Genomic DNA, 226,931 nt, shown 5'->3' with positions numbered 1-226,931 from the left:
ATGATTGGTCGTGGCCACATACCCTCTAAATGTCATATAAAACATGCATGAGGGCAAACTATCAGGCCGGTGCACTTATAAAACTTAGAATTAACCTCCATTAATTGATGGAAAGGAAATCTTATTGTAATTCATTTTAAATTATAACATCTCCCCTTATTACTCAACATTGTATCAGATTTAGTTGGGTTCTATCTTTAAGGATTAGAACAACTATTTCTCGTCATCATTCCCACAGTATATCTCTTATTATAGAAGACCATGTGTTAAACGAGGACTTTAGACATGTGAATGTTGTCTGATCATTAATGATTCCTATGGTGCGTCACCTCTAGTCATTTGGCTCAAGGAACAAAACTTGAAAACATAGTTTCATCAGCTGACTAACTAAATAAATGTGTCCTCCTACTTATCTGTGTGGTGATTTTTCTACTTGTGTCGGACAAAAGCGGAAGGGGGCGTTTGTTCATAAAAACATAGTGGCAGATTAATAGTAACAGCTGTGCTCTCCTCCAAGAGAATTTAGGAACTTTCCTCTTCCAATCCAGCCACAGAACAGCTGTATGGCTTTAAAATATGAGACTGAGGCCTATTCGTCCAAAGAGCAGCTGAAGAACCCACAACGGCTATCCACTGCTTCAAAAAGAGTCTTCATGACACATTTCAAGAAATGGAAACAGACAACCTTTCAACATTTCTCCAGTGCTCGTGTGTCCAAGTGTTATTATTGTTGGCGCCGCTGTGGCAGAGACAACCGGATGGCCTAGCAACAACCAATAACACAGGAAACAATGCAGTTTTTTTCCTGGGTGATATTGGTTGTTCCACTGTCTACTATTTAATTATATGATACTGGGAGTATCTGCAATTAACGACCATTGATACTCTTTGGTAACAGGGACTAGATACAGAGAGCTATTAGCTTGAAACATTCTTATCCTGTCACATGATTCAAATCCATGGCGCTCACTAGATGGCTACATGCCCATTTTGCACTCTGGGCTAACAGGGAGGTTTCCATCCTTGCATTTCAGACATATTCCACCAGCCTGGTTTCGACCAATGGAGTATGAATAACGATCGATTTCATAAGTCCTTTATTTTGTGTGTTTTCATCTATATGCATTTCTTTGCTCACGCCCTGACAATATTGAACACTCAGGAGAAGAGCCCATGAGTCCTGTGGTGGGTGAATGGTTCAAACAAATACACAACTTATACCCAGAAGACCTTTGTTCTAAATTTGCATTTATCATGTGTTTGACCATGTACGGACGGGCTACGTTGACTACGGAAGTTATGTCAGTTGCATAAACATAACAAGACGTTTTCTTAGAATTTAACGTTTACGAAATTAACGTTTATGTTTAAACTGCAACAGTACGTCTATACAACGAGTTGGAAATCACAACAGGCTGTTGAAATGACACACTACTTAAACACATCCTAATGAGATCACGATGGTTCAACCCATTGCTTTATTCATTTGTGCATTATCAGGCACAACAACTAATTCTTCTGTTGAGTGATTCATTCTAGTTTTCTGACACCTGTCTGGGTATTTTCCACACATTGCTTTCGGATGGCACTTTTATTCCAGCCCGTGTAAACATACGTCTTGGCTTCATTGGTTAACATGACAACTTGAACTCGACCTGAGGCTGTTACAAAGCAAACTGATTTTTGTTTGTGAGGTAAACAGGTTGTATTCGTACATGCGTGTGTTAGAAAGGAAAAAGGCATGATTAGGTCCCCTGTTTCTCAGGTAAATTAAAGCTATTGTAGAACAACAATAAGATAGTGTTATGCAACAACAATCTTAACAATAAAAAGCTGAAAACATGTCTAAGTAACAGCCTGTTGTTGAACAGGTATTTGATGCAAAGTCTAGAGCACATGAGCATCGCAAAGAAATGCCATGTACTTAGCATTCACTGAGAGCCTATCATAATTGAATGGTAAAAACATGTTGTGCGTCACCTCCTGTCTATCATTTCGTGGTTGTCATTGTTTAGTCACTGCGTCAGTCTGAGTCTTGCACATACATCTGGTTGGGTGTGTGGTGCGATGCTCATTCTTCTAATAAAGGTCAATATTTGTTTTTATGAAGGGTGGGGGTTGAACTGGTTCCACTGGATACAAAATAAAGAAAGCTTCCAGGTCACTGAATGAATGTTAGTCTTTGTCAGATCGGCCTTTCATTTCTCTTTGCCTTCTGGCTCATTGGATTGATGCCTTATGAGATTTATTTGCTGAATCTATAACATTCATAATTTATTCTCTGTGAAACAAAAAAGCCAAACACTTGGCTGACGTTGGTGCTCTCTCTGTCAATATCACAATCATTGTTGAACATTATGTACTTGACCAGAGGCATCCAGAATATTGAGATCAAAAACATTTCTCGTGTCAGATTGATGTGCACTTGGCGTTCAAACAGCCCCACCTAGCATGAAAATCTTCCACTGCGTGCAATGCCTTGATTGTGGTCCTTAGGGTCAATAACTCAACTTTCTTACCACCAAACCTTTTACAAGCATGACACTCCTCCCTGTACACAAAAAACAACCGTATTGTTTTTGTACTAGTTTGGCTTGGGGGCAAATGTAGGAGGTACAGCTTTTTTTGGTCACCTGATAGTTCAGCTATACCTTTGGGATAGCTGCTGAGGTAAGGAAGTCCATTTAACCATTGTTCAAAGAACCTGATATTGGTTTTTTGAAAGGTAGAGGGTAGGGTCACTAGCTCTTAAAGGTCACCTATGCAAAATCCACTTTTTCATGTCTTTTATACATAAAAATGTGTCCCCTCTGTGTAAAGAGATTCTGAAAGTTTCAGGAAAAAAGATTTGCTCACTTTTTGTCCTGATCCATTTATATAAAAACCTGTCTGAAAATGAGCTGATCAGATTTTGGCCACCTTATCACCTGAATCTCCTCCTAGAGCACCATTGTGTTCTTTTTAACCAAATATCTCTCAGAGGGGCGTGGCTCCTTATTTTCATCTAAAGTAACAGACAGAGAATCAGCACTTTTGAAACAGGGCTGAAACAGAGGGGATTATGGGATGCTGCAATGCATGATCTGTTTGGTATTTTGAGCCAAACACTTCAGAGACATGTTTTGTATATATCTGAGACCTATAATATATTGATGAAAAACAGTATAATGGGGACCTTTAAGAAGGTTTGTTGCAAAAAAGGATCTGTTCATTAATGTATGAGTAGCTTTTGGGCTGAGAGTCACCTGAATTGGTCACTTTGTAATGGTTTGAAAGGGGGTTTTTGGGGGCCAAAATCTCAAGCAGTTTACTTGCTGGCAAAAGGGTTCCTTTGTCAGAGAATACCAGATAGCTTGAGCCTTCATCCACCTCTTGAACACACAGACTTCCTTCTGTTTCAGTCAAAAACAAACACCCGCCACCAGCCAGTGTGTGGGTTGGCATAACATTTCCATGGCTCCTTTCTACTCTGCGAGAGAACAGGGCCTGTTATTTTAAGCTAGACTTGAATGCTCGGAAATATCCTAAATGGCACAGCGGTTGAACTAGATTCAGACTTGGTTTTTAGGAATATATATACTGTGGTTTGGGTTGTTGTGAGATCCTGCGGAGTGCAATATAAACCTGGAAATCGAATCCAAAGCTGAAGAGTTAGGGTTTGGGTTTTAGACAAGCCTTGCATTAAATAACAAGAAGTTGGGATTCTAAAATAAGACCATCTAATGAAATCATACAGTCCACACAGATTGTTATTTTGTGCTACCAAAACTGGCATGAGAGTAGTGAAACTGTGATTCAGCAGAGGAACAGGAAAAATAAACAGATACCACAGAGTTGAGAAAAGAATGAAGAAAGTAATGTGAACTACTATAATTTGCTGCACTTCAGGTCCTACAGGAGTAACAAACTAAAGAAACCATTAAACAGCTTTCCAAACTCTTGGACTTAGACTACTTTCCAAAACACTGCTTCCAAAAAGATATGCCTATAAGAAGCTACACATGGTTAAAAACAAATACTCTGTGGCGGAACTGATCCGTAAGATTTCAGGTGATTTAAAGAAGCTTGATAACCAGTTGTCAACCACATACATATAACACATACTGTATGTACATGAAAATAAACAATCAAATATGCCTTCACTTAAGAAAAAATGCATTTTCAACTATAACAAAATATCTTTCTAAAGTAACCAAATGCCTCAATGATAATTTTGATAATAATGATGTTTTGAGGGGCTTTCAGATTCTTTGTCAAATAAACCAATACACAAAATAACAAGGTCAAGCCTGCAGGCTTTGGGTTGTTGTCAGGAAAGCAAAACCTCCTGCATGAAAACATTAAGATCTGCCCTGATACAGGAAACCTAGTGGAAATTAATGTTTTAATATTCACTGCAGCTAGGTGTCAGAATGCTCAAAATCACTCAAATAGAAAAGTTAAGACAGCAAAGAAGGGCATAAAGATTAGACAGTCTGACAGAGGATGCAGGCACTGGCTTGAATGATAAACTCTCTGTGATGCCATTTCCTGTCTTATTTAAAAAAAAATGTAAAGGGCCTAAAGATTAGAGTTGTTAATACTTGCTAAACAACATTTGTATCTACAGCTACAGAGACCACTGCAAAATGACCAGTTTCTCTGGTTTTACTATTTATATATGTGTTTGAGTAAAATTAACATTTTTGTTGTATTCTATTAACTACTGACAACATTTATCTGTTTTGGAAATCAACAGACATTGGAATGGAATGGCTGCCATACAAGTTTGAGATTCAAAATTAATCTGGAGTGGTCTGGATTTTTTTCGGCAGTATGTTAAGGAACTATCAAAATGCCCTGTTGGCACTTTCCTCTACATCTCTTAAACCTAGGAAGGGCGTTGCCACACTCTGATTGGCCGAGAGGGGAAATGCACCAAACTGCTCTCAATTCCTTAATAATGAGGCAACAGGTGATCTGAATAATCTCTACTCAACTCAGGAGGATTCCTTACATTCAACCACATAATTATGAATTGAAAGTATCAAAGAATTAGGTACTGCCTCAACTGAAACTAGATATTATTGAGGCAAGATTAACAGAATTGGCTCTTTTTAAAATAAAATGTAATCACATAGTTTTCTGAGACCCAGATGCTGACTCACTGTGAGTCTGCCTTTCACAAACGGCTCAAATTCCTGGCATGTGTCAGGATTCTTGGTCAATAGAGTCTTGTTCTCAAGGGAAGATGGACTTTTTTTTGTTAGTCTACTTTAACAAATAAGCATAGATAGTGGTGCATTTTATTGTCCATTTACACATACATTTACCCTTGATTTTTTACAAGCTGTATTATGCTTTGCAAACTTTTAAGTTTTATTGTGTACCCTTTGTGTTGTTGCTGCCTAGGTCTGGCTTCGCAGCTTTAAGAGAGTTTCTGTCTAATACAAAAAGTAGGGAAAGAGGGATGTGTGTCTGACTTTTTTGTACAGCATGGGAATTCATGAGAGTGCTGAGTCAGTCGGATATTTTCAAGGATCCAGAGGGAATTAAAAAAAGGTTCTTGTCCTTGTAAATGTGCTAAAAAGGAGCAAAATGTCAAGAATAGTTTATGATCTATAAAACAAGTTTTTAAAGATTACCGTTTAGTTGCACTTCAGTGTCAGCAAAGAAATATGAGGAACTAAAGGAAAAGGACAGGAAGTTTATCACAAACTGAATTCCTAAAGTCCAGCTGCTGACCTGCATTAAAATGTCAGTAGCACTGACACAACAATAAAGATGTTTACTGACAACTAACTCAACACCCATTGAAATGGATACGACCCCTCAGTGGTGTGTTCACAGCCTAATCTCCAGCAATGGAGCAGACAAAAACAAAAGCAAACAGTGGACAGGGGCGGAGGAAGGCTTGTCTGTGTGGTCAGACTTACAGCTTAGAACGCAAATAGGCTGGTCTCTGTGCTGGATTTTCTTTTGTAATGGAACTACTAAGCTGTTAAAATAGCAGGAAAGTCTGAAATAAGACCCTGTATTGAGGATTTTGTAATTCTGCCATGTCATCAGAGCTTTCAGGCTTGCACCGCCCATACCTCAGACATTTTTGTAAGACAATAAGCCCCTGCTCAGCTTCTGAAACTACAGCACCATCAGGGTCACAAGAAAAAAGTGTTTTTTTAACATGATTCAGTTTCATATTTGTATTAAGACTGTCGGCATATAATGCCCTTGTGAATGTATTAACTCACAACAAACACAAAACTTCTAATCATTTGTGCACAAAATTATCAGTTGCCCCCCGTTCACTTCATCTCTATGCAAGCAACCGTTTGAAAAACTCTGCCTTTGATTTACTTAAGTTTTCACCTTTAAACATGAATATATTTACCAATTTAAAACAGCAGCTTTGACCCGGCACAGCTGTCTGCAATGTGGGCCAATGAAGAACTTAAACTCCTTTCTAGGAGGAACTGATTTTAGGACATTCACAATTAAAATGCCAGCTGAAGCAGCAATAATATGCCTGGTGAACATAGAAAAATGTATCAATGGAAAAGATGAGCCAAGGGAAACTACTGCCCTGAAAAATCGGTATATAAGAATCACTCGCATTAAATGTGTTTTTCTCTGGCCACTTGGGGGCAGCAGAAGCGAGCTGTGAACACAACATTGACATATCATCAACTTTTAAGTAGATTAGGTTAATACATTAGCAACTGCTAGCCATTTACATTTCCAATTAGCAAACATTTGGAATCATGTTTCTAACTACCTGAGAAATGTTAATTGAGTGTTAACACTCAAAATCTTTTAGTCACCACTCATCTGTCTTTCTATCAGATGTGTGTATCTCACACTGCACTGTAACTTTTATTCATGTACCTTTGTTATTAATGTTTTATTATCTTTGCTTTTAAGTGAGTGTTTTTAAATGCCATTTTATATTTGCTTTTAAATTAGTTTTTTTAAATGCCATTTTATAATATATTTTGTAATGCTCTTAATGTCTTTCATTTTTGTAAAGCACTTTGAATTGCCTTGTGTTGAAAGGTGCTATATAAATAAACTTGCCTTGCCTTACTGTGTGTGTCTGCTGTTTGGTTTTGGTTAGCATACAGTGGGTTTTTCAACATTTTGAGATTTTTTGATTATTTGTCCAAAGTTTTAAATGCTAACAAGCTGATTGGTTTTAACTAAATTAAAAATCTTAAAGGGTTTTGAAATTAAATTGGCAAGTGATACATTAGATATTAATTTATCTTTGAATCTTAGAAGAAACCCTAGAATAATGTTTGACTTTTACAGATATGTCATTAAATCAGTTATCATCATAGTGGCAAGTGGATACTCAAGAAGACTTTTTTTAAATGTTCTTGGGTGCTGCAGCTCTATAGCGTCTTGCGAAGGTAGTATATGAATAAAAAACAAGATTAAAAACAATTTATCTGGCTTATGGTTCCACCCACATTATACACATTCCAGTTGTTTCTGCTCTTTCCTCATCATTGTACTTGCACTGTTTTTAATATTAGCTCTGTCTTAGCCCCCTGGCTCTAAGTACACATGTAAAACATTTTACATCTTTGTAAACAGTCTATAATATCGTTACTTGTATTTGGCAAATCCAATTTCCTGACTAAAGGGTACGTTTTTGGTTATTTCGGCTTGGTTATTTTATTTGGCATGATTTCATATAATGCAGATATTGTTTAGTTGAGGCACATGAATGGCTGGGGGACAAGTGAATGAACTTTGACCTCTGCCCTATCCTTCTAGCTACCATGTGCTGATAGAGCAGCCTTTGGCCCGACAGATGGAGAAGGACAACAGTATAAATGGACATGGCAGGGTTATATTAGGAAACTTTTCTTATTAGTTAGCACTGACAGCAGGTAGAAGGGTGGTCTAGGGTCACCAGGATGAGGTAGCCTTGTGCTGGTGATGTCAGCCAAAAGATCCTGTGGTGGGAGGTTCCTTGATAACCCTAGGGACATTAGCTCTGTCATCCATTTTGAATACTTTTCTAATTACTATAGCTAACCGACCAAATGCATTTCATGTTGAGACATTTCCAGTGGAGTGAGAACGTGTTTAATATATGAGATTGAATTAAAACAACTTGTTTGAAAGAATTGTGATTGGACTACTACTTGTCAACTATTAAGATACTGGTACCCAACTTCCAAAACAGTAGAAGTAAACAGTACACATTTCTATTTTTAACTACAGCTTCTCCAGAGACATATAAGACATTAAATAACTGTATTTTACAGGCTGCAGTAGGCCTACTGCTTGTGAAGAGATAATTGAACCTCATGTGAAAAATCTGTAGAGCGCCCCTTGTAATGTTCTTTTAAAAGTCTCAAAAACGTTTCTTTGTTATTCTTATGTCCCAGAGAAGTGTTGTAGTGAACACATAGGGCAAGACTGCTGCTGCCCTCTACTGGACAACATTTCCAAAACAGCAGTAAATAAGGAAAAGGAAGAATGTAAGAAAGGGAAGAATATCCGAGAGTAGAAAAATATTAGCATGGGATACCTTGGCATTCATACTGATAGAGCCTTTCTTCGTACTCAAGATTCTTTCAAACGAACAGGCTTCTTAAAATAATCTTATTGCAGGGTTGATAGTTTTTCTGCTGTAAATTCCTTTCATTTGACATGTGTGTGCAATTGAAATGAAAATATTTTGGACGGTTCATGTATAGAGCTTTATATACTGCAGGGTAGCTTGTGAATTTACTCCAGGTGTAACTAAAGTCTGATTTAAGACTTGATTATATTTCACATCATTAATCCAAATCTGTAAAGTAACTAAAGGTATTACATAAATGTAGTGGAGTCAAAGTAAACGATTTACCGCTGAATTGTAGTGGAATAGAAGTACAAAGTAGCCTAAAATGGAAATACTCTATAAAATTGTACTCAAATACAGTACTTGAGTATATTTATTTACTTCCCATATCTGCTATTTGGTGCCATAACACTGCCCTACAGGTTTAAATATCCTAATTCTGGGAATTGAAAAGAAAAGTGGATTTAAAGGTTCAAGATGGGTTCAGGTAACAGTAAAACAGGAATTGTGTTGTCTGGGGATGCAAAATGATTGAAAGAGAAGGATGAAAGAATATAAAAAGGTTAGAAAACTGTCAAAAGAACTATATTTTCACGGGAAGACGGTAGAGGAAAGGGAGAATTTGGTTAGGGGTATTGTCAAATATCTGGAACAAACTCCCAGAAACCTGCAGGTCCGCTGCAACTCTTACTACTTTTAAATCCAGGCTGAAGACTTTCTTTTTGCCGCTACTTTTAATTGAACTATTCACATCTTTCACTGCACTGTAACTTTTATTCATGTATTCATGTTTTATTATCTTTGCTTTTTAATGTTTCTAATGTGTTTTATGCTCTTAATGTCTTTCATTTTTGTAAAGCACTTTGAATTGCCTTGTGACTATTTCAAGGTGCGTCACTTGTTTCCTGTGTTTTGCAGGTTCAACTCATGAACTTCCTGTTACATCAACACTGTAAGATCAAACGTATTGCTTAACAGAGATCATATCTGTGGTGTGTGTCAAATACCTTCCTCGGTACAGATGTTACACAAGGACTATAACCACATCTACAAGTAAAGACAACACCTCTGGCAAAATAGCTGTATTATTTTTAACCTTTGTGCAACACGAAAGGAAAAATGAAGCTACAACTTTTGATCATCAGTATTTTTAATTATTTGGTTTCAACCGATCAAGAAGAAGAGAAACAGGTAAACAATGGAACTATCTGAATATTTGTTTTTTTAAGTTATAGTAAGGTTATTCGTATTCAAATCTTCCATTTCAATTTGTGTTAAACGTGAAAAAAATGAAGTTATTGTGTAGATAATAATAATTATTGTGTAGAAAACAATAATTGAAGTTGGTTACGAGGTTTTAAAAAATTACCTTTCTGCTTTCTTTGCATACCTGCATATGTAAAGCCCTTTATTTGCCATATTGTTATTCAAGACTCAAGCTAGCAAAAAAACGGTTACAGTTAGCAGAAGGCTAAGCTACTAGCAACTTTTCTCTCCATCTCTGAAACGTGTATATGTCAGTCTTTGTCCTTTTGTGGTTGCTTTACAGTTTAGCCAGCTGATGCTAATGCAGAAATAGCTTTTTCCTGCTGTTAAATCAGGCTTTGGCCATCTGGGAAGTGCATGCACTTCAGAATTTGTAGAAAAACTCTGTTTTGGAAGAACCTTATGGCGCGTTTCCACTACACGGCCTCGCTCGCCCCGCTCGGTATGGCTGGGCCTCGTTAGGACTGGCTCACTTTATGGCGCATTTCCATTACAGTTTAGGAACTGGGGCAGTATCTATAGTAACGCAGTGTAGGCGGAGCCGTGACGTGATCTTCAGAGGACCCCAGAAAAACAACACAGCCGTTAGCTGTTAGCACTCAGAGCTCACAGCTCCTCATATATGTTCAGAAACTAGACAAACGTTAAACAAGTACAAACCACAGACTGCCTGTGTCATGGTGAATACAGTCGCTGCTTTATTTATGTCTGTATAGGCCGTTGTTGTGAGTGTGGACGGTCGGAGCATATACTGCGTTAGCTTAGCCAATCTCCATTTAGAAAACAAGCATTTTAAAAGGTTTTTCCCCTGCCGTCTGTCTGCAGACTTGTCAAAGCATTAATTCATGGTTTTTACTAACCGGTATCAGTATGTTGTTACTTCGGCATCATTTTGAAACGTGTATTACAATTAAATCACGGTCAAATATGTCCATCTTGTTGTAGTTGTTGCCCCCTTGCCAGCGACGCTCTCTCTAGTTTAGCATACTCAGCCCGACTCAGCCTCGTTGTCTCTGGCCCTGGACCCACGATTTTATGAGGCCAGAAAAACTGTGAATTAGGACCCGCCGGCCGGTACTAGGCCAAGTGGAAACGCAACCAAAGACGGGCCGCTGACGTCACAGCCCTCTTAAACCGGGCTGCGGGCTGTAGTGGAAACGCGCCATCTGTGATTAAGGCTTATAAGAGTCATAACAGAGTGCCTAGTGTAGCTTTAACAGTATTATCCTGTTGTCCTTTTACTTGCTAAAAACTCTTCAATTTACTTTAATTTCAGCTGCTGACCACAGAGGGATTTCCGTTCGATGACGAATACTTTAATTCCATCTACAATTTTACATCTCCACTGTATGAGAATGAAGCATCTGCTCCTTGCAGTGTAATTGTTCATGGATTTAACAACTTGGGCATAATGATCACTTTCCTCGTCGTGTTTTTCCTCAGTGTTGTAGGCAACAGTGTGGTGGTCTATGTGGTTTGTTACATGAACAAAGGGAGAACCAGCACAGATATCTACCTGATGCACCTGGCGATGGCTGACCTTCTCTTCAGTCTGACCCTACCATTCTGGGCCGTCAACGCTCATTTTGGCTGGATCTTCGGCAACTTCCTGTGCAAACTCCTGTCAGGCTTTCAAGAGGCTTCGGTCTACAGTGGTGTCTTCCTGCTGGCCTGCATCAGTATGGACCGTCACTTTGCCATTGTGAGAGCTACACGTGTCCAGCCCTCCAAACACTGGTTGGTGAAAGTGGTGTGCAGTTTGGTGTGGCTGGTGGCTGGTATGCTGTCCTTACCTGTTGTAATTCAAAAGGAGAGCATGCATGCTGATGAACTGAACCGTAGTATTTGCTACGAAAACCTAACTGGTGAAAGCAGCGACTACTGGCGTGTTAGCATGCGAGTAATGCGCCATACACTGGGCTTCTTCCTGCCACTGGTGGTGATGGCTGTCTGCTACGGCTGGATTGTGGTGAAACTGTTTCACACACGTAATCAGCAAAAGCACAAGGCCATTCACATCATCCTGGCAGTAGTGTTGGCATTTGTTGTCTGCTGGTTGCCTTATAACATCACTGTCCTGATTGACACGCTCATACAAGGCGGGACAATTCCACTAGAGTTGTGTGAAACTCGCTACATAGTGGAAGTGATGTTACATGTGACCCAAGTGATGGCATTTCTGCACTGTGCAGTGAATCCGGTGCTGTATGCGTTCGTTGGGGAGAAGTTCCGTAACCAGTTTCTCTCAGCTCTTCACAAACACGGCATTATCAGCAAGAGGCTCCAGAGGGCTTACAGGAGGGGCACTGAGAGCAGTGCAGGGAGCATCAGATCTAGAAACACCTCCATCTAAAAATAATAGGTTTAAACAGGTAACCTAGCTCTGTCTAAAAGTATAAAATCCAACGCCTGCTGGCTGTTAAACATGGTATGTAGCATCGACATTTTAAGGACACAATTAACTTTTGCAAACTAAAAACAGACGGAGAAAAGGCTCAAAAGTTATATTATAAAAACAGGGACATTATCCGAACCCTAGAACGTGTGGCAGCGTACCTGTCAATCACAAGCTAGCCATTCCCAAAAGCATAAGCTGCTTTTTTGTTTAATTCACTTTAAATGGGACCAACATTTAAGTTTTTTACGCCATGCATTATTAAGGATGACTTATATGTAAAGATCTAGCCAGTAAACTTGTCACAAAAATGTTTGGTGAGGTAATAAATAAGTGAGAAGTAGGGTCCTTTTCTCATAGACTTCTATACAATCAGACCTCTTCTTGCAACCAGTGGAGTCTCCCCTGCTGGCCATTAGAAAGATTGCAGGTTTAAGGTAATGCAGCTTTGTATTTAGCAAAATATTTGTTGGCCAGGAGCAGTAAAACCGCTTGACTTTAGGTGCTGATTTTGAGTATGGGGAGGATCTTTTTTTACAGACAGTGCAAGGGTAGCTACCTTTTTCTTATCTTTATGCTAAGTGGCTTCTGGCTGTAAGCTTATGTAAGTACATCTGCATTAGAATAGTATTTTCTTAAATAAAAAAGGAAATGATCTTATTCTCCAAACTATAGTATGTTTAATTGGCCTAACAAATGATACTAAGGATAATTATGGTTCACATAGCTTCAGCTGGATGTCTGCTTTAGGATCCTGCCGCAACCACAATTTGTATCCCATAGCTTAAGAGGGAATTCAAAAATATATTCTTGCTTTTAATGTCTTTTGAAGCCTCTTTGAAGTGAAATTAGACCAACAAGCACTCTATAAAGGGGAAAAAAGCATTCAACCGCATACAAAATCTGTTAGCAATTGAGAGAATGGGGTATGCATTCAAGGTAGTTAATGAAAAGCTGCACAGCCATTGACTAGTTTGATAGAATGCCATACTTTTTCGATTTTGAAAACCGGTGCCATTATATAGATGTTGTTGTTATTGTATTCTATTCTTTAAAAAGATCGTGTTGTTTTTCATAAAAAGAAAGTATTTTAATAATCTCCTTTCTTTGTTCATGATTCTGTGACGTTATGGTCTTGACTGAGAGCCATCTTCTTGTTTTGAACTTTCGAACAACGTTTTTTTTCCTTTGCAGTAGCAAAAACAAAAAGTATTTTTCTCATACATTAGATATTATTGATTTCACCAATGTTTATGGTAATATAGTGTGCGTGCAGGTATAAAGTACAAGAGGGGAAAAGAGTCTGAAACTTTGCAGATGTCATTAGGGACGTTGTTACCTTTCATACAGACCTGTTTGTGGTCTTGTGTCCAGCGTATCAGCACATTTCAATCCTTTTACGTTGTCATAACCTGCATCACAAGCCACTAAAAATAAAAGGAAACCATTATTACCAGAACCTCATAATCAAAATGTTCAAAAAGAGGCCAAATAAACATACTCATTCTGTTTAATTGCACATACTGTATAGTCAGTATGCTATGTGTCCTGGAGATGATGTATGCATAATATGATGAATTTCTGTTTCGTTATGTGAAATAACTGCGGTAATGAAAGTCCTTTCACTGTGCAAAGAAAAGTGAGAAAAGAAGATGACAGACAGGAATGCGTTATCTGATCAAAAAAGAAGAAATAAATAGAGGAAGAAGAGTATTTAGCAAAACCTTTCTTATTTGATGATTCATTTTCATTTCAGCTATTTAATGTTTTTTAATTGTTCATAATGTCGTTTAGTTTGGCTCTAAAGCTGTTAGCTTAATTTAATGTAATAGATAGAAGGTATATTATTTCATCCTTAAAATGTGTGGAGAAGAATAATAATAAACTGTTATAAACGAGTGATTCACCCGATGTTATTTTATTATTCTGAAAATATTGCAACCTAAACTACCTCCTTTAACCCTCATTGTTGACACCCTTGTTCACGTTTAATGACTTTATTTTTTACAGATAAGAGTAATTGCATACTTTTCACCAGTTCTCAAATTTCATTTCATTTCAAACCTTTATTTATCCAGGTGTATCCCATTGAGATCATTGATCTCTTTTTCAAGGGAGACCTGCTCAAGTAGGTTCCACATGAAACATAAAAACATAAACAGAACAACAAAAAGGACATCATACAGCATCATTACAGGGATTACAATTTACATAACTATCCACATGAACAGGTACCAACAGCCTCCGATTGAGTAGCATCCAACCGAGCTTTAAAAACATTTAGTGGCACCAGATTGCTCAGTTTCCATTTCAATTGCAGACTATTCCAAGACAGTGGAGCTGCGCATCTAAATGCTATCTTCCCTAAGACAGTCCTAGCAGTTGGCACATTTAATAAAACCACAGCATGCGATCTCAGACAATAGCCACTTACAATTCGCCGTGAGATCAGGGAGCAGATGTAGGATGGAAGTTTCCCTAACATGGCTTTGTATATAAAAATGTACCAGTGACTGAGCCTCCGTACAGTTAGTGAAGGCAGACCAGCCCTTGCATACAGGGTATAGTGATGGGTTAATGCTTTACAGTTTGTCACAAATCTCAGTGCACTGTGATACGCAGCATCTAACTTGACCAGGCAATTGGCAGGTGCATTCATATAAATCAAATCACCATAGTCCAGCACAGGTAAAAAGGTCACAGTGACTAGCCTTTTCCTGGCCTCGAGCGAGAAACAGGACTTGTTCCTGTAGAAGAAACCTAGCCTAACCCTCAGTTTTTTAAGCAGGTTATTGACATGACGTTTAAAAGTGAGACATTCATCAAGCCAGATACCAAGGTATTTGTAACAGGTAACCACTTCAAGTTTTATTCCTTGCGTAGTTACAATATCTAAAACAGGCTCTGGTGTCTTTTTAGCTTTTGAAAAGAGCATTACCTTGGTTTTATCAACATTTAAAAGAAGCTTTAGTTCAGAGAGCTGAGTCTGAATAATGTTAAAAACAGCTTGCAATTCAACAACAGCCTCCTTAATGGAGGGACCTGCACAGTACATAACGGTATCGTCCGCATAAAAATGTAAGGTTGCTCCATCGACATTTTCACCTAAACTATTGATGTAGATGGAGAATAAAAGTGGACCTAAAACAGAACCTTGAGGAACACTATTAGTAATGTTTAACCACTCAGAAGACAGCCCATCAAAATGAACACATTGGGACCTTTCAGAGAGGTAGTTCACAAACCACCCCACTGCATGGCTGGATAAGCCAATACTGAGTAGCCTCTGCTTTAAGATGCGATGATCGACGGTATCAAACGCTTTGGAAAGGTCAATAAATAGAGCTGCACAACTCTGCTTATTATCTAAAATACTCGCCACATCATTCACCACTTTCATTGTGGCAGTGATGGTGCTATGTTGCTTTCTGAAGCCTGACTGATGTTTAGACAGGATGTCATTTGTACATAAAAACACCTTTACCTGTTCACTCACTAGGCGTTCAAGAACCTTAGCCAGAACTGATCATTTAGAGATGGGCCTATAATTATTTAATAAAGTGGCTTCCCCACCTTTTAGTAGAGGCAGGACATACGCTGACTTCCACAATTTTGGAATTGTGTTTGTGCTGAGGGAGAGGTTAAAAAGACATGTTTTACCATTAGAACAATAAGAGGGGCTCCAACAATCAACACACTATAATACTTAGTTTAAACTCCTTGAATGTATGGATCTCTTATTATTTCCATGGATGTGGAAACTGCCATTTCCCGAGTGGGCGTGGTCAACACTGTTCATCATGTTACCATAGCAACAGCATAGTCACATCTCATCTGTTGACTGTGCTGTAGCTAACCAACTAGCGTTAGCTGTGAGTAAGCTGCGCTAAAGTGGCCTGCGGATCATTTTTTACCTACTGAGCCAGACCGCTTACTTTGGGAGCATTCAGGTAAGCCATATGTTCCAAGAAGGATGATAATATGTATTTAAAGTGTAAGGTTATACTCTCATAGCAAATAATGTAGCATTAGCGGTCGTTGAGAGCTACTGAAAAGATAAGCTAATGCGTGGCTGACGCAGTTATGCTTCCGTTTACTTTTCAAAATAAAATCATAATTTATTGTGTCCAGCTTTTGTTGCAAACAGCAAAAGTGTCAATTTCAGATTCATATATACATATACATATATATTAAATAACTGAAATGTAATTATTGATACATTCAGGTGTACATTAAATTAGTGGATTTAACACAATGTATTAGTTGATTTATGTTTGGATGTAATCTAACTCAACAGTAGTTAGCCTCCTCAATGTAACAGACAATTATACATGGGCAAAACATGGGAATGCTAAAAAAAAAAGGACCTACAAACATTTGGCTACTTGTGTGACATTTCCTCACTACTTCAAACAATGTCAAAAATGTAATATAAGAAAATATTTATGGAGATTCTATTGCGCCTCTAAATTGGATGCATGCTTTTTTTAAGGAAACAAGCGAGAGTAACTTAACACATTTTTACCATAAAACATAATTTAGTTATTTGAAACACTGCCTTTAATTTTGAAAGTTAACCCTCGCCACCGGAAGTAGCACTGTAACAAACAGCGCTAACTTTCCACGTTATCTTCAGCCATGTTTTACGACGAGTAAACTCGTGTTTATGTTTTAATAATATTCACTCCAACTACTAAACTTAAAACGCATAGTCTACAGGTGCTGATACACTAAAACGTGTACTAAAAATTCTTAGTATGCGTCTTTGTTGTTAGCTAAGTAACGTTAGCTAGTTAGGTAAACAGCGTAAAACAGTCATGCATTTGCCTCGACATTTAGAAGTCTAGTTTTGTTGTTTGTCCACAGAAGAAGAAGGAAAAATGTCGAATGATCTTGCCGGTGTGTGGGAGGTGGCACTGAGTGATGGAGTCCACAGGATAGAGTTTGAACACGGCACGACCACCGGGAAGAGGGTCATCTTGGTAGATGGAAAGGTATGGATCATTCTCGTTCCCATTACACATCCCTAATCATGCTACTTGCTAACCACGTGAAAGAGAGGACTATTTTATTATCATGACAACTTATAAATACAGCTGTTCATTCCTGATTTTTTCCATCACACTTCAGGAGTTACTGAGACGGGACTGGATGTTCAAACTTGTGGGGAAGGAGACATTCAATGTGGGCAAGTCGGACACCAAAGCCACCATAAACATTGATGCAGTCAGCGGGTTTGCCTATGAGTACACATTGGAGATCAACGGGAAGAGCCTGAAGAAGTACATGGAGAACAGGTCAAAGGTCACCAGCACCTGGGTTCTTAACTTGGACGGTACTGACAGCAGGGTGGTGCTGGGTGAGTTTCTATATTATTCACACACTGTCCTCATTTAATGATAAATTCATTAGTGTCTGCGATGTATACGTTGTTCACACAATCAATCAGGATAAGCTTTGAATGTATGTGTAGCATTGATTTCCACGCATTCAGAACTACCCACTAATATAATGTTGCTGCTGAGGATAAGCTCTTTAGCAGCTTTAAGCCCAGCGCCATCTTCAGACACCTCTGTCATCTGGACATGTTAATCCTTCTTCTGACTGTACTGTTTAGCTGATCAGGCAGTAGCCATCTGTAGCATGCACGACACATTTAAACTGTACATTAGTGTGCAGTAAATATGTATACATTTCAACCCTTACCAATGTAAATAACTAGAAATATGTGCATGTAACAGCAGCTGAGGTGGATAAAGTACTCTGATCCTTAACCTAAGTAAAAATATAAATACCATGTTCTTAAAATACTCAAGTTTCAGAATAATATGAAGTGAAATGAAATGTGAACAGTGAAATGTTCTTAAAGGATTAAAGTGAAAGTTCCCAGTATGAAGAATGGCTCCTTTCATATTATTTTATATTTACAGAATATTATATTATCCGGTTTTTATCCATTTATCTATTAATACATGTCATATCATCATGTAACGTAATCAATGTGAGATACTCTGTAAAACACTGGAAGCCTTAGAAACAAACTAAACTTCTTATGTTTATACTTTATATAAATGTTTTTGATCTATTTTATTTTAAATGTATCTTTTTATTACACTTTTTTACTGGAAGTTCTTATTTTTTTATACATAATTTGTAATCTATTTTATTTTAATATTTTCCTTTTGTGTCGAGTATTTTGACTTGAACTTCTTATGTTTATACAAATATCTTTATTTGATTATATTTTTTTATTTCACCGTGGGTTAAATAAATGATCCTGATTCTAATTGAGTCTGATACACTTTTACATACGATTGACATGAATAATTGATTCTCTCTCTGTTTTTTTTTTCAGAGAAAGACACCATGGATGTTTGGTGTAATGGACAAAACATTGAGACTGCAGTAAGTACATACTGACTTGATATGCATTAAAGCATTCACCGCAGAAGTAATTTAAAATGTGGTGGCAAGGAAAATTGAAATCAACAGTTGTATAAACAGCACCTTACACACAAAATCTTCTATGGGTTAAACACCTTTAACACCCTCAAGATATGAACATACAGAACTAAACGATTTCTCTCTTTGTCTGCTTTCTTTTCTGATTTCGCACATGCAGGGGGAGTTTGTGGAGGACGGCACAGAAACACATTTCACGCTGGGAGACCACAACTGCTGCGTGAAGGCTGTGAGCAGCGGGAAGAGGCGGGACGGCATCATCCACACGCTGCTGGTGGACGGCACGGAGATAGCCGAGTGCACCGAGTGACTGTGTGAATGTGTGTGTGAACACTTGTATGAAAGCAGAGACTCTTTGAATCTGTGAAACAGAGAGAGGGTGAAGAGGAGGAGTCCTTGAAGTGACAATAATACACACTCCTATGGCTTGATGGCCGTCCTTTGGAGCGTAATTTAGCCATATATTGGTACTGTAAGGGTTGTTCTGTAAGTAAAGGGATAGTTTGGATGTGTTAAAGTGGAGTTTTATAAGGAATCCATAGTCAGTCACTTTCAAAACTAGCCAAAGTCTCACAATAAGCGATCCTACTAGCGATTGACCAGCAACTCCTTTGTTCTGGGAGGTTACATTTACTGTTTTTGTCAATGAACAAACATTTTTAAATTGTTGTGATATTGTTTATTTCCCTCTGTGGGACGAATACATGTGTTCTGATTGTGGAGTCTGGTAGCTTTGAAGAGAGCATAGATACTCCTTCAGTTCTTCTTCGGAGGCAATGTAAAGTGGTGAAAACATTCTAAATACAGTGTTTACTTATATTGATCTTTACCTATTTAGGTTGTCCTTTATTTTAGGTGTCTAAAAGATCTATTGCTGCAGCAGTAGATACTCCTTTTCCATTATTCCTGTCTGTTTCCCAAACTAAGAGCATGCCAATCTCTCTGTAGGTAATACACTGACTATGGATAGTTACCTTATGAAACTCCAATTAAAACAATTTGAACTTTCTCTTTAAAAGAGTAATAGGCAAAGATAGAACCTGCTGTTTTAGAAATAAGGGTGCAACCAAACAACAAAAACAATACTGTCTTAAAGATGTTACTTCACACTGAAAATCTATTTTGAGCTGTACTTTATATTGATATTAATAGTTCAATTTCAGCAATATGATGAGCATTAGAGGCCAGATGTGCCATATGTATGTAACTCAGCCTAGCTCTGTTGTCTCTGTTGTCTTTCTGTGTGAAACGCTGGAGTCATTTTGTAAACAACCAACCTATTCTCCCTCATCATGCTCGCTATATTGTATTTTTTCAATCTTGCGCATTTGGAGGATTTAATAACAGGGTTTAAGATGATTCCTTTATCGTAGCATCATTCCAGTGTGCACTGCTCAGGAGTGATCTGTGTTCAGATCTATGTTAAATGGTCTTTGTAAAACTGGTGGATGTTACAGGAATATAGCTTTTAGCAGACTGGTGTAGGTGTGTTAAAAGACCCTAGGGTGCTTTGTCTACAATGTAACGGCTTCATAGACAATCATCAGTCAGAAGAAACAGTTCAAGTAAATCACTCGTAAGGAGACTCCGTGTCATCCTCGAGAGAAGTGTGAAATCCTGTTGTGCTGTCAAATGATGAGTCTCGTTATGTACGTTAAAGCCAGATGGTTACATATAAATAATGTTTTTTATACAATCCTAGTCACTAGGTTGAGGTTATATGTTTTACTTGCACTGGTAAAATATAGCTATTATTCTCAAACATGAACCCATTTGACCAATCGATTAAAAGACTTAGCTTATTAAGGTATGCCAAGGTCCCTGTGACAACTGATTATTGATGATGCAGAGCTGGGTCATTCCAGAATTAGAGGACAATTAAGACATCAACACTTTTCAAAAAACAAACCTTTTGTTTTATTATTATTTGAAAGTTCATAGGTGGGAAAGACAATGTCCCCCAACTCTGAAATGTCCCAGATACTAACTGAGTTACATTTATGAGTCGAATTATTTCCAAAGTAGGATGTTTTCGAACAGATGATCTATTGTGTTATTAAGAATATGAAGGACTTTCCATTATGGCTTTCACATGTCCTGTATTTCAACTGTATCTCAACACATGTACATGTTTGTATTTCATTTCAATAAATCAATTTAGCTGGATCAGGTATTTTTGTTAAGTTTAATTCATTTATAAATGACAAGTAGGAAAAGTCATTCTAAAGAGGTATAAAATGTCCAAAAAGCAAAGAAGACACAACTTTTTTAAAAACATTGTTTAATATTTGAATCACAACCAGGAACTCTTCACCAGCTACCCCATGTGCTCCAACACACCAGCAACAATTCCCATGTTATTGTTTAATTAACATTTACAATCATGAATTTGTAGCCAAAGCTTTTCACCTGTTATATTCAGTGTTACATTATTATTCTCTTTCCTTCCAAAATAAATGTGTATGTCAATCACTGGTACATGTGTTTGCATATATAGCTTCATGTGGCGCCACTAAACAAATGACTGATCAAAAAGAAATATACTTTCGCTATAAGTGCAATTTTAAAAAGACAATCTCTGATATACAAGTGATAGTGCTGCTAAATATATCTTAATCACCCAGTGACAGACAAACATAATGAAAAAATAAACTTGATACTAAGGATTTAGCTGATAAGTAATGCAAACAGCCATTGCCTTCTAACAGGAAATTCATTCATCAAGAATGCACTTAGGCTTGCTTTAGAAAAAGGAACATCCAAATGTCTAGTTTCCTCTAGGACTGGAAGCATTTTATTATTTGTTCCATTTGATACAATGGTAGTGTACTTGCCAGCATTGTGAACCCGGAAATGTTGAGTACCTCAAAGTTTAATTGGTAGAAATGTATAGTATGGGTGCTTTGCATTAATACGCATATGCAACCAATAGCAAAAAAATTGGCTCGGACGATTTGGAGTTGTTTAGGGGGTTATTGAGGATGTTGAATTGATTTTTGACATTTTCAGGATAAAAATAATGGCAGTTTTAACTAGGAAGCGGCCATATTCGATACATTTTGGGTATATTTTAAAGTTTTAGGGGATTCAAAACAGCCATTTTAAATCTTAGAAATGTTGAAAATAGTTTCAACATTCTCAATAACCTCTAAACCACACCAAAATTGTCTAAATCGGCCAAGCCATTTTCAGCTATTGTCTGCATATGCTATTTGTGCAAATTGCCCAACATATTGAAGTTAGCATCCGGCAGTTTCTATGTGCAGAGGACCCGTACTTTACATTTCTGACTTTGGGGAACTAAACATTTCCGGTTTCACAACAGGACTCTTTGAGCTGGCAGATAGACTACAGAAACCCCTTCAGTCCCTCCTACAGGTGATGATGTACGTGGGCAGAGCTTGATAACCACTAAAGATGACGGAGACATCAGGTCCTCCGCTCACGCTGTCGTGCAGAAGAAGAAGATCTTCCCACACAGGAGGAGGCAGGATGAGGCCAGGTGTCCCAGGGATCGAGTTTCCTGTCAGCACCTCGGCTTCCACGAAGTACAGATACTCCTCCTTTTGATGCTCCTTCTGCTCCTTCCACACCTCCATGGCCTTCTTCACCGTGCCCGCAAAGTAGATTCCCTCTCCGTATGCTGCCTCTGTATGCAGAGGAAGATAAAACATCATTAATTGTATCATTTATAAATGTATCTTATCTTTAGAGTCTTTTGGGAGATCATGTTTTTGGGCGAGTCTGATCTCATGTACTACTGGACCGATAAGACTTTCATTTTTTTGTGCATACTCATGACTGTTAGCTCAAGGACCTCTTGTGGTTGCGGTGTGTCATTGCGACTTAAAGTCAGCAATAAATCAAATGTATGTGGTAAAACAGCCCCTCAAATTCACACATTGATTTCAAAAAGTTTGATCTAATTTTAAGCCTAAATAAATAAATGTCTGTTTGTTTAAATACCTCTTTGCAACCCTGTGTTGCAGAATGACAAAAACATGTCCTTTAATCCTGATTACCCACCTTTTATTCTCACTTAAATTAGAGATTCAACTCTGCTTTGTTTGGGAGTGGACAGAGAGACAGGCCTGGCAGATTATTATTATTTTATTATTATTGTTTTTTTGTTTGTTTTGTGTTTTCAGTTGTATTATACTTAAAGTTCAGGGTAATCAACTGTTAAAAACATACTGTTCACATTTTTTTAGTTTTAGTTATTTTTATTTTCAATAAATGGATGTTTTCAAAGTAAATGGATAATCGTTTTTTAATAATCGTGATATCAATGATTGACCCAAATAATCGAGATTATGATTTTTGCCATAATCGAGCAGCCCTACTTCCTTTCTAGATTAAGTGTTCTGTATCATTTCTGTATGTACCATTCTAGACCCTGGTACGTCATTAACCAAACATAAAGAATTTTGTATAATAAAATATCCTACCGCCAGGTGGTGCGTACTCTGCATGGAATCCAATTTTGCAAACCATCTCACAGAATTGTGCAGGGATGAGTTGGAACATTTTTTTAGTTGAGCAGCGTAGCTGTGTTGCCTTCAGGTCCAAAATTCTCTTCAATGAAGGGTTTACCACTTTGTCCACCTGAACAAATAAAACATTTCACTGCTTGATGTGTGATTTAAAATAAGAGAATATGACAGCTTTAAAACTGACTGGTGCATGATTTATTTCTGTAAAGACATTCAAATCTAATAGTGACATCAACATAATGTAGTTGTGCAGGAATGAGTCCTAAAGCGGAAGAGAGCACTTCCAAATGAACAGTTTATAAAGTAGATTTGGTTTAGATGCCTGAAATAAAGACTGTGGTTAACACAAGCTGAAGAGATATTTATTATCGTTATATTTATTTATGACTTTACCTTCACAGTCCGCAGCCCTTCCTTTTTGAAGGCAGAGAATCTGTCTGAGAATTCGTTGCTCGAGTAATCAACTTTCTTTCTTTCAAAGTCCACTCTCTTTTCGCCCAAAGCCTCGCACATGACATCCTCTTCATCCTTGACAAACTCCTTCTGGACGTTGCAGAGCATGGCCTCCACCTGAAACCCGGCCACTACGGCATCCTCACTTGAATTCCCCGTTACGCTTATGCGAGCATGACCTCCCTTAAAGATCTCCTCAATAACAACACCTTTTTTCATTAGACGGGATAGCTGCAGATGTTCTCGCTCGCCGAAGTGCTGGATGAAGTTGTTGCTGATATTGACATGGCTATAGGACTTGTAGAAAAGGCCGCTGAGCCATCGTTCAGCCTCGCGTATTGTCTCTTCAGAGGGGCCACCCAGAGTGATCTGTGGGGTGGGTGCTCTGCTGCTGTGGGAGTCATTTCTGTGCTCATATTCCGGTGGAGAAGACATCATTGCACCGGTTTCTGCAAATTAGAATCACAATCGTTTTTATTATCGCACTACAGGATGGGCAAACATGCATTCCCACTATTGTTTACATTAGCTGCACTTTATAGGTTTCTCTCGACTTCAACATCTGCATTTAACACATACAGTATCATATGGACGTCACTACATGAAATGATGACTGAATTGTTGTATTACCCTGTGGACGAGGTGCTCTTTGCTGGAGAGTTACCATTTGTTCCTCAAAAGCCTAAAAAGATAAGTTCATTAATACAAATAATAGTATGCATTCTATAATATTATGATGGAGGTACCTTGTCATAGTCAGTGTTTAACTTAAGTAGATTGTGTTTTGTATGTATGTTTGTACTGGAGTTACAAAAGCTAATGAAGTTAATACATGTACTGCTGTGGACGAAGGCCCACCTCAAAAAAATCCTAATCAGATCAAGTGTTACTTTTGTTAAGAATATGTTCAATGCTTTACGTTGACTGAAAGTTGCTATCCATGCTTCAAAGCCACCAGACTCCATTGACAAAAACAGTCACTTTACAAGGAGAAAAATGGAAGTTGCTGGTCTACCACTGCCGTGATTAGTTTCTGTGTTTTTGTGTGACTTTGGTTGGTTTGGATACAATAACTAACATATTTCTTTTGATGGGCCTTTCTTCAAGGTCCAGAGCATGCTTAACTTTCTTTCCTTAACTTCTGTCTTTCTCTCCAGACTGGATAAGAGTCTTGGCAACCAAACTTGCGTGACCAGACAAACCCAGTCAACAATTCTTAGCAGGAGTGTCTCGCATCACAGTGAATGCAAAACCACATTCCACCTAACAGAGAGATATTACATTGTGCTTCAATAAGGAAACAGCAGCTTTATACAACATCGAAACTGCTTTACTGATTCTAACTTTTCTTATTGCTCTGTCCTTTTTTGTTCTTTAAAAGTTTGGTTTGTATTAATAACTGTTGTCTTTTCTTTATTTTCAAGAACCTACATTTTAGCCAGTGTGTACCCACAGGGCCGATACAGCATAATTATTCTACTATCGTGAAAGTATCTTTGCAATATACAACCTTATATGTCTGATCGTCAGTCGGATATATGATGAACATAACATCAATCTCCGTTTGGCAGTTGTGGGCGAAGTCGAACACTGCATTTGCCATGATCGCAGCAACTTCTTTTTTATCAAAGCCGAGGTTTCCGGTGCCGATGGCAGGAAAAGCGATTGACTTGTATCTGTTTTTCGCTGCGTTCTGTAAGCACTCAGTTACTGAATCGTAAAGAACCTGTAATGAATGAATCACAGACACATTAATGCTTATATTACAGTACAACCTTAACACTTTTATACATATAAATGACTTTCTTTACAATGTGCAGTCTAGGCCTTCAGTCTTTCATGACCATCTAACATTTATTATCTCTTAACTGAAATGCCCCATATCAGTTAAACTCACTGTACCTGCTGTGGTGTTGTGTTCTGTCGGTATGTCCCCTTCCCAAGACAAACGGTATGAAACACCTTTTTACATTTCAGGTAGTAGGAGTTCGTGATGAGTAAACGACCAGTAAAAGAGACATTATATATTTCTTTTTGCATTTGATCACCAGCTTTCAGCAATAAAGCTTTGGAGACTTCCCCAATCTTCAAGTCTCGGTCTTCTGATGTAGTGTTTACGATGACGTCCGTCTGAGAAAACAAAGTTGGTACAAGATTGCGGTTTGTAAAAGAAATGCCACTTTAATGTGATTTCTTAAATGTGAGAGAATAATATATAAAATTCAAACATGTTTCACCACTAGTTAGCATGTAGTTTCTGTAGCTTTAAACATTTTGAGTAAAGTCATATGGTTTAGTCTTGAATGTGGGGTGATTAGCAGCAGTAAAATAAATCTAATAATAAAGGTCATTAGAGATTCTTACCAGTTGTTCCTCAATTTTACCCTTTTTCAGTGTCAGATGGACCTTTCCAATCTGGACTTCAGGTGTTTGAGTTCTGGTCGCACCTTTGCTTGAGCTGGAGCTGGAGCTGGAGCTGAACAATTGAAGGCAGGCCCTCTCCATTTCACTGACAGTGATATCATCGTGGTTCGCAAGGCGGATCTCTCGAGGAACATGAGAGTGAGAGCTTTGAGAGCTTTGATAGTAGCGATTCACAGTTTCCACGATGATGTCTGCACATTCTGGCAGGGGGAAGTTGAACAGTCCGGAGCTTATAGCTGGAATGGCAACAGACTGCAGACGGTGTATCTCAACTTGGTGGAGGATGCTCTTTATGGCCCTCTCCAACTTCCTTCTAACCCCACTAACTTCAGTGCTAGAGGGATGTTTTGTTAGGCAAGGGCCCACAGCATGAATTATCTTCTTGCATGGTAGAAGACCAGCATCCAAGGCAATTGCGTCTCCCGTTCCCAATTGGCCATGTTTGTTGATGTAATCGTCACTCTCTTTTTGGATTTGAGAACCACCGGCAATGGACAGAGCATAAGCAAGGCCGCCGCCATGCATAAGAAACTCATTCGCAGCATTCACCACAGCATCCACCTTGAAATTGGTGAGATCAGCCTTCCACACAGACAACTCAACACCTCCACGCAGCATAAAAGAAGACTTTTTCACCGGGTCCACAGGTGGTCGCCTCAGCTGTCCAACGCTCGCATCGCTTTCAAAATCCACTCCTTCGATGGTGGCCTCACATCCAAATTTACTCTGGAGGATGTCTCTCAGAGCAGGTCCACACCGTCTCACAATGTTGAGGGAAGGCCCGTGAAGAGGAATATTGAATTTCTCCATGGTTTCTAAACTGGATACAGAAAAGACAACGTGTGATTAAATGTTATTAGAACACCAGTGTTGGTAAATATATTTGATACAAACAATACCTAGATAACCTCAGACCGCATGCATGAACCTGATAACCCAAATATTGCCAAACAATAACTAATTACGATTATTTAATACAGGCAGGCTGTGGATCAGTGGTTAGTGTGCAGGACTTCGAATCAGGGGATAGCAAGTTCGAGTCCCACTGCAGTCAGCATGTCGTTGTGTCCCTGGGCAAGACACTTCACCCCAAATTGCTCCTGTGGGGATTGTCCACAGTACTGAATGTAATGTAAGTCGCTTTGGATAAAAAGGTCTAACAAATGACATCATGTAATGTAATGAGATGAAATGGCTCTGTATCAAACAAGGGATTTGTATTAAGTCTGTAGTTGTAGGCTGGGAAATTATGCAGCACCATCATTTTAAATTCAGATGAATATTTCCACAAATGTTGCCTTTACGAAATAAAGTGTTTACTGCAATTTGGATATTGCACATTTGGTAACTTTTGGATAATTGTGCAGCTTTATTTTAAGTGAATCAAGACAATAAACATGAATGTAACTGAAAATGTCTTCATATGCTCAATAAATACATTGAGGTGGACATGCAAGTAATATGGCAGAAGGGATAGTTTCATAAATAAGAGTAAGGGCAGTGACTGGATTGTACGTTATATATAATCACAGCCACATACGTCCCCATAGCGTTAGTCTTTCGATGCGATTGTATCATTCAATTCATCAAAACAGTTCCCTTAACACACTAAATCTGTACAAATATCTTTACAGGCTTGTTACAGCTTTACATCTATTAAAACAGCACCAGGAACACACTGACGTGAAGTGTATCCAAGTTTTGTGAACTTATATATAATATCTGTGTGTATTGTCCACAGTATTGAATGCATGTAAGTCTTGTAATATAAAGCATCTTTAAGCACTTAAAAAAGTGCTATAAATACCATGTATTATTATTATTATATTATTTAAAAAGTTAATACGCAAATTAATTCAATAGGGCCTACTACAGGTAGTGTAATATAACAATGACCCATCATATACTTATTTTCTAAACAATCATTAATGCTGTTTTCCGTTCTCTCCAGTAGATGGAGCCAGAGACAGTGTCTTGAGTATCACTCAATGATCACTCATAAAGCCATGAGCTGAATGTATTCCTTACTTCATTAAGTAACCTATTAACTATGTAGCCTACTACGATGCCTATTATCATGCTTGGTAATTATTAGTACAGTTTAGTGAAGTTGACAAAGTTGAAAAAAGTAAAAAATGTAAAATGCAGTGGTGTAAAGTATCTAAGTAAATGTACTCAAGTACTGTACTAAAGTACAATTTTTAGAGAATAGTACTTTACGAGAGTATTTCAATTTTTTGCTAATTTATACATCTACCCCAGAATAATTCAATAGGTAAATGGTGTACTTTTACTCCACTACATGTATTTAACACCTTTAGTTACACCTGCAGTAAATTCACAAGCTACCCTGCAGTATACAAATACAAAGTCATTAACTAGCTGCACCTTTACCAGCTTTGATAACACTTTAATGCATCAATAACTATTATCAAAACATATAATATATTATTCTGGATTGGGCCTATCTTCATAATGAGGGCTTTTACTTGTGGTACTTAAAGTATAATCTGATGCTAATACTTTGTAACATTTTGATTGTTGGACTTTTACACAGTAGTACACCTTTTTTTTTTACTCAAGTACAAGATCTGAGTAGGCTACGTCTTCCACCTCTGGTTAACATGTGGAAACTAAAAGAGAAAGCACAATATATTCCCCTCTGTTGACTGATTATTCCTTAATAAATGTGCGTTGCCCTGCACACTTAAAAGTCAAGTATACTTAAATCATCACTGCGCTACTATAAGGTGTGAAATACACATATTCAAGTGTTAATAGGCTTATATTTGAAAATACTTCGCCATGTTTTTTTTTTATCTCAGTTGCTATAGCCTACAACGGGCATGAGCGCGAGCTACCTGGCACGAGAACACGAAGAAAATTGAGTTGTGCTACTTTTAGATCCATAATAGTTTAAGTCTAACATGTATTTCGACGCTGATATGTAATTCAGCAAATTTAAAAACATAAATAACGTGCATTTTGAGCTGATATGTTCGTTTACTCACCCAACACACTGGAAAGTAGCGACGAAAAGCAGAAAGTGAAAGAGTGAGACAGGGTGCGAATCTCTCCTTACTGCGTCTCGGGATGCTAGCTAAGTGTTTTGCTAGTTTAATGTAACGGTTTTTTTACATGAACACCGTCTACCCCTTCGTTAGCTGCAGCTATTATGCGTCAACACTCCAAGGCTACATTCGACAACAGCGTCGAAGGGAGGGAAAAGTCCCATTTCCTGAGAAACAAAACTGAAAGTAAAGCAGTGTACAGGCTGTTCAGCCACCAGCCATGGCGGACGAATATTCGTATGCTCTGCTCGTCGAGCTCGAAGAAAACAACCTACCGAGACTTAGATTAAAGTTAGCTAAATACTTCGGAAGTAAGAAAAACGGCGGCGACTGTGAAGTTGAGTATAATAATGGCAGCAAGACAGCGGTGATACGCTTCCGCCTAGAAGAGGGTAAGTGTGGCCCGATAAACTAGACCCGAGTTTGCCTTAGCCTACTTTTGTCATTAAAAAACTATAATCAGGTTTGGGGAGTATCAGATTAGATGTAACGAGATTACGTAGAGGATCCAAAACAAGATAACTGTATTCCCTTATAGTTACATATAAACGGATGTAATCAGATTACTTGTACATTATTTTTAAAACATGGGGAACAATGTTAGAAAACATTTTTAAATAATTATATTTAAAGGTAGATGTAGGCTACTGCCTGAATGTTCTTTTTGGTTTAATTTTAGGCACTTTTTCTTATATTTAGTTTTTGAATGCAGCGAGGGACACCCGATGTATTAAACAGAAAAACTGTGATTACTTTTAATTAGTTTTAAACTAAAACAGCATTTGTAAACTATAGTATTCTGTAGGCCTTGCCTTAATCTAAGATGACACATTATTCTGTTGTTTTACATAATAGGCTACACTTAAAGGTAGGGTAGGTACATTTGAGAAACCGGCTCGAGATCGCTAGAATTTGAAAATACACAACCGGAGAAAATCTGCCACTTCCTTATAGAGCCCCTCCTCCAACACACACGAACGCGCACATGACCAATGAGGGCACGAGATAAGTTTGTGCACAGATGGAAGGCTGACAGGCAGATAGGCCATCCAGTTATTTTAGCCGGGCCGGCTAAAATGATTGGTCGTGCTTTTTACAGTATTACGGCTTCCACAGATGACATTTTTTAATGGATTTTTTTGTCAAAGCACTTAAGATATTCATTGCTATCGGGATGTTAAGAGCATTCCATGGAATATAACAAAAAGTGTATCTCGAGCCGGTTTCTCAAACTTACCTACCCTACCTTTAAGTAAAAAAACATCTTATTGTTATTTATTTACTTTTGTATTGTAGTGCCCAGTAGGCCTATTGATTTACTTTGCATTTCATGTTGAGGTAATCTAAAAGTAACGGAAAGTAATCAGGTTACATTACTTTTATACTGTGTTACTTAGATTATGTAACTGATAAAACATTGTGTTACATGTAACTAGTTATTAGCAATTGATTTTTAAAGTAACCCTCCCAACCCTATAGTCTAACTACTCTCATTATTATTTGAATTATTTTCTCACAGACCGGCAAAAGGTTTTGAAGAAAGAGACCCATCAGATCAATTTAGAGAAAGGTGTGGTGAAGATAACTGTTCGATTGCCAGATGACCAAACAACAAAGGTACGTGTGCAAACATTTTTTTATAATGTTATTGTGGTGTCATTTGAAATGAGACCTTAATGTACTACATTCAAGCTGCATGTATGCCTCTAATCGTCACTGTAAGTGTCTTACTGTAAAATATCTATCTTACTTGAAGTCATGTGAATAATCTTAAACCTATTATAGTCAGGAGGACCTTGACACATACTGATAACCATAATTGTCTGACTGGATTATTTTCAAACCAGCTGACATTTAGGGCACTGTGCCAAGTGAAACTGGTTTTATGGGATGTCTTGGTGTGACAAATGTTTTGTATTCTATGCAGGGTGCTCCATCTGAAGAACTCGACCAGAACTGTAAGTGTTCATAAAAAAATAATATGTCCTACTCTGCAACTGTGACTTTTTGTCAGATGAAATAACATGATAAGAATAATGGCATGTACTTACTTTTTGATATGTGATTGCTTCTTGCACAATCACACAATCACACTCATCATCTCATGTAGTATAGAGTTATAATTTATTTTCATGGTAAGACAACCATCTCAGAAGATGCCATGGTAAACGTTATAACAAAGTCAAAGTCATTATTATTATTAATAATAAAATACTGACACAGTTACGTTGACCCTTTTTTAGAAATAAGAACAGAGGTATATTAATAAACTTAATTAAAACCGGATAATAAAGTAGTTAAGTAACCACTTTATTTATGTTAGAAAAAGCACGTTAGTTTACATGTAAGCAGCACTATGGCATGTTAAATGGAAAAATAACAGGTGTTAATTTTAAAAATATTGTTGTATGATTAAAAAAGTAAATGTGGGTGCTCTTGTCTTTACATTTAACTCTCACACACTAATGTCAGTTAATTTCAAATACTGTAGATAATCAAACGTACACGGAATGATAACCACCAATTTGAATAAATGTGTATACTGCGATTAGGTAAACCATCACAACCCAAATAGCAAAATGTAAGTGTGTGATAAAAGGAATACATGGAGGCTATTTATACAAATAAACTCCACAAAGGTTTATTAATTTCTTATATTTTTTAATCTATTTTTTGTATTCAATATAGCCTGCTAATAATTCTGTGTGAGAAAAAGGGTATTTAAATACTACCATCTGATATTTTGATCTGAAATAAGAAGCACTATCCATCATTGAAATTGAGTTGAAAACAGCAAGGCATTTCCCAACTCAGAAAGGAATATGCTCCTAAATAGTAATCTGTAAGATCAATAAGTACAATTTCACATGCTCAATGGTGATGTCATATCTTTGCATGACTGCCACATAAAGCAGAAACATGATTTTTGTTTTCATTGTGAACACCACATTTCAAATGTTAGCATTTTTTTGTAAGATTTAAGTTGAATTATATCAGGTATTAGTGGGCTATGAAGTGAAACATTTACACTAATACCTGTACTTTAACAGCCACAGAGCTGCAAATTATATCAGTGAACCATATATTTATCAGTGCAATAAACTGTGAGCAAATGGACATCATGATTTATATTCATACATTGAAGAACTCAACTATCTGCATACTTCTCCATATGTGCTTTTATGATTAATCTAAAATGGCTGCTAAGCCACTCCCCTCCATTCACCCAGTCAGTGTTATCAGATGAACACAACTCCTGGGAGAAAATATGACATAGTCATGCAAAGGCTCAGGTACTGCACTGAATTTAGCATATTATGTTAAGGAAAGGCTAAACACCTATTCAGATATTTTTTAGTATTATTAACATTGATAAGCAAAATATTATTATCAGGCTGGCACCTGTCATAAGTGGAGAGCAGGGGGATGTACAATTAATGTTGCACTCACCTAAGAATACATTTAAAATGTTAAATTAACAAATACAAATAAAATGAATATTTATCATTTTAGATTTAATATTTGTAAGTTGTGGGGAAATCTTTTTTGGTGGTGGCCTAAATAAATCAAATGAGTGGAAACACTTTGATTACACACGCATTCCTTCCTGTCTTCCCTCCTTCATGTTGATTTTCAAGTTAAGTTAAATGATCAATCAATGTAAATGTCCCTTCTGTGGGACTAATAAAGGTATTCTGATTCTGATTCTGAATAAGAATTGTGTGTTTAGCCACCTAACATTCATGTTTCATTAATAGCTGATGACGCTGGGATCAACATACCATCGAGCACCAATGAACACATACCTGCAGTTGAAGTTCAAACAGAGGCAAAAGTCGGAGCAGATGAGACAGTAGATGAAAAGCAGTGCTCCACTTCAACTGTTTTAGGGAATCTTCCAGAGATGTTGGAGACAGAGTACCTGGAGATGCTGGTGGAGTATGTATTGAAGGATATTCATGACCCTACATCTGCCTTTCCAAGATTCACTTTGGAAGTCTTTCCTGACCTCGCCTCTGCTGTGGTGACTTTCCAGAGTGGAAAAGGTACTTATTGAATGTGTGTGTCTATGTGTTAATAGTTTCAAAAAGCTCCATTAAAGCAGAGGTTACCCCAATAACAATATAACATTCCTGCTGTTTGAAAGCAAAAAAAAAACACATGTGCCAGATGATTATTCCAGAATACACGTTTAACGATCGGCACCTAGAACCTGACTAATTGCTTCACTTCTTATTTAATTATCGCAGTTCATTTATGTTAAAGGTACCTTGAGTGACTATTAGTTTCATTTCATTTCAGCCCAAATTGTTGCAGGAATCCTTGTAACCTGGATATGTGTCCTGAATATTTTCCAACCAAACTTTTGAAACATTTAAACCCATGGTTACATTCATGTTTGAAGGCTAGCAATCTTGCTATCTCCTGCCTTTGTTGTCACATTGTTGTTAGTTGGATATAACAGCCAGTGGCTTAGTGTGAAAACATTAGCAGGGTTGTGTATTCTGTCACCTGCTGGTACGAGTTAATGCATATGTTTCCTGTTGCATATGCTTGAGATACAAATAATATGTTGACCCACCCATACAAAAACTGCCCCACAGCACTACTTGTGGTCACCAACAACAACGTTTTGTTGTGTGCTGGTTGTACAAATTGAGTTTTTGTGTTTTCCCTTTGAAAGCACAGAGAGACATTTGTTGTTTTTGTTACATTATGAGAGCGTAATTGCCTTTGTAATAAAACTACCTTAATGATTCTATCTTTATCTCACAGAGAACACTGATTTTGTGACAAGCTGCCCTCAAAACAAGAGGTTTGCAAAGAAAGGACTTTCAGTTCGGCCTCTTGAAGTCACAAAGCAAGTGTTAGTCGATGACACACATCGTTTTGGAGACGATTTCCTTCGCCTTTATTTCGAGAATGCAGGTGGAAATGTGGAAAATGTTGTGCTTAAGGAAGCAGAACAGTCTGCCACCATCACCTTTGAAGACCATAAAGGTAGGGCATTTACGGTACACAACACATTTGACTTTGACATGAGATTTTTCTACCTTTTCATATGAAAACTATGCAAATTGGCAGTGTAATGTTTGATCCTATTTATTTCCCCATAGCTGTTCAGAAAATCATGAAGAAGAAGCATCACATCAAGGGGAAAGAGATGAGAGTTTTTCCTTTCTATAGCTCTTTGGGAAGAGCCCTCTATGGGAAAGATAAGCCTTCTCTTAAACTCCCTGAAGCTGTCTCTGAACCCATTGCCGACGCTGTCTGGAGGTACCTAAATCATAATCAGTCTGCAGCAGAGACAATTCGTATTCAGTTGGCAAAATACTTTTGCAACGTAAACCTTGACCACTCTACTGTGTGTTTGAGCCCTCAAACCTCACTTCTACAAGAAAAAGATGCCAAAGCCATTGTCAAAGAGTGGAGAGATACTGTCAAGTCATCCTTCGCACAAGCTCTGTCGAAAATCAAAGCCCTAAAGCTTCCGACAGATTTGAAGGTATGGGAAGAGTCTGAGGAGACGATCAGACAATTGCTACTTAATGAAGATCTGGTTGTAGTGCCTGATAAAGCAACTGGTATCTTGTCAGTGGTTGGTCTTATGGTTGATGTCAACAGACTAGAGCCAACTCTTAGTGATGTGGTAAACAAGATTGCCAAAAGAGTGAAGAGGGAGACATTTAGTGTGACTCAAGAGATTAATGTGTCACAGTCGATTTACCACATCCTGTGTCTAACTGGCCTTGAGGACCAGGTGCTACAAGTGTACCCAGAACTCAACATGTCTTTCAAGATAGGGAGTCCGCATCTGATGGTAACTGGCTTAATTGAGGAGATTTTGGCAGCAAGCAAAGTCATATATGACGCAATGTTTGCCTTAAAGCGACAGAATTTAAAAATAGATAACTTTGTGCTTGACTTGTTAAAAGACGGACAACAAGAGGAGCTAATGAATGAGCTCCTCACATCCAATGGAATCAATGCAGCATTTGAGATAAATACAATCAGTGTGCAGCTCCTTGCTGGATCCGAAAGAGATCTGAATGATGCTGAAGACCATTTGGGGAGGCTGCTTATTTCTCATTACATTGATGTTGAAGACAGTAATGTCCTTGAAAAGCCAGAGTGGCAGAACCTGGTCAGTCAATTAGAGAATGCAGACAATAAGTCATGCATGATAATTGGAATCAACTGTACCCCTCAACAAGTGGTGGTGTCTGGCAAAAAGGATACTGTCGAGAGAGTTAGCAGTGAACTTGATGACTTCCTGAAGCAGAATGCTCAAGTTGAAGAAACAGTTGTTGTCAAGCCCAATGTCATAGTTGAGTACATCAAAAAACTCGACACCTCTTGGTTCGAGCAATTCAAAGACAAGGTGGTGGTGTCTTACAGAAAAGAGGCCATCTGTCTAAGTGGTTCTAGAGCAAATGTTGCAGAGTGCATGACCTTGGTTCAAGACCTGGTCTCTTCTGTGTGCTTTGAAAGTTTACAAGTCCCCATGCCTGGAGTGAAAAAGTTATTCAAAGACAAAGAAAATATGTTTGTTTACTCCCTTTCAAGTCAAACTGGCTGCCTGGTCCAGCTGGTTGATGAGACTAGTGTCGGACAGGCCGACCTTGCCCAAAGACAAGTGCCAAAGCCTGTGTTTCAAATGCAGACCTCTGATGGAGTAGAAATAGCTGTTTCCAAGGCAGACATGTGCAGCTACCCAGTGCACGCAGTTGTAAATGCTTCTAATTCGAACTTGAAACACGAAGGAGGTCTTGCAGGAGCACTTCTTAAAGCTGCTGGCCCTCAGTTTCAGGATGAGTGTGAAAAAATAATATCCTTGAATACACAGCTCATGCCCGGAGACTGTGTGATAACTGGTGCAGGGGGGCAGCTTTGCTGCCAAAAAGTAATCCATGCAGTGGGCCCCACGTATGATAAAGCTAATCCCCAGAAGCCTTTGGCGCAGTTGAAAAGAGCTGTCAAAGGAAGTTTGGAACTGGCTGAAAAGCACGGCTGCATCTCTGTGGCTCTGCCTGCCATCAGCAGAAACCAAGGCTTTCCTCTCGATGTGTGTGCGTCCACCATCGTCAAAGCTGTGAGGGAGTACTGTAACGACAAGTATGGTGACAACACCTTGAAGAGGATCCATTTGGTGAACAATGACGACAGTACTGTTCAGGCTATGGTGGCAGCGGTCCAACAAAGGTTTGGAAATCATAGTGTCAGTTCTTCTCAACAAACTCTCCCTACCAAAAAAGATTCTTCCCCTGTGAAACAAGCTGGATCTGTTGTATTGAACCCAAACTGCTTGGGACAAGTGCAGACCAAAGAGGGCTTGGACATCACTCTTACTAAGGGAAATATCGAAAATGCCACGGTAATGTCAACTTTTTATCCTTGAATAAGAGCAAACAATTATTTTAAGGAATTAACATTTTTGCAGCTTTAACTATTTACCTTTTCCTCTAGCTTTAGAGAAACCCTTTGATTAAATATGTTCTTATAGGACTTGCCTGATTATGTTCTGACTGACTATTGTGATTAAATGTTCTATTATCTAAAAAATGAAGTTGTTGATGTTTTCAAATAAATAACATCCAACTCTAATCATTGTGTTAACCAATTCTTAGACGGAGGCGACTGTGAACACTGTGTTTGAAGATCTTACACTGAACAAAGGGGCAGTTTCAAATGCCATCTTTGGTGTGGCTGGACCACAACTTCAAGTATTGGTAAATGCAATAACCATGAATGGAACATTTGGAGAGGTCATTATTACCGATGGCTGCCAGCTGAAGAGCAAAAAGGTCTTTCATGCTGTTACTCCTCCTTGGAGCAATGGAGCTGATAAGGTAAATGGTTACATCATGTACATTTTGGGGTACATTTCTTCTAATAGGGTTGATATGTAAACTATTATTATTTGTATTTGTATTCTATTTTATCTTTATTTTTTACCTTGTGTGAATCCTGTTTTTCACTCTGACCCTGTTGCTGCAGTAAACGCCTGAATTTCCCCACGGGGATAAATAAAGTTCCATCTTATCTTGTATATCTTGCTAATTTGTCTTGCACCTTGCCTTCCAGACCTTGAGCGTAATTTTCACGGAGTGCTTGGCCAAGGCAGAGGAGATGGGTCTGACCTCCATATGCTTCCCCGCCATTGGCACTGGACAACTGGGTTACCCAAAGGACCTTGTAGCCTCAACCTTGTTGGACACAATCGACCAATTTAGCAGTAAGAAACAACCTAAGCACCTGAAGAAGGTCATGATCATCCTTTACCCACTAGATGCACAGACTATCAAGGTACGGAAAGAACAACACATTTGTACTGTAGTACCTCAATGTACCAAATTATAAACCAAAACAAAGTAATTGGTTTGATTTCATTATGATTTTAAGAATTTGGTGAAGATATTTGTGAGTATTTCGTAACTATATTTATGTCTTCAGGCTTTTAGCGATGAATTCGCCAAGAAGTTCCCCAGTGCAACAGGAGGTCCGGTGCCAATGAGTTCCCCACAAAGTACAGGTAGGCAAAATGGTTGCAACATTATAATGTGCATACTGTATAAACTGTAATGCTGTGTTTTGGAAATGTGTAAGACATAAACTAACAGTTCTCTAAACAATAATACCGCTATAGAATGAGGCCCAACAAAAACAAATCTTTTATCATATACTTTATATATAGCTGAATCTGTAAAATACTTCGATAGATAAACTAAATGGTTATTTTGACAAGACTGAATAGTTTTGGTCTTTTAACAAAAATATTGACCTAAAAAGCTTTTGCACCTCTCTTAATTCTTCATTTGTGTTTGCTGCCTCAAGGTCCCTTCTCAAAAGTTGTCTCGAGCTCCGCAATGTACGAGACTAAAATGGGAAATGTGGTTGTACAGGCTGTCACGGGAGACATCACCAAGGAGACCACTGATGTCATTGTCAACTCCTCAAATGACAGTTTCTCTCTTAAGTCCGGTAAATGATAGCCAGAAGTGATATGTTTTCATAATGTAAAATAATAATTTTAGATTGTTTTAGATATAATGTATTTTTTACATGAAGTAGATGTTTGAAGGTATGATACCTGTGAGGACCAATGTGTAGGATATAGTGACATGTAGTGGTGAGGTTGTCGAATGAACACCCCTTTGCGCACCCCTCCCTTTCCAAGCATGACGGACAACCTACGATATATGACAGTTGTTTTTATCTTTTTCCTCTAGGAGTATCAAAGGCAATTTTGGATGCAGCTGGTCAGGCTGTTGAAGCAGAATGCCAAGACCTTGGTAAGGAAGCATTTAAACACAGAGTTGACACTCCTTGGTACTGTATAAACATGAATTAAGAGTCAATCATTATGCCAATTCTGTGTTCATAACGGAAGTCTGCTCCAAAATGGTCTCCACTGTCTTCCCCTTTAGGTGCCAAGCCCAACACAGGCATGATAATAACCCAGCCAGGGAACCTCAAGAGTAAGAAAATCCTCCACCTGGTTGGAAAGACGGACCCAGTTACAATCAACAAGGTTGTGAAAGATGCGCTCCAAATGTGTGTGACAGGCTCATACACTTCTGTCTCATTCCCTGCCATTGGCACAGGTGAGAATTATTAGCAAGATGTGGTGCTAATCGTTTGTGATGTCTTGATATTAAAACTCAAACCCACCTTGGTTGAAAGGTTCGCACTAGGAAAATGACAGGTTTTATTTTTGGTATTGTCTGCTGTATGACACAAAAGTTTGACGAAAGTCAGTGACTTATGTTGTATCGTTTAGGTCAAGGCAATGTAAAGGGAAGGCAGGTGGCGGACGCCATGTTGGATGCGGTCATTGAGGTGTTAAGCCAAAACACTAATGGCCCCCTGAAGACAGTCCGGATAGTTATTTTCCAGCCAGCCATGCTGAAAGAGTTCTACAACAGTATGCACCATAGAGCAGCCACTGTACCGAAAGACAAAAGTTGGTTGTCCAAAATCAAATGTAAGTACAGTCAAGAGAAACATGTTGGTGTTCATATTCTTTAATCCATAATGACTTCCTAAATGTTAAATCCTAATGTAGAGCTTGTGTTTTATCAGCATTATTTATTTCTGGAAGTGATGACAAGCCACAGAAAGAAGAGGATTTTGTCATTGAGTCGGTGAAAGTGGACCCCGTTTCCTTCCACATCTGCGGCGAGTCCCAGGCTAAAGTAGACTCGGCCAAACAGAGTATCAAAGACCTGATATCCAAAGAACAAGAAAACGTTTGCATTAAGGACAGCGCAATCCTTAGTCTCTCCATAGCAGACCGCCAGCGCATTGTTGTCATCCAAAAGACCAGGGGCGTGTCGATAAGGTTCGATGGCCAGCAGGCCCAAGCCTCGCTCACCATCGAGGGGTTGAGCAAGGACGTGCTCAAAGCCAACCATGAGATCAATGAGATGCTGAAGTCCGCGAGAAACGAGGAGGAGCTGAAGAATAATTTGGAGCTGGTGGCCGCAGTGGCAGACTGGCAGTTCCTGCAGCCAGGGCTTCAGTTTCAAAGCTTTGATTCAATGGACAACTTCAAACTTGAGCAAGCAATGACCAAGAAGCAGCTAAATGTGAAAGTTAAAGTGCAGGGTCAAGAGTACACAGTCACCATGCCAAAAGGACCGGCTACTGATAACCGGGGAAGCACCCTCCAGATAAAGCGAATTGACAAACTCAAAGGTATATATGTAGTCTGATAAGTAGAGCCTTCTCACATCCACAACCATGTAGAATAGTTTTCCTTATTAGGAAACCAAAATAAAGTACATTCAAACCAGATTTGAGTTACAGTAGGTAAGAAACATAATTCTCAGATTTAGCATGCTACTGTACGTTCATAATCAGAATCTAGTTCTCAGTAGGATTTCACATACTGGGAATTTGCTTTGACGTATAAGTATTTATCATAAACTTAGTAGGATAAACTACATTTCTAAATAAAAGCAAGTGCAAAAATAAAGAAAACAAGAAAATTATAATATATCTGAATCAAAAGGAAAGCTGCATATAACAAAATTACAATTAAAATATGTAAAAAATATATACAAATATGTACAGTATATCTGAATCAAAATAGCTCTATAAAATGTAAATATGGAAAAATGTTATCAAAATATGTACAATCTACCTGAAATAAAATGTTTTAAAAAATATCGAATGAAATTGAAATTACAATATGGAAAATGACATTAAAATATGTTCAATATATCTGAGTTTAAACAAATACATCTATAGAATAAAATTACAATTCAAATATGGAAAAACGATATCAGAATTAAAAAGAAAGCTGTGTAGGAAAGAAAATAAAAAGCTGTGCAGTTTTCTGTAGTGGTAGTTTTGGCATATATGTACATTATGGAGTATACAAATAACATGCTTTGTAAATATTTACTCTCAAAGATGTGTAAATAACTTTTTTAACTGGTCATGTTTCTTATGTCAAACTTAAATTGTTAAATATTTCCAGGAGAGGACGACATTCCTGCGGGCTGGGATGCAATGCCAGCCGGCTCCTCCAGTCTGGCCGTCCCCATTGTTGCGGGGAGCCCAGAGCACACTGAAGTCCTCAATCTGTTCCAGGCCACATGCCCAAAGAACATTGTTAAGGTACACTACATTTAACATGCTCTGTATATAATGGATAATCTGTCATATTAACACCATCCCTTTACCAGTCAGTAAATTATGTAAATTATGTGTATCCATTTTATAAATGTTATGTATATATTTGAGACTAAAAACAAAAGTGCAGCATTATCAGTTTCTCTGGTTTTACTATTTATAGGTATTAAAGGTGGGGTATGTAATTGATTTCAGAAACACTTTTTGTTATATTCCATGGAATGCTCTTAACATCCCGATAGCAATGAATATATTAAATGCTTTGACAATAAATACATAAAAAAATTTCATCTGTGGAAGCCGTAACGCTGTAAAAAGCACGACCAATCATCTGAGCCGGGCCGGCTAAAATAACTGGATGGCCTAATGTAATGGCTGCCATACATCTTTCATATTTTAAAATGTTTTGGGAGTTGTATATGAACATAATGAACAAAATGTCTCAAAATATTTTATTAGAAAAAATATCAGTAAACATTTACAGTTTATTTGTATTGTGTTGTTTTTAATATAAATATTAAAGACAAAATACAAATAATTCAAACAATATTAAATGTTTTTGTATTTTATAAAATATATTCAATTGTTTAATTATTCATTATTGCATTTTTTGGATTAATCAAATGTATACATATTTATATTATACAGGAACAGCAGTTCATGTAGTAGGCACAAACTCAGACACTCAGGAATGTACTTTCCCCTTCTCTCAGATTGAGAGGATCCAGAACCCTGGGCTGTGGAAGAGCCTGCAGATCCAGAAGCGTGTGATGGAGCAGAGAAACAACCATCAGAATAACGAGAGACGCCTCTTCCACGGCACCTGTGAGGACACCGCGGCCCACATCAACGAACACGGCTTCAACAGGAGCTTCGCAGGAAAGAACGGTGAGAAGTTTAAAAATACAGGATATCTCTTACTCACTTCCTGTGTGACACATCCCATTCCTTTGCATTGGTAGTCTTATCACCAAAACTATTTATTTAACATTTCATTTATATAGCGCTTTTCTAAATCCTCAAAGTCGCTTTTTTTCTTGATTATTTAGCTTTTATTTTATTCAATTTTAACCCTTAAATGGTTTCTGTATCCTTTGGGATACAGTCATTTGAAAGGCTGTGTCCATGTTTAAAATGGTTGTAATAACAGTGTAATATTGGTTTAATATGGGTCTAAAAACAGTGCATATAGGTGCAATAACAGTATAACAGGGGTGTAACATGGGTATGATATGGGTGTAATACAGGTGTAATAATGGTGTAACATTGGTCTAATAGGGGTGTATTAATGTTTAATATAGGTCTAATAACAGTGTATTATGGGTGTAATAACAGTGTAATTACGAGGAAATATGGGTGTAACATGGGCGTATTAATATGGTTGTAATGTAAAAAATAGCAATCAATACATTTTCCAAAATATTCAATGTGAATGGGGCAACTGTCACAAAAGCCAATTTGCCTCAGTATAAAATTAATATAAATAAATAATACATATTTCTGATTCTCATTCTGACATTTATCTGATATGTATTTGATATATCAACTATTACATCTTGATTTATAAGGCTAACAATTATGCAGATGGTTCTCTTGGCCATATGACGATGGTTCTTGGAAGACTGGCTTTGTCACAAAAAATACAGAAAAACAAACCATTAAAAATTATATTTGATATTATATTTTATAAATATTATATAATAAATAAAGATATTTTTTGTATTAAACATTTCAGATTCTGAGTTGTAGTGGGTACATCTAACTCTTTCTTATAATCAACCCTTGTATTTTGCACATATATAAATATAGAGACTCATGGGGGATTGTAGATGGTTGTATTAGCCATATATGATGATTCTTGGATAATTGGCCTAGTCACAAAAAACTGCAGACATATACAAAATAAAAACAATATACAATTCTTTATTGTCATCACATAAATATAAAATGAAAAAAAAGAATTATTTTTGTAGAAACAAATTAATTACATAAATAAATATTTTTGATTCTCATTCTGACATTAATTTGAAATCTTTCTGCATTATTTTTCAGCTGCTTGTTATGGCAATGGCACATACTTTGCTGTCAATGCTAACTACTCTGCCACGGACACCTACTCCAAGCCGAATGCAAACGGGGAGAAGCGCATGTACCTGTGTCGAGTTCTGACGGGGGATTTCTCCCTCGGAAAGCAAGGCATGATAGTCACACCGGCCAAAAGCGGCACCGTGTCCCTTCAGAAGTACGACAGTGTGGTGGACAAAATGGCCAACCCCACCATGTTCGTCATCTTCCACGACACCCAGGCTTACCCTGAATATATGATCACATTCAAGTGACACGGTCATGTAGAGGACTAATGTCTTACATCTAACACTGCCTTACAGCTACTACTGTTTATTATTAATCATCAGCTGATTCATGTTTTTTTTTCTCCAAGATAATACAATTTACAAGCAACCTGTATTCATCAGAAGGGTCGGTTATGGAGATATGCATAATCAGATATATACAGTGCCTTAAACATGCCTTAATCATACTACAGAATAATTTTGTAAGAAGAAATCAAAATGTTAAAAGAAAATGAAAGGCTATCTTTTAGCTAGCTAGCTTTGTTTGCCTATATAATATGCTCTTTGATGATGTTACACTGTTTATTTGTTATGGCAGGCTGCTGGAAAGCACCCTCCTCAGTTCCAGTAAATCATGGGACAGCCAGAGCTTATCTAAGTATGTAAATGTGAATCAGTTTTCACTTTCGGTTTTGAGAGGGAAATGTCAACTGCTGTCAAAGTAAGCCTGTACAAATAAAAAGTTAATACACAATCGCTATTGTCTTGATGTTTTCTGTATATTTAATTGTGAATAACTCAGTTTCTGTCCATGTTTATTTAATACAGCAGCATACATTGTCAAATGTGTGGTTTTCAAGGCTTCATTTACAGTCAAACCATTTTCTTTAGCAATTTTCTCTAACAGACATATATTACTTACATATCTTAGGAAGGCAGAGTAATTGAAATCCTGACTATTGCTTTTATTTTAATTGTTTTATTTTATCTGGTTATTTATAACATATTGAAGAAATACTGTAGGCCTACAAGAAAATGGCAATTTCCTTACAATCATGTAAAGTACCATGACATTTATATATAAGCATGACCGTGATTTCTATTTACAGAATATTTCTAAAATTACCTGTTATAAATGATTTGTTTTGTTAAGTTTGTTCCTACTCCTGTTCTTCTTTGTAAAGCGACCTTGGGTCTCATGAAAGGCGCTATATAAATCCAAGCTATTATTATTATTAAACAGTTTCCAAATCCCTTCATTTTAGCCTATAAAATAAAGGTTCTTCTGATACTGAGGTTCATTACCTTTTTTACAACTTAGTAGACTTTTTTTGTGTAATAAAACACATCTATAAATGTGTCCCCTTGCTCTCAAATAGAGCTCCACAAGGGATAATAAAAAATAGGATTTTTCATCAACAGAAAGTAAATATATGAATCAGAGAGAGACAGTGTTGGAGCCATGAAATTACAGATTTGTGTTACCAGCTTTATTCAAATGAGGTTCTCTGCTGCACCCTTTGGCGCCATCTGCAGGTCTCTCTGAAACTGCAGATCCCATTCTCTGATATGTATTTGATATATCAACTATTACATCTTGATTTATAAGGCTAAGAATTATGCAGATTGTTCTCTTGGCCATGTAACGATGATTCTTGGAAGACTGGCTTTGTCATAAAAACATATAGTAACAAAATCCTTTAAAAACTGCGAATATCCAAAATATAAAAATTAGATAGAATGCCTTTAGCCGAAAATAAAATGAAAAACTTAACAATCAGTCACAAATGTAGTTTTAAAACATTACAATATTTTATTAAATTCCGGATATTTTCTATATTATACATTTCAGATGCTGAGTTGTAGTGGGTACATCTAACTCTTTCTGATAATCAACACTTGTATTTTGCACATAAATATAGAGACTCATTGGGGGATTGCAGATGGTTGTATTAGCCATATATGATGAGGATTCTTGGATAATTGATCTAGTCACAAAAAACTGCAGGCATATACAAAATAAAAAACAATGAATAATTCCTGTATTGTCATCACATACAAATAAAATGAAAAAAAGAATTATTTTTGTAGTAACAAAATAATTATAACAGTAAAATATTTACAATCGCCAAGCTGTAGGGGTACTTATATATACTTAGACCTATTAATAATAATAATAATAATAATAATAATAATAATTTATAAACGAGAAGAGTGTAAGGTTTAATTGGGATGTAAATCTGTGTATATTTATATATTTGCATGATGTAAAACATATAAAGCAGTCTAAAAAATACACTATGCAACGATTGTACATTCAAACAAAGCTATAAAAGTCACTGCTGATAAATAACAAAAACAAAAGGCCCCTATGACACGAGGCTGCTTTTCCGCATTCATCTTTAGGGTGGAATTATTTTGTTGTTGTTCGCATTCCCACCCATGGGCGCAGGTGTGTCTACCTGCCTTTTGGGAGTTTCGAACCCGGAAGTTTTAGGACAGCCGGGACTCATTTCACCACCGCACCTATGGAGTGTTCAGTAGCTTACCGTCCCTGATTTGTTTCCTTTAGAAAGCCATGCAAAAGTGACCCGAATTACGTACAATACAATTATCTGTTCGGGCAGTTAGCGTTACTCCTTTTGGACCTCAGGAACCCGCCATGGCATCGGCCGGAGAGATGTTCCCGAGCGGGGCACAGGGGCTCGCGGACAGCATGTCGATCCACGGCAGCACGGAGAAGCTGAGCCCCTCCGCCGTCAACCGCATCATGATGGAGTTCCTCATGTATTTCGGCCGGGCATTGCTGATCTTCTACCCCGTGTACCTGACGGGGTACCTGGGCCTCAGTATCAGCTGGGTGGTGCTGTGCATGGTGATGGTCACCTGGTGGAAGAAGAACCGCCAGTGGAAAGACGCCCGGATCGGAGGCGCCATTCACTTTCTGGATAACGAGATTAGTGTGGTGAACAAGGAGCTGCATAGTGCCTTACAAATGGCTTCATGGGTATGTGTTGTGGTCATTATGGGATACAGTTGACAGATGTACTGGTTGTCAAAGAGCAGCTTTTCTAGGGCTAATGGCTTTGGGTAGGAGAGACTGGGGATGGTTGAAACACTTTTTGCATTTTTCTCAGTTACTCACAGACTGTTTGGTTTATACACACATTAAACAAATTGTAATAAACGTACATATGTCTGCTAACTACTTATACAATTAAAAGAGGATTTCACATGACTTGTTGTTCACAATATTTATTTGAAAGGAAGTCAGATGTTGACCCCTAGCCTCGGGACAGTTGTGAAATTAACTTTCAAATGTTGTCTCAATGAACATAGAGACTATTTTGTCAAAAACAACTTTTTGTTACATTTGAGTGCTTATTACCCATACATACCATTTAAGATTATTACATTTGACACGTTGTTTACATCATTTATTTGAAAGGAGGAACAGACTATGACCACATCCATGAGGACAGTTGCAACATTTGTTTAAAAATAGAAAAGATAGATAGATAGATAGATAGATAGATACTTTATTCATCCCAAATTGCGAAATGACTTTGTCACAGTATCAGTGTTGTCAAGCATTACACAAGTTACAAATATTTAAAAGATACAATAACGTACAAATAGAAGCAATTTACATCAGAAATGACTTTTATCACTAGAGTATCGAAATAATACACAATATAAAGAAAATATTGAATACATTGAATACTGTACAATATACAATCTCACTACCAAAATATATAGAAATATACAACAGACACGTATTGGCATTGGATTATATATACATTACAATTTTTCCACTAATTAACTATCACTTTTTGTATCTATGAGCATAGTTTATTGTTTTTTATATTATACTTGTATTTATTTATACCACAATTACATAGTATAATTTATGTACAAATCTTCAGCAGCCAGACAGCAAAGAGAGTATACTATTGTTGGAGAAAGGTTGAACCCTGGAGGTCAAGCCCTTGTTTTCGGAGCTAAACAAGGCAAAACGTACTGAAACATGTCCGATACTGTAGGGCTTTCTGTTGCCTTGACTACACTACACTTTATTTGCATAGCATGAGCCTCCCATACTCAGGTTTGGGCTGAGCTAGCCAAATGTGTTTTTATTTAGCTGGTTTTGTCTCTGCGTATTTGGTTACACCACACCACACCCACTCAAACAGTGACTCATGGGAACTAAGAAGGGAGAGACAGTGATCGGTTTCCTCTCATGTCGCAGGAATGTAAAATGCACAACGGATCAGATCAACTTTTTGTAGTTAGTGTCTCGCAGATCAATCTTACACAGGTTTATTCAAATACAATGCAGGATTCCATTTTAAAAGATTTCTCAATTCACCCAGTGTAAAACCCTTTTCTTTGGTCTTAAAAGAGAGAAATTCCCTCTTTAGCACTAATGGTAATTTATTTGGACCACAGTATTAGAACATGATTCCAAACTTCTGTTACAGTCCACAGTTTTGATGCTGCAGGGAAACGTTGGTAAGCTCTAAAAAATAAATACTTCAAACTAAGCTACTGCTGTCTTTTTTCACTAAGGAATGCTGTCAAATTCCAGGAATGCATACACATTTTCAGAATGTCTCCCACTCTAATAGAAGCCACATGATTTTATTTCATTTGCCTGATTTTATGTTGACTTATTTGCATGATGGATGATTAATAATAACTGAATTATGTCTTTGTCACCACTATCATGCATGCCACTGTGTTGTTGGGTTGGACAAATACTTACACTTCTTCATACTTTAACGTTTTTGTTATTTTTTTCCCTTTTTAAGGTCCACTTTCCTGATTTTGAGAAAGTTGAATGGCTTAACAAGGTACAGTATCATAATATTCTTAACTCTTATGTGTCCTGGAACTTGCTAAAGAAAGTTGTTGCTTTACATTTCCTCTGTAATTTAAAGACAGTGCTTAAGAGCTCTATTTACACCCCAACCGTGCCATCCTGGTACTGTAGTTAGGTCACATGGCCTCATTAGAATTAATTAGATGTAAACTAAAATGCATAGGTAACACTCAAAATGCAGTAGGGGTATTATAGGGATGGTTTGGATAGTTTTAGTTAGAGTATATGAGGTACTTAATCAATAATCAATGTATTACCTACTGTGGATGGCAGTCGATATGCCCCGAGTTTGAAGAAAAAGACAGGAATTATGACACGAGCCAAGCAATGTACTGCTGTGGGCAGGGGCAGCAAAACATATTTTTGTCACCTAAAAAAAAGGCCAACATAAAGATATCTACATCAGTTTTAACATGCACTGTATTTCAAATCATTTGCCGTCAGACAGCATTTTAAAATGGGAAAAGGAAATGATTCTCTATGCTTTTTTGTAAGCCACCACACTCACACAGTGTATAGATGACAGCGTAAGATTCTTATCCGCAAAGCAGTGAAAGAATGATATCCTTAAAATAGCCTACACTGGTTTTAAAGGTGGGGTAGGTAAGTTTGAGAAACCGGCTCGAGATACACTTTTTGTTATATTCCATGGAATGCTCTTAACATCCCGATAGCAATGAATATCTTAAGTGCTTTGACAAAAAATCCATAAAAAAATGTCATCTGTGGAAGCCGTGGTACTGTAAAAAGCACGACCAATCATTTTAGCCGGCCCGGCTAAAATAACTGGATGGCCTACCTGCCTGTCAGCCTTCCATCTGTGCACAAACTTATCTCGTGCCCTCATTGGTCATGTGCGCATTCGTGTGTGTTGGAGGAGGGGCTCTATAAGGAAGTGGCAGATTTTCTCCGGTTGTGTATTTTCAAATTCTAGCGATCTCGAGCCGGTTTCTCAAACTTACCTACCCCACCTTTTAATTGTTGTACTTATTTATTATACGTTTCTAAATTTCCAAGCTTCGAGGTTGGTTCTCCTTTCAGTTCCTACACATTTCTGGCATGCCAGCCACTGTTGGTCATACACTTATGTACACCATACATGAAAAAATCCCAACTATCGCTTTAAACTCACCACTACTATGCTGTGACATAGAAACACAGTTAAATGAGCACCAATTTTCAACTGTGTCGTTCGAATGTTTGTACCAGCATAAACCATTTAAGTCATTTTGAGTTGGAAAAATAATGCTATGAAAACTGTCTGATGCATTGTGCATTTAAAGTATTGCCTGTCATTGAAGAAGACTGTACTGTATGTGCTGTTTGATTAAGGTGTGGAATCAAGGCGTTTTTACATGCTCCATTCTTGTTTGTATATTTAGGTGTTGGAGCAGGCCTGGCCCTTCTTTGGGATGTACATGGAGAAGCTCCTGAAGGAAAACATCCAGCCGGCCATCAGACTCTCCAGCTCTGCGCTCAAAATGTTCACCTTCACCAAGGTCCACTTTGGACACTTAGTAAGTTTGCAACGCCATTTATTTAAGTGTTCAGTCAAAATGTATAACAATCTTTTACTAAATGTTTGTAAAGCAAAGCACACCTGTGATTTGGTTTGGGTCGAAATACTTCGACACACAAGTATCTGATAAACTGAGGGGTGAATTTGCAATAAGAATTGTGGGGTTTTTGCAGCTGCTAAACATGTGCTAAACCGACACAAAGCATGCATAACAGGCACTGCCAAACAGGTAGCGTCTCTGTTCTGTTTGCATGTCCCGATTGATCTAAATCGGGAAATACAAAGAGATATGGCGCAAAGTTGGCTCATTTAACTTAATTGCTAAAAAAACACTTTAAGTAAAAAAGATCTGTGCTTATAGTAACATGCAGTTACTGGAAACTAGTGTGTCCAGTGGGTTAGTGTTTTTTTCCTTTTTTCGGCCAGATTAGCCTTTATTGGAAAGTGACACGGCTAAAAAAGGGAGACAAAGGGGATGACATAAGTAAAGGGTCCCAGGTTGAATCTTGGTCCTCCACACTAAGCCCAACTACATGGGCTGCCAGCTTTACCAGTTGAACTAAATGGCGGCCCCTGAAGTGCATTTATAAGGGCTGTCAGCCCTCTCTTACTTATTTTGGAAGGCGATGACAGTGGTGGCATTGAAAAATAAATGAATAAAGCTACCTTACATGTCATTTTGAAATAAACTCGGGGAAAAAACGAGAAAACAGCCTTCCGACTCAATCAATCCTCACAACAGACGATGATTACAATTACAATTTAAAAAAAAAAAAAAAATAAATAAAAAGAGAGGAAATTGCATAACTTTTCCACCATATTAGCACAATATGTTTTGTGACTTTGACGCGGCCGATAGCTGGTGCAAATGATGCACAATTCACGGTGCAATCCTCGACCACAATCCATTCTTTGTTGGCAGTGTGGTGTCTCATTCAAGAAGGCTTACTTTAAAATGTTTTTCTATTTCCAGCCTCTTAGAATCACTGGAATGAAAGCATACACAGATGAAGTGGATCATAGGGAGGTGGTTCTGGACCTAAATATATGGTAGGTCAGATACATTTCTCATGTCAGAGCTGCTATTTACTTTACGTCATTTAGTTTTAATGGCAAGAGTCTGCATGTATTTTTCCCTCACAGCATTTTCATTACTCTTCTCTCTATCACTGTTCACTTTGCAGTTATGAAAGTGACGTGGACATCGACGCTGAGGTGCAGCCGCCGATCAAAGCTGGCGTCAAAGGACTTAAAGTAGGCTTCTCTTTGTCTTTTGGGTTAGGGTTATCATCATAACATGGGTTTACAAGTGTTGTAAAATTACTTCAATATTCCAGCTCCAGGGAATGATGAGGGTCATTCTGGAGCCTCTTATTGGTCAAGCACCACTGGTTGGAGGAGTCACCTTTTTCTTCATTCGCCGCCCTGTGAGTGACATTTTCTCGACCATACTGTCCTCAATCAAGCTGCTTGATTGGCCAAGTTTAAAACTCTGAATACATTTTTTCAGACCCTTCAAATCAACTGGACTGGCATGACCAACCTTTTGGACAGCCCTGGCTTCAGGTTAGACTGTTAAAGGTCACTCCAACATTTTACTGTTTAATTGTTTAGTCAAAAGCCCTCTCAATTCATCTGTTCTTTTTCAGCTCCTTGTCTGAGGGGACCATAATGGACATCATCGCCTCGCTCATGGTGCTGCCCAACCGCATGTGTATACCCCTCATAGACCAAGTCAAAGTCGACCAGATGAGGTTCCCACTACCCCGAGTATGTAAGATATAATTTCCATTTCACGGAGTAATCTTCATCTTATCACATACTGCAACTTGCATTTTCAAATACCCTGCCATTGGCTTAGGGCGGGACAATACGTTTTTTGATGTAAATGTAATATACAGTAGGGACCATACTTTAAAATGTTACTATAAGTCTTTTTTATTGATTGATAATCAATTTTTGTTCAGTTCAATGTACAATTTATTTTAAATAAAACTATGTTGTAAATACTTTCCTTATTAGTTTTCAATGTATTTGTCTTTCAACTGTTTTGTACATTGGTTAGGATTTAGTCTTTATCTTTCATGTTGAACAAGCTTTTTTGTTTGAATCTCTTCTTGTCTGCTCCTCAGGGCGTGGTGAGGGTCCACTTGCTGGAGGCTAGAGACCTGGTGGCGAAGGACACATACATGATGGGATTAGTCAAGGGCAAATCAGATCCCTATGCAACTCTCAGAGTGGGCAACAGACAAGTCAAAAGCAAGACGGTCAAAGAGAATTTGCAACCCAGATGGAATGAAGTGTTTGAGGTAAAATAACAGTGATTATGTGAAAACTTAATTCACTTTAGTGTAACTTTCATGCTTTGGTTTCAATGGTTGGATTACTATTTTTTGTTCATTTTTCTTTTATGTTATTAAAGCACCTGGATAAGCTAAAAAAATGCATGAACATTGTGATTTTAAATGCACTGTAATCCTGTGTGTATTCTGGTATGCAAAAATAGAAAAATGCTGAAGAGATACTAAAATAATTGTTAGCAAGTACTTTGTATAATGTTAGATTGGATGTAGTCACAATGACAACACCCATTGGTTTATAGACTACCCTTTTGAAGACTATGGTTTGACATTTTGCCATCACCATCTTTTTTTTTTGGAGCCAAAAGTAATCATATTTGTACAAGAGTCTGGAACTGGATAAGAGTGAGGCCATGCGCTGGATATATTAGCAAAACAAACGCTTAGTTACCAACTACCTAGCTTGGTTAGCAAGGTGAGTCTGTAACTAACATAACCTGTAGTATGAATTGGGATGCTAATTTTGGCTAGCTAAAAACAGGCTTTTTTGTAATGTACTTATGAGAAAAAAGGATCAGACAACTCCTTTAGAGTGTCTTATAGACAGTACAATGAGCTAAGCTAGCAATACAGTGAGCTAATACCTGCTAATTAGTGCTAAGTCTGCTAACATGCATATAAAATGGGGCAGAGACTCAATATTATTTCAAAAATGTCAACAATTATTTAAAAGGCATCAATTCCAAAGCATGGCTGAGAGGTCATGTTCAGTGACTCAAATGAATGGAGGTGAAGCCTATCAGACAGGTTGAAGATGTTACTGAACTCATCTACCACGCAAAACAGCTGCGCCTTTAATGAGGCGAAATGTTGGTCTGTATTTAAAAAATGTAACCTCCTGCAGTGATTATGAATATGGAAATCAGCTAAAGTGTTGAAAAACAGTTTTTTTTGTAACAAGGTAATATAAGAGGAACTTAAAGGTGGGGTAGGTAATTTTGGAGAAACCAGCTCGAGTGCGCTAGAATTTGAAAATACACAGCCGGAAAAAATCTGCCACTTCCTTACAGAGCCCCTCCTCCAACACACACGAACGCGCACATGACCAATGAGGGCACGAGATAAGTTTGTGCACAGATGGAAGGCTGACAGGCAGGTAGGCCATCCAGTTATTTTAGCCGGGCCGGCTAAAATGATTGGTCGTGCTTTTTACAGTACCACGGCTTCCACAGATGACATTTTTTTATGGATTTTTTGTCAAAGCACTTAAGATATTCATTGCTATCGGGATGTTAAGAGCATTCCATGGAATATAACAAAAAGTGTATCTCGAGCCGGTTTCTCAAACTTACCTACCCCACCTTTAAGAGGAACTGCAGTTTTTGGGACTAATGGGTGGCTTCATTTGTCAACCCTGGAGGTTGCTGACAATTTTCTTTTAGGTTTTTTGCACCAATAACTGCAAATTCAAGTGTATCAACTAACATTCTTTGTAGATGTGTGATTTGTTAAAGAATAAGCTCTCTAAATGTTGTAGAAATGTAATTAAGTCTTGCTCTTTAATTCAATATGGTCACTTTTCTTAAAACACTTATATACTTATTGTGTTATTAACAAATAAAGGATTTCTGATTCTGATTTTTGAACTGATGTTAACATTGACTTTCCCATCAAAAATAACATTAGTAACATCCACCTTCTCTTTATCTGTGTGCAGTTTGTCGTCCATGAAGCCCCAGGGCAGGAGCTGGAGTTGGAGATGTATGATGAGGACACAGATAAAGATGACTCACTGGGAACGTAAGAAACTATCAAATACCAGCGGGAAAAAGTAGGGATAATGCTGTCTAAGTCACATGAATGGTTTTCATTCCTCTATATAAAAGTAATCTGATCGGGGACTCAAGGAATGGAATAGTTTCCCAAGTGTTACCTTTTACCATGCTACATTACAATCCTATAATGGCATTTAACCACACCTTATATGGTTACTTGATTGAAAATATACAGTAGCTTGTATGGAGAAATATGAATAGCTTACATATTACGTATAAATTAAAGTATATTCTCAAGGTTACTGCTATAAAGTTTTCACCTGCCATCATTTGTCATTATCACCGTAGGTTTAACCTTGATTTCGGAGAAGTGAAAAAGAAGATAGAAATGGATCAGGTGAGCTTTAATTAATAATTGATTGCCCACACTAACTAAATTCTAAAGCATTTCTAATCATTTTCACCAGTTTTCTGTTTAAATGCAGTCATGTTTTGAATCTCATGTTGATAAATGGATCTTCCTCACTGTTGTAGTGGTTTCCTCTGGAAGGCGTCCAGAATGGAGAAGTTCATCTCAAGCTCCAGTGGTTTTCCCTTAAGTCTGACCCCGAACTGCTGAGGGAGGTAACCACATTGTTGCTTTCATTTCTTCTATCCAGATATTTTCATTAACATCTTTATTCAATATCATCAGGTTCTTATATTACTTGTAATTCTTCTGGACACATATTTGTATTAATCTTAAAGGGGATAGTTTGGATTTTTAGTGTGAGATTTACTCTAATCATTCAAATGAAATATCAGTTGAATAGTGTTCTGTATTGGGAATATTTTCACCACTTTGCATTCAGAAAGCCCATTCTGAGCGGAAACCGCAACCTATGTTTTCTTTAAAGCCACCAGACTCCTTCGCCAAAGGAGTGAAGCATTGAACTGCTGCCCCAATCACCAGCAGTTCAATGCTAATATTCCATTATACTACTACGTACCAACTGTTATCTGCTGTAGTTATTACAATTAATACAGACAATTACCTCATATAACCCCATTTCAAACAATCCTAACTATCCCTCTAACTTTGTAAGTTTGCCCCTGTGTGTTACTTTAACTTGTTAATCATTTATGACACTCTGCCATCACTCTCTTCCAGTCTTCAGATGGCCTTGCTTGTGCTATGCTTGCAGTGTATCTGGACAATGCCTCAAACCTACCAGTAAGTGTTTTCCAATGGGCACTGTTGTTGTTGAGAGCAGGTAACGCTAACAAGAATCACAAATGTGCTGATGTATTCTTGTGTCTTGTGTGCAGAAAGACCACAGCGAGATGACGGAGCATCAGAAACACAAGAAGCCCGCAAAAGAAGCTCGGGTAAGCTCCCTCCCCAGTATTCACTATAAAAATCAGCTGGGCTGGATCGTGTAGACCCCAGACTCGGAGGCCAAAAATGGACAATTGTCATTACTTTGGTGTGTTGTAGTTTAATTTATTAAATAATGACCACTTGAGTACAGTGTTGCCCTTGAGAAAGAGGGTCAGTGTTTTGTTCGTCAAGTAGTCAACACAATACCAAGATCAGATCACATCATTGTTCAGAATAGAAAAAGCAGGCGTTGTTATTTAATGGTTATTGTGCAGGGACAGGTATTTAGTATAAACCAATACGACAAACCACAGCTTAAAGTTAATTTTCAATGCCCATCCCTACAATATATTGACTTTGAAAATACACCAAAGTAAACAAGAAATATGCAGGAGACCGTACACAACACAAACTCAACAAAAGGTGCAAACATTTAAAACGCAACACTTAAAACTTGACGTGAAAATCCAGAAAAAACTAAACAAGACCCACACTTTATGTTCAAGATGCTCCAACTAATTCCTGTTTACATGACTAATCCCTCCTCAAAACCGCTTTATTTTCAGTTTGAATTGATCCCAGTTTCCCAGCCATTTTATCCCAGTTCCCAGTATTTAATATAGTGCGAATGAATGCAAGAAATAACATATTTTTCAAGTAGTTCATGAAGGCGTAGCTTGAATCTGGCATGTCTTTCCCGTTACTGCCTTAAAATATGAGTGTACATTTGTATATTGATGTCAGACAAAAGCCTTGGTTGGATCAGATGTTTTCTGGGAGTGCCCCAGGAGAACTTGTCTCTGTGTGGAGCTGGTGTTTCCCGTTTGTCCAGTGCATTTCTGCCATTTAATCATGTGGGTGTGTTTATTACCAGCTGGTGTCCATGTTGTTGGGTTTCTCCCTTTACCTGAGGCTTGTTCAGGAAGATTTTCCCAGCAAAAGACCGGTGCAGAACAGTGTTAAAAACTGAGCGAATTGAACAATTTATAAATAAATGTATAAATATAATAATTTGCCCTAGTTGGAATTCAAATGCAGGCAAATATCTGTTCTGTATTATAAGTTACTAAAATGGTAAAGATCTTCAATAAATGCAATTGAGGTCACAGATTACTTCCTGGTTTTTCTGAGAAATATATTTGACTTACTCAATCTTGTGTAAAACCTTATTCAGCTGGTATCAAAGGTATTTATGATCACATTGTGTGAATTATTTAAGGGAACCTCTTGACCCAGACTGGTTAATGATAAATATATCTAAAAACAGTCACCTAAATTGAACTGTGGATGTGTGCTATATCCTCTAAATGCCCTCTGGTGGCCTTTATGTGAAAATACATGGCAGAGAATTGTGAGACACAAAACTGCGTTCACAAGTTAAGAATTAATTCAGTGTTGCAGACATATTCACCTTTTTACTTAATTAAGAATAAGAGTGCTTGCTTAAAAGTACAAACATATCATCAAAATATACTGAAAGTACTAAAAGTAATTATTATGCAGAAAAGCTCATTTCTGAATAAGGTATGTTACAAGCATATCATACGATGAATTAATTAAAAGTAGAGCTAGTTATAGGTTAAATTATGCAGATGAACCTATAATAATAAACACAATCAATAATTGTACATCCTTAATTTAAGTATAAGTTACTAAACCTTTTTAAATCAATTTAGTTGAGTTAGAAGTATTTTCACTGAGATGAATTGTAAAGTTGAATAAAAAGGAAATAATCAAGTAAAGAACAAAAACCCTGAATGTACTGAGTTACATTCAATAACTAAATGTAATTATCCTGCGCTACATTGGGTCAAAGACAGCCTTATATTAAGGGTGGTTTGTTCTTTTTTGGAAGATACCAATACTCAGTGAATTTATTTTAAGTGAAGCAAAAATGTCACATTATATCCAATAATTTTTCCCATTGACAATATCACTCACTAAAGGGCAATATTGAATATAGGCTCCTATACTTTGAATATGTCTTGAGCTAGCATCCTTCCCAGTGGAATGTTGTCAACATGCTCATGCTAGCATGCTAGTTGTGGCTGTAGCATTCACATTTTTCTCCAGTAATAATACTTCTCAAAACATCTGTTTAACGTGAACCAGATGGTATGACGTGTCTGTGATGTATTATGGAGTGGAATGCTTCACCTATCCAACCTGGAAGGCAGCAGGCTGTTTTCAGATAAACTAGCTTGTTGGCTTGTTGGCTTGTTAGTTTATTAGCGTGTCAGATTGGAACTTTGCAAATGTATTGTTGATATTGATAATAACACACATTTGTACAATTCTTTATATATTTATCATTGTTCTTGGGCTTTTCTGTCATTGACAAAGTGTATGAAAACATTTTGCTGAATAAATCATGCTGACTGATTTACTTTGTTTTCAGCTTACAAAGAGAGCTGCCACCCTGAACTCCTATGTGGAATTTGCCATTGATAAGGATGTTAAGAAAAGCAAGGTATGGCTCTCGCTTTGTCACATTAATACACTATTTTCTCTACAAATCATTGTGTCAATACAATATCTCTTAATACATGTTTATAATTGATTTAATATATTTTGCACAGTAAAACCTAATATCTGTAATTGCAAATTGAGATGTCTGATGATTTTGCAAATATCCAGCTTTTCGCAAAGGAAACCGTTAACCTGTAGTTATTTCTCTTCAATCTCTACTCATTTCATAGGTTGCGTACGCATCTAAAGACCCAAAGTGGGAGGAGGGCTTCACCTTCTTTGTGCATAATGTCAAAACACAGCAGCTCATGATTCAGGTTGGTAATAATATTTGTATTTGATGAACCAACTCGTTTAATGGTATTGTATAGAAACAAACATGAATTCACATTACTTGTGGTGATTTTCCCCACATTTTGTTCAAACTTAGTTTTACAAGTTACTTAGTTTTACATACAGGTTGAAATCTCCAACCTGTATGTGTCAATATGTACAGATACTGTGACTTTCTTGTTATTTGATCCAAATGATACCAAAAAACCAAAATCATTAATGTTGTAAATGTTGTTATTCTAGACCTCCATCAATCAGTCATATGTCCTCAAGTGAAATACAATGTTTTTCATTCAGTATTTTATTGGTTTTATATGTTTTCTCCTTGTCCAGGTCAAAGAGCATGAGAAGAAGACTCAGCTCGGTATTTTCAACTTGCCCCTGAGTCGCCTCCTCAACACCTCCGACATGACTTTAGACCAGCGCTTTGTGCTGGAACGCTCCGGAGCCAACAGCCAGATCCAGCTGAAAGCCACTCTCAGGGTGAGTACACAACGTTAGCAAGCACTGGGGCTGCGCAATATAAAGATATACTATTGATATTGTGATATTAGACATGATATCACTTACATTTTCAATATCCCAATATCGTAAGTGTTGTCGTGTACTGGTTTGAAACGCTGCATTACAGTAAAGTGATGTACCGGTAAATCATTTTTTACATTGTGTCACTGACTTAAGCAAACCATGTTCTCTTCCCTCAATAGATTCTCACTGTCGAAAAGCCTCCACCCACGATTGTTCTAAACCCTCCTCCACAAGACAAAAAACAAATACCACAGACTAACCAAGGAGGTAAGGCTGCTGCATCCACTCCCGCTGTAGCTACATCCTCCCCTGCAGCACTTTCCCCCAACACCACTTCCACACCCTCAACTGCATCCTGGGACACCCAGAGTGGCTCAGATGAAATCTTGCGGCCGCCACCCTCCACACCAAACATGCGTCGTCGCTATGACTCCCAGAGCCTGTTGTCAGACAACTCCATCGCCTCGTCACGTTTTGACCTTTCAGATGGGGCATCTTATCCAGAGTAAACTTTGTTCTATTTCCTTTTTTCATAACGCCAGTGCACTCCCCTTCAACATTTTTTTGAACGTAATGAACTTAACTTTGTGGACCCAAGAGAAAGTGGACATATTCATATGTTTTTTTATCCATATAGGGCCATCAGCAAACATCAGGGTTCATTTGGGGAGATCCAGCTGACTGTACGCTACGCCAGCCTGAGGAACAAACTCATCGTCCTGGTTAACTCCTGCAGGTAAAACCCAAAAAGCATAACAGGGCCTCTTTAAATGCTGTAACTCAATCCAACATAACAAACCGGAAATGGCTGTGATTTAACATCCATACGGTTTTCCCCTTCAATTTCATATGGCTAACCCCAGCTATGGTAACCCGTTGTGTGTACCTGTTGCTTGCAGGAACTTATTCCGCACCAGTGAGAATGGCACAGACTCTTATGTCCGCCTGTATTTCCTCCCTGACCAAACCTGGATACATCGCAAGAGGACGCAGGTCAAGAAGAGGACAGTCAATCCTGTCTTCAATCACAAGTAAGCTTTTTGGATTCATGACACATTTGCACGAAAGAAAAAACATATTCTTTATTTCTTATTACCAAGGTTAAGCAGTCGCTGTATGTTTACTTCTGATTGGTTTTCTGGAATTGTTTGCTCTAACTCTTTCATTGTAGGTTTGAATTTGATGTTTCACTTCAAGAAGCACAAACCAGGAAGTTGGATGTGTCCGTGAAAAATGGGAAAATGTTCCACTCGCGGGAGAGGAAAGACATTGGCATGGTGGGTAATACTACTTGTGATTCAACATTGTTTATATTGTTAGACGAGGACATTATGGTGAGTGTGATGCCCCTGTGGGTTCATCTGGAGAGGGTGTGGCTGTGCTGCATCCAGCCTCCTTGATTGCCTTGATTGCCTTGATTGCAGTAACTCAGGGCACCTGGGTCTGGTGCCCTGCAGTTATTTAAAGCCTCTGCTCCTTTCCGTCTCCCTCTCTGCTTCTCCCTGCAGGCACCCCGGTTTTGTGAGTATGCTATGAGTTTCTTCAGTTGTTTCACTTTGTGCACTTCAACACTCTCACACTCATACATGTCCATACAATCCTCACCCTGCATTTACACTACTGATACCACTGACATCCACACCTCATACTTGACTTGTTTTGCACTTAATTAATTTGGTTGATTTGAATGTTTTGCTTAAATAAACATATTTTGTTAAACGTGGATATGGTGTGTCTCCTCTTTGTTGTGGCCTTTTGAGCCAGGTCATAACAAATGGGGGATCCGTGTTGAAGTGCACAAAGTGAAACAACTGAAGAAACTCATAGCATACTTTTTTTTCCCAAACACACAGTTTATTGCAAAACCAATGTCTTGACCGCTATTGTTGTCACGCTTTTGCAGTTAGCACCTCAGTTTCGATTAGGGACGCACACTATGAGGAAAATATGTAACAAAGTGTTGAATATTGCAATAATAACAATTTAACTTGCAATAAATAAAAGGATATCATCGTCTTCTAAGTTGGGCTTTCCTGCTGCTTTCAGTATACTGCTGAATAAGACAAAAAATAGCTTGTTGAAGTAAAAAAATGAAGAGAATAATTCTTAACATTATTTTTGATCTATCGTCGAACGCATCACAAAAAACATCACCAAAAAAATAAAGATGATTATATTTCCTATTTATTTGTAATCAAGTTATTGTAATCGTAATTAAAAAAACAAAAACAATATTTGTATCAGTATGTGGACTAATTTCCAAGTTATGCTCCCGCTCACAGGTGATGATCGATCTTTCACAGTTGGAATTAGCCAAAGGCGTCACAGAATGGTATGGAATGCAGTTTTTCACTTCTCCATGATTTTTGTTAAACATAAGCTGAAGCATTCTGAATTTAAAGATATTTCCCACCGTCATTGTATACATGTCCTGGTCGATAGTAGTCATCCAGTATAATTATATTCATATTTATTTTCCCTTTCCTTTTTAAGGTATGAGCTCACACTGCCTGACCTGAAGAAACTCAGTTAACGGGTTCAGCTGTAAAACTTCTGTTTGCAGATTAAAGAGCAGCTCCACAGCCACTGATACAGTAAATATTGGGAGAGGTGCATAGTCCTTTGTTTTCCTTATCAACGTGGACCAGAGTTGGGTTTTCCAAATACACCACTAATCCCATCTGAGATACTGGGTATGTTTTGTTACTGTATTTGAAGGCTCTGCACTCACGTACCTGCACCTACTTAGGGACTTACTTGGAATAAAGTGTTACAGAAACCCCTATGATATGACCATATATTTTTGAGCAGACATACAGCTGCCTATTAGACTACCCAGATTATGCAGCGTATCATTTTCCCTTCTTCTTGTTGTTCCTCAAATAGAGCTGTTAACGACAGCAAACATGTATATTTTTTTTCCTGCTTTGGACTATTCTTATTTTTTTACTTTTGTGTTCCCTACAAAAGAGCACCTTCATTCCACATGTTTTATTTTTTGATGTTCCTGAATAATAATGCTTTTGCTAAGCATGAATTGACCTTGTTATGTAAAAAGAATTACTCTATCAGAGCACTATTGTATTTATACTTCACAAGAAACAAGATGATTTGGATTTGTTCTTTGTAAGAGGTTTGGGTTTTGACTCGATCTGAGCCAAAGTTATCCTTTCGTGTTTTTGTGTAAATATTTTGGTAGTATTGATAATTTTGATGTAATATTTTGTATTGGGGGAAATAAAGCAAGTGTGTGTGTGTTGCAGCAATTAAAGAAATTAATTGCATACTGAAAAGGGTTACAGGCATGGGCAAATACTGTATTTATCTTAGAAAAAATGACAAGACATATACGTGATATCAGTCACAACAAAACAAAGGGGAGAATATACATAGTCAATACAAAGTCAGATGATATTATTCAATTAAATAAAATGAACGACGTATGCAAAGTTGTTGTGCTGATACATTTGCTTGGTTTCTTTCTTCAAACATAATAAATGAGGGTTTAGAGTAATTTGGATTGGTGAATATGAGATTTTACTTTAAGTCTGATTAGGTCATAAAACAATTGGAGTCAATATTAACAATATTAAATCTATCCTAGTTCTGGGTACAGTGCCAATATTAAATAAATACGTACAATTCCAAATATGTTTTTAATTAACTCCACCTGGGACTTTCACTGGATAAACGGGTATACTGTAAAGCCGATATCATATCATATATCATTATATAGAATATTCATATAAATGTATGTTTATATTCTTACATAGGCTATATTTATTTATAGTCTCAGACCCAAATAGTTGAAAGAAATACATTCACTTTTTATTACCATCTGTGGCACACTCCTCACTACATATTAATGGGATCTTCCATCATCTTCACTGTGCTAACTGCACACCTCAACATTCATGTTACTATGCTCACTGAAGCTCTAATATGAGACTGGAGAACCACACAAAATGGAATACTGAAGCTAAGATATCACAGGGAGTATTTTAACACAAATCCACGAAGGAAAGTAGATTAAACATTATGAAGGCGGAAAACGGTATAGGCTTACTTGTTTTAAAAGTTGAGTATAGCAGCACCTGACCTACGCAAGTAAAGACAGAAAAAAACATATTAACCGTCACGCTAGTTGAAATATTGACATGAATTGAACTGTATCGAGTTCTTGCTTTTGTATGCGTACATTATCAAACAAGCACATAATAAATCTGTAACAGACATATATTTGCGTGTGTAACTGCCGGGGCCAAAAAGTTCACGCGAGTCTGCGCGTGTGTTCACCGTTGCTTGCTTAGCAACGGCCCTAGCAACAGCACAAGGTGTTTCGTTAGAGAGCTAGCGTTAGCTCATGATAACTTTGCACAGGTACCAAGATGAGTTCAGCCAAAAAGAAGCCAGATATAGCTGAGGGTCTTGCGTTCCTACCACCAGCTCTACCTCAGGTACGTTTATAGAGCACTAAGTGAACTGTTGTGACCTCGTTTTGAAAGGTGTTTCATTGTATTAACGCTGCGACTTTTAACTGACGTTATTAAAGTTAGCTCAGCTGGTCGTGACTCGTGACACTAAGCTAACTTTTACAACAGTAAACATTTTTTTACCACTTTTAAATTAAAACTTCCTCTGTTCAATTTTTTTGTTCCGAAAACCTGAAATTATTTGTCTCAAACCTACACCAACCTAAATTGTTAACTCCATTGTCCAGCTCCACAGAAAACAGCCGTGGATAGATACAAAACCTTCATTTTCGCCGTATCCCCCACTCAAGCGGAAACGTGAGTCCAATGTTTAAAGCCTGAGTTTGTAATACTTTTCAGACACATACAAAATACATATAGTTTTATGACAACTTAAACATCAGATACATTATCACATTTTCCTATACTTTTGTATTTTATACAATAGTGTAAACTAACGAACTAACAAGTACACATGTTACACACTTCACTTGACTATTACCATGTTCTGCTACCATATACTTTTATGCCACTACATCTTAGAGGTACATTTTGTACTTTTTACTCAATTACATTGATTTAATACCTTTAATTACTAGTAACGTTGCAGATAAAGATCACTCTCATATAACATTTTATCAGCATATGCATTTAGTAAATTCTCAAGCTACTCAGCCATACAACATTTAATTACAGTAGAAAATAAATCAAATCTATATATAATGAAACATGATTTTGAAATAAGCCATTCTGCATAACAACTTTTGGTACCTCATTTGTATTCATTTCAATGCCAAAACTTTGACTTGTAACAGAGCTTTTTTGCAATTAGTGTTGTAAGTCTTACTCCAAATAAAAATCTGAGTATTTATTCCATCACTGACTTCACAAGCACTGTTTCTGTTGGCCCTGTGTGTGCTGCCTGCAGGAGTTGGTCTGACTAAAGGAGTGCACAGTAGACCGGTTCAGAGTCAGGGCACAGGTCAGAACGATCTTGAGAGCAGAACAGCAGATCAGTTCAACAGAACCTCCAAGCACTGCATCAGCACCCATACAGAACTCATTAATGAGAAGGGCAAGATTCTCCGGGAAACTCTGGTTAAATTCATATGGTGAGTTCCTGTATTTTTTATAAAACTTTATTTTACGTCTCCCATGTAATTTCCAATTATGTATTTATACATCTCTAATTCAGTGTCACTCACCTCTGATGTATGTTATATAGAAGGACATTTATAACTAACTATTTTAAAAGATATGGATTTAGAATTGTGTTTTTTTTATATAATATATATTTGCAAAGCCTTTTTTTGTTGTTGATTAGATTAGATTGACTTTATTCATCCAAATTTCTTTTAATATTGCTTTTGTTACAGGAGCATGCAACAAGGCACTGCACATGAGTGCACATATATATAACGACAAATAAACATAAACAGATATACATATAAACATTACATTGTTTTTTATTTCAGTTTGATTTGATTTGCTCTTGCTTTTTGATGTGTTTTACCTATACTCTTTGTACGAATATGACCTTATATTCTGAGCAAACTTCATATGCTAATGAAATAATCAGATAAATAAAAAGTATAAAAAAGAAAATAAATATATGTATCTATAATTTATCTCTATCAAATAAAAGTATACATATACAGAATAAGTTGGCATCCACTATAATGGACCAATCTACTACTAGAAAGGAAACTCTGTACTGTTAATCATACCACCACTGCTACGCATATTACACTATTACAGATAGGAAATTGTGTACAAAAACTGTTAATTGTCGTGGCTCCCATTTCTTTAAGCTTGCAAGAAAAAGAGGACAGCCCCGCGCCAACATTTGGCTCCTCCAAATCCACAACAAAGACAAATCGTGGAAAGGTGAATAGCTACCATACTTGATATGCCATATAATACATAACAAGCTCTCTTTGTTGTGTGTGTGTGACATAACACATTGAAGAAGTTGTGCCCGTCATTGTTTTATACTTTTCAAGACACTTGATATGGTAGCCTTTTATCACTGTTTTGTTTTGTTGGTCTCAATGGTTGCAGTTGCTAGGTCTGTTTCGTTCTTTGTGCAGTCTTCTTTCTCTTTACCTAAAAAACACGTACATATCTTTTGATATATTGGAAAATTCTTGTACTAAGGTCAAAGCATTAAAACTTTTTACTTGTATGTACTTTTTCCACATTTGTATAGTTATAGTTGCAGCATAAACCAGTAAACACTCAATAGAAATAATGATTTTGATCAGTTTCACAGCATTGGCCTTTGGAAAATAAATACTTACAAACAAAAATTGTATTAATTCTGTCATCAGCACTTACACCAACATGTTTTTAATGTGTGTTAGGCATTGTTTGTTTGAAATGTTCTAAAAATGTATCTCGTCAGGGATATGATAACTACATCCAGAAGGGGATAGACCTGGAAGATGTGTCTCCTCTGGAGGACTCTTGGCTGGAGAGCATTCAGGGAATGATACCATGCCACCTGCAGAGCCTGAGCACACCTTTTCATCTGCTGGTCGACGAGATCAGGGAGGAATACCTGCTCAGCGTCAAGGAAGCAATCGGTATTTTAAGTACATTTAATATCAACCTTTGCTATTTTGTTAACACTTGGCCCAAAAATTCTTGATGGCTGAATTAATACAAATGTAATTGTTATGCATAAAACAGTGGTGATAACTTATTTGTTGATGTTTGTTTTAATGTTTTTTTTTTGATTGCAGTGAAATATATATTTGGAGATTCAGGGGACAGTGACGAAGACCAAGTGAAAGATCTGCCCCCTCACAGGCTTGAGTAAGTCAGCAGGAAGTGACTGAGTATTGTTCATGTGTATCTTGTGAGAAGTATAAAGTGACTCCCCTTACTCATACTGTGGAGCATCAGACCCGGCGGCGCCAGAGCAAATCTGCAAAGAAGGCATGTTTTTTTCATGGGAGGGCCCAAAGAAATGTCATGTGGGGGGCGGCACAAATTAAATATCAGTAAGACAGCATGGCTAACAGCATTGCTTGAAGACGCGCGCCTCTTGCAAGTATGCAAAAATAAACAGCAACTTACAAACCACCTTTGGAACCACGCATTGTTTGGGAGGCAGCACAAACACAGGTAAACCACATGTGCCTAAATTCACATCAAAAAGAATCACAGCAACAGCTTTGCGTGGGCCTTACACTTCACCAACCACTGCCTACAGCAGCAAAGAAATCTACACAGTACAGAGCGACAACACGTTATGCACTAAACAGCACTAAACCTTTTTTTATGTCCATTTTTGGCCTAAAACAAAATAAGCAGGCTTCAGATTCCAAACTCAGAAGAACTCCTGAATGTTTTGGATTGACTTAGTGTCCAACGTTACCTAATATAGATCGTAGCATTAAAGTCCAAAGATGGGAAAAGATGTCAAAGGTAGGACCTTGCCCTACCTGGCCCCCCACGGCGCCTGGCCTGTGTTGCATGGATCATATGAAGATGCCAAATAGAGATTACTTGTATTTCTCTGTGCATATAAAATCTGAGTTTTAATAATCAGTGACTAGTAGCTTTAAAAATGATTGAATACAATATAATGCAAGAGTTCAAAATAAATGTCGCTTGTGTTATCTTTCACTGTTAGACTGGAGGTTTTGGAAAAACCATGGAACAAAGCCTTTGTCCTTGCACGAAAGAAGATGGGGAATAAGCTTCACTGCATCAACCCCACTATGCTGAATGTGCTTTACATTTGGCATGCATTTTACAAGTAAGTATGCTATAATACTTTTCTAACTTTTGTCCCAAAAAACAAATTGTGTTGAAAGTGAGTTTGATAGACATTGGTCAAACAAATATTTCTAAAAAGTGTCAAAAAACTACTACTATGTGCAATATATGTATTTTATTTTGTAATGCTTAATTACAAAGTAAGACACCTTGTGTGACAAGTAAACATCAGTATGTGAACCACATTGCGTAAGAGGAAATACAACTTGTGTACTTTTATGTCAAGCTATTATTCATTATTGAATGTTACTGTAAACTCTACACATCAAATTGTAATTGTATTTATATTAAAACACCAATCATTTTCAGCAGACCAAGGTCTGCTGAAAATGAAACCACAGTTAATACAAAACATATTTGCATGAATCATTTCCTGTTTTAATGGGAAAGAGTTTTCCTGTTTTCTTAGTTTCTTGAAATTGTATCCAGACTGTCTACAGTTAGCAATGTTTTGTAAATATATATTTTTTGCTATTCTAAACCAGATTATTGCTGAAGTAATAAGTGTTTGCTTATCATCTCACCTGCTTGCAGACATTTCCGCCTGATAGATGTAGAGGAGTTCCACAGCAGAGAGGAGTCCATGGAGCTCTCGGTGTTTCAGCAAATTGTCAACAGACAAATTGACAATGCCAGAGAAGTCCTCCTCAAAAGGTGAGTCCACATTATTACTTCACTCCAACATACTGTACCTGTACTCAGTTAAAAATAATCAGGAGTCATTTGGAACAAAGGAGAGAAACAAAAAAAGCAACACAAATTAGAAAATCGATACATTGTATTTCTGTTTGACAGCTCTATAAGAAGTTAACTGGGACATCTTTTTAGCTGCCATCCATAAAGTATTAGTATTTTGTAGAAACCTCGAGTCGTAGCCATATGAAGCTTTCACATCAGAGAATACATGTCTCTCCTTATAGCACCCCCATGAAAAAAAAAAACTACTTATTAGCACGTCAACAGTATATTACAACAATGTGAAGTATATCTACCCAACCTTATGAGATGATCTGATGATCTATCTTGCATACTAAATGTATATGTCTTTTATTCCTTCTTGTCTAGCATACATGTACTAGTACTGCATTTTGTTGTGCAGCCGTTTGTTGCAGAATGTCCATAAATGATCCTCACTTTAGACCTCCACACTGCTTTGTCCTTTTTTTCTAATAAGAAACATTGCTTACATTTTTAAGGACATTAACTAACAAATACTTTTTTTTAGAGATGACACTTCCTTTTCTCTCTAAAGATAACTAGCAAGTACATAATACTGTACGCACAAATGGGAAACACAAAGAAGAGCAAGTTAAAACGATAATGCTGAAATTTGGGACTAAGCTCCTTTCAATTTCCGTTCAAGTATTCTGTATTCCCATTTTTTAGATGCATAATAACACATCATCTGAATCTCGATTTTGCTGTTTTCTTCACCAGCTGGGTTCCCGAAGTGCACAACATTTACTACCAGGGGTGCAGGTCCCAGCTGGTGCCTGCCTCCAGCAACATGCCCAAACTGCTGTCTTTCTTCAACTGTGCGGCTACACTGATGACAATGCAGCTGCAGAGCCTTGCAATAGACTCCATGAGGGACTATACACGACTCATTTCCCAAGACCCGGTAGGAGAAGGCTAAGCAATTTCCAGCAAATACAATTTGAAAAAAGTTGAAGTTACTTTCCTGAAAAAAAACATAATTGTATTTGATTTTGTCCTACATGAAATGAAGACACTAAACGCTTTTTTTCACCTTGTTTTGGTTTGGTCCACCCCCTCTTAGAAGTCAGAGCGGGCCTATGAGCACACGGGCTTTGTGCTGCATCTGATCCTGGAGGACGGAGACATCAAGTTCGAGCCTGAACTCAAACAGTACGAGGAGGCCCTCCTTAACGTCTATGAGCTCATGCTCAGGCCTATCAACATGGTACCACGAGTGGAAACCAAACTCTACTTTGAGTGGGTAAGATAAACAGTGTTTGTGTGTGTGGTATACACTCAGTAGCATTGCCAGTATATTATGTACATCGAGCTAAAACTGAAAAAAGTACTGCAATAGCTCCTACATTTATAGGGTTATAATGTTAAGTCTATTTGGGATCATTTTGGAAGCTGATCACAGATAATTACATTTTGTTTAATTTGATTTGATTTTATAATATTGGGTGGACAACATTTCTTTTTTTTTAATATAATTTTCTAACTTTATTCTATCTTTTTTGTATTGTGCCTTTGCTGTAACAATGTACATTTGATAAAGGATCTCTGATTTCTGGATAGAAACCCATGTGATTACAATGCTGTACAGTTTAACAGCACCACAGAGTGGATTTTGAGTTGAATCAACATCGCTCTAAAACAAGAAAAAAACTCAGTATATATCAATAGTGCCTTAACAATAAGCAGCACATTGTGAATGATTTAATCGCTTGAAGTGGTTGTTCTTTTCTTGTCATGTTGTCAGGATCTCTTATTCTGTGAACCATTCTTGTTTTTTCCAGCAAAGCTCCCAGTGTGGAAGCACTCTAAAGCCCATCATCCTGCCGGAGATCCTGGTAGCGCAGCGGGAAGAGGTGCTCCGTGTTTTCCTGGCTGAGTGTGTCAAGCCCAAGGAGTATGTCCATGAGTATGATAAATACTCCCCGCTGGTTTCCAGGCAGGCGGAGGAGGATGTGGAGCAGTTCCTCAGTGAGCAGCACTCCTTCCAGGACATCATGGCAGAGGTGGTCCACTACCAGCAGCTTGCTGACCAGATCCAGTACACATCGTGCCAGGTACTTGGTCAGGAAGGTGGCAATAGGTGTATGCAAAAAAAAACAACCTAAAGGGACACAGCACATTTGGAAATAATGCAAAATAAATGCTTGGTTAAGGTACAAAAGTAAGCGTAAATAAAAATACGAATTAGAAAAGTAATGGATGAAAACAAGAATTCATTTGCATTCCCTGTTGCCGATTCTTTCTGTATATTCCTTTTAAACTAGCTAAACATTTATATGGAAAATTGAAAAATGTGATGGCTAATGCAAGTTATATGGCTAATAAAAGTTATTCATCACATTTTCTTATATAAAACTGTTAGCTTAAAAAGTACAAATCATTGCAGAGAGTAAAATGTTGAGGGACATTAATGAGGTTGCTACTTTTTCTCCCTCTCATTCCTCCCTTTCTGATATTTACCCTAATGCCTGAACAATTTGAATCTGCAATCTCAAAGGCAACAAACTTTAGATATTGAAATTGATATATTTTTTAAATGACGTTAATTGTGTTACTGACAAATACTTTGGGTTATAGGTGGTGCGCCTCGGCATGTTTGAGGTTCAGTCCCAGAAGCTCATCCACTCTCTCGTCAAGCGTGCTGAGGAGCTCCAGCAGAAAATGGTCACTCGCATGCTGCAGGACCATCAGGAGATCAACAAGAAGTCAGTTAGTGTGCTGTTTAACTGAAGCTTTTTCACAATAGATCCACGCCAAAAGAAATCCAAATGCAGCTCAAGCAAGTTATTGTTTTGGATCAAAGTTGACAAGGACATGTATCAGTTTCTGCTTGACATACATTCCTGACTTTTACATAGAGAATCTTTAGAGTTTAGGCATTAGTTGGCCAATGGGGTGCCTCGAAATATACATCGGGCCCATCCTTTTAAAACCTAGTGTTGGCTGCTGTCTTGTCCTCTTTCCCAGTGGTGCATCTGCTCCAAGCAATGCCATAATTAGATGGTAAGTCTGTGAAACTCTTCAGACATGTCACTGAATGAATGCTCTCTCCCCTCACAGGCTCTGTAATGAATTTGAGAATATGGCAGAGAAGGCACTGAGCACACCCAATGACACGCAGGAGCTGATGGAGCTTAAGGTAACTAACTAACAACCTGAAATTCTTGTCACACAGACTAGCTTGGTGCAGTATTTTCCAGTGTCTACAAATGTCCCTCAAACTAAGCAGTTAGACGTGGTCCAATAACAGACAAATTATCGAGCATACGCTTTTTTGCTACATAGGACTATGTCCTGACACTGACTCTATACTGTAACTCATCTCATGCGTTACATTTACGCACAATATTTGAGCAAATGTTATTTCATACTGTGAACCTTCCACATTCCTCTTTATATTCTGTACATTTCTGCACAATGCTACCTCTTTAAATAGTCCCTATAATGCTTTTAGGGGTTTCCCTTTCCTGTAGTGTGTTATAAAGGTTGTTGTTCATGTAAAAGGCTCAAATCCAAAAGTTCACGCCCGTTTCTCTCCCACAAACAACCCCCCCCCCTCCCTCCCTCCTGCAACTCCTCCATTGGACTTGTTTGTTTACTTCTGTACACCCACGCTTCTATTGGCTAGTGTTCCATCACATTGTAAGTGATAGGCTAAGGGACGGGACATCTCTAAGCTGTTGACCACAACAGAGCTGGCCAGCTAACCAATCAGAGCAGACTGGGCTCTGGTTTCAGACAGAGGGTGAAAAGAGGTGCTGCAGCACAGGCAGAATGAGAAAAATAAAGAGCTTTTTGAACATTCAAGCATGGAGACCTGTCACAGTAGAGACACAAAATACAAATTTGAACCTGAAAATGAGCATAAAATGGCCCCTTTATAACTGCTCAGTATTTATCATGTTTTTTGTGTATTAATATTTCTTGTAAACTACTTTTTATTTTGTTATAATAAAGTAGTTTTTGGTATAATATAATAGTTTTTATAATATGTATTTGTTATCTATATTTGCTCCTTTTTACAACTTAATTCCTTTTTTTTGCACCATTATCCACCAACGCAAATTCCTTATATGTTTAAACCTGATTCTGTCGTACTATATCTGTGTTTTATTGTTTTCCTGTACCCCCATCCCAGGCCTATATGTATAAAGTGCAGACTGCAGAGCTGCCTCTGTTAGAGCAAAGGTTGACAGACTCCAACACACAACTGTGTTTCCTCATGGACTTTATCACCCTCTCACCATCGGACATGGAGCTCAACACACAGACCATCCAGTGGCTTCAGCGTATGCCATCCATCATTAGGGAACACCGGCAGATCCTCGCTGAAAAGACAGCGCAATATCAGAGTGGCCTTGAGGTCTGATTCTCTACTATATCTATCTAAATATTCATCTGTTGGTTGTATTTCTTTAGCATGTTGGAATAATTCCGAGAGGACATTTTCTGTATGTGCATTCAGATGTGCCGCCAGTGCTTTGTGGAAGAACTGGAGAGCTACAGCGCACAGGTGGAGGAGTTCGCCACCCTCAGTGATCTGACGGATCTCAACAAGTATTTGAAGAAATCCCAGGCCCTCAATGCTAAACTAGAGTCAGCTCTGGAAAAGGTACACTAGAATCAATGCTGAAAAACACAATGTGGTAGAGAAATAAGGGATCGACTCCTAATCTGTCAAAAAAAGATATGGAGATTGACAGAAGGGCAATATTGTAGTGGGCAGTATCAGACAATTTGGAGTTATATTGATACCCAAACAATGATAAAACAATATAGCATAAGCATATAGCATAAATATAGCATTAAGTGTTTTTGTTTGTATCATTGTAAAAGCCGTTTAAAATCCACTTTTGAAGTATTGCTCCATGCCAGTGTAAACTCAGATTTTAGAATACTTCACAAATTATATTATAACAATAAAATATTAATATAACTTTAGTTCTGTCGCACGTTTCAAACAGAGTTACCAAATGCTTTCATATAACAAATACAAATATTTAATACACACAGATAATGCAACAACCAGCAACTAACCAGACTATAAAACACAGAGTAAAACAAGCAGAAAGTAATAAAACATAAATACAAATAAATAAAAGCCATTCTTATAAAAGTGGGTTTTATTGACTAGACATGTTCCTGATTAAAAGATATACATTAATTGTAGAGAGGATTAATTAGTATAAATTATCATAGTATTTGAAGTTAAATGATGGTTTCTGCTTTCAAATGTTTAACCTGTAGAGGGCAGCATTGGCATGTTTTTATCCATGCTTCTCTTTCTGCTCCTCTCCAAAGATAAATGAATTCAACATGGAGGAGGATGCCTATGGCTGGACTATTTCCCAGTACCCACAGCGTAAGAAGATCCACGACAAGCTCACACCCTTTCTACGCCTCTATGAGACAGGCACTGATTTCCTAAACCAGTATGATCAGTGGCTCCATGGACCACTCTCGGGTGTGAACCCAGACAAGGTACCAGAAAGTTCAGGATGTATATTTAACCTTCAACAATTTAACAATGAGCAGGGACACCTTTTATATTCAGGACAGCATCAGTGATGCTTCAAATGCCATTGTGAAAGCACCTTTTATGCTTTTGGGGGTTTTCTCTTTCTTGTAGTGTGTTATAGGTTTTTGTCCAAGTTAATGTTCTGCAAAAGCTAAAATCCCACATTTCAAAGAGGCTGAAAAGAGGTGCTGCAGCAGAGGAAGTATGAGGAAAATAAAGACCTTTTTAAACATTAAAACATGTGAACATGTCATAGTAAAAGCACAAAATACAAAACTAACCCTGAGGATGAGCATAATAGGGCCCCTTTAATAACATTTTATTACAGTTGGTGCAGTCATGCTAAGTCAATGTGCCCATCGATTAATTGTGATTGTCAGCAGAAACAGAGGAATCTGAGAATAATGCTGAAATTCTGTATTCTTTGAAAGCTTTGAAATCTCTTCATTGTCAATAACAGTGCATGCAATGAAAAGCTACTCCATTTTCACAATGTAACACTCCCACACCTACACACGCATTTATAGATTCTAGTCTTGGAACGCACTTTATTTCATATATCAGTCCTATAGCATACCAATCTTTTTTTTGTTTCTTGCTACGCCTACATAGAATGAATGTCAAATGTGCTATCATATATAACATTGAGACAGAGATGTGTACCTGTGAATAATATTTACACACACACACACACACACACACACACACACACACACACACACACACACACACACACACACAACACACACACACACTCACACACTCAACTGCACCTGCTGTTTGATTGACATCTCTGTTTCTGTCTGTCCTGATGTGTTAAAGCAAGACAGCTCTTATTAGCTCTCCTTTTATAGCAGCCGCTTGGCAAAGCAAGGCTTTCTTTTGTTTAGCATCTTAGCCTAGCAACAACAAGGCAATTCACACATCATTATTCAAGAAATAAACAGGCATTAAGAAATTAAAGAAACACAAGGCCATATGAAAAGACACGCATAAAGTAAAATAATATCATAAATAAATCCTCCTCAATATATTTGCTAAAAGTCTATAATGGATTAAACATGAGGATAGTGCAATTGCAGTTTGCACGCCACAGTTGATACTAATAAGATGAACTATGACTCAGTTGCAATGAGGCCAGTGAGCTGCCATACACTGCAGGTATTTCTAATTATAAAGTAGACATTTTGTTTTTGGTTTAACAGACTGTTTTATTATACCATTTTGGTTGACAATTATTAATTCATACTTTGTCTTGCTGGACTCATTGTAATGCAAACTCCACCCTTGCAGGTAGAAGGGGATGTTGGTAACTACTGGCGCATTCTGTACAAACTGGAGAAAGGCTTCAGTGATGTTCCCAGTGCCCTGAGCATAGCCACCAGTATGAAGACCAAGGTGGAGGACTTCAAAGAAAACATTCCTTTGGTGCAGGTAAGACCCCAACGGAACGAGTCTATAGCTATAGAGGTGAAAATAATAAATGTCTCTACACTAGTTTATGACAAGCATACAGTTAGTAGTAGAAGAAGAAGACTTACTTTTAAATTCAATTTACACTGTTGTTATCCGATTTGACATCACACACCTGTACTTTGGTGCAGGGGAAAACAAGCATCTACATTTCATAAAATGGGTGGGGAGGGGCAGCAGGGGCCAGTGCTCCTGTAACACTAAGCACAGACCCCACTCCAAAAAAAGAGTTTGATAATAACACTTGTGACAGTGTTGCACAAACAATAATGCCTCATCACATATTTAGGTTACTGACGTGAATACCAATCATGTTTTTTTATGGTTTATTTTGTGCACTTTGACTTTATACTCACCTAAAATTGTACCACTTATTGTGCCCCTTTCATGAAATAACCCCCCCTGCCAAGAAAAAATTGGTCTAGAACTGCCAATGTATCATAAAAAAGGGTGTTTCGATGCTTCATTTGTTTACAGTATTGAATTGTATGTGAGGAGCTTTGGATAAAAATGTCAGCTTGTAAAGTAATGCCATTATTGCAATAATGCACAAACAGGACTTACAAATGTAATGGAGTGGTGTCAGAGCAAGGGGGGCTGTAATGGTTAGCTGTCCCAAGCAGTTGAGTGTTTGGTGCCTTGCTTGAGGACCAAACTGACACCTTTCCATCTACCAGTCCACACTTTTTACTTAGTCCAATCGGGACTTGAACCGGTGTCCTCCAGTTCCCCCAAAAAGTGCCTACTGACTGAGCTAGGCTAGTAGGCTTATATACATACAGTATAATATACATTGTATACTCCTTCTTGGTCATAGGTGCTGTGTAACCCAGGCCTGCGTGATCGCCACTGGAACGCCATGGCAGAGGTGTCCGGAATCTCGCTGCAGCCAGCTGACGAGGAGGCCTGCGTGGATCAGTTCCTCTCCATGCAGCTGGAACAGCACCTGGGCAGCTTTGAGGGCATCAGCGAGGCAGCAGGCAAGGAGTACTCTCTGGAGAAGGCCATGGAGAAAATGGCCATGGAGTGGGGCGACATGGAGTTCAACCTACTGGCCTACAGAGAGACGGGCACCTCCATCCTGTCATCCGTGGACGAGGTGCAGATGCTGTTGGACGATCACATCGTGAAGACACAAACCATGAGGGGCTCGCCCTTCATCAAGCCCTTCGAGGTGGAGATACGGTGAGTTTTGTAGGAATTGTTTTGCCTGAAGAAGCAATTCATTAATGTTATGAAGTTAATACACATGGCCGGGCTAGTTAAGGATGTTTTCATTACAGTATCTCCTCTTGTGCTGGGTGCTATTGCTGTTTTTGGTGAAATACACCTTAAAATGATACCTCTATCTTAAACTAAAAAAGCGAATTGTCTGTTGCGGACTTGTACTTAATGTAACCTTTGTGAAACTTGGAAAACAACCGTTTCATATTAGCATATTGTATAATTCATTCATTACTACTCAGTTTTCTATTTGCCTCTCTGTTCAGCAAATGATGAACATTCCCCAGCCTCTGTCATTTCTGATATGATTGCAGTATTGCTGCCAGGCACAGTTTGACACAGGCTTCCCTGCAGCTTTTAAACATGTATTGTGCCATATTTGGCAGAATGCTAAAGCAGCATTTGAAAGTTGTTCTTTTAATCCCATGAGAGCTTTATAATGTAATTATCTAGCCTTGTGTGTTAGCATCGAACTCTGGTGTGGACCAATAATCCTATTCTGGTGCCAAATGAACTGATCGCAACAGCCTTTTATACAGAGTCTACTTACTACAGATAATATAAATACACATTCAGGATTACCAAAACCCCTTTTACCTATAAGTCATTTTTACTGCTTTGTTCTAGGCTTATTGTTCCTCTACAAAACATATATTAAAGGTGGGGTAGGTCATTTTGGAGTAACCAGCTCGAGTGTGCTAGAATTTGAAAATACACAGCCGGTAAAAATCTGCCACTTCCTCCAACACACACGAACGCGCACATGACCAATGAGGGCACGAGATAAGTTTGTGCACAGATGGAAGCCTGACAGGCAGGTAGGCCATCCAGTTATTTTAGCCGGGCAAAAAGTTCGTAAAAGTGTATCTCGAGCCGGTTTCTCAAACTTACCTACCCCACCTTTAAGTTATATTAATTATAATCAGATTCAGAATCAGGTTTATTGCCAATAGGTTTACACATTTGCTTTGGTTTAAAATGGTGCATACATAAACACAGCTTGATTGAGTTATTGAGAGGAATTAGGTTTGTAAAATAGGCGCAAACATAAATCAACTTAAAAGCTATATTAAATAAATTCAAACATAAAAGTGTCGAAGTTTAGATACTCAACAACAAAGTAAGAATATGACATACATCAGAATTGAAAGTGCCTTTATTAAAGTTGTATATACCCACTTCCAAACTCTTTTCTCCTCCTGTAGGGAATGGGAGGCCAAACTTCTGCTCCTCCAGGAGATCATGGACGACTGGTTGAAGGTGCAGTCCACCTGGCTCTACCTGGAGCCCATCTTCAGCTCCCCTGACATCATGACTCAGATGCCTGAGGAGGGACGCCGCTTCACAGCTGTGGACAAAACCTGGAGGGAAACCATCAAACTGGTTTCCCTGGTAAGTTGCTTGTTTACATATTATTTTACGTTTAGGTTTGTTTCCCTAAGATTGTATTATTGGAGCATGATGGGGTATTGATTAGGAAGATACATGACCATAAACAGCTATACTAATATTTGTCATCTAAACACCGTTATAGAGGAACAAAAACTCTTCTTCTACATCTGCTGTTGAAAAAAAGCGTACCCTCTCCTATTGGCTGACCTTGCTGAATGCAACAGGAAGTTAAATTGATTTGCCAATAGTTGAGAATACAACTGCCCTTTACCAAGGAAATGTTATTTGGTCAGAGAAAAAGTCATGTCTAGGATTGTTGCTGTGGGTCACTGCAACACTGTCTGTTGTAAGTTATCTACCTTCAAGTTATTTCATTGTCGTATGCACAGCAATCAGCAGTTATTAGTCCTGGAAATCTTGCAGCTATGAGTCACTCCAAATTTGCTAATGTGTAAAAAAAATCACTGGTAAAGAATAATTGAAAATAAGTAGTGCAAGTTAAATCATAGAAATAACATATATACATGATAAATACAATGAAATGTGTCCTAGCTGGTAATAGTCCCTAACATTGACGAGAAGGCTTGTCATCCATGATGGAGATAAATACCCTCTTTAAATAAACACACAGTACACAATGTCACAACACAACACAAGGTTGCACAATAAGTAAGTTGTTGTCCCTTCAACACATCAAACCCAAATACAAATATAACATTTTGACAGAATAAAACATCTAACCATCACAATTTTCAACATTTAAATTGTTTTACAGTAACATAATGGATCGCACAGTGACATGCCTCCAAATAAATAAAAAGGAAAATGATAATGCCAGCCAATTCAATTTTGGTTAAACAGTAACACAGTCAACCGTCCGATGGTGTTTCCTACAGAATGGTTGCTCTATTTTAATACTTTTCTTTCAACTGGAATGATAACAACACATTTCAGTGTTGAAAAAAAAGAACCAATCATTGGAGGTAGTGACATTCTGCAAGCCGGACTAAAAAGTGTAGTATCCTCATCAGCAGGAAACTTGTTTTAATGTTCAGAGGCAGCAAATAAGATAAGCTGAAAAGGAATCCCTTTTTCATCAGTCTCCAAATACAGGTCCAATTTAAAGTATGAAGTACACAGGCAGTGCAACCATTACAATTTAACGTTGTCCACTATAATTATACCAAATTCAACTTAAAACTATCTTTTATGACTTTAAAACCTGAGCCTGTGGGGAGAAACAAACATAAACACTCAACTACGCCCGACCCTGAGTGTGACAGCAGAGGGTATGAAGTATATACAGAGGAAAAAACAGGCACAGAAATATACAGTAGAAGCGGAAAGGACTATTCAGACTGAGATAGTTGTGGAAAGGACTATTCAGACTGAGATAGTTGTGGAACAACTGCACAGGCTGAAAAGTAGGAAAAAGGACAGAGAGCAAGTCAGAAACAAGGGAGTGTTGCACCAGCATCCTCAAAGAGTCTCCAAAAGGGTAATTGGCGTCCTCAGTAGACCTGAAATGAGACACATCAATTTCAGGCAGTGTCCTCCAGAAGGCCCAGCCTGACTGCACCATCAAATAGAAATTATGGATTTTGTCTGGCAGGGCCAGCCTGAGCCACAAAGAAAATGAGGTCACCAAGGGATAGGAAGCCTACACACTCAGATGTGCACGCATACTCTCCAGTCTACTGTGAGTTGTGCACACGCTGTTATAAAGCATGTTGGCACAAATGTTGCTACAGTACTTTCTACACTTGCATTTCTGCTTATCCAGCTTCAAGAAATCGGCCCCATTACTTAAGTGTATCAAGTTAACTCTGAGAAACTATACGTATGCAGAGACTTCATCCTCATACATTATGCCTATGTTAGACTTCTCAAGACTAACGTAAAGATAGAATAACAACCTACAAATAAACTGAACAGGGATTATAGAGGGGTGCAGAAATTAGTCACAAACCCGGAAATGAGTATGCATTTTCGCGTTCCTCGTCTAGAAGTCAATGATTTTGAATTTGTTTCTCTTTAAACGCCTGAAATAGGATCTGTGGTTAACCCAAGCTTTCAAGATTTCCATGTTTTGTTTTATGACGTAAAATACATCAGTATGCCCTGCTGTTGAATGTCTGTAGCGTTTATGTGTTTTAAAAACGGCAGTAGCTACTGTAACTGTAAGTGACTAAAGAAAGAATACGACACGTCATCACAGGAAATGTTAGCTGCCTTTAGCTTGGCAGAGATTTAGTTAAGTCATGTGACCATGATGTAGTTGGTTTAAAGCATTACGTAAGCGTTTTACTTGCATTGCATTTACTCTTCAACTATTATAAAATAAGTGTATATATATGGGTATTATCCTGCTGTACGCATCATAAATCTGCCTATGCCACAAATCCCATTGCTTTTGGTCTATGGAGCCCTTGCTAACTTACAGGTTGGCCTACAACCATGGTCATCACTGCACCACTCTACTGTGTGTGTAATAATCATTACGTTTAGTCAAAGTAATAAGAGGGAAATATTATTTTAAATACTGGCAACTCGGCTTCAATCAGCTGCTCAACTACCTTAATATGTTCAGACAATCAGGACGTTTTTTATATTGTTACCTGCTGTGTGAATTTAATCAGAAATAAGGTACGTCATTTGATGTTGACATTGTGTTTCTTCGTAAGGTAATTATGTAGTTTTAAAGCACAGAAGATTATCCAACATTCATACACAGTCATATGCAGGCAGCTTCGGTACAGCTCACTGTTTCAGAACACTGTTCAAAAGAAAAGTTAAAGCAGTGTGCAAGGGCGCTGACGTGTTCTTCACATTAGCAACTCCTACTGGCTGGGGAAGAAGTTTACGTTTTTGTCTATTTAAAGCAGGGATGGGCAACTTGGATGGTGGTGGGGGCCACATAATGTATGTACTGGCCACCAGGGGGCCGCAGATTCACTTGGAACACACACACACACAAATTGCATGTATTGTATGTAATTGTAGTTGTCTAACTTGAACCTAGCTAAGACACTCTGCTGTTCCTCAGCGCCGCTCCTCCTCCCTCCCGCTGAAATTATGAATGAAAAGCGTATAGTAATCATAGATAACACGGCAGGGTCCGTGACAGTTTGTTTTCATCTGATTTCAAATAAACAAAGTCTTGGTTTTTAGAATATTAAACTTGTTTCGCCAAATTCAGATGATAAATACAACTTTGAAGCTTGTAAAGGCATAATTACAAGCGGTAACTTAACGTCACAGCAGGCATAACAACAGCCGGTGTTTCTTGTGAGTGTTTCCCCGGGAAACAAACACAATACACGCAAACGCGTCACAGATTATTTTGCGGTATTTGGCTGCCGAACGAAATCATGTACGCAGCTTGCGACGTAACTAGGAGTCTAGTGGACGGTATCAGTACTACAAGTAAAACAATTAAAAAAATAAGTTTTAATTTTTAATTTTTTAAAATTAATTACGTTGTTTATAAATTAATCTGAGGGCCGCAAAAAGAGGAGGCCGCATGCGGCCCCCGGGCCGCCATTTGCCCATCCCTGATTTAAAGTCTCCAAAGTTTTAATTCATACAAAATATATATTATCTGGTAGTGTGGACATTTGTTACAGATAATTTGAACATTGCCTGGCAACCATAAATCATAGTGAAAGACGTTTTTTTTTTTTTTCATGCCTAACTTGACTTGAGTTGATTTCATATATCTATAGAAAAAAAATCATCAATGAATCTTTTTATATAGCACATGTTTAGAAACAGAGGGAATACCAATTGCTTAACATAAACATTTACACACAATACAAATAAATAAATAAAACAAACACAACGAAAAATATATAATTGATAAGTGAAAGAAGGTAATTAAACAATGTAAATACAGAGGATGTACTGTAGACGTGCAGAAGTATAATAATAAAATATAGTTAGATCACTTCTGGAAAAGCAAAAATTAAGATGATTGAAGCGTGAGTGACTTGATTTAAGATAACTTAGGGTGGGGCCAGACTTCAGATATTCAGAACGTTTTTCCCAGTTGGACCTTGAATAGAAGCTAAAAGTTGCTTTACATGTTTTGTTTTGACCCTGGGAAGGCAATACAATGTTTGCAGGGAATGTATACCGAGTTCACAAATTAGAAAGATGGCTGATTTACAAAAATGACATGCCTGAATTTTTGTAATTCATGCACACAATTACCCCAATTATCTTTGTATAACATTTTAGGGAGCAAAAACAACAATACCTTTTGCCTTTTAGTTTGAGCTTTCTTTGAAATGTTTTCAGCTAATAATGGGAAGTGTTCAATACTGCAGGTTCATATTAATATTGAATGAAAGAAAGCTAATCAGTTGCTCTACTAGTTTCCATCCTTTAGGCTGCCTTTACACGGGAACGTTTGCGTTTATGCACGCATGCGTTTTCAAAAAAGTCTTCCGTTCACACGCATTCGATTCATTTAACGTGTCCGTTCACACGAGACTGCTGGAAACGCTGGAAACGCTGTAGTACATATGCCAGGCCTGTAAGTGGCGCTGCTGCCGCCACAAAATACACCAAAAGCAGCGAAGAAGACCCCGCCCCCGAAGCATTGTTGCCATGGTTGCCCTTCTGTTTATTCTCCGCGGTGGACGGCGTGTGGAGTCCACCGGTGTTTTTCATCTGCTGGTCCACCAGCAGATGAAAAACACCCACCTCTCCGCCTCTTCCAAGGGACGAGGGGACTATGCGGCAGAGTTTCCGTTAACATTTTTTTCCGCCGGTCAACATGTCCGTTAAAGTTTAAATCTGAGCAGGAGACGTGGGGAGAGGGAGACGTGGGGAGAGGGAGGCGTGGGGAGAGGGAGGCGGGGCTATTTAATCGTTATCAGAAAATGATCGTATAGAGGCGATTACACGGAGCCGTTTGACCCCCCAGAGCGTTCCGTTTGCAGATCTATCCACCTTGGGACCCGTTATCGTTTGCGGGGTCCGTTTCTATCGTTTTGTTACGGCCTCATGTAAATGAAAGGGCTATACGCAAGAGAAACTATGCGGGTTTCGTTCCCGTGTAAATGGGGTCTTAGTCTCAAGCCCTCACTAGGGGTCACCAAAGCTTCACAGGGGTCCGTGAAGAAAACTAATCCCCAGGAAATACTCTGCATTGAAATAACTCTAGTCGCTTGTTATACACCAAATTCCTGCAGTTATTGCTTTCACTGTTTTGGTTGATTGTAGAATTAATCTGTTTTGTTTATGTTATACAATAAATACATTACAAAATATACATGAACCATGTCACCTAGTCAGTTGACTTAATTATATAAAAGGAGTCCCTTGAGGAAAAATGTTGTGAACCACTGATTTACACTTTGATCTTTTTATGCAACCCCAGTTCCTTGCCATGTTCGAAGCTAATCAGTCTCACTCCCCACACCATGTAGGCCAGCTATAGGAACAACTAACCCCAGGCATAGGCGTACACTGCATCACAATCTTGACAAAGAACACATCCCTTCATCTCGTCCATGGCATTGATCAGCAGTGCATGAAATTGGAATCATCTCAACTCTATACTACCAAAGAAAGGAGTGAGCAAAAAGGCGGGCAGCAACAGAGAGGCTCTCCTACCCACAATTCACCTGTTAATATCAGATCAACCACAGGGAGCTGCTCAAGATCCACTGATCCTCCAGCAGCACCTTACAACTTTCTTTTTAGTTTTCTTTTTGATTTGCTGCCTTCTTCAATATATCATGTATCTTCTGTATTACTGCATGCATTGCAGAAAAAGACGTATGTCTATGAACCCTTTCTTTAAAATGTGATGCACCTCAAATCTTTGACCCCTCTAATGAGCTGAGGCAGCGAGACACAGTTGACCATCTGAGCTCATGGAGAAGATGATTGACATATTGTTTACTAATAGAGCCAGAAATAATAAGACAATAGTAGTCAGCAAAAGAATAGCGTACTTAATATTGCACTCATGCCCATGCAGATATAAAGCTCTGCAGAATGTGCGTTGAACATACAGGGTTATATTTGTACAGGATGTCAAGTGTGTATGTTAGAGGCAGCTGTGGCTCCGATGTAGTTGAAGTGATAGAATGTAACTGAGCTCCTTTAAGTACTGTACTTACGTACTATACTAGGTACTTGGGTATTTTCATTTTATGCTACTTTATACTTCTACTCCACTACATTTCAGAGGCAAATATAGTACTTTCCACTGCACTACATGTATTCAACACCTATAGTGTCTAGTTACTTTTATCATATAAAAACACATGATATGTTAAAGAGGACCCATTCTGCACATTTTTCAGCTTCACATTAGTATTTAGTGCCTCTACTGTGACATGTCTCCATGCTTTAGTGTTGAAAAAGCTCTTTATTTTTCTCATACTGCCTGTGCTGCAGCACCTCTTTTCACCCTCTGTCTGACACCAGAGCCCAGTCTGCTCTGAATTGGGAGTGTGCAGGAGGGAACACAGGGATTGTAGCCTTTGCAGAGCATTTACATGCACAAACAACGATATAGCACTCTACAGCAAAGGGAAAACCCTAAAAAGCATAACAGGGCCTCTTTAAATAAGTATTTGCTCCACATTGACGGACTACAACATTACACTTCTCTTACATGTATTTGTTGCATATAGAGTACTTTTTAAAAAATACTTTAAAGGTCCCCTATTATGCAAAATCCACTTTTTCATGTATTTTATACATAAATAAGTGTCCCCCTGTGTACAGAGATTCGGAAGGTTTCAGGAAAAAAGATTCTCTCTCTTTTTGTCTTGATCCATTTATTTAAAAACCTGTCTGAAAATGAGCTGATCAGATTAGGCCACTGTGATCAGGCAAAACACTTGAGAGACATGTTTTTTATATATCTGAGACCTTTAATGTATTGTTGATAAAGAGTATAATAGGGGACCTTTAAGTACATTTAGCTGATAATTCTTCTGTAATTCTACTCAGGTAACATTTTAAATACAGGAATTTTTCTTATAATGGAGCATCTGAAGAACATAGCATTTCTACTTTTACTTACGGATCTGAGTACTTCTTACAACACTGGGTAGATGTTCCACCTCAAATCAGGAGGTTGTTGGTTCGATCCCCAGCCAATGCATTCAACATGTCCAAGTGTCCTTGGGCAAGATACTGAACCCAACATTGCTCCTGATGGCCAAAAGTGTGTAAAGGTGGGTGAGTGTAGCCTCTTTGAGCAGGGGCGCCGTCTCTGGCAGCCTCTGCCTCTGTATGAATGTGTGAATGCTGACTTATGTTAAATCACTTAAAGTGGTCACAAAGAATGGAAAAGCATTATATAAATGCAGTCCATGTACCATTTGTGTGTTTGTGTGTGTGTTTTAGATTCCAACAAAGACAAATGTTTTTTTTCGATAATGTAATTCCCCCACACAGATTGCAGAGCTGCCATATCCGCTATAAACAGTTGCTGTCCCCCATTGAAGCCATCTGTTTGGTGTATAAAACACACACTATCAGGCACAATACAGACATTAGCGCATTGTTATCCCTTCAGTGTGGTCATAAATAGCTTCTGGCTGGCTCACTCAAAAACAAGTTATAACATTGTCCTGATGAAATCTATAAAGAGCTGGAATCACACTCAATCAGACACTCAATTTGCCGGTATAATTGTACGCCTCAATGAAACACAATGTCTGCGATTTAGCCTTTAAAGTCAGTTGCTAACCGTAGCTTGAGTATTTTACACAGACTATTCCCTTAAAAAAAAAAAAAAAACCTGATCTAAATGTTTTTCATCTCTCATTCATGCCATTTATTTATTACTTTTATTTATTATATGCTGAGCCCAGGGGGAGGAAAAGTGGCTTTGGCATGAGTCAGCAGCCGCTGCTTTCACTCCACATAAGAAATCAATAGCAAATCATGAGGGATCAAAAATAATTATTTTCTCATTCTAGATGCTCTCTGTGGTTGTAGTTTCAAAACAGAACTTCATTAAAAGTATTTGAGTGGCTGAGCCTCCTTGTCCACTGTCCTGGACAGTGACCTTTATATTTAATGCAAACCAGAAGCTGTGCCAAGTCAAAGCAATGCAATAATCAGCTTCCTCTTCTTTGCTGCTTTCCCAGAGAGAATTTACTTTTCATTCTGTACAATTATTTTCTATTTCTCAAATGCCCAACATTCTCATTCTTTCCTATTCACATTGACATATATTGCCACAATATACCATAACTGTAATGTCTTCTATTGTTGTCTTACAGCTGTACATGAACTTTTGAAGACTTCCTATTGATTTTTAAATGGTTCTGTTTTGACATTACACGTTGCATGTTGCCAGGAGACGTGAAAAGTCTCAAGTAAAAATAAACGTCTCAAGGCAAATCGATCGCATCAAACAAACATGAGAGTATTACATCCTTTTTGTAAGCTAGCTAATCAATACCAGCTGTTTCCCCTCACAGCATATTGTTCCTTTTTGAAAAAGCTATGTTGTCAAGTGTTGCATTGTGCAAAGGGTTAGTGTTATTTTTGCAGGGTGAAATGTTCTATAATAAGATGTTTATAGGCGGACTGGGTTAGTGATAATTAAAAAACTGGAGAGCAACAAAACAAAGATAGTTTTATATTTCTCACCAGGAGAAGCAGAGCTGTTTTTTTGTTTTTATCACTTTTGAGGGAGTTTTCCTGCCACACAACCCCCTCTGCCTGAAACGCCTCCATTGGACTCCTTTGTTTACTTCCGTTTCATAGTGACACCACTATGTAACACTCACTCGCGCTATGCTGTAGGTGATATGCTAATTGGCGAGAAATCTTTAGGAGGTTGACCACTCACAACAGAGCCGGCCAGCTAACAATCACAGCAGACTGGGCTCTGGTTTCAGACAGAGGGTGAAAAGAGGTGCTGCAACACAGGCAGTATGAGAGAAATAAAGAGCTTTTTGAACATTAAAGCATGGAGACATGTCCCAGTAGAGGAACAACATACTAATATGAACCTGAAAATGAGCACAATATGTCAAAATGTTATCGAAATTCTACAGACTCAATACAAATCCTTATTTGGTACAGAATCTCTTAAAAAACACACCATGATTATTTAAATGAGTGGTTATGTAAATCATTTTTTTATTATTGCATTAAGTTGGGCTACACTAGCTCAGAATTTTGCTAATTTCTGCATTTAATTTGTATTACATTGAGAAGATTATATGCGCTTTAATTCTAAAATGTTCCTTTTGAGTAGGTTCCACCATTCACTGTCTGACCTTGTAGATTAGGCTTTTTCTTTAGATTCTTCCGGTTGGTGCCAAAGAATATTGAGTTTTAGTAAAGATACAATTATATCATAGCTGAAATATTTTTGAGTTGTGAGACATGCCTCAGGTAAAATATGTATTACTGTTTCTTCATATATTTTTGAAGAGTGCTTTGTTTCAAGTGTGCCTCACTGTGGAGCATGGAGCACGTCTTGCTAAAGAAAGATATTGCAGTGTTTTAGTATTTCATTTCAAGGCAGCGATGACAAAGCTTGTAGATCCAAAAGCTCAAATGCTTTTATGCATCACGTCGGCCACTTTGCAGAGAGGGTGCTACTCCTGGTGCAAAAGTCGAGATGTACCTGTCAGAGGAGATAATGCGAGAAAATTGCTGCTTTCTCACATCCAGGCTTTGAGTGACCCATTAGAGAAAGCTCAATTGAACTTGATTTATTCATAAGGCGCTTTTTACAAACACCAAAGTGCTTTACAAATTAAAGTAAGTATCAATAAAAAGCAAGGAAATAGAACAGATACATATAAAAATAAAATATACGAAGTTGAATTAATTGTGGAAAATGCAAAAAAGGTTTGCAACAATTGGATGGCACTTAAAAAAGTGTAGTAATTTGTGGATAAAGTTGCTGTTTTTAATTTTAAATGGCTTAATGAAGGCTTTTTTTTTTCTTTTTCTTCATGTATTTTCTTTATAATATACCTTTTTATTATTAATGTATTATTAATTAATTAATTTACTAATTAAACCTTTGTGGTATTTTTGCCCCTTCGGAGCATTCTGAGATTTTCACTTTGCCCTGCTTAATTCCTGATGCTGATCCTAACCACGAGTTGTGATGATGTTGGTAGTTGACCACAAAAACAACGTACTATGTTGAAATGAATTAAAATAACTTAAACCAAAATGTAAAATGTACTCTATTCTCACTTCTCTGTGTTAGGACATGCATGTCTTGGCAGTAATCGCCATCGACAACATGCTAGAAAAGCTGAAAAAGTCCAACGAGCTTCTGGATATGATCCTGAAAGGCCTCAACAGCTACCTGGAGAAGAAGCGTCTCTATTTTCCACGGTTCTTCTTCCTGTCTAATGAGGAGCTGCTAGAAATCCTCTCAGAGACCAAAGACCCCACAAGGTAAATGGCTAAAACTAGCACACGACATTAACAATATTACAGCATTAGTGGCAAAAAAAAAAGACTAAAATTAGACATTCAGCATTTGACATTACCTAAAAAAGTATTACGGAGATTGATGTTAGGGCTTACAATATTCAGCTAACTACAACTCATACTCAGCCCCCACAGTCCTAACTGATAACCCACCCTCGTCTTTTTGACCAAGGGCATTTGGTTAATAATATATGTGATTCCTGACAAAATATCATCTTCCTTTTTACTATCTTCTTTTCTCTTTTCATTTGAACTCTACTATCCTTTTATTCTCACATCTGGGAATTGTCATCACATCATTACAGATGCCCACAGTTGTGACCTCCTCTGCAGAGAGGGGATTTTAATGCCGCTGTGGGGGCGTTGGAAGTGTATTGTTGGGAAAGTTCAAGTTATAATTTCTTGCGAATTTGAGTTAATGGTCAATGGTATTTCAGGGATAGAAGGTGCCAAATGCCAAAGTATTATTGCTTGAGCTTTTAAATAATTGTTTCAATTTTTCCAGAACGTTTTCGCCCACAGCGAGAACAAGAAAGAGAAACATATAGATATGAAGCAAGGTTAAAAAAATACTTTGTTTACTGGATTAGTTAGTAACAATAAGAAGGACTATTCTAATAAGAAGGTGCAGTTACATTACTTAGGACATGTTTACTTATTCCTGCATGTATTTGCACCATTATATCACTATTTTATTTCCTTATTTCTTTATGTCTTAAGTATATCATATGTTGCCCTCTTTCGGGGCCTGGGACTTAAGATTTTCGTTGCCAATAACTACACTGTGGCATTTATGCATATATACGGTGGCCGAGAGGGGCAACGGCCCAAAACACTACACTTTCAAAATTGATAAAAATAAGAAAACACAAATGTGCTAAAACACATGCAAATGTAGAAACATGTGCAGCATTTACTAAAAGTGCTGCGTAAACAAAACACTGCAAACACAAAACGCTAAAAAAAATACAAAACGCTGCAAGAAGCACAAAACAGAATGGAAAGGGGGACAATAAAAAGTGATGCACACAGCTGGAACTGGTGCACTTGTTTCATAACTGCAAGTGTTTTGTTAGTATATTTGAAATGACTAAGTTAGCTTCGTTAGTGAGCTAGCTTACAGCATATCTAAAATATAATAATAATATTAGAAGGAATCATGCGATACCGTTCTTAGAATAAGCCAATAAAACTTAGATTTCAGGTTTCCAGTGACAATTGGCCAACTATTGTCCCAGCTGTGTCCCAGTGTACGTTGAGTTTTGAGCTTCTTGCAGTGTTTTGTATTTGCAGCATGTGTTTATGCCTTTTAGTAAACACTGCACATGTTTCATCAAGTTGGTGAATGTTTTCTAAATGCTGCGCATGTGTTTTCAAGTTGGTTAAGATTTTTTGTAATTTGCATTTGTTTTGGCCCATTTGTGTTTTTATATTTGCACCGTTTTTGAAACTGCAGTGCATTTCTCCTTATTCACGAGTTTTGGGCTGTTGTTACGGATTTGCCTTTGTCGGCCACCATACATATGACAATAAAACCTGTCAATCTTGATTCTAAAGACAAGAATAGTTTTGTGCAGCGGCAAAAGTCACAGGACATGCTGTGAAAATAAAGAACAATAAAAGTCTGGTGGAAGTTTTTTGGGGCGCAGCTGCATAGTATCACAGTTCCCCCGACATATTCTAATAAATGTATTCCTTAAATGTTCTAGGAAGTCTGAGAGAAAAATGAGAGTGGGCAACCCCCCCCCCAAGTGCTTCCATGACCTTTTAAAGAATAACTCAACACTAAAAATAACTGTTCAAATTAATTAGTGACCTTTAAAACAGTAGTTTGACTCAAGGTCCACTTGCTAGCCTTTTTCTTTTCTTTTACCACTGTTTTGTGCTATTTAGGGATGAAATACAGCGAGGACAATCATCAACATATGAGCATGAATTTGCACGTGTTCAAATTATCTCATTAAGCTTGGTTTAGTTTGACCTTTCAGCAGCTGGTGTTCAGGTGGAGAAGCAGCAACACTAAAAAGCAATTGTCTTATAACAATTAATTAAAAAAAAGGGAGACGGGGATCAGGATTTCTTCTACACACAGTTCTTCTCTTGCTTCATGTCAGCAGTCTTTCATTTTTTCAATTTCACAGGAGGGTGTTCAGACTGGGTGCATCATTAGTCTTTCGTGTTCTAAATGTTACAGTCATTATCTGCCAAAAGACGGCGTGCACACTGAGTTTAAACGTAGGCTAATAAGCCATCTTCACTCTAGGGGTTGCCTATAGCAATATGAAGTGAATAAAGCTTGGGCAATTATGCGGCCGGAGAAAAAAAGCTGCATTCGTTTAAATTGAGAAGATCAGTGTTTCCATTGTGTGTGTCACAGATAAAAAACATTACAGAGTTACAGAGCCAGGTTAGAGAGCTAATATAGGGAAAAACTAAAGAAATACAAGATTAAAGTTGTTACATTTGGAAGAAACAATCATGGATATCGCTAATAATAACATTTTAGATTTAGGAGAAAAAACTCATAAATATATTAGAAACAGAAAAGTCAAACCGCAAAATGAAAACTGTCGGAAATGTTCCCATAATATGACAAATTTACAAGTTTAAAAAAAAAACATTTTCTTGGTTCTTTTTGTATATTTGTGATTTTATAATGTCAGAGAATATTCAAGATGCTTTCCTCTGAAATGTTTTTAATCTTGGAAAAAAACTAAATCACAAATGTTACCTCTCCCCTGCCTTGTATTTTACCTTCAGTGGTCCTAATATGGCGTCGTAATTGTGAATGTGAAAGTGCATAAAATCTCTAAATGCAGAGGGCCAGTGTAAAATATAACTTGGATATAACACAATATGGAAGTTATTAGATGTTCTTGCCTTCCTCTCCTCCAGAGTGCAGCCCCATCTGAAGAAGTGCTTTGAAGGCATTGCTAGCGTGGTGTTCACCAAAGCGCTGGACATCACCCACATGAAGAGCAGTGAGGGGGAAACGGTAGAGCTGCTGGATGTCATCTCCACCTCCAAAACCAGGGGCCAGGTGGAGAAGTGGCTCCTGGAACTGGAGAATGGCATGATGGCCTCCCTGCACAAGGTGTGTTTGTCATTTTTGGTGTCAGCTTCACTTAAATACACAAACATATGAATGCATATTTTTTTCTGGTGGTATTCAAATGAGATTTATATTCACAAGAGCTGCTGTGTCAAACTGCCACACTAAAAAAACACATCAAGGGCCAGACATATATAGTTTATTTACATATATTGTATTTAATCAAAAAAAGATTAGATTTTAGTTATTTTTTAAAAGAAAATAGTATTTTTCTATATCAAATATTTCCTTCATGCAATTTGTTCCAAATAAAGATCTAAAAAGTGAAGGGAATAAGCCATCACAGCATTTAGTCCGCTGTTTAGTCAGTCAGTTAAAATAACATTATGATGCATCAATGTTGGGATGCTATTTAGCTAATATTGATTGGCCTATTTTCAGAACCATGACATATGTTCTGTGATGCAATTTTCTTGATTCTTCTTGACGGCCTAAAAATGTATTGAGAACCTAAATTCATGCAGGCGAGATACAAATTTGGAAGGAGCTTGAGTCTGTCAAATGTGAAGTCAAAGTTTGACACCAACATTGAGCCTGTGCTTCCAAGGCTTCTCCCCACATAATCCCTAAAATCTAGTGAAAGCCTCTGTCCCTCTTGTGGTCCGTTGTAGGTAGTCGGGGAGGCTATCGAGGCGTACCCCAAAGATTTGAGGATCAACTGGGTGCGTGCGTGGCCGGGCCAGACCGTGCTCTGCGTCTCACAGGTCTACTGGACCAAGGATATTAATGAAGCCATTCATTCAGGACCAAAGGTGATCAACTTTTCTTTTCCATTGTGTGGTACTTAAGATATAATGCCTAAGATCTTTCATTCTAACTGTTAATGCTGTTTTTTACGCAATACCGAAAGAACGGAAAGACTATTGTAACTATCTGGATTGAAAAATTGCCCGTCCTTGACCTGTACTATTTAAAAATGTAGTTTAGAGTCGTTCCTATCATGAGAAAACAATGTTTTATCGTCCAAAGGACATTTTTTTTGTTTAACAGACAGATCTATCCCACATGCTTAACTCTGTTAGAAAGGAAGCAGAGCAGCATGTTTCCCTACATCTACAATGCTCTGAAGTTCCATGATGCCTGAATCAAAGGTGTAACCATGGCAACCACTACTGTAGTATCTGAAAGGCATAATCTACCGAATGCTTGGAAGTCACATGTCTGTATCAAAGTTGTTGTAACCATGGCTACATACTGTAAAATATGTCAGAGCACGAGAAACTGCCTAAACAAAACATTTACAGTGTGGAAGATACTACACAGTAGAAATGTATAAAGCATGCATTCATATTGTAACTTAAATAAAAGCACACAGGTATTACCAAAAAAAACATTATTCATTATGCAGGATCAATTTCAGAAATATAATATTTCTTACTCACTGCATTATAATTATTGATGCATTATTCATTTCATATTGCAACTGGTAAAGGTGGAGCACATTTGCATCACGTCTACATATTGCTGGCTAGTTTAATATGTATTAAATCATGTATCAGTTGATTTATATTTTGTATAAGAATCTAAATCTGTAAAGGTACTAACGTAAAAACTTGCGTAGTGGAGTTAAAAGAAAAATATTTCCCTCTGTGGTGTAGAAATATCATATCATTGAGAGGAAACACTCAAGTTCCTCAAAACTGCCCTCAAATACAGTATTTGAGTGAAAGCACTTAGTTGATCCATCACTTGTTCTCAAGATGAAGTCAACAAAGTGATACATGAGATATTACCTTTCAATAAATGTCTTATTTACGGTAATTATAACCTTGTGGCTCGACGTTAAACATGCAGACTGAGATAGATATTGAAACAGGTGATCTGAATGAGGATTTCAAACTCTTTTAAAAGTGTCATATCAAATAAGAGCGCCTGTATCTCATCAGCTGACACGTCTTATTTAGTAAACGTAACCAGCAGAGGTCTGCAGTGAGCAGCTGTATTATACAGTTGTAACATGATATATTTTTCTTATGATATCCTCCAAGACACAAGATTATACCCTGCCAGCAATGCACTTACAAAAGAAGGAAAAGGGTGGTGTTGTCCTCATGAACATCTTGACAGTGATAGACATAGCAGTGGATCAAACTCGTGACCTTCAGTTTATAGATGGAGTCTTGATAGCTTCCTCTCCATCATGCTCTGCCTTCCATTTAATCATGCGTCTCCCCCCCCTCCTCAGGCCTTAGATGCCTACCTGGAGCAGAACAACAAACAGATTGACGACATCGTCTCACTCGTACGCGGAAAGCTATCCAAGCAGAACCGGGTGACCCTCGGAGCCCTCGTCGTGCTGGACGTGCACGGCCGGGATGTGCTCGCTACACTTGTGCAAAAGGGAATAAAAGACGAGAATGACTTTGAGTGGCTTAGCCAACTGCGCTACTACTGGGTGGTATGTAAAGGAGGAATCATTAAAGAGTGGTGCAGGGATGACGTTTTCTCGTAGGCCCACCTGGAAGTTTACATTTCAAGGATTCCCTCGACTAAAAGCAATTGGATTTTGTATTTGGGAATATAGCAGAAACAAGGTCTGTGGCAAACACACACTTATGATACTTACATGTTTTGTTCAGCAGGATAATCTGCACATGTTAACATCACTTTATAATAGTTAAAGCGCAAATGCAATCGTCACAAGTAAAACGCAAACTTTAGGCTGTAGGAAACTACATCAAAGTTCCGTAACATATTGACATCACTGTAACACTCGCGCTTCTATTGGCTAGTGCTCCAAAACATTGTACTTGATAGGCTGAGGGTCGGGACTTCTCTAAGAGGTTGCCCAATCACAACAGAGCCGGCTAGCTAACCAATCAGAGCAGACTGGGCTCTGGTTTCAGACAGAGGGTGAAAAGAGGTGCTGCAGCACAGGCAGTATGAGAAAAATGAAGACCTTTTTGTACATTAAAGCATGGAGACATGTCACAGTAGAGGCACACAATACTAATATGAACCTGAAAATGAGCACAATAGGGCTCCTTTAAGTAGTCTCATTTAGACTTGTTACTCACTGCAGTTTTAAGACACCTAAACCTTTCAGAGTGGGTATTTTACTGACATATTTTATCTCGCAGAACAAAATATTGTAAGCTTGTGTCAACCACAGACCTTATTTCAGGCATCTAACCAAAAACTAATTCCAAAAACCAATTACTTTAAATCAACGGAAGTCAGAATTGCTAAATTGCTAAATTGCTAACTCATTTCTAAATGTAGGACTCATTCTTGCACCACTCTATTAAAACTAATAATACATACTACTGTATTACTCCTTGTAAACTCTGTGTCACACCCCTTGCAGGAGAACCAGCTTCAGACTAAGATGATCAATGCCGGTTTGCCTTATGGTTATGAATACCTGGGGAACACTCCACGCCTGGTCATCACCCCCCTTACTGACCGCTGCTACCGGTAAAGAAACTTCCCATCAACAGTTCACTGGTTTCCTTTTTTTTATAATGCGTAGGTGTTTGCAGATCAAACACTGTCTGATGACTCTACAAACCGCAGGTTGGAAATACTTACATGCCGGATATCCCTACATTATAAATCAAACTCTTGTCATTCTGTCTCTTCTTAGCCCTATTTGGATTCTAAATTAATTTTCTTGTCGTTTTCTTATCAGTTTCAGCGACAGTATTTAGTTTTTCTTGCTGAGCTTCTGGGAGTTAATTTAAATTGATCAAACATGTTTCTTTGTACACAATGTTCTTCAGCTAGCCTCTAGGGCAGTTTGCATTTTTTTAAAGATTACTGCTAGAAGCTGGCCAACAAACATTATGTCAAATGGCAGAAGTTTCCAAATCCTTTACAACAATCATCAGTTCATCCATAAATGTAACTGTATTAAGCGCAAAAAATGACATTACATAGAAACATTTGATTTTGGTAGTCTGACAGCTTGCCTGAAGTAACATTAACATTTACCAAGTGGTTTGTCAGCAAGTTATTTTGACGTGTCTATGGATAAAAAAAAAATACACATTATCATTTGATGAGGAATATCTTGTTTCATTTATCACTGAAAGCGCTTAAGGTGTTTTACAAGCTTTCTCCTGTCTGTTCCCCCTACCACAGCACTTTGTTTGGGGCCCTTAGTCTCCATTTGGGAGGGGCCCCTGAGGGCCCGGCTGGCACAGGAAAAACAGAGACGACCAAAGATTTGGCCAAAGCTGTGGCTAAGCAATGTGTGGTCTTCAACTGCTCCGACGGACTGGACTACATCGCTTTGGGAAAGTTCTTCAAGGTGAGTACAGTTTCCTCAGCATAAGTTAACATCACCAGTTGGATGATGGTTAGCATTAAATATACTTCCTTTATTTTACTCTGGTTTTATTCTCTGACACACACTAGATTTTTTTGTGCAAATATATGATTTGAGAATCTGGGAGAATATAAAATAAATAATTGTATATAAATAAACCACTTAAGTCCTGGATTTATGAGTTTTTTTATGGAAATCTTACCCCTATCCCCTGGCTCTGTAACTATACTTTATTTTACATTACATTTTTTTTTTTTTACATTACTTATAATATTGAGTCATAATATATTCCTAGAAGCTCTTGCCCTCGTTTTTCAGATTGAATTTAGCCAGAACAGATACAGATACTTCCACCTTCAACCAACCCTGTAAACAATAAGGTTATGTTTTCATACAACCAAACTACATTCTCAATTATGTTTCGAGGGAAACTGATTTTCTCCTGGATTAGAGTTGCACATTATGAAATGTTTATTGAAACAAAAAAGGCAGGCACTCGTTTAGTAAAATATCTTGGCTTGGCTTGAAATAGTTAAGTTTGCTACGGAATTTAAAGGTCCCCTATTATACTGTTTTCCATCAATATATTATAGGTCTCAGATATATACAAACCATGTCTCTGAAGTGTTTGGCTCAAAATACCAAACAGACCATTGCAGCATCCCATAATCCCCTCTGTTTCAGCCCTGTTTCAAAGGTGCTGATTCTCTGTCTGTTACTTTAGATGAAAATAAGGAGCCACTCCCCACGCCCCTCTTGCGGCTTTCACACCAGCGCTTTTCCCATTCTAGCTCCGTGCTAGAGCTTTTCTGGTTCAGCTCCGGTTTCCCTTTTCTGCTCCCGCTTTGTTCACACCGCCCAGAGCCCGACTGGTGCTGCCGCTGCTGCGTCATGACGTCACCGTTTACATCGCTGATTTGCTCCCCAACGGCGCTCACAACAACAACAACAACAACAACAACGGGGGACTGCGTCGGGTCGATGATCGTGTTGCTTTTAATCATACGAACCCGGGTTAAATTAAATAACGACTTCTCCAACCTTATACTTTTCTCCAGAGTGCCGTGGTTCATTGTTTATTAATGTGTTTCAGCGGCATTTACCGACCGCTGCAGTGCTGGCTGCTCTTCCACGGGAGTTTATTCTCCCGTTAGCTCCGGGTTAGCTCACATGGCAGCGGCCGCTCTAAAGTATTCACTGTCTGACTGTCACACAAGCAGCTGATACATATCCCCAGTTCTATGGGCTCAGAACAGTCTCATAATACACACATGCACACAGAAGGATTCACACTTGTATTTCATGATCCACAAAATGATTCACACTTGTATTTCCGGATCCACACTTGTGTTTTTCAATGCACACACAAATGTGTTCCGTTTCATATACATGTAAATAAAATCCAAATACAGAAAAAAGTTTTACATATGTATTTTTGATCCTCACATATTTGTTTTCCGTTTAAATCCCCTGAACCTACAAACACAAACCGCTTTCTGTGCATGGATCGCTCTGCATTCGTGTGTGGGTTTTTTGAGACTCCCCTGACGGTCACCCGATTCGTACTTGTAATTTTTTCTATCTATAGCCAATCAGATGTCTCCTCAATTCTAAGCCAATCACATGAGCGCGCCCCCACGAGGGTAGATTTCTTGCGTTCATGTCACTTCATATACGCATTTTGCGTAGTCCGGAGCTGGGTTTCCGCGGACAGAATTTAATTTTACCGGACAAATTTGAAACTTACCGGTCATGTTTCAATAATAATAATAATAAGAATTGTGTAGCAGCGTTTCCGTTAGGGAATTACCGGACTATGACCGGATAATAACACGGGAGTAAGGATCATCTCTTTTCCTCTCTCCCTCCCTCTCTCCTGACAGCCCGTCAGTTTCTCATGCAGCTCGCTAAAACTTCACTCGCGTTTATGTCCATATCGATCAGATCCACCTCTCCTGATCGGCCTTTATAGAGAGCACCGATCAAACTATTAAGAGTGAATATCGGCCGATAATGACCGGCGGGGCTCCCCCCGTTGACAGTTCACTGTCTAGCACTGGCTTCGTAGTGCACTGATCGATTAGGCTAAACTAACCTGTAGCTGCTCCCTCCACACTCACAACAACTTCATACAGACATAAATAAAGCAGCTGATCGCCATACAGGAAACACACATTTAAAACAGTTTTGCCTGCCGTTTTTGTGTACACAAGCATTCATTAATGGTTCGGAAAGTGGCACTGTACCTTAATAATATAAAGGCTTGTATTTGCGTGCATTTCCTGATCGGAAAGTGGCAATGTACTGAGAGTGGAGGTGTCCTGAGATTAGCGCCTGCAGGCAGGCTCCATGGACCTGTCAGCTCCGGACAGCGCAAAATGCGTACATGAAGCGCTACGTCATGAACGCAAGAAATCTACCCTTGTGGGGGCGCGCTCATGTGATTGGCTTAGAATTGAGGAGACATCTGATTGGCTATAGATAGAAAAAATTACAAGTACGAATCGGGTCACCGTCAGGGGAGTCTCAAAAAACCCACACACGAATGCAGAGCGATCCATGCACAGAAAGCGGTTTGTGTTTGCAGGTGCAGCGGTTTTAAACGGAAAACAAATATGTGAGGATCAAAAATACATATGTAAAACTTTTTTCTGTATTTGGATTTTATTTACATGTATATGAAACGGAACACATTTGTGTGTGCATTGACAAACACAAGTGTGGATCCGGAAATACAAGTGTGAATCCTTTTGCGGATCATGAAATACAAGTGTGAATCCTTCTGTGTGCATGTGTGTATTATGAGACTGTTCTGAGCCCATACAGTTCCCCTTAAGTGAATGTGTGTCAGTCTGAATTGATGCTGTTTGGCATCACACCGCTGTTATGAAAGTTTCTCTGGTATAAAATGGTTGATGTTAGCATAGCAACCGAAGCTAAACTGACTACTTGCTATTGCTATCCTATTGTGGTATAAGCCGTTTTCTACAGGCACATTTTACCGGCGTATTTTTCATTATGATTCTACTTGTGATAGTCGGACATGACAACCTGTGCAGCCCATGTATTGATTCCATCCGATAGCTGCTATAATACAAAACAAAACGTCTGCCTGCTCTCCACAATGATCAATAACAGCGAACGGATGGTCAAAGTAAGGTACAAATAAACAGAATCACACGAAGCCTGGTTAGTGTTGCCTGACTTTATAAAGTGTGTTTTTTTTTTCATAAGTGTGTGGTTGCCTTCTAGTCACTTTGCTCAGCGCTACTTCTTGTAGGCAGGCATGACGAGACTCTTCAGTCGACCCATGTTCAGGGGAGGTGGGTTTAGTTTACTGCATGCCTCGACGTAAGAGAGACGTAAGCGACGCCGCCTCTTAGCTCTAGAGTCTTGCTTCTAGACCGACAATTTTTTGGTTACCTTGGTTGGTGATTGGCTAATAGTTACACAAGCCAAAAAATCGTTATGACATCATAAAGTGGCCAAAATCTCATTTTCAGACAGGTTTTTATATAAATGGATCAGGACAAAAAGAGAGAGAATCCTTTTTCCTGAAACTTTCAGAATCTCTTTCCACAGAAGGGACACATGTTTATGTATAAAAGACAGGAAAAAGTGGGTTTTGCATAATAGGTGACCTTTAACTAATTTAAAAAACTTGAAGTTGAATTGTTGTTTTACACTGGAGATGAACAGCTGCCTCTTTGATTTCTTTTACCCAACCATCCACCACAGTAAGTGACACAGGCAGTGACTTCATTTCCCTTCCATTCATATTTCCAGAAATGTACCAGAATGGCATACAGACACTTAAGTGTCAGTGTCTAGACACCTTACAAATATAATGCATCATTGTAGTGCAATTATGTTCCCCTTTTATTAGGAAAAATATATACAAGCAGTTACTCATGTACATTGCTCTTTTCACAACTTCCTGTTGTAAGAACCGTAGGATATTAAGATCTGTCCTTTCTAAAAAAGAAAAAGCTTACTAATGTAGTTGATCATTGTAATGTGATTATAGTTTTGTGTATGTTACGAATGTCACACTGGCAGAAAATAAATCCCATTTGTTTACACTGAATTTGCTTAAGCCATGCTGAAATGTCCTCCCACCTGCTGTGTGTGTGTGTGTGTGTGTGTGTGTGTGTGTGTGTGTGTGTGTGTGTGTGTGTGTGTGTGTGTGTGTGTGTGTGTGTGTGTGTGTGTGTGTGTGTGTGTGTGTGTGTGTGTGTGTGTGTGTGTGTGTGTGTGTGTGTGTGTGTGTGTGTGTGTGTGTGTGTCTCTCTCTCTCTCTCTCCAGGGCCTTTTGTCCTGCGGAGCTTGGGCCTGCTTTGATGAGTTTAACCGCATCGACTTGGAGGTGCTGTCTGTGGTGGCTCAACAGATTCTCACCATTCAGAGAGGTTTGTGCTGTTTTATTTTACATCCAAAAGCCTGCAGTATCCCAGAATCACCAGTGAAATACAAAACAGTTTTTAGACAACAAAGAGCTGCAAAAAGCAACCGAGGCAATTTGTGTAGGCTGGCCAGCAAAACTTCAAGCACAGCTTTGTTGAACGCAGCACAGCAGTGTGTCCTCCAGTGTGTGTGCTGCGGGCAACGAAAGTCTTGTGTCATAAGATGCAAGAGCCAAAAGGGGGATATAGATTTTCTTTGGCCCAATACAGAAGTTTGAAAATGCTATTAGGTTTTCTCTTGCTTGACTGCCGCTGACACCTTTTTATCACAGTTGTTTTTATACCTGGAGTTTGTTCCTGGACAGAATGTTTATAGAGGGAGTTACGCCCCTGCTTGTTACAGGCATAGGGGAGCAACACAAGACCAGATGTTAGTGGTATAATAAAGATATATGAACTAAAAGGATACAAAACAACAGTGCTCTGATAAACAAAAAACAAAGGGCCTGATGGCTTCGGTTTAAAACAAGAAAAAAATACAAAAGACGGAGGACTTAAACTAATGAACCTCACTGTGTCTAATTACTGACAATTAACAAAAACACAGCCAAAGCAGCACCCCTGCATCGGATGTCACTAAATAATATTACTACAGTGTGTATCTGTGTTTGTCATCAGAGAGAATCTAATTCCGACCCAATCTACAAATAAAATGCAACTTTTAGTATCTCATCATCAAGGTAAGCTTAGTTTACATACAACAGTTTCTCAAACTCTTTCTCAGATTTCGTACGAATCGAGATTGCGAGGTGGGAGTGACTTTTTTTTCTTCTTCTTTTTAGCCAAGTGCAGTCAAAACTAAGTGGGTTCAACTGTCTTCATAAGAGTCAAAAGGCACAAAGGACGATGAAAAACATACTGTATCTATGTGTCCAGGAATTACTTCCCACGCTGAGATACTGCAGTTTGAAGGGAGCGAGCTGAGGCTGAACCCCTCCTGCGCTGTGTTCATCACCATGAACCCCGGATACGCTGGACGCTCTGAGCTACCGGACAATCTCAAGGTACAGCCTCAGACATCCCTGCTGTTTTAGATCTCCAAACTGGGGATTCTGGAGCATAAAGGTTTGAGGGAGTTACATTATTGAGGAGTTGAAATAACAAATGGAAAATCCGCATTCTAACGGCAACAAAGAAAAACAATTTCACGTAATATGGAGCACATTAGATGGAGGAGCCACAAAATCACCCTGCATCCCTCCATTGTAAGGCACTATCGTGTGTGTTTGGCAAGTATGTACATACTTGTGTAAGTAGCGATGCAATTATCTGTGATGACACTTTTTTTTTTACAGTTGTTTACCTTTCTTTTGTATTTTGTAACTTTAATTTTTTTTGTTTTGATTAAATGAAAATGATGTAACATGTCAAAAATATTGACTGTACCGTATTTAAACCATCAGTCACTCAAGTGTCTCTTACATAAAAATGGCTAAAATAAATCATAACAAATAAAAAATGTTTTCTTTCTTGACTCCAGGCTCTGTTCAGGACCGTGGCCATGATGGTACCAGACTACGCAATGATCGCAGAGATCGTGCTGTACTCGTGTGGCTTTGTGACCGCGCGGCCCCTGTCGGTGAAAATCGTGGCTACATATCGCCTCTGTTCGGAGCAGCTGTCCATGCAGCATCACTACGACTACGGGATGAGGGCCGTCAAGTCTGTGCTCACTGCTGCTGGAAACCTCAAGGTATCGCCACACAGAACTTTTTTTAATATGACGCAATTTTTTGGTTCATTTTCCCCCAAAACAATTCAGGTTCAAATCAGAATCAGAATCAAGATACTTTATTTTTCCCAGGGGAAATTGTGTTTCATTACAGCTGCTATATTTTAGAATAAAAATAAAATGATAAATACAAATTTACAAAATACAATACAAATATTTATACTAACATAAGAAGTTAAAGTAAGAATGCAATGAAAAAATAAAACAATAAATCAAATAGTATAAAGATATTTATATTGGTGTAAGAGAAGTTTTAAAGTTTTTGACCGCACACATCCGCACGCCTGTTGGTTTTGTTTGTGTTCATTTATTTAAATGCCATGCAAAAGTTGTAAGTCCGTAGTGGCAGATTTTTTCCGGTTGTGTATTTTCAAATTCTAGCGCACTCGAGCTGGTTTCTCCAAAATTACCTACCCCACCTTTAATGAACATTGCCAATAAAAGGTAAAATAAATTAAAATAAAGATATTTCTATAAAAATATCAAATCTGCATTTTGTTCATTGGTGTATAAGTGCATAAATTGTCCCATATGCTTCTTTTCAACCTTTTTTAAGATGATTTAATGGTTATTTATTTTTTGGTAAGCACATTTGACACCAAGTAGAGCAATCTTTGATCATCTAACTAGAAGACAAATGTAAAAACAGTCCCTGATTTATTTACTATGTGTAATCTATGTTGATGAAAGTGCTGAGCAAGTTAAAATGCAAATATACACAAAGCTAGATGTCTTGCCTCATCTTTAAAATAGATGTGTTTCCACCTCTAATGCAGAAGAAGTTTATTTGCGCTAGAGTTTTCTTTCAACCCAGTGCTATATAAAGTAGACAAACTTTTTTAAGACTATAAGCATGTTGCCTTTTTAAATGTTGCTTTGGGAAACAGACTTTTTTCACCCCTGTTTGCTGATCAATCGCTTCTTTACATCAATTGGTTTTGATTGGCAGTGATGGATAAAAACTCTGATCCCTCATGTCTTAACATTCTCATTTAAAGAGGCCATAGTATGCGTTTTCTTTCCCTTTTATTAGTGTGTTACATAGGTATTTGTGCATGTAAATGGTCTGCAAAGGAAAAATCCCCAAGTTCCCTCCAGAAGAAGTTTCTCTCCCATACTGTTACGTCCGTAACATAGTGACATCACTATGTTACACTCGCTCTTCTATTGGCTAGCGATCCAACCGACTGTACGTGATAGGGGCGGGACATCTCTAACCAGTTGACCAATCAAGGTTCAAGGCTTTTATTGGTCATATGAACATAGCTACAGTGTAGTTATGACGATGAACATCTTAGGTCACAGGCTCCTCCAACAGTGCAACACAATAAAACAGAAAAACAGAAAAAAATAGTGCAAGTAAATAATAAATACAAAAAGAAAAATAGTAAAAAAAGTGAAATAGTGCAATAAGAGTCTATATACAAGTTATTGCAATATGACATATTAGATAAATAATTTCTAAGTAGCAGCCAGATGAATGTTATGGATATTGTTTCAAAGTTCAGGTGTTTAACAGTCTTATGGCCTGTGGGATGAAACTGTCCCTGAGTCTGGTGGTTTTAGTCCGGATGCTGCAGTACCGCCTGCCAGACGGCAGCAGACAGAACAGTTTGTGGCAATCACAACAGATCTAGCAAGTTAACCAATCACAGCAGACAGGGCTCTGGTTTCAGACAGAGGATGAAAAGAGGTGCTGCAGCACAGGCAGTATGAGAAAACTAAAGAGCTTTTTGAACATTAAAGCATAGAAATATGTCACAGTCGAGGAACAAAATGCAAATATGAAATCTGAAAATGAGCATAATAGGGCCCCTTCAATACTCAAATAAAGTACAAGTAGCTCAAAATTATACTTAAGAACAGTACCTGAGTAAATGTACTAAGTTACATTCAAACAGGTCAGGACTCTCTTGAAAAAGAGACATTTTGAATCTCAATGAGACCTGGTAAAATAAAGGTGAAATAAATAAAAAAACTGTGATGATTGTAATGTTGCTCACACATACTTGTTCAGTGACACTCCTTCATAAAGCTCCACCATACAACTGCTTCTCATTACATCTCATTCTTCTCCTCTTCTTCTTGGTTTTTTGGCACTGTAGCTCACTTATCCCGAAGAGAATGAAGACACCCTGCTGCTGAGATCCATTATTGATGTCAATCTGCCCAAGTTCCTGTCCCATGATCTGAAGCTGTTTGAGGTGTGACACAGTGGAGCTCCTCCTGTCCAGATTATTGGAGCGATACACATCGAGTGATGCCAGCCCGAGTTAATTCCACTCAGTTCATTCGCAGCCACAAAGCACAAGGACAATTCATGTCTGTTTGGCTCAGAAGAGTTCACTGTAGTCTGTGTGTGAGAGAATGAGTTTCTGAATGTGTCCTTACCCCACACTTTAGGGATGTAAGAAAATATCACTACAGTTCTGTATTGCAATATTATGTTTTGTTATACGGTATTGATTTTAAAAACACTAACCTTTAATTTGAAAAAATTGCAATATTTAGCCTCACTTAGAGTTTATGTATCGGACATAATGCAATAAATGTACTCAAAACCTCTTTATTATGATAACTAATGTAACAGACGAATTTACCATTTCCATTGTATGACTTTCCTCATTTCATTCCGAGATTCCTCCCTTACTCCCTTTCCACCTCAGGGTATCACGTCTGACCTCTTCCCGGGGGTCCAGCTTCCAACACGAGACTACAAGATTCTGATAGAGGCCATCGAGGAAAACTGCCAGCGCATGAACCTGCAAGTCACAGAGTTCTTTGCTGAGAAAATCCTACAGATCTTTGAAATGATGATAGTGAGGCACGGCTTCATGGTGGTGGGCGAGCCCTTCGGAGGAAAGACCTGCGCCTATCGTGTGCTGGCGGCAGCCCTTCACGATGTCTATGAAAAGGTAGGATGTCGTGTTTAAAGGGTACTCTTGGTGTTTAAACTGGAACCTATTTTGTAACTTTTTAGTGTTTAAGGCACCTGTGGAGGAAATACATTAAAATAATTGGTTCAGTATAGAGCTAGAATGCTCCAAACTACTGCTGGGAAACTGGCTTCAACATGATGCTTCACGCAACTGTATTCTTTATATGTACTTCCACTAAAATATCTTTTTTTTGTAACTGACTGGCTTAGATTGCTTTTATAAGTGTATGACAACATTATGGAAAGGAAGCTAAAGAGAAATAAATACATTATATTTATCTTTTGCATGATCTGGACTACCTGGTATTGTGTCTAACCGTTTCCTTCAAGAAAAAGTATCTTTCTGAAATGTTGTGAAAAGGTAAGGCCTCTTTCACATTGCCAGAATCAGCTACATGTACTGCTGGGACATTGAACATCTGTAGGTCAACACTAAGCTAGGCCAACTGTCACTTAGGTTTCCACCCTTGTCTTCTGACAATAAGTCACTTCTCGTGTGATTTCAGAACAAGAGCGAGACTTGGTCAGACACGATAACACACAAACTCTAACAACAAAATAAAACAAAACATTTCAATGATTTCTCTCTAGCTTTCTTTCCATAATGCTGTCAGACTCTTTAATAACAATTTGAGCCTCTTAGTGGCAAAAAACAAGCACTTATGGTGGACATGCATTAAATACGCACAGGAACACATTGCTCACGTGTTGCAGCTTCTGGCTTCAGCCCTCTCCTTCAATCCTGGAATGATATCACTGTCCTCAATAGCCACTTACTGTAGACACAAAAACAAGCAGCCAGGTTGTAAAATACAATTTTTACCACTTCAAATATAACCAGTTGAAAAAAATTATTAAGAGAATAAAAGCTGGATTTACTAACTGCTAAGAAATTGGGAATTATTCATTAGGATCATGTCAGCACGAGTGGAGAAAAGTGGCCGCAAGTTTTTTATCAGCCTGCTATAATTCATGACTCCTTACGTGGCACTAATTGTTGATCAATAGCTTCTTTAAACCCATTTATTCTCCTGGTTGCATTTCCTGTAGTTGTCCTTGAGGTCCAATGTATTCATTATGTTCCTGTCAGGTATTAACCTGGTCAATTTGTCAAAATATTTGAGACAAAAAGCAATATTTTCAAATGGTTAACCATGCATTCTTTAATTGTATTTTATCACAAGTTTAAACGTTGTTTCCAAAGTCCTTGGGACACGATCTTGCTCGATCAGTAAAACAAAATGATAATAGAAACTTTCAACGTCAAGTAAAAATATGTGATACACTCAATATCCAAGGCTTATCTGAGCTACACAAGTAAACACATCCATCCAATTTGTCAGCGCTGTAGTCTTTGTTTAGTAGTTATCGATCTCAGGGAGAGGAGCAGAACTGGCTTGTTGTATTTACATGGCTGAGAGGCTGAGGGGGCTGAGAGGCATCCCACCACTGAGACAGATGAAGGCCCGCTGATGGAGCGACTGGGAACGCCACATCTATCATCGTCAGCGCTGTTGCTGCACATCCACTGATCATGTCTAACCCCCCCTCCACTTCCCCTTTCTCTCCTGGTTTGTTGTTCTTTTATTCGGCTGCTTGTTTTTCTCATAGTTTCTAACTCAATGTGACACATTGTCTTGCAAGCCGTTTGTTGCCTTTTTGCTTTTGTTCCTCAGTTAGCAGAAGTCTTGTCAGACAGCTTCTAAACAGTTTGTGGATCCTGGTGGAGACAAGTTGGTGAAATGCATGGCCTGTCGAGATTTATTTTGCTTCTTCTTTGTGTGTGAAGTAAAGAATTGTCATGTGTATTTTTGTATGTGTACACTATGTATAAGGGCTATTGTAGCGTGAGGGGATAATATTCTGAGAAGAAAACCAAGGTGTAAGCAGTAAATGTAACTCACTTATTATCATAGACAGAGCTATAAGAGAAAAGTCAATAAAAAAAATACTGGGAATCTTTTGTGTTTTTCATGTGTATCCCACCTCATCTAGCCATTGCGTTGTAGTTTCTGATGAGATAGTTCATATCTTATCTCAAATCAGTTGTTTTATTCCTAATACGCCCAATTCACAGCAATGTCTCTCCAAAGTCCAGATTATTTTTAATCATTACTTTTTAAACCTCCATTAAACCAGGAGTATTTCTTTTGAGATTCAGAAACTCTTGCGAAAAGGGGTCCTAGCCAAGACAGCACCGTAATGTTTCAAAATAAAAACATAAAAACAGACATTGAACAAACTGCTAGACGTAAAAAAAAAAAAGCAGTTTACAAATTACACATAGAAAAAACACTGAACTACTTAACAGCGTTCAGTGGCAGGCAATTAGGGGTCTTATAAATTCATTTAATTAAAGGTTTCTATGGAAATGTGTCCTTGAAAGGTTCTTTGCTTGTAAATGTGTGACTTTAATCTCGGTTATTAAATCTCTTAATTTCTTTTAATTTAAAAATAGAATATCGAATATACTGTTGGCCTTTCTGTCCTTTTTTCTTGAGTTGATACACTATGTATTGGCCTAATCTGTATTTCTGTTGTGTGCTTGTATGTATGTTGCTGTTAAACCAGGGTTTGATGGATGAGAACCAGGTGCAGATCACTGTTATTAATCCCAAATCCATCACCATGGGCCAGCTGTACGGCAACTTCGACCCCATCTCTCACGAGTGGTCCGACGGCATCCTCGCCATCAGCTACAAATCCTTTGCTTCCTCCCAGGTAAAATGGCTCCTCAGAGTCAAACACACAAAGTATTGTCTAACTAATGCAGGAGCATGCAGATGTATCTACATGCTCCTTCAGACCCTCATGAAGATTAACATGTCATCATCCTGGATCCGTGCAGGGTTAGTCACACACCGCCTGTTCCTCTTTTGTATACAGAGCCCTCCAAATCCAGTATAATTGCACAATGTGGTCAAATTTACATATTTGCATGATATTTCACAAACACTGATATAGAGACAAATAACCAACCGATGTTACATCTCCCTATTGGATCCCATGGCTTTCCATGTACTTAATACCATTTATTTTCCTCAATACTAGCGTAAATGTTAACCTTGACTGAAACTATGATTTTGTGCCCAAATCCAGTTGGGAAAAATTTTACAATGTTGTTTAATCTGCTCAAAGAAGGGAACATGTTTTGGGGTTTTTCAAGAATCCATGGCGTATTGAGTTACCATAATGCACAACCACAAATTGTGTTGCGTCCCACCGCTGTTCATGCTGTGATTAGCACAAAAAGCGAGTTTGTTTGGTAGTCATTCACACTATGCTGAGCCGCTTGTAGGTTCCCGGTCAGCTACAACAACAACAGTTTGGCAATATTTTCAGAGACATTGTGAGACTCTTCAAGGTTGGTACAAGTCTTTTTGCCTAATCATTTGCAGGTGAAGGCCAGGATAGGGCCCTTACATTTGGGCCCCTTAGCCAGGCGTGCCCCTACAGAAGTCCTTGATGAGGGATTTCATTTCTCCTGAGGCCTGTACTACGAAGCTGGTTCAACCTAACCTGGATATGTTTGAGTTAGCCGGTTGGCCCAATCCAAAACATACGCGCTCTCGCTAAGCTGTACTACGATGCTGGTTATCAAGTGGATCGCTCAAGCCAACCGTGTCCTATCTAGTTAGGTGCGCGTTCACATGAAAGGGGTGGTATTTGGAGCATTCGACCAATCACAAACATGGACAAGCGTACTGACAGCGCAGCGTCATACTTCCTGAATGAAAAGTAAACTTTAATATTAGACAAATATGAAGACGTTAAACTTTAAACATCCATGACTTAAACACTTTATCCAGGATAAAAGCCACATAGCTGCACCTGCAAGGTGAATACAGCTGGTAAAAGAAAAAGCGTTTGAATGCGTACATTAACAAGTTTATGATATCACTGCTGCCCCGTCTAAAACACGAGTGGATCTGACTTTAATTACATTTGACTCGAGTGTTTCGTCAACTTAATGTGTTGCTTAAAATAATACTTCTGCATACAGTACTGTATGTGACACTGTGAGTGTTGCACGGCCAGATACGGCTCAAATAAGGAAATATATGATACATTATGATGTGATATGATATGAATGATAATGGGACACATCGACGTCTGCACTCACAGTGCCGCGGACTGTACTTAATGTTATTCTGATCCGGTTACTTATGTTGTGGCAGATATTTAAGTAAGCTTTCTTAACGCTAATGTTATAATAGTCAGATTGCTCTGAAGATGGGAGGGGATATTCTATAAATATTCACGTTCACACAGTCAGTTGATTTTTGCCGGCCGTCTTTCCTGCAACGGCAGTTTTTCTGTACTTCCTCTATCCTGTAATATGACTTGATCGCTTTAAACTCCGCACATGGAGCTCTGATTGGTCAGCAGGCGGTGCTTTCACTGAGTTGATCTCTTAGCCTGCAACCTAACCTGCTCCGGAGCAGGTTAGCCACTCAGCATAAGTTACCATGGAGATCTAGCCTGCTAAAAAGAGAACCAGCGTCGTAGGACCAGAAATCCGGCTTCGTAGTACAGGCCTCTGGTCTATGCCAGGGAAACTGCTCTCTGTTTATACAGGCTGCCAACAAAACACACAGAGCTCCTCTGAGAGCTGATATTTAGCTCATGCACAACACTTTAGCTAAACAATATGGACTGCTCGTTTGCCTTGGGTAAGTTAAAAGGTGCTTTGGGCTAGAAAATCTTGAATAAAGGGGTAAAAAATAACGTAGCACATAATTTTGTTATTGAGCTAAGTAATAAGCCATGTCGTGCCTTCTCTTCTTTGTTAGTAGTACATGTGTTGTTGATGTTACATGTTGCCGGAACTCCAGATTATTGTCTAAAATAGGATTAAACATAACAATTAACTATATTTTGACGTATTTTTCATCTAAAAATGACAATGACAAATACAGTATTCCCTCAAACGTGGCAGAATTTGTCTCAGTAAAAGAAGTTCAGCTGTAGGGGGGACGTAAACATTATCTAAAGATGTTGTCTCATGCAGTGAAGTGTCTATCACACCTCCAGCTGTCGTTGAGGAACAGCTGGGTCACAGTTTGATGTGAGCTTCTAGTATTCTGATATGTCAAACTGGGCTTCTGACATCATACAGGAGATTCTGATGCTCCTGTGTCAGCTAGTCAAACTCTATGTTCCAAACACAATATATATAAATATTGACATTTCCTCTGACAATTATGGGGTCATTAATTAAAAACATGTTTTTTAACAAAGCAATTACTTTGACTCGAAAAGGCATCATCATTATTTTAAATACATGTGCGTCTGTTAGTGGGTTAGAATGAATGATGAATAGAGGAACAAAACAACCTTAACATATCCCAAACGTAAAAATGATTTGGGTATAAAACAATTGGCTACTATATGAACATTTTAGGCTACAAATGTGACACCATGATCCAAACTGTCATTACTGCTAATAAATGTTTTGGATTGACCAATACTGGATGTCATATTGTATCTCTACCTATTCTATTTATAAATTGTCCCTACTGTGTTATATTTGTGTGGATATTGCTACACTTCTATGCTAAAATAGTTGGATATGAGTTATCAGTTTAACTCTGAATGCAGACTGGGCTCTGGTTTCAGACAGAGGGTGAAAAGAGGTGCTGTAGCACAGGCAGTATGAAAATTAAGCACTTTTTTCATATTAAAGCATGTAAACATGTCACAGTAGAGGCACAAAGTACAAACAAATTCTAAAAAGAAATGAGTATTTGTTAGTTAAGTGGTAAAAAGTAAATGTGGAAAATTATATAAATATATAAATGCGTAACAGTTTTAAGATTTTGACATTGTTGTACTCTCTTTTTAAAGTGCGGCACAAGGGTTAGTCATGTTGTAATACATTTGAATGTGGTGCAACACATGTTGGATGTTGCATAAAGCTGTGCAATAAGAAGAAGGTAATTACATCCGTTATCGTCTACTCAGTCTTCAGAGTTTAAGTCGGATCATCATACAAAAGGCCTGACATTACAATTCATTTCAGGCTGGTAGAAAGAGAGTCTTCCTCGACAGGGTAAACAAATAAAAAAAGACACACATGGGCAAGCATTTTACATGATGGCAGTGAAGGCACGTCATAATGGAAAATCATTTGTTCGCTCTATTCTCACATTGATTCCAAATGAACATGTCATTAAAAAAATTGGCTCCGTATATGTAGTTGTCATTTTACAAATGTCTCATTATTGTTGTCAATGAATAAGGACTGTTGGGATTGGATGTGACGGCCGAGGCAGTACACACTGATGCAATGAAAATAGAAAACGAGAAAGCGGCTTGTTTTAATTCAGTTTAGAAAGTAGTTTTCCTCTGGGCGAGTGTTCCTTTTTGTTCCTCGCATCACATTTTACTAAACCTAATTTTTACTGTGCTAATCTGGAATCAGCAGCAGTGCTGTGTGTTAAACTCACCGCGCATACAATGAGGTTTGTTTTTTCCCCAGTGCCAACGCTCTGTCAGATCATTACATTACAGTATACTCACTTCCCTCACAAGCACCAGATGGCCCCAACACAGGCATCTTCCATTTGTTTATATTACAACAAATCAATTTAAAGCACAGCTCCTGCCAGCCCATTTAACTGGAGATCTGACGCTTGTTGTCAACATCCATTATGCCAGTCTGGGTGCTAATTTCATTCGTTTTTGCAGACATTCTTTCACTACAATGCTTAGGAGTTCTTCCATGACCTTGGAAGTCTGCACAGGGATTTGTGTTTGTGCAATAAATGAATATAGTGTGTGCATATTATTAAAGGATATAAAAACAAGTTATTTTTTGTACTTTGAAGCTCCATGAGTACTTCAGAAATGTTGTATATTCTACCACTGCGGGGGCCAACCTTCTGTATATTCAGCCTGTCTTTTACTTGAAGTGAAAAGCCACCCCAGGGTTTAAAGGTCCGTCCATCTGTCTGTCTGCTAGAGCCTTCTTCCATCTGTTAAACTCCAAAGGCTGTGGAAAGCCAGCTAAACTTTATTCCAAATCCTTGATGAGTCAAGTGTCAAAGTGCTCACGTTTTAAATTGTATGGTGCTTTAAACCTCTACTCCACTACATTATTGAAGCAAATATGGTACTTTTTACTCTCTACATGTATATAACATAATTAGTATATACCCGGAAATCTCCATTCTTCATAGAACGTACTTGTTTTGGTACTTTAAGAATATGTTGATGCTTTGACTTTGACTTTAGCTACATTTAGAATTCTAGACTTTTACTTGTAACAAAGTAATTCTACAGGGTTGTATACTTACCTAATAAAAGTACTTCTTCCACAACTGCTGCGCTAAAATGTCTAATAGTTACACCTGTTGGGTTCATTTTTAAACTGGTTCATTACATTTTCTCCTAACTAGTTGGGGTCAATTGTGACCTTATAAGTAATGGCCAAAATGTCCTCTAATTCAACTAGTTGGTCATGTGGACCGTACTGTTAAGATAATTACCCACACTTCCTCCTACTTGTTAACTAATCAAGGCAAACATTTTATTGACCTATATAGTTCTAGTGATGTGAAAAAATTATATTAGTTGACATGTTTGATCGTTGTGGCACTTCACTGTTAATTTAACTAGTAAACATTTTAAGCCCCACTACTTAACAAGTCAACTTACAATCACACAAGTTATCAAATATTCATATTGGCTTTAACTAATTCAAGTAGTGAAGAATACTGATGTCCGATATCTACAATATGGAATAAATCCTGAAACGTATTCCCATATAAAGCCAGCTATGTCGAGCATGTAATAGCACATGTAATTGTGATATAAATGAAAATGTTCCTTCAAGGTGTAAGAAATTATTTTTTTCTTGCTTCTCTCAGAGCCCCGACAGAAAATGGCTTATCTTTGACGGCCCGGTGGATGCGGTGTGGATCGAGAACATGAACACGGTGCTCGACGACAACAAGAAGCTGTGTCTGATGAGCGGCGAGATCATTCAGATGTCACCGCAAATGAGCCTCATCTTTGAGCCCATGGACCTGGAGGTGGCGTCGCCTGCCACGGTGAGAAACACCTTTACTTTTGATTAAGGTTTGCATGACAGAGTATCATGCTTTTCCATTTTATAGCAGTGATGTTGTCCAATCTAAAGATATGGTGGAGGATGGATTACTTACTGTTCTCATTTAGAAACACAATTTTTGATTGTGTACTGCTGTTTTCTTGCTGTAATATTCTGCTGCAATGGTTATGGCCATATTTTTCTTCTCACCCACATCATCTCATTACAGTATCTTTCCATTTACACAAAGGCTTTCATTTCCCTTCATGCCTGTCTTTATTACACCTACTCTCCAGTATTCACCTCAGTGGTCATGCCCTGTTGCTGTCTTTTTTTATTTTTGTCACAAAAGGTACAATTGTACAAAGTATGTGTGGGTTTTATCTTTATATCCTCTGCTCAGTATTAGTAGATCACATTTAATCTTTGCTTAATCTTCATTAAAGGGGCCCTATTATGCTCATTTTCAGGTTTATATTTGTATTTTGAGCCTCTACTGTGACATGTTCTCATGTTTTAATGTTCAAAAAGTGCTTTATTTTTCTCAAACTGCCTGCTTGCCTGACTGTTGATTGGTTGGTTCGCTTAGAGTTGTCCCGCCACTTAACCTATCACGTACAATAGGGGTGTAACGGTTCACAGAATTCACGGTTCGGTACGTACCTTGGTTTGGGGGTCACGGTTCGGTATGTGTTCGGTACAACAAGAAAAAGCAAAAAAAAGTCCCAAATGCATAATTCCAGGTTTGTTGTTATTTATTTTTGAACAGTAGTGCAAGTTTCAGTATAAAAATAAGGAACTCTAACATTTTGAATAATTAGCTGTATTTCAAAGTTCAAAACAAACCACAAACAGTACCACACACACTCAGATGGCCATATTATCTATAATGGCTGATGTCAAACAAAAAGGTTTCATCAAGCTGTAAAACTAAAAAGAATGTCTTGAAAATATTACAAAATAAATAATAAGAAAGTGTTTCAAGGGCGCATTGCCGTTGAAATATATATATGCCAATAGCTTCCGTTATTTCTTTTGGTCTTCTTAAAAACTTAAAAACAGCGGGGATAAGCTGTTGAACTGCTGTTGTCTTTTGCCGGGCTCCGGTGATTGGCAAATCTGGGTGATGCCTTCAGATATGATTTAGCATGTGTGGCGTGTGTTAGCATTACCATTAGCATACCGCACCGCTGTCTAACAACGCCGACACACCGTCCTCGTCCGATCCACCACTCGTACTCCATCGTTGTTGTAGTCCACAGGGAACCCGAAATGTTCCCACACAGCTGATTTAAAAGAAGCAGGTGGGTCTTCGAGCTCCTGTGAGTTATCTGAACTCGCAATACTAACTTTTCTTCTTCTTGTATTTTGTTCGTTTTGTTGTGTTTTCTTCTTGTTCTTCATTTGTTGTTTAAGGGCGGCTGGCAAACAGCTTTTAGGCGCAATACCGCCCCCTGGATTATATATAGTGTAATGGATACTGCCCTGAGTCAGTGACAGACTTTTTTCCCACTCATAAAAAAAGGCGTATTCGTGGTGTGACTGCATGTGCTGAACCGTGACGTCCGAACCGTGACGTCCGAACCGTGACGGTTCGGAACGAATACGGATACCGTTACACCCCTAACGTACAATGGGTTTGAGTGGATAGGGTTAGGGTTAGGGTTAGGGAACTTTGGGATTTCAGCCTTTGCAGACCATTTACCTGCACCAACACCTATAACACTATACGGGAAAGGGAAAACCCCAAAAAGCAAAAAAGGGCCCCTTGAACTTATGCTACTATGCTATTAAATGTGGGGTATGCAATTTATTTCAGAAACACTTTTTGTTATATTCCATGGAATGCTCTTAACATCCCGATAGCAATGAATATATTAAATGCTTTGACAATAAATACATAAAAAAATGTAATCTGTGGAAGCCGTAGCGCTGTAAAAAGCACGACCAATAATTTTAGCCGGCCCGGCTAAAATAACTGGATGGCCTACCTGCCTGTCAGCCTTCCATCTGTGCACAAACTTATCTCGTGCCCTCATTGGTCATGTGTGTTGGAGGAGGGGCTCTGTAAGGAAGTGGCAGATTTTTTCCGGTTGTGTATTTTCAAATTCTAGCGCACTCGAGCTGGTTTCTCCAAAATGACATACCCCACCTTTAAGCTTAGACAGTTGAAGAACACAATTGAAAACCACTTACCACGTTTTAGACTGCTTTCATAACACATGCATTCAACCATCCCAGCAGTTCAAGTCCTGACCAAGAGAAATTACATTCCCCCTCTTTTTTATCCTTTAAACTTTAAAGGAGCATTGAAATGCAATACAAAAAAAACTAGTATAATAAACGAGTGGTCACCTTTGCATTCATACAATCATTATATTGATAAAGTTTATATAGTAACACATCAATAATCATCCTGTCTAAATAAACATAGTATTGCACAAATTCATTAAATTCATAGAAGTAGCAAAAATGTATGTCTCTTCAAATTTAAATCAGAACATCTTTCCAGGCAGTCGTTTTGACCTGTCTCGATTTTCCTGTTAAAGCTTTCTTGCTGGCTACTAATAATGTATTTAACAGGTATTTGCCAGGCAGCAATAAATAACCTGCAATATATATATATTGTGGAGGAAGAGGAGTCAATTCCATCAGCAAAAATGATGAAAAATGCAGTACTCGGTACGAGCAAATATGTTTGCAGCTCCAAAATACAGGCTATCGAAATGATCTGCCAGCTGTTCACCTCATTTTCCCCAACATAATACATTCCTCCCCATTTTCCCTGTCTCTACACCTTTTTGTTTCCCCTCCTTTCATATCTAATTTAAGCTAGGCAGCATGCAAATATGTCTTCTTTGTTTCAGTTGATCATTTCCCCTGTTTTCTCAGATTTGTAATAGTCTAGTTCCTTTTGCAGTACAGTTAATTTTACTGGGACAAGTCTTTGATTAAGTGAAAAGTGTTCTAAGCACAAGCCACTTCTTTTTATAGCCAATGATAACATTTACCAAGAGGTCTTAACTTCTATAATATTCAACACTCTTTGATAAATTAACTCAAATCTTTGCTAACAAAGAGATCACAGGGTTGACTCACCTTTTTAAATCCTTTTGAAATAAACGGCAATCCACTCTTTCATAGTTCACAAAAGATTGTTTTTGTAAATCTTCTTTCCATATGGTTCTTTGTTGTCAGGCAGTAACAAAGGCTCGTGATTGCTATACATAGATGCCTTGAGAGGATACCGTTGAATCTCCTCTGCTCTACTCTTCTTACTAAACAGACGTCTGTTTTCTATAGCCTGCATCTGTTCCTTTCATCATGCTGAATACAGAGGCATAAACATTTTTGATCACAGTGGACTCCCCCCATTCTGTGATGGATCCCTTTTGTGCACTCTTCAAAAAAACTTTTTTTTCCTCTTTTTTTCCCCATCTCTTTCTCACTTCGTCTATGAGAGTTATTTTTCTCCCCCTTCATTTTAAAACTTCACTCTTCTTCTTTTCTTCTTTTTTCTCCTGTCACATCTGCACATCTCTTTCAGCTTCAGCTCATACATTATATCTTATCCCATCTCAGCTCATCTTTATTCTTTGTTCTTATTCCTTCCTGAAGCTATTCCTATGGTGCTACGGGATCTCATTAAAAGCTTCTCTTTAAGAAAGGTTGTAATATAGTCATCTGGAATTCATTAGAGATGGTATCAGCACACCCTCATTTACAGAATGTACCAGTATACAAAATATAGTGTAACTATTTTGTTGAAATCTATACATGTTACAATGTCAAGCAAGGACTATGTCAAAACAACATGTTAGTTTAAGATTGCATTGAAGGAGGTATCAAATGTTGAGCCCTGATGAATGTAAGGGGAAGAGGGGAAAAAGGATCAGGGATGTCTGTCTGAAGGTCGAACTGAAGGTGAAACTCAGGTTGGGGGATCCATTTCAGACGTGTTCCTGCCCAATTTGAATAAAGCCCCCAGACTGTACCTAGAATAGGGCACACAAATATTAAACAGATTCCATAGAAAGAGATAAGGTGAGAGAGGATGAAGGGATTTAGGGAGGGAGGGATAAAGGGTCAAAGGGATGTAGGGAGGAAAGGATGAAGGGATATGGGGAGGGAGGGAGGGATGAAACGTCAATACAAATGTAGGGAAAGAGTTATAAAGGGTAGAAGGGATGTAGGGAGGGATGTAAGGATGAAGGGATAAAGGGAGTGAGGGATGAAGGGCGGGTCGGAGGAATGGAAGAAGGGATGTGGGGAGGGATGGAGGAGGGATGGAGGAACAGTCAAAGGGATGTAGATAGGGAGGGATGAATCACCAATGAATGTTGCAAGTGAGAGATGAATGGTTGAAGGGATGTAAGGAAGGAAGGATAAAAGGTCAAATGGATGAAGATAGGAAGGGATGAAGGGATGTCAAGAGGGAAGGACGCACGGTCGAAGGGGTTGTTAGGTGTGAGGGATGAATGGATTTAGCGAGGGAGAAATAAAGGGATGTATGAAGGAAGGGATAAATGGATTAACCTGTTAAGCCCGGGAGCCCCCCCCCCCCGGGGCAACAAGCAACGTATTGCAAGAAACAGCGTCTGAGGGCTTCTTAACATTGAACAACCTATTAATGTGTCATACCCACTTAACGGGAAGAAACTCAGCTACCTGACGATATGAACAATTTTTACCGAAACAAAACATAAGTCTAACACCGAGCCTCTGAATTAGCACTAAGCGAAAGAGTGCTAATGCACTTAGCACATAACTCACGGTAGAAATAGATTATACTTCATCGGATCTGCACAAACTCGATATCATATGGAAACTGAGATTCCACAGATTCCAATGGTATAAGTATCACCACTGTGCAACCAAAACTCGCGGGAGCGAAAGCCATCAAAAACAACACACAACTTCACTTTACGTAGCCAAAACGGCAAATACGTCTTACCTTTGCTGTTTTCTGATCAAAAGTTGTGTTCAAGGGCATTAAAACCCATATAAACGCTGCTGAAGGTTAATCCAATGTCTCTGTGTCACTTTGAAATGATTACTGATAATCCATCATCATATTTATGGCAATAAGCCTAGTTTTCAATTTTCAGTTTTCCGAGCGTAACATAGCTTTCGGTTTGGGCAAACTGCGTGCGCATCACTCTCACTCCTCAATGGTAATGTGTAGGTGGATTTAGGAACTTCTCCTAGATTCTATTGGCTCTAACGGTTCAAAAGAGGTGTCAATCACCAAAATCGACCAATGGGTTCCAGAGATATGGCAAATACACCCAAATGACCCCAGAGGTGGTTTTTTTTTCTAAACCTCTCTAAAAAGGTCAAATGTCACTTGTTTTGCATCAATCTTGATACAGGGTACTTATTATATGTTATAGTTTGGATTCCTAAAGCTTTTAGTCTACTATTCCATCATTCAAGGGTGGTTTTCACTATAAGTAATGGGGTTTTTTTAGACGGAAACTATCATTTGCATTTTTTTACTATGTTCAATCTGAATTTCCTTTAAAATAAAAACATCTATATTGATTCTGACTTTTCTACATCCAACTCACAGGTTTATCATTACTTTGAGAAAAAAGACAATTAATGTACCCCTTTTAGAAGTGAAGCTATAGTCATTTGTTCTGGGCATGTCATTTTCTAGCCTGAAACCTGAAAAACAGGCTCAGGGCTTAACAGGTTAAGGGAACTAGGGATGGAGAGTTAAAGGGTCGAAGAGATCTAGTGTGGGAGGAATGAATGAATGGTTGAAAAGATGTAAAGAGGGAGGGATCAAGTGTCGAAGAGATGTAGATAGGGAGAGATGAATGGTCAAGGGATGCCAAATGGAAGAGATGAATGGGTTGAAGGAATGTAAAGAGGGAATGATGAATGTTAGAGTCAGGAGGGAGGGGCGACGGTCGAAGGGATTTCGGGAGGGAGGGATGAATGGATTAATGGATGTAAAGAGGAAGGGATGTAGGAAGTAAGGGATGAAAGTAGAACTAGGGAGGGAGAGTTAAAGGGTTGAAGAGATGTCGGGAGGGAGGGATCAAGGGATATAGAGAGGTATGGAGGAATGAATTGAGGTTGTAAGAAAGAATGAAGAGGAGTGGGTAAAGATGGTCTAGGAAGGGGAATGGATAATTGGGAGGAAAAGTGAGGCTAGGTTTTCAAATTGGGAACAAACGAGGCCGGATTTGTTGACTGTAATGAGTAGTTTAGCAGGTGTTTAGAGGTGTGGTTGAAGCCTGGCCCTGCTACTAAACCTAAGTTAACTAATTAAATTGCCTCAAGAATGCTCACCTGCACCGCACTGCTTGTCCACACATAATTTACCGTAATGCATCCAATACCTTACTGATAATGATCCTTTTGTAATTCTCATTACTGGTCTGATAGTTGTGTACTGCAATTGATTGTTCTTTATGTTGAGTACCAGTGGTTTAGATGTGTTTTTTCAGATGTTTTTTGTTTTACAACAGGTGTCTCGCTGTGGTATGATCTACATGGAGCCTCATATGCTGGGCTGGCGGCCCCTTATGCTGTCCTGGTTCAATACCCTGCCCGCCACAGTCAATGCAGCGCACAAAGAGCTCATCACTGGCCTTTTCGACCGCATACTGCCAGCCTGCCTTCTGCTCATTCGAAAGGCCACCAAGGTGCTGAAACATCCTCAGGGAATACTGTTTGTTGTACAGCTTTTTATTACTCCAAAACATTTAAATGTTCTCTTGCCATCTACAAAAATGCATAAATGTCACATTGATAAATGTGCTTTCTTCTCTGCAAGGTATAGGGAAATATCATGGTTTTGAAATAGTTTAGGTTTCTGAATCTCTTCTCTTTGAGTTTGAACGTTTGTTTCTTTTCCAGGAGCTGTCCCCGACCTCTGACACCAATCTAGTGAAGTCCCTGATGAATCTGATGGACTGTATGATGGATGAGTTCCATGATGAAGCAAAGATGAAGAGCATGCATGAAAACGATGTTTGCTCCTGGTTGGAGGTTTGTGGACACACCCACTTCTACTACTGCTACTTATTATTACTCTAATATCCTTAACAATAACAGACTTTAAGTTAATATTATATTAATTATATATTATAATCCCAAGAGTGGCTACAGCATCACAAAACTATCATGATGGGTTATTTGGACAAGCCAAATGCCCCAAAAGAAGTCCAACAACATTCAGATCTGAATGTTAAAAATCCTCTCGTATGACACTTGATTCAGCCTCCCTGCAAAATGAGTCGATGTGATATAGTGTCATTAAAAAAAAATCAAACCACAACTGCGAAGAAATACCAAAAATATATTCAAGACTTCAAGAACTACATAAAAAAACAGAGACAAAATGCAAAAGAAACATACCAAAGGTAATTAAAACACAGTTAAACATAGATAAATAGATAGATGGACGCTGCTTCCTAATGATCAGTTTCCCAGATGACCTGAGCCTTCTGGGTGTATTAATGTAGCCGAAAATCTGAAATGTATTTTGTCTTAAACCATGTCAATCTTTATAAACAAACCAAATCAATAGTTTGACAAACAAAAAGTCCTCAGAACTGGATTGATGTGATCCATTTTCTTGGTGTTAGTGAAGACTCCAGCAGCAGCACACTGAATCAGCGACAGACTTCTAACAGATTTTTTTGTGAGACACTGTTACAGTAGTCGAGTCTACCGAAGAAAACGGACAAGTTCCTCAAATCCTGCCAAGAAGTAAATCCTTTAATCCTTTATATTCTTAAGGTGATTGTAGGCTTACTTGGTAATTATCTATAATGTGGCAGTTGAAATTCAGTCCATGATCATACCAAGTTTCCGTCCTGCTCCGTTGTATTCAACATTGCCGTTTGAGGCTTAGTGCTGACTTTAAACCAAAAATATTATTCATAAAATAAACCTCCTCAGTTTTGTCTTTGTTTAATTAAAGAGTATTCTGGCTCATTTGACTGTTGATGTGTTCAATACATTCCCTCAGTATTGGCCTGCTAGTCCCCTGGTGACCTCTAAGACTGTCTGAGTGACTCAAATCTGTGGTTTGCTAGGATTAATAGCAGGAGAAAAGACAGCTCTCTATCATGAAAGGGACTTACAATAGCCCCTTGGACCAGATACACTGCAAAACTAAACTGCATGAACCATATATCAATCGATAGGAAAGCAAATTGCCAGTTTCCATATTGTGTAAATCAAGCTGCTGTTGAAGCTGAATTTACTTCCCAGTGGAAGCTTCAGGCACCATTGAGCATTGCTTATAAGAATAAACCAGGACCCACCCATGAACTTGTTTACAGTTTTCTTAATACATCCACGGTGCCAATGTCTAAATCACACACAGCCGAAGTAGAGAAAATTGTCTTTTTGAAAGACATAAAAAAACATACTTGTTAAATGGAAGAGAAACTAACAATGTCCATTATGTTCTGAGGTAATACTAATTGAAAGGGAGAATTGGACACATCTCTCATATGTTTAGATACATTTTGTTATTTTCAGCTTCATTCAGACTCCAATAAACTCAACATCTTTTAATCAAAACAAGAAGTTCACAGCTCAATTTGAGAACTAAAATAAAAATAATGAACTGAGTTATTGGCTCTTGCATTGCTCTTTAAAAACACATCCACATTTATTTTAGGAAACAGTAAACTCAGATTCAGTAATGACCAGAAAGCTTGCCGTTTTCCTTTTACGCATTCTACCTCCGCACAGGATTAGGAAAAGTTTGAGAAGATGAGCCCTTTCCTCTGCCCCCTGCCTGAGTTCCAATTGATTTTTTTTGTCTCTGAATCCTGTCTTGTGGAAGCAGTGCTATTATCCCCATGTGGCGCGCTGATGAATGCCTTTCAACCCTCGCTCCCATGTTTCTCAGCCAGTCATTATCGCAGTGTTGAATTAATCAGCCTCCTAACAGCAGGAGCCATCATGAGGCCGCTAAGCCTCGTGATGGGCCATTTCAAATTCCTGCAGTATTCCTGCTGGGTTTCTTTTCCAACAAATACGTTGCTCCTTTGTGGATTCTGGTGTTTGTCTCAAAGTAATCTGTACATTGCTTTTGACGGCAAACATCTTTGCACTAGGATTTTTGATGTTTTGACAGTATAATAGTATCTATTTACATATATTTTTTACTATACGAGCATAACCTTGAAAAATATTGATATCAAGATTAATATAGAGAAACATGAGGCTGGAAAGAAAGTGATATGGCACGCAACTCAAGTTATTTTTCTTAATGTAATTTAGCTTACAAATACTTGAACTCCTGTACACTGTGTTTGTCTGATGGCTTGTCATAAATGTGATGCAAGAACCTAAAATGGTATGCAATAGCAAGCCAGTGTACCATTTTAAACCTAAACCTAAAACGAGTTGCCATATATACTTGTACTTAGGTAAAATTCTTCTTTAACTGTCACCAATGATTGTTGTTTTTTCCATAACTGCTGTCATGGACCACTTGATATACATGCGTTTGTCCTTTCCTTTTCAACAGGGAATCTTCGTGTTTTGCCTGGTGTGGTCAGTGGGTGCCAGCTGTGATGATCCAGGACGGGTCAAGTTTGACGCCGTGGTCAGGGAGGTACTGAGCGGCCCTTTGAGTGAGGAGACCTGCACTCTCCATGGCATCCTGGCCACCGTGGAGGCTCCAGCCAAACAGTTCACAGTGCCACTGCCCTCGGAGGACACAGTCTACCAGTATCGCTTCATTAAAGAGGTAGGTAGGGCTTGTAGTGGAAATTAGTTTTGAGCTACAGTCAGTGCTGCCCAATACTCCGTTTGTTAGCATATTTAACCAACTATGAAGGGTCGTTAACATATTTTGCTTCATGCCATTACATGTTTAGAATCCAAATCATTACAGACGCCACCTAAAGGTTAAGAAGGACGTCATGGACAGCTGATCCTCTAGCCTGAGGGAGATACAAGAGGTGCAATCTCTTGACGCAGGAATGTGCCAGGCTCTATGCTTTCTGCTGGGAGTCTGCATACAAAATAGGGAGACAAAAGGATTCTGAAATCACAATAACTGACTACAAACAAAGAGATCCTCCTCTAGATTGGATCTCAGGCACTAGACTAAAAGAGAAACATTCCTGTATTACATTTTCTTTCTCCCCAGACACTGTGAAAGAAGAAATGCACATTTTTATCTTGGTGTGACCTTTATATATTGTCAGGATTATTTTTCTGTTACATGGCTCCACCTGCATGAATTTGCTGCCAGTAAATACTTATTTTATTATGGAAGATGTTAAACAAAGCATTGTGTTCAAAGCAAAACCAAACTCAGTCCAATTCCCCCATACTGTATGAACTACATTTCAGACATTCTTCTTCTTAGTCTGTTTTGAAAAAAGGTGTTAATAGACAAAAATGTATAATACGTAGATCAACATTTTGTGATATTTTTGTAATTATTTTACAATAAATGTTATTAATTGTCATGGTTATATTTCATACAAGATTGTGTTAGTCGAGCTAATTGTTACGGCACCTTTTTACATCTTAAAAAAAAAGAGATTTGCCCTTACAACTTGGTTTTAGGATAAAAGTTGGTATGGTCACAAATAACTCTGGCTATAAAAGACTGCCAGAAATTGGATTATTCATATTTTTGCAGGCAATTGGTATGAACGGGTCAATAAGATAAGAGTTTGTTCTGTTTTGTTCTTCCTCTCCAGGGTCCGGGCAGGTGGGAGCTGTGGACCGATCAGCTGAAGGCGGCTCCCCCCTTATGCAAAGACATGCAGTTCAATGAGATCATCGTGCCCACTGAGAACACGGTGCGCTACATGGCACTGATGGAGCTCCTCATCACCCACCAGAAACCCACCATATTCATCGGCCCCACCGGGACTGGCAAGAGTGTCTACATCACAGTGAGTTTATGAATGTAAAGCTTGGAAAAATGTACGTGTGTTTGTGATGAGCAGAAAGCTATTCAAATTGAGAATGATGCAGAAGCACCACAGCCACAATTGTTTTTATCAGCAATAGTTACTTAACATTCATTTTGATATTTTTAAGTGACCAAACAGAACAAATAAATGTATTTTAAAAGATGTTGCACACATTTTAGGAGTTGCAGTAGCTTTATTTTGTCAGAAAGACTAACACGTACTTTGTCATTTTTCCCCATTGTTTTGCTGTAATAAACGAGATGTAGACAAAAACATTGTCATTGATACAGACAAAAAACGATTTTAGAACGTTAAACAGAGACAAATGATAACATACTGAGGAAGGCCAAAACAAAACGGATAATACAACATGTGATTGGACAGTTGGATTTGTATGCTTTCTGTGTGTGTACGTGTGTGTGAAAATGGCTTCAATGTAATTTAACAACAAACAAAAGTCGTCCACAGATTTGTGTTACCTAAAGGCGCCCCTACAATATTAAATACATTCGAAATTAGCGTCGTTGAGTTGCATTCATGTACACCCGCTGTGTAGTCCATTCAAGATTTGGTATTTTCAACCAAAACCTCCTATGCTGCTAACAGCACCTTTCAGTAGCATGAGTGAGCATTTATTTCTGTAGTTCCGGCCTCGGGAAGTGTAGAAATCATTTGGAGGCAACACAGCTACTCACCAGGTGTGAAAGGGGCCACCTTGGAGGAATACTGAGTATCTCTGCAGAGCTTCAGCTTTTTATATCAAGGACTTACCCCCACTCCTTCACTCTGCTTCATTAGTTCATTCATTAGTGTGCTCAAACTTGAGACTCTGGGGTGAATAGAGATCAGATGCCTTGTTCTCCACTTCCTGCCTGCCTGTCCCAAGCCTCCACCAGCAGACCGTGGCTGTAAACCCAAATCTGGCAGGAGCAGCACCAGCAGTCAGACCAAAAATGATGACATCACCCCCAGTACAATCAGCCACAGTCTCCTTAACTCACTGTTAAGTGAGACAGAGAGAGGCCTTGCCACTGGATGATCTAGTCAAAAAGAGGCTCATCAGTGGTGGACTGTAATAGTGTACATTTGATTAACTACTGCACTATTTTGACATACTTCTACTATACTTGAGTATTTCCATTGATGCTATTTTATACTTAATTCCACGACATTTTGAGGAAAATATTGTACGTTTAACCTAACTACATGTGTAATGGCCATTTAAATATCCTAATTTCTCCTTTGCAAATTCCATTAATACTCAGGTGAGACACAAACTACGGTCGTTGGATGCAGTTTAGTCTGATGTTTATTGAAGAGGTTGTACAATACCAAGGTTTGATTCTGCCAGTGGTAGCTGTTAGCATCTGTTAGCATCTGTCGCTTCTGGTAAGAAAGGTTTGTTATCGCTTTTCCTGTGCCCGCCTTTTCCTGTCACCTATGACCCTATTTATACACCCTGTGCAGCTAAACCCCGCCAAGTGTTCAAAACAATAATGCATGATAAATCTAGACAAAATAAACTGACACACCAACAATAAACATAGATGTCTCCTACAAGATGTATTTAACACTTATTGTCACACATGATCCTAGGGCCAGCTACGTCATGTGCTCTGGACACACATGGTACATCGAAACAGCACCATAAAACCTGATCAAAACCAACAGATCATCCTAGACTATGTTGTTTTTTTCTGCTCTTATAAAAAGACAAGTGAAGGCCGTTTGCCTTAAGGGCATTTTATCGAATGGCCACTCATAAATGCCTCTTTAAGCATCAAAGTAAAATGCCCTGTTGTAAACCCTCTTGCAGAATCAAAAAATAAATTGATTTCACCCCTTTGACACGCAGAACATTATTTAAGATTCTGTCCTCAGAGGGCAACTAATTCCCCGCTTCATTACAAAGTCACTTTCAGGGATTAAAACTGCGATCCAGTTCGGATCTAATGAAATACTCACTAAATGCCACATTTAATTAGATTACAAAGCTTATCACAAGTATTTGCCAGGATCAGCCTGGAAATTGCCATTTAATGTGTACTCTACCTGAACAGGCTCTTTGGCATGCTAATTAAGAATAGAGTGTGAAAATACTTATAAATAAATAGATTTCAATTTTCAACAGCATCAACATCTAGCTTTCCATCCCTGTACTATGAGATTTGATGATAAACTACTCTATGTTTATATTTCCAATGTCTTATTTCTCAGGACTTTCTCTTGAACCAGCTGAAGAAGGATGTCTACAGCCCATTATTCATCAACTTCTCAGCCCAGACCACAGCGGCACAGACACAAAACATTATTATGTCCAAGCTGGATAAGCGGCGCAAAGGAGTCTTTGGACCCCCTTTGGGAAAGAAAATGGTAAACCCCTTTTATTATGTTCATATGAAGTCTTATGTTGGTATGCCTTTTTCATTTTGTATTCATATCAGTAAATGGGTCACTCAAATTGTGACATTTGTACATTTCTTTTGTTTAGCTTTTATCCAAAGCAACTTACATACACTTCAATACTGTAGATGGCTACATTCCTACGGTAGCATTTATGGGTTAACATCTTGCCCAAGGACACATCGACATGTGGACTACAAGGTCAAACCATGACCCTCTAATTTGTATACGTCCATTTACATGCAACATGCGCCAAACTGTGCATCTAAACAAAAAACAATTGTCAATATAAAAAACATTGTGCTTTATTTGTAAATAATCCTATCCCAAATATACTAGTGTCTACTTCTCCTCAAAAACCATCACATCCACCACCCACTCCACCCTCAACGCCTGCCTTACGGATCTCGAAACATGGATGCAAGAAAACTTCCTCCAACTCAAGTGCAATAAATCTGAAATAATCATCATTGGCCCAAATTCCCTCTCCCGCTCTGTCAGTCATTCTCACTCACCATCGACGGCTCAAACATCACCCCCTCTACTCAGATCCGCAACCTTGGTATCCTCTTTGAGCCCACACTCTCCTTCCTGCCACATCACCAAACCCTTTTCACCTAAAGAACATTGCCCGTCTCTGACCCTCCCTCTCTTTTACTGACGCTGAAACCCTCATTGACGCCCTCATCACTTCCAGACTCGACTACTGCAATAGCATCCTATACTGTTCACCCAGCAAAATCATCAATAAACTCCAATATGTCCAGAACTCCGCAGAGACTACATCACTCCGGTCCTCCAAAACCTCCCCTGTCTCCCGGTCAAATACAGTATTGACTTTAAAATTCTGATCACCACAGACAAAGCCCTCAACAACCTGGCCACTCCCTATCTCTCTGACCTCCTCCATCCTCACAACCCCACCCATTGCCAGCTCCGGAGATGCAAACACCCTAAAGACCACCAGGACTAAGCTCGGGACCTGGGGTGATCGGGCCTACTCTGCTGCTGCGTCCTCCCTCTGGAACGCCCTCCCCCTTCCACATCAGACAGTCAACCACCCTGCCATCATTCAAACAAGCACTCGAAACCCACCTCTTTGTATTGTTTCTAATTCACTACATCTCATCTTTGTTTGTTTTGTTTAACGTTTTGTAAAGTGACTTTGGGTATCTAGAAAAGCACTTTATAAGTTGAATGTGTTATTATTATTATCATTATTATTATTATCATTATTATTCTTATATCTAATCATCAGGTGATATTTGTGGATGATGTGAACATGCCGGCCCGGGAGGTTTACGGTGCCCAGCCCCCCGTGGAGCTGCTGCGCCAGTGGCTGGACCACTGGAACTGGTACGACCTGAAGGACTGCTCCATGATCAAGCTGGTGGACATCCAGGTCATCTGCGCTATGGGACCACCGGGTGAGTAGCAGCAGAAGAGTATAGAGTGGTGCAATGATGACATATTTCTGTAGGCTGACCTGGAAGTAAGCATCGCAAGGGCTCCTTCAACAAAAAGCTCTGACATTTTTTCACCACCTCTGAGCTAAGGCGGCTAATGTTTGGCTTGGTAGCATTAAGTAGTTTAATTTGGTCACCTGTTAGCAACTGCTGTTTTTATGTCAAATTTAAGTTACAGACATTTTCCAGTGGGGTATTAACTGAAGCTTTTTATGTCGTAGAACAAAATGTTAATATCTTCTATGCTTGTAACTGCAGACCTTATTTTGGGCATCTAACGAAAAACCCATACAAAAAACATTGACTTCAACGGAGCCAACCGGAAGTCGCATAATGCTGACTCATTTCAGATTTTTTTGGACTCATTCCTGCACCACTGTATTGTCACATAAATTATACCAAAGCCCTAGATTGACAAAAGTCGACAAAAGGCATTTATTTGAGTGAAAACCTTTTTTCAACTCTGTCTCTAAATTGCTGCTAAAGTGCTGTTGAGTCAATGTCACAAACCACTGGCTGCTGTTCTGTGCAGCCCCTCACTGCCTTGAGGTGTTTACAAGTGTTTACCACTTCCGACTCTACTACAACTACCAGTGTAAACACAAAGCACCCATGTCAACTGAGGCATCTGGCTGCGACAGCTGCAATAGAGAGCAAGGGAGGGGATGGGTGCCACACTCAGGTGCCCTCAAAGCTTCAGTCTCTGCTGCTGTTTATAGTTTATAATTTTCTAGGCTGCTGCCCATTACAGCTGTGGGTAGCACTGAACCCACCCCAGGGAAACCATGAAGGAGGCTTCTTTTGTGTTTTTACCCTTATTTTAAATTAAATAACACCTTTTCACAGTCATTATAGTGGTGATTTACACTTGCTGTATTAATGATATTAGTTGGCTAAAATGATTTATCAATGTGCTATTGTAAACTTGTGTATCTCGAACATGACCAACACGTAGCTAGTAGGAAGAATGTCTGTCAGCGGTCCTCAAACTTTCCTTCAGACACCCTGAGACATACAGTAACTGGTCTCCCTGTCCATGTCCAATGTTGAATGTGGTTACCGGAATAGTTTAACATTATTTAGAGCATGAGAGCAAAATGTGCAGCTTTTGGGGTTCATTTGCTGATCCACCATTAAGATGGTCAGTGGTTCCATCCTCAACTCCTTCAGTCAATATGTTGAAGTGTCTTTGGGCAAGATACTTAGCCCCAAATTGCTCCCGTAGGCATGTCTTCAGTATTTTTGGGTATATAAGTCGTTCTCTTAGCATCAGCTTAATGTACATTTAATGTAATATGCAGCACTGTCATATAGTCTTTACTCACTTTCAAAACTGAAATAACAGTATTATTATAAAACAAAAAGAGAATAGAACAGTAATGGCTTTACTTTAAACTGTTTTGGGCAAAGAGTCTCTCTAAAGAAAAATGGTTAACACATATTCATCAGATGTGTTGTCTTTTTCTTGCCCTGCTTGTTTAGGCGGAGGGAGGAACCCCATCACGTCTCGGTACCTGCGCCACTTCAACATGATTACCATTAATGATTTTGATGAGAAGACCATGTATACAATCTTCTCTAGGATCTCAGACTGGCATTTCAGCATACGGTAACTACGTAGCTTGTTTAATTTATTTCGTGATTTTCCACAAATGTTCCCAATGTTAAGGAATAATCATAATCCACTGAGCTGCTCTAATTAGGCAATTTCAGTGCTTTTTCTCCTCACTTACTGCACTGCAACAGTGTTAACCATAGAGTGCACAAGTAAACATAAATGTGTTAAAATTGTTTAAAGCAACCTAACCTCTCCTGCAAACAGAAATATCTCTTTTCATATCGGATTTTAACAAGATACTTGCCTTTCTGGCAACACATTATTAAAGCCATTGATAAAAGATAAAAAACATTAATCTTATTTACTTCACGTATTCATTTAAAAACTGTACAACAATAAATGATTGAATTCTAACTATTACATCTACAGGTTTCCTTTCCCCAAGCTATTTGCAGCTCTGACCTCTCAGATCGTTAGGGGCACCATGTCAGTGTACGAAGAAGCCACCAAGAACCTGCTCCCAACGCCCACAAAGTCCCATTACTTGTTCAATCTGCGCGATGTCTCCAGGGTCATCCAAGGCATCTGCCTGTCGCGTCCAGAGAGTGCAGATAACCCAAGCGTGATAAAACGGCTCTGGGTGCATGAGGTAACATTGTACACAACATAGAGTGTGGAACAGCTGACAGCTCCTTAAACGTGTAAATAAAATAGAAATGTATGAAAATACAAATAGTAGAAATATATATTGCTATAGTCAAGCTTAGTCGGCCTGTTAAGGTGTTTTCAGAACAAACGCAAAGCAGATCTTTCTAAATACATACAACGGCGATGTAAAGACAAAGATAGATGCAGATTTGCACCTGAAAATTCAAATAAAACTCAGATCAAGTTGAAATGTTTCAACTACATCGAACATTTTTGTGGCTTTAAAGCCACCCACCAAGAATCAGAAATGGTGGACAAAAATGTTGTCGCTGTTCTTAGGATAAAGTTATGAACCCCGGACTACACAGCATTTCAGCCATTTCTTGGAGTTCATTGACAGGTACAAGGGTGGTTATTTTGGTCATTGCTGGTTAAAAAAATACATTTTGGCAAGTATGGTGTATCTATGGAGGTGAGCCGGAGTAAGAGCAAATATTTGTGGGTTTGGAATAACTTCAAAAAAGATAATTCATTCATTTGGGCAAACATTTGCTATGTGTTTGGTCTGAACACACTGGTATTCCTTTGAAATTGTCTGTGTTGGCATCTGTCTAAACCTTTCCCACTGTATCATTCACTCTTTTCTTGTTGATCCTCAGGTGCTGAGGGTTTATTATGATCGTCTGGTCCAAGACTCAGATCGCTCCTGGCTTGTAAGCCACTTACAGGTGGTGTCTCAGAGCCACATGAAGGAAGACTTCCATCAGCTCTTCCAGCATCTTGACCAGGATCAAGACGGGAAGGTCACAGAGGACGACCTGCGCAGCCTCATGTTCTGCGACTTTCACGACCCTAAGGGCGACGACCGCAACTACCGCGAGGTGAACAACCTGGACCAGCTCCGTCAGGTGGTGGAGTCACACCTGGAGGAGTACAACAACGTCAGCAAAGCGCCCATGAATCTGGTGCTCTTCCGCTTCGCCATCGAACACGTGTGTCGCATCTCTCGCATTCTGAAGCAGCCGAGCGGCCACGCCCTGTTGGTGGGCGTGGGCGGGAGCGGGCGGCAGTCTCTCACACGGTTGGCTGCCCACATGGCAGAGGCGGAACTTTTCCAGGTGGAGATTTCCAAGACCTATGGAACCACAGAATGGCACGATGACCTGAAGCTCATTATGATGAAGTCCACACAGGGGGAAGCTCATGGCGTTTTCCTCTTCACGGACACTCAAATCAAAATGGAGTCATTCTTGGAGGACGTTGGTAACCTGCTCAACACCGGTGAGGTAAATTGGATGGATGGTTGAGTTAATTTATAGATTACATAAGATAAAAGCAATACATATGGATATATGCAGTGGTGGAATGTCACTAAGTACATTAACTTAAATAAATAAATGAGGTACTTACATTTCGCTTGTGTGGTTAAGGTTATCCCATTTCACATGATGCTACATTTTGTAGGCAAATGTTGTACTTTTTAATCGTGTACATTTATTTTATAGCTTTAGTCACTAGCTATTTTACAAGGTTATATTATTTGCACAAAATAGGAGTCAACTAACAAATTATTATATATGATCATAGGTTAAGCTACTCAGCACTAAATAAAGTAGTTCATACTGTATATATAGTTGTTATTTCTTCTTTACTTGCTTGTAAAGCGCTTTGAGACACCAGGAAAAGCACTATATATCATGTAGTATTATTATTATTATATAAATATCATCTTTACCAAGCCAAAAAAGATTAAAACAATAATGCATCAATAACTATAGTAGTTTATTTCAGATACATATTTTTCTGAAATGCGCCAAACTGCAGAGTACTTTTTACTTTTGGAACTTTAAGTATATTTTGATGCTATTACTTTTGTAATTGAGTATGATTTTACTTAGAGTACTTTTAATCTGTAGTATGGCTACTTTTAATTAAGTAGTAGTTCTGAATACGTCTTCATCCTCTGGATATATGTACAGATTGTTCTATTTAAAAGGCCTGTACCCAATCTACACAACTCTGTCATCTTTTCCAGGTGCCTAACCTGTTTGCCGTTGACGAGAAGGCGGAAATGTGTGAGCGAATGCGCGTGTTGGACCGCCAACGAGACCGCGACAAGCAGACAGATGGCAGCCCCCCTTTCTCTTTTCAACATGTTTATAGAGCGCTGTCGCACACAGCTGCATGTGGTGTTGGCCATGAGTCCCATCGGAGACGCCTTCAGGAACCGTCTGAGACGTTTCCCCGCCCTCATTAACTGCTGCACCATTAACTGGTTCCAGGTGTGTTCATGCATGTTAGTTAATAACATCACAGAGACAATATGCTGTGCTTGACTGTGAAAATAGGCAAAAAACCATAGCAGAAATAAAGTAAATGTAATATATATGGCTACTTAGTTGTAATTTAGCTTACTTCCTTGCTTATCAGACCTGGCCAGAGGATGCCCTGCAGGCGGTGGCCTGTCGCTTCCTGGAGGATGTTGAAATGACCGATGAGTCCCGAGAAGGCTGCATCAACATGTGCAAGAGCTTTCACACCTCAACCATAGAACTCTCCCATCGCTTTATGAACGAGTTGCAGCGCTACAACTACGTCACCCCAACCTCATACCTGGAACTCATTAACACTTTCAAGGCTCTGTTAAATACCAAAAGAGCGTAAGTTTTAAAGTTCACCTATTATGCAAAATGCACTTGTTGATGTCTTTTATACATAAATATGTGTCCCTGGTGTGTCCGAAAATACTCTCTAAAAACGGGGGTACAATGGAGCTGATCCAGATTTGCTGCGGTCATGACGACATTACTAAAAATGTGGGCTGGCTTTACGTTGAACTCCTGGCAACGTTCGGCCCACCCAACCTATCGTCCCCTATCAGAAACGTTGCAGTATCAGAAACAATGCGTGACGTGTTTTGGAAGTAATATGGTCTGTGTTTACATTAGCAAGCATCGCTAACACTCAGAGCTAACACTGTACTGGAGAGAGTATGTGAAAAGAAGCCGGATACAAAAGGAACTCACCTTGTGATAAACCCGCGAGAGAGAAACCATTTGAGCTCCATACTGTTTGAGAAATAATCCTTGATGTGGTTTGGAACATACTATGGCGTTTAATCACGTTTAGCTGAGTATCTGGGTAGTATTCTCCAGCATGAGCTCTCTTTTTTTTAAAGCTACGGACCGAGAATCAGCACCTCTCTAACAGGGCTGAAATAGAGGGGTATGAGGCAGGGCTAGAATGGGTGATCTGTTTGGTATTTTGAGCAAAACACTTCAGAGACATGTTTTTTATATATCTGAGACCTATAATATAAACAATTGTATAATAGGAAACCTTTAAGGTTTACTGTGTGTGGACATTATGTTTGAGTATGTTTATACTTTTAAAAGCCAACTAAAGACCCACCTTTTAATTTGGCTTTATATCAAGATCATGATGTCAGTTGGTATATGTTTTACTCTGTCTATAGACTGATAGGTGGGGCTAGTATTTTTTTTATTTGTTGTTACCTTTTTGTGTATGATAATTGCTATATAGATAATGTTGATTGATTGATTGATTGATTAGTTTATCATTGATCTTGTAATTTAAAAGGACTTGAATTAAAATTGTTTCGAAAATAGTCTTAATTTGGAAAACTCGGCTAAATGGCCAAATTCCATGTCTAAAAGTGAGACTTGTTTCCTTAATTATTTCTGTCCTTTGCCCAGTGAGGTGATGAAAATGAAACGTCGCTATGAGGTGGGCCTGGAGAAGCTGGAGTCAGCAGCAGATCAGGTGGCCTCCATGCAGGTGGAGCTGGAGGCGCTACAGCCGCAGCTGCTCGTGGCCAGCAAGGAGGTGGATGAGATGATGGTGGTGATCGAGCACGAGTCTGTGGAGGTGGCTGAGACCGAGAAGGTGGTGAAAGTGGACGAGGCCGTGGCCAACGAGCAAGCCATGGCTGCCAAAGCCATCAAGGACGAGTGTGATGCTGACCTGGAGGAAGCCATGCCCATCCTGGAGTCGGCGCTGTCTGCCCTGAACACTCTCACCAATCAGGTAGGACAATGCATGATTATTGACATTGTAATGCATTATAATATGCCTTTGGAACCGTATTATTATAGTTATAAGCACTCAGAAATACTCATAATGCTTTATACAATCATTACACATTATACTGTAAAGCATAAACCTGACCCTGTATTGACTTATAGGATGAAGAATCATAATACGTCATAATTGCTGGTCACTCACAGATGTTTTCTTTTCCTGTTGACAGTATATTATAATTGCCATAATTGTAAAACATTGTAATCTTTTTATATTGCATGATAATCACTGTATAATGCATTATAATGGGATAATATGTGACTCTTATTAGCCATTGTTTAAATATAGAATATAGATATATTTTTTACTTTACCTAAAGCAAATGACCACTTACTGTATAGTTACTTATTAACCCTTTATGATGCTTTATAACAGTGATTATAATGCATTATAAAAAGATGGTCGTATTCTACAACTATGGAAATGATAATGCTCTTTGATCATGCAAGAAGAATGTCAATGTGTGACCAGTAATCATGTATTATTGTTATACTTGGCCATTATGAATGAATGTTGAATATTTCATAATTATTATTGGTGTACTGGAATAGAATATATAATAGGACATGCATATAGAGTTGTTTTGTTTTTATCTACAGGATATCACAGTGGTGAAGTCCATGAAAAGCCCGCCCCCAGCTGTCAAACTGGTGATGGAGGCGATCTGCATTCTCAAAGGCATCAAGCCAGACCGCGTACCGGACCCCTCCGGCTCTGGTAAAAAAGTGGAGGACTTTTGGGGCCCGGCCAAAAAGATCCTGGGAGAAATGAAGTTTCTCCAAAGCCTCCATGAATATGACAAGGACAACATCCCACCCAGTTACATCGCCATCATCCGCAACAAGTACATCACCAACCCAGACTTTGTACCGGAGAAGATCCGAACTGCATCCACTGCAGCTGAAGGCCTGTGTAAGTGGGTCTGCGCCATGGACAAGTATGAAAAGTAAGTCATTTTCTTCTCCTTCTGTGTTCCCAGTTATGAAAATGTATGCACACTCCCCCAGCTTTAGAGAGCTTACCATCCGTCTAAGCAAGTAAATGAAGCTTGGTTATATTTAATTACACAGGAATAACCATTTTTAATCCTGAGCAAGTATACAAATGATTTGCAAAGTGATAAATATGACAAGCCAAATCAAGATGCAGATCATTTAAAAGGAGATGTTCACATCATTATTGTTCCGACAAAGTAAATACTATCCACAATTGTTAGCACATTTCAAATGCAAAGACAATTCAAAGTGCTTTACATAGACATTAACACGTAATCATTAAAAAAAAATAAAAAATTGGACAAGAAGTAGTTAAAAATAGACATTGTAAATATGGATAATGCTTCAAGAAGTGCAGGAGTGGAATGATAAAACATAGTTTGATGACTTCTGAAAAAGCAGCAGTAAAAAGAAAGATTTTTCACCTCGGGGTTCAGCAGACCTCAGATGTTCTGCAAGTTTGTTCCAGATCTGCAGAGCATAAAAGCTTAAAGCTCCATTGGGTAGACCTGTCCCTGATGATCTCACAGCTCTGGGTGGCTCGTAACAGAGCAGCATGTCAGTTAGTATTGTGGTACCAAACCATTTAGCGCTTTATAAAATAAAAGAACGATTTTGATGTGTATTCTTTTTAGTGCATAATTGGGGTGATGTGTTTAGTTTACATGAACTCTTGCAGCTAAAGGTATTCATTTAAACCCAATGTAGGCTAACAAAATGCAATGTTTCATTTGAAAAAGAAGACACACTATATTGATTACACACTTAGGCGCAAAATACACACATGTGCACTAATATGACCTATACAATTGCATTAATGGAGGGGTGTTAGAGCCAGGGGGCTGCCATGTTTAGGCGTGTTCACACTCACTGTACTTGGTCTGACTGACGACCTTCTGGTTATAAATATATATCTATATATCTAGAATCTCTTGTAAATGATTACTTACTGCATCATCCTTCAGGGTGGCCAAGACGGTGGCTCCCAAGAAGGAGAAGCTGGCGCAGGCTGAGGGGGAGCTGCTTGTGGCCATGACAGGCCTCCAAAAAAAACAGGCTGCCCTCAAAGAAGTCCAGGATAAACTCGCAAAACTTCAGGAGACGTTCGAAGCTAACAAGAACAAGAAAGTTGAACTGGAGAATCAGGTTTAGTGTTTTTCACATCTCTTAATTTCATTGTACATGGTTTAACAATGTGTTAAATTGGTAAACATATCTTGCTATGTAATGAAAAAAGAGTAAAAGTGTAACTACAGTGCCAAATGAAAGACGACTAAATCTGAGAGGAGAATGTACCACTGACAGAACAGCCAGGCAAAAGAATGACTCATAACCCATATAGGCCACTGATTTCCTCCACCTTCCATGATGTCCTGCAGGTGGATCTGTGCAGTAAGAAGCTGGAGCGAGCGGAGCAGCTTATTGGAGGCCTGGGTGGAGAGAAGTCACGCTGGAGCGAAATGGCCTTCAATCTCGGAGAGCTCTACAACAACCTGACCGGGGACATCCTGATCTCAGCGGGCATCGTGGCTTACCTGGGAGCCTTCACCTCCAGCTACAGACAGGTGAGCTCAGGGAGCCGGGGGGGCATACTAGGAACTGGGCTGTCAGTGGGTACTACTCGTATTACTTATAGATCTGCACCTACATAGATTTGTAATAGATTTAACTTTTATATTTAGATTTAACATTTTAATTTAGTTTGTTGGTTTACATATAACCATATTGTTAACAGTTCCCTATAACATGTTGTTTTACACACATTTCTCAAATGTAAGAAAAGTTAGATATATGTAGGGAAAGCAAGGTAAATGAGTTGGTGTCTGCAGATACAGAACACAGTGGATACAGTTGTGAAAGGGGGAAACAGAGGGGAAGACACACAGTAAATGGTCCTAGGCCAGATTTGAACCAGGGTCCTCCTAGCACCAGTGTATGGGTCGCAAGCTCTACCAACTGAGCTATATGGTTGCCCCCAATGGTTCATTTTTAACTACCTCGATCACAATGACTCTCACTGTATTTAAATCTCAAGATTAAATTCACAACTACAAATCCTTCTGCCCTTTAAAAAAAAAAAGGGAACAGATAAAAAAAAAAGACACCACTGTATGTCACAACTTTGCAGTCAAATGATCTGATTTAACCTTAAGCTGCAGTAAAAATTAAAAAAAAGAATTCACAAAGCATCTGCTTGTTTGTGTAAATGAAGCAGCAACATTGCTTTTTAATCACAATACTATGGCCCCTGGTGTGCCACCCAACATGTTGTTTGGAAACATGTAGGGAATGCAAGGTAAATGAGAGGAAAATGTGTTGGTGTCTGCAGATACAGAACACTACCACTTTTAGTGGGTCGTAAGTGATGATTGAGAAGAATCACTCTTATTTGAATCTATACATTGTTTCTTAGGAAAATCCAGTCTTTTCTGTCTTTTAAAACACTCATTACAACTTTGACCAATTCAATCCAAAAGCAGTTTGGAGGGAAGTGATCCCTCTGAAAGGAACATTTCTTTTTCAATACCAAGAAAGTGTTTAAAGGTCGTCTTTTTTAAAGCTGGAGACAAAAAGGAGGAGAGTGAACAAGAAATCATTTATGTGCACAGAATTGTTCGCAAGCAGATGCTTTCATTTGCTTGTAGGTTATTTCATGCTGCCCAGGTAGTAAAGTGAAAATGAAGTCATAACCAGTAAATGTGCTCCTCTGCAGGATCAAACGGAGGAGTGGATGGATCTATGCAAGAGCAGAGAGATCCCCTGCTCCCCCAACATGTCCCTGATGAACTCTCTGGGCGATCCAGTAAAGATCAGAGCCTGGACCATCGCTGGCCTCCCATCAGACAGCTTCTCCATAGACAACGGGATCATGATCTCGTGAGTATCAAAGACAAACTTTATTCTGACATGGCATTCTCTCTAGAAGAAAAATGCATCAATGTTTACTTCAGAGTTTAAGAGTTTAACGCACCAGCTACGGAGGCATCGGCACCTGATCCGATTCATTTGATATTGAGCAACCGACAGCCATTGTTGATGCACAATGTGTATTTTGACTTCACAATAAAGCTTCACATTACAGTGCGAAATAAACTAGTGCTTGAATCGAAATGACAGAAAGGTCTGGACAAGATCCAGCCAGCGTCTAAAAATACATAATGACATGAACACAAACAGAAAACTGGCTTTCAAATGCACTTTTCATAGAAGCATAAAAGCATTTCAGAGGCATGGTACCTCTGAATTTGCAGCTGGTAAAGCAATGATTTAATGTTCAAAACCCAAGGTCTCTGCTTACTCTGAGCGTAACTATCTTTATGGAAACTTCTGGTTTCTATTTATTTTTGGCATTTATTTTTCACTCACTCACTCACTCACTGTGCATAATAAATATGTTCCAGTGTGTGTTTGAAACCAGTGCCTTTATTCAAGTGACAGTGTTCAAAGGGGGAGACAGAGGGGAAGGACACACAGTAAATAGTCCTAGGCTAGATTTGAACCAGGGTCCTCCTAGCCCCAGTATACAGTATGGGTCGCAAGCTCTACCAACTGAGCTATATGGTGGCCACCAAATGTTTATTTTTAACTACCTCGATCACAAGGGCTCACAATTTATTTAAATCTCAAGATTAAATTCAGAACTACATCCTTCTGCCCTTACAGACACCACTGTATGTCACAACTTTGCAGTAAGATTGTCTGATTTAACCTTAAGCTGCAGTCAAAAAATGAATATAAAATGTACAAAGCATCTGCTTGTTTGTGTAAATGAAGCGGCAACATTGTTTTTTAATCACAATACTATGGCCCCTGGTGTGCCACCCAACTGTGAGCTGTCTGACTGTGCCTCTCTACATCTCAATTCTTGTCCTCCTACATCCCCCCTGCTGTTTTGATGTCTCCTGGTTAACAGTTACATGATCTCTCACTCTGACAAGGCAGCACCATACGATCATCGACTGTTTTATTGTGTTTCTGTGTAGAAACGCCAGGCGGTGGCCCCTGATGATTGATCCCCAGGGCCAGGCAAACAAGTGGGTGAAAAATATGGAGAAGGCCAACAGTCTGCATATCATTAAACTGAGTGACGGTGACTTTGTACGCACTCTGGAGAACTGCATCCAGTTTGGCAACCCAGGTAAGTCTGTCTGGCTTGATGACTCTGCTCTTGCTGCCGTGTGTGTGTGTGTGTGTGTGTGTGTGTGTGTGTGTGTGTGTGTGTGTGTGTGTGTGTGTGTGTGTGTGTGTGTGTGTGTGTGTGTGTGTGTGTGTGTGTGTGTGTGTGTGTGTGTGTGTGTGTGTGTGTGTGTGTGTGTGTGTGTGTGTGTGTGTGTGTGTGTGTGTGTGTGTGTGTGTGTGTGGTGTGTGTGTGTGTGTGTGTGTGTGTGTGTGTGTGTGTGTGTGTGTGTGTGTGTGTGTGTGTGTGTGTGTGTGTGTGTGTGTGTGTGTGTGTGTGTGTGTGTGTGTGTGTGTGTGTGTGTGTGTGTGTGTGTGTAGTTCCTGCTTCCGCCTGCTGAGGTCTCCCTTTACCACAGGGACTTTTTATTGCTGTAGAAGATTGTTTTTCTTTGTTCTCTATTCTGCAGAGGAGAATTCATATAAGCTGTATTTCTGAGTGAAATGTTCCAATGAACTTTTATCCAGGCCTCCTGCACCATTATTATAATGAACTACTGTAAATCATACACAAGTGCAGGGGCAATACATGTCTGCAATAACATTTCCCCCCCCAAGTATCAGGGTCAGTCACATGTTTGTGCAGAAGCAACTATCTTTTTTTCTGTTTCTTCCGGTGTCTGTTCATTTGTTGTGTCTCTAGGATTTGTAGGGGGTTTGAGAAGGAACAGCAAGGGAGAATGGAACTGACAGAGACAGCTATACAGCCATTAAAAAGACATCTAAATAATGACCGAACTCACCAGCCACTGGGTCTTTGCTTACTGTCAGAATGCAAGGCTAACAGTTCAGAGAGTCGTTGGTCCTTGCAGGGAGCAAAATAGTCCCCCGAGGCTACAGATCCACGCTCTCTTACTTCACAGTTCCATGGTTTCTTGCTGTTTGTATTGCAGCCTACAGTATTTCCCTGATTCGTTGCTAGAAATCTCTATTTTAGGACTGTTGAACAAATGTTTCCCCGCCAAATATCTTAATAGGCTCGACTCCTGCTTATTAAATGCTAGAAAGTACTGATGAAGCTGCTGAAATATTAACAATATTGATGAAATGTAACAGGACAAAATGGTGCCCGAAACGATTTGGAGAAATTTCGAAAGTTTGGAGAGAAAGTTTCAGCTGTCACCGTCTCTGAATTCTGTATAAAAACGTTGTTATTACCTTGGGCATAAAATCAATTATAGATGGGCTAATGTTCCTAACATGAGAACAGAATTATCATACTTAATGTGAAAATACATTAATGATGATGTCATGGGGATAAGGCATTTATAACTGGCAATGTCTTACTTGCTTCACTGATTACTTATTATGCATGTGGTGCACAAATGTAATGGTTGAGGGCTTCCAAGAAACAGGAAGATTGAGACATGCAAAAGACACAAAATAAGTAATTATAAAGTAGCTTTTGGGAAAAGTCCTGTATTGATACATCATTGGCTGACCTGGTGCTAAATGTAAGTCTTTGACAGGTGACCTGTAGATTAGACAAGATTCAAATAGATATAGTTTATTGATCCCAAATTGGGAAATTCTTTGTTACAGCAGCATGTTAACAACGCATTGCATAAGAGTTAACATGATAATAATATAAAATAAACATTACAATAAACAGTCAATACAAACAAATCAACAGTTGAAAGATGAGGACCCGTGTCCACAATGCTTTTTTATTCTTCCTGAAGAGAACTCTCATACTTTGTCTGAATAAGCTTGTCACCACTCTATCTGACAGCTGTATATTGACGGAGGAGGACGATACAAGTCACACACTCGCTGGCATAACATGTTGTGTCCACCCGGCCGTTCTGCTTCAACAAACAGGCTTTTTGTTCTTTGTTATGATAGCTTTTCCTCTCATTTCTACAGTGACGTCACCTGAAGATAGCTTCCCTTTGAGATTGCTTGTATGAAGCAAAACACTGACAAGTTTAAGCCTCCCCTGATCAGAAAACTTTGATAAAATATTTAACCTTTTCCCTCAGTGCTGCTGGAGAATGTAGGCGAGGAGCTGGACCCCATCCTGGAGCCTCTGCTGCTGAGACAGACCTTCAAACAGGGCGGGGCCATGTGTATCCGCCTGGGAGACTCCACCATCGAATACGCTCCAAACTTCCGCTTTTACATCACCACCAAGCTACGCAACCCACACTACCTGCCAGAAACCTCCGTCAAGGTACTGTAGTTGGAAACACCCTCAGGCAGTGTATCCCAATACACACTTTGACTCGCTTGAAGAAACTTATTTTATCAAGGCTACTTTCGGATCAAAATTACAGTAGAATTATTGTATTCCATCAAAGATTTCATATTTTCCTCCTCTGACCCTCTCCCCTTTTTTTCTGCCATTTTTGTATTATCTATAGGCAAACCTTTTTAGACAATAACAGGTTGTCTATCCCAAGCCTTTGCAGGCAAACAAAAGGTCTCTATGGAAATTAGAGTTTTAACGCCGTTAAATCTCTCTCGCAAAACGTCTTTCCTTAATTAAGGAAACATTTTAAGGGATTATACGCAATACTCTCAAATAAGTCCCCCACTTAAAGAGCCATTAAACCTAAAATGTCAAGGAAAAGGCGCACCACACAAGGAAACACACTCAGACAGACAGTCAGACCGAAGTGCCTGTACACACCTTTATTCCTGCCAGTAATCAGAGCAGTTTCTGGCAGGAGCCACATGCCTCAGCTGTTTGCAGCAGGTGTCAGTGTTGATACAATGAGCCCTGTGCAATATTCCATGTCCCCACTACCCACCCCTTCCATGCAGATGGAGCTGGTACCCTTCTGTCCCACCGCAGCTAAGGATAGACGTATTTTCTACAACAAAGCTTCTGCCAACTCACAAGTTAATAGAATGCGTTAGTAGAATACAGTCTCTCACAGGACTCAACAGACATCTGCATTCCTCCACCTTTAAAGTAGCATTTCCTTTACACCTGATAACAACAACTTTCATTTGTTTTGTTATTAAGCCGGATGGTATAACTGACTTTCAGTAACATGGTTTTTTCCATTGAAGAAAAAGGTCCTTTGTGGGGCACTGTGTTTACTGTTTAACTGCAACCTTAATTGTTTTTGTGAGGGAGAGGTTATTAATGCTATTGTCTTTCCTCTTAAATCGTGTGGCTTTCTTCAGTTTTGGTTGAGGTTTTAGTCACTCTATAGATGGAAGTATGGGCTTGATGAATTGCATACATTTTGTACGGACGTTAATGGTCTCCAGAGGATGAACTCTTGTGATTTTGGTGATCCTCTGATCTTTCTTTGGTGCCATCAACAGTTCAAAGTTAAACATTTTCAGTGAAATTAATATCTACCAGATGGAGATGATGTTGTCCAGAACTTCATGGTACCCAGACAATGTATCCCCTTGACTATTAGAGGATTGCCATGACATTTGCGACAAACATGCACGCCCGCCGAAGTGTAAATCGCAATCATTGTTTTTCAAGTGACAGAATTTTCAATTTTCCAAACACATTTATTTTGTTGAACAAAAACCTGAAAAACATTACTGTCCACTCTGCTTGACTTTATGTTTAGTGCTTTTTAGCAATGGTTAGCATACTAACACACTAAACTGAGGTATTTAAAGTGATGCAAATAAGTATGAATTAGCATGTCTGGCTGTGAACTCTTAGTTTGTATGAATTCATCAGCAAATTCTACAAAATTATTATTTAAGTACCTCTGTTCCTCCAGAAAGATGATCCCTCCTTTTTTACGGTTGGTTCCCTCTTATTGCATCATACTTTTTTACCCCAGCAACACAGCGAATCATCACCGATACCACCTCCCCAATGGAGCACAGTGTCCCAGAAAAAAGAGAACATTTCCAAGAAAAGGAGCATTTAAGGAAACTGCATTACAGAGAGGGGTTGGAAAGCTTTAGAAGATCACATTTCAAGCATCTATTTGCAGGGCCCCACTCTTTATGGGCAGCTATTAGATAGATTCAACTCATTTTTCAAAACTGACTCAATCCTTCTTTTTTTCCCTTTTTTGCCTACAGTACAGTGGGGCTTCCATTAAATCCATTAAGCCCTGTTTGAAATGCAATACTTTCAAATACAAGAAGGCAAGCTTCTGGTAGAGCAGCCCTTAAGGAGCTCAGGGGACATAGGGGAGTGAGGAAGGAGGGTGCATGTGTGAAAAGGACAGACGGGAGATGTATGTGCGCTCCAAGTCTTTACCACCAGCTGAGTGGGTCTGCAGCATCAATAGAAATTGAATTAGGCCCCGGAGAAGTGCACTCGTTTATTAGGGCAGAGAGTAGATAGCAGGTATGGGCTTTTAACCTCCGGGTAAGTGCACAGCAGAATGACTAAGGCTGGGCGCTAAAAGACACCCTTCCACAGTTTTCACAGTAAAAGAAAAAAGCATCTTACCTGTGCTTTGCCAAGGATGGAGCGGTTATTGGAATTGATTGGAGAGGAGGTTCGTAGGGGGTGCAGCACTGAAGCCATGATGATCAACGCTGCACTTGAAAGTACCCTACACATACATGTCCACACTGAAACACACTCTCACACACTCACACACACACCCTAATTTGAGCATGTTTTCTTCTGCATACTGAAATGTATAGCAATGTACTGTATCAGTGTTCATTTCACCAAAAAATCGATGATTATTTTCTTTTCATGAATAAGATGATTTTTATGCCTAATTTTGTTCTTTCGCCCGGATGAGTGCAACTGACCCATGCCACACATCACTAATGGGCATTGTCAAGAACAAAGCTGCATTTTTAATCATCAAACTCTCATCACATAATGTTTAGATACAAATCTTTTGTCAAATAAATGAAATATTTTTGGTTTCGGCTAGAAAAATAATCTGATGACAAATAAATGACATTTGTCTAAATAAAAAAGCCGATTTAGAGAGAACATTTTGTGACTAAAGGTAAACAAAAATGTAACGACTCTTTGTAAACTCAAACATGACTGAAACTGTAAAGGATACAAATGTCTGGTGTATCAAACTCAATTTCACTAGGACCACGCAAGGGAATGAGTATATGGCCATTTATACATACATGACCTGACATGGTTACTTGAAGTGATTTCATTTCATTTAAAAATATTTACAAAAATATATAAAATCAACCTTCGATTATATTGTTGCATGTCACATTAGCCATATTGTCATTGGTCCACATAAAACCCTAAAAAGTCATTACATTAAAATTGTGCTCAGCCATCATACCATGCAGCCAAGCACAATAATGCATTATTATTACATTTTACAAGTAGGCTAACATTTAGTCAAGTCGATAATTGGATGCAACATTTAATTAAAAAAAATGGATAAAGTCTTGATAATGGAGTACATGTCTCCTGAATCCTAGCCTACTGGCAAGCAATCATCGGCACATACATCCTTAAAAATGTAAATAAACCTTTAGTTTGACACTTATGGTCTCTAGTCTAAATCTAAAATAGCTTTCAAACTGAAAACTGCTCTTTCTTTCGACCTCTGTACTTTAGGTCACCCTTCTAAACTTCATGATCACCCCTGAAGGCATCCAAGACCAGCTGCTTGGTATCGTGGTGGCTCGGGAAAGGCCTGACTTGGAGGAAGAGAAACAGGCTCTTATCCTGCAGGGAGCAGAGAACAAAAGGTACTGTAGCACACTCCAGACTCAGGTCAAATGATTTCCATAAGTCAAATCAAAATGTCTCCCTCTACAAACACATGTTGAATTGTCCTCCAGACAACTAAAGGAGATCGAGGACAAAATCTTAGAGGTGCTCTCCTCTTCCGAGGGCAACATCCTGGAGGACGAGACGGCCGTCAAGATCCTCTCCTGCTCGAAAGTGCTGGCCAATGAGATCTCAGAGAAGCAAGCTGTGGCCGAGGTGACGGAGCAGAAGATCGACGAGACTCGCATGGGCTACACCCCCATCGCCATGCATTCAGCCATCTTGTTCTTCTCCATCGCTGACCTTGCGAACATCGAGCCCATGTACCAGTACTCCCTCACCTGGTTCATTAACCTCTTCATCAGCTCCATCGACAACTCAGAGAAGAGTGAAGACTTGGTGCAGAGGTAGGCAGGGCTGACAAATGCACTGGCAAAGCACATGTTCCCACAAAAAGCTCCCTTTTCACTCGAAATGCCTTATTTTACTTGTCAACTTACAAAAAAGGAATGTAAGACTAGGTATTGACTCTTTGCTAAGCCCCTCCTCTCTTGTCGTTAGGCCTCCTGTCAATGTGGCTTTTTTTAACAATATCAGTGAGAGACATTCCAAATAGGAAAATCATTTGTGTAATAATAGTCCTGAAATATCAAAGAGAAGTAGACAGAATGAAATATGAGAATATGCATATGAAGTGGAATAGAGCAGGGGTTCCCAACCCCCGGTGTTACTGCCGGGCCGCGAAATAGCTGTGAGTTTATCGTAATATTTACAGAATTATAAATATATAAAAATATTTTATCATAATATTTTTTTCAAAAAGTGTTTAATTTTCGCACCTGTGCCACCAGTCATATTATTTCATCCAGTAGCTAGTTAATCTTTCACCAGAAAACCGTTGAAAATGGCTTTTATGATGTTCCGAGGGATTCGGCGGCTCAGCCTAAGGTCTCAGCCTCTTGTGCGCACGAGAATGTTACCGGTGCGCCAAGTAGGAAGAGGAGCGCACAGGAGACAACCGTTTGATTGCAGACTGTTATGTTTATGTGGGGAAATGGTGGTGCATACATTATTTGAGATATATTTCAAACTCGGACTTCATTTTAAGGACATGTCGGCCAGGGGTGTAGAGCTATTTGTTTAAGCACCGGATTGGCAAAACAGGAGAGTAAACCAGTCTGCCTTAATCTATGAATTAATGTCCGGGACTCTCACGGTATCTGCTGCCCGCAGCTGTTTTATAGAAGGAAACCCTCCTTCACTTCATGAAATGGCTGCAGCATCAGGAGGCAGCGGGACGTATACTCCGCCTCTGAGAAGTGCAGCACCAGCGGGTAAAGAGCTGTGCCTTTTTACGCACCGCCTTCGCTGTGTTTAACTTCATCAGAACAGCTTAAGAGTGACTGCAGGCTGCTACGTGTTAACCACACACACCTCGACACACATCTCTACACACATCGAACTGCCCGATTACTCCCCCTTTTATTAGTTTTATGAAGGAGATGTCCAGTCAGTCACCAAGGCGCATGATGTGTGTGTGTATGTGCTCTGCTCAGCTCAGCTCTGTGTGTTCGGTGTGTTTGTGTCTGTCCGACATTTGTTTTCAAATGTTTATGAACAGTAATTTACACACATATGGCTAACCCCATATATGCAGCTGTTCCCAAAATAAATTAGTTTAATCTTAATCTCGATGTAGTGCTAAATGCTGTCGGAGTGCACCGGAACGAACGACACGATCATAATATCTTCTGAAAACAAATGCCAGTGTTCATAATGCGGCTTCTCCTCGTTTTCCCAGCATTCACTGGATTATCCGTAAATCATACAAACAAAACCAAAACGTTGATTTATCTGTTTTCCCGTTTTGGTTTAAAAACTGAATAACGTCGGTTTTTTGGTTTTCCGAAAAACCAAAAAACGACACCGGTTCTTTTTTAAACTTTGTTAATATGTTTTGGATGCATATTGTTCTAGTATTTGTTCAGGCTGTTACATACAATTAGCCTCTGTTGCTACCTGCTGGTGGTGAGTAAATATTAAAATCAGTTAAAATTGACAACCGGTCCGCGATTGTTTTTTAATGTATCTGCCGGTCCTTGGCACAATAAAGGTTGGGAACCCCTGGAATAGAGGACCTTCAAACCTTCAGGCAAAGCCCACCAGACAACCCACATCTTAACAACTCAACCCTAAGGATAAATACAGGCACAACAGGAAGAAGTCCATTATTGAGAACAACAAGTTCTCCCGCTTTTCCGATTGTTAATAGCATGCCTGGATATTGCTCGCACATCATGGGCTTGAACCTTAACTAGATCTTATTAATTATGAATAATTAAAATCTGCTTTTGTGCGTAGCAAGCTAAAGTTATTAGTGTTTCACCTTGGTGCAAACAAAGGAAAAAAATGTTTGGGCAACCAGTGCCTTTATTTAAGTGACAGTGTTGAAAGGGTGGTAAATTGTCCCAGGATTTCGAACCCGGGTCCTCCGCATTGGGACCAAGCCCCAGTACATGGGCCGGCAGCTCTATCAACTGAGCTATACGGTGGCATTGTCTTATAGTCTTTGATGGATTTAGCTGTGCCTGAGGTCTTCCACACAGTATCAGACATCTCTTATCTTGCGTTCTTGCTTTTAAAAAAGCAAAATAATGTAAGATTCCCCCCTAAATGTTGAAGATATCTTCTGTCTGACCATATGAAAAACTTGAAAGGCCTCCTGCGCCCTGTTGCTAACGTAGGATTGGACATTGGCCGGTAGAGAGGGGCTTAGCGTAGGGTCAATAGTTCACAAGTCTGTTTGGTTTGGAACACAATTATTAATACACTTGTACTCTCTACAGACTGCAGATCCTGAGAGACTACTTTACATACGCGCTATACGTCAATGTGTGTCGCTCTCTGTTTGAGAAGGACAAGCTGCTCTTCTCTTTCTGCCTCAGTGTCAATCTGCTCATGCATAGAAAGGAGGTATGGAATACACAAACTGCACACATGTACAAATTAACAACACTTAAAAGACATAGACATTTAAGACATTAACACTTTCAATAGTGTAGTTTGATTTGTGGTTAGCTTATCAAACTATCCGTTATATATTACATATTTCAAAATAAATCCTCCATGATTCATTTGGATGATCTGTTTCTTGTTTTTAAAATGTGTATAGTATTTTTATCCAAGATAATACCCCAAATGTTGAATCTTTAAACCGTTTAAATCACAAATGCTGGTTAATCCTCTAACAGAAGCATGACTGTAATTAATGTGTTAGGTGGATGAGGGGGAGTGGCGCTTCCTCCTCACAGGTGGTGTGGGTCTCGACAACCCCTACTCCAATCCCTGCACCTGGCTCCCTAAAAAGTCCTGGGACGAGCTTTGCCGCCTGGATGAGATGGAGTGCTTCAAAGGTCTGCGTAAAGACATGGCTCGCCTCAGGGGCGAGTGGAAGACAGTGTACGACAGCTCAGTGAGTGACATGAAACACACAGGATTCTCTGGGGATCTATCTCTGGGTGTCCTATAATGTTTCTGTGATGTTAATACAAACTGGGAAAAGTTTGTATTTCTGTCCTACCTCTCTCTAAAATGTATTGTTTGATTGAATGCCTGATGGCAGAAAAATGGGGATCACATTTTAAAATAGGCCTGTCCAAAAAATACATTTTATAATCTATATTACCCAATAGAACACGGAGGAGAGAAAAGTATGCACATTCTCTCAAAATGAAAATGTTGGGCTACTATGGCTGCGAGGGAGTGCAGCTGTCTTTCAATCGTAAGGTTGTGAGTTTAATCCCAGCCCCTGCAGTCAACATGTCGATGTGTCCTTGGGCAAGATACTTAACCCCTGGTTGCTCCTGATGGCATGGCCAACGGTGTGTGAATGTGTCGTTTTGATTGTTACATTTCTCGAGCAAAGAAAAGTGGCACGCTCTGTATGAATGAGGTGTGAATGGGTGAATTACTTGTAGTATGTAAAGCGTTTTGACGGGTTGTAAAGACTGGATAAAGCACTATACTGTTAATTCACCATTTGTATCAATGCACATGAATATGGCTGCTAGAGTCTTGTTGTAGAATCTCTAAATGTGTTAAATGTCAGCTTAAAATGAGTTTGGGATGAGATGTTTGGAAAGTGTAGCTGTTTAAACTGTCTCACATTCAAATGGCCTATATTTACATAGCCCTTTATCCAGTCTTTTACGACCCCTCATAGCGCTTTGCGTTCGTCAAGTCATCATTCATACAGAGCAATGGGCCATTTGCTCAAGTAAGCAACATGTTAGAACTACCATAACATGTAGATTCTGGAGGTGCCTCTGTATTAACATCTCTAGAGCAAATGTTAAAGATATTTAAGGTTTATACCTTTGATTTAGGCAACACACACCTTGTGTGGATACTAAGGCCTGAAACACACACAATATTAGACAAAACTTCAGTTAGCAGCAGCTTCAGTGCCTTATGTGTTGCGTTCGGCTTTGGTTTACTAAGCTTGAAGTTTGAATTACTATTTTTGCACCAAATGTTGTGCCTTATCAGATTACTGCGAACCAAGTAAGTTTAAATATAGACAGTTCACGTAGTTTATGTCATTTTGCTCACATTTTTAAATATCTGTTTCATTTTGGTGTTTTTTAAGGTAACTTTAACTTTTTGTTTTTTTAAATACAGCATGTACATACAATTATAAAGTTATAGTATGAAGAATGTTTTATCTATATATTTTACTTTAGAATAAGTAGTAATAACAAATTGCGTAAATATTTCTATCCAAAATATTGTTTAAGTAAAAGAACCAGCATCAACATATCTTTAAGCACCAAAATAAAAAGTAATCATCTTGCAGAATGGTCCATAATATACACCACTGGATTATATTATGAATTCTTTCATGTGATTTGGCTTTTGTGTGAAGTTATATCAATGACACACATTTCATAATTTGATACTGCATAAAGATCCTTGAAATAGTTTTCTCAAGGAGTTCTTCTACTTCTGCCTACTTTTTGTGCCTCATTTTTCATAGCTCTCAGACAGGTCTTACATTGATTTAGTTTGCTTCAGAATGATTAGAACTGTTAGTTATAATCTCTGTAATAGATGCTTAAATTGTATTTTAATTCACATTCTATTCTTTCATCTTCAACTATTTGCTAATTTAGTGATAGAAATGTCGCCAAACTTTAACTCCTTATTTCATTTTACGTCAATAACTGAGTTTCATTAGTTTATTTTGGGAAAGGAAAGGAAGAAAGTAGGAGGAAATTAATTTGTCTGTCAGGTGTGGATGATGTAAATCCGACCCTCTCTCCATCTTTGAATCATAAAGGATCAAAAATTGAAGTTTTATCTAATTAAATATGTTCTGTTCCTATTGTGCCAGTCACATCTACGCAATCACGACTCAACAACAGCTGTTTAATCAATGTGCGGCACTCACAAACATGTGTGCCTGTCTTTTTGCTGTCACAAACACAAAGACACATTCACATGCACACCATCTTTGATTTATAATCAACAGAATCAGCCACAACCCTTCTATCCAATTAAATCTAGTTTGTTCCGGTTGTAGAATTCACATATATTCAATCATGATGCAACAACAGCTGTTCAATCAAGCACACAGCCACTCACACACACTTACACACCCCTGTACACACGGAGAATCCCCACGAGACTCTAAATAGGTGTATCCGTCTCCATGCACCTGCCAACACACATAGCCAGAAGTCTCTCGACAAAATACCTGGGGAGAATAATTCCCCCAAAGTTCCCGCTGCCATTGCTCACTTCCTCTCGTAAACTTGTTCCACAAATTAATCAAACATATTGCTCTGACCCAGTACCCAGTGGCATTTCTGTTTCCCCACCTCCTTCTCCTTCCACAGTCTGTGCTTTTTCATACATATGTATTTATCTCCCCTCATTACTTTCCTACCCATTCACATTACAGATTACCCCGCTGTTTGCTTAATTACATTGCTTAATCTTGCAACAACTCGAAACGATACAGCCCCACCCCAGAACCTCACTGGGCCAAACGGCATTATGCTGCATGTTTCTTTTTAAAGAAACGTTGTTAGGGGCATGCATCCTTTCCTTATGAATGACAAAGCATTTAAAGGGTTGTGCTCATTTGCAAGTTCATATTTGTATATTTTGTCACATGTTTACATGCTCAAATATTCAAAAAGTTCTTTAATTTTCTCATACTGCCTGTGCTGCAGCACCTCTTTTCACCCTCTGTCTGAAACCAGAGCCCAGTCTGCTCTGATTGGTTAGCTAGCCAGCTCTTTTGTGATTGGTCAACCGTTTAGAGATGTCCCGCTCTTTAGCATATCACGTCTAGTGTGTAAGCGCTAGCCAATATAAGCATGAGTGTTACATAGTGATGTCATTATGTTAAGGAAGTAAACAAAGAAGTCCAATGGAGGTGTTTCAGGGAGTGTGCAGGTGAGAAACTCCCATTTACACGCACAACAACCTATACAACACACTACAGGAAGGGAATACCACCTTAAGTATAATAGAGCCCCTGATGATGACGAGATGCAATTTAGTCATCTTTGTGATCATTTTTTCCTGTAGTTTACCTGTATTGGATCAGATTAAAGCCAGTCCCTTAGGGCAATCCTTAAGATTTCACACCTTGTTACTTTAGTAAACAACCAATTTATTTTTAATACTACAGTCCCAGAATACCGGTACGAGCTAAACAGACTATAGTTGTTTAAAAAAGAAGATGGGCAATAATTGGCCTTTTTCCATCATTCTGTCAGCAACCCTTATCTGATTTTATTCTGCATAGGGTCTGCGAACAGTGAAAGTGAAAGTAGTTGGTTCCCTGGCTGAGAAGTTGGAGGTGATCAGCCTGTCGCCTGCAGCTCTTCATGCTACAGCTCACTGTGGCTGCTCCTGACTCTTCTTACATTACTCCCTACAATATTTCAACCTGATCCGCTGTCAGAGAAGCCCAAAATAACTGTGGTCTTGTAACAATGGCGGCCCTTGTCCGGATCAATGACACACTTTGCATTTCCTGTGACTACTTCCTAATAAAAGTCAAATGTTGTGGTGCCAATGCTTTAAATGCGATGCTGCAGCAGTAGGATATGTTCGGTTTGCAAAAGCAGTAAATGAATACATTTGTTGTTAATGTCGCCACATTCCGCCTAAGGCAAGGAAAAGTAAATAGGATCCATCACTATTGTTTAACCTCATTCGGCAATAGAAAATTAATTAATAGACATTTATTTAAATAAGAGTAAAGTGTTGCGAATTGAATAGTTTTAGGCAGCATAATTAGTGCACAATCTTCTCTCCAAGGTGGAATATAAAGGAACTCCTTGATTCAATAATGTTTTGTGTTGTGCATATCTGCAGAGCCCCCATCAGACTCCCTTCCCTGATGAGTGGCAGGAGAAGCTGAGCCAGTTCCAGAGGATGCTGGTAATCCGTTGTCTCAGGCCAGACAAGGTGAGCTGCTTTCCAAAAGATGGTCTGATATTATTAATACATTGAGTCATAGCTACATTTCTTCAAACAACAGTATAATCTTGAAAATGTTCCAATTGTCCTGGAAATATATTTAGTAAACAGTCCATTGTTCCATTGTCCCCCAGGTTGTTCCCATGGTGCAGGAATTTGTTTCCGACAGTTTGGGTCGCCCGTTCATCGAAGCACCGCCCTTTAACCTGTCCAAAGCCTTCGTTGATAGCCACTGCTGCGCCTGCCTCATCTTCATCCTCTCTCCTGGCTCAGACCCTATGGCTGCGTTGCTAAAGTTCGGAGATGAAAAGGTATGAGGAGACACCTGGGAAATCCTGCAGCTTTGAAGCCTGCTGTGTGTACAAACTCAAAATGAAATGGGGAAATTGAATCCTCTGGATTTCCCAGGCTCCCGCACAGGTCTTAAAAGCACTACAAAATGATTTTGGCTCTTTCCCGGTCAGAAAGCAACTACATGACTGTGTGTGTACGGCTGTTCTTTACCCTCAGGGCTTTTCAGGGAACAAGCTGAGTTCCCTCTCCCTGGGCCAAGGCCAGGGTCCTATTGCCATGCGTATGATCGAGGCAGCCATTAAAGAGGGCACCTGGGTGGTTCTTCAGAACTGCCACTTGGCCACTTCATGGATGTCAACACTGGAGAGAGTTTGTGAGGTCAGAACACACCCACACACGTTCTATACCCCAGAGTATTACAGTACAAATACATCTTTATATGTGCTATATGTGCAATATATATATATGCCGTTAATAACTGTGCAATATATACCTGGCTGCTAATTCCTAAGAACTGTTACAGGATGTGTATTTTGTAAATTGTGTAACTTTTTTTATTTCTTTTATTATATTTTTTAATACATCATAACTTTTTTTTTTACTTTAATACTTTTTTATGCATGTAACATATGTAACATATGTAACATCAAGCTGCCTGTGGCTCTTTTTCTGCTGTAACAACGTAAATGTCCCCTCTGTGGGACTAATTCTAAGGGATTCTGATTCTGATTCTGATCTGTCAATAAATGATTTATTTTTACATTTTGCTGCGAGCAGGAGCTAATCCCAGACACCACCCACCCAGACTTCAGGCTCTGGCTGACGAGCTACCCGTCTCCCATCTTCCCCGTGGCCGTGCTCCAGAATGGGGTGAAGATGACCAATGAGGCTCCGAAGGGCCTCCGCGCCAACATTGCACGCTCCTTTTTAATGGACCCCATCTCTGACCCGGAGTTCTTTGGCAGCAGCAGCAAGCCGGTCAGTGTGTGGGTGCATGTGAATTTGCTCGATGTGCATACCCATCATGCTTACATCAGTGGGTGTCCTAAGCTCCTTTGTGTCTGTTATCACCCCCACTGGGCACTTTGTTTTAGCTGCTGAAATATAGAACGACCACCACTGTCTATCTAATTATTGATCTAAGACAACACCTTCCATTTATGCTCATCCACCCCTCAGGTTGTGTTCAAGAAACTACTGTACGGCCTGTGTTTCTTCCACGCCCTGACCCAGGAGAGGAGGAAGTTTGGACCTATAGGCTGGAACATTCCGTACGAGTTCAATGAAACCGACCTCCGGATCTCTGTACAGCAGCTACACATGTTCCTTGAACAGTACGAGGTAGTTATTTTTCCTGTCCTTTCCCACATTTTTTTATATTTCTTAACTGACTGATAGTCTTGTTTCCTGAAACTCAGTGGAAGTAGTAAGGGGGCAACTTCAGGTCTGAGAAGTGAAGCCAATGCAGTAGGGCCTGCATTCTTTATAATGGCCAAAAAGTAGTCCCCTGTAGTACATTTTATAGAAGTCTATGAGAAAATGACACTGCTTCCCACTTAATTACCTCAGTAGGCATTTTCATAATGAGTTTATGATCTCAATCTTTAGTTTTAAGTCTTCTCCAATACAGCATTAAATTATATTGCCATTTAGAGAAAAATAGACGATCATGCAGGGTATATTATGGTGTGGCTATGATGTTATTGACAAGTTGATATCACAGTGAGTTTCTCATTGTTTAGTGTTAGGTTATACGTTTAAGAATTGGGTGTACATTTTTTCCAGTAAGTACATTTTTTTAATACTTTTTCTTGCTAGCCATAATTAGCTTTCCAATAAACACCGCAGTTATCATGAATTTAGAGGCGCGGGTCATGACCTTGCTATCCTATGAATACAATTAAGCAGCCGGTCTTTGCTTTCCCCCTGCTGCATATGGCTACATCCACTTCTCATATACAGTCTGAAAAAAACACTATCATATGTTTCCCATATTTCCCTTTTTTCAGTATAGGATGCAGGCTAGTGCACAGCATTGTTGGGTCATACATAATTTACAAATACTCCAATAAACTGATTATATGTCTCTGGCACAAAGTCAAACTCAGACTCTCACATGCAGATGCACATACACTATACTCCTACGTATATATTCAACTTGTAGCTATAACCCTATAATAGAAATCTGGTCTTTTACAAATGCGTTCCTCTTCACTCAAGGATCAGCTTTCATCAGCCATATTCAAAAACCCTCTTGACATTTTCCCACAAACTGAAAGCACTCCAACCCTCCACCATTCCCCACATCCTCTGCTGTAATTGAGAAAAAGTAGCAGAAAAAACTACTGAGGGTATTTTTTTTTGAGCAAGTGACATTTTCATCTTGTAACCAAGTGTCGCTGGCTGAATTTTGAAGTGAATTCCTCTTCCAGGAAATGCCACACCGGCAGGAACCCCCACCCTTCACCTCCTATTATGTCAGTTCCCCTTCCAAGTCCAGTTTGTGAAGTACATTTCAGCCATGTTTCCTTTTTCTGAAGAACATTGACATTACACATAAATTGAGATAATGCATTTGTCAATACTGCCCATTCAACATGCAATCCTTACTTGAGATTATTATTAGGTTCCTGTTTAAAATGCATGATTCCATTTTGCTGCAGGAAGTGCCGTTTGATGCCATCCGCTACATGACTGGCGAGTGTAACTACGGAGGCCGTGTGACAGATGACTGGGACAGAAGGACCCTGCGCACCATCCTCTCTATCTTCTACACTTCAAAGGTCGCCACGGACCCTGACTACAAGTTTGATCCCAGCGGGCTCTACTATGCACCAGCTGAGGAGGAGGTAAGAATCGGAAAATTGTGCAACATTGCTATAAATCATTGCAAACACCAGTCTTAGCAATAACAAAGTGTGTCTTTGTTATTGGCTGGGATTTACAGAGATTAGGAAATGCCATATGTTATTACAGGGGAAATTAGTACAGTATTTTACAGCCACATTAACAGGGTGCATATTCACAACAAGGGGGAGTTAACTCTTTAAAGGGGCCTGATTATGCTCATTTTCATGTTCATACTGAAAATGAAAATCTTTATTTTCTCATACTGCCTGTGCTGCCGCACCTATTTCACCCTCTGTCTGACACAAGAGCCCAGTCTGCTCTGATTGGTTAGCTGTCCGGCTCTGTTGTGATCGGTCAACTGCTTAGAGATGTCCCGCCCCTTAGCCTGTCATGTACATTGTGTTTGAGCGCTAGCCAAAAGAAGCTTGTTAGTGATGTCACTGCATTTACAGACAATTTACATGCACACAAACCTATATAACACACTGCAGGACAGGAAAAGAAAAGCCCCCCCCCCAAAGATATTTTATATAAATAATTTGTTTTAATCTCAGTGATTATTTGTATTATGTCAGTGACTTTATATTTTGTTTGCGGGCAGGGCAGAACATCTGATCATTTGTCAAGAAAGTAACTCTATGATGTTAATATACACACTCCTACATAGTGTTACCATGTTGCACTTGGTGCTGCTATATACAGTAGGAGACGTGCTCTGCATCACTGTGTTACTGTTTTATTCACAATACTTTGACCTTTTGAGATATGGTAGCATGCTATTCAAATATAAATATCAAAAATCCTATATATATATATATATATCCCATGTCATGGCCATTTCTACTGATCATAATTCCATTGTTGAGGTCTACTAGAATAGATTTACATTGTTCAATGTTCCAAAAACACATTGGTTTCTCATACAGCATCTCTGAATAGTATGTGTATTCACTCTCTGTCCTACACGCCTTGTTGGAGCTCCTGCCCCCCCCCCCCCCCCCCCCCCCATGAGCCCACTGTGCTCTGATTGGTCAGCTCGCCCACTCTGTTCTGATGAGTCCACCACCGTTACAGCGTAACATCAGTGATTATGTGTTACAATGACGTTTGTTAGCAACCAGAAAATGACAACAGTAATGACAAACAGATGAGAATGCTGCGTGGGGTCTGGGTGCCGTGTTGGCGGGATGTTGCGGGGCTCGCTGCTGCGAGGAGCGGACAGTGTGAGCTGTATTACTGGTGTCGTTTCCTGGTTGCTGCGTGGGGTCTGCGAGACAGCGAGACTCCGAGGAACTCAGCCTGAGCACACACATGTGAGTGTGGCGAACTGTGAGTAGAGATCCACGGATCCGAGGCTGAGAAACGATGAGGTGTGTGCCGGCGAAACTCCGCGGAGTAGCGTGGCTGAGAAAAGATAAGGCTAAGTGAGTGTGTGTGTGTGTGTGTGTGTGTGTGTGTGTGTGAGGAGCTCCACAGATTGGTCCATTTGGACCTGGGTATGGTCACGTCACCATACTCAGGAAGAAAAATATGGAAAAATAAAAATGTCCAACGAGGCGTTCTGGGGCAGCATAGACAGGTATTTTCTGTGTTAGAGTTTTACTCGCTACAGGGTGTACTTTGAGGGTTTGTGACTCTGCAGATCGTTTACATGCAGAAAAAGCTACATAACACTCAAGGGGACGGGTAATAAAGCATGTCATGGGACCTTTAAATGTCTTCCAACAATGTGGTATTGCTTCAGTTATATGAAACGGCCCCTTATGCATAGGGATGGGTACCGAGCCCCGGTATTAAAGGTAGGGTAGGTAAGTTTGAGAAACCGGCTCGAGATACACTTTTTGTTATATTCCATGGAATGCTCTTAACATCCCGATAGCAATGAATATCTTAAGTGCTTTGACAAAAAATCCATAAAAAAATGTCATCTGTGGAAGCCGTAATACTGTAAAAAGCACAACCAATCATTTTAGCCGGCCCGGCTAAAATAACTGGATGGCCTACCTGCCTGTCAGCCTTCCATCGGGGCACAAACTTATCTCGTGCCCTCATTGGTCATGTGCGCGTTCGTGTGTGTTGGAGGAGGGGCTCTGTAAGGAAGTGGCAGATTTTTTCCGGCTGTGTATTTTCAAATTCTAGCGCACTCAAGCTGGTTTCTCCAAAATTACCTACCCCACCTTTAAACGGGCCCCGGGGCTGAATTATTAAAGACCGTGGTACCGTTAAGCTCCGACGTTATCGGTCTTTTTATCGGTACTGGAGACATGTAAAAAATATGTCATATGTATTATTGCTACACAAACATTATATTGCAGTTTTAGTGTCGCCAACTCCGTTTCTAATATGCAAAATGCGTCTATGATTATGTTTAGTATTTTCGATCTTTCCAATCCAGACGAGAGATCTCTTTCCCCTGTCTGTGTGCGAGGGGGCGGGGCAGTTTACACACACGCAGCTGCTACATGCATGCAACACACACACACACACGGAGGAGATGGCGGAGAGAACGCGCTCCGAGGTGTGGTTAAACTTTACCCGTCTCGATGAGGACAATGCTCGTTACCAAAAGTGCAATAAGAGTTTAGCATGTCAGGGCGGTAACACGAGCAATTTGTCGAAACATTTAGCAAAAGTGCACCACATTCAGACGGAGAAATGCACCGGGTTCGACTGTCTTTCTAGTAACTCTGTAGCCCCATCCACGAGTAACGTTTCCACATCAGGTGTTATGTATGCTAGCAGCAACACACGGAGCTAACTCAATTATACAAACATGGGTTAATGATTAGAGCTAACTGAGTTATTTATTTAGTTAAAGTTTCAGCTATTCTGTTTACAGTTCTGTCATCAGATTATATAATACGATTTGTTAAAACATTGTTGTTTCTTTTGATGTGAAATATTATGTATTTAATTTAAATAAAAAGCAATGTTAGTTTTGTTCACAATTTGTTAAGTTAGTTTACCTTATTTTTTTCTCCAAAAGAACCGATAACAGTACCGTTAAAAGACCGGATCGATAAGCGGTATCGATGGAAGTAGTAGTACCGTTAAAACCTTAACGATACCCATCCCTACTTATGCATCACTTAACAGAAAAAATGCCTTAAAAACTCAAGAAAAGTTCCACTCCCTTTAATGTGTTTGTTTATAAACTAAACATATTTCAGGACTCAGTTTCGTCGTTGAGCTACCTTTAAAAAGTCATTAGGAGATCAAATGTGTGTAACAAGGCACAGCAGGCGACCACCATCAGCGAGGGTTGATATATTTGTTAACACAAGTGCAATCTATGGTGCTCTCCATTTTATTTGGCATTTTGTTCTCCAGTGTTGCACCCCCCCCCCCCCCCCCACTGCAACCACATCTTTTATTCATGAAGTCACATTTACATAGTCATTAAAATAAATGTCAGCAATCTTAGGAGCTGACTTGTTTTTCAATGACTGTTATTACTCAAGATGTTTTAAAAAAAATGTGCACTTCACTCTGCTCCCTCTGTTTCCTGCATATTGGGTTGCAGTACAACAGCTACCTAGAGTACACCAAGGCGCTGCCGCTCAACCCGTCACCGGAGATTTTTGGCATGAACGCCAACGCGGATATCACCAAGGATCAGGTTGAGACTCAGCTACTATTCAACAGCATCCTGCTCACTCAGGTAAATCCACCCGGAGAAAACACCAAGTATCCTATTGATTTCCTGTTTGTCAGGAACTAAATAACAAGCATGTATAAGTGCTGAAACACAAACACACACACAATCAAATCAAGATGTTGTACCATCACTTGTTTTTCTTTTGAGCCATTGTAACTTGTAAAAAAATATTTTGTTAGTGATCCATTAGGGTTAAGCTGCATTCACATGATACGCGACTGTCTCTTGCTCACCGCTAGGTGCGGCGCGGAGCCTTACGATGAAAAAAGTTAGTAACGGTACGCAGAAAGGTCAGCAAAGAGGTCAAAGTTGAAATTATTTGAACTTTGAGCGTAGTGCTTGGTGACAATTTGGTGCGGTGATTCCACCTAGTCGGGCGACCACTCTTTCTCCATAGAAACACAGTGGCAACGTCAGCACAGGGCCGTTTCACCATGTAGAGCTTGGGTAAGAACTTAACACAATAGACTAACACAGACACACTGGTTATTAAAGTAAAGAGTATTGTTGTACAACAGTATAAGAGACAGAATACTTACAGTATAACAAGTCAGTCTAAAAACAGATCATTTCAAGTATTTTTATACTATCTATCACGCAACACAACATGACAACAATGTGCCACTGGACACATAGACCCTTCTTTGATTACGTGTCATCTTTTTGTAAATGACATTGGCATTATTTTACAGTAAACACACTGATACTGGAAAACCAGACACTCCTGGTACCAATGCCAGTACAGAGAGGCCTATAAAAGAATTATCATGTCCACATTAAAGTTTACTTATACATTTACTTTTTAATACTGTTTGTTTTAAAAATGAAAACAGAGGGCCATCATTTCACGAAGCAATATGATCCTTAATTCATTACTACACCTTTTAACTGATCTTGTGGATTATGAACACCGTAAAACCGGGCAAAGAATAACAGATATGATAAAAACACGGTTGCCTGGCATGGGTACAGGTGAAAAAAAAAGTTAACTGATCTTCAGTGCCAGCAGCCCTGGGTCGCTTCCGCAAAACAATGCTCCCCTCTTGGACAACATCCCAGATGCTCAGTTGGAATGAATCTACTCAGCTGGTAGATTGTAGGCAACACATACACAACACACATACACACTAAACAATTCGACTGCAGTACCCCCATTAAACACACAAACCTAGACACTGAAATACTGTCTCAAATAAATGCACATGACATCAATATGCTTCCCTCGAGTTCCCTCCGTCTTCTATAAGTGTCCTTGCCAGCATTAAATATTTGATCGCCCTACATTAGGATGTACTATGCAACATTAATTACAGAGAAAAATATAAATATTTCAGTTGTTTGAAGAGAATTCTCAAAGAACAAAAAAAGATGGCTTTGCCGGAGCTGTGTGATCCCACATCATTAAATCTCAGCTCTGTTGAGTCAACATGAATCTAAGAGAGATTTTGCACAGAGACCTACTTAAAGACAAGAGAGGTACAGTGTCTTCTGAAAGCTGGGAAGGGATCTTTATTTACCCATGGATCCATCTGTTTATTTTAAGATACAGAGCACTTAGCAAAGACTTTTCACTATGCCCAAACCCTGTGGGAAATAACTTGATATTAACTTTAAGTGGATACATATAATAGGATCATACATGCACACATACTCTGAAGGCATCATATATATTCTAATCTCTGTAAGATACTAATATAATATACAGTGTTCTGTCAAAAAACAAGAATAAGTACAGTACATTTCTGGCAAACAAATAGAAAATTATTTCCATAGGCATTGCCACTTTGAGTTAAAATTAGAGCTCGATGGAGTCTGGCATTCATTCATATAAACTCCTTTCAACAAGATTAATAATGGCTCCAGTCATGTGTGGACTTTATTAGCATCTAATACGGTCCCATCAGTCTCAATGACCGATAAACAGGGAGATGCTTCAAATGGAATGAAACAGCTATTTGTCATTCCACTACTGTAACCTCGATGCCATTAGGCAATGATTATCCATTACCGCTGCCTGGTGACTGAGCATCAGATAGGTAAATGGTGCAAGTTGAAATGAGAGGAAAGCGGAAGAATCGCAGATTAGAGTGAATAATTATCAGCATGAATGATTATTAGATAAGATTGCGTCAAATGACTGTGTGGGATAAATTGGGGCGAAATGTTGTGAAGCCTTCTATTTTCTGATGCTCAGTGTGTGTATGTTCACAGATGGATTGCAGTAAGTATTATGATCTCATCATCCGTGGTTTAAGCTAAAAGCTAGCCGGAAGAACGTCTAGAAATTAAAGGAAGGAAGGTCAATTTAAGAGAAATCATATGAATAGGAGGTTCTGTGTCAGTTTGTGTCCATTTTAAAGCATGAATATACATCAATCTGGCACACAGATGATGAAATATAAGCACAAGTCAGAAGTCAGAACCTCTTAACATCATGGTCTTCTCCTGGATCAAAATAGCACCCACGCCAGTCAAATGGAATACATAATGTGACAAGTCAAAGACGGCGAAAAGATAATTTCCTCTCGAAAGATGAGGAACTGTCAAAGTCCTGCCTCCCATTCTCATCCGTCCCTCTGTCGCTCTGTGTCTCTGATCAGTCCCGCTCTTCAGGCGGGGACGCCAAATCCTCAGATGACATGGTCTTTGATGTGGCAGCTGACATCCTGAGCAAGCTGCCTGCAGACTTCGACTTGGAGGCTGTGATGAGGCGCTTCCCCACCACCTACAATCAGAGCATGAACACAGTGCTGGCGCAGGAGATGGGCCGCTTCAACAACCTGCTCAGCGCCATCCGAGCCTCAAGCATCAACATCCAGAAGGCCATAAAGGTACACAGGGAGGGGTCGGGTTTAAAGAAATATATATATTACATGTATCCATTTGAGCAGTAAGGGCAAGGAGTCGTTTACTTTTGAGCCCACTCTCAGGGATCCTTATAATTTGGATACTCATAGCGTGATGCATGGCCGAACGCACTGTAATTACATTAAATGTGTTTGTTTTGGATAAACAGCGCGGCCAAATGATGAATCATCATTGATTTCACATTTCTGTGCAGCGAAAGCAATATCTCATCAGAGGAAGCACACCTCTGCTGAATGATTACACGGGAAACTCCGATAATACATCCTCAGAAAACAGATACTGTTGGCAGTAAGCAGCACAATCCAAACGCACTAATCTAACACCATCATTTTCTATTACAAGGAAACACTCGGACAGTAATTGGGAAAGTTTAGGGCGATTTGCGGAAATGAACCACTATGTAGAATAACTGCTTCCCCCTGAAAATCTATATGCAGTATGTTACTCGATTTCCTATTTAATAACTGCTGATGGTACACTGTGCAATAGGTAAAGGTATAAAGCACTGAGCTGTAGGAAAGCTGATACAAATAAAATAAATTATTATAAATTGATACACGATAGAAATGTTGTTGACCCTGTTTGAAGGACAGGAATGAAGCAGCCACCTAAATATATTTAAATCATTAGCTGGTGCTCTTAACCTTCTCTCAGAAAGTACTCTTATCCTCTGTAGCATAGAGAATAACTGAGCCCTCGCTGCTGGAAACAGGATCTCCATTTTTGTTAATATTATGTCCTCATACCACTTATTTTTGCGAGTCCACACACTGCAAAGTGTAATCTACAGCAATAATAATGTCTCATCGAGGCTGTTCTTATGCGCAGCGGTGCTTGGTGCTAAAAGCTAAATGCTAACATCCACATGCTGATGATTAGCAAGTTAAATATTTCATGATAAGTGCTATAAATAACAATTATTTACAGTATTGACTAATCTCACAATTATTTTTCTACTTTTATTGGATGGTCGTTTGTGTCAGAACATAGGAAAATATGTCCATCCCAGTTTCCTAAAGTCTACGGTTGTATACAATATAGTGACTGCTTTTTTTTTTTTTTTTTTTTACTTAGTTGTGTTCTCTGTATTTTATATATCTGTGTTATGTGTAAACATGTGTAACGTTGCTGCCTTCTTGGCCAGGTCAGCATTGTAAACGAGATTATATCTCAATGCTTTTTATCTGGTTAAATAAAGGTTAAAAAAATAAAAAAATAAAAAATCTTTAAATAGCTTGTTTTATATATTTAGTTTAATGTGATATAATAGAAAAGAGAAAAAACCAACAAATACATTGTTTGAGGCTGAAAGAGCAATTAGTAGGCTATTTTAAACCACTAATATACTTTTAATCAATTGTTTTTATTGAGACCCACTTGCAGAAGAGAAAATATCTACTTCAATTAAATACAAATAAAAAATGACTGACTTAGTGTTTCCAAAGGTTTGGAGATATTGCACATGCCATGCCTCATTAGACTAAGAAGAGTACAATTATTCACTTCATAGTGTTGTGAACTAAAGACCAAACAGAATATAATCTGAGCATATGTGCATATGTTTGGCACTGCACTCCTCATTAAACCACATTAAAAGAATGTAAAAGTACACGCTTGAGCATGGTCTTTTTATACCATTTATTAAACAACTCCACACACATTTCCGCTCCTCCTGAGATGCAGCAGTCTCTTGGGAATGAAGTGGAAAGTGCATAAAGAGTCAGGAAGGGGAAGGAGCTCATCATCCTTCACACTTTATCAAAGGCCCCCTGCAGAGCAAATAAGGATTTTAAATAAGCTGTCTGTCACCCATCTCAACAGAGAGGGTTTTAAGTGACAAGTGCATTTCTCTCATATTCTATTCAGTGTTAGAGCAGCAGTAGAACAACTCCACATTTCCAATCACTACACAAGTTTGTTAAAGCAATTTAATTAAACTTACTCTCATTTCACACAACTCAGCTCTTTTTAAATGTTGTGAACTTCCACCATGGCCTTGCAGGACATTTTCAGAATGAATACTTCTAATTGCATTTTTGTTTTCTCCTATCTGTGAAACTGTTTCCTGTTTCCATATGGGACATAGGTTTCAGTTCTCCTGTTTGTGAAAGAGATACCCCTATGTGAAGACAAAAGAAAATGTGCTCGCCTATTCCTGTTTGTTCCACCCTTGATACTATGTGTGTTTATAGATATATCTATATGGTCTGATACAGTATCTTGTTTTAGTCTTGATCTCTGTCATTTTCACCTGAAACCTTTCTTTAGACAATAGATTAATAAACCACCCATGACAATGTTTTGTACCTTCATTAGTTATTCATGTGTCATTAGCAGATTGACGTTGAATTTTCACAACAAAGTTAATCATGTGTTTGTTCCTGCAGTAAATGTGTGTTTATTGACGTGCAGGGGCTGGTGGTGATGTCTTCAGAGCTGGAGGAGGTGGTCAGCAGCATTTTGACAGGTCGTATCCCGGGCATGTGGATGAAAAAGTCGTACCCCAGCCTCAAACCCCTGGGAAGCTACGTCAATGACTTCCTGGAGCGGCTTACGTTTTTACAGGTACGGCATATCAGAAAAAACAACATTGTATAGTATGTTAAAGAAATCAGAAAAAACAACATGGTATAGTATGCTGAAAATATGAAAAAAAAAACGACATAGTATAGTGTGTCGGAAATATCACAAGAAATGGCATACTATAGTTTGTAAAAGAAAACGACATAAGGCGCGTTCACACCAAGTACTTTTCCCACAATAGTAGAGTATGCTGAAAATATGAAAACAACAACTGGTATAGTATGTAGAAAAGAAGAAAAAAAAACGACATACTATGTCGTAAATATGAAAAAAGAAACGACTAGGCTGTTTTTTTTGTATGTTCAAAAATGGAAAAAAACGACATAGTATAGTGTGTCGGAAATATCACAAGAAATGACATACTATATTTAGGGGAAAAAACGACATAGTATTAGTATGTCGAAAAAAACTGCATATGTCGTAAATATGAAAAAAAAAACGACATTGTCACATGTTGAAAAAGGAAAAAAAACGATATAGTATAGTTTGTCGAAAATATGCATAAAACAGCCTAGTATAATATATTAAAGGTCCCATGTCATGGCCATTTCTACTGATCATAATTCCATTGTTGAGGTCTACTAGAATAGATTTATATTGTGCAATTTTTCAAACTCACATTGGTTTCTCATACAGCATCTCTGTATAGTATGTGTATTCACTCTCTGTCCTACACGGATTGTTGGAGCTCCTGCCCCCCCCTCCCTATGAGCCCACTGTGCTCTCATTGGTCAGCTCGCCCACTCTGTTCTGAGTCCACCACCGTTACAGCGGGACATCAGTGATTATGTGTTACAATGGCGTTTGTTAGCAACCAGAAAACGACACCAGTAATGACAAACAGATGAGAATGCTGCGTGGGGTCTGGGTGCCGTGTTGGCGGGACATTACATGGCTCGCTGCTCCGCTCGAGGAGCAGACAGTGTGAGCTGGGTTAATTTCCTGCTTGCTGCTTGGGGTCTGCGAGACAGCGAGTCATCGCGAATGGACGCGGGAAGGGGGGGATGCTGAGGGGGCTGCAGCACCCCCATCTGCGAGGCTCCACTAGCACCCGCACCCCCCAAACGCGGCGCACCTACAGTGTAAGCGCGCCACAGTTTCACCGCTGCGAGGCTCCTATAGCACCCCCCCCCCCCCCCCCCCCCCCCCAGCGCGTCACAGTTTCGCCGCTGAGAGAGTGTGTGTGTGTGAGGAGCTCCACGAATACCCAATGGGTCCATTTGGGTATGGTCACGTCACTGTACCCAGGAAGAAAAAGATAAATCTCCAACTAGGCGTTCTGGGGCAGCATAGACAGGTATTTTCTGTGTTAGAGTTTTACTCGCTACAGGGTGTACTTTGAGGGTTTGTGACTTTGCAGACCGTTTACATCAGGGGTGTATACGGCCCGCGAGACCATTTGGTACGGCCCTCGAGGTAATTTATAAACACACGCAAAAAAGAAAAAAATTAAAGAAATCTAGACCGCAAAAAAATTAAACAAGCGAGTGCCTGTTTTTCCTGGCCACGGTCAGGGTCCTTGAACACAACACGAGCATAACGTGTCATCACGTGGTATATGTCTCGTCTAACCCCTAGATTCCACCGGGTCCGTCTGCGTCGCGTTACGTCTGCGTCGCGTTACGTCTGCGTCGCGTTACGGCTGCGCCGCGGCGTTCGCAAAGATCGCGGCCACTCTAGTCAATGGGTGCTATTCCACCAGACTATATTATATATAGAATAATTATGATGATGAATGCATTTTTTTACCACTAAAATACAGCAACACATCTTTGATTCATGTCGTTTATAACTGGAATATTACAGTTATTATTAACTTTGTCTGTACAAAGTAGCCTGTCCAGGAAATATGCCCAAATCAACAAAAACTGCGAGCCGGCAGGCAAGACGCTCCGCTTACGCGCCCGGTAGGGTATGACGCCGGAGGAGGCCGGACCAAAACCCGGTAGAATCGAGGGGTGAAAGGGGTGCAGTTCTGACGGAGTGCACCAGATTGATGGTTTTAACTTCAACATTTAAAAAAGAAATCTTGCCCCCGGACCCCCCTAGAGGAGGTTAGGTCCCCCCCCCACTTAAACCATGTCCACATGGATAGGAAACTAAATACATTTGCAGACATCTTGTGTCCATATCTTTCTGTTTTGGTGGTCATGCAACCGTGCACGTGCATGCATGCGCGAGTCATGGTAAGATATCTGGATTAAGAGGTTGCTTTTTCTTTGCACAGCATGAAAGAAAGGCGAAATGAATGGGCTGTGATTTTAGTATTTTTAAGCAGAGGTCAATAATTTGTACGGCCCTCGGAGGATGTTGAAAAAATTGAAATGGCCCTTGAGAGGAAAAAGGTTCCCCACCCCTGGTTTGCATAAAAACCTTCATAACACACAAGGGGACGGGTAATAACCGGAAAAGCATGACATGGGACCTTTAAGCATTTCAGAAAAAACGGCGTATGTTGAAAATGTGCTAAAAACTGCATAATAATCTCGTAAGTGCAGTATAGTAAGTTTAAAAACAAACAAGAAAGTCATGGTACATTAGGTCTAAAATATTTCATAGTAAACCATGTTGAAAATAAGTTGTAGATAAAACTTCACTAAATCATTTTTTTTTTTTTTAAACAAAGTTGGTTTAGAGAAAAAACGACTTATCCTCGGAGAAAAGTCCTTCTTTGCTCTTTACTTATTTTAATAAACACACACTTTTCAGTATTGATAAAGGTCATGCTTCTACAGCTTAACCTTTCTAGAGCCAACATTGATTTGTCTGAGCAAAGTCATATTTTATCAGCATTTGGCTGGTGGCTAGGGCTAATGTCTCACATTGGTTACAATAGCTACTATACCGATGCAAGGATACCTAACTTAAAATGACTTGGTTAGGATTTGGGCTACCACACGCCTCTAAAACGTTTTATTGAATGTACTGTACAATGCTGCGTCTCAATATGAAGCTTTTTTCTAAGCCATGTCATATACTGTGAAAGCTCGCACATTGTGTGAATTTCAAATGGTTAGCGTTTTCTCAAATTGCACACAGCTGCTGAGCTCATACACAGCATTTGTATGCACTTATGCTATCAAAATAGCAACCGTGAGTACAGAAGTATGCGAATTGAGACACAGCACAAGTCTCTGAAACAATAATTGGCCTCTCAGGGCTAGTATCACATGAAAAGTTGCATACTGGACCCTCTATAGTGAACTGAAGCCCTGCCTTTTTAAGCCTTAAGCTGTGTCACACATGAGTTACACAAGACCATTCCATTACTTGTGTATACACAGGAGCGAGGGGGATTCAGTAATCCTTTTCGCTCATGGGCACGGTTGGTACAAGAAACACTTGCAGACACATGACATAACCATGTGAGTCTGCAAAGTGAACTTCTTCATCAGTCAGTTCTCATGCTTCCCTTTCTGTCTTCACAGGAGAAAAACAGTTTCACTCCTGATACTTGCTCAATGGAGTGAAAGATGTTTTGTGTGTGTGTCTGTGTGAGTGTGTGTGAACAGAGATGTCCACCCATGACTCCCCACAGGGGGAAATTTCAAGTCACGGGTTTCTTATCTAAGGCAGCATGCTTTACGAACAGAATACCTTTACTTTTTTTAGGAATATGTCTGTTTGCTGTTTTGAAGAGAGTTGAGAAGGACAAAAACATCAGTTTCCTCCAAGTGTATTCAGGAAACAAAGCCTAGAAGTATACATATTACACAGGTTCATTGTTGCTTTCGTGAACTTCATGATAAATGTTACATAACTAACCCCAAACTTAAAAACGGGGATCTAGACAATACTTTCTGACTAAGAACCTGTAGAACTAAACACATTTCCATCTCTTACATCTGTGTGTTTAGAGCTCATTATCAAATGTGAGCATGCTAACACACTAAACTAAACTGGCAAACCCGATAAACATTATACCTGTTTGTTCGCATGCCCCAATGTGCACTGACTCTCAATGGATAGTCTTTTATAGTTTAACCTTAACCTTAAACTCAAAACTTAAAGCAAAAATTGTGACCCAAACCGTAGCAAAATTCAACCATCTGAAATCCTCTGAAAGCCGATAGGTCCTCTGTACTCTGGTTGATTTTGGTTATACATATCCTTCTATTTAATTTCCCCCTCTCCTCTTTCTTCTCTGCTGTGTTTTCAGGACTGGTATGACCACGGCACCCCAGCTGTTTTCTGGGTATCAGGATTCTTTTTCACCCAGGCCTTCCTCACAGGCAGCCAGCAGAACTATGCCAGGAAACACACCGTCCCTATCGACTTACTCGGCTTTGACTTTGAAGTCCTGGACGACCACCAATACAAACGGCCCCCAGAGGATGGTAGGATAATAAGAGGGGGAACATTGGTGGATAGAACATAGTTTAAAAGCAAAGCAGGATATTAGGAGCTTTTGATAGGGTTACATGTCTCTGTTCTACAAACCATCTCTTAGTTTATTGAAGGTAGAGAGAACAAACCAGAAATATAGAGAGCATCTGATGAGGGAATGATAGAACATAAAATCCAGCGCTTTGAGCACCTGGAAAAGCGCTCTAATAAATGCATTATTATTATTATTATTATTATTATTATTATTATTATTATTATTATTATTATTATCATATTAAAAAATGCACAAGGGAAGGAAAAGCGGAACATAACATGTTTTGGCTGGGAAGAAAAAACCACAACAAACAGATGAAAACTGAGTGTAAATAATTAGACACAGCTTCTTTACAATAAAAAAAAGAATACTTAACAGTATGAAATACCATAGATACTAAATAATTAATAATATAAAACAAAACCAATATCATTTATATGCTAAATAATATGGGTAAAATAATAACAATATGAATCGCATAAAAATAGTATAGTTTTAAAATCCTGAATATTCTAAATTCTGAAAAGTAAGTTATACAATTATTTTAAAGTTATACAGCACATCTGACAATTAAACTGAGCAAAATTCGAATTATTGACAAGAAAACCCTCAAATTATTCCTTAAACCAGTATATAAAATAAACAAATAGACTTCCCATCTTAAAATTGACAAAAATCACACAGACAACATACAATGCTGTTGTGTAGTAGCAACAACAACAGGAGGTGTGTAAACAGAAGTATGACATAAAACATTTGAAAAGACACATTTAATGAGAGGAGAAAAAAGTCATTCCTGTAATCACATAAATAAGGGAAATTGATCACTGTGTGAATATCTGGGGGAACTTTTTTAATTAGCCTCTCTATGATGAAAATCATAAAAAAATAATTCTCATAATAATAATTACAACTAAAAACAATACATGAAAGCCAAAAATAATCAGAAGGAATGCATTGGTGTAATTCATGAGCTCCTGGCTGTGCCTCCAGCTCTGCTGAGAGATTCAAAGTCAGAGTCCATAGTCAGTCCCCACCTGGGGCCCAGTCACACATACACATCCTTTACTGCCAGGCTACAAATCTAACGGTGTGTTTGTGCATTTTAGTGTCTGATACAGGCAGTTGGTTATCTCTTAATCTCACATGTATCTCCCCACCATACTAATAGCAGAGCTCACATGCTTTTTTCCTTATTATAAAGCTTTACAGTTGCTTGCCAACATTTTCCTTCACGACTAGAGGTTGTGGAAAGTTACTAGGAGGTAGACGATTATATTAATATCTCAGTAACACTAACCTTCCTTGTTCCTCTGAATGATCTCTTTGTGTTTGTGTGTGTGACCCTCAGGTGTGTACATCAGAGGTCTGTTTCTGGATGGTGCCCGCTGGGACAGGAAGGCCCGACTCCTCGCTGAGTCCTACCCCAAAGTGCTGCACGACCCCATGCCTGTGGTGAGTGAGAAGCACAGAGATATAGATATAGAGCAGAGTTTTAGAATCTTCACACATGCTATTGCTACTTCATTTATTTAACCTGACTTTGTGTGCATGTTTGACAACGTCCTTTTTTTCTTGTTGTTTTGCCATAATAACTCTGTAGCCTGTAATAATCTCATCAATATTGGCACAAGGGCTCCCTCGACAACATTTACATTTTTCCATTGGATTTCTGAAAATACTGAAGAGAAGAAAATATGATCTGTGGCAGACAAAAATATATGGTATTTACATGTTATGTTTAGCACTTTAATCTCCACAAATTAACACCACGTTTATATTTTTTAAGGTTAAATACAATTGGTAGAAGTAAAAAGCTGACGTTAAACGAACTTCATCACAGTCACATGACTTCACTTCAACAGCGTTTGGTAGTCTCGTTTAACCACTTGTCAACCGTCATTTATTTGACCTTTACAAGAACTATAACTGTGAGTTACGCAACATTGCATATTGGAAATTATGAATGAGACTTTTATTCCTGGAACGCTAAGCAATTGTATAAGCATCAGTTGGAACAACACCAGAGTTATTTAGATGCCTGAAGAAACCTGGGAATGAACCAGAATAAAAACAGACACATGCTTACTTTGAAAACATTTTAAATATAAATGATCAAACAATAACCACTCATGTACATTAAGTACTGTAGCTGCTCTGGAGCTTTAGAACTTATCACTTCTCATCCATGTTGGCAAAAACACTGCACAAACGAAAAGCTTTGAATAAAAAAACGCTGTAAGAAAAACGGAACGGAACCGTGGACACTAAAAAGTGATGCACACAGATGGGACAGGAACTCTTGTTGGCGGCCCAGGATTATAAATTGGCCAACATTTGTGTTTTTATTTTTGCATCGTTTTTGAAAGTGCATTGCTTTTCTCCTAATGTTAGTGTTTTTGGCGATTGTAGCACATTTGCACAGTTTGGCCACTATATAAAAGTCTAGTTTTTAGTTGTTTTTCTATTTGAGTGCGGGTTAACCTTTTTAATATTACTAATAATAATAATCAGCAACTGTTGAGCCTTTTCTTTTTTTCGCAATGAAAAAGACAAATGACGAACAAAGTAGGCAATACAACCCTGAATAATACAACTGTGGTTCAAACTGCAGCTGCAACTATGAAGCCTTAAGGTAGGATCACATGGCAGTGTACCATGAGAACAAGTACAGACAAGCAGTCAAAAGAAAAGAAATAATCCTTGTTGCATAACATTCTTACATAAAGTTTGAGGGGAGGAGGTGTATTGAATCTGCCCCTGTGGATATCTCGGGGCGAAAACGTTTTTTTTCTGTTCACGTGTCAAATTATGAAAATGGGGCATCATTTTCAGGCTGTTAAAAAAATCTGAGACTAATATTGTGAGTCTCGGAGGAGAAAGTGAACAACAAGCTCCATCCTGTAGCTGTTTCTCTACCCAGGAGGATGTTAGCAGCTCCTTGTTCTCTGGACGCCATACTTCTGTTTTTTTTACATTGTGCCCGCAGGAAGCCTCGCTCTCTCATCCTTTTATTCATTACCAGAGCTTGATATTGAATATGAAAGCAGACTGACAGGGTGATGGAACAGAGTGCCAGTGGCAGAGAGCTGATCAAGTTTTCCCCTCTTTTTTCATTCCCCCTCTGTTCTTCACAAAGCATTCAGGGATTATGAATAATGCACAAGACCGACTTTTTGAATATTCAGACATTTCGGGGCAAGTTATTAACAGAATCAGTTTTTTGACAAGAGCGGAACTTAATTAAAAATGTGTTTATTATTATGTGGGGTGGAAGAGCACAACAGAGGCTGGCTTTGAAATGCAAATCTGCACAGAAGCGCCCGTTATGGAACCAGATGAGGACTTTTCTGGCTGCAACTCAACAAACTGTTTCGGGTTTTGTTTTGTTTTTAAAGATGTTTTTATGAGTGGCCCAGTTTATCATTTTTGCATAACCAAGACTTCTTAATAGCCCAAGGGGAACTCTTCCTTGTTAATACTATTGTTTTATAAGTTTACTTCCCCAAAGTTTCAATTTGTAAGATAATGTTTGGATAACAGATATAGATACAGATAAGTTCCTACTGTGTTTCATGCCCTAGTGGGGAAAAAAGTACTTCGATTTTGTACTTAAGTAAAAGTAAAAAGAAATAAGTTGCTCCAATTTATTGAACTTATTGAAGAAATATCTAAGTATTGGCAAAAGTAAAAGTACTTGTTTTGCGTATTAGCCCATTTCAGAATCATATATATCAAATAACTGCATTGTTATTATTGATACATTAACCAGCTCATCACAGCTGGTAAAGGTGGAGCTACATTTAAAGGGGCCCTATTATGGACTGCGGTAGATGAACTCTGGGATTTTAGCCTTTGCAGACCATTTACATGCACAAAAACCTACAGTGGAGGAAATAAGTATTTGATCCGTTGCAGATTTTACAAGTTTGCCCACTTACAAAGAAATTAACAGTCTATAATTTTAATGGTAGTTTAATTTGACTAATGAGAGAAAGAATGTCAAAAAGAAATTCCAGAAATTGGCATTATATAAAAGATAAAAATAGATTTGCATTTAACTGTGGGAAATAAGTATTTGATCCCCTTGCAAAACATGTCTTAGTGCTTGGTGGAGAAACCCTTGTTGGACAGACAGACGTCAGGCGCTTCTTGTAGTTGGTCTCCAGGTTTGTGAACATCTCAGGAAGGATTCTGGTCTACTCCTCTCTGAAGACCCTCTCCAAACCCTGAAGGTTTTGAGGCTGATGCTTGGCATCTCGAAGATTCAGCTCCCTCCACAGATTTTCTATGGGATTAAGGTCCGGAGACTGGCTAGGCCCCTCCATCACCTAAGTGTGCTTCTTCTTTAGTCACTCCTTTGTTGCATTGGCCATATGTTTATTTTCCTGCTGGAAGACCCGTCCATGACCCATTTTCAGTGTCCTGGCTGAGGGAAGGAGGCTATTGGCCAAGATTGTATGGTACACAGCCCTGTACATCCTCTCCTCGATGCAGGGAACTGGTCCTGTCCCCCCTGAGAAACACCCCCAAAGCATAATGTTTCCACCTCCATGCTTGACGGTGGGGATGGTGTTCTGGAGGTTACAGTCAGCATCTCTCTTCCTCCAAACACGGCGGGTCGAGTTGATGCCAAAGATCAGGATTTTGGTCTCATCTGACCACATCACCTTCTCCCAAGCCTTCTCTGAATCCTTCAGATGTTCCATTGTCAAATTTCAGACGGTTCGATCACGTTCTTCTTGAGCAGGGGGGCCTTCAGGCGCTGCAGGATTTGATCCATTATGGTGTAGTGTGTTACCAATAGTTTTCTTGGTAACTGTGGTCCCAGCTGCCTTGAGATCATTAACAAGTTCCTCCCTCCTGGCTGATATCTCACTTTTCTCATGATCACCAATACCCCGCAGGGGGAGATGTTGTGTGGAGCCCCAGACACAACATCTCAATTGACGCAATTGATGGTCACGTTGTGTTTCTTCTATTTCCGAATAATTGCACCAACAGTTGTCTCGTTCTCACCAAGCTGCTTTCTGATGGTCTTGTAGTCATTTCCAGCCTTGTGCCTCTACAGTCTTCTCTCTGAGGTCCTTAGACAGCTCTTTAGTCTTGCCCATGGTGGAGAGGTTGGAATCTGATTGATTGATTCTGTGGACAGGTGTCTTTTATACAGGTTGCAAGTTGATATTAGGAGTACTTTCTTAAAGGAAGAGGACTTATGTAACCGGTTTGTGGGAGCCAGAATCCTTGTTTGTTGCAAGGGGATCAAATACTTATTTCCCACAGTTAAATGCAAATCAATTTTTATCTTTTATATAATGTCAATTTCTGGATTTTATTTTTATATTCTTACTTTCACTGTTAAAATAAACCTACCATTAAAAGTATAGATTGTTCATTTCTTTGTAAGTGGGCAAACTTACAAAATCTGCAAGGGATCAAATACTTATTTCCTCGACTGTATATAACACACTACAGCAAAGGGAAAACCCCAAAGAAAAATAATAGGGTCCCTTTAATTACTTTGTATACTGCTGCTAAATATTTTATCTCATAATTACACTATCAATATTTATTCAATATTTGATTTATATTTTTTATTGGCTCAATCTGTAAAGTAACTCAAGCTGTCAGATACATGTAGTGAAGGAAAAAAATGACAATATTGGCTTCTAAAAAGTAGTAGGCAGAGAGTAAATTTACAAGAATTAAACTTAATTACAATACTTTAGTACATGTACTTCACTACATCATTATAAGTCTGTCTATAATCCTGATTGTTAAATGTGTTGTTCGTCAGCAGACGCATAGAGAATTTCATTTGCCAGTTTAATTAAACCCCCAGTCAAAAGTGTTTAATGTAATCCAGACCCTAAAGGACAGTGCTCAACTTGTGAATGGAAGTAGATGTGGCAGCCACATCTTACATTTTAAAGTCACCTCATTTGACCCCCGTCTGTCTCCTCGATCGTCTCTCTCCGTCAGATGTGGCTGAAGCCCCTCAAACGTCAGGACATCCCCCAGAGGATGTGCTACGTGTTGCCCGTCTACAAGACCAGCGAGCGGCGCGGCACCCTGTCCACCACCGGACACTCCACCAACTACGTCATCGCCATGACGCTCAACACCAACGTAGCGGCTGAACACTGGATCCGACGAGGCGTAGCGCTGCTCTGCCAGCTCAACTCCTAGGCTCAGTTTGTCTCACACACATGCACTGACAGCTCATCAAATAAGATTGAAAAGTGTCTATTTTACACAGCAAGTATAGTTTGTACTGTTCTCAAACAGAAGCACTAGTTCCTATCTTTATTGTCTTGTTCGAGAATGTATTAACAAAAAGGTAGTGTCAAAGTTAACCTTAAGATCCCCTCCAATAAAAAATATTTAAAAAATCTTTATGTACCATAATATTTCTCACCTTAACTATCCTGACGTATGAGTGCAAAGTTTGTCACTAGATTGCTGTTTTTAACATTCCTCCACTGAAGGGGTACAGTATGTGCCTTTGCTTCTAAAAAATAGATACTGAGTATGTTCCAAACAGCCATTCAGTACATTTCTACCAACAAATCCACAACCATTACAATGTCATTCAATGTGTCCGGTTACAAGATAACAAGCTCACAAACAGCATGATCAAGACAAAGATGCTAACTTCACTTACCGTTCTGAAACATCAGCTTGTCACAGATTTTGGTGCACGGAAGACTTTTCTTTTTATATAGGAAAACCATGTTAAACAAAACATCAATTACAGCTGGGCCTTTTTTACATACTTTTAAATTGATCCTCACTGCAGAAAATCAGCTAATTTTAATTAATAACTTTACTAAATGCCTCGCACTCCGTTCAAGATAACAAAAAAGAGTATGTGTTGTCTTCTAGCTAGCCAAAAAACAGTAACGTACCAATTCTGTGATACTTGCTATGAAACCCGTTTTTTGTTACAAGATATACAAAATTGTCCTTGATTTATGCCGTTTTTTTAGTTATCAAAACATTTCCCAGTGGTATTAAAGAAGTCTGAAATCTAACTTGCTTTAAGCTGTAGGGACCCGATTTGTTTCGAGGGGGACGTTGAGTATGAAAGTGAATTGTAATAGACTGGATTTATAAAGTTATTTTCCAGTCTTTGCTCAAAGTGATTTTACATATAAAAGTTTGCCTTCACTCATTCACACATTCATACAGAGGCAGAGGCTGCCATATAAGGAGCCATCTGCTCGGGGAGACAAACAATTACGCATTGTCGGCCATTGAGAGCAATATAGCATTAGGTATCTTTCCCAAGGACACATCAACATGTTAACTGCAAGGGTTGGGGATCAAACCACCAAACTACTGATTGGAGGTCTACCATCTACCTCCTGAGCCACAGCAACCAAGTGTTGCGATGGTTCAGTTGATTGTAGATAATCTTGATAAGCTAGCACTTAGCATGTTAGCATATTTACATACAAAACAACAGTAATGCAGCCATTATAAAACTAATATTTCAACATGATGCTCTTCGTTTTAGACAACTTAGACAATCTATGTATGCATAGTTTCCTGAGCATGCATGTTTATTAAAGAATGAGCCTGGCTTAACCCGTTGATCTGGGATGTAGACTGACACATGAAATAAATGAGGAATAGAGCAGCGTGACGCAGAAAAGATACTGATAGATGTGTTAAGCTGTCACGGTTTTGCAGCTACACAACAGTTGTCTCTGTAACATTATGCCAGAAGCATCAGAGACCTTTTCAAGGTTTATTTTCTTTCGTACAGTGGAGAATGCACAGACAAGGCGAACAGTAAGGATGTCACACTTTGCATTTTATATCCAGCTTACTGAACAGACATACATACAACAAAGCAAAAGTGAGAACAAATCATGGACCTTCATTTTACAGACAATTCTTTGCTCGATGAGTACAGGAGAAACTTCTTTGGGGCATAGTGTGTTAAGTGTCATGGACCCTTATCACACACACACTTGTCAGTACCATTTAATTACACAAGAAATTCAAGACCTCGTAGAGAAATAATGGAAATAAAAAGTACACTTAGTCTTTAAAAAAATACAAAAATGTTTATCGTAGGAAACTGAAAAAATTCAAATAATCTTATTTTAATGCAGAACATGGTGTAAGAATAGTTGGAAATATTAAAATGACTGTAAACAGAAGTGTAGATAAATTAGATTATCTCAGGCCTATTACACTACGCCCCAAAGAGTTCCACATGAACATCAGACACAGTTCATTTAAAAAGTAACAAAGGTTGTCAATAGTTTAACTTTGCAGTAGAAAATAATGAAAACAAATTTACACTCAACACAATGTCTGTACCGTTTCTCTCATGCTTCATGCATGGTTCAGTCGGATCGATAACACAGGTTCGATGTGACCAACAATGATTTACAGCCAGTTGACACATACGATGATGGATGTCACACAGTGACAGGATAAATGAAAACACACACAGAATCTGTGTGATCCAGCAACTGAAGCTAGGCGAGCTAGCATGTTAGCTGTGGGACAGCCAATGGAATGTAGGGGGAGGGGTGTCAAGCACCAGCCACTGAAAAACCACACGGGTCAGGTTTGGCACAGTCATCTGAGTGACTATAACATACACCCTGGGGTACAAACGCAAGGAATGCTTGTAAAAAAAAAAGAAAAAAAAAGTTAAATAATAAAAATAATTATCTGTATCAATGGTTTGATCCATTACAAGTGCAGGGGAAGCTGACACAAGCTAAATTGTTCCTCTTTTGATTGGTCTGTTGTAGATTGTCAGGAATTGATTCCTTGTACCTTCAAAACTATTATTGAGCAGCAACAAACATGTGCTTTCTTACTACTGATGTTATAAAGACTTCATGTGTTTACAGTACATAAAAACCATCTGCATTGGTGTGACATTTCAACCTACCTACTGTAAATAAAGGTCCACTGCTGGGTGGTCTGATTGAACGAAGCACCCTTTAGGAACTCATAGAGGCACCCTAAATAAATCTAGCTAACTACAACACCTTTAGGTGAAGAGAGGAAGAGCTAGCTTTTTCAGAATTCACATTTTGAAACTGCCGATTCTTATAAAGAAAGATAAAAAATGTAATGAGGATACATCTCTGACTATAGATTGTCAAACCCTTCAAAAAGTCAGACATTCTACTTTCTAACCAAAAGTCTTAAATGCTAGTTTGTAAAGGCATTGGCAGCTGTGTTAGCAAACACTATGAACTACAAAAGTTTTAATGATCCCAAAACAATCTAATTGGCAATAAGACATAAATGGGAAAAAAAGTTGCAGCAAAAAAACTAACTAACACTGAGCCATTCGGAAGATCTGCCACGTAAAGTCGGGGGAATGCGTTTCGTTTTTTACACTGTAGCTTTTAGGCGTCAACACATTTTGACTATAAAGCAACATAAGCCAAAGGGTTAAGGGCTGCAAAAAATAATTATTTTCAATCTTATTTTCTAGGCTAATCGATTAATCGCTTGGTCAATAAAATGTCAGAAAACTATTAAAAATATCTATCCCAGCGTCTAAAAGTCAGAGTTAACGTCTTGTCTTATCAATCCAAAACAGAAAGATTGTGACTTAAGTATATGAAACTGAGAAACCTCTATACTAAAGAGGCAAAACGGCATTTTCTGACATTTGTCCGTTAAAAATTACTTAAAACGATCAACCGAATATCAAAAAGGCATGACTTAGTTTTAAACTCCTAGTCGTCTTAATTATTGCAGCTCTAAAAAGTTTTCTTCCAGGTGTAGACGCAAGCTAACCTCCGTCACTGTCGCTGCTCCAGTGGCCAGGGCTTGAGAGATGTATGACACACAGCGTGATGACATCACAAGCTGATGATGGATGGCGGGTGGAACACGCACCGCAGATGTAGGAGGCATGGATGATGGGACACAGCACAGGGTGGATGAGAGACAACAAAGCACTAACAACAGGTGACGGTGCATAGGCGATGGGCTGCTGGGCCGTGACAGCTGCCTCTCTGCGGGTACGCGCTTTTCCCGCGCCACCAACAGCTCGTTTTTAGATGGAGGTCACTGGTTTGGAGCGGAGGAGGCCTTCTCCCGTCGCTCTTCTTTCATTGGGCCTTTTTTTTTTTTTCTCCTCTCGGGGAGCAGACAGATTGGAGCCGACAGAGGAGAGGTAATGGAGGAGCAGAGTGTAAACATCACTGGCAGAGTCATGAGATATGCATAAGCTACCGCTGCATGTTTGGAATGGAGGCACTGGCCGTGAACGAGACCCACACTGCATGCAACACTGGGCCGTTACATCGCAAACAAAGCATGTTAAGGCCATGGAGAACAATATTGATACACCCAGCTCTCACTTCCCAGCTACCCTCCCCACTAGCTCCTAGACTAAAAGCCAAAATTGAAAACGATGCGGTCTTCGAAGATGGCGATGAGCAGCATGAGGCCGAACCCGGTCAGCATGCCGAGGTTCTGCAGGACAAAGTGACCCAGCTGGCAGCGCTTGTGGTCCTCGCTGTCCCCGTGGAGCATTTCTGGCAGCTGTAGGGAGACAGAATCAGGATCAGAAATGGAATTAGCTTTGCACAACAATAGGCAGATAGAAGAATGTCAATGAAAGTGAAGCAGGACTATTTTCAACTCACCATATCCACCAGCGCCACATACAGGAACATGCCCGCGGTGACGGCAAAGATCCAGCTGGTGACGTTGTGTGTGTACTGTCCCACGGCCGTGCCGATGATCATGCCCACGTAGGCCATGAGGGCGGACAGCAGGTTGTAGAAGATGGCCTGCTTCACTGACATCCCCGCTTTCAGCAGTACCGCAAAGTCACCTGTCAGTCAGAAGACACACACTCAGTTAAACACCAGTAAAGCAAACCCCACTCCGCATCCGTAGCCCAACATGCAACAACTCAAAAATCTAAAGTTGTGTGAAGATTCTGTCGTGGTTTGCTGCGTATGAACCCCTCGGTGAATAACTTTTATTACATTACAGTGCCTTTAGCTGACCTTTGATCAAAAGAAGCTTCAGTTAGAGAATTCAACCATGAAGAAACACATTTAAAAAAGATAGAATCCTGTCATTACATTAGCAATAAATAAGTAATACTGAATTGAGTTCAAATAAGCCGAATCCTGCTAAGTACAGTAGCTGCAGTCGTAACAGGTGGATTTCAGTTTGCAGAAGAAGACGTGTCAACTTTCTGCTGTGCTGTTATCAACAGGCAGCTCCTGCAACCATTTTGGAGCCAGGAGCCAGTGTTTTTGTGGAGGGGGACCTGGGTACCACTTGGCACTTGTCATGCCTCTTTACTCTCTACTACTGCCTTTTGTGATTATTTGAAGTCGCTTAGAGCAGTTCCCCCGTACATTTGCCTCCACTATCTATCTTCCTGCAGGTCTAAAACAAACCAGGGGCCGCGGTCTAAAACAAACCAGGGGCCGCTCTTTCCAAGAAAAATGTCCTTAACTCCCGTCTTAAAATTACACATGCACGACGTAGCCTCTCTTCCCTCTTCAATCATGGCCGAATGCGGGACAAGGCCCAAGTCTCAGCGGAAACGCCCTGGATTTTTGGAGAGGGAGATGAATACTGAGAAGGGGGTGGCCTACATTTCCTGCGCCGTGTAACAAGTGGCCTCTTTTCCTGGCTAATTACCTCAATGAATATATTACCACTCTGCTCGCATCCATCAATCAAACCCATAGAAAAAAGAGGGGGAGAAGTTAAAGAGAGGCCTCTTCTTGTTACTCCGTTTCCTGCCTCCCTGCTTCCAAATCTGTTTGACGGTCAGACACGCCTGCTGCCACCTCGTCTACCGCAATTAACACACCCATCACTGCCAATTAGCCTCGCTCTGGGTGGTTAAAGAAGCTTTATAATCATCATCTTTGCCATCCAGCTGCCAGGCGGGAGACGGCTCTCGTGTTCAGGAGCATCCGAGAAGTGTGCTTGTCAAACCGCTGGGTTTGTCTGACGAGGGGCCCTACGGGGCGGAGGCAGAGTGCTGCTAAAGAGCGGGGAAGCGAATCAACAGGAAATGTGAAATAACACGAAAGGAGACTGATCTCGAAAATCTTCACATGCCGCTTGAGACGGGACTTGAGCGGCACTCGACCATCTGGAAACTGCAGCACGGCGAGTCAAAATAGAGACAAATGTGTTGGAGCTCCTCTATCCTGAAGCGGATGATTGCAGATTTTCTGGCACTAAAAACAGCTAAATGCCTAACGTCACAGATTAAAGTCAGAAGCTACAGGAAAACATCTCTTTTTTTATTCATGGATGGGTCAATTTGATGTGTATGCTATTTCACTTCTATTTCATGTCTTTTTTTTCTGAAGTGAACATCCAAAATACACATTAAGTTGTTTATTTGACTAACTTTGTCTTTTTATGACTGTAGATTTTTCCTAACTATCTGCATTAGATTACACGTGTAATACAACATAAAGTTATCTTAACTGGGAAATATTTAGTGACACTTAAAGTAATGTAGAAACCTGAAGTGGCTTGAGAACGTGACAAATGTGACAATAAAGGCATCATGTTTCTTAGTTTTAAAAAAAGATGTAAAAATCTGATATGCAGAGATGCATTCCTATCTATATTCGGAAAATTATTACAGAGGGGTTTGTTCTAATATTACTCATAGCCGGATTTATAAAGCATTTTATTCCTAGTAACATGCCAAAAATAGTTTTCATTTTAACGACTGTGAAAAACTTGTATTCCCCTTTGTTAAAACCTGACATTAAACATGACATTATCCAAGTTCAGATTTCTGTTCTAAAATGCAAATTAGCACACATAATAAGATAATGCCTTATTTGCATACTTGAACATTTCATCCCAAAAATGTAAAATGCAAATGAAACTTGTCTCTATGAAAGTAATCAGCTGGGGAATTGTTATGGTGATATGTATTTCTATTCTATTCACCTGTAGTGTCTCCTCTTAAAGCCGGCGATAGTTTAACCCAAACTTGTTTCACCTGCATCAAAACACTTTTAACATGTTCCTCTTTTCTCCCCTGACCATCACAACAGTCTAACAGGACGCGGCTAGTAAGTATTAAACACGGGGGGGAGCAGGCAGACAAACACAGGATATTTATCCTCCGCTTCACACTTTGCTGTAATTGACACTGCTCTATTCATCAGGCAAACAAACGAGGCGTGGACACTGCAACACCATGAGACGCATCATTAGTACTGATCGGTGTGAAGGGCCTGAAGGGTCTGTCTGTTTCACAGCACTCTCAACACAATCAACAAAAAAGCTTTTTTAAAAAAAAAAGCACCACTCCGAACCCTAAAGTTCAATGTTGCTGAGTCAAAGTGAATCGAATGGTTCCTCGGAGAGATCTGAATGCAGATGAAGGCCCGGCTGCTGTACAGTGTTTGAGCCTGACCGTATTGAGCCAGGCTCGTCGTTTCATCCTCACTGACAGACACGGTGACAAGCCATTTTGCCGCTGTCACACAGAATCCATTAATCGGGGGGAAAATGAAGCAAGAAGAGGGATGATATTTGAGTTTCCAGGACCGAAAGGCGTGACACTCCAGGTTAAAGTTTCAGGCCAAGTGAGAAAAGAGACGTTTTGCATGATGCAGCAATTTCTACGCTGGGTTTCATTATGTGAGCTAACTTGTTCTTTGTTCTACTTGTTGGAGAAGTGAAGGGTGCAGTGTCTAGCGTGTAATTATTTTGGACACTTTCTCTTGTTTCACGCTACTTACCGAGTTCATGAGGTAATTCGTGGCAGAAAACAGCCACTGATGTGCTGATGCCTCCCGTCAAGTTTGCACTGAATGCTGCGCCTGCACACACAAAAAGGTCAGGGAATGTTAGACGGGGGAAAATCAGGTTTTTGTTTTTCTGCTGAAAGTTGAAAAGATGGATACCGCTCGCATGTCTGTTCACTAAATGTGAAGCTTTAGCCAAATAAGTACAGCACTGAACCCGCCATAAAAACAAAAGTGTTTTACACTTCCATTTTTTTTACATATTTAACAAATGAGACATTCCTCAAGATGTTTACATTTTCAAGCAATTTATTTTATAAATAGACAGTCTTTTTGTTGTTGTCATGGTACGATAAGAAGGGTGCGACATATTTGATGTAGATATCATAAAAAAATCTCACGGTGAGTTAATTGGAGTGATTTCAATTAACGGGATAAACCTACATATCGCATGAGTGACTTAAAAAAAAGCTGTCTAGCTCTATGAAATGGTAAAGAAGATAATGAAAAAGGCTGATTTTAAAATATAGGAATCATCATGTAAGGAAGACTTTTTCTATATATACATTTTTTTCCTTAATTTAAGCTGGGGGACTTTATGATTTATAATATCCTTATTTATTTTCACATAAAACTAATTGCAGTCATACCTCTGATGCAATATAAGCAATTCCAGTTTCAAGCTTATTTTGATAAACATTGGGATAATATTGTGAATCGCAATTATTTCAGGCAAAAATAATGGAGCCATAACATGTTCATATCGTTCCACGTCTATACAGTAATTAGGGAGGCAGGATTGTTTTTAGCGAGTTAACAGAAGTTAAACCAGTACCTAGAGAATCAATTTACCATTTCTCATTGCTGAGGGGAGAACGGCATTTCATGATGCTGCTGTGATGTCAGAAATCATGAGGGGGCAACAGAATGTGACTGACAGCTTTAAGGGTATTCCAGTAAATACATTTAAACTTTGAAGTGAACCCTGCAGATGAAACACAGTAGCAGAAGTTCTCACCTATAGCCAGACCGTCACTGAAGTTATGCATGCCGTCGCCCATGATGACCATCCAGGCGATGCTGGCGATCCCGGCGTCCTTCATCTCCTGGTCCGAGTGGCAGTTCCCCCCGTGGGAGTGCCCGTGGCCGTGCGAGTGTCCGTGCTTCTTGGCCTTGCCTCCGTTCTCCTTGTTGGGGGGCGGGTGCTCCTCGCTGGATACCTTGGGTGCCAACGGGGTTTTGTTGGTGGGCGAGTCCGGTGTCTGGAGCTCTGAGAGCTGAGTGTCGTTGTGACCGTTGTCACAGGAGACGGCAGTGCCTTCAGGGTCTGGAGGAGAGAGGAGATGTTACAGTGATGGCCACACAGAAAAATACTTGTGGGCCAGATGAATGAATCAGGTCGGGTACACTGTAAATAAGTGGTGTAATAGGTTAAAATATACATTAATATTAATGTTTTAGAAATGCTGACTGAGTCAATTTGATGTATCTGTGTCAAGTGGCTGTGCCTTTTAAAGCGACTAGCTGTAATGCGGCTTTCACACCAGCGCTTTTCCCTTTCTAGCTCCGTGCTAGAGCTTTTCTGGTTCAGCTCCGGTTTCCCTTTTCAGCTCCCGCTCTGTTCACACCGCCCAGAGCTGCCGCTGCTGCGTCATGACGTCACCGTTTACATCGCTGATTTTCTCCCCAACGGCGCTCACAACAACAACGGGGGACTGCGTTGGGTCGATGATCGTGTTGCTTTTAATCATACGAAGCCAGATTAAATTAAATAACGACTTCTCCAACCTTATACTTTTCTCCAGAGTGCCGTGGTTCATTGTTTATTAATGTGTTTCAGCGGCATTTACCGACCGCTGCAGTGCTGGCTGCCCTTCCACGGGAGTTTATTCTCCCGTTAGCTCCGGGTTAGCTCACATGGCTCTAAAGTATTCACTGTCTGACTGTCACACAAGCAGCTGATACATATCCCCAGTTCCCCTTAAGTGAATGTGTGTCAGTCTGAATTGACGCTGTTTGGCATCACAACGCTGTTATGAAAGTTTCTCTGGTATAACATGGGTGATGTTAGCATAGCAACCGAAGCTAAACTGACTACTTGCTAAGCCGTTTTCTACAGGCACATTTTACCGGCGTATTTTTCATTATGATTCTACTTGTGATAGTCGGACATGACAACCTGTGCAGCCCATGTATTGATTCCATCCGATAGCTGCTATAATAACAAACAAAACGTCTGCCTGCTCTCCACAATGATCAATAACAGCGAACGGATGGTCAAAGTAAGGTACCAATAACGCGTTGGTGTGAAAGGGGCATAAGTGTTAGTCTTTTAACTCAAATGGAAGAATTAAGCGTGAACGTAGATAATGAATGATTATATCTCCCTGTAGTCACCAAAGTAAATATTGGACCTATTTTCACACATATCTTTGGAACATTTTGACACAAATGGCATTTTCCCGACAGAATAATTAGAAGAAATTAACTTTCTTGAGGTCTGATTTGTGTCTCAACACCTTTGTGAGATCTTGCAAAACGCTAACGTAAGTCAAACAGTGTCAAAATGTAAATCTAACATCACTTAGCATTACCAAAGGCTCAGCTAACTGCTGCTAAACATGAGTTATCCCACGATAGCATAGTAAAATATAAGTACATTAGATTACACCTATTTAGGAAACAGGAAGCGTTTACCCTTTGATACATTGGCCCTGATTCTAATGCACATCATCCACTTATAGAATATGTTTGATAGAAATGCACAGGTATGGGCACAAGTAAAAAAGGAACAAAATGTGGGCAAGCTGCAGGTAAGAACTACATTTTTCGGGATTAATCAGGAATGAAAATGATTAAGCTGTGTCTTTAACATCGTAATCATTATATTTTATCAACAAAATCAGCAGACAGTTTTGTTTTTTTACTGTGAAAGCCTGGTGCTGGGGGGTGTGGCTTTTCATAACTCGACCTGTGCTGGCCTCTGTTAGCGGCCCAAAAAACAATCTTTCTGTCCGAACACTTCTTACCTTCACTGAGAGGCTTCAGGTGCAGCCACTCTGCATCCGAGCGGCGATTTAATTTGTGATCTGACAACTTCCTGCCGATGGTGCCCTCCTCATTAGCCTTCTTCGTGCCCTGCGAGCAGAGCCAAGTTTAGAATCTATCTGCAGAAATGCAACACTCTTACCATACTCAAAGACGGAAGCAGCTTGTGAGAATGAAGTGTCTCTCACCTTGTGGTCTTTGTAGTGCTGAAACATGCCGATGCAGTGTTCCACGATGAAGAGGAAGTAGATGCCGGACAGCGCCGTGAGGCCCTTCCACACTCCATCAAAGTCATTCAGATAATCTCTTTCGTCGGTCGACTTGGGCTCGTCGTGGTCGTGCTGCCCCTGAGACTGTGGACGTGAAGACTTGATCAGGACATAGATTTCACACATTTCTGATGTTGAGAGGAACAACAGAATGAGCAGTGTGGGTGAGGCAGGTCTTCTAAGTCAGTCTGGAATTACCATAAGCTAGAATTCTTAAAATGTAGGAGGAAAAGTTGATCAATTTTACCCCCTTCACGCCATACGACACAAAGGTTTATGACATGATTCAGAAGAAATACAATTAATGTTTGCACATTCAACTCAAAAATAGGAATAATTCCGGTAAGTGTAAAGACAATGAAAGAGAAGTATAACATATATAAACCTGCCATTTAAAAAACACAAACATTTTACTTTTAGCTTGCCCGCTGTTTGATTAACATGCCTATCTCTTGCCTGATGAATATACATCCTTTATTTAACCAGATAAAAGTCTTTAGAGGAATCAAATCTCTTCTTCAAGTGTGACCTGTCTAAGAGGTTAATATAATCACATTAAAGTCATTAAATGTGTGTTAATAATATATCAAACAGCAAATCTGATATTTTAATTATGACATCCAGGAAGCTGTGGCGAGCCATGACATGTCATCTCAGCTGGCCTGTGATTGGCTGATTTAGTGCATGACAAGGCATTTTGTCAGCTTTGATTTATCACACTTTGCTAATTTTTTTTACCTTTTTAGTGTTTTTGGGAGTTTGATGGCCTTTTTTAATGCATGTATGATTGTACATAAGTGTATGGATGTCTTCTTAGTGTTAGTATGGGTATAAATGGATTGGTGCATGTTTGTGTACAGATAACATGTATTTCATGTTGTAAAATCACGTACACCAGGGTTTCCGCTAGGATTTTTCTTGCCGGTCAAATGTCAAAAAATAATGTATTTTTATTTATTTTTGTAGCAGAGTTTCCGTTAGCAGGTAATTACCGGACTATGGCCGGATATGCTGATGTTTAAAACTCAGTTAATGGGAGTCATTTTTATATTGCTTCAGTTTATAATCGTAACAGACCGAAAAGTTCAGATTCATTTTTCAATAAATGATGTGCTTCCACAAACAACAAACAACATAATTATTACATTCAAACAAACTACTTCTAGTAGATAAAGTACATTATTCAAAAGTTTACATTAACTTTGGATAATAACACGGGAGAAACGGATCCTCTCTTTTCCTCTCTCCCTCTTTCCTGCCAGCCCGTCAGTTTCTCATGCAGCTCGCTAAACAGTGGGCGGGGCTTCAGGTGTTCAGAGCTGCGTGTCTCCGTCAGACTCAGCAGCTGATCTGACCTCTCTCGCGTCCGGTTATACTTCACTCGCGTTTATGTCCATATTGATCAGATCCAGCTCTCCTGATCGGCCTTTATAGAGAGCACCGATCAAACTATTAAGAGTGAATATCGGCCGATAATGATCGGCGGCCAATCGATCGGAGCATCCCTAATTATTACCGGACATTACCGGTTTTTAATACATTTTACCAGCTAAAAACCGGTAATTACCGGCTAACGGAAACCCTGATGTAGACGTGAATTTTAACTTTTTTTTTTAAACAAATTTGTATTCATGTTGATAAGGCTTCTATTCATCGGTTTACTCTGAGCATAAATGATAATCAAGTCAACTTAAAATAGTTATTCTAAATGTATTTAAATCACCTGTCACTGTGGGTTTGCCCCTTAACGTGCTGAGAAGGTTAAAACACCAATCTCATAAACTAAAAAGCTACGGCTGCTGCCGTACAAAAAGTGATTTAACCCTTTGAACACAGGGTGTTCTGTCCGTCTGAACTCACGTGAGGCAGCAGGTGGAGCAGAGCGTCTCCACTCAGTGTTCCCACGGCCAGCGCCACCAGGAAGGTGAGCAGGAACTTGAAGCAGGACTGTTTGAGGATGGGAACGAGCACCACGCCCAGCAGAGACAGCAGGCTGATGATGGTGATGGAGACGAACCCCCACAGCCACACCCACACTGCGGAGAGACAGGGAGACGGATGTAAGACAGGTATATTCACTCTACAGAGCATGAGTAACAAGCACGGCCACACCCTATGTTTTGCAAATGTATTTTATTGTGAAAGTCCATAAAAAGAACTCTATCAGCCACAGCATCACCCTCATTTAACGGCTGGCTTAAGATATTTTTCTACCCCTCCTGTTCCCGTGTGAAGGAAAGCATCCTCCAGAGAATCTCAATCCCTGTGTCCTTGTGATGACACATGATGCCTGAAGCCAGAAACGTGAAGTGACATTTCAGCAGAATTCCACTCTCCTCATTTGTTATATTCAAGGCCGCAGACGTAGGGCAAGAGAGAGAAAAAAATGAGAAAGGTACACTATCATTTAAACTGTCAGTCCGTCTGTCAGAGAGAAAACTTCTTGATTCCTTCGTCACAGAGGACAAAATGTTTAATGTCGCATGAACTTCAATGTCACGCCAAAGCCGATGGGTCCCTGACTGCAGACGTTCAGCTATAGGACGAGTATTGACTGGAACACAGGGAGCATATAATGCACATCTTACAGACCAGTGAGGCCTTTCAGGACAGCAAACTGGAGCAATAGTCTGAAAGTTAGTCATTTACCAAGGTTAGATTGTTGTAATTGGCTTGACGGCAACAAATATGGCCTTGAGCACAATGTGTTGGTAGAGAAAAACAAGCTGTGAATTTTAGAAATGATAACATCTATGTTTCTTGGATAGATAGTCACTTTAGAAAGAGTTATTGTATGATCATATGACACGAGAACAACCCTGCTCCCTACAACTGTAATATAATTTGACTAGTATATAAAAAAAACGTTTTAAACATTGAATTCAAGGATATTTAAGGCCAAAAGCAGAAGAAAAAAAAGGTGCACAGTATTCAAAATGTATTTAGAATTCTTTGGTAATTTTTGTCGTTTTAAAGGTTAAATACACATATGAAAAACGTATTTCTTCAATTTCTCCCATTCAAAAAGTTAAAAAAAGTTAATTAAATATTCCCTAAAAAGGCAATAATACATGTGATGATGGTCACATGAGTGATTGTGTAGATCAAACCCCATATAAGCATTTTTCTTTTTCAAGGATTATATTCAAGCATTCACTTGCATTTTTCAAACTTTTAAGACTTTATTAGAATCGTGTGTCAGTGGAGAGGTCAAAACTGAGCAATGTATTATTTCAGGACTCTGTGGGCTGTTTAGTCTTAGCATAAGGTACTGACAGCTCTCTCAAGTTTTATTCTTTTGCATTTTCAGCACTGGGCAGGACCTCGGCACAAACATGTAAATACTGCACACATTTGTTTTGACAATATGCAAATAAATGTCTTTTTGAAGTACTGTTAACATGCACAAAGCATTTAAATTAGATATCCAAGATGGGGTTGTATTTATGTAAATTATATTTGCATTAATGTCTGACATTTATTAAGGTTGGGCATATCTATTTGTATTTTTAAAGCATTTGTGATCTTTACTGTTTCTCGACAAATCATCCTGTGGGCTTGTGCATTTATTAGAGGCACTATTGCTATAATACTAAATAACGAATACATACAGGAAGTCTTGTGTTTTTCTGAGCACAGACAGTCACTATATGTATGGTATATTTAATATAAAGACAACACCTTCCTTGATATATATTTGTAAGAATGAGTAACATTTTGATCCAGAATCCGAGTTCCCAATAATATTTGAGGTTGGAGTGTCTCTTTAAAATTACCCATAGTCTTTATTGTTAGGAGGTAGAATGGTCACAGCATATTTTATGGTTATACCATTATTATAATTTGTTCCCTTCTATATAGAGCAGTGTTGCGGATGAAATGTAAAACTACTGGTCAAATGACTTCTGTGTATATAATTTAACATTATTTTTAAAAACGGTTGATATGATGGCTATATAGAGAAAGACATCAACAACATTTTAATCAAACCGTGCTGCAGTCGACTTAAAATCAAGTGCTGTTTTTTTATTTTGTTCAGCAGAGAGAATCCTCTTTCTGTTGGCACAATGAAGACTAGGATGAAAAACGTTGTTCAGGTTGCAACTCTGCATTGATACATTTGAGCTTCCATAGCCGGAGCACTGTCCTAACAGCCATGGCATCTCATTGCTTGTGACATCGATGATATGGGGAATTATTTTCACTGAATGTTATGACCGGAGGGATTGAAATTAGCTGGACTTTTCACAAGTACATTTTTCCCGGAAAAGCTGGACCACACCGGTTATCCCTCGATAGTATTTTGGGGAGAACCTTGTCATTAGTAAGTACAAACTGGACAAGCGAAGGTCATTTCCTCATCATATATGAAAATGTCTGTAATAACCCTCGCGATACAGAAGTCAAATATGGCACGGTCGACAGCTTTCTTATTTGTCTCTTGGAGCGGAACACCTTGCAGCCCTGAGAGGTGTCTGAACATCAGGCAGCAGTACATCACCGCGGATCCTTCACACTCACACAGCTCATCTACTTCTCCCCCTCATTACCTTTATGCGGTTGTGCTTTTGTGTGGAGCCGTGGAGGTGTGCTGGTGGGGGGGGTTGGACGATAAGGGAACAGAAGAGAGGCGAAGGAGACCCACCGGTCTGTGTCTTCTCTCCAATTACGCATCCCCTGTGAGCTGTGGCTCAGAAAAATGGCCCAGGGTGTCGCTTAGGCTCTCCTAATTGGCACAGCGCACAAGAAAAAGAAGAAAAAAAGAGGGGAGTGGGGACCTGAGAGAAGCCGACTGCAAAATTTCCCCAGCTCCCCCATGGATGGCGGCGGGAGGTAAAGGAGAGATGGTCCACGACGCGTGGCAAAGCCTGTGGTCGACTCGGTGCACAATAGCAGACAATCTAGTGGCGGTGGTTTTCCACTAATGAGGAGCCGTGCCTGCCCTTTTGACTCGTTCCCGCTGCGTTCCTCGTCGTCATTACCATCTTTACGACTGTTTCCAGTGCGCGTGGCGGGGAAGTGTGTGGAATTATTAAAGATTTAAAAAGGGTGAAGTGTTTGGGAATTCCTCCAATCCCATGGTTGAACTTTTCGGACCTGAAGTGTTCACAGAAACTTTAGCAGCTAAAATTGTTTTGGTCATAAAAGTGGCACTTTGGACCTCATTAAAAATACATCGTGGTTGTGCAGAACATCTTGTGACCCCCTGGACTTGCTGTTTGTTTACAGTGACAGCTTCCAAACTATTTAGCATAATGTAAGTGAAAACTAAAATCCAATTATAATAAAGAACATAGGAACAAAAAGGTGGAAATGCAGTGTGGTCAGATTGATTATCGTAGAATGCATTTTCATTCCAGGTGGCTGGATATATTCCTACAAATGTAATGCACATTTAAATCATTTTTTTAAGCAGCTATGGGTTAATTCTTATTTTTGCATAAATCTTGATTCCTTGTTTGATTTGTGCCAGTTTATTTCACAGCCCGTAACTCATTAACTTTTGATTTTATCATTTGAATTCTCATAAAGTGGGAAACACCGAGCGGTCCCAGAGAGCGGGGCTTAAAAGCCACCTTCATCTTTAACAGCTGATCTTTCAACCTCTTCCTCTGTTTTCAGAATTGTATTAATCCAGGGATTTGGAAACTAAATTAATCAATGCAAGGAAGATTCCTTTTTTAAACATAAGTGAGATGGTTCCTCAAATAAGTTTTTGTTGTGGTTTAAAACACATATTAAGGCCACTAATTTGCTGTCATGACAACTATTCTTACTAAATAACAAGGGCACATGAAGCACCCTTAACAGAGTGCTGCAGTTAGGCGAGTTTTTATTACATAATGTACTCCATTAACAGCTGCATGTGATATGCCAAAATGTGGCCGCCTATTCATTCAAATATTAACTTTCTCCCTGGGGAATATGGCCCGAGACACACATGGCAGGCTGGGTCCCAACTGCTCTCTTTTTTGGCTCTTTATTTTTTACGATAATATTGTGCTGTGTTAATGCATGTGGCATACATTTGGGAAAAGGTATTCGGTTCTTTTCTTCATATTTTGCGAGTTGAACCTATGCTCCTATAATTAGTCTTTGATAAACTAAAAGTACAGACACCTAAAATGTCCGTTATGAAACCACATTTTTGGATCCGAGAGCATAAACTAATGCATTGTTATATCAGCCTTTCAATTTAGAGCATTTGAGCCTTTTACCCATGTTCGGCTAAGGCGCAAATACATGTTTTTCAAGGTTTCCAGCCCACGTTTTAACTCTGGTACTGACAAAAAAACACGGTCGCATTTAAAGGGTTAAATCCTAAAGATCATTGGATATTTGGTAGTAAAGTTTATGGGTTCCCTTAGCATTCAGGTAACCAAAAATAATTACACTTTTGTTTATTTTTCATGAAAAAAACACAACAGTGGCGTTAAGTAAACAAACTGGCAATTAATAGGTTTAAATGAAAAAAACATGTATTATTTTAGCCTAGTGTTTAAACTTAAGCAGTTTAAAATATTTTACTCAGTGAAAGTGGAACATTATATAAATGTATTATATTTGTGTAGCTCTAGTCTTTCAAAGACACTCCTATTAGAACATCAAAGTGACTATTTTTAAAAGTTTGGCACCAGGGTTAATATATTCAGTGTCTATCGAACCTGCTGATAGCCATTAGTCATGCATGTGCTCACTGGGACTTGTGATTGACTGAAAGAATTAATCAAGTCATTATTATGCTAAATAGTGGCTGCATCCAGTCACACCTTAAAATAGCAAACATCTCATTATATGGTTGAAACAGTAACTAGCACATTAACTCCCCCAAAAACACCAAATCATGCAGGTGTTTTCCAGCAATCCATGCCTACACATGCATTTAACTGCAGTGTCCAGAAGTGTATAAATAAACAAGAAGCATGCTTTCAACAGAAATGCATATTGGTTTTGAGAAACCTTTCCTTGTATACATAACTGTAACAGTCTAAATGACTGTGCAGAGTGTGTGGTGGTGTGGTTTCAGCCTTGGCAAAGTATTATCAAGACCAAAGAGCATGGCTCTTACCAACAAACTTTTATAACCCGATTGTGCAACAGTTTGGTGCGATTGTAAAACTCAAGAGCTAAGTCTCTAACCGACATTTCCCGAACTACGCTGCCTACCATCAAAGCCATTACACATTATGCGGTCTTTATCTGCTAAAAGCTCATTAGGTTAGTTCTGCAGAAATGCAAGAAGCTAGAGATTAGTCAGCCTACTCATTGGGTCTGTGAGCTCTAAAATTACCTTCAATATCCTGTTTGTTTTTCCTCAACTAATGTCAGTGTTCAGGTTACGCTTGAGTGAGTGTTCACTCTGATTATCTGCTCTACATAGCAGAAACTGAGAAAAAAACTGCCCTATCATTGTGCCGAAAAGGAAAAAAAGAGTGGAGATTCTCAGAGGAATCCCTTGCTAACCTCAAATGTTATCACGATAAAATACAGCTTGATTATTTAAATAAACATTCTATTATGCAGGTCTGCCCCTCCCCCAGAGAGAGTAGCTCCAGGTTATTCCTCCTGATAGCATCACATAAAAAACCTAATGGTTTATTATGTGATGTCTCTGTGGTTTCCTGCGCACAGCAGATAAGGATTTACAGCTGACTATGTTCACTCTCATACCAAATTATTATTGCAATAAATGTTAATCTATCAATAGTTGTTCTGTTCACTTATCCATTATTTTAATAGAATACTATCGTGTTTATTGTTTCAATCATATCTCACCTTTCCGAGTTTCATTTCATTATTGAAAAAGTTGGCTTTTTTCTTTCTTTCTTTGGAGTAAATTCACTGTATTATTGGGATGAGAGATCCAATTGTGATTTGAGTACTGATGGGTATAAACATACTTTTAATTGATCCATTGAGCAAATAAGGATCGTTGGGTTGGGTCTGTTTGGCCCAAAATATTGGTGAGAAGACGAAACATTTTCTAGAGCTGTGCCAGAAAAAACTGACATCTAAATTGTAATTTAACACTTGAATGCTGTGCAGATTCCTTTTTTGCATGTCTATTAATTGTGTTTGAACCTGTTCTTTCTGCTTTTTTATTTAAAAATTGTAATAGAAGCTTCACACGTAAGAAGAAATTACATTAAGTACAGCCCAACCACTTTCAGAGATGACCGACAGCAACTGTCAGTCAACATGGACTGGTCGAAAAGATACTCTGCTCTTACCAGAACTGAGGGGCTCCAAGGCTTCCTGAGCCACGTCCATCTGGTGGAAATGGCGGATGCAGACGCGACTGTCTATCTGGTAGAGCAGGGCGGGACACAGGTAGGTGAACTGGCTGGGCGAGATGAGCGAATCAGGACTCAGGCCGTAGTAGGTGAGGAGCTGAGTCAGGTTCAGACACTGGAAGGAGAGGAGATAGTAAAGAAACCCAGTCAATACATTATTAATACTGAAATAAAACCTAGTTTGTTCCACGTAAAATGTATTCATGTGGGCCGAATTCAATAAATTAACACTTTACTTGGAATTTGCTATTATTGCTACTAAAAAAGACTTGCTATGAATCTATTCATACAAGTTCTCTTGGCAGGTCAAAGCCAAAATCAGTTGGTGAGTTCGAGTCCTACCTCCCCATGCTGGTGGAACAATCCTTTAGGGTGGCCGGACAGAACGGGGACTGGCAGGGTGGGGGAGCCAGGCCCTCCTGGAGCTTCTCTCTTATCTTTATAAGAATGGCTGTGACCGTGATCATGATCATGATCATGGTCATGCGCCTCAGGCTGATGAGTGTTTGGAGAAGGGGTTTTGTTTCGCCCCCGCTGTCCCCTGACCCTGGCTGGCTTTCTCGGCTTCTTGGTCCGAGTTTCTGTAGGGGCGGGAGAGGACTGTGGCACCTGAGGAGCTTGGGACGGCTCCAGCTGTGCGGAGGGCTTCTGCTCTTGGCTGAGAGGAGGAATGTCTGTGCCTGTCTGAACTTCAGGGACAGGATTGTGGTCATGATCTCCATGAGGTTCAGAAGATCCGTCCTTGTGGTTAGAATGCACATGTGCCTGCTCGTGTTTGTGCTCTTTGTCATGTGCGTGATCATGACTGTGGACATGGCCTTGTTTGTCCTGCACATGTCCGCCAGAATGTTTATGCTCACTATCTACTACCTTGGTGTGGTCGTGGTCGTGGTCATGTCCTGTATGTGCGCCCGTAGCTGGACTGGCAGCAGTGGTCTGCTGGGTGCACTTTGTGGGATTCTGCTCCGTGTGTGGATGGTGGGAGGCAGGCTTGTGGTGTGGATGTCCGTGCCCGTGGTCATCAGTGGTGGATGCATGCGAGTGATGCCCTTTCTGCACATCCACCAGGTCGAGGTGAGCCACGTGGTCATGGCCCAGCTCCTCGTGTTGAGCGTCTACCAACTTCACTTCCCCAAGACCCAAGCTGAACAGCAGACTCTGAAATCCCTCGAAGTCGAGCTTGTCTTGCTGGCCGTAGCGGCTGAATAGCTGTTGGATGTAGTAGTGCTGCTCCTTCTCTAGAGTTTGCCCTGGAGGACTCTTGGACTCGGGGGAAAAAGTGGCTCCTTTCACGTACGAATCCTCGGAAATCTGCTGGTCGGAGTGGACGTCGTCGTGGTCGGTGTGGGGGTGTCCACCGTGCTGATGGCTATGTTCTTCTCCATGGCAGTGGTTGCACTGATGGAAGAGGAAGGTGAGCACACACAGGAAACAGAACTTGGTGTGCACGTGGACTCGCATTATCCCCTTACTTCTGGTCCCCTGCAAAAGAGTAAAGAAAAAGTATTAGATTTTGAATAACTTTTTTTGCATTCCTAAAATAACAATATACAAACAGCTTATAAGAATAATGTACCGCTAAAATGACCATTGTTTTAGCAATTATATCACCCTGTTACCTTGAAGCATTGTTTAGCTTGTATGCCTCCTAGGTAAGTATCGGAAAGAATTCTAGGAAATGTGGGCGACTTTGTTTCCTCACAACTTCAGTCAAATGGAAATCTCATTTAACAAGTCCTATGCTGACCACTTTCCAATCTAGTGCATATTCACTATCAACCTGCTTTTTAAAACACTTCATTAGAAGTAGTGCGGATACAACCAAGTAAATGAGACTTGGGGTACACTGTACAACTTGTTTGAGAGTTTAACGGATGTTTTGATATAGTTATGCTGTTGTTACACACAGCCCCTATTACTTTGTTTGCCCCCCGCACTCCAAAAGACCTCAGTCTCATGAGGAGATACAGTCTGCTCTGTCCCTTCGTGTAAAGAACAGTAGAAATATTGGTCCAGTCCAGTCTATTGTTCAGTTGAACACCCAGTTAAGAATCTCAACGTCTGTTCCCTGGAGTGCGTGCAAAAATGTTGGGGCCTCCTGAAGTCCACCACCAGCTGCTTGGTCTACCTTAATCCATCCTCCTTTAGGTTTAATTGTGACTCCCCTATTTCTAAAGTATTTTATACAAGAAAGCATGTTTTTTTTGGCTCAGTCCATCCTTGAGCAGCTGCTTCCTGCTCCTTATGTCTTAACCCGGTTCTAAGGCCACAGTGCCAAATAACCGTAGTGACTGTCTCACAGATGGCTGGACCGATTATCTAACTGTGGCTTTGTTTCCTGCGAGAAATGTGACTTATCTCGCACACCTGATAAAAATGACAGTTTTGTCACCTGATAGCTTAGAATGCTCTGCTGCCTAAAATTTGAGCATTTAGAAAGTTGGGCTGAAAATCCCAACACAATATTCATATTTTCAGACATTGATATATCTTAATGGAAATGTCACATCAAATAATCATATGGATGTCTAATGCAAGGAAGTATGTCCCTGTTTTGCATTATATCAGAACAAATGTGTACAAAATTGCACTTTTGTTTGGTTACTATTTTTACTTGTTTTCATTGCTTTGGAATTTTACAACATAATAAAATCACCTTGAAGAGATTTCACATAAAAGTCATGAAACAATAACACTAAATTGCAGACCAGCCCCATAGCTGTTCAAATAAAGCCAGACTTTTGGGTGGAAACACTGTAAAACAATGACTGTGAACAGGAAGGACTGATAAGAGATGAATAGATCTTGATGACATTAAATCAGTAATCAACAAAAAGACTGACAAGAGCATCCCTTTCTAAGACACTGCAGCAGGGTCTACCAAAGTTCAATCATTAGAAAGCACACCAAAAGATTTAGCACGACAAGCATGCAGACCATAAACAAATAGTGCACTCACACCACCTCAGCTGCTACCTTTATCTTAGCATAGCACATAAAAAAGCATATCAGGGAGCACAATACACTCTCTACTGAGAATTGTGTAACAAATTGCTTGTTTTCCACTCTAAAAAGCCTGAAGCAGCAATATCATTCCAGTCAAATGATCCTCATGAGGTCTCTTGTGAAGCCTGTGGGGGGTTGATGTGTGAGGGGTGGAGGAGGAGTAAAGAGTGGGTCACATGAGGAATACTGCTAGAGACCAGACACACACACACACACACACACACACAAACTCACAAAGGCCTTTGGCAGCCCGCTTGTTAGCAAAGTTTAGACTGAATTTACAGCATGGGCATCTGGAGGGAATGGATTTGTGTTGCAGACTACAGATACAGGGCTAAATGTTAAAAAATAAAGAGGATGAGAGATCCTCCTCAAAGTTGCCAAGGCTAGTAACAACAGAATGCACAGTAAAGGTTCGTTGGAGCAAAAACAAAATAACAAACTTCTACATTGATTTTTTTCCGGACACCCACAAGAAGCATCCAAAGCACAGTGGATACAGAAAATCACACAAAAGCGTAATTTAAAACAGAACACGTTGCTGATAGACTGACAATGGGCTCTAGTTACAACATGTTTTGGGGGTAAAGCGTGAAATGAGCAACAATCTAGCAATCTAAAATCTTCTCTCCAACAAAAAACGGTTTGATACAGAATTTGAATCTATCCCACTTCGGTTAGAGAAAATACAATTTTAAAAGATTCGGCTTGGCTAAAACAAAGTTTAATCTTCAGAGCCTTGATCGATCGAGCAGACGACATCAAAAGCTTATCAGCTAATGACTATTAGCTCATTATTAACTTCCTTCACCCCATATAACAAGATCAAGAACTAGCAGTGTTTATTATCTCTATTTTAAAGTGTGTAAGTAATGCAACTGTCTGTCACGGGTCATTTTCACAGTGAATTTCCATCACAAACTAAGGTTGTAAAACACCTATATTACAACTTTGAATGTGTAACTCATTCAGGTGATAAACCACATGTAAAAGGCCGAAAGGCAAATCAAACATTTCCTTAAAAAAAAACAATAAAACCTAACACTAAAGTTACCTTCTAGAGAAGCGAGGCTACTTACCAGTCTGCCTTTGAATTGGCTTGTGTGTGAAGTTAAGTGAATGATGCTGCTCTGACTCAGGCTGAGGACGCTGTGTGTGGTTACCAGTCTAACTTCAGTGCTGTCAGTGAGACACTGTTTATAAACATGAGGCGGAGGTGACCTATGAACCTCTCAGCAGATAGGTTGTAGCCGAGAGCAGGACCTATTTCTAAGAGCACACCCTCCTTAACTCCAACAGAGCTGCTTGTGTGTCCCTGATTAGAGTCTTTGTTGTGCCTGGCCTTCAGGGGAAATCAGGAGCAAGTCTATTTAGTATGAGAGTTTTATCAAGTGGTTCACCAACCACAACATATTAAGTAAGCATGACAAATCATGAACATTTTGTTTTCCCTGAGTTTGACTGAGAATCACCTCAGATACTTTGGGGGAATTTGATTGAGTTATACACATCACAATAAATTAAATTACAAATTAAGCTTCTGAATTAGCTTGAGTGTAATCTTAGACCCATTTTTTTTTTTTTTTTAATTGAGTGTTTCACAAACCAAAATGTTCCATTCCATTTCGTCACAACTCCAATTGAACATGACTGAATCATCGGGCTGTTGCTGATGCAATCACATTAAGACATGTGACTAATCATTTCATTGTAACACAATATAATTTAGTAACTCACCAGCATACGTTTCTTTCTGCTTGGCCCCCAGTTCTGATGCTACCGTTTGAGGGGGGTTTCCAACTCTTCTGAATTACGCACTCTGGAAAAATATTAAAGATGACAAACTGGTGTTACTTAAAGCCAGTGTAAGATTCCCTTTTAAAGACAAAAGCTTTTAGAATTGGGAGAAAATGAATCGGCAATTATTTTGATAAAAAAATTAAAGCGCCTTTTTTTAGTGTTAAAATATTGGGATTTCCTACTGTTCTCTGTTTAATAGGAGATTAAATCTAACATCTTTTTGTTTTAGACTGACAAAAAAAGATCACATTACCTCAGACTTTTAGAAAACATGAGTGGACATTTTTCACAATGTTTTGACATTTGATATACCAATCAATTTATCTAGAAATAATCTAAAGACAGTTTGGACATCTTAGAATTCCTCTCATCTGTTATGACCCACTAAATTGCATATCAAGCTCACTGAAGTTGTGATACTAACAGAAAAACAGGCAATTATCTTGTTTGCTGTTGTTACTGGAACAACAGCACAAAGCCTAAAGCTTGTAAGTAGATGACTGTTTACAGCAGGATCTGTCACTTTATTAAACAGGTTATTCTGTTCCTTCTACAGGGCTTTTCAGCTTTCATAGTTTCAACTATTTATGACCCGGTAGAGGCATACACTGTATAAGATAAGTGGATGCAAACTCTGTGTATAAACAATGTGAAGTCAATGCAAAATAAGTCAAATTGTATAGAAGTCTATGAAAAGATTACCCTACTTCTCACCTTATTGTATACATAAGTCAACAATTTCCTAACCAGTTTATGGTCTCAATGGATAGTTTCAAACATCCTTCATACATAATTCATGTTCATTTTATAAATGATGGTTCCATTAACTGTGAAATAGACAATGAAGCAGGGATAGCCTAAGGCGTGACAACCTTGAGATTGACAAGTGTCTACCACGGACGATTTCAATTCAAGTGATCATACTGGGTAGATCATTTACTAAAAATAAAAAGTATATGCTGATGTATCGATTTCTCTTTCCAATTGCAAGTCAATGGAAAAAAGTCCTTTGGGGCCCTATGTTGCCAAGGACTGACATGGATGTTGTAGTTTCACGTTTGGACACTAAAAATGTATTTGTTTCAAAGTCCGGTGCACTTCCTGGGGGCTTATAGACAGGGGTGCACACAGTGTTTGGTACTCCAACTTCTGGCGATTGTCAACGGGGGGTGGGGGGTGGTAGTGGAGTACAGCGCTTCGCGATTGTCAACGGGGGGGGGGGGGGGGGTAGTGGAGTACAGCGCTTCGCGACTGTCAAGGGGGGGAGGGGGGGTGGTGGTAGTGGAGTACAGTGCTTCGTGACCGCGGAGCGTGTGAACGTTGTGATCAGCTGTTTTAGCGCAGGGCTGCTGTACAGACCGACGTTAACAGCAGCCCTGTCTGTGCACACGGAGACCGACTCTGTCGTCCGGTGATCTAACCGCCTTCTGGAAAAGCTTCACAAGTACGTCGGTACGCAAATGCGCTTTGTGACACAAGTGACGGTACGCATTTCAGATTGTTGCCGCGCATGCGTACCTGCATGCACCCCTGCTTATAGAGGCAAAGCAATGTGTATCCTCCACAGGCCAACCACCTCATCAAAAATGATATTTGCTCCAAAAATCCACAATGGGGACGGACAAAACGCAAGACTCAAGGTTTCAAAATACCCCGTCATATCAGAGCTTCTCAACTGAACACTATACCATGTGTCAATTATAAAATGAATTATGTTTTGCCGTTTGAGTGTCAGGATCCTGAAATTGTAATCATGGATTATTTTCAAACCGTCACAGTTTACTGCGACCCTTGAAAAGAACAGGTCCGCCATGATAAATGTTATCAGTTACACCTGTGATTTTCCCACTATGACAAGTCAAAAAAGGCTGTGAAAAGGAAGGTTGGAGAACACAGAGTACAAACCCAACATTTGTGGACAGACAGGTGAATTCAAAAATCAGTCAAGGAAACAGAACAAATGGCTTCTTACTGGCTAATAGTAATGAGTGAAAACATTTAGAACGCCCTTACAGCGCAACATAAAAACTTGACAGGATTGGAAGAACGGGATTTGATGCAATCAATACTGAGCTACACTTTTTTTTGATTAGCTGTTAAATATTTCAACTTTAACTGTGACTTAGAAAAACTGGGGGGTGTTACTATCAGAGGTCGCGTTAATCGAATATTTTCTGTCTATGACGAATTCTTTTTTTAAATGACGAAAAAATCTGAAAGCAGTCCGTCATTTTGACAGATTAGAACAAACTCGGAAAAGTGCCAAAGTTTCCCCGCAGCGAGGCTCCGATGTTATGCATGCCCGCCAAAAAGGAAATGATACCGTTTCCAAACCTAACTTTGCCATACAAATCATTGAAATGTCTGTGAGTTTTGGCTTTACGCTGTGCGCGCTCCTGCGAGGTGCAGTGGGCAAACTGGGCATGCATAACACGGCGCTAACGGCCCGTCCACACAGCGGCGTGCGTTAAAGCTTCAACGCTTCAGCCCATTCACTTTGAATGGGGTGACGTCACACTTTGCCGACTGCATTGTGGGAGCGAAGCGTAGCTTTGCTCACGTTGCTCACGTTGCTCACGTTGCTCACGTTGCTCGCTGCAAAAGTTGAGCAATGTTCAACTTTTGAAGCTTCGACGGAAGCGTCAGCCAGTCGAATCATATGCCAGTACAAGCTCTAGCCAATCAAACCGCTGCTTGTGTGTCCGGGGCGGGAGATTCAGGTGATTGGTTGTTGGTCTAGCTTCAGACATGCCCGCCGGCAAGCGACAACGCACGCCGCTGTGTGGACGGGCCGTTACAGTTCACGAGCGTGCTCTTCCCCCCCGCCTGACAGTTCTCTCTCTCCAGAGTTGTGTAAAGGCCGACGGGTAATACTGGATTTTGACGGAAATTTTACGATCCTGTCCGTCAAAATGACGGGCAGCGAAAAAGTCTAGTGCAACCTCTGGTTACTATAGGAAAGTACATTTTCCAACAACTACAGCATCTGGTAAACCTTGAAATGTATTGATTATATCATACCATTGGAATTAGCGCGTGGCAAACATAACTTAATATGTTGGAATGAGAATAAACATGTTGAGCGTGGTTTCACCTCCCTGCAACCCAAAAAGTCTTAATTGAAAAATGATAAATGTCTAGAAGCAAGCTAGAAGCTTTTGATGTAAAGTCCCAATGATAATAAATAGAGCTCCTTATACTTAACAAAAAACTTTACACAAATAAATAAAATATAAATCTTACATCTGGAATCCTTTTTGTTACCCTATGCATTAAAAAGTATTATTTCCAGGTTGTTGAACAGAAACAGGAACATTCTTTCTCTGGAAGCAAAAAAAAACAAAACTTGGGCCTTAAGCCGTTTCATATGATTCTCACGCGACCGTACACATCTTTCCCATGTCGACCCTGAGCAGGTGACTGCAGAGCAATGGAAGGAGAAAATCTCTTCTGGTATTCCAAAAATTCCATCAAAGGGCACATTTTATTTTTTACAAAACAAGCTCCTGATCGGATATTGATATTTTGTTACAGAATACAATGCACTCTCAGTCTGGCTGTAGACTTGTTTTATTTATCGGTTTCTTACAATATTGCTACTTTGTTACTGCGATTTGGATAATGCACTAGTCCATCAAATGTTTATTGTGTAGCCCTACTAATGATATGCAGCTTCAGAGTTTCCCACAGAATTTGATTCTATTTGTGGGGGCACCGCACCGCAACCCCCCCGGCAAGAAAAGCCAAAAGCCCCTTAACCTATTCGGGTGGCCCACGCATCCACCCCGCCTCAAATAACAAAATACATGCGAGTTCATGGCTACTGTAGCAGACAACGTTCTTGTTGCTCTGCGTTGTTAATGAGTGAGACACACCGGAGTTGAGGATCTGTGGGGTTTATTCTCCCAAAAATATAATTTACAATTTACAATTCAGGCATTTAGCAGACGCCTTATTCCAAAGCGACTTACAATGACCAATTACAGGGACATTCTCCCTAGAATAACCGAGTGCCTTACTCAAGGGCACATTAGTGGTGGTGTTCCAGGCGGGATTTGAACTCGCAACCTTCCGATCATCAGCCCACCTCACTATCCATTAGACCACCAAAAAATAACAAACAAAAAAATGTGATTTAAAAAAAAATGTTATGAGATCTATTTGTGGCGGACGATATTTAATAGTGGCGGTCCGCCACAAATGAATCAATGTATGGGAAACACTGAGCTTTAATCGAGTGGGGAGAAGAAACCAAGGTTAAAATAGTTCATTTGTTTAGTTTTTTTATTTAATTTTAGTATAGTTTGGTTGACAGCTTAGCTTAATTTAGTATTACGATACTAACCCTGGTGCAAACACTATTTGTTCTCGAGTGAGAGGAAAAATATACAAAGATATGTCGAAGTGTAGGGTCTGAAGGCCTGAGGTGTGCAGATGTCAGCTGCCACATGGATCCCACTCACAACAGATGGTCTGTGGGAATCTCAGAGGACCACTGTACGTATGAAAATGAAAATATAACACAGAGGAGGAGGTTGACAACAGTGGTGAGGGTGCACAATGAGACGTTACCAACACTGGCAGACAGTGTAAAATCATTACTCAACTGTCCACAACAAGCCAGTAGAAACTTAATGTCTAAGTGCTTTTGTGATTACATGGACAACCATCCATCACTTGTGCAAAACACTTACAGTAAAAAAAACAGATCAAGGCAGTCATTTTGACACGTGAAGCCAACAATCCTCTGATTAAAAGCTGCTATTCTGAGGACTTTGTCCTTAGCCGTATGGTAGGTCTCCTGCAAATCTCCTGACTCAAGTACCAGATTTACAGTCATGTACAAAGCCATAACACTTATTATATCAGACCAAAGACAAATATGTTTCAGTGCCAGTTCCACCCAACACAACTAGTAGGACCGCAGGTATTGAGTATTTTACAGACTATTTCATTAAAACTGGATACTAATACTTATGGAATATGGTATAAATATACAAAAGGAAAAATAAGAATGAAAACAAATTTTAAGAAACACTTTTTTACATACAATAAGAATACTATCCATCAAAACTAGAAACACTGGGTTTCAAGGCTCTGGACTAACTAGACCCCACCATCCCAATTGTTTTAAACTGTCAGAAACTGTTTACTTTGTTAATTTGCTTGGATTAAGGAAAATCTTGGAGTTAATGTTGCAATATAGGCAATATAAACTGAATGGGAGTAAAACACATCGTAATGTAAGGTGATGCAATGTGTGTTAACGTGAGCAAGCATCACTGTGATGCCACAATAAGATAACAGCTAGTTACAATGCTGGATTTAACACGCATTTGTTGTTTGAATCTGCGGACCGTGGAATAAACAAGCCTCAAAGTTCTTGTGTGGTTTAACATGTCTAAACCGGGTCACTCGACTATGTTAAGGAATTGTTTCTGCCTTAATATTAATATAAACAAATGACCAATACATGTCCAACCTTTTCAAGTCATACAAGCTTCCCCAGATAGCATTAAAAAAAACAAAGCTGCCACACCCTGTCACTCAGCAAATGCCTGGCATCCCTCTGTGGTTTTAAGGCTGCGGTCCACCACGACAAATGCTTGTCCAAATAAAAGCTATCTAAACAAGTAGCAACTTCCCCGAACTTCTTACTCATTCAAACAGCTGCTGACATAACAACAAATACCACATGAATTTCAGGTTTTGTAGGTTGAAGCCACTAAGCTGTCTCTTATCGAAGATGCTGTGTATCAAAGGTTAATCTAATAGTTTTCATCTATTTAATTAATAACCAACTATTCTTTTATAGATTAATTAGTAAGAAGAAGTCTCGGATCTCAGCTTCTTAAATTTGAATATTTTCTGGTCTCTTTGCTCTTCTATGACAGTAAACTATCTTAAGGTGGTTGGCAAAACCAGACATTTATGGATGTTATTCAAGTTTGTCATTTTTCACCATTGTCGGACATTTTTTAGACCAAAAAACCTACCAATACATCGAGCAAATAACTTGACAGAATTAGGAAAATCAAATAAATATACAGCATAGTTGCAGCATTGCAGTTCGTAGTGCTGACTTCCAAGTATGTAGGAGCCGCAAGGCAAAACAGAGTGGGACCCTCACAGCGAGGCACAGGTGTGTGGCTGATGCTCTGTGGCCTAGAAGCATATGTTCCACACAGTGTAAGAGTGTAAAATACTGCAAGGCTACGCCACACACAGACAAGTAAACAGAACAATCCGCTGCAGAGTAACACTGAAGAAATAACACCTTGGCAGGACACACACATTGATGCTTACCTCTCGTCACAAATACGGCAAAAAAGGACGGGAGCTCAGGCCACAGCCAAGTGTTCACAGCAGCACTAACATGAGGAGCAGGTTGAGTGTTTTGGGGCCTTTGAATCCAAAGACTTAACTAATTTGTACAGGGAGGAGGGGGAGGCACAGGGAGGGTGGGTGTGTGTGTGTTCGTGTGTATTTGAGCATTCAGGGAGTTGTGTCAGGGATCAACCACCTGACCAGACTCAGGGTGTGTGTGTGTGTGTGTGTGTGTGTGTGTGTGTGTGTGTGTGTGTGTGTGTGTGTGTGTGTGTGTGTGTGTGTGTGTGTGTGTGTGTGTGTGTGTGTGTGGTGTGTGTGTGTGTGTGTGTGTGTGTGTGTGTGTGTGTGTGTGTGTGTGTGTGTGTGTGTAGCAATAAGTGTACTATTGGTAAAACTGCTCATTTTACTTTTTGGCCTTGTAAATCAGTAATTTGAAATGTGTGCAATATATCCAAACGCCTGACCTCCTTGTTGGCTTGGACATTGGATGTAAAACCATCTTAGATTGGTTTGCATAAACATTTTAAATACATATTTTTCTTCTCGCCTGAAGCACTATTTTTTGGTGCGAGTTCCTGAGTGTTGGATATATCTAAACCCGCCAAATATATCAGCGCACAGACAGAAATGTGCATATATTCATGGACGGGAGGCTTGTGCACAGGTAGGTGTAGTTTGGTAGATAAAATCGTTCCTACAAGAAACCGCTCGAAATAAGGTCTGTGGATTATCTTAAGTAACCAGGTTGTTTGTTTTTATGAGCTTTTATTTTGTTTTCTTTGCCGCCTAGAGCAACAGAGGCTAAGTGCCATCTGGTTCCTTTATATTGGAGAAAAGGTAGATGCTTCCATGACGATATCTCCAACACCGTGCGACTCATACCAAAACTACTTAGATTGATAAATAGCACCAGTGAGAGTGAAGATGTATATTATTTTCTTTAGCTCATACACCTTATATGCCTATGCCTTGTCCTTCGGGCTTAGTCTGACATAGCCTACTGTACAGGTTGTGGCTTTAAGTTGGTGGGATACATATAAGTGTAGATTAAACTGATGTCTAAAATGAAGCAGACAATGCTCAAGCTAAAAGCACAGATTCTAAAAACCGTGAGCGCCAATAAAACAAGACAAGGCCTGTGTTTACATAACTCTTATAAGAAACCTGCAACAGTGACTTTCACCAAGAAGCTGTAATGTAAAGTATCAAGGTAGAGTAATACAAAAACAATTAAACTGTTTAACAATATCCAATGCTTATTGGCCTTTAAGGTAAGATGAGCTGCATCTCTAATTTGGGACTGATTTTGAATGGACACTGGCATTGAACCAAGAGACTAATGTATGCAGAGACCATTTAGCGTGACAGAAGATGTAGTTAAAATGTTGAATGAGTCCGGTACACTCTCAGGCTTTCTACGATTTTCCATTACTTGTCTCCCCATTTTTATCAGAGTTATAGGTAATTTTGAGACTAGAATATGATGTTATCTTGTGACCACTGAAGTATAAGGGCAGAGAAACAAAGCTCAGCTGACAACACAAGATTGTAATCAGCAAAAATAACCCACACTGGTTAAGATAGAGGCTGTAAATAATAATCAGTCACCTACGAAGAACACCATGCTAAGTCTAAAGGTAATTTGGTGTTGATAAGTCACATTACTGGTTAGGAGTTAATTGGAAGTTTCAATTATTGTCAATATGACACCATTCTATTGACACTTTGTCCTCAGTAAACCCTAGGAAACAGGTCATTTGGACTGTATACAATCAAGTTTTAACAAACTCCAAGCTAGGAAATGACCAAGGCAATCCTGTGTTAAGTTAACTGAGGCCTAGGCTCCACGGGAACGAAAACGGGTTGTATCCGCATATTTCTCTTGCGTATAGCCCTTTAAGCTGCACAATGCCGGAACGGTAGAAACGACAACGGGTCCAAAGGTGGATAGATCTGGGAACGGAGCGCTCTGGGGGGGTCCAACGGGGCCGTGTGGTAGCCTATACGGTCATCCGTTTCTGATAATGACGACGCAATAGCCCCGCCTCTCCCCACCTCTGCTGCTCACTCCCGCAAAAGTACACTGCACACTGAATTCAGATTATTTATCTTTATCTCGATATGGACATAAACGCGAGTGAAGTCTAATCTGACAGGACGGAGACACGCAGCTCCTCCCGCTGTGATGCAGCGGGAGCAAAACACACACTTCAAGTCAGATCATCACCCTTAGCTATTTTAATTACCTCTCAAACTACCTAAACTAGTTATAAATATGTTTATTTTTACTGTCGGGTTTACTTACAGGATCAGCTGCTGCATGAGACAGACATTGACGCTGTCAGAAGAGAGGAAAAAGAGACAGGCTCCGTGTATTTTATTATTATATATCATTATATCGTCGTTATTCATTTGTTTTAAAGCTCAATAAATAACAAAGAAGACCTTTGACCGGCACTTTTATAATTTTGTCCGGAAGATTTAAACTTTAACACACGTTGACCGGCGAAAAACTCTGCCCGGTTCCGTCGGCCCCCACCGCGGAGAATAAACAGAAGTGCAGCCATGACAACCTTTCTTCTTCGCTGCTTTTGTGGAGGAAGTTGCTGCTTTTGTGGAGGAAGTTACAGCGCCATGTACAGGCTCGGCATATGTACTGCAGCTTTTCCAGCGGTTGGATGTAAACGGAGCTGTCTCGTGTAGCAAGACACAATCCGGTGTATATTGCGTGTGGACGGAAGCTTTTTGGCGTTTGCGTTTGCGTTAATCCTATGCGTTTTGCCGTATGCGTTCCCGTGGAGCCTGGGCCTGAGTCTTCTTTCTTTGTATGCCATGTCTTTTTATGCTGCTGCAACACAAACATTTCCCAAATTGGGATCAATAAAGTTCCATCTTATCTTATCTCATCGAGAGTAATCCAACTATAAGCAAGCAAAGCAAACCTACAAACAAATTGGGAAATATATGATAAAAGAATAAGGCGTGTGGCGCAGTTTTGCTGCCGCTATCATATGACGAGCACTATCTCTGTTCCTACAGCGGTGATCTTGTCCGTTATCTCCCACTCAAGGGGAGGATAGTGCCTGATTCAACAAAATGCCTTTCCTACGTTTTCCTTACCAATTTAAATCACAGATAATCATTGCATTTACATTTTTTAATCGATTAAAACCACAAAAATATAAACAAGCTTTGGTTTCCTGTCCTTTTACAGTAAGCTTACTTTAGATGTTTAGTTGGCAAAGCAAAGATCATAACACAATTTCAGCAACAGCAGTGAGTGCCATTGTGTGTATTTGATATGAAAAGACAAATATGGTTGCAGGTCCCATCAGTGAGGGTTTGCTCAGCCGTGGCTCTCAATCATACAAATATAGGCCTACGTGCTGGGATTTACCTCTCACGAACATTGGAGGCTGTTAACTACATTACAAAGGCAACACTTATTCATGCAGCACTGTAAGCGTTTTAAAAATACACAATGACACACAATTGAGAGCTCTGAATAATATCCGTAAGCTGTACTTTCAAGCTGTATGCAATCATAAAGCGGTGCTGGTATGTTGTAAATAAGATTTGGTAATGCAGCTCAACACTTAAAGGCCAGTTTACTAGTCATGTCAACAACTGTTTAGCCTGTGGAAACGGTTGTATAATGTCTACTGTGGCTCAGTTAGGTAGGAACAAATAACCCTGATGATGGCCTCTGGTCCCACATCATGTGTTGAGTAAGCTCTGAATAATACTCTTAACATAAATAAGGTGTTGTGTTCATCCGTAAATGAGACCTGCATTGCTTATTGGCTAATTTAAAAAGGAACATATGTACATAATACTACCATTTTAATCAATATAGAGAATGTATGTCAGCATTGACACTTTATCGGAACGAACCTAATCCTGAGGGAAAAACGTTTCCTGAGGCTAAAGTTAGCAACAGGATGTTCCGCACTGAAAATGTACACTCTCCGACGCCAACATTAAATAATTATGTGCACTCTTTGCTTGATTGAATCATTGTAGTTATTGTAATTTCAACCAGTACATTGGTCATTTTGAAGTTTGGTTAGCTGTCTTATATTTTAACTTAGATTATAACTGATAAGAAAGGTTGCATAATGGCATTATACAATACTTGATAAAGATTGCTAACTGAGGAAGCAAACTATTACTTAACGCAGGCAAGGATTCAATAAAACTACTTAAAAAAAACTGCATCTTCTTCCATCCAAATGTTCTATAGTTTTCAAACAAATGTCCTTAGATCAAAATTCAAATGTACATTAGTACCAGAAGCTCATATAAGTCGACATTTAAAAAACAAATGTGTGAATTAATGAGTAATAAGCGTAAGCCTCTATCTGTACACTGAAGACTGTACACAGGGGAGTTGCATACAAACTGTTGCACATAACTTCTCCAATTCTGACAGTTTGTAAAAATCAACAAGGATGACAAGAACATTCCAAAACCCTTAAAAACAAGCAAAATCTCTGATCTTCTAAACACAAAGTCTAAAAAAAAAGCATTGAATTTGCGAGGTAACAGGCAACTTAAAATGAGTTAGCAGTGGTAAAACGCTAACGCTATACGTTCAATATTGCAGTAAGACACAATGACTGATTTAGGAAGATACAATGAGACTGTGTTGAATTAAATATTTTACACAAGAAATTGATGGCTACATTTGCAAAGATGTGAATAAAATGCAAGTCAAAAAAAGTATGCCTATAAGTTGTTGAATACTTTAACATCAATATTAGTGTTATTTAATAGCCTGAAGTTGAATTGAAATATTCACACAGGCACAATATAAGCATTGCATATGTGTCAAAGAGGTTAAGAAGACTTGTGTCAAATATGTATAAGACCAAAAGTAGTCACTAAAACCAGGATGTGTCAGACTAATTAGAGCAGTTCAATGTCATTCCGAAAGCAATTCAGTCTTATACGTGTGCTTTAATACTAAATGAGCCGGGCTGCTAATGAAACCCAGCAGCATGGATACCGCCTATCAGCTACCACTGCTTTACGGAGGGGGCTTGAACACTGCACGTGGTGCGCATAATGCAACACTGAGCACTACTCTTCTTCGTCATTGAAACGTGCCTACAAAAACCACAGCCTTTAAACCAAAACAAATATTAAAACGCCAGCACACATCTTGTCGCAAATATCCAAAGAGAGAGCCCTGAAAGCTGCCCGGGGATACGGAAGTTCATAGCAGGATCGTTTGTTTTGTTAGTCGCCCCTTTCGGACAGGCTAACGCTAAGCTAGCCTATAGATAGGAGGGTAACAATTCAGCCAGCTAACGTTAGCTAGCAGACACTCACAGGGAATTAGCTCACAGCATACAAAGAGCAACAATGACACATGCTGTCTGGTATTCCGCAACTTATGTTAACAATAGTGGTTTAGTACATCGACACGTTGTGGCAAACGCTGCCCGGGTCCATGTTGTGGGAGTGAATGACAACAAATGGGTTTTTTATATAGTTACCTCACTCGAGTGCCGTGTGCATCTCCTCTCCGCTCGGTACCAAAAAAGAGCCCGGCTTACGTCAAAGAACGGACGCCATTCACCAACGGCTCTTGCGAAAACTCCGTAAAGTCTGGGCAATGGGCGGACCGTCTGTCTGCGCTATCTGCGCAGGGCTTTGAGGAATGCACTGACGCTTCTTTCCGCCACATTTGAGTCTGGGCTGTCATATGACTGGCTGAGGAAATTATGTCAGGAACTCCACATCCGCGTCAACCGCCAAAAACAGCCATAACCGGTGTTTTGGCTTAACAGCACACCATCTACAGTCGGATGATGTCATTACTCTGACACTGTTGTTTGGGCGTTGTGCAGTGAAAAAGTTCACCGCAAGTTACAATAATTATTTAAATTATACATATTTCTCAAATACTAGTTTATAGCTTTATATATACAGTCTATGGTTTATAGTCTTGGCAAAGTAACAACTTAATACTACCAATAATAATATTAACGTTTATTCATACACCACTTTTAAAAACAAAATGTAAAAGTAACAGTGATTAACACAGTTAAAAACAGACAATGTTTAAGGGCCAAAAAAAGTAAAATATGGCAATTACAACAATAGAACTAGACAAACTAGAAAGCAAAAACATTAAAACGATAGAAATCAATTGTAAATGCTGTATGAATGTAAACTTCTTTAAAGGGGACCTATCATGCAAAATGCACTTTTGTACGTCTTTTATACATGAATATTGCCGCGTTTCCACTACACAGCCTCGCTCGGCCCCGCTCGGCCTCCTTTGGCCGCGCCCGGCCTCGTTAGGACCAGCTCACTTTGTGGCGCGTTTCCATTACAGTTTAGGAACCGGGTCAGTATCTATAGTAACAGTGTAGGCGGAGCGACGCTGCTTAAAACTGCCGTGACGTCATCTTCAATGCGACACAACAATGGAGATGTGAAAGCGATCGTTTGCTTGTTTTTTGCTGTGTGGTTTATTATCACAAGAAATAGACAAGAGTTGTTTCGAAAGAGGCGACGTATAGCAAGACGAGGTATAGAAGAAGCTGACGCGAGAGTTCGGGCAGTCCTCCTACGCCGCAGAGACTACAGGACGACTCGAATCACTACTAACTACAATGCTACTTGGTAAGCTAACGTTCGCTAACTAGCAATGTGTTTAGGCTCACTCTCCCTATACGACCAAAGTATTTCAAGTATTTAATTAATTGTAGCTACCACTTTTACGTATTAAAATATGTATGCTTTTGTTTGTGTATTTCAGAAGTTACCGACCGAGCTACCGAGTGGTGGAATGTGATTGTTCCATCTTTCACACACTCAGTGGGTGGAGAACTTCAGGATGCCTGAGGAAAACCTACGTGTAATACCTAAATATTCATTGTATTGTATTGAACATAAATACATCTTTTCTTTTTCACATACATGTGTTTGTCAAATTATTTAAACCAAAAAAATGTTATCAGAATTGACTATTTAGTAAATATTTGAATTTCAAGCACCAGTACTGCCCCCATAATAATAATCTAATAAATTAAGCAAATATCAAAGCAAACTATAAACATAAATACAAAAGTGTAAAACACAACAGAACTATATTCATAAATGCAAGTGTAAAAAATTGTTAACATGGATGGAGGCTAAAGTATCCACAGCATAAAATAATATGATTATGATGGTTTGTCTGAAAGACACAGCCTCAAGGTTCAAGGTTTTTTATTTTGTCATACGAACATAGCTAGTGTAGTTATGACAATGAACATCTTAGGTCACAGGCTCCTCCAACAGTGCAACACAATAACCCAGATCAACAGAAATATAGTGCAAGTAAATATTAAGCGCTGTGCACCGCTCTCTTTGTATAGGTGTTTTCTTTTGTTCTCTTCTCTTTGAAATATATAAGCAATGTGTTTGAGTCTAGCACAACGAGGGTATTACAATTGAGTAATTTTTCTACATGTATTTATCATGTATTCTTAATACCATTATGTAATGTTATGTTTTAGAGGAGGACCTCAAGCTAGCAAACTCAATTTCAAACAGTATGCAGAGTTGTCCTGCTAAAGAGTTAAAATGTATTATTTAACCAAGTATTTATTCTCTTATTTGCTTTAATTGCAACAGATGATAAAGGTTTCACTGTGATAAGTATTCTCTTAAATCCATAAACCCCTGTACAGTGCTTTGTGGACGATGGTGTTTATGATATTTCTGACTGCAGAGGGACGCCTAGATGATGCCATCTTTCTGTGCGATCGCTGGTGGGTGCAATTATTTATCAACAAGCAATAAGATAAGACATGGCATTGATTCTGCTGGGCCAGTTGCCGTTCCTGCAGGGCCAGATCCTCTCCTCCTCGGTTTGTGCTGTTGATGCAGAGGACGTTGTGTCCTCCTCGCTGTTCCTCCTCGCTAGTCCCAATGTAATCATCTAGAACAGAAACATGACTTGTAAATTCCACAAACTACTGCAGCACAATACTATAAATAGCAACAACAACTATAGAAAAGACAAACTGAACGTAAACAATGGCACATATGGTGTTAGCAAACAATAGCTCTCGCTAATGCTATCTGCCTAGCTAGCCTTCGGGGCTCCATCGGGGTTGTCGAACATAAATGTAAGGATAAAATAGACTTATTTGTTAGAAGTGAGCTTTAAAACAGATAGGGACACAAAGCAGGGACACAAAGCAGGGACACAAAGCTTTCAAGCAAATAACACAGCGTTAGCAAAAACGTACCATGCAGACTCCAGTAACGCCGTTGGAGAGTCCAGTGTCTGTGTAGAGACCTCCTGAAAGACTTTGATATTGCGAGTTGTCCCGTCGAGCACCCGCTGGACCTTATCATCTGCAATATAATGGACGTCGTCACTTCCTCGACCGACCATGGTGTGCTTTTCTTTGCCATTGTTGTAGCTCCTCCGTTAACAAAAATGCTGTTTGTAAAAATGGATTATCTCGCGCGCAGATTGTGACGATTCTCTCCGACCAATCAGCAGCCGAGAGCGTTGACGTCACAAACACAGCCCGGTTGCCTCTGGCCCTGGCCCCACGATTTTATGAGGCCAGAAAAACTGAGAATTAGGACCAGCCGGCCGGTACTAGGCCAAGTGGAAACGCAACCACAAACGGGCCGCTGACGTCACAGCCCTCTTAAACCGGGCTGCGCGCTGTAGTGGAAACGCGGCATATGTGTCCCCGGTGTTCCAGGGAACTCACCAAGAAAACACAACCCTCTCTATTTTCCTCCATACCCAAATCTCTAAAAAAGGGGCTGCAACGGATCTGATAAAAACTGATCCAGATTTGAACACTTCAATGACGTCACAGAAGTGGCGCTACGGCTATTGGGCCAACTCTCCACCTATCAGGGGAATGTGGGGTTGGGCCACGGCCGGCCATTGCCGCTCGAAAGCGCTGGAGACGCTGTAGTACATATGCCAGGCCTGTAAGTGGCGCTGTAGTCTGCCACAAAAGCAGCGAAGAAGACTTCCCGCCCATGGTTACCCTTCTGTTTATTCTCCGCTGTGGCTTTTTTTCTCCCTCCCCGAGGCAAGCGTTTGCTCCCGCTGCTTTAATTCAATGCAATCCCTCCCCGTCGAGGCAAGCACTGTAATTCTCTCCGGTTAGTCCACCAGCAGATGACAAACACCCACCTCTCCGCCTCTTCCAAGGAACGAGGGGACCGTGCGGCAGAGTTTCAGTTTCAGTTTCTTTCGCCGGTCAAGATGTCCGTTAAAGTTTAAATCTTCCGGACAAAATTAGAAAAGTGCCGGTCAAAGGTCTTCTTTGTTATTTATTGAGCTTTAAAACAAATGAATAACGACTCTATAGGCCTATAACAATATAATAAAACACGGAGGACGGAGATCTTTTTTTCTCCCCCTCTTGACTTGATCAGAGCACGGCTCCCCTCTCCTGCAGGGGGGCGTGGTCAGCTGCAGCTCACAAAATCAGCCCCGTAGACAGCAAACAGCACATAGAGCGAAATGAGGCATGGCTGAAATGCATGATCTGTTTGGTATTTTGAAAACAGAAACGTATAAATATACCTTATATAGGTATGGCCCTACAATATATCATTTAAATATAGCATGATAGGTCCACTTTAAGTAAGAACCAAACGTAATGCGGACAAAAATTAGAAAACTACATACTGAAATCCATCACATGAGGAAAGCAGAAATAAACTAAATGTGTGAGTTGAAACCAGCTGAATCTGACTTTTTCGGCAGGTTCCTTATTCCCTTACCAAAGATTTAACCAAACACACACTTAACATCTTGTTTTGTAACCCGTGGATCCACATTTACTACTTAAGCCCATAGTGTTATCAAGAAAACAATCTATTAAAACATGAGGAAATGGTAAGTATTTTTGTTTTTAAAGTTGGTCACAATAAACATCGTCAATAGTATTTTTTATGATCAATTCATGTGACCAATCTATTATTATTGATAGTTATTTATCTAATGGCTGATTGCAGTTTTATCACTCTAGGAAATAAATGCAAGTCATGACCGGCTGGTATGTGGGGCACATGACTGCCACGGATGACACAGAGATAAGACTGTCTTGTGTGTTGAGTTGGGGAATGTGGAGGCTTCAATCACCTTGGGAAATTATAAATTACACCAAGTAGGCCTTTAAGGCTGATTCTGATTTTTTTTTTTTTTTAAATACAAAATATTTCAGATTATATAATTGGTTAGTTGAATTCCTACATACAGTAGAGAATTCATTTGGTAACTAGGAAACAGTATATTCATAATAAATGCAATATAGTGCCAGTTTCAATCATGAAAACACTGTGTTATTTTCTGATTTGAAAATGAGATATGACTTTACTTTCAAATTGCTACAACATTTTGACACCGACCAACAATTCTGTCCTCCATAACTAAAGAAAGTGAGAACAGTCAACATTTGTATAAGGTTGGAGGCTGAAAACATTGCACAGGTATCAATTGTACATAAAAAATGCAATTTGTGATTGTTGATCTGCGTATGAACAGCGGCCACTGTGGTCCCAGATTATTTCCAAGTAATAATAATAATGCATACTAAAGACATACTAAATAATCTCTACATTCAGAGACAGAAGCTTTATGACCACTGTTTTGGGTTTAGTAAAATGTTTTCATGTATCTTTTTATGGGGACTACAAAAGTTACAGAATTCTAAAATCACAAGTCTTTTCCATTTTGTATCATAAACGGATCCCAATCTCCCAACAACAAAACATTGCCTTTTTAACATTTAACAATAGTGTTTTATATTTGGTATTTACAGTATATTTTGTGGTGTGTTTTATAGCTGTACAATGAGATGCTAAAAGATGCAAACAGTGTGTAGAGAAAGTCTGTCAAAATGACTGAGTAATGTCCCTTGTGTTACAATCATTTCGGATATTTGAACAGTAATTAACATAGCTGCACAAAACATCATATAATGGCTGTTATGAGTAGTATACGTGTTTATCACTCAAGGGTTCACTATCTTTCGGCTGACTTCTTTGACCTTTCTGCCTGGCCTCATACTTCCACTGAACTTTTTATACAGCATTTCCAAGCAATCAATAATTTAATATGCAGTGCTCCAAGAAATCCATCAGGTTTGGAAATTTCATGTCTTACCATATTATGCGGTATGGTGGAGAAAGGGCTGTGGACCATTGACCTTCACTGTCTGTGTTTAGGTGGCTGTGTGTGTGTGCAGGGGAGTGTGTGGTACTTCCTCCACACAGCTCATTTCTGTCGGCCCGGCACCAGCTGGGTCCACTGCCCGGCTCCTCCCCGCTCCATGTTCCCCCCTCTCACGTCGGCCGTCTCTCCTGATCGCAGGGAGATTAATATCAAGTGATTGGCAGCCGTGTTCTCACTTAGCACTCCAGTCATGGTGCCCTGGGGCCTCCGCCAGTCGTAAAGCAATGGTGGAAGTGCCATTTTGGCTCTCACTGTCATTTAGCCAGTACCCAGCCCCAGCAGACGGAGGATGAAAAGTGCCAACGACTGCATTGAATTATGAGCTCGACTCAGCCCCGGCCATATATACACCCCGGCACAGGGAGCTATTTCCTGCTGAAATGCCTCTTGCTGCAGATTACTGAGGTAATATTTTCTGCGCTGCAACTAGAGTGGTTATGGTCCGCGGGCAATTTACCTGAAGCAGATTTTGCCCACGACTGGCGTGAAAGGCGAGGCATTGACTCCGGCTGGAATTGCCCTTTTTATCACACAGTAGGTAAAAGGGGCAGGTGATACTTAATGAGGACAACACGTGTATCTGTTCACACCTGCCTGAAGCCATAAGGGCTTGAACAGCTATCTAGTGCATCATAACAGACACTGGTGATATATATGCATACGAGTCATATACCCTATTATAAACCTGCATACCACATGGTGGAAATAACCATTGGCCTGCATCTCATCTGTATGCAGGGGGAGTGGATGATAAAGGCTTCAGAAGGCTACACTTTCCAAATGTATTGATTCCTATATTATTGTGCGCTAGGCTACATCGAGGGTTGGGAGGGTTACTTTGTAAATGTAATCAGTTACTGATTACTAATTACATGGCTCTGAAAGTAATCCGAATACAGTTACGTGTCTTAAAAAAGTAACGTAATCAGATTACTTTTAGATTACTTTTGGATTACTTTCTTTTTCCATCACAGATGGGTATGTTTTGGTGTACAGGAGACACAAAAAGCAAAAGGAAACTGAACGTGTTTTTACTGTTTTAATGGCTTATCAAGAGCACAACTGAAACATAACATCTGAAACGATGTAACAACATAATACACTTTTTGGGGATGCAGCTTGGGATGTGAGGAGTGAGGGACACGGCTTAGAACGGGCGTGTCACCTTCTGTCCTGCCAGTGTTGGCAGGACATGAATTAAAATGTCGAACTCGGACTTCATTTTAAGGACATTTCGGCCAGGGGTGTAGAGCTATATTTGTTTAAAGCTCCCATGTCATGCTTTTCCGGTTATTACCCGTCCCCTTGTGTGTTATGAAGGTTTTTATGCATGTAAACGGTGTGCAGAGTCAAAACCCTGAAAGTACACCCTGTAGCGAGTAAAACTCTAACACAGAAAATACCTCCCCAAAACGCCTCGTTGGAGATACGTCACTGCCCATTTGATCCTTCCGGGTACCGCCTGATGTCATGCGGTACCCGGAACGAAATGGACCAATCCCGAAGAGCTATGGCCACACCAGCAGCGGCGTGTTCCTCCAGAGGTTCGAAGAACCGGCATTTCACAGACGAAAGCTTCCAAAACATTGCCCAGTTTGAGGCCGGATATGCACAGCTTGTTTGGACCGTTTGGAGCAGGGGAAGATCCGGGTACACAACCTGTAAGTTTGCATTGTTATTTGTGTATTTATCAAACAAGACTGTTTAAATGTGTAAACTGTGTTGGACTGCTAAGCCATTGACACAGTGCTAACTGTGCTAACTAAGTTGCTAGAGTTTCCATATATCAACTCTCATATCAGCAGATGGCCTTGCATACATGTATCTCATAGCAGGAGAATGTCTGCATTCACATACAAAATACCTATTGACAGTATACTCCGGGTGATTTGCCGTGCGGTCAGTCGCGAAACGTAATTACATTATAGCTGGCGTAGCGTGTATGCAACCGATCTAACACGGAGCTAGAGCTAGAGCTAGAGCTAGCTTTGGTCGGAAAAACATTTTTGTGATGCTACGTTGCTAGCGTTTAAATATATCAACTACAATGTCAGCAGATGGCCTTGCATGTTTGTCATGGCAGGAGAATGTCTGCAGTCACACACACGGAATACTCATACAGTATACTCCGGGTGATTTACGTACATTGTGACAGGACATATACTGCATGTATAGCTACGAGGCTAGCTGTATGCTAGCGCAAAACAATGTATTCATGACCGTTACAATGTATGACCGAACGTAGCAGACTACCCGTATAACATTGCAATTATAAACACGTTATTGCTAGCCTAATATGAACCACTAGCTTTTGTTCATAGTAGTTTTATTACTCTACATTATAGTTGCCGTTCCTCCGAGCTAACGTTAGCTACCAAGGTAAACAAAGCTAGGTTAGCATATTAGCTGACAAGCTGTTCATTAGATTGATTAGATAGATCCACACTCGGAAGGCCACAACGGAAAGACAAGGAGACATACACGAGTTTACAAAACCACGGCACATTTATTGTGGTAAATGCAGAGATACGTGGTCAGGGAAGAGGATTGCTGTGCTGCTTGGAGGGAGAGAGGCTGCCGTGTGACTCCCGGCAGCTGGCTAGCACCTCGGCTCCGGCCAGGTGTCCGTGATCGCGCTGATTAGCCTCTTCAGCTCCACCCCATCGTAAGACAAAGGCCCTGGGGCCGTCACACTCTTCTATAACAACAGTTAAAAATATATATATGTATATAAAATATACGCCATGATAAGACTGATGTTCGGCTGAGAGCAGCCGTTTAGACATGGGCGCAGCCTCTCTGGTGGTTGACTAATCAGAACAGAGTGGCCGAGCTGACCAATCGGAGCACACTAGGCTCACAGGGAGGGGGGGGCAAGAGCTCCAACGAGTCGTTTAGTGGAGAAAGTGAATACTGCTGAATACACATGCTTGACAGAGATGCTGTATGCGAAACCAATGTGAGTTTGGAAAATTGCACAGTATAAATCTATTTTAGTATACCTCAACAATGTAATTATGATCAGTGGAAATGGCCATGACATGGGCCCTTTAAGCACCGGATTGGCAAAACAGGAGAGTGTGTGCACTGTGCCTTGATCTATGAATTCATGTCCGTGACACTCACAGTATCTGCTGCCCACAGCTGTTTTATAGAAGGAAAACCTCCTTCACTTCATGAAATCTCTGCGGCATGAAGTAAGAAGATATGATTCTAAACTGTATTGAAGTAAAGATGTATTATTTTGAATTGTATTTTAGTGAACATGTTTGAACTGTTTTAAGTAATCACACTCCTGGGTCATATACACACCCTGTCCCTTTCACCTCAACACACCAGATGTTGTTTTTTAAGGTAGATTTGGGTCTCTTTTTATGGGGGCACTAAAGGTTTAATTGTTTGAAAAAGAAAAGTTTATGAGATAACTCCCCTGGAAAAGGTAGGGAGGGGAGATCGGGACGGAGATAAGAATTGACTTTTGACCTTAGGGGACTTTGGAATTTCAAGTCCTGGTGAGAACTATTGAACCCGGCCAGAAGCGAATCCAGCCAGTCAGGGCACTTGGGGGAGGTGGTCAGTTTAAACAGCTCCTCCCCAGGGGCTCTCTGATTCGCTTGGGAGTAAAGTGGGAAGGAAGAGATGACCCATCTCCGCCACAAAAGTAGATAGAAATACTGATGTTTGTGTGTGTAAAAATGCTTTTGGGTTTGGTGAGTGGTTTGATCCCGATATCTGTATCCGCTTCGCATCACAGACCTGAAGTCCAATTTCTTTTTGTTTGACGAGTTGGTTTGATCCCGACACATTTATCCGCTTCGCATCACAGACCTAAAAGCCCGGAGTACCCGGAGTACTCTGTATAACTTGTATATGTGTTTGGTTTCCTACTAGAAGTAAACTCAGATAATTTGTTATAACTTTGATTCCGATGTTTTCAATTCCTTTCTTAATTTAATAGAGATCCAGCCTCATCCAACGAACGGCGCGTAGCAGAGGTATTCTACTCCAACAGGCACCAGGAGGCAGCCTCTGAGAAGAGGAGCGTGCAGTGCCTTTCACGCACCGCCTTCACTGTGTTTACCTTCAGAGTCATTAGAAAGGCTAAAGAGCGACCGCAGGCTGATGTGTTTTAACCACACACACCTCTACACACACACACACACACACACACACACACGATTTAAACGCAGACTTTTGTTCCTCCATGTTTCGTTGTTATTGTTTCACTGAGCGGACCCGCACATTTTTTTCAAACGCTCCCTTTTTTGGTCCATCTGCGGCGGTAATAGGTTTTGTGCGCTGTGATGATTCGGCTGTACCTTTAGTAATGAATATTAAATGTTGTGAGGAAATCTTTCCACCAATAATTCCAATAAGTAATCCAAAATGTATTCACTTCAGGTTTACGAAAGTAACTGTAATCAGATTACTCGTTTTTCAAATGTAATGCGAGCTGAATACAGTTACTTGATTTTTGTATTCTGATTACGTAACGCCGTTACATGTATTCCGTTATAACCCAACCCTGGCTACATCGCAGGCTACTGCTAAGTTCATGTATATAAGGAACAGACACAGTTAGAGGCGCTACCATGTTTATTCCTATGAAAGTTTTTTAGTGACACATTTAGCCAAAATATTCCAGTTATCTTCCACATCCCAGGGGTCGGCAACCTGCGGCTCTCGAGCCGCATGCGGCTCTTTAAGCCCTCTGCTCTGGCTCCCTTGAGTTTAGACATAAATAAGAAGGAAATTAAATACAAGTATTTGAAGGACTATTTAAATGTTGTTGCACGGTTGAAAATGTTTCGTATCTTGTATTTTGAGGTGATACTGTGACACATAAATAAAAAACAAAACGGTTTTAATTAGGTCAACTAAAATATGCGTCACATCATGCTACGGTCCCGCACCAGCGCCTTTTCTTACGGGCCGTCTCCACAGCAGCGTTAAAAAATCTTGAAACGCTTCTGCCCATTCACTTTGAATGGGGTGACGTCACTTTCCCTCACTTTTCGCCGAAATGCATTGTGGGCAGGCGAGCGGAGATTCTCAGGATTTTCAAGATTCAAAGTTGAACAATGTTCAACTTTTGAAGCTGAGGTGGAAGCGGCAGCCAATCAAATCCCGTGTACGCAAATCTGGCAGTTCAAGCTCTAGCCAATCAAACGGCGTGTATGCTGGGAGACACATACCGCAGGTCATTTCCTCATATTCCAAAAAATGGAGGAGAAATTAGCGGTAGCGAATCAATCACCCGGTGCTTTATGACCAGACCTACCGGGATATAAACCGGAGGAGCCAGGCATGGAGGGAGGTGGCAGAGACAGTGGTATGTTTTCGCCTGTTTTGGGGAGTTTATATCCAGTTTACTTCGGGCTTTTTGGCTTCGTATGTCGCGGGCGGGAGATTCATGTGATTGGTTGATCGCAAAAAAATCCCCAAGCCTCAGATACGCCCACCTCCAAGATAACGCTGTGGAGACGGTCCGTTACAGGTGAATAACCTGACCCCCGGCTCGATGAGCGAACTATGGATAAATCAAAGAAAAGAAAAGTATCGGAGGAACACAGGATTTAATTCTGCGTGGACAGAGTTATATGCTTTCACAGCAAACGATGCTGGCTTACCGGTATGTTTGATATGTAGAGAGAAGTTGTCAAAGGTGCTGCAGCCTTTTACGTATCGAGGAAAAAAACGGAAGAGGAAGACAGCTGACGATCTTCAGTCATAATTCAATCAGTAGGCTAAACTCTTTTTAGGGTGCAGCAGCTATATGTTTTATTTATTTCAAAGTGGGTCAATTTTAATTGTATTCTTTTTTCCTTCAAATGTGCAGAGGACTACCCAAGTACTGTGTTTAATTTATTTTAAAGTAGGCCTGTGTATTTTTTTTTTATTCTCCTTATAAGAGTTCTTTGTTTCTTATTAGAGGTTAACAGTTTTATAAATAATAAAACCAAATGTATGTATGATATAACAATAAATACAACTTTATAAGCTTTCAAATATGTTTTGCGGCTCCAGACAAAACAAATTATTGGAAAAGGGGGCAAAATGGCTCTTTTGGTCAAAAAGGTTGCAGACCCCTGATTGGGCCGATAGAGCATAAAGGGAAAATAACTCTGATTTCAGCTATAAGCGCATTTTATAACTTTCAGGACCTAAAGATTTAGAAGAAGGGCTGTGTTCAGACTGAGAAGTTGGATTAAATCAAAAAACATTATATGCTGATTTACGGTTGTCTCTTTCTTATGTAAGTCAATGGGAAATGTCTTTTTGGGCCCGAAGACATAACGGACTGACACGGAAGTTGTTGTACCACCTTTTGGCCACCACAACTATTTTCTTTAACCATTATGTTGTGTTTGGGTGGAACTGTTTCAAGTTAAAATTATATAATAACTACGCTCTAGTTTTTTTTATCGGAACAAGGCTTCATGATATCCTCCACAACAGCTATATAAACACTACAAAACTGATTTTGACAATTTTAGCCAAGTCTGAAGGTCTTGGCTAAAAAAAAGTGTATAATCTGGTGTTCGGGTCTGGGAAGACCAGCATAATTGTTGTGGGTGATTTATGGATGCAAACAAGAGACAGAATGATTTGAATTTTATCAGACACCGAATCTATAGCATTGAAAATATTTACTTTGAAAATCATGTATCTGAATTTTTTTGTGAAATACAAATCTGAAATATCTTGATACGCAATTTCAAAAGCTGAATTTCAATGTATTTGATTCAGTGCATCATCCGGGCTACCCAGACAGGGTAAGCAATTGAGCCTGAATGCAATCGTACCAACTTCTGGCCCATCAGAGCCAAGCGGCGAACTCCGGGGCAGTGCCGTGAAGCCCAATGCTGCAAACTGTAGGCGATGGATGCACATGGGAGCAATTCCCGTAGACCCTTTGTTAAAATGTCCAACTTAACATCAGAAATAAACATGTTTCTAGCCTGGATCCAAAAAACCATATTCTATAGTTAGATCCCCCCTGCATGACAACGGGACTGCTGCTCCTAGCTCCTCTGTCTCTCTGCTAGCTCCGTTAGCTCCATTAGCTCTGTGATGCTACAGGGGCTCAGCTCATCCGGAGAACGCTACTTGAACTCGGCCGTGTTTGTTGTGTTGGTTCCTGGTGGACTATTCGTCATGCAAATATAGGACTTATCTGCGGTTAGAACAGACCGTCCATGAATGCAGTTTCTTCGGTAAGTCAACCCCGCGTACTTTATGTTATGTTACTGGTGTTTTTATTAAGCTAACGTTAATGAATGTTTAGAGTTGGGTTAGCATTTGAGCAATTGGTAGCTACATCTGTGCTAACGATGCTATGCGTAGCATCCAAGTTAAAACGTAATAGAGAAGTGTAAAACATTAATTGGGATGCTACTGTATACCAAAAGGCTTCTGTGTGAGGTTGGTAAAATAAGGTCATCCTTGTACATTAGATAGTTAGTTTGCTAGTTAGGTTACTGTATGCATTGTTAAGGTTCATTTAAATTCGCTATGCTCTACTATAGCATGAAATAGACTAGCTAACGTCAACGTATTGTTGAAGAGAGGCTTAGTGTATATTAAATTAACCTCACAATAAAATGTGTGTATCTTTAAAATATGAACGTCACATTTCAAGATGGTCCAGAAATAACGCTCACTGAGATAGGCCTATTGTAATATGGTTTGTTGAACTGGAGTTATTTATTGCAGCTAACCGCCTATCTGACGAACGAACCCAAACATCGTTGTTTTTATTCATATTATTGCCAATGCCTCTTTTCATTTTATTATCATCACACTTGAGAAACAGACTTATTGTGGCTGTAGAACGGAACATGTAACTTAATGCCTGCATTTAAGGACGATGAATAGCGTAGTCAATGCTTTAGTGACAAGGAAATGATTTGTTTAAATATTAGATATGACGTTATCTGTGACTTCAGTGAAAATTAAGCTTATCCGTTGCATTGCATTTGTTGAATAGGTTTGTGTCTTCCCCTTACGTGTGTGATACATATGAATATGGCATATGAAAACCAATTAATTTGACTGACTCGTGAAAAACTCATCCAAAGTAACAGTAAAATAAAAAGGACCCAAACAATAATACACAATCAAACTGATAAGATACAGTATAAGGACTGTGATATCCAGCAATTTCTTAAGTATAACAATAAGACCCCGTTTACACAAGGACGATACGGGTTGTATCCGCATAGTTTCTCTTGCGTATCGTTTACACGAGGCCGTAACAAAACGATAGAAACGGACCCCGCAAACGATAACGGGTCCCAAGGTGGATAGATCTGCAAACGGAACGCTCTGGGGGGGCAAACGGCTCCGTGTGTACGCCTCTATACGATCTTTTTTTTGATAACGATGAAATAGCCCCGCCTCCCTCTCCCCACGTCTCCTGCTCAGAGATCAGCTGCTGGGCTGTCAGAAGAGGGGGAGGAAAAGAGAGGCTCCGTTTATTATTCTTATATTATTATATAGAGTCGTTATCAATTTGTTTTAAAGCTCAATAAATAACAAAGAAGACCTCTGACCGGCACTTTTCTAATTTTGTCCGGAAGATTTAAACTTTAACGGACATGTTGACCGGCGGTGTTGGAGCAGAACACCTCTGCTACGCGCCGTTCGTTGGATGAGGCTGGATCTCTATTAAATTAAGAAAGGAATTGAAAACACCGGAATCAAAGTTATAACAAATTATCTGAGTTTACTTCTGGTAGGAAACCAAACACATATACAAGTTATACAGAGTACTCGAGTACTCCGGTCTTCAGGTTTGTGATGCGATGCGGATAAAGGTGTCAGGACCATCCAACTCATCAAACAAAAAGAAATTGACTTCAGGTTTGTGATGCGATGCGGACACAGATATCAGGACCAACCAACTCACCAAACCAAAAAGCATTTTACACTCAAAAACAACAGTATACATATCCCTATTTTGGGGCGGAGATGTGTTGACTTGTTCCCTCCCCCTTTTATTCGACAGCGAATTAGAGAGTCCGTGGGGAGGAGCTGTGTGAGCTGCTCACTCCCCCAGGTGTTTTTACTGGTTGGATTCACATCTGGTCGGGTTCAATACAGCGAATCAGAGTTCCGACCAGAACGTGAGATCCTAAGTTTCACAAGGTCAAAAGTCAACCCTTATCTTCGTGGGGATCTTCACTCCCATACCTTCCCATGAGAGCTCTTCACATAAACCATCCCCCCTCAGACATCCAAACCCCTCTGCATACATTTAATGAGGTCTTTAACGACTTTAAAAACAACATCTGTGTGTGGAGGTGAAGGGGACAGTGTGTGTGTATGACACAGGATCTCTGGGTCAGTGAGTTTAAAAGTGAGAATAACATTCCTATTATAAAGTGGTTACCCAAACCCGTTGTGATTACCTAAAACAGTTCAAACAATACATGTTCACTAAAATACAATTCAAAATAATACATGTTTACTTCAATACAGTGTAGAATCATATCTTTTTACTTCAGCGGAAAAAAATGTTAACGGAAACTCTGCCGCATGGTTCCCTTGTCCCTTGGAAGAGGCGGAGAGGTGGGTGTTTTTCATCTGCTGGTGGACTACCGGAGAGATTTACAGCAGGAGCACACGCCGTCCACCGCGGAGAATAAACAGAAGGGCAACCATGCTCCGGGGTCATCTTCGCTGTGTGTGGTGTATTTTGTGGCGGCAGCAGCGCCACTTACAGGCCCGGCATATGTACTACAGCGGGTTGAGCGGTCTCGTGTGAACGGACACGTTAATTGAGCCGAATGCGTGTGAACGGAAGACTTTTTTGAAAAGGCATACGGTGCGTAAACGCAAACGTTTCCCGTGTAAATGGGGTCTAAGATTATGACCTGTTTTTAAAAGAAGATAAAAAGTTGTTTGCATGTAAAGAAGTCTGTAACCCACACATGTAACTTTACATCTGTTTGTTTAAAGTTTCCTTAAGGTGATCCAGACAGGCTGGACCAGAGGAGGAGAGACAGATCTGGACTCCTCACAGCAGAGAACTTCAGCACGGATTCCAAGGTACATATACCTTTTTCATAATTTACAAAGAATGCATAAAGTTATTGGTTTTAAAAAATAAAGTAATTACTCTAATACACTGATATACATGCCATTAAACATGACTAAATACTAGATCAGTCGTTCTCAACTGGTGGGTCGCGGACCCGTTTCGAGTGGGTCGCGATGTGTGAGTGAAGAAAAGAAAAAAGTCACACTTTTATTTTGAAGGCGCGATTTTCTAACGCTGTGCATGCAGTAGGCGTTGGACTGGAAGTACCGGAGACCATAAACGGTTTTGAAAACTTCTGTCACGTATTGATAATCTTCTCAATAAAAGAGATTGTTGCCGGAAGTCCCCACGGAGAATAACTTTGCGGTAGAACTATTCTTTATACACCCATGGGTACAACTTCAGATAAAAATGAACACATAATGAAATATGACCCCCGGTTTGATGATTGACAGGTCACAGAACAATGGGGGCTATTTACCCTACCCACAATTTAAAGTGGACCTATCTATGGAGCTAATTTCCTGCCATAACTCCACAAACAAACTAAACAGGTTTTACAAATGCCTCATGATTCACTAACAAACACAATGTGGTAGCAAATACAAAACACCATCTACAAACTAATGCATTAGTTTTGCAAAGAAAAAACGTATCTATCAAATAAACACATACCATTATTCTAATAAATCATGTTTCATAGACAAATTCAGCATAGGTTTTACAAGTACACACATTTTTTTTACAACTACAACACTTATTTTTACAAGTACAAAACTTGTTTTTACAACTACAACACTTTTTTTTACAAGTACAAAACTTTTTCTTCTCACGGCGGAATATTACTGCCAAAAGTCACGTGACTCACTCACGTGACTTTTGGCAGTAATATTCCGCCGTGGTTGTGCTCATACACACTCACACATGCTCACTCACACATGCTCCACGGCAGCAGGGGGCACTACTGAGTCCATTGGGAAGGCGGGAGGTTGAGCAGAGCATGGAACAGCCCTTGCCAGCCTGATGACAGCGGTGTTTCTAGCGATCCAGCATCTGAATTTAGCGATCACAACGAAAACAGCCAAGACACATATTGAGCCCAGAAAATGAATGTTCTTAGGGCTGTAAATATAATAAGCCTTTGTCTAAAATAGACAACATTGTAACTAAGGAGATTTAAACTATACAGCGATTCTGCACTCGGTCAATCAGCTGCTCTTCATTTTCTTTCCTGCTATATTCAATGAGTGATACAAATATTTTTTACCATACGTTCTGAATAAAACTGATACTGTTGGACTCGGTACTAATTGACTGCTACCAGAAATAAAAGGAAGTACTTTACTGTGTACTTTGTGAGTAATCCTCTGTCAGAGTCCCCTCCATAGTACATAATGCATGTTTTTTGCTATCTTTGATGAATGATAAAAGGGTCATTCCAGAATTGGAGGACAATTTAGACACCAACATTTTTGAAAAATGAACCTTTCATTTTATTATTTTTTGTTATGTATTTAGGAAAAACAGATAATAAACC

The 226,931-nt window shown here is 39.4% G+C and overlaps 7 protein-coding genes across 8 annotated transcripts; 5 read left to right on the top strand and 2 right to left on the bottom strand.

Annotated features, from left to right (window-relative positions):
- Positions 1-9,564: 9,564 nt before the first annotated feature.
- cxcr2 (chemokine (C-X-C motif) receptor 2) lies at positions 9,565-14,098 on the top strand. The gene is made up of 2 exons (XM_034134653.1): positions 9,565-9,748; positions 11,100-14,098. The coding sequence occupies exons 1-2, from the start codon at positions 9,677-9,679 to the stop codon at positions 12,174-12,176; spliced, it is 1,149 nt and encodes a 382-aa protein (XP_033990544.1). The 5' UTR covers positions 9,565-9,676; the 3' UTR covers positions 12,177-14,098.
- A 1,967-nt stretch (positions 14,099-16,065) lies between these two features.
- Positions 16,066-20,325, top strand: faima (Fas apoptotic inhibitory molecule a). Of its 2 annotated transcripts, none has more exons than XM_034134655.1 (5): positions 16,066-16,168; positions 17,088-17,212; positions 17,349-17,577; positions 18,574-18,623; positions 18,841-20,325. In XM_034134655.1, exons 2-5 carry the CDS (start codon positions 17,099-17,101, stop codon positions 18,988-18,990), a joined length of 543 nt encoding a protein of 180 aa, XP_033990546.1. In that variant the 5' UTR covers positions 16,066-16,168; positions 17,088-17,098; the 3' UTR covers positions 18,991-20,325. The 2 variants fall into 2 exon arrangements, with proteins under 2 accessions (XP_033990546.1, XP_033990545.1); XM_034134654.1 differs by having other exon boundaries at positions 17,085-17,212.
- A 619-nt stretch (positions 20,326-20,944) lies between these two features.
- On the bottom strand, positions 20,945-29,406 carry parp9 (poly(ADP-ribose) polymerase family member 9). The gene is made up of 8 exons (XM_034134651.1): positions 29,062-29,406; positions 25,991-26,870; positions 25,529-25,756; positions 25,137-25,352; positions 24,257-24,308; positions 23,567-24,075; positions 23,129-23,285; positions 20,945-22,329 (listed from the first exon to the last, which is right to left on the bottom strand). Exons 2-8 carry the CDS (start codon positions 26,858-26,860, stop codon positions 22,043-22,045), a joined length of 2,319 nt encoding a protein of 772 aa, XP_033990542.1. The 5' UTR covers positions 26,861-26,870; positions 29,062-29,406; the 3' UTR covers positions 20,945-22,042.
- Positions 29,319-43,589, top strand: parp14rs1 (poly(ADP-ribose) polymerase family member 14-related sequence 1). The gene is made up of 17 exons (XM_034134644.1): positions 29,319-29,513; positions 30,641-30,738; positions 31,049-31,079; positions 32,880-33,167; positions 33,898-34,122; positions 34,239-36,496; positions 36,750-36,971; positions 37,207-37,428; positions 37,576-37,654; positions 37,957-38,103; positions 38,352-38,414; positions 38,550-38,726; positions 38,903-39,106; positions 39,205-39,819; positions 40,607-40,746; positions 41,475-41,649; positions 42,814-43,589. The coding sequence occupies exons 1-17, from the start codon at positions 29,342-29,344 to the stop codon at positions 43,098-43,100; spliced, it is 5,403 nt and encodes a 1,800-aa protein (XP_033990535.1). The 5' UTR covers positions 29,319-29,341; the 3' UTR covers positions 43,101-43,589.
- Positions 43,590-45,313: 1,724 nt separating this feature from the next.
- On the top strand, positions 45,314-61,463 carry esyt3 (extended synaptotagmin-like protein 3). Its single transcript, XM_034134649.1, has 23 exons — positions 45,314-45,840; positions 47,645-47,686; positions 49,098-49,232; positions 50,208-50,284; positions 50,419-50,488; positions 50,572-50,661; positions 50,745-50,800; positions 50,884-51,004; positions 51,367-51,543; positions 53,252-53,334; positions 53,658-53,706; positions 53,844-53,933; positions 54,460-54,522; positions 54,618-54,677; positions 57,068-57,139; positions 57,369-57,455; positions 57,805-57,954; positions 58,179-58,504; positions 58,637-58,735; positions 58,899-59,030; positions 59,171-59,276; positions 60,282-60,331; positions 60,493-61,463. Exons 1-23 carry the CDS (start codon positions 45,496-45,498, stop codon positions 60,530-60,532), a joined length of 2,520 nt encoding a protein of 839 aa, XP_033990540.1. The 5' UTR covers positions 45,314-45,495; the 3' UTR covers positions 60,533-61,463.
- A 765-nt stretch (positions 61,464-62,228) lies between these two features.
- Positions 62,229-173,998, top strand: dnah7 (dynein, axonemal, heavy chain 7). The gene is given in 67 exon segments (XM_034134577.1): positions 62,229-62,456; positions 62,720-62,789; positions 63,400-63,583; positions 64,283-64,358; positions 64,876-65,056; positions 65,216-65,288; positions 66,112-66,237; positions 66,792-66,911; positions 67,695-67,878; positions 68,038-68,217; positions 68,756-69,028; positions 69,552-69,679; positions 70,035-70,113; positions 71,113-71,337; positions 71,440-71,586; positions 72,276-72,455; positions 73,786-73,926; positions 74,783-75,150; positions 76,395-76,581; positions 86,798-86,991; positions 89,923-90,121; positions 90,751-90,891; positions 92,325-92,537; positions 93,447-93,556; positions 94,223-94,391; positions 98,716-98,818; positions 99,749-99,876; positions 100,353-100,565; positions 102,710-102,808; positions 103,271-103,519; positions 106,114-106,263; positions 111,414-111,596; positions 118,078-118,254; positions 118,469-118,600; positions 121,104-121,325; positions 122,293-122,490; positions 124,729-124,884; positions 126,173-126,341; positions 127,863-127,989; positions 128,368-128,587; positions 129,246-129,872; positions 130,622-130,720; positions 130,722-130,868; positions 131,017-131,246; positions 132,303-132,633; positions 133,287-133,633; positions 134,648-134,828; positions 135,062-135,247; positions 136,396-136,559; positions 137,666-137,820; positions 139,841-140,031; positions 143,350-143,483; positions 143,577-143,912; positions 146,352-146,478; positions 146,783-146,977; positions 150,898-150,990; positions 151,137-151,313; positions 151,513-151,674; positions 152,074-152,274; positions 152,476-152,637; positions 153,960-154,145; positions 157,670-157,807; positions 160,405-160,635; positions 163,085-163,237; positions 167,415-167,592; positions 168,988-169,091; positions 173,619-173,998. Coding segments are annotated over 67 exon segments (11,985 nt in total). The 5' UTR covers positions 62,229-62,387; the 3' UTR covers positions 173,826-173,998.
- A 1,377-nt stretch (positions 173,999-175,375) lies between these two features.
- On the bottom strand, positions 175,376-209,840 carry slc39a10 (solute carrier family 39 member 10). The gene is made up of 11 exons (XM_034134650.1): positions 209,633-209,840; positions 197,739-197,820; positions 193,338-194,477; positions 192,933-193,110; positions 186,562-186,737; positions 184,621-184,785; positions 184,414-184,522; positions 182,403-182,711; positions 181,379-181,459; positions 178,277-178,467; positions 175,376-178,172 (listed from the first exon to the last, which is right to left on the bottom strand). Exons 2-11 carry the CDS (start codon positions 197,742-197,744, stop codon positions 178,020-178,022), a joined length of 2,508 nt encoding a protein of 835 aa, XP_033990541.1. The 5' UTR covers positions 197,745-197,820; positions 209,633-209,840; the 3' UTR covers positions 175,376-178,019.
- Positions 209,841-226,931: the final 17,091 nt, after the last annotated feature.

Source organism: Trematomus bernacchii, unplaced genomic scaffold (genome assembly GCF_902827165.1).
Source record: "Trematomus bernacchii unplaced genomic scaffold, fTreBer1.1, whole genome shotgun sequence".
Lineage (NCBI taxonomy): Eukaryota > Metazoa > Chordata > Actinopteri > Perciformes > Nototheniidae > Trematomus > Trematomus bernacchii.
Note: the sequence above shows the minus strand (reverse complement) of the source record. Positions and strands in the feature narration are given on the sequence as shown.

Excerpts from the sequence above, each read along its gene's own strand:
- cxcr2 (XM_034134653.1), top strand. The coding sequence starts at position 9,677 with ATGAAGCTACAACTTTTGATCATCAGTATTTTTAATTATTTGGTTTCA. Across the intron at positions 9,749-11,099 it reads ATCAAGAAGAAGAGAAACAG|CTGCTGACCACAGAGGGATT; the intron begins GTAAACAATGGA and ends CTTTAATTTCAG.
- faima (XM_034134655.1), top strand. The coding sequence starts at position 17,099 with ATGTCGAATGATCTTGCCGGTGTGTGGGAGGTGGCACTGAGTGATGGA. Across the intron at positions 17,213-17,348 it reads TCATCTTGGTAGATGGAAAG|GAGTTACTGAGACGGGACTG; the intron begins GTATGGATCATT and ends ATCACACTTCAG. Across the intron at positions 17,578-18,573 it reads TGACAGCAGGGTGGTGCTGG|AGAAAGACACCATGGATGTT; the intron begins GTGAGTTTCTAT and ends TTTTTTTTTCAG.
- parp9 (XM_034134651.1), bottom strand. The coding sequence starts at position 26,860 with ATGGAGAAATTCAATATTCCTCTTCACGGGCCTTCCCTCAACATTGTG. Across the intron at positions 25,757-25,990 it reads GTAAAATTGAGGAACAACTG|ACGGACGTCATCGTAAACAC; the intron begins GTAAGAATCTCT and ends TTGTTTTCTCAG. Across the intron at positions 23,286-23,566 it reads AAGGGCTGCGGACTGTGAAG|GTGGACAAAGTGGTAAACCC; the intron begins GTAAAGTCATAA and ends TTATTTGTTCAG.
- parp14rs1 (XM_034134644.1), top strand. The coding sequence starts at position 29,342 with ATGGCGGACGAATATTCGTATGCTCTGCTCGTCGAGCTCGAAGAAAAC. Across the intron at positions 31,080-32,879 it reads TGAAGAACTCGACCAGAACT|CTGATGACGCTGGGATCAAC; the intron begins GTAAGTGTTCAT and ends TTTCATTAATAG. Across the intron at positions 36,972-37,206 it reads GGAGCAATGGAGCTGATAAG|ACCTTGAGCGTAATTTTCAC; the intron begins GTAAATGGTTAC and ends CTTGCCTTCCAG.
- esyt3 (XM_034134649.1), top strand. The coding sequence starts at position 45,496 with ATGGCATCGGCCGGAGAGATGTTCCCGAGCGGGGCACAGGGGCTCGCG. Across the intron at positions 49,233-50,207 it reads AGGTCCACTTTGGACACTTA|CCTCTTAGAATCACTGGAAT; the intron begins GTAAGTTTGCAA and ends TTCTATTTCCAG. Across the intron at positions 50,285-50,418 it reads GTTCTGGACCTAAATATATG|TTATGAAAGTGACGTGGACA; the intron begins GTAGGTCAGATA and ends TTCACTTTGCAG.
- slc39a10 (XM_034134650.1), bottom strand. Across the intron at positions 186,738-192,932 it reads CTTGGAGCCCCTCAGTTCTG|TGTGGGTGTGGCTGTGGGGG; the intron begins GTAAGAGCAGAG and ends GTCTCTCCGCAG. Across the intron at positions 184,786-186,561 it reads TGCTCCACCTGCTGCCTCAC|TCTCAGGGGCAGCACGACCA; the intron begins GTGAGTTCAGAC and ends TCACGTCCACAG.